At 39.0% G+C, this 288,358-nt stretch overlaps 11 protein-coding genes and 2 non-coding genes across 27 annotated transcripts in view; 8 read left to right on the top strand and 5 right to left on the bottom strand.

Moving 5' to 3' along the window:
- The window catches only part of INO80D (INO80 complex subunit D), a 46,146-nt gene extending 35,858 nt beyond the window's left edge, over window positions 1–10,288 (bottom strand). For all 3 annotated transcript variants that reach the window (XM_058027602.1, XM_058027604.1, XM_058027603.1), the window contains exons 1-4: window positions 9,801–10,288; window positions 8,457–8,526; window positions 753–848; window positions 399–645 (exon numbers count right to left, since the gene is read on the bottom strand). In XM_058027602.1, the coding sequence (XP_057883585.1) occupies window positions 399–616 (218 nt within the window). In that variant the 5' untranslated portion in view covers window positions 617–645; window positions 753–848; window positions 8,457–8,526; window positions 9,801–10,288. The remainder of the gene's footprint in view (window positions 1–398; window positions 646–752; window positions 849–8,456; window positions 8,527–9,800) is intronic.
- A 9,395-nt stretch (window positions 10,289–19,683) lies between these two features.
- Window positions 19,684–34,358, bottom strand: NDUFS1 (NADH:ubiquinone oxidoreductase core subunit S1). The gene is made up of 19 exons (XM_058027516.1): window positions 34,270–34,358; window positions 33,702–33,769; window positions 33,376–33,467; window positions 32,082–32,189; window positions 31,004–31,080; window positions 30,835–30,916; window positions 30,596–30,726; window positions 29,714–29,899; window positions 27,922–28,056; window positions 27,413–27,527; window positions 26,307–26,452; window positions 25,702–25,830; window positions 24,550–24,679; window positions 23,905–24,065; window positions 22,168–22,322; window positions 21,419–21,594; window positions 20,557–20,691; window positions 20,306–20,378; window positions 19,684–20,030 (listed from the first exon to the last, which is right to left on the bottom strand). Exons 2-19 carry the CDS (start codon window positions 33,763–33,765, stop codon window positions 19,939–19,941), a joined length of 2,187 nt encoding a protein of 728 aa, XP_057883499.1. The 5' UTR covers window positions 33,766–33,769; window positions 34,270–34,358; the 3' UTR covers window positions 19,684–19,938.
- Window positions 34,359–34,869: 511 nt separating this feature from the next.
- On the top strand, window positions 34,870–38,419 carry EEF1B2 (eukaryotic translation elongation factor 1 beta 2). The gene is made up of 6 exons (XM_058027517.1): window positions 34,870–35,006; window positions 35,190–35,312; window positions 36,407–36,530; window positions 36,895–36,961; window positions 37,613–37,738; window positions 38,228–38,419. Exons 1-6 carry the CDS (start codon window positions 34,927–34,929, stop codon window positions 38,380–38,382), a joined length of 675 nt encoding a protein of 224 aa, XP_057883500.1. The 5' UTR covers window positions 34,870–34,926; the 3' UTR covers window positions 38,383–38,419.
- On the top strand, window positions 36,743–36,822 carry LOC131085963 (small nucleolar RNA SNORD51). The gene has a single exon (XR_009114697.1). It is a non-coding gene; the product is annotated as a small nucleolar RNA SNORD51 (small nucleolar RNA).
- Window positions 37,251–37,384, top strand: LOC131085966 (small nucleolar RNA SNORA41). Its single transcript, XR_009114700.1, has one exon. It is a non-coding gene; the product is annotated as a small nucleolar RNA SNORA41 (small nucleolar RNA).
- A 4,267-nt stretch (window positions 38,420–42,686) lies between the features above and the next one.
- On the bottom strand, window positions 42,687–57,822 carry CMKLR2 (chemerin chemokine-like receptor 2). The gene is made up of 4 exons (XM_058028020.1): window positions 57,780–57,822; window positions 57,106–57,289; window positions 54,527–54,674; window positions 42,687–43,898 (listed from the first exon to the last, which is right to left on the bottom strand). Exon 4 carries the CDS (start codon window positions 43,880–43,882, stop codon window positions 42,836–42,838), a length of 1,047 nt encoding a protein of 348 aa, XP_057884003.1. The 5' UTR covers window positions 43,883–43,898; window positions 54,527–54,674; window positions 57,106–57,289; window positions 57,780–57,822; the 3' UTR covers window positions 42,687–42,835.
- Window positions 57,823–65,335: 7,513 nt separating this feature from the next.
- On the top strand, window positions 65,336–77,356 carry ZDBF2 (zinc finger DBF-type containing 2). Of its 2 annotated transcripts, XM_058028338.1 has the most exons (8): window positions 65,336–65,388; window positions 67,435–67,541; window positions 68,174–68,225; window positions 68,796–68,847; window positions 69,404–69,509; window positions 70,344–70,471; window positions 73,555–76,135; window positions 76,412–77,356. In XM_058028338.1, exons 2-8 carry the CDS (start codon window positions 67,440–67,442, stop codon window positions 76,451–76,453), a joined length of 3,063 nt encoding a protein of 1,020 aa, XP_057884321.1. In that variant the 5' UTR covers window positions 65,336–65,388; window positions 67,435–67,439; the 3' UTR covers window positions 76,454–77,356. The 2 variants fall into 2 exon arrangements, with proteins under 2 accessions (XP_057884321.1, XP_057884320.1); XM_058028337.1 differs by having other exon boundaries at window positions 73,555–77,356.
- A 24,069-nt stretch (window positions 77,357–101,425) lies between these two features.
- Window positions 101,426–167,264, top strand: ADAM23 (ADAM metallopeptidase domain 23). 10 transcript variants are annotated; one of them, XR_009114685.1, is made up of 28 exons: window positions 101,426–101,613; window positions 102,637–102,863; window positions 111,954–112,030; window positions 121,169–121,232; window positions 123,339–123,421; window positions 124,096–124,159; window positions 125,144–125,216; window positions 125,705–125,778; window positions 126,651–126,716; window positions 129,618–129,689; window positions 132,126–132,292; window positions 134,220–134,304; window positions 135,078–135,168; window positions 136,744–136,792; window positions 138,300–138,399; window positions 140,905–140,976; window positions 141,716–141,802; window positions 141,957–142,037; window positions 143,939–143,989; window positions 144,463–144,526; window positions 145,777–145,882; window positions 147,276–147,395; window positions 148,014–148,182; window positions 149,993–150,104; window positions 158,193–158,283; window positions 160,484–160,538; window positions 161,729–162,019; window positions 164,052–164,140. XR_009114685.1 is itself a non-coding variant. In XM_058028355.1 (27 exons), the coding sequence occupies exons 1-27, from the start codon at window positions 101,463–101,465 to the stop codon at window positions 164,163–164,165; spliced, it is 2,565 nt and encodes an 854-aa protein (XP_057884338.1). In that variant the 5' UTR covers window positions 101,426–101,462; the 3' UTR covers window positions 164,166–167,264. The 10 variants fall into 10 exon arrangements, 7 of the variants coding, with proteins under 7 accessions (XP_057884338.1, XP_057884341.1, XP_057884340.1 ...); XR_009114686.1 differs by lacking the exon at window positions 161,729–162,019 and adding an exon at window positions 162,161–162,241 and having other exon boundaries at window positions 164,052–164,130; XR_009114687.1 differs by lacking the exons at window positions 158,193–158,283; window positions 161,729–162,019 and adding an exon at window positions 162,161–162,241 and having other exon boundaries at window positions 164,052–164,130.
- Window positions 132,302–207,825, bottom strand: DYTN (dystrotelin). The gene is made up of 16 exons (XM_058028362.1): window positions 207,777–207,825; window positions 205,172–205,218; window positions 203,054–203,128; window positions 201,939–202,140; window positions 199,815–199,900; window positions 199,161–199,249; window positions 198,423–198,494; window positions 197,914–198,077; window positions 196,946–197,057; window positions 194,724–194,866; window positions 193,659–193,827; window positions 191,906–191,976; window positions 189,718–189,877; window positions 188,602–189,073; window positions 187,911–188,058; window positions 132,302–133,189 (listed from the first exon to the last, which is right to left on the bottom strand). The coding sequence occupies exons 2-15, from the start codon at window positions 205,188–205,190 to the stop codon at window positions 187,955–187,957; spliced, it is 1,938 nt and encodes a 645-aa protein (XP_057884345.1). The 5' UTR covers window positions 205,191–205,218; window positions 207,777–207,825; the 3' UTR covers window positions 132,302–133,189; window positions 187,911–187,954.
- FAM237A (family with sequence similarity 237 member A) lies at window positions 179,656–184,135 on the top strand. The gene is made up of 2 exons (XM_058028366.1): window positions 179,656–180,070; window positions 183,987–184,135. Exons 1-2 carry the CDS (start codon window positions 179,656–179,658, stop codon window positions 184,133–184,135), a joined length of 564 nt encoding a protein of 187 aa, XP_057884349.1.
- A 2,048-nt stretch (window positions 207,826–209,873) lies between the features above and the next one.
- On the bottom strand, window positions 209,874–218,149 carry MDH1B (malate dehydrogenase 1B). Of its 2 annotated transcripts, XM_058028363.1 has the most exons (8): window positions 217,799–218,149; window positions 216,730–216,864; window positions 216,438–216,580; window positions 215,217–215,719; window positions 214,136–214,277; window positions 213,045–213,208; window positions 211,772–211,911; window positions 209,874–211,084 (listed from the first exon to the last, which is right to left on the bottom strand). In XM_058028363.1, exons 1-8 carry the CDS (start codon window positions 217,952–217,954, stop codon window positions 211,028–211,030), a joined length of 1,440 nt encoding a protein of 479 aa, XP_057884346.1. In that variant the 5' UTR covers window positions 217,955–218,149; the 3' UTR covers window positions 209,874–211,027. The 2 variants fall into 2 exon arrangements, with proteins under 2 accessions (XP_057884346.1, XP_057884347.1); XM_058028364.1 differs by lacking the exon at window positions 211,772–211,911.
- A 573-nt stretch (window positions 218,150–218,722) lies between these two features.
- Window positions 218,723–229,277, top strand: FASTKD2 (FAST kinase domains 2). Of its 2 annotated transcripts, none has more exons than XM_058028350.1 (12): window positions 218,723–218,774; window positions 219,368–220,135; window positions 220,542–220,645; window positions 222,052–222,160; window positions 223,499–223,622; window positions 224,750–224,889; window positions 225,165–225,337; window positions 225,724–225,887; window positions 226,391–226,609; window positions 227,450–227,534; window positions 228,569–228,683; window positions 229,130–229,277. In XM_058028350.1, exons 2-12 carry the CDS (start codon window positions 219,476–219,478, stop codon window positions 229,247–229,249), a joined length of 2,013 nt encoding a protein of 670 aa, XP_057884333.1. In that variant the 5' UTR covers window positions 218,723–218,774; window positions 219,368–219,475; the 3' UTR covers window positions 229,250–229,277. The 2 variants fall into 2 exon arrangements, with proteins under 2 accessions (XP_057884333.1, XP_057884334.1); XM_058028351.1 differs by lacking the exon at window positions 218,723–218,774 and adding an exon at window positions 219,094–219,156.
- An 11,804-nt stretch (window positions 229,278–241,081) lies between these two features.
- On the top strand, window positions 241,082–254,671 carry CPO (carboxypeptidase O). Its single transcript, XM_058028096.1, has 11 exons — window positions 241,082–241,161; window positions 244,356–244,431; window positions 244,840–244,964; window positions 247,397–247,511; window positions 248,560–248,661; window positions 249,483–249,587; window positions 250,093–250,203; window positions 251,298–251,388; window positions 251,957–252,159; window positions 253,105–253,189; window positions 254,403–254,671. The coding sequence occupies exons 1-11, from the start codon at window positions 241,082–241,084 to the stop codon at window positions 254,669–254,671; spliced, it is 1,362 nt and encodes a 453-aa protein (XP_057884079.1).
- The last annotated feature ends 33,687 nt before the right edge of the window (window positions 254,672–288,358 follow it).

Below are 288,358 nucleotides of genomic sequence, written 5' to 3'. Positions count from 1 at the left end.
CAACTACTTGTCCTGAAAAAGCAGATGGGACTGTGCTTTTGGCACTGCTGGCTAAACAAGCAGGCCTTTTGAAGAACATGAACTGTGAGTGACAAAGCAAATGAGTTATAACAGCTGATATTGTGCAGCAGGTTTGATCCACAATTTATAGTGAATTTGTGAAAAGCAGTGAACTCTCCCATAAACTTCCTTGGGATTAAGTCACTGCCCTCTCACTGAGTACTTGACTCCCACAGAAAATAAAATAAAGTTTACTGGTCTTAAAACAAAATTCTCAAAGGAACATCCTGGAATACAATTCACTCAGACCAGTCCCTCCCTCATCCTGAAACCAGGCAGCAACTTCAATAAAACGTCCCAGCCGCTTCCCACTTTGCAGAGAGGAAAGCACAACTCACCTACGGTCCTCAGACTTGGGGATGGGGTTGGTGCAGCGTTGGCTGTTGTACTTGGCCACATATTCACATTGCTTGAAGGGGGCAGTCTTGTCCTCCAGAACGTGTCTGATGCAGAAGGCGTAGCCGTTGAGTCGCCTCTGCTTGCACAGTTTGGGGCTATACGAGCACAAGGGCTTATTGTCAACCTCAGAGAAGTGTATGTGTTTGCCTTCATACATCACGTGACTCTATTCCTTGTGAACATCAGCTGAAAGAACCAAAATATTGAGACAAATCACATAAGGGAAGAAAAACTGCATTCAGTTCTAGGTTGTGTGTTTCATTCAGGCCAGAAAGAAGGATCCAAAACAATACCTGATTTTAAATCTTCTGTACCATGTCAGTGTTAAGAGAGAGCCCCAAGGACACCACTATCTTGGAATGATGATGAACCAAGATGAAGCAGATTGTCTAAGGAAAACATCAAAAGGGTCACAGTCAGTCAGAATAAAACAGATATTACTACAGTAAGTAAACAGGCACACGTAGTCACCAAGCCCATAGTTCAGCTAGCATCCAATAAAACAACAGCACAACAGTTTTCAATCAGTACTCACAGATCTTGGAAAACATTAAAGAAATTACTGGGAGAAAGAAAATTCTACTGCCACCACACTTAAATCACTTTAACAGAACTTCATTCATCTACCAGAAGGTGATTAGAAGCTACAAGTTGAAAAAGTTAAAGTGTCAGATTAGATCACCTGCTTTCATAAATCAAGCTGAAAGATGATTAACCCATTTGATTGCAGAGGGTTTACTTCAAGGTATCTTTGTTTACAAATCCACCACAGACTGTCTTTGCTCTGCAAAATTACTTTGCCAATAAGTGCAACAACGCTTTTTTCAAGAAAAGCTTTCTTTACCACACCCGATGACCGGTCTTTCAGATTTTGTAGCTGCTTACAATTTCTGCAAGCATCCATGTGCAGTCCTACCTGAGGTCATCATGGTTCTTCAAAGTCTATCCTACCTCACTGTACCTATTTTAGGGAAATGCAGGCATTAATACCAGTCAGAACTCCCATGAATGCCAGAAGGGCTGAAATGCCAATTCAGCAAGAGGCTGGGGTGCCACAGTGGTTCCTACAGTTCCCAAAGCAGGTTCCTACAGTGCAAATCCATGCAGTTGTAAGGTACTTTTTCAGATCCCAAGATTATGGAGGTCTTCGGCAAAAATCTTTTCAAAAAACCAAACAAAACTCCCAAACCATCCCAAAGTAGTGTCTAAAAAATTAACAGTACATATATTCTGCAGCTACTGTGATACACTAAGCTTAACCTGCAAAAGGTAGCTTTTATTCAGGAAGGTCATCCTGAAGCACTGGAATGAACTCTTTTGAGCACTCAGTTCAGTTTCATGTGTTGTACACCAAGGAAAGGAATATTCATAGAGATGATATTCAGGAAATATGTAATAAATTAGAGGCATGTGACAAATGTACAGATTACCACCTCAATGAAATTACTTGTTCCTGAGGCCCAAAATGGCAAGAACAGAATTGCAAGGAGGAAACCTACACAGACTTTGAGGGAAAGATGCACTTTGCTTTTGTAAAGGTACAAGCCTCCACTTTCTGCTGTAAAAAAAGTACCATGAGAAAATGACAAAGCACTATGGCACTGGGGGATCTAGAAAACCAATTTTAAGTCACTAGGGCAAAACAAAACATCCTATCCAACAGAGTAAACAACATAAATCTGGCCTTCATTAGCATATATCTAGCTGTAAATGCAGAAAGACAGAAGAGTATTAAAAGACTTTAAAACACACTTAAAATTCTTGGAACAGCTGTACATGCACACATACCGCATTAGCGAGCATATGAATGGAGACAGGTGCTATAGATTGTAACTACTGCAAGCAACCTGAACAATCATTGGACAACAATGGTAACTTTGTATTTCCTCTTGATACACATTTTCCCTTTCCAACACACAGGGAAGCGGCCAGCCCCAGAGGCAGGAGCCTCATGCTTTGCTTACACCAGAGAGCCACAACATACACACAGTCCCCTGGACCAATTTCAATCACCTTTCCCAACTTTTCTACACCATGTCAGTCTTAAGAACAAGAAAGTTCATTGTTGACTGCTACAAAAAGACAGAACAGGAAAAGGGAACAATCTCTTTAGCATGTTAAGGACCGAACATTCCTTTCAGTCACCTTGGCTCAGGCAGATACTGACATATCCTCCAGTATTCAGCAACAACATGAAGGAAACACATAAATCCCATGGGAATATGATGACCATACAGGAGCTGTGCATCCCATGTGCTTGAGAGATAGACTCCTCTATTACTATGGCAGCAAAAGTAATCAAATGAGTCTCAACTACTTGTGACCCACACACACAACACTGACAGAAAGCCTTTTGCTGGAGAGTCTGCTTCTCTCAGTTTATCAAAGCTTGGATTAGGTGGCATACTGGACTGGACATAAAACTTGAAAGACCAAGTGTATCTTGCAGCTGGAGTGCCCCACATGTCGCTCTCTATTTTCTTCTGGTTTATTTATCACCTTCTTTTAAACTACCACTATCATGCTTTGCAGAGTTTCTGATGGATCCCTAACTTTCTCCTCTTTTGTACAACCCAGCTGTATTTCTCTTCTGAAGGTTAGCAGGCAATAGACCAAAGAAAGAGCTCCTTAGGATGGTTCCAAAGTAAACAGTGAGAAATGCATACCTTGTGTGCCTCCGTTAAGCTTCTGTAAGGAAACTGCTCCACAGTTCCCAGCCACTAATCCTAGATTTATTCTTGTGGCCACAGTCTTATTTTTGGATTTAACTCATAATTAAGTCTTATTTTTGCATTTTACTTGACTGTGTCAAGGCAGGCACAGTATTTCACTTCTCACTTGTCTGAGAGATACAGGGCACAAGAGCAATGCCATTTGAAACACTCACACAAAAATACTGACAATAATCCCCAGGGAAACCAATGAGCATGAACGTGAGTTTTTGGGTCTATACATACACTAAAAGAAGCTCATGCAAAAACAGCCATGTTAAAAATCCTGACAGTAATCAATTACTCCAAGTACAGTGCAAGGAACAAGAAAGCCAACAAACATGGTAGCCAACCAATGTTATATTAAAAAAACAACACAGCAATTTTCTCAAACTTGCAATTACATCTTTATTGATAAATTCTTAAACAGACTCCCCAAAAGACACGTCACTATGTGGATACATTGCCAGGAACAGAGACTGAAGTTGGACTTAATCTAAGAAGAGCTTTGTTTTTTTACTTCCATGGCATACCATATAAGAGAGAGAGTGTGTGTGTATAAATATATATATATAAAAATAGCGAAGACACTTAAATCTCTTCATTCTGATTTCATCTAATGCAGTGTTTTGTTTTTAACAATTTACAGGAGTTCTTATCAGAGCTTTTCGCTGCTACGTAAAAAGTAGCACAAGCATGGAATAGGCACATGTCACTTAACTGAGGAGAACTGAAACTACACTTAGCTAAATAGTGGGTGGGGGAGAAATTATTTTTGTCCCACAGGATTCAGTAAGAGATGACGGAAACATGGACTTCCCCTGGAAAAAGCAAATGCTTAAGCAGCTGTACTTCACTATAAAAATATCAGAATACAAAACTTTCTGGAAGCTGTTTTCGGTTTTGCATTTATACTCTACATTGAAGATGTAGGAAGGTTCAACAGGACAAAAAAAATTATGCCTGCATGTGCTCAAACTAACTTTAGCCACAACCCGTGAATGAGAAACCAGAAGCTGCTTCATGAGGAACCTAGATTTTCCTTAAACAACTGATTCTAAATAAAAGATTCTGAGCTACTAAGAAACAACAGGGCAAAGAACAGAAGGGAATCCAAAAATGCATGCCCTTGTGAAATAAAAAATCATGGTAGGGAATAAGGTAAATAAAAAAGCAGCCATACCAGATCACAAAACATTGCAGCTAGAGGTACCTGATGAAGTCAGTAAGAGATTGATTCAAAACATATCAAAATTTCTTCATTTTTACTATTCACAGGCAGTGAACTGCTGGAGCTTGCAGTCACATGAGACTATGGAAGCAGACACTACCATCAAGTTCAAAAAGGCAACAGAGTTCATGGACAATGGGGACATAAGTGATGCACTCTCTAGCATGACCATTTAAACAGATATGAGTGGTGGAGGAGTAAGAGAAGAAAGCACAAAAAAAGTGTCTGGGCTTTAATGCCCTTCCTAAGTAGCATCACTTATTCCTACTGCCCTAGACAGAACATTAGGTTGGATCCAAGGTAATCTGACCCAGCAGGGTATTTTTCACATTCTTATAAATTTATCACTAATATTTGTAACTTCATAACACATTCACTTCTCCCTTTGTCCCATTTTTTATTCTTGAGCAGCTGACAGGAATAAAATCTCCTCCCTCTGGCTGAAGTCCTATCTGGAAGTGTGAAGAAGAGTAACAAACTTAGCACCCCAGCAAGGCTTTATAGCAAGGACAGACAGGACACAGAGCAAAGTCACACTCTGAGACATCAGCACTTAAGAGCAGAGCTATTTGTCCTGCTGAGTGCAGCCACTGGTTGTCCATAAGATAACTGAAGGTGGTTTGCACAGCGACTGCAAAAAGAGAAATGGAAGATTTCAATACACACAGGAACACACCTGTCCAACTGCCAACACCTACTACCACCCTCTGGAAGAAGCCAGCTTCCAACTTGCTTTTAGCACTGGCTTTGCAGTACAGGCATAATCAGCTCCCTTGCAGTGCACATCAGCTCCAAAGACAACACAGTTGTAGCTCTGCACTCCACACACTTTCTTCCAAAAGAGTTAAACACTCCTTCAGAGAGGCTGGAAAACAGTGTAGCAGCAAACTTTGGAGGATGAGCTTTACTACAACCATACCCAAGTAGCAGCATTATGTCATACAGAAATCTGGTACCTGACACTGTGAGTAATCTACAGGGAAGGCAATGGCTTACTCACTAACAGAAAACCCAAAGCACCAGAGCCTCAAAACTCAGATCGGTAATTTTGCGCAAATGCTGTGCTGAAAATATTAGAGTATTTTAAATCATGTGGGTTGAAACATTCTTAAACATATGCTCAGAACTTGACATTCAATGTACGTAAGACCCTTTTAGGCAATGGAATCCCCAAATGCATTGTAAATTGCAAGGCAATTATATGCTGGTGGTTAAAAGATGTATAATTAAGAGGACTGAGCTCAGAGCTTCACACACTGCATCCAAACAAAATCCACAACTACAGAGGTCTTTACTATGTTGTTTGCATTTGCTAATACTAGCCTAAATTTCATGTTAAATTGCTTGGTGTGCTCATGACATCTCAAAGACAGGGTACAATCATCTCTATAGGTTCCCAAAACCATCAGCTTGGGGCCAGAAGTAGAACATGGATCTACAAGAATCTCAGCTTCTCCACAAGCACAAATAACATAAATAGTAGTTTTGTCATTTCCTCTTGACCAAGAAAGAACAAGTGCCTGTCACTGTCAGACCCATTTCCTGAAACTGAGCAAGCACACGGAGTGCAAGATGTTTGGAAACATGGAATTTCATCCACTCCAAGATGAACAGAAGCCACAAAGTTCAAGACAAAAAGACAGGCACTTAAAGCTATTTTATAGCAAAACTTTTCAATTGGTGTTAGTAAGAAGTATGCTTCTAAGTATGAATCTAAAACATTCATTTTCTCTATTTCATAGCAAGTAATATCTCTATTTGAAATGTTTTGTTCTATCAAGAGAAGCTGTACTACATCTAATTGTGATCAACATCAACACCAAAAAGTTGTAGCTTCTGTCCCTATACTGTGATCTAACCATAAGTTTCGCTTAGTTCTAGTCTTTTAACAGCTCCATTCTCTACTACACTCAGCTAGCAAACCAAGAATGCTGTAATTGTGGAAACAAGAGTCTTTTTGTCAGTAAAAGCACTCAAATTGAGACAGAGGACACTGGGAAGCAACGCACATCAGCTACAAGAGTTCCTGTACAGAATGCTTTCATTAACTAGAGTACAGTCCTTACTCAGGAAGGCCTCTGAAGTGCAGGTACTGCAACACACATGCAGGTACCCTGACAGATCAAGGCATTCAACATGCTAAGATCTTACAAGATATTTTTAGTTACCACCTGGAATTGTATTTTGGACTACATTTTTTCTTATGTTAAGATGTACCTGGGAAGAAAGAAGCAATATTGCCCTCATTCTGCCTTTTTAAAAAGCTTATTACTTCAGTTCTGGCAAAAGGCAGTTTACATTGCATAAGGATGTCCAATATATTAACAGAATAGCAGCAGAATGTTTTAGGCAACACTGGGAAAACAGATTATGCTTTAGAATATAACACAATAAATACAGAATTAAACTTAAGCATTATTCCTAATAATAGCAACAGCTAGAGAACTTACAGACTTGTAACTGGTTACAATCAAGAGCAGAAAACATAACTATGAGAAGGAAAATAAGAAGTCTTTGCTCACAAACTGAACAGGTTCTTTTTGTTTTCCTACACCACATGAACTTTAACAGGAATTTTCATTTCAGCTGGTTCGCTCATCTGTACCTCATAGTATCTTAGAGAAAACCTGACACAGATAGCCCAAACCCTAAAAAACAACAAACATTTAAGACTCTACGGATTTTGGAAACTTCAGAGGATTTGTAAAGAAGAAAGCTTACGTAGGAAAATTTGTAACTACTGTCAAGAGTACGTTCCTACAGATTTCAAAAACTAATTTCCTAAACATGGCTATTCCTGACCTAAGGTTCAAAATGGGCTCTGTATCTGGAAAGTTTTTTGCACAAGGATTTCTCTATTTGAGCAGAAGGTCTCCAGGCCCCAGTCCTGCTATCACATCCTCACAGGGAGGTTGTCACGCATGGTTATTTCAAGGTAGTTATAAACAGGCCTGGGTTTTGCCAGGATGAGCAGGGCTGCAAAGAGCAGCCTTCAGATATGGCAACAAATGGACCCTTTATGACATTGCAACACGGCAGAAATGTACTTTAGAAACATCTCAAAATACCAAAAGCAATATCCTGAGATAAAGTAGAGATTAAACATACCATAACACACCTTACATCTGTACTTGGGAAAAAAAATAAGTCCGAGTCTTTTATTTATTCAAATAACACATAGCCTGCCTTTCCAGATGAGGTTAAACAAAATACCTTTGTCTTATTTTTAGTCCCAATACTACAAAGACAAATAAACTTATTTTCTCACAATACAATATCATTCTTGCTTCAGTAGGAATATTCAGTAAACAAACCAATAGAGCTCCTCACAGAGGAGCCTTTCAGCAGGTATAAGCTATTGGAGTTTCAGTGTGGTCCTAAAATAAATTTGTACCTCCTGATGATTTACCAGACCATGAGAACACAGTACACACAGTTCTGCAGGACCAGGTCCTACACACAAATTCAATCACTCATCACAAAAATACTGAACATCAAAATGACCCCCAGTACATAAATTTAGCATTGCTTCCAGTAAATAATTTAGCTTTACAATTAATAAAACTTCTGTGATCTTTTGTATGTACTACAAACAGCTCATGCAAAAGGCTGAATGTCACCAGTTTGTAAGTGACAGCTTCACACAAAACACGAGCTCTCCAGTTCAGCCATCAGCAGCGGTACCTGGTGGGTATGGCCTGAGCGTGGAACACTGCCACTACAGGTGAGCCCATAGGGGAGGGCACCTGTCTACAGGGGAACAGTGCATTGCCCTAATTTTGTCAATTTTATTTTTGAGTCTCCCAACCCTCAAAAACTAAAAGGCCTTAAAGTATACCTGCATCGCACATTGTCGAGTAACTAAGTTAGAACTAACTCTATGTATTTTAATCAGACGGTATAATATAAGGCTTTAAGGTGAGTGTCACTGTCACTTCTAAAATTCATTTGAGGTTACTTGTACAAAGCCATTATAGTTCTGACCTAAAAGACACATTAAGGAATATCTGACCGAAACGTGCCACCTCCCGCGTTAGAAACCGGAGCTATTTCACCTGTGCGGGGTGAAGTGCGATGGTGGGTCTTCCAGTGCACTCACTTCACAACTACCAGACGTTCTTTTCCCTGAAAAAAAGGATCCTTTCATTTTCAGTCCGGGGGGCAGCAGCACCTCACAGAGGCCCCCCAGCCTGGCGGGACCCCAGCCCACAGGGACATGAGAGGGGGCCAGACACAGCCCTTGCCTTGTAGGGGCTACCGGAGCGCTGCCCTCCCCGGGCTGCCGTGCCAGTGCCTGTGGCTCCTGCCCCGCTAACGGGTCCCGGGACAGCGGGGTGGCCGAGGGACCCCGGCCCGGCCCCGGCAGGGCTCAGGCAGCTGCCGGCCCCGGCATGTGCCCGGCACCGAAGGTGCTGCCCGGGCAGCCCCTACCCCTGCCCCGGGTTCCGCGCTCGGGGTCCGGCCCGGGGCCCCACGTGCCGGCAGCTTGGGGGGCGGGGGGGACACTCCGAGGGCTTCCCCGCACCCCCAAAACCGCCCCCCGCTACCTCCCAAAAAGTTGTGCGGCGAATCCAGCCGCCGCCGGCCCGGCCGAAGGGGGTCACCGACGGGGGGGAAAGGGGGTACGGGACGGGCGGGGGGGAACCTGCGGCCGCATTCCGAGGTGCCCCCGCCCCGCCGGCACCGTCCCCACGGCCGCGGGCGGGGGGTGGCCGGCGGCGGCGGTGGGGGGATAAAGCACCCCAAAAACGCTGCGAAACTTTCCAGGCCGCGGCCGGCGTAGCCCCGCGGGACCGGCACCGCCTCCGCCGCGGCGGCCCCGCACCGGGCTGGGGGAGGGGGTGCCCCCCCACCCCGGCACCCCTCATTAAAAGTCATTTCGGCAAATTAATGCCGCCCCCGTCCCCCCGTCCCGCGGCCCTCTCGCCCCGCGCGGGGGGCGGGGGGGCTTGGTGGGGGGAAGAGCGGCCCCAACCGCGGCGCCCCCTCCGCTTCCCCCCAGCCGCCCGGCCCCGGCGGCGGCGGGGCTCGGCCCGCTCTGGGCCCGGGGCCCGGCGCGGGGGGCCCGGCGGGGCGGGGAGCGGAGCGGCCGGGCCGCGCCGCGCCGCGGCCTAGCGCCCCCCCGCCCTCGTTCTCCCCCGCCGCCCTTCACCTCCCGGGCAAAGGCGCCGCGCCCGACCCTCCCGCTGTGCCCCGGCGGCCGTCTCACCCCCCTCCGGCGCTCCTCCCGGCGCCCGAAAGCTTCAAAAACCCCCCTGGCTCCCCGCACCCCCTACTGCGGCCTACGCCGCTCCGACCGATCCCCGGCCTCGAGTAGCCCGCCTCCCCGCCCGCCCTGCACCCTCCGCACCGCCTGCCGCGCTACGCGAGCCCGGGGATGCAGGCCGGGCCTGGCTTACCTTTCCAGCTGCTTTTTTTTCCCTCCTCTCTCTCCTCTCCCCCCTTTCCCTCTGTTGGGCTGACAGATCAGAGTTTCCTCCCCAGCAGAGGGACTGGGAATGTGCTCGGGCTCTGTGCTGAGGAGCTGCTGCCCCCCTGTCTCTGAGAAGATCCTGCTTTTTGTGAGGAGGAAGCTTTGGGGGCTCTTTTATTATTTTAAAACTACAAAGTGCTCAGAGGGTAGGTGATTATTAAGGGGAATCCCTGAATATATTCTCCAGCAAAGAAGGCAGGGCTGCTGGGGCTGCTCAAGAAGAGAGCCAGCAGCCTCCTATAGCACCACTACAGGCACTGAGAGGACATAACATCAGAGAGCGGCTCCTCTGCCCTCCAAAACAACAACTTTCCTACCATCTTGGAGGTAGTAGCGAGGGAGAGAGGGAGGGGGAAAAAAAGTACAGAAGGTTTTTATAAAGTGTCAATTTGTAGGAGGGAGAGAAATGGCCAAAACAAAATATTTTATCATGTGTGTGACTTTTTTTTTTTTTTTTAATAAAAATAAAATACAAAGGCTCGTCGCTGAAGATTTTTTTAAAATAATCTGTAAAGATCAACTCTCTGGAAAAAAAATTTAAAGGAGGTATGGTAAAATATTTTTAGTTACTTCGTTGTTCTTAAAGCTATGTATTTTTTTCTGTATTTTAATGATAACTTTTTGTCATTTTGTGATGGTTCTAAAAATTAGTGTGTAATTGTGGAAGTTTGTGTAACTTTTGTTTTGGTATTCTTAGTCTTAGTAAACAGCTGAGATTGATGTCGGATAGTTTGGTGTAATTGTACCGTACCATAACGTCCTTCTCTCTCTCAAGGCATTGTAAATAAAATTGGATATACAGGTATGAAAAACCCATAGTTTTTAATTTTTACTTTTATTTCTTTCTAGAGTAGGCTACATAGAGAAACAATGAGGGATTTAATGTGAGTGAGAGGAACCTATGATACATATCTGAGGAATTGTGCTGTCATAAATTTAGCATTGTCTGCCCTTCAGGATGGGATGTGAAAAAACAGAACTCATAGCAAGAAATTTGGGGGCAACAGTTGAGTTTTGTTCTTAATATTTTCAAAGCATTTTGCACCCTTCTAAAAATCTGTTTCAGTTCTTTCTAAGTTACTGTTTTGATTTAGGGGCTTTGTTCTTCATATTTATGAATATTATTCCTAACTTATAGTTGAGAAATGCTATAAATTTATACTACAGTGTCTTATAATATAAAATAATATTACTTTTCTTTGTTGCAGATTCTTTTATTAGATTGTAAAAAATATATTAAATGCTGTCAAAACAGTGTCAGATGCTGTGGTGTATCTGTAGGTGAAGACACTGATCACTGTATTCAGCAGATCTGTGATAATGTTTCTTGAAGTGGTATCATGCACAGCCCTATTCAGAGATAAACTGCAAAGATGCCTTTTTATTTGTCCCGAAGGAAGAGGAAATAATTAGGAAACTAATGAGCTATACATTATGTTTTTTCCATTGTAAAAATTATTCAGGTGGTATAGACTAATTGAACTGCAGTCAGACTAAGGTCATAAGGACGAAGTACTGAATTACTTAGTATATTATCACCCTCCTCCTCTCCCCTGCCAAATCTGAAATATATTGGTTTAGTTCAGTTCTTGTAATCTTAAAAAAAATTCCCATATTTTAGGTACATCCGCATTTCAGAACATACTTTGAGTTTGCCCAGCCTGCATAGTGAGTGTAGCTTGTGTGTTCATAGTGGGTTTTTCATTTAGATAAATAGGTTTCAATTAAAGTACAATTAAAAGTCAGCTGGTCTTTGTGTCACACTGTTTTTGTTTAGCAGAGTTTTTTAGATTATTCTTAGTCTACCTAGCTCATTTTTAATAATCTGGAGTGTTGCATTCAATGGAATTATTGCATGAGAGGTGTTTTTCTGTTCTTTGATTTTTTTTTCTGTTTTTCAGTTATTAATCTGTCAAATAGATAGTTCTGCTGATGTTAGAAAACAACAACAACAAAAAAACCCAAATATGTTGCTCCCATATTGTATTCCAAAAGAGTTTGTATTTTGTATAGAAGTAGTGCAATAATTGGGGTCCTTCATACTTTTACCAGTCATTATTGTATGCTTTGGAGCATGAAGTATGATTATTCTCTTTGTAAGCTGTTTCAGCAAAAACTACTTTTATATCCCATACCTAGAATTCATTACAGGAATGATAGGGATTACAAACATTGGTCAGGTATAGCATGATTGAAAAACCGCAAACCTTTTGAAATATTGCAAATAAATTATCTTAATTAATTTGGGAAATTCAACAAATGCAGCATAAACTAGTATTTCCTTTTCTTTTATTCTAAATAGATAGATAAAGGGCCAAATTCTCAGACCCCACTTTTGCAGATGCTTGCAGGCCTTACTAACACTTGCTTATTCAGAAGTGCCTGAAGGATCACTGTAGTTCCTGGCATAAAACTCTTCCCAAGTCGGTAGGATTTTGCTTAAATTTAAGTTTCTGTACAAAGTGATTTCTTGTGTTAACCATTGTGTTAAACAAGAGAATTGCTCCTTTCAACTTAATTCAGTAGTTCAGTATAGTTCAACTACAGTTCAGGTTCTCTTAATTGGAACTATTTAGATGGTTTTTGTGTTTTAGGAAGAGAGGCATACCAGGAACAACTAATCTATGCCACATCTCTCTGTGGTACCCTTAAGAATATCTGTACAGCACACTTAGTATCTTGGAACTGTATTTTTTAAATGAGATGCAGGTAATTCAACATTTTAGAGAAATAGCTATATGAATGCACTTGAGAAGCTGAGCACAGAAACAATATTAAACCTTTTCTTGGGCTTATGTGTTTGACTTTAATCAGATTACTTGCCTGCCTAAATTTAAACATGTGTCATGGTAGCATTACACATTTTGGTGACATCCTAAGATCTATCTGATGTGTTTTAATTGTGAAGCTAGAAGCTTAATGCCAAGAAAATGAGAAACATTTTGAATCTGGAAGTTTGGAATAGGAAAACTTGAAATGGAATACTTCTAGTATCTTGTACAAAAAAAAATTAATTCAATTTTTTTAAGGAGGAGAAAGTAAAGAGGAAAAATTTGCCAGATCTTGGTTGTGTGGACTATTATGTAATCATTCAACAGAGAAATTAAAAATTTGTACTTCATGGATGGATAAATTTATTTAACAAAACTTTATTTACCTGAGAGTAATTTGCTTTTCACTAACTTACTAAGAGACAAAAATATTATTTTAATTTGCTGAAAATAAAATGTTACACGGTAACAAGCTAAAGGAGAGTCTGCTAGCTTTAGTAATGTAGAATGAATTTTTTTTTTTAAATATTTGCTTATCTTTATGGACAAGACTCTTAGGCTGGGACATACATTATTTTGATGGGTAGAGCAGTGCTCTGAAATTACACTGGAGGACAAATTGAACACTGAAACTTCTGTACAAGGACAATGTGTAAACCCCAAGCACGAAAGGTCCCCTGTACAACATTCAGAATTGTATTCTGGAACTTCCATTCTTCAGAACGGGTCTGTCTGCCTTGATTTAAATCAGCCTCATCCCTGGACCAACTGCTCCATCCAGTAAACTTATTGTACACTTGAGCACAGAGTGGTCAGAGAACATTAATGTTCTGTAAATCACACGTTCTGGCTAATGAGGCATTCTGTGCTGATGTGTCTCACTTGTGTTAGTAGTGGGACAGGGCAGTGATGCAGTGAATAAGCTTTGTGAGTCTAATAAAGCAATGAAATAGGTGCTTTAGCTTGTACACCACTTACTGGAGGAGGCTGCATCAAGAAATGAACCTTGATTCTCTCCCAAGGTCGTTCACACCCCAAGTGCAGACCACAAGAATTTCTGGAGCATGCCTTAGACTCTGTGCATGTGATGAAGACTCTCAGGTTCTCCACAAATAGTGTTCCAATGTCGGCATCTTGGTATTATTTCTTGAAAGACACATACTGAGGAAACAGTTCCAAGGTCTTCAAATGCTTGCTAAAGGGATTAGCAATTTATTTAAAATGCAAGTAAATGTTGTGAAGGGGAAGAACAACTCTAAGTGTATAGCTGTTAATTCAAGATTTTCTTATCTGAAGAGCCACATTTGTATAGAAGATCTTGTCTTTAGGCATTTAAAGACTGCAAAGGGTGAGAAATTAAGTAAAACCCAAAGTTATGATACACTCTTCTAAGCAATGTCTTGAGCAGCTGTGATGTGGTATTAGTTTGTGTAATAGTGGCAAGTTCTGGAGTCAAGCTAACCATTAAATCCCAGCATATTAACATTTTTGAAAAATGTTAATTCTTATTTTTCACCAATTCTTTAACATGAAAATTTTATAGCAATGGTTGTCTCTTGCGTATCTGGGTTTCAGTTACTCTGCTGCAGTTGTATGTATTTGATAACCAGCACGCTCTTTGCCACTTTTCCAAAACACAGAGTCCTTATGTTAAAAACACTGCCTATGATCTGAGGATTTTTCTCTAGGAAATATACCCAAGTTATGCCGTAAATTGAACTTCTTACACCAGCTGCTAAACTCCTTCAAACCCGTGCTTTAGTGCACTCCTGTGTGGCAGATAGCACAGCTGAAACTATAGGACAAGCCCTATATACAACAGAGTGACTTTGCTTTACTTAGTTTAAAGCCCCAAATGCTAGCAAAGCAACATGATGTACACATGCCTAACCTTGTTTTCCTGAGTGTTAGGAGCTTCATTAAAGCTTTTTTCAGCAATGGGAATTTTCCTGTGGGTTTCAGTAGGAGTATAGCTGAAGAAGTATTTAACCAATTGGGAACAGATGTATGCTAGCTATTACATGATAATATAATTAATTGATAGTAAACTGTACTGAAAATAGTAATTAACTTAGACTTCACTAATCTGTTCTTCATTATCAATGTGTATTTTAATCTGCATTAAATAAATGGCATTGTCTTCCTAAAGCTCAGCAAAGACAAAACAGTAAGACTGTTAATTGTGGGAAGGTTGTCCAGGGCATGTTGGGCATCTGTGGAGACCTCTTTAAATAGAGGACAAATTAATGGAATAAGCTGTCCCAGCAGAATGCTGTAATACCATCCCATTTTACTGGGAAGCCCTTCGTTAATTCAAAGTATACTATTGTATTTTACCTATCTGCTTCTGTCTATGGATATTTCATTAACTGTAATTGTAGTGGTAAGAAGCTCCACACTTTGTCAGCAGTCCTCTCTGCTATTAGTCCAACCTTATTCATTTACATTCAGGTTGCAGAGGGTCTTGGTCACCACTGCAGGATGGAAAGATGAGAATTCCCGCTCTGGACCAAATCAACGGTCTCTTAAGTCTTCTGAGAGTAGCTTCCAACAAAGGTGTGAAATATCCTGTGATGGGTAATTGAGAAGTAAAGGGCATGCAGGACAAGATTTTTCTAAAATAGTTGGAGCTGAGCTAACATCAAAGCAAAGGCTTAATTAGTGTCTAGGGTCATGGGATTCCAGTGGATTTTGAAAGTTTTTTGTCACATACGAAGTTTTTTGCTCTCAGTATGTTTCTTTTTGATACATGGTTCTCGTCTCTGATCCATTTCAAACATAAACACAGGTGTACAGATGATGACAAGAAGAAATAAAACTATTTCTTTAAAATATTAGTTAATTATATTCGAAATTCAGCATTGGCTGAGTGAGAAGATGTCTCTACTACCTCTTATGCCTCTAAATCTCAGTAGGCTTCTCAGCATTAGGCACTGTGAATAAATGTGTACACGTAGCTGGAGGAAAACATAATTATTAACAGTGTTTAGCATAGCAGGCTTTGCTGATTATGGAATCACTAATTTTGTTTGAATTACAAGGCTTTATATATGTTATTTATGTCTCTCTGGGCCATTTTTCTGTGAGCTATGGAGAGTTGGAGCCACCTGTGTACTTTGGGACAGTTCACTGACATCATTCCATCAACTAATATGTGTTACTGTAAAGCGTCTTTTGGATGAAACCTTACACAGCAGAAAGGGCCATGACTTGTGTAAGCCCACATGCACAGTGAAGGATCTGGTGTTCATTTCTGAACTGAGTTTTCTTTGTGACTCTGTAAACTTCAGTATTTTGTTCGCAAAAGTACTTGTGCCCGTTGGGCATTTTATGAAAAATAATAATAATCTATTAATGTCTATAAATAAATTGAAAATTGTGTGTTGTGTTTGGCTTTGGTATTTTTTGTTGTTTTTAAATCAGAATTTTAAAACTTCTCAGGTAATTCTAGGAGAACTTACACATTTTGACATTTTGTGGGGTTCTTGTATTCTTTATAAAAAGCTTACTGCTGTTGTCAGGGAAGTCCTTAGCTTTTAGCCACTTTCCAGAGTTCCCCATTTACTTATTACTTTTTTTCCATTCTGGTAGTCACCATGAAGTCCTCTTCTATTTGCTTCTCTTGCTTTCTCTGTTTGTCCTGTCAGTCCCTTGAGAGAGTCATCTTCTAACCCTTCAGCACTAAAGGTGATTTCATTTTACTGCATATTCGAAGAACACAACAAATTATTAGGAGACTGTCTTGTTTTGGGAGAGGACATTTTGGCTTAGCCATTGTTTGGAGTGTTTTATGAGGAGTGGGGTAGTGGGGACAGAGATGAAGTTATTTTACCTTTCCCCTTTGGATTAAGGCTGATGCCAGTCTGCCATGCTACTTTTCCTTTACAGCTATGACCCTAAGCTATTTTTTTGTTGGTTTCAACATTAAAATACAGCATATCCCCCAATCAAGCATGCAGCAGACTGTCTTGCAAGAATCTCATCAGCTTCCGAAGAGGCAGTGATCCAAAATCTTGTGCTTCTTGGGGAAATGCTACAGACACCTTTTCTGCTTTGAGCTGTGCTTCAAAATACATTAAAAAATAAGTCGGTTCCAGCTATTTTTATGACTGGCCTAATTTTGCTGGACATGTCAGAGTCTTGCTGAGGACATACCTGTTTGACTTGAATTCTGTTATGTTTCTTTTTATTGAAGCAGCTCACTACACTGCCCAGGGTTTTAAGCACTCTCCCTTTGGAAGTACAGAGATGCACCCATGGGATTCTGGTGCTTTCAGTAAGGTGGCTATTAAACAGGGTTTGAGTTTTGTTTTTTGGGGTTATTGTTTGGTTGGTTTTTGTTTTTGTTGGGTTTAAAGTCACAGCTTTAGACCTCGATGCTTAAATCTGTCTGCAGTTACAGTTTCTCTTTAATCTGAATGCACCTGGTCTAAACTTGCTTGAAAGTGTAACTGCATAGTATGGTCTTACCTTGAATTAACACACCCCTTGCCTTCTCTACTCTGCACGTGCACCTGCTGAAGACAAGACTACAAAAAGGCAAGGTTTAATCCGTCATGCTTGGGGTTAAAGGTTTGCACACAAGAGTCTCGTTTACACCGGGCTGTGCTCAGAGAGGAGGATACTTATGGACCACCCCCATCCATCTCTCCCCAGACACACTGCTGTTCTTGGCAGGCTGTACAGGCAGGAGTGCACAGGAGCAGCGAGATGAAGGCTACTGCCCCTGAAGGAGACTAGCAATGCACCCGCTGAGAAGTTCTGCCAGTTGGCCACCAGGTGGAAGCAGGGCCGCACTTGGGGAATTGCAGGAATTGCAGCTCCTCCGGGGCTGCGCTCAGCTCCAAAACAAAGCCTAACAAAGCCCCTGCCCACCCCAGCAGAGTCGGGATAACGGCACCCACCAGCCTCGCATGTGGAGTGAGCTGCATCAGCACGCTGACGGCTCAGGCAGTGTGAGCACCTGCCTGCTCAGCCCTTACCGTAACACCAGGAACAATACTCAGAGCATGGTTATCTCCACATCCCACTTTTTCATAATTCTCTAACCTGAGGTTGCAGCTTCAGGACCGGCAAGTAGCAGCACTGACTGTGAACTTTTTCTCTTAAATAAACAGAGGTAAGTTGTGTGAATAGCCCTGTTTCTGTAGTTTTTGTTCAAATATTTTGCCCAGCCTATGTCACCTCCCTGCCTTTGCAGACCCCTATTATGCTTTTGTCACTAGCTGGGTAAAAGTCCTCATATGCACCAACTGTTCAGCCACCAGAGCAAAAAGAAGGAATAAGGGGTGAGCTACGCTCTAAACTCAGTGGTTAAGAATGCTAATTTAGATTTCTCTTTCCTATCTAGTTTCCAACAGTCAAATTTATAGAGAGAGTCTTGTTGCTTCTACCAAGTTTGGCTGAAAAATTCTGTACTTGACTAGTTAGATGGGAGAGTAGAAACAGGACAGAGAGCACCACATGTACTTCTTCCCCTTCTTGCCTTTTCTGATAAAGGCTGGACAGTTTTTGAACAGAAACAACAATCTACTATAAATACTAATTGAAGGACATAGAACTGTCAAAAAACCAAAAGGCATGCCAGAGCTCCCAAAGTAACACTACAACATTTAAGGGGAAAATAATCTAAAGCTTCTGAACCTTTATAAATTTTGAAGTGATAACTGACTTGTTGCACAGCTGAAGTTGCTCCTCTGTGTTTGTACAACATGGCGGGGGGGGTGAAAAAAGGGTTTTCATCTTAGAGCCTGAGTACCAAATGTTTTTCTGAATACAGGATTCAGCTACACCCTTTCTTCCTATTTTTGGCATACATCACACACATTTTTCTTTTGCTATGTGCCAATAAACCCCTGCTCCTGCTAAAGAAGTAACATTCCACAAGGACAGGAGGGTTTCATGCTGCACTTGGGCCTGTGAACTGCCACATTAAAACCAGATTGCAGTCTCCCTCGCTGCCTCACTAACATGCATAGCAGTACCTCAGTAAAATAAGCAGTTAGCCTTTGCTGTACCACCACGAGAACTGTCCCTATCCCTGTTGGTAACTGGAGATGGCAGGCTGAGTAAAACCAAGTCTAACACTGAAGACTTAACTCGTGTGAGGACACTGTGATATACCAGGATAACCAGGAAGAGTCTTCTTCCTGGGCAAAAGGAAAACAATGTTTTTAAAAGTTATGTGTTTGTTACTGAAAAAATTTAAGCATAGATTTATAAAATTCCTTTTTTCTTCCAAGACTTCTACAGCAGCACACTCATATAACTATTATTCTACACTGAAAAGTGTAGCTTCTCCTCATACAAAATTAACACTTTTTTTTTTTCAAATAATACAGTTGGAAGTGATGGCTTTATGGTACTGTTCCCATTTTCACAATTCCTGGAAGAATTACACTGAACTTTAGTAGCCAGTTGAAAAAGAAGTTATCCTCCTTCCGAATTTACATTAACCAGCATAATACAGAGGAGACAGTCGCTGTTCTGAAGTTATTCTAGAGCATAAAAAACTCCCAACCACACAACCAAAAAATACCACATACAACCCTTTCCCCCACTTTGCTATATAAAGATCAATGCACAGAGAAACTATTCTGAGAGGTTTTTTCTGCATTTGAACTGATATAAAAGCCTTTAGTCTTTCTGCTAATTTTTTAAAGCAGTTCAGTATGAGAAAGCTGTGTGAAGGTTGCTTTTTTTTTCCACAACATCAAAATTATTTGTATTTCCTCCAAGAGTAGTCTCAACTGAAACTAAATGAAGAAACATGTAAGTACCCAGAGCAGATATGGGTCTGAACATTGGCACAAACCAGGTATGAGGGACAACTTGCTTTAAAAGTACATTACAAAAATAGCATGATCACATTCTGACCAGGGTTTAATATTAACATATCTGGATACTCTGGAAGGAAGCGCCAATCTAGTATTTTTGCCATGTAAACCCCTTCCTAGAAAAATCAAGATTTACTGAGTTGCTTACTGAATTCTTCTTATGGAAGAAGCATGAGCTACATGAATTACACAGGTAATGGGGTGGCTTGGTATTTATAATTTATTTGTATACAATCATCATGTACCCTGCCTCTGGGTACAGTAAGTTGAGTGCTGCATGTTCCCTTAGACACAACAGTCCTACAGTATGATGGGGCTATTTGAAGCGATGAAAATGTGAATGAAGGAAGAAAAAAAATACAACAGCCTGTCAAATAGATTTTGGAAAAAATGTATCAGTCACAGCAGTTAACTGCAGCAAAAACCTAGAAGAAGATGGTGGAAGTCTGATTAGTCTTTAGCAGATGGATGGCTCTTCTACTGCATGGGCTCCTTCAACAACAGCTTTCACACACTTGGCCATTGTCTGCGATGCTCTACTGATGGAATCTGTAAAAAAAAATCCAAATATTCAGTGCACAGACACAATACAAAATAAATTTAGTACAAGACAGGATACAAAGAGGATAAATAAAATCACCTAGTTGAAAATACAGTCTATGCTTTATGAAAATTCCAAGTAATTTTACTGAAAATTTTTGTTTCTTCAAAAGACTCAAATCCTATGTATCTTAGTGGAAAGCTTTAAACTAATGACAAGAACCTTACTGTAAAGCTAAGTAAAATGTTCTGATTTCAGAATGGAAAGACCACACTATACATACCTGTCATATAGAAGTCTTTTATTGTGAGCTGAGGTGGAACAAGAGGATCAGCAAGAAGCTGTTGCTTTGCTAACTGTGGTAAGAAAGGAAAAGAAAGTCACCTGTATAATAGGAGCTTGTTACCAAAGCATTTGTTTAGTAAATTCTGCATTCAGTGTAGGTCAAAAAATGCAAGATAGGAAGATTTTTCAAAAAGGCATTATGCTATATAACAGCACTAAATCATGCCAAGGTGCTTTAGTTTTGCTTACCTTTGCCAACTCATTTGCCTGGATGAAGTAGTTTGCTTCTTCCACGTCATCGTATCGAACCAGATTGGGCGATACTTCTTCTAAACGCTTCCGTATTTCATCGAGGTTCTCGTAAGGCAAGGTCAGACCAGCCAACTGAGAGATTCACAGAAAGAAATGCCATCAGCTCTAGGGATTTAACTCACAGTGGTTTAGATTACCAATCCATAAACATCTCTAAAAGTAAAATAAGGAGAAGTCTACACTCCTGAAAATACAGGCAGTTAGAATGCACAAATTGAAGCAAAGTCAGTGCTCTGTTGGACTCTGATGCCTACACAGCCAACACTTCCCCCTGCTAAAAACCAGGCTGTCCTGTTTGCATACAAAGGATAAAAACAAAAGGAAGTACTTGTCTCCTTCCATACTTCCATTTTCCTTAGCTTACCACCAAATGAGACAAAAGTTAATGCAATTATCAATGCATCTTGTTCCTTTTAAGTAGTGAGGACATATTCGACCTCATCTAACAATACCAGATCCTGGCCTCAGAGTCTATGTTGCTTTCTTTCTAAAAAGCAAGAAACTGCATGCTCCCACCAGCTTCCCCTAAAGCACTTACAAAGACCTGGAAAATTTGCAAAGCTTCACCCATTATGCATTCCAGCAGTTTACAGAAACTGCAACATTAGAACAATTTCAAAAGTGAAACAGTATGATTTAACTCACAGAATTAATCTAGGATTCAATACAGAACATTACTTCTTAAAACTGTGTGTTTTCCTGAAAATCTACCTCTTTTTTACATTGGAACATGTTTACAAAAAGGAACTTAACCTCTCAGTATACTTTTATTAGAAGCAACTTATAACAGCAACAGTACCTCAGAGACAGCTCTAATAATTTTCCAGTCTTCCCTTGCCATCCCAGGAGGTGTTACTGCTACTCTTGTCTGCTGGGCCCGACCTTCAGTATTCACATATGTGGCTGCTTTCTCTGTATATGCTGCTCCTGGGAGAATAATATCAGCCATGGGAGCTCCCACATCCCCATGATGCCCTAAATACATAGAAAGAGGAAACAGTACACAACCATGAGACAGAAGTAAGTCAAAATAAAAAGAAATGCTTTACTAAGACAGAATTTGTGTGTTCCCAGAAAAAAAGGGATTTTGTAAGTTTTGCTCAGCCAGTAATCTGCAGTCCATGAGGCTGGCTGCTCTGAGGTCTTACTTGGCTAATACTCTGGGGAGAATGAATGGACTACAAGCAGGAGTAAATGGTACTTCAGTCACTACAGTCACTCAGATTTGGGAGGTTCTTGGAACAAGGATTCTTAGATTAACATAAGATCATGTTTTGGTATGACAGAAGAGCTGGAAACTAATGCTGTTTTGTCTGCCAGGCCTGAACCTATGTTTCAGAAGCCCTATACTGGTTTATATTCCCTTATTACTCATCAATAGTTTCCCATCTTTACCTAAGAAATAGGTAACCAGTGTCTCAGTTATGTGTTAGAAGTTCCCTTTCCTGGCTGAAAACAAAAATTCCTCAAAGGGATTTATGCCACTGTTTATGCTTTTTCTCCAACTATTAAGATAGCAACATTTCTTAATTTACATCTACTAATTACCTTGATAGATGATAAAACAGTACTCTGGCAAGTCTTGACGTGTTATAGCACCTGCATCTGCTCCCAAGAGATACAACACTTTGGGAGCACTTTTCCTAATTGCCTCCACTCCTGGTTTGAAACCCAGGTCCAAAGCAGCAACTTGGCTTGCAACCCTGTAGGAACAAATACATCATGACTTTAAGTAATTTCAGAATTCTCTCCCTCCCATCAGAACAGACCTAACTTCTTTTTCTGACTAAATATTTTGAAACGATACAAGAGGTTCCTAATAGTAACAAGACAAACATGAAGCTCAAAGGCAGGTGAAATTTTTGACAGAGTATCGAGTTAGTTTTGCATTTTGACAAGCTGACACCATTTGAAGTTTTCACAAGGAATCTCACCTATTTAAGATGGGATAGCAAAAATAAAGGCAGATATTGAAAATCAGGACCTAGTGGCAGGCAGCTCACTGGTGAAGCTTGATGCTCCAGATGACATTTCAGCTATGAATGGAACTCATCAGGCCTTTAATTTAGGGCACTCATTTGGAACATGAAAGACTGGGGCCATCACCTACTCAAAATCATCCAAGACTTAAGGCCACTATTTCATCACTATTCATTTATTCATACATAAAAATACTTTAAAAAGAATGAACTAATAATTCCATTTTCTGGCAATCTTCCTTTTCCAAAGCAACAGTTTTGCATAATCCTCCATAATCAGGTGCCAGTCTTATTTAAAAGAAAAAAGATTCTCTCTAGAGTACAGACCTTCCAATTTTGTCTGATACAGTCAGACACAGAGGTTTCAGTAAGTTAGGTTGCTTTTTACACTTAAGGTTGAACGGATGGTGCACCAGAAGTATGGAAGTCAATATGAAAGACTGCCAAACCACATTTATATCATGAGTGTTCTTTAACTCATCATTATTTTGGTACTAAATATTTCAGTTTCAGCAGCAGAATGTTATATTCGAGTTTCCTCCAGAGGCCCAAGCCCTGCTCTAACTATCCTATTTTTACATCAGTGAGGCTGCTTTTGGCAGAAGAAATTTTTTGAGTCTCCAGAATTGAGAGCCATTACATTTGGTAAAATAATTTTTCCTTTACAGAGATGGTCAATTTCACAGAATTTTAGAAAGGGAGTGGTGAAGGACTGTTTAAAGAGAAGTTGTCTATTAAGAGGAATAATATCCTGACAAACTGAATAGCTAAGATTAAAAGCTCTCAAATGGAAATCTTTGAAGCATTTCTGTTAACTATTCAGTTGAGAAGCAGCACAGTAAAAGGAATATTAGAAAAACCCCAACAAAGAAACCATATTATTTAAATACTCTTGCCATTTTGTTTTTCTTCCTCTAGATAAAATGCAGTCATTTAGCAAGCGACACTGGTTCGCTGTGCATCCTACTGTGGTAGATGTTATTAAGCCCTCTTGTATTCCATGTCTAAATCTAGAAATTGAAATTCTATTAATTTATGATATTCAAATGTAGAATTTAAACATTCCATGTTTAAATTCTACATTTGAATGTCATAAATTAATAAAAACTCATAGAGAGCCAGGTCAAGGAACCCACTTTTATTAAGAAGTTTTTGCTAGCTTGTATTTCTGGTTTTTACATTCCCTTCAGGTTTTAACCCAAAAGGCTGCTTATGTGTACACGAAGCAATCTGTACACATACATTGTGGTAACCTGTGCAGCCCAATGTGCAAGCAAGCTGCTCCCAAAGAAGTTTTTAAGCAAACCTGTGTAGGATGTTCATGACTTTCCAATCAGCACCAGCACCGCTCGTGGCCCTGCTGTTCTGTGCGATGGCGGAAACAGCGGCGAGGATGGCAGCGCCGTCACTGCGCTGCAGGGCTGTGCTGCCCACCACCACCATGGGCTTTTTGGCATTGTCAAGGACCTGTGCAAGCCAACAACCACACATTCATTCCACAGCCACAAAGACAACTCTTGGGACAGATAATGTAATACATCCCTGATTTCTCCATAAGTCTTTCATGTAAACCTACGGTTCCAAAATGGCCATTACTTCACTAAGAGATAAAGCCAAGAGAAACTGCTGTAAGCAGGAAACTATGTTGTCAGTACACAACTGTACACTCAATAGTCACACATTTAAGTGGAAACAGCAGCACCTGGAACAGCCTGTTTTATGTTAAGAAATATCCCAGGAGTTTCCTGCACTGCAAAGTTTTACACACCTGAATATATTATACAGTTTATACACACTTGGTGCACACTAATCATTACTTCATCTCTGCATTTGATGAAAAGCAAATAACCCCATCTACAAGATAGTACTTTTCTTCAAATCTGTCTCTGGGGAATTCAGATTGTTTCAATACCTGTGGAATTTACCAGTCACACTCTTAAGTTCTGTGTACCTTGGAGAAGGAATGCTTGCCAGAAGCAATCTCCTGAAGTATCTGTGGGGACTCTCCCAGATGTTCATATCTGTAGGTCAAATCCACAGGAGAGCCAACAAGGGCCACTTGCAAGTCATTGTGAAGCCAGCTGAAATTATAACAGACATTTTATAAAAATTAAAGAAATACAAAGTTTTACCCAACTAAACCAGTAATTAGAACTTCAGCAGTAACTTAAAAGAGCATTGCAAAGGAATTTAAATGGCATTTAAAGGAATTTAAATGGCAATTTCATTGGTAAGATGCATGGTAAGATGCAGTTTAGTTTTATTCTGGCAGTTACACAAGCCTCTAGGTTTTTTAGAAAGATTATTTCTCTAGATATATTCCAGAAACAGTACAACAACACACCTTATGTGACAAGTTCATAACTCAATTCCCTCCTCCCTCCAAGCTTCTGCCAAGTCAGTTTTAGAAATCCACTTATTTCTTAGATAGACAAAAAATTTAGCTGGTAAGAAATTTTTTCTTTTTGCAGCTTCTCATGGCACAGACGTATAAAAATAAATGAAAATACACATTCAAAAGTCTCATTGCATTTTCTCCTTTCAATATTTCAATGCCATTACTGTTTAAAATAATGTATTTTCAAAAATCCCAGCATTAAGGACAGGGCTTTTATAGACCTCATTTGCCTTGTACTGACATATCTTATGAAAATTGAAATAGCTATGTTCAAAAGTTTGGGAAAGCCACACTACTTGGCAAAGAAAATGTTAAACTGGAATGATAGCTTCTAAACTCAGCACATCTGATTTGTTACAGTGCAAAAAGCAATAAACTGATGCTGAAAATAAATCTTTAAGGAATATGCTTTAACAGACTTCTATAAAACAGAAAATCTGAGGTGCCTGTGTAATGTAACAAAGGAATAAATGTCTGAGTAGATGAACCTAATGTAAAATGTCAAAGTGAGAATGAATTAGCTCTACACCACAAGGTACTACCATTTTTCCACACATAAATCACCCTTCCTTTTACTAAAAGGTGAACTAAATCCAATGATCCCATCTGAATGAATGCTCTCAAGTTACTGCCTGCAGCTCCAGCAGAGCACCGTATCAAATCCAGATGGATTCACGTGCTTATTCACCCCCAAGGAACACGAACCTCTTCCGAATCCTAGCATTAAAGAGCGGTGCCTCAAAGCGTGGGTTGGTGCCAACCAGAAGGAGGACATCTGCCTCCTCCACCCCAGCAATCTTGGTGTTCAGCAGGTAGTTAGAGCGTAAATCTGTGCTGTAACAAAAAGATGTAAGAAAGAGAATAAGAATTCAGTAGAGGGAAGGAAAGAAGTAAAGACTGTAAATGCTGAAAATACTTTTTCATCTCAGGAAAAGATAAAGAAGAGATTTCTCAATCCAAATTACTAATCCTAAATGTACTAAAGTTTTCACACTATAAATAGAAACAGAATAACTTATCCAGCTCACAACAGAGTGTAACTGGCTTTCAATGACTGACTCTTAAAGTGCAGCAGCTGTACATTCAGTAGAACATGGGGTAAGTGTGCAACCCCTGCTGGAGGAGAGACTACAAATCAACTCACAATCCATAAATACTCTCTGTATGTGAGGACTGTAAATTCAAATAAATCCTGCTAATGCATTAACAATTGTTATTCCTGCTATTTCAGAACATTGCCATGAGATGATCTGCAGACTGGAAAGTTTATTAACATACTAATTATAGACAGACATTGCCTGTCCTCTTACCCAGCTCCAGCAGTAGGAAAGATCTCTTCAGTGCAGAGCATATCACAATTCAGTCTATTCAGTAGGTCTTTCAGAGCTATTAGTGCTTCTGCATCCACCAGCCCTCCTACAACTGCTGCTATATCCTTACCTTCCACTGACTGGAGCTGCAGAGAAAGGAGGCATAAACATAAACGAAAGAAACCGCTGAAACAAATTCTTATTTAGCCCAGGTAAATATTTGTTAAATTAGGGCATGACAAAGCCAACAGTGCTACTGCTGGCCTGGAGTAGCACAAATTGATCAGTGATGTCTGATTCCTGCCAGGCAGCAGCTCCAGCTGCTTCAGAAGTCATGATAAGCAAAGAAGAGCTCTCTGCATTCTATGCAGGTCTCTCCCACTTGAATTATCACTTAGATGTAGCTAATTCTCATTTGGTGTGGTGAGAGAGGAAGGCTGGTGAATTTTTTTATTTTAAAGACACCACAGTGCAGACAGAATACAAACTTCCGTAACACAAGCTCTGGTAGTAAACTTAAAGGTATTATCTGAGAAGAAATAGCTTTTGTAACAAACCCTGCTACTGTACTATGGGCAAAAACATCCTTGAGGAAAGTTCAATTACAGTTATTCAATTCTACTTCACCCACATAAAATTTTTAATCAAAATCCAGAGCAGTCATGCAGCACTTCATTTCAGCTGCAGAATCAATCACCACACAGAGAAAGCACTGAGGAAAGCACAATTCAGATATAAGTAATACAGACTTAATGTCTTTGATAGCACAGTTTAAATAAATTTAAAGATGTCTTCAGATAGGTCAGAGTATTGGGAAAATTGCTTCCTCCTAAATTTCTGAAGAAACAGTTTACTTTCCTATTTAAATAAAAGTAATTTCTCTCCCAATGCTCCAAATGAAATCATAAGAAAAAGTTCTTTAAAAGGTCCAATCCATGAAACAGGAAATATTAGTCAAAATAAGACATTTACATGGAAACACAATGGTTCCCCTCTAACATTAAAGAAAAAATCCTTTTAAATAGAATTAATTTGATATTAGTATTTGTAATACATCCAGGTTTAGAAATTAATTTTAGACTACTTATATTGAAAACTGCTCTTACCAAACCAGCAACACGAGGTAATACATCCTCCCACGAGGTATACACAAATACTCCTTTCTCATTTTTCACCATTGGCTGAGTAAGTCTCTGACGCTTCAGACCATCATAAGCAAACCTAAGTGAAACACCAAAAATATCATTAAAGAGCAAAGCCAATGATAATTGTGTATAATTCTGTGGGTGAGTTTTCCAATTGCAGGCTTTTAGAAAAGAGAAAACCAAGAACTATTTCCCCTGAAAGTTTAACTTTTCCTTCTCAAAAACGATCAATAGAGTAATAGAAATAAAAGTTACCGTGAAAAAATGTTACAAAAATCAGAACATTAGAAAACTTGGCAACTTTAATTACAGAATTAAAAAACATATTTTACAATTATTCTTCTTCACTGCAGCTTTACAATACTACCAGCTGAATACCAAAGTTGGTGCTACTGTGCACATTCCTGGTTCTCCACACCGTGCCTTTAATGCATGCATGAACACACGTGGGCACAAGCACATCCACACACCTGGTTTTGTCAGATATCCACTCCTCATTGATATCTTCATGCAGCCTTGGCAAAATCCTCATCACTTCTCCGGTTCTCGTGCTCACTACAATGTTACTTCCAACTGCATCAAGAACATCAATTGACTCTACCTTCCTGTTCAGAAGAACAAATAAACCACTTTCAGTTTTTCATATATAAGCAGTCAGTGTCTTATTTTTGGCCTCAATAGAGACAATTTTCTTCCTAGTAACTGGTATAGAGATGTATTTTGGATTTAGGGTGAGAGTAGTGTGATAACACAGGGATGTTCTAGTTGTTGCTAAGCAACATTTACACCACATCAAGGACTTTTCAGCTTCTCCCACCAGTAAGGAAGCTGGGGGCACAAGAAGCTGTGGGGACACAGGCAGGACAGCTGACCCCAACAGGCCAAAGGAATGTTAAGCACCACACAGCAGCAAGCTCAGCATGTGAATGAGGGGGAAAGCTGGCAGGGGCTGCTGCTGGGCAATTGCAGTGTGCATCACTTGTTTTGTACACTCTAATTCTTTTATCATTACTGTAATTTTCTTCTTCTGTCCTATTAAACTGTCTTTATTTCAGCCCACAAATTTTACACTTTCCCTCCCCAATTTTCTCTCTCCTATCTCACATGAGAAGCTGAAATGAGCAACTGGCTATGTGGTACTTTGCTGCCTGCTGAGTTAAATCACAACAGTCTTTTAAAGCATCCAGTGTGGGGCACAAAGAGTTGAGGTAATCTGCTGTTACCTCAACAATCTGTTGTTGAGGGAACAACAGATCTGACCAGAGTGTGTGAAAACAGATTTGTTATAAACGCTCATTGTATTTAGTTTAACAGGTGCTGCTCTCAGAGTTGCTGCGCACGTTCTAGAGCTGTGTTATGTAACACCCTGCTGTCTGCACGTGCTCCTTGTTTGCTGTTTATCACCTCTTGAAGAGGGGTTCAGGATGTCATTCTGTCAGGAGTGCCACTGGTCTATGACGGGACGGAATCGCTGCTGGAGGGACCGAGCCGGGGCTCGCCTCAGCACCGCCGCCGCTCCGCGCTTCGGGCGCCGTCCAGCGGACACGGCCGGTAACGACACCCTCCGCCTTCCCGGAGAGCCGTCCGCGGGGAGAGGCCTTCCTGCGCCTTCCCCTGCTCCTCCACACTGCCTACAACAGCTCTCGGGATTCTGAGCATCACTGGGATGGTCAAACCAGCCTGCTCCCATGTTCGAGGCCAGGCTGGATAAAGTCTTGACCAACCTGATCTGGTGAGGGCATCTCTGCCCATGGCAGGGGTGGATGTGACTAGATGATCTTCAAGGTCCACTCTAATCCTTAATGTTCTGTGATTCTGTCTCCTGAATGTGTTTCAGGTCTTGTTTAGGGTTAAACAACTACTTAAGAAAATCCCACAGAGATCTGCTCTTCTGCTCTGAGGCTGAAGAGCTTAGTTGCACAAGATATTTTAAATAATATCCTCAACAATTAGTGAGCAAATGAATTTGTATTTTCCTTTATATGCATCTCTTAGTAAGCAATGAGCGCAACCTACAAGTCCAAAACATTTTAGGGTAAAATTAAGGGAAGAACAGTCTGCAAACTATAATGTTCTTACTTTTCTTAAATAAGCTATAAGTAACAAAATTTATGTTAGATTCAGTCTATGGAAAAGTCTACAACAAAAATGCAGAAAATAAAAACCAGAGAAAACCCTTGGTATCACAGATGGACATATTCTAAGATAAAGTGTACAACAAACAGAGAAAGCTGTGTCTTCAGCAGAAGTAAAGATACCTACCTTGTCTCCCATGGGCGTGCAGTAAAGGCATATGGCTTGGAGGTAAGAGCACCAACTGGGCAGATGTCAATAATATTTCCTGATAACTCAGACATAAACATTTTCTCAACGTAAGTACCAACTTGCATTTCATTTCCTCTTCCGGTTGTTCCCAAGTCATCTACCCCTGCAACCTCACTGGCAAACCTGGTGGGTGCACAAAGAAGGAGAAACACGTCTGGCATGTACAACTGCAACACAACATTTTTCAGCCCTCATCTCATTTTCTTAAGATAAAACATTAGTTCATACACCTGAAAGGAGAAAACAATTGTTTAGGTGCATTGTCAGCACCATCACATACAGGACCATCTGCAGAATTTCCTTCAGAAAGGGCTACAAAAGCTATGGGGAGGTATATCAAAACCACAGCAGTTCAATACTCACTGTACTACACTAACTGAGTCCAAGATTAGTCCTAAGTAACAAGTTCTTTCTAGAACTAGTTGGGTACATAGTACTGTTTTCCATCTGGCTCAAGTTGGCCACTACAGCATCTCAGGGCTACAGAACAACATAAATATAGCTACCAGAGGCTATCAAAAATAAATAAATCTTACAACTGTGGCTGAGGAAGTCACATATCCATTCTGGCACCCAACACCATGGGACCAGTTCTGCCTTGCAGAACTCTGATTTCACTTTCATGCAGTGGCCATCTTTCTCTATTTCCTGTCTGGTAGCTCCAGGAAACCAGCTATCAGTCACTAACAGAAATAAAATTTTTAAGTACAATCAGAAAATAACTTTTAAAAATACCCCTCTGGGGTTTCTTTCACTAGTAAGAAACTGTCACAAGTATGCCTGTTTAGTACTCTCCTGAGTGAAAGTAAAGGACTTTACCTGATGCATCGAGTGCACTGTATACACCGAGTCATGATGGTTTTCACCAAGGGGCCGATGTTCTTGTCCTCCACAGCACGTTTGCTCTCCCTAAATCTGCTCCTATCACTGCCAAACATCATTGACTGGTCCTACAACAGACAACAGAACACACACATATCCAGGCTGCTGAAAAGCACAACTGCACCTAAGATAAGAGCATCATATGTAAGTCTACATAATTTAATGGGATGTTGTACCTGCAGATCACATTCTCCACCCTGATCACAGATAGGACAGTCCAGTGGGTGATTTGCCAGCAGAAACTCCATTACACCCTCTCTGTTAGGTTCAGAGAATGAAGTTAATGTCAACATCATTTGGCAGATAGTACAACTAATCAGTCAAAGGAGGCTAAAAGAAAGGTACCTTGCTTTCCTGGACTTCTCAGAGTTTGTCAGTATATTCCAGCCCTTCATAACTGGCATGGCACAAGCAGCAACTGGCTGCAATCACCATAAAAAGCAAGCATGAACACAATGTATTTCTTCTCAGCATGGGCACAAACCCCCATCTCCTCCCCCCACAATTCTAACATAGCTATCTGTTATAAATAAATAGAAATAAAGAGGTCTGCATGGAAAAAAAAGAGTCTAACTGATAAAGTCACTAGAAGCCATATTTATTAATAATCTGCTATATAAAAAGGTAAAATGATTTATGATTTATTCAAAAGATAAAATTCTACAATTTCCAGTCCCCATTCGAGCAATTGCAGCATTAAGAATATCAGTTGTAATAGATGCAATGCAAATGAAAGAGCTTCAGCAGACATCTAGAAAACCTCTAGAACTGAAATTCAGAGTAAGAATCATTTACAAGACATTTATTTACACAAAGCCTGTATAAAGTCTTGGAATAAAATTCTTCTCAAGATTACTGCAAGAGTAACAAAACCTCCCACTCTGTAAATAAATCCCTCTTACTTTTCAATCACATAATGACTTCCACCTTTAGTGATAACCCAACATATCCAGGGACACAAAGCTCTAACTATGGAATTGAAGTTGGGGTGAGTTAAAAAATTTTATGAGTGAGTATAAATGTGTAATCCAAGACTGAACTCCAAAAGAATGTGCATAGATTTCTTAGCACTGCTCAAGAAAGTGTTCACTCCTGAAATCAACTATTTCACAACAGTGAAAATATAAACTACTAACTGCAATCTTTACTTAGAATGAACCTGCATGTACTAATCCTACAACTGAATTAATACACTGAGGTTTATTATTTATGTAGTTTCAGCTAAAAATGTGTGGCTGAAGCTTGAACTACAAAGCATGAAATGCATCTAATAGCAAACACACACCTATCAAATGCTTATGTCCAAGGTAATGACAACAATTACTTACAAGATTTAAACTAGGCCCAAGCACAGCAAAAAATTCCTGCTGAGCTCTGCATTGCATATTCCATATTGCAATTTCCTATGAAACACAAACAATACCTTTGGAGCTTTCTCTATTTCCACAAGACACATCCTACAGTTTCCAGCAACAGAGAGACGATCATGGTAACAAAAACGAGGGATCTGAACTCCAGCCTTTTCACAGGCCTACCAAAAAATAAGAAACAAAGGAAAATTAAATCTAAGTTAGACTTTTCAGTTCCATCTCAGAAAACACTGTACAGCTTCTCAAAGAGTAACACGGACAGTGCTCAAGAACAGAGTGCACTTGACCTTTAATCTTAAGAAGTGACCATAAATAAAAAATTGTGACAAAGCAAAAAAATGTCAGGATATCAATTACAAATATTACAACCATTAGAAAGGTTAGAAAAACTAACTGACCTCTGTTTCATTCTTTCCTCCAATAACAGAGAGAATTCTCTGCAACAGGGCACTAGCAATACAAACTACATTTTAAGAACACATACATTCTTTACAGAAAAGTGCATCAAAATAAAAATTGAAAAACATAAAAAGAGCACCATAATCATAATGATTTCTGATAATGCAACAACACAGATCCTCTGTATAAAGGTACTCCAGCACAGCCAATCTTCAACAGACCCTAAACTCAAAGACAATGTGACAGAAGAAGAGACAGGGGACAGAGCCAACTGATTTCCAGAGACCAGATGAAGACAGCTAATGGGATCTATGCAACAGCATTATAGCTATGCCTGCCAGAAGAAATACCACTGTATTGTGTATTTTAATGCTCTAACCCATTATACCACATCTTCATTTAATGGCTTCTTAAAGAAAGCTTTACTTGAAATTTTAGCCTGAAAAGTAACAACGTACTGAGCTACAGGCTGGGAGATCCAGGTTCCCTTACTTCCCACACCAAGAATAATAAAAGCAGCTAAGGACGAGCATTCTGAATCATAACAGCTAATAACTAAAAGTAGACAATCCCTCATTTACCCAAGACACACTGTAATAAGATACAAAATGTACAGGTTCTGAAAGACTACAACGTCACTTAGTGTCCAGAGACAGAAGTTCAACCAGAATTTATTGAAGTCTGTTATTGCATTAATAAAGTTTTGCAGCTGGGATTGATGCTGCATGCATCTTCTTTCAAGCAACCATGGCATATTTTCCTTTTTCAAACACTGAATTCCTCCAAGGATTTCTGTCACTTGAAATTGCATCACAGTCAGTCAAAATACCCCTGAAGAATTGCAAGAAACAATGTAAAGACAGGTGGCTTTTTGCTGTATGGAACAGAAAATGCTGCCAAGAAGCGAGATGGGAAGTTGCAGAAAATTGAGAATGCCATTCCCCAGACCTGCAGGACAGTGGTTCCGGGGTTCACCAGTACAGGATGGCCATCCACAAACACCTCTATTTGGTTGCTGGCTGCCGTTGCAGTTGCACGCCCTGAAGGACACGGAAGAGAAAACAAAAACAACTTTCACTTACTGCTAGATGGAAACCATCAGACCCCCCCCACTTCTGATTTTCTTTATAGAGTGCTGTCAGAATCCCAATTCTACCAAGAGTGCAACACAGAATCCCTTAGCCTGAAAAGCACGCATGCATATGTGCCCTTCAATAAACGAACTGCACATACATTTATCACCAGAGACCCAGATGTAAGCTACAGACACTTACCACATACTCTGGAGGACTGGGTGACCCCAGCTAAGGTCCTGGGGACAGCAAGCAGCCGGAACATGATGCTTTGGTGAGAGAGAAAACAACGCTGTTGTTATCAGGTCAGATGTTTGCTGGCGAGTTTTAAACCGGCCGAGTAAAAGCTTCTACCCCGGTTGCACAGGAGCACATATGCTCATACAGGAACACCTATATGTACAGCTACGGGACAGTGAGTTACTCCTCCGAACGCAAGATACGATTCTCTACCAATCTATACATCACACATAAGGTGTCACTGAGCGGCCTCTCCGCCTGCAGCGGAGCGCCGGCCGGGCCCCGCTCCCCCACGGGCCGGACAGCGCGGCTCGGCGGCGGCGGGCCCAGTGCCGCCGTTCCCGGGGCCGAGGGCACGGCGGGCGACAGCGCTCCCGGCGCGGGGGTCACCTTGGAGGCGCCGCCACCCGCCGGGCAGCCCCCGGCCCGCCGCCCGGCCCGTCAAGGACACCGGGAGCGGCGGCGGCGGCGGCGCCCGGAGCAGCGGCACCCGCGCGCACCGAGCCGCCCGCGGCGGCACCGCCGTTACCTGGCGCGGGACGGGCGGCGGCGCCGCGGGACGGCTGCGCTCCGCCTCGGCCTCTGCGGCGGCGGCCTCGGGCCTTTCCGCCGCTGACCTCAGCCTCCTTCGGCTGTCTCCGGCGCCTTCTTCGGCAATCTCCGTAAAGGGCAGTCCGCGCTCGGCAACCTCCGGAGCGAACCGCTTCGGGTATTTCCGGCAAGCTACAGGCGAACGATGACGCGCGTAATTTCCGCCGCTAGCCCAGAGCCTTTCCGGCCACCGTCATACGCACTGGCCTCCCTCGGCAGTTTCCGTCCCTTTCCGCCTCTTTCTTCGCTCAACTCCGGCAACTTCCGCTTGGCCAGCAGGGCGGGGTGTGGCGACAGTACAATGTTACAAAGTCCGTGCGACGCCGCAAACCTTCCTAGGGTTCATAGTCAGCCTCACGTTTATTACTTCGACCCCTTCCCGCACCCCTGGTGTCTCGTCCACTGCCCGCCCGGCGCTGCAGCAGTCGACCCTTGAGGAGCTAGCTCGCGGCTCGCTCTCGCGGAGGAATACATCTGCGTGCAGCGCCGCGGAGGGATACCGGCACTATATAAGACCGGCGCAGGCGCGCCAAGGCCTTTTCCCGCGGCGGTGGCGGTCGGGGCGGGCGCAGCGTGTGGGCCGCGCGCCGCCGCCATGGGCTTCGGGGACCTGAAGTCCGCCGCGGGCCTCCGCGTCCTCAATGACTTCCTGGCCGACAAGAGCTACATCGAGGGGTGAGAGGCGGCGGAGGGGGTGCCGGGATGCGGGCAACATGAGTCGGGCCTGGCGGAGCCAAGCGGTGGGGACGCGGGAGGGCCCGAGTCACCCCGGCAGCTGCACGGGCGGCGCTGCTCGGCGGCCGCCGCCGCTCCACGTGTTCCTTGAGCGAGGGCGGTAATCTGGCTCGTTGTCCGCAGGTACGTCCCTTCCCAGGCTGACATAGCTGTCTTCGAAGCGATCGCTGGCCCGCCGCCTGCAGAGTTGTTCCATGCTCTCCGGTGGTACAATCACATTAAGTCGTATGAAAAGCAGAAGGCAAGGTACGGTAAAACTCCGAAGCTGCAATATTTCCCTGAACTAGCCTACAGATTGTTGAATTTGTTTCTTGGACTTTGAGGAAAACTGGTTTCCGGTGGCACCACGTGGCATTTTGTGCTGTTGGAGCACAAATAGCCCCAGAAACAGGACAGACCTCTTGTCAGTACAGAGGACTAGATTAATGATTTGCAGTACCGAAGGACATGAAAACAAAAGGAGATATGAAAGGAAATAGTATCTCTTTTCTCTTTTAAGGGTTTTACGTGTTCATGAAAGGTGCTGTATTGACATCCGTGGAGACTGCAGGCCTCTCTCAAAAGGTACAGCATAGGGAGGGTCAGTGCTGGTTCACTGCTTCCTCTGAACCTCAGTCCTCCTCGAAGGAGACACTTCCAAAAATGGGTGGCTCAGTCTCCAGTACATTTCTGAAGCTTTTGTAATGCTAAAGGAGACTGAAATTCTGAAGTGGTTTCACAAAGTATCTGGAAACTATTTATGGTTCCTGAAATCCAAAACTAATTTTATGGCTTCAGTAACAGCCATTCATGTTAGCAATACAATTATGAGCTTAATGTAAGATAACAGGTCTATGTGAGCTGCAAGAGAAGGTAAATTCAGGGAGTTCGGGTCATTTGTCTTGTTGAGAGTAAGAGTTTAGGGTAAAGTGTTCATTAAAACATAAGAAAATAGCAGTTACCTTGCAGTAATGTGTTTTTAGTAACTTACTAAGTTTTGAACAAGTGAAAGTAGTTCTAGGGACCCATGAACAAGTAGTTGGTAATTTCTCCTAGGCAGAATATCATGCAGATAAAGGATTTCAATAAGAAAGCTTTTCCTATCCCTGTACTTAGTTGGCAGGATCATACCAGCTTTGATAAGCTACAGCAGATCCCATATTCACAGATTGCTTGGCTGGCATGTCAGGAGCATTAGGGGCTGTCTTCCGTGAGGTTCTAATTTCAAGTAGCAGAATTGGTTTTTTGCTGTTTTCAGCACAAGTTTTTCATTATAGATGTATTTGTAGGTGCATTGATAAACTGGCAGTGATTGTATTGACATTTGAGGAGGTTCCTAATTGCCTGCATTTTTCTTTCAGCTTGCCTGGAGTAAAGAAGGCTTTGGGAAAATACGGTCCTGCTGATGTTGAGGATACCACAGGTGCGGCCACAGATAGCAAAGATGATGATGACATTGACCTTTTTGGATCTGATGATGAGGAGGTACTTGTGACCTTTTTGTATTATTATTGCTTATTGCTTTTCAGAAATAACCACATAGGCAGATCTTCACCTTGACCTAGTTGAAATTACTTCTGTTTCTGACCTTGCAATTCTCAACTGTAGCTATCTTTGCAGAATTGGAAAGCTTGGAAGGTAAAAACTCAAAAGTTAGAAAGTAATGGGCTGGAGTGGGGTGAACTGTCCAACTTTGACTGGTTACATGATGAGTAAAACAAAAAATCACCATCTTTCGGCTGACAGGTGTGATGATTTGTTTTTATCTGAGTAGATGCCAGTCAGTTTAGTAGTGCTTTGGAGATGTGGAGGTTTAGTGCTTTTCTGTAACTGTAAATTTCTCTTTCAGGAAAGTGAAGAAGCAAAGAAACTGAGGGAAGAACGTCTGGCCCAGTATGAATCAAAGAAATCCAAAAGTATGTGTGCCAAGAGCTTTCTAATCTTTATGCCTGAGTTAATTTTAATGCATTTGGACAGGATGGCTAGAAAGGCTAATTAACTGTAATAATAGATCAGCTTGACTGGAATGAGACAGGAGTAATTAGCTTCACTTGGATTGCCAGTGAGCTCAGCCTTCCCATAGCAAATAGGAATGTTAACATGCTTTTTGTTCTGGTTCATACCCTCCTGCTTGTTCTTTCCAGAGACTGGGCTTTCTACATACATGGAGATAAAAGTTTAGAAACTGCTGCAGTACACAAGTTACTCCACAGCTACTGGTCTGGAACTGTTCAGAACTGTAGCAGTTGCAGTATTCCCTCTGTGGAAAATAAACTGTTACACAGCATTAGGCTCCTTCTCAGATGATCTGAGAAGGACTTTCTCTGTAACAAACACTGTCATCTACTTAAATCTGTGTATACATAATGTATCTGCATATTGAACCTTTGGATGTATACAGCTGCAGCACTTAAGAAATCTGTGTGGGTACCAGAGGCTTGTCCCAGCAATGTGAGCAGGTTCTTGTTCATGAAATTAAATAAGTTGCTCTACTAAAACCAGTTTGCAAATATATTCATGAGTTTTTGGAAGATGCCTATCTTTTCATGGTGATTTTCTTCCCCCAGAACCAGCTGTTATTGCCAAGTCGTCAATCCTGCTTGATGTGAAACCTTGGGATGATGAGACAGACATGGCCAAGCTGGAGGAGTGTGTGCGAAGCATTCAAGCAGATGGCTTGGTCTGGGGGTCTTGTAAGTATGGGCAGGTTTCAGAGCAGGGAGAGGGAGAGTGCAGGCCCTTGGGATAGAGTATGAGTGGTGGGACTTGGGGTCACTGCTGCTCTGTGAAATGTAGGCAGCTGTGATGGGGGAACTGCAGTACTTCAGTGTCTTTACGTGGTCAGAAAAGGTGTGTTAATGCAGTGGCTGGTTAAGATTCAAATACAGGTTTTAAAAGCTATAGGACTCAAGCTCTGCTCTCCTGCATCTCCCTGTACAGTTCCTGATGCAGCAAACAAACACCTTTACCCACCCACATCACTGGTTTGGAAAGGGGTGGAGGTCCACAGAAAGAAGCTTTTTCAATCAGTTGTAATGAATGCTGGTTGTTAATTAGATGGTCCATAATGTGGACCAATGACTGTTTTTATATATTCCTGCAAAGACTGTTTTTATATATTCCTGCTTTAAGAGATTCCACCAATAAAGGAGTACTAAATGTTATTTTTTTTTGTTTTGCAGCCAAGCTAGTACCTGTTGGCTATGGTATCAAAAAGCTTCAGATCCAGTGTGTTGTTGAAGATGATAAAGTTGGAACAGATATGCTGGAAGAGAGAATAACAGCTTTTGAAGATTATGTACAATCAATGGATGTAGCTGCTTTCAATAAGATTTAAGTCTTGATATACCTAGAATAAATGTTGTTGCAAAAAACGTGCAGTGTCTGTGCTTGTTTCAGAGTCTTAAAGTAATCCAGCTCACAAATGTAAGGTTTTCTTAATGGATAAAGTGAAAGCCAAAACTGAATTTCAAGGTTGCTCTGACACCGCCCTGTAGTATCCAGGAGCACAAGCAGAGCATCACTTCATGATGCTTCATGATTAACATGACCATGGCTTTAAAATACTGAAATGCTCTTCCATCTGCAGAGGAAATTGCTTCTGTGGAAATGTCTGGGATTCCTCTGGAGGGAGCGATGGTTTCAAGGGAAAGGAGCAGGCCTCAGCCAAAGTGCATGTTTTATTGGGTAAACAGTATAAATTCCTTTTGTTTAGTAAGGATGGTGACTAACCAAATATACCCCAGCCTTTGTTGACAGCTAAAACCCCAGTGAGAGAGAAACAAAGCTAAGTTCAAAGTGACTTACGGTGCCCTAGAGATAAGGCCTGAGACTACGCTGCTGCCTTCTCGCCTGTTCTGTGACTTGGAACTTTTTTTTTTTTTCCTTTCTGAGGCTTGGGAACGTTTGCAATGAAGTTAGGTCCGGTTTTGTGTTCATGACCAGCCCAGAACGCTGCCGGGCGGTGCCGCCGGGGGGCGCTGCGAGCCCGGCCGTGCCGCGGGTGCGGGGCCGGGAGCGGGGCGCGGGCTGCAGCCGCTGCCGCCTCGGCCTGACCCACGCGAGAAACGTGTGCTCGTGACTTAAACCGGAAAACAGCAGCTGAAAATGCAAACACATTAAAGGATATAAAAAGTAGTGAAAATAACGGCAGTTTGAGCTGTTTACTCAGCTCCAGATTGGTTTCTAGATTGATTTGGACATTTCATTTAGTGATTGAAGAACCAGCAGGAATAAATCCCAAAAACTGTCTATAGGAATGATACAAATGTAGAAGCTGTCAAAGTTGTGAAGCTTCTAAACAAATTCATAATTCTATGCCTTGCACTGGACTGACAGGATTTATTGTGACCATGAAATGGAATCCTTTTATGTGCCACATTGGTCACCCTGAGATGAAGATGCCCACTGTCAGAGTCTGACAGCTGCATCTTAAGTAACTCTTTTTGTTGTTTTTTTCACAGAGCATCTGTGTGGTTATCTGGCACAGCAGGTCCTCTTTCTCCTTGTTTAAAGGTCTGCCAACTTCAGATTATGTGCAAGCTTTGTTTATAATTTGTCTCAGAAAAAAATCTGCCTGCTAGAGGCTTAAAGCACAGTTAAAGATCTGAAAGTGAGTATTGTTACAGGCTCACTTGCCACTTTCCATAAGCCTAATTCCTAAACAGTACCCTTTCTGTGGCAATTCTCTAGCTGTTGCTTTTGCTAAATCATGGAGCTTAGTTTCACCAATTCTGTCATGGTGCTGTTAAAAACAAGAAATTGGCAAGCACCATATCAGACAAGTAAGTTATTAAAAATCCTGCCTCAAAAATATGTTTTATTATCTTGGCCATCACTTTTTCTGACCTCCCATTCAATGTGCTGCTTACCTTGATACTCTTTCCTTGGCTTTCAAATTAAAGTCCTAAGTGGATAAAATGGTTTGATTTATAGATGATAACTTTGTTAAAATGCAACACTGAGTCATCCGCATGACCTGCAGACTGGGTTTATGTATCTTACATTTATGCTAAGCATACACACGCAAACTCTTTGGTTCTTAAGATTTCTTGTGTGTGTTGGGTTTTGGCAGGGTTTTTTTTATCATGATAGTAAAAAGAAAGTTGCACAGAAACAAAAGAAACAAAAAAACCTAGAGAGCACAGTGTTCCCAGTGAAAATATAGGTAGGTGTTGTGGGCAAGAGTATTCTGCTCAATCCACATATATTTGTGTTACGTGCTTTTGGGTGGTGTTTGGGTATGTGCTGGTATATTACTGTGTCATTGTGCCTGTGAAAAAACAGCACCCTGGATTAAATAAGGCAAGTATCCCAAGTGCACCCCATAACAGAGGGATCAGTAGAAAATTCCATTACTTCAGTATGTTCTATACAGGTATACTGGGAAAACAGTTTGAACAAAACTAATCTACATAAAAACCTTCAGAAACACAAAGTGTCCAGGAAGAAGATAAAAGTAACTAGAACCTGTCCATTATAAAATGTGTCAATTGCTATTTCTGTAGTATCTCTTTGCATGATGACACAGGTTCCTTTCCTTTTCCTGGCCCTTTTTTTTTCCATTGTGGTGAATCAAATGAGCATTCCTCAGCCCAAGCAGCATAGAATTGTTTGTGGTGTTTTGGAGACTCTTTGGAAACAGAAACTTAGAGCATTATCTGTTTTGTTTAGATATCTTGAATTACTCTTGAAGAAATGATTGAGATAATTCTGTAACTGATCTTGGTGTGAACAGTAGCAGTTACACTGCACAATTGTTAATCCACCTAATGCCATAGATCAAGGCTGATTTTGGCTTTATTCAATTCTATCCTCTGTCTTTCTCCTGTCTGCTTCTGGCCACACTTTCTGATCCTTTATGCAAGATGGGACATATATGCTCCCCCATTTGAAAATCAGTCTCTGTGCTGTGCATAGGAACATGTGTGTGCACACAGCTGAAGAAACCTGACATGAACCTTAAATCCCATAGCAGAAAGGGCCAGGGCTTGATTTCACCTTCCAAAATCTTTGGGAAGGAGCTGTTATAAGAAAAGCCAGTCACCACACATTGCTGCTAAGAAAAGCAAATGAACATACTCTTTGGAAACAAGAAAATTTTATTACTTCACTTGGAATACAGCCAGGAGAGTACATCATTCTTAGAAAGATGTCAGGGAACATGTGAAGAAAAACTGCAAAATGTTTGATTTAGGCACATACAACAGCACGGTGCCAAAATATTATGATGAGGAACTATGTACCAGGCAGCAAATGACTCAAAGGAAGAATGCTGCTTACCAGCTTTTCAGCCCAAAGGGAAATACACTGAAATTCCACTGATCCTGCCTGACTCTCAGACTCTGAAACCAGAGCCCAGAGAAATAGTTACAGACCACAGTCAGGCTGTTTCTATTTGTGCAGCTACCAATATTGGATGTGCTCATGCATATATATATATTTTATACAAAAGCAAATCTATTTACATATAAGGCCTCGATTATAGCATAAATGCTACTGTGTTGGCAGGCCATATAAACTAGGTAAATTATCTGAAAGGCAGTTTTATTCCATATGCCTAGGCCAATAGCTAGGAAAAACCAATTCAAATTTACCCAAAGCTCTATGCTTTTACTTGCAGTAGAATTTTGTCCCACATTCAACTTTTTAATTAAGTGGTATTCCATCAGAAATTGGTTCACTCCACATAGCATTTATATATTTGCATTGGTGCATGTATGATTCTGCAGCAAGCAACAAGTTGTAACAGGATACAGCATAACTGGGACTACTTCATCTTTCTTATGGGAGTGGACTCCATTTCCTGGATAAACTGTCTTGCCTCTAATTTGGAAAAAAAGCCCAAATTTGACTACAGACTTGTAACAGAATACTAATGACTTCACTCCACCCATTTTTTAAGCTTGACATTGTGGCAAACAAAATGTTATATTATTTCTTTACCTTTGTTTGAAAGAGGAATAAAGAGCAATCAATAGTTGTAAACCTCTCCAGGACTAAACTTTTAAACACAGAAAGAGAGGTGTGGCACATAAACTGTAAGAAATATTTTCACTGATTCTTTGCACATTTTGAATGAGCCTAATACCTATATGAAACATCTGCTCAGTATTTTGTACCCAGCTAGTGCTAAAAATACAGTAAGTGACCCCAAAACACAGGGTCTCCTGTCTTAGTTTTGAGTGTAAGATAAAGAGCAGTGTGAGAAGACAGGTTTTATTTCCATATTTTTCTTTTTTGAGAACAGAAGGCAGCTATTAAGTGTCCTCCATCTTGGGATTCTTCTCCAGCTGCAGGCTGGAGCCACTGATAGCTTCATTTAGGTGGGAAGTAGCCAGGGGATTCCTCCTTGGGGCAGTAGTAGGCAGTGAGGAGACTCATGACCCAGTGATGTACAGCCACAGCCTCTTGGATGAGAGTGCCTCAACCAAGGGTTGTATCAGCAATGGCAAGGAGGAATATTTTTATTATGTGCTCTTTTGATATCAGTGAGGTATGGAGCCACAGCAAACCAACAGGATCACAACAACATTCCTCAGCAAAAGCCTAGTTAGAGTAATTCCACCTATGCTGATAATTTCCGTTCAGGCTGTACGTGCATTGCAAGGGCACACATCCAAATCACGTGTCCCTTAAAAACCTTTCCATTAAAGCAGCGAGTGCAATGAAGCCAGCTGTTTACAGAAAACTGTCAATGCAAAGATGCACACCTGACTGGCAGATGTGAAGCCAAGAACACCTCCCAGTCTCCTGTCAGCTCCTCTGGGGAGAGCTGCTGGCACGAGCAGTCACTGGGCGGTCTCACAGCAGCGCGCGGGCGCGTTGTCCGAGCTCCAGAGCTGCTCGCTGACGGTGCCCGAGCGGCTCACCTCCCACAGGGCCAGCTTCAGCACCTCCGACACCGTGCTCCTCACCTGCGCCTGGAACTTCTTGCTGATCAGAACGTACAGGATTGGGTTGAGGCAGCTGTTGATGAAACCAAGGCCGGTGGAGAGGGGAATGCCATCCTGCAGTAAGTCGTGCAGGTTTTCATCGTGGTGAGCAGACAGCTCCACAATGCTGAATATATGATACGGTGTCCAGCAGACAAAAAAAGCTACAACTACAGCAGTGATGGTCCAGAAAAGCCTGCTAGAAGTCAGTACAGTTCTCCTCTTCACTTTGACAATCAGCAATGAGTAGCAAATGACCATGGTCACTAAAGGAAAGAGGTAACCAAATGCAAGCCTCACCCAAATGAGGATGTGATGTGTCAGCAAAATAAGTTCTCTGTCATGCACATGGAAGTTGTTGTAGCAAATGGTGACATTGTTGAGAACTGTAGCTGTGTCTCTAAAGTACAAGGCAGGGCCACCAATAATTGCAGCTGACATCCAAATGACCCCACTGAGAAGGAGGGTGTTCTTCACAGTCCTGTACTTGTAGGAAAAGACGGGGTGGACAAGGCGGATGTAGCGGTCGAGGCTGATGAATGTCAGGAAGAAAACACTGGCAAACATATTAAGCAGTGCAATGAATGAGTTCATTTTGCAGAGCCACTTCCCAAAAGGCCAGTGGAAGCCCATTGCCACATATGTAATATAGAGGGGCAGGAAGAGAACAAAAATGAAATCTGCAATGGCCAGATTCAGGAACCAGAGTGTGGAAACAGATTTATCCCATTTAAAGCCCATAAACCAGATGACAATGGCATTACCTGGCACTCCCAGCAGAAATGCCACACTGTAAAAGAAAAGGGAAATAATATGGGCAATGCTGAGGGAGGACTGGGGTGACTCATCTTCCTCAGACAGATCGTAGAAGTAAGAGTAGTTCTCAAAATCTTCAAATGTCATGTTGCAGAGTGGCTTTCTGGGGAAGAAAAGAAATTAAATGGTCAAAGGAGAAATGTTCTACTGCATTGTAAATAGTGAACTGCAATTCTTTCATGTTTTTGGCCATAAACCAAAAACATTGCCCTAGTTTGACATATCTGTCACCTTTTATCTGTCAGTTGCAAGCACAAAACTCCTGAAGAAATTTGGTCATAGGCATTTCAAGAAATGTTCAACTCAAAACAGACCTTTAAATCTTCAATAACTCTTATGTTTTCTTTACATCCATTTCTTAACAGACAGCACAGAGCACAGTATCACTGATAAATTTCTGGGAGACCAGATGCAAAGTTTTATTGAAGTATGATTGTGCTGTTCTTTTCTGGTCAGGTTTTGTACTTTACTGCTCTGTCCCTACGTGAAGCAAGTTTCATGCATTATATCTATCTAAAATCAGAAGAGCATTAGACATCTATGTAGGAAAAAAAAATCATTTAAAATGCCAGGAAGCCATCTTCTGTAAAATTTCACCCATCACCCTGCCTCAAATTATAGTTAATAATATGACAGCAATTTCTCCAGCAACTAAAAGTTCATGGATTTATTAATCTCTTTCATGTATGTCTTTGTATCAAGAAATGATGACTTTCAGGCCCATTTAACATCTTGGATTTCCTTAATACAGCAAAGAATGTACAGAAAGAAATATATAGAACATATTGCAGGTGTAATGCACACTATGGTGTTCTTCCACTAGTGAGCTGAGAAACAGGTAATAGATGACAGAAAGTAAGGTTTCCCATGAACAAAAAATGCACTGTAAGAGCTCAAAATGAAAATATTTGTGTGTCCTTTTTTTTAAGACAGAATTATAGGATTTTCTCAGTTTTCTTCTCTTGCAAAAGCTTCTGGAACTTGCAAGTACAACATGATTTTTTCACATAGAAACTCTTTCTGTGGGTGGGAAGGAAGGTGAGGGGGAGGAAAAGAGGAATATAAACCAAAACAGAGGGGAAAAAAGAAATTAATGGGAAAACAGACAGGAAACAGAGTTTGAACAGAAAGAAAAGCAGTCAGAAGTTATTTCACAGTATTATTTCACTGTGTTTAGTTTGCAGTATAGACAAAGTTGCAGCACATCACAGGTAGCCACAGTCAGACAAAAGTCTCTGCAATGATCAAAACAACTATTCTTCAAAACTCTGTTATCATTTAAAGCTGAATAGTTTGGCTGGGCTCAGCTGCACTTAAGACCTGTGCCTGAGAGCAGTCATTAGTTCTGCTATGATTTATCTCACTGCTGAATTTCTGAGCGCTATCTCCATTCCTGAACCAAAATTCAGCCTGTGCATCTGGAACTCAGCCCTGCATTCCTGCAATGCCATTAATTACAGCATGCTAGGGACAGCAGGAGAGGGGTCTCCAGAGCACACTGCCTGCACAACCACATCTGCAAACTCGTATTCCTGTGCTTACCTTTGCTCCAAAAAGTAGCTCACCCAGTTTGAAAGGATCACTCACACCAGCAAAGCTACGCATGTGCACACGCATTAGCAGGATTAGACTTCTCATTTGTAGATGGATAGACAGGGAAGGGAAAAAAAAAGCTTGTGTAATTTTATAACTCTTGATTAAAAAAATATGTAGTAAGAGTCAGCACAGCCTGTTCTGTCAAGAGGCTATGTTAGCATTTGTGATTTACATCAGGCTGAAAGAATGTTATTTGGTTTGCTGTCCTGATAAATGATACTTATTGGGCTGCATTTATGTAATTACATGCCCCTTGGGGGTAGATTCTGCATCAAATACCACTACCACCCATCTGAGTAATTTTTTCAAACAGCTTAACAGCTGCTGAGAGAAGAGTATAAACATGGAGCAGTACCATTAACATCTGGAACATTATATTTGGACAGTTTCAGAGGACAGTCAGGTTAACAACTGGATTTTTAAGTGGGTTTGCCTATACAAAAAACTATACCTTCAAATCAAATTTATGCAACTAAACAAAAAAATTTCCAACTATAATGACAATGACAAACATTTGCCTACTGCCCAACAATGTTAATTTTATATTTAACATTTTAAAGATGATGTATCGCGGGAGAAAAAACACATACCCAAATAAATGCCAAATATTTCCCAAGCCTCCTATAGTTTAAAACTCCAATGAAAGAGCACACCTTTAGAATGCAATTATTTTTCCAGGCTTATATTTTTCCTCCTCTCTAACTCTAGTCTTCAATGCAGGGAGTCTTCTTTAGCAGTAGGAGTAAAAAAGCAGAAGGAACATTGTTTACCACTGCTGCCAGTGCACAGATGCTGCAATTAGACTCTGTGGCTAGGGCTCAGCAAAGACTGCCAATTACGTTTGCAAAGCCCAGAAACTTTTAATTCTGACACTGACATATATGAAGCACTTCTATAGCCAGACTCGTGGTGTTAAATCCTGTCCTGAAAAAGATAAGCAGTGGGTGATTGTCAGTGGAGTTATAATGGGTTACATCAGTGAGGACACAGATTTTTTTCATTAACCATAATTCAGCAGGGATGTTTCTCTGTGGTCCTGAAACACATTATCTCTTAATACATGACTCTGAAATTAATAAATTTCCAGAGTCAAAACTGTCTTGCAGTTCAAGTCTAGGTCTTGTGAAGAAATCTAGTTGTACTCCTTATTCTGTCACTAATTTCCTGTATGATCTTTGACAAATGGCTTACTTTCCAAGCTGGAAAATTCTCATGAATGTGTTTGCAAACTGAGGCTCAGTAGAGAAAACAATACTGTCAGAGAGCAGTTTCTGCTTGGCTTTAAGGCAAGTGCTAGTAAGGGTAAGGGAGGCTTGGTGCAGTTCACTGGCTCAGTGTCCCCAGTCTGGGGAGCCAGTGCATGGAAAACATTTTTTAATAAACAGGAAAGTGTGGTTAGAGGCCTGCCAATATGCCTTGGGAGCAGCCACAGGTTACAGAACAGTGTTCTATTGCATATGGATTCATATATCCAAGTTTAGATTTAATCCTGTCCTTTTTTTTTAACTTTATTTTAAATAGTAAACACCCTGTGTAAAGTGTACGCTTAGCAGTTGTTTGACGAGTCCATTCCTGTTTGCTGAGCCACAAGCAGCTCTGAAAACTGAACCTCCTTGATTCAGTTGCTTAATTATGAAAATAGTTTACCAGGAAGTTTCATTTCCTGTCCTCTTCTGTAGAACAGAAGTTAATTTCTAAATGACTTTATAGGAATATAACAGGATGGCTCTTGGCACTTTTAGAACTTAGGACAGAAAGCAGAATTACAAAGAAATACAGATCATCGGGAAATATTTCTAAAACACAAAAAGCCACAGAACTGCTGGTAAGAGACTTCACCACGTGTTGCATGAACAGTCTTTCTCTGAATTTCAGCAGGGAATTACAGACTTGGATCTCAGTTGTCATATTCACAGCTTTGTACTAAAAGTACCTAGAGTTCATGTCCTCTGCCACTATTATAGCTGAGCCATAATGACAACTTGAACAAATGGTTGGATCTGCCTGAAATAGAACAGCTCTTGTCACACTAAGAATGGCCTTAGAGTTATGACAGGGGACAGTCCTTTGGAACCTATTCATGGCAATGCCACAAGCATCCTGTTTGGGCAGGGGAAGTAGCTTGACCCCTCCACACCTCAGCCCTGAGTTCTCTGCAACGGCTTTGGAATTAAATTACATTGGGCTTTCAGTTTAAAATAGAAGAAAACAAACAAAAAAGTTGCAATTTCCATCCACTTCACTCGAAGCAAAGTCCTCCTGGGGGTTCAGAGTTCCCTGGGCACCACACAAGTTAGGACCTAACTGAATTACACTGGCAGCCTTTACCACAAATTGAAGCTCAGCCCACACAACCTCTGTCTCTCACATTTGGTCCTCATCACTTTTGAATTTTACAGAAAGGTCAAAGGGAAGAGTTTATTCATTGTCTCTGTTAGTTAAAGGTAACACAAATATTTGAGTGGTAACCCCCAAATCTATTTTTTCAGTGTGACAAACGGTGTTAGAGCCTTTGGCCAGCTAAATTGGTTTCAGAGGTCACAGCAATGGGTCCTGACTTACTAGGAAAATTATGGTTTGGAGGGTTGGCTGTCTCAACAGTTCAGTTCATAGAGGGAAGATATTACACAAACCCTCCTATCAATGTCTTTTTGAACAATTGTGAGCACATCACATTCCATGTCTATTATCTGTGGCTAAAGGAAAGCTTATTTGATTGCATCACTTCGACTTCTGTCATTTGCAAGAGTCAAAAGCTGGAGAACAACTAGTTTCCCAAAAGGTCACTTAGGGCTGCTTGTCATATTGTGGCAGCAAGTTTATCCAGGTAATGAATTCAGTTGCAAGCCCTCATAATTTTTTCTTGGAACATTTGGGATGACAAATTTTGAATTTATCTAGCTTCAAAAACATAAACATGAAATCTACCTGGTAGTTTATCTGTAAAGTTCAAAACTCAGAAGGCTGAGCAAATTCATTAGAGGTACACATGTATTTATGGCAAGCATTTTACAAAGACATAGGATAGATTTGAAAACGCACAAGGAATACTGATGAAATTACAGACTGTCACAGATTCACATTTCTCCCTCAAAAGGACAAAGCCAAGATAACCACTTATCTTTATGCAGAAACATTCCTATGGCAGGAGGTGCCCAATACACTCATACTACAAAATTAAATCAGAGCTATACTGCAGATTAAGCCTAAAATTGTCACTGCAGACAGAGGAACTAGGAAAGGAGCATTTTAAGCTGGTAAACACAAAAGCAGAACCAAGGCTTGTGTCTATGTTTTCTCTTTCACAGACACATACACACACAATTGTCTTTTGACCATCCTTCTAATGGTGATTAGATATATGGTACCCTAATTCCTTCATATGTCATCCTGAATTCAATAATGGGTCACAACAGATACGACACATGACTGGAAATGTTGTTTTTGAGCCACAATACAGATGTATTTGTTCTAGCAGATAAGAAAGGAATGCAAATAACAATCATTCTCCATTATGTCTCTCAGCAAAGCAGTGTTAGAAATGTATTTGCAATGTACTAGCTAGACATGTCCTAGAACTTAGGCCAAAACCAACTTTCTTCAAGCAAGGCCAAACACAACCCTGTTAGTCATAACACACCACCTCATCTGTGGGATTGAAGTCCTTAGACCAGATAACAGCCTGAAAACACTTCACACAAAGTGATTGCTACAGGATTAACAAACTCTGATAGCACAGACTCAGTTAATACTGGGTAAATCTGCAATTTCAGACCAGAGGTTTTGCCAACAGAGAAATGTCAAACAAAAATGGAAAATCCAACTTTATATCTAAATAAGGCTGCTGTAGTAGGAAAAGTATCACAGTAGTTCTGGCCTGAATATAAAATATCTTCCCGACAATGGCTGCAATTGAGCAGTGTCCCGCTTCCACAGTCAGAGTCCTGATAAATGTCTGCAACCAGCAACTGCATCTCATCAAAACCGATTTATTTTCAAGCTGATCCCAAGCACCAAGTCTTCCATTCCCAAAAATGACAAAGAAACCCAGATGTCCCCAGGATATGCACTGGTGAAGGGGAGGACACTTGATAACTCCATAGATAGCACTTGTTTCTGCTCTTATTCCCTTCTAAAAGTAAGCTATAAGTAAGAATATAAGCTAAAAGTAAGAATATAATTTTTACTATTTCTTTGGAATGTAAGGAGTTGCTGTAGCCACTGCAAATCACATAACCACAAAATTTGTACATCAGAGTCAGGAAAATGACTGGTCATATCTGTGAAACACTTAAAAGTAGCACCATTTTTAGAGAAAAAAAAATCTAATATTCTTACAAAAAAATATAGACATTTAGCTAAACAGTGACACTTGAGATTTAAAAATTGCCTGATGTATTGTATGTGTCAGCACTGCCAAAGTATTTACATAACCAGTCATAATGCTTCATATTCATAACCCTTACTGAAATGAGGTTCAAGTGAGAAGTAGCATTAGTCTGGTTGACTGTAGAATGCTGAGAATGACCTACAGGAAGTCTCTGATCAAACCAAGTGCTAAATCTAGAGTCCCTGCCTAGTGGCTCAAACACACACTGTCCTCCCTTCTCAAACTCAGCACTGTCCCTTCTCTCATGGTGAAGGGCAGAAACCACAGCCTCACCTCTGGGAGACCTTTCCCTTCCTGAAGGGAGGCTCCCTTTGTGCCATCACGCTCAGTGTGGTGGAGGAAGGCATCACTTACCTGGGCAGCCCCTACTGCTCCTGGTCTGTTTTCTCTGCCGGGAAGAGAAAAGCAGCCTGGCTTTGCCCTCTTTGCTTGCCATCCCCCAGAGTGCTGCCTCTCAGCAGTGCCAGGACACACCTCAGAGCCAGCAGGCACACCAGGAATCCTACTGGCTGAGAGCTAACACACTGATCAAGTGCTGTTCCATGGAAGCTTCACGTCTTTTCTAGTCCTCCTCAAGTGCCAGCAGGATTTTCTTTGGCTAAAAGCCATCGTAATAACTATATACCTAGAGCAACAGAGATATCTGATTTAAAAAATTCAAGCGCTTCAGCTTTGCAGTGGCTGGACTGATGGGATAATGAATGCTTGCATTTCTAATTAATTATGGCTTTTTAAGGTTTTCATGCAAAAATTACTTGGAATTTTTACTTTGCAACTGTTTCACGTATTTGTGATGAAAGAATATTTTGACTAGCATTCATGTGATCATTACATGATCATGCAGCTCCAAGCATGTTTTTAAACGCTTGTACTCTTTGAACAAACACATGCTTTAACCACAACTCCCTCCAACCAAAAACTAATAAAGTGAGAGTGGAGGATACAGAGTAAATGAAGAGATTTTTCTCTGCAGCTGACTCGGCAGACTAATCAAAGCCAATTAAACATATGTTAGACAACAGCCATTCAAAAGGCTTTGCAGGGTAACAACAGGTCATTACAGAAAAAATCCTAAGTAACACTCTCTCCAGCAAGATACAAAATATCTATTGAACAACAGATAAAAAATAGGTTACAATCTGCTATATTTACAGCCCTTATAAAAAGAAGAGTTAAGAAATAACCCCAGAGAACCACAACTCATACCTCTAATAGGCCTTCTTACAGCCTATTCAATTTCACAGATTAATTTCCTAGTCACTTATTGCAGTGTGCTTGGTTGTGTACTGCCCTCTAAATTGATCTCTGTTTTCCTAGGTTTATTCTACCTTTTCTTTATATAACTCAGCAGTTTCTTCTAGCATAAATGTAATATTGCTATGCTTATATTACTCTTGACACATACTCTTGCATGAGCGTATCAGAACATCCAATTCCAAAATACTCCTAGTACATATCAGCTGGAATGTTTTGGATAACATGATAACATACTTTATTATGTCCTCACAGTTAATATACTGGGATCACTGTGTACAGTAGATTAAGGATGTCTACTCTTGTATCAGTGTTATTCTAATTTTCCTACTCATACAAAGCCAAGTATTTTTTTACTTCAAGATCAAGTCTATAGTAAGTACTGGCTTTATTCCTGCAAAACTGAAAAATTCAAATTGTTAAACACAGTTTCAGGAGGACTGGCCATTTATCCATTTCCCTAACATGGTATTGGGAACACTCCCCAGCACTGATAGGAATAGATAGCACCTACGATTAAGGTGTTAAATGAGAAGCTTGGAAATACTGGTTTTACAGGCTTCCCATATTACCTTTACAAATCACTTCTCACTTGACTCTGCCAGATATGGTACAACACCCTCAGTTAACACTACTCAGGTTTCTTAAATGGGCAACGGTTCTTAACATAGCCAAAATATCTCATTAAAGTGATGTGGGGCTGCAACACATTAAAAGGGCACCACTAGAAAGAAGAGATGGGAGTGTAGAAAGTGGCAGTACATTGACTGTACAGGACTTACTACACATCACTTTCTCTGTCTCCTCTAGAAGGCCTCAGAAGGGAACAAAACTTGTGTGCCAGGCTCACACTTGCTGGAAGAAGCAGGTATTTTATGTTGGGAAAGTACCCAAAGGTCCTAGTCCTTGAGATCAAAGCCTCACAGGATCCAGGCATTAGAGCATGTAATGAAAGACAATTCCTGCTTTGTTTATAATTAAACAGAATAAACACGTACAGGAGTAGTGAAAGGAAGAGGCATATCTTGCCCAAAGCCAAACAGTAAATTTGAAGGTAAAGTTGGGAGCAGAATAACTTGCCAAAAGAATAAAGAGGCAAATATCTTCAGTGGATAGAGGGAAAAAATATGCTGGTTCTTCATACTTGTGCCTTTTGATTCTTGAAATATGTCCTTCAAGAAGTATCAAAAAGGGACAAGAGAGCCTGGGTAGGGGAAGAGAAGTAGGAGCAACAAGCCAGCAGAATTCCTCTTGGGAAAAAGCAGCCATGGGCTAATTTGTGGATTTTTGCTCCTGCTTTAGTGCCCTCAACCCCTGGACATACTGAAGATACTGAGTACAGAAGTAGCCGAGCTCCCCTGGAAGTACTATATGCTACCTTTGAGGAAGAACACATAACTTTTTCTTCTTGTCTAGGAGCCCCAAGCACACTGTAAAAGCAAAAGCAATTGTGAGAGAGCTCATGACCACATAATGACATCTCCCCTGTAGAAGCAATGTCTCTTGCACACTGCCTGCCCCAGTCACAGCAATCCCTTTCTTCTGCTCAGAGACCACAAGGAACTGCTCCTCACAGGCAGCTCTCTTGAGCAAAGCCAGCCACAACAGAGCCCAGCACTGTGGGGAAATTGCTAGCTTCAGACTGAATGAACACAAATTAAACCATTATCAGAAATAATGAGTGCAAATTAGCCAGACAAGCAGCCACCACAGTAAGAGAGACAGCTGAACTGCTGGCACATTCCATAAGACAAAATAAATAAATAAGCAAATAATAAGACCATTCAATAGATTACAATCCCCTGGAAACCTAGCTGCTGCTTAGTGCTTGGAATAGCAGAGTTATTATACAAAATTAATACTGAATAACAGATCACAAACCTCAAGTGTCTGTTAAAAATTACAAGGAGAAGAAAATTCTTTAAGGCACCTGGCTTTATTAGGAAACAGATCTAAGTTTTCCTCTTGAATCAATCTATCAGAAATGAACAAAAATGGAAGCATTTCAGAAGTTGCTCATTTGGTTGTCAGCAGAAAAAGAAATTCCTAAAATTAAAAGAAAGAATGTATAATGTGCAGGACATAGAAATTGCATTATTTCGATCAACACTTTTCCTCTGCCTTCACCCATGCAGTAAAAATCTGTAATCAGATCCTGCCTAGGAATCCTTACACAGAGCTTCTCTGACTTTTCCACAAAGGCAATTAGAGAATCCAAACCATAATTCATTCTCCAGAGTCAAATAACTTCCACTGTGCCACAATCAAAGAGATTCTCAGTTCAAGAGAAGTGGACTCACTTATGGCACATAAAAAATCCCTAGGATTGAAGTAAAGTTGATGGAACCTCTATCCTGTCTGCCTGGCATAAATTGCTGATAATGCTTTAAATTTGGCCAGAAGTTACAGTGACATCAAACAAAATTAAATTGGGTTATCAAAATATTTGCATTTCCCAGTTCTGAGGCAGAACAATAACATTATGATTGTGAAAGTAAGCTAACCTATCATAAGTAAATTAATCCTGGAATCAGTTTCTAAAAATCTGCTCTGCCAAACTACTTTACCTTGACATAGCCTAGTCACTCTCTTCTCCTTAGCTATGAATTAATAAGCATTTTATATTATTCAGTAATACAATTTCATTCAGCTAGAAATCAAATGTGCTTTAATTCACAGACAATGTTCAATGTATACATGTTTTCTAAGTCCACAAAACCAGGTCTGGGATATTGTTGGGCTTGCAAGACCACATCTAGAAAGGCAACAGGTGACAATGACACTGTTATCACTAAGTGTGAAGAGCAGGTAGAACCTATTCCTGTCTCATTGTGTGGTAGCATACAAGGCTTCAAATCCTATTGTCACTTTCAATACACTTACTGAAAGCTAGATCCACGTCCTACCTTATTCCACAATGGTTAGGGAAAACACAAACACTTTCCAGCTGAGATCACAGAAACCTTATTCAATTCTGCAGAATTGTAATTCTTCAGAAGTACTCTGGTAATCTCCTATTTAAGTTGAAATTATTTCCAGTTTCTGTTCAAGAATCTGTTCAGATCAGAACTGACATATTTTTAACTAACGATACTGGAAATTGCTGTAGCTATAGAAGACACACTATCCCTGAGCAAATAAAAAAATTAAACCAAACACATTAGGGAACACAGAAGGGAGAGAGAGATTTAAGTCAGGGTCACTTACCATTCTCTGTCAGGGTAAAACTTCTTGGAGTGTGTATTAACATATTCAAAAGTAATTAAAAATTAAATTCACACACATTTTCATACCTTTTCTTGGTGCTGGGTGGTTCAAAGTAACCTTTGAAGTAAATGAGTATCACATTCTTTCTTCCAAGGACCTCTTTTAGCCAGTATATGCTACTCCACCTTACAACATTTGCCTGCAAGTGTTGCTGCAGCGGTAGAGACTCACTATTTAGAAGGGAAGGGAGAGAAAGATCTTAAATTTTAGAGAGTTTGACCTACCTTGCTTAGTTCTTTGAAACCAAATGCACTGTAAATCAGGGATCTGAGCTCTGTAGCAGAGGGAAGAATGAAATGATCTGCAGAGTTCACAGTCACTTCAGTGCGATTCCAGCTGCTTCACTTGGCCACTGCCTTCCCTCTAATAAAGCTGCAGAATGATATAACGCTGTGTTTGTTTTCAGCTGAGGAAGTTGTTTCCAACTTCCCTTGGTTTTCTAGACCCATTTTTGAAATATTGCCACGCTGTATAATCCCAGTATTTCACCAAAAATAAATGTTAGACATTTGAATGAATCATTTTGGTCAGTGTCCAAGCAAGCAACAGATGTGGTGGCTGATGAATGGAAAGAGACCTTGCAGTTGTGGGCTGCTTTTTGTTCTGCAGAGGAGAGGTTGAACAGTATTTCTTTGTAAGCACTCTGGTTTATAGAAAATAATGTTGAATGAGCTGAAAGATGTTTAAAAAGTCACACTGAAAGCATCATTTTGTAGCTGTACAGTGTGATACATTCATTTGGTATTTAGGATTCGTAGATTAACCTCCTTTTGTATGTAAGAGAGAAGTAAGATCTTCAAAACACTAATTAGTGACTCTCTCTGTCAGATAGTGTAACACTGGCCAGGAATTTGAACTGGATTTTAGGTGACTGGGCCTGACTCCCAGTTCTGTAAAGAGCCTGATGAGGTTTTATGACCAGGCCTCATGATCTCCATGTTGCTCAATTTCTCAGTCTGTAAAATGGAAATATTATTCCCCTGGTATCTACCTACCACAGCTTACCTGACTCTGATGGTACCACACTAATCATACCATTTGAAATCAGCTAAGCCAGTCTACCCTGCCAGTGGAAACAATAATTTAATAGTGGTATTCTGCTGTCACTAATGCAAAACATGCAACACGTTCAACGTTGATTGAATCTAGTAAAGGCCAAATTTCCCAGATATCAAATCTATTTATTCCAGTGAAAAATTAGAAAGAAAAATCTCCAACAAGCCAACCAAGCATAAAAAACAACAACACAGAAGAGTGAAGTGCTTAGTGAGATCAGCTAAACTGGGATTTCAGCATCTGGTTAACAAGGCTATCAGCTCTTAAGCAACTCTCTTTAGGTTCACAGACCACAGATTGTTTTAATAGGAACCAAAAACTCCTTCTAGCACAACTAGTCTTCTTTGTCTTTCCTCCATGACAGTTCTTCCTGTTCTGCCATTATAACTTTAAACACTGAAAGTTATATGTGTATATTAAAGTTTTACATGTACATTGTACATGAGAGGAAAAGCCTCTGATTCCATGAAAGGAGGATGGGGATTATGCACAGAGCCCCTGGACCATAAGGAAAGGACAGGGGAGCAGGACTCCTGGGAATATATGGGGACAAACAGAGGGAAGTTGCCTGAGGAAAGCACCTCACTTGTTTATTTCTTGTATTTTAAAGATTTCCTGTTTTCTCTAGCTACTGATTGGTGAATCTTCACTAATAAAATCTCTTTTAACAGTAATTATCTTCTTTTGTAAATGTTGGGGTAGGGTAAATACAAGCACCGTTTAACAGCAGATATGCTGGGGGCTTTTTCTTATAATGGCACATGAGTCTGTGTCTCTCTAGGCATTGTGCCAAATCTAATTATGGTAAGGCAGTCAATTCAAAGGTTTGCTCAGTACTATTTCAGCAGGACAAAAGAGGAAATTAAGAGGTAGATAACCCCCAGACATGACCCACAAAAAACATAAAACCCCCAGCAAACAGTCACAACTTGCCAAATGCTCTTCACCTTCTTGGTGAAGGGAGCATTCTGGAGAGTGCAAAAGATTCTTGCAGTTTGGGCATTGTTCCCTTCACCATAAATTAAAAACAAGTTTGTGACTACTGAAACATATACTGGTGTTGATACCTCAGATCTTCCATCCTTCAGAATCAAGGGAGGATTAAAGCCCATGTATCAATTTTCCTCACCCTTCCTTACCACTGCACCAAATACAAAATACCAAATGCTAAGGGCCCAGAGGTCACTTTGCAGAGGAAGTTAGAATGAATGGATGAATGAATTCCTAATTTCACAGGAAATTAGGTTTTTTTTTCAAGAACAGTAGATTACTACCTCTCTGTCCTACTGACATTTTCCCCTTTTCCATGGAAAGGGACTTTTTTTTTGATGAGAAATTACCCAACTTGCACACAATAACCAGCATAGTAACATACCTGGCAGAAAAAAAAAAAAAAGAAACCAGATTTTTACAGACAAAATTGCATTCAATCTGAAAGGGTTTAGTTTTGCTTGTTTTCTGTTTAGATCCAACTGCAGCATTTTAGTCATATATAGTTTTGATTAACCACAGTGGAAATCTTAAACCTCTAAAGAATGTAAGCTTAGGCTCTAAATCTTTCAGTGTTTTAGTTCTTTCTATGCTCATACACAGTGAAACTGGAATAGTGAGTCACAAATTACATGGCTTTTTAATATACATTTTTTTTGCAGCCCGTTAACCACTGACATAATTTGAGTGTGATCTTTGCAGATAATTTTGTGAAAGCTACATGCTTGAAAGAAAATTAGTGAATAAAAAAGAATACCTTGTTTACTTTCATGTCTTCTTTTCTATTTGGAAGTTATATTTGTATTTTGCAGTGTTATTTGTGCTTTTTCAATGGGATAAGTTATCAAAGCCAATATGCCAGAGAGCTCTGAAGAGGGATGTGCATTAATGAGCATACAGTGCACCTGGACCTTGCAGAGCAGGGAAATACTACTTTCTACCTGATGGAAAAAGAACAAAGAAGAGGATTTACATCCAGCCGTGAACAAACTGGGTCTAGTGAAAAGCAAGTTAATTTTAAAAGCACTTCTGAATCTTTGGAGGCTTTCTTAACCCTATAAAACTAAACAGAAGCACAGGATGTATGGAAAAAAATATACAGAGGACAAACTTCCAGAAATGCTTTACTGGTATTGACCAAAGTACAAATTACAAAGCAATAAAAAAAATAAAAGTAACTTTTAATTTATCTGGACTGCCAACAACTGCCTGATAGTTCTGACAATTATCCCCACTCCTGGGACCACCGGATCTTATCAAGTTACCTATTAGTGTGTGCAGATAATCTCAGCACTAATCAGCATCCCAGCAATGTTCCTTAATTCAGTTAAATTATACAAACCACGAATTTGCAAATTAGTTCAAACAAAAGATACTTAGTTTTTCTCAGGGTTAATTTAAGCTGAACAACACAAGAAAGCAACTACTTACTGTTGTTTACAGCTAGGTCTTTTTTCTTTTTTTAGAAAAGTAATTCTTCACTGTTCCTTTGTCCTCACTGTCTGAATACCTCATGGACTAAAATCCACTCTGGAAAGACCACGTTTAACTACCTGACAATCAGGAAAGGGGTAATTTCCTTCCTTCCTATGAAACTAATGGCTATTCATGCCTATCCTTTAGGTAGAGCTGTAATGTTTACTTGTGGCTTAGCTACCCACTATATACCAGAGTCAGCAACTGTGACAAAATTCTCCAGCGACACATTTGAACAAACCACACGATGAAGGAAGGTTTGGCTCATTTAGGCAGGTCTGCAGCTCCTTCTATGCTGACATTAACGATCTGAAAGATTCTCATGTATAACACATTGAAGAAATTCAATAATTCTGCAGAAGGAAAAAACTCTTTCCTCATTACTTCAGTCAGGTCAAAACACACAAGCATGTATTGCTATACATATATACGTGAATGTATGTACATACCAGTTTAAGCTGCAGCACTTTGTGTAACTCCCACAAACACAGTCATCAGAGGTTACATTCGATGAAATAATGAATATTAGAGACTAATTTATTATAGTATATATCTATGTGATGTATGTATTATATGTTATTATATAATGTATGTAAAGTATTATTATATAATGTATTTTTATATGATACCTGGGAAAAAATACCATTAGAAATAGCCTTTTTCCTCCATAGATTTTGCTTTTATATGTGCATTTTTTCTCATTTTCTACAAGTAAGTAGGAATTATTTTCTACATAACTTTCAGACCACAGGTATTCAAGTTATAAATTCATATGACAATAATATAAGAGATTGTATGTGCCACTCAGATAACACTTGAAATCCATGGGATTTTCAGAGTGTGTCTTGACAACCAAACTTCTGATATATGTCATTGAATGCTAAAGACTATATTAATTGGATAGCTAACCAGCCAACTCAGCAACACTATTTTTCCATTTTAGCAAAAGTGCTGTCTCCTCCCTTGGAAAGGATTGTCAGTGTTTGGAAAAATTATTTCAGAGATTAGATACACAAAAATAAGGCTATGCAAACCACAGTTATTTCACCACGTATTTCACAAAATATTTTCATATCTTCAGGACTGGTTGTATGGATTAACCAATTGGCTCTTTTTCACCTCACATAAATAGCCTGGAACTACAGAGTTACCTCTGTAGACAGGTCTGAAGACTGAAGCCAGAATTTACTGCACCTTGGATTGAGTCAGATGTCTCAAAATCTGCCCAAAGCCTAGCCAGCCTGGGTTCAAAGAAACCCCAAGCACAGGGGTGAGCTTTAACCACACCTCTTAGGGATTGGGGCTGCTCTACCCACACGGCTTGCAAGTCTCAGCATAATTGTTTACAACTATGCTTACAATAGGGGTCTTATTTTCCATTTAAAGTGCAAAGGCTCAGCTTCCACCTTTTATACATTGTGTCTTTGCATTAAAATGCACAAATCCCCAAATCCACAGTTCAAATAGGATTACGTTATGAGGCTACAATGGGCAAACCTCCCAACCCAAGAGGTGCTTCTGTTTCACTTTCTGCAGTCAGCTATTAACAATTCACATTCAAGTTGCTGAAGACTATTATGACGAATAACAATGCAAAAAGCAAGCAGATTTGCATGAAGGAAACAATCACCAGTTCCTGTCCCTCACTATTCTATTGCTCTTGGCTACTGTGATCACTGAGACACAGCTGGTCTTAAACAAAATGGGGACAGGGAAACTGAAAAGGATTCAATTTCAGTGTGTAAGTCAACCTTCTCTCTTTCCTGGCCTTCAACAAAAGCAAACATAACACCATCTCTAATCAATCTTTAGCGGGCTCTGGGGATGAGGCATAAGATACAAATCCAAGCAAAGACTCAGCTAACACCCCCAATATTTATCTGTCCATTCTAGTTCTGATTCTTAAGCTCTATCAAGACACATAAAGATTAATTTGAAATCCTCCACCCTTTGCAATCTATTTTTAAAGAAGACTATATGACCCAAATTCAGCACTTAGCATGAACTTCAATATGGAATTTACATTAATTAGAAGCCCATATCCTTTACATAAAAGGCTAAATCCATGAGATTGGATTTAGCCTTTTATGTAAAGGATATTTAAGTTGCTACTTGTATTTTAAAGACAAATAGGCTCCCTTGAGAAGAGAAGAGAAGAGAAGAGAAGAGAAGAGAAGAGAAGAGAAGAGAAGAGAAGAGAAGAGAAAACAGCCATTTCTACATTTCAGGTTGAGAGACTAGGCAAAGGGAAATTACACTAATTCTATGAACCTTGGGTGCAAACCAGAAACTGAACTCCAATTACTTCAGTATTATAAAAACAGACAATCTTACAACATGGAACAGATCAGAAAAAGAGAGAGGCCAAACTCTGATCCAAAGTAATAGTACGTGAAATGCTGAAGAAACACAAATCAAATGAAAGGCTTTTTGTTTAAAAGTTCTTTTTCTCCCTTTAAAAATTTTTCTATGAAAACCTCTGTGTTTTCAAACTATAAGAGAAAGAGACTTTTTTCAAAGGCTAATGTTTTTGCATACCAGCATTCTTAGCCTAAAATTAGGTTTTGTCCTTGGGAAAAAAACCCAGGACTTCTCTTGTTTAACTTTCTACTTGCTTCCTGAATAGGATAAAGAAAACTTTCTTTAAATTATTCCCATGGTAAAGCAAAGTAGACAGTCCACTTTTTCTCAGATGTAAGAGAATATCTTATGTGGTTTATTGCAGGAACATTAAAAAAGTTTAACATTATTTAGAACAGCCAGAGCAGAGAAAAACAGCACTTACTTAACTTCCTTGGGAATACATTTTGACCCCACCTTAAACTGCAGAGCATCCACTGACTCAACATAATAGCATATATTTGGAACTCCTCAACTCCTAAAGATTGCTCTACAGACAAGGAACTTGCAGAAGCATTTTACATTCCAGATTACCTTAAATTCATATCCATCCATTTAAAATCAGAAAAGTTACATTAAAATGGATATATATAAACATTTAATTCAGAATATGACCGGGTAAAAGCTGGTTTGAAACTTATGGAAGCTTGAAAATTCTTGATAAACAGAATTAATAACCTTCCAAGCAGCTTTGACAAAATTATCTCTTTGTATCAGAAAGACATTATTGACTTCTGGAGTAATAGGAATTAATATTTACTTATGCAAAAATGCCTTGAGTTCCTACTGTGACAAAATGTGAGGTAGGCTATAAGGGAGTATTAGTCATCTACTATACTTTTTAAAAATATTTCAATACTCACATTGGCATTTGATTTAAAAGCCACATTCATTTGTTATCTTTTCTGTTAATAAAATGGATGGTTTAAAACAGGCTAAAGCAAACATTGTGCTATGCAGACCAGATTAACTCAGTGCTGAGTATAAGTGTATTTCCATCATGTTATCTGACTGTGGTTAGCGCAAGAACCTCTGGTGTTTCTGTTCCCTTCAGAGCTGAAGGCTCTCAGCCTGCAGAGTCCCCTTCAGCATGGAGGAAATTGAGTCATTTTATGACTTTCAATTGCATCTTCCAGCAAATACATGTCAGAAATTATCATATTTTTCCAAGTAGTTTGGTAATCAACAATAATACTTAAGAAAATCTTGCAGTTCTCAAGGGTCAATCTGACTACATCAATCAGACAATTTTAAAATTGGTGTTATATTTGGAAGTAAATATGAAACAATGGAAAACAGAATAGAGAAATTCTAAGGAACATTTTTTTTTAAGCTATATAAAACTCCATGCGCAACATGAAGGCCAAAGAATATCCTGCAATTCATGAGCAGACACCTACAGCCTAATTACTGACTCAGATCCTTCCTTCATGTCACTGCCCTAAAAAATCAGGCAGAGTTATTTTGGAGAGATTAACTGACTGATCATAAACTGAAAACAGAAATTACTGTAACAGGAAACTATTCATTTTATTATTAAAATCTGTTCTCTGAAAACAGAATGCTCTTTAGCATACAAACTTCTCAACTGCTGGTTTATTTTCTTTGCATTTTCTTTTAGAAAAGAACACCCTAAAAACAAGTTAATTTAAGCTTGGGGAGACTTAAAACGTGTAGCAGAGCTAAGGTATGGATTTGAAATCTAATGTAAGATGATTAGAAGCCCATCATACAGAAAGTTCCTGAAAGCACTGGATTTGGATACGTTTTGTAGCCATACTGTTTAAAGCAATCCTTTCAGAGTTGTCTCCTCAGCTGCTCCTTCTGCCAGCAAATGAACAGCAACAGCAGTCCTAACAGCAGTAATAAAACCCTCTGGGATCAGTGCATCCCAGAATTTTTCTCAGCACTATTATAATAAAAAATCTCTACATTCTGTACATGTATACAGAAATAAAATATAGAGAGCAATTTTAGTGGAAAAAAGTGCAAAGAACCCACAAACTGACAAGGCCAGCCTGTGAAAGCAGCATCATGGCTTCCAAATATCATTTAAAAATTGACTAGAGAAGGATTTTCTTCTAATAAGATATTGGGAAAAGAGTCAAACTGTTTCATATTTCAAGTCACCTTTAAAAAACATAAGGCTTGATTACAAGAAAGTAAAATAATATTTTTAGGAAAAAATGATCAGCCCATGCATTTCAAAAATTATTTTTTAAAGCTGTCTTTTAAAGCTTCTTAATGATATATCAAATTTTTTTCTTGGTCACTATCCAATCATGTACCAAACATTACACAACTGTCAAGCTTTGTGATTGATTAAACAATTAAGAAAAAGAGAAAAAATTTGTTTTGATTTTAATTTCGTTTCAGTGCCATATCCAAGTAAATAAAAGACCATTATTATTTTTTTTAAAAACATACATTTTTCATTCAAAAATGAGAAAAATACTTATAATAGAGAAGAATCAATGTGTAGTAGTAATCTGTCAATTTCAGCAAACTGTTTGAGAAAAGGAGAGCAAAGAAAACAAGAAGCTCTGGTTTGTGAAGGGATTATCCTTACCTTTTACACTTGTGAGGAATTATTTTCTTTTACTTTGAAAAACCTTATTAAATATCACAGAATTCATAATAAATTGGAAAACTAGAGTACCACAAAGGACCAGATAATTGTTCCATAAGTCTCATACCTGATATCAGCCAGTAGCCAACATCAGATTTTTCAGAGAAAGACTACAATTACTTCTTAGGAATTAAAGGTTTTCATACAGTGCCAGGCACTATGGAACAGCCACTCAAGTGTAAAGTTGGAAAGAGACTTCTTCCCCAAGGTTACTCAGAATGTGAAGTTCTCTAGAATCTACACACATAGTCACACTGCCTTGTTACAATCCAGGCTAAAAGCAGCAACCCATCCTTGGGAACATTTGGCAAAAGTAACTCCTGCATGGCTCAAGCCCTAGACCTTCAGCTGTCAGTCAGTCAGCGAACACTTAGCTCAGATCCTTTGAAGAACTTTATCAAAACAACTATTTAAGATAAATTAGGCTTATAACATCAGAATGCATAAAGTACATATGCAACAAACTAAAAACCTAGCCAAGAGTTTCCTGCCAGCTAGTTTTACCAAGCTTGATTTTCTTTCATCACATTATCTCTTTTCCAATCTGAACCCAGTTGTTAGAAGCAATTTGACACTCTTTAGGAAAGAGTCTGTCTTTGTTAATTTGTCTAAATGATTTCATAGGTACAACTTTGACTTACATTTGGATAACAGAAGCGAAAACTCCAACAAATCAAAGTAAAAGTAGAAAGCAGTGCAGTGAAAGGTATGGGGCAGTTTTTAAAATCTGAATATATGAGAAAAGACGCCAGCAAAGAGAAAAAAAAAGTCTGATGCTTACATCAAGAGAAAGTATAATTTTTTAAGAAGAAGGGAAGTTTGTCAGCCCTACTCAATGCTCATATGTGAGTAGTTCCCTAGCTGGGAAGAGGAGACTGAAGGACAGTAATCTCTCTCAGTGCCTTACATGAATTTGAATCAAGGTGCAACCTCTACCTCATAAGTACAGAAAGAGTTGAAAGCTAAGAAACACTTGGCAACACAAGCCTAAATTCTGAAATCTTTCAGTGACAGTCCAAGAGAAGAAAATTACATTCTGTCTTGCAAAAATGTTCAGGAATGGGCTGAGGACATGTTGTATGGCATTATAAGACAGAGTGCATCGATTTCTCATAGCTAAAAAGGGCTTCTGTTTCATATGAGCCATTCTGGAAAAAAAACTTCAGTGCCTCAGCTATGTAACCAAGCTTCCTTTGTTTCAATAAGCTATAGAGTTAGCAGAGCCACAGTAACTCAATAATCCTGCCATAAACCACCATAAAAGTAAACTATTTTAGCCTAAGATAACATGTCTATATATGTGTTTGCCACATGTTTAAACAATGAAGCTCTGCTGACATGCAATAATTTGGGCACGTGCCTGAGCCTTCCATGCGTGCAAATGCTCTCAGCTGAAAGTTCCAGTTTTCCCAAGTTGTGTATCGTACTAGGCAACAAAATATCATCAGACAACTTTTGTTTTGTAATAAATATTTATTTTTCAGCAAGAAAGATATATTCATAGGCATGCATGTATCAAAAGAATCCAACAGCAACTAAATCCAGCCTTCCTAAAGAGAGGCCTTCTCTTACTCTTCTGTCATGTGAAATTTGTATTGAATTACTTGCTCAGCGTGGGTGGACATTTCTAAGCCATGGTTTCATAATCACATAGCCACACAGCAGAGCCTTTTAACAGCAACTTCTTTAAATTTTCTGTATTGCAGTGCATTCAGGATTGTTTTCCCTCCATTGCACAATCCAAGCCTGTATCTGCACCTGTCTTCACACATAAGGGTGTTGTGTTGACTTTGTGTCTGCCTGGATTACTGAAAACACCCTGCTGCTTCAGCATAATGAGAGAAATATGCAATGGCTGGTTTCCCACAGGAGATGAGATAAACGTTCAAAACTCTGTAAATGAATGTAAGAGAACCTGAGGTAAGGTCACATTCTTAAGCCCACTTAGAAGCAAAGCAGCTCTAGTATTAACTCTGGTAAAGTCAGACTTTAACGTTCTGATAAAACCTACTTGAACAATTCACACCGTGTAAAGCAAGCTACTTTTAATGGCCGAAAATAAAATAAAATAAGGTAACGCTTTAGCTTACTTTCAAGTACATGAAATAGTGTGTTTAGAAGGAGAAAATGACTAGTACAGTTGTTGAAATTAAACTCAGCTAAGAGGTTACTTTTCCATAACCAATACCACCCTGCCGGGGCTGACAAAAGACGCCACCCCGAGGTGTTCTGGGGCAGTTTTGCAGCGGCTGCGCTGCAGGAAGCGGGGCGTCGAGGCTCCGGGGCTCCGTGCGAGGCGCGCCGAGCCAGCTCCGACAGCCCGGCCGCATGGCGGCTGCGGGCCGGGAGCCCGGGCGGGCGGAGCGCGGCGCTGAGGGAAGGAGGCGCCCGCGCCGAGCCGGGAGCAGCGGCCCGGGAACCGCAGCTCCCGCCATTCCCTTCGCGGGGCGCGGCCCGCCGACCCGGAGCAGGAAGCAGAGGATGGCGTCCCTTGACCCCAGGGCGGCACTGGAGAGCGAGCGGGGAATGATGGAGGTGAGCCGGCGCCGGCAGCGGGGAACCGGGAGCGGGCGGACGAGTGCTCGACCGCCTCAGCGGCCCCTCAGCGCCCGGCCGCGGGTGGCGGCTCCCGGCGGGGCGGGGCGGGCGGAGCTCCCGCGGGCACAGCCGGCCCCGGCCCCTCTCCGCCCCGAGCGGCGGGCCAGGCGGGCACCGCGGGCTCGGTGCAGCCGGGACGGGACCGGACCCGCGCCTTGCGGTGAGGCCACGGGGCAGAGGCCGCTCCTGAGCGGAGCTGCCGCCTCCCTCCCTGCTGCGGTAGCGCTGTGGGAAGGCACTTGCCTGTGCCTCTGCTTAGGGGAGGGACTTGTTCTCCCTTGCCTGCCCAGCGCAGCTGCTCTCAGGTGAAGCGGGGGCTGAGGTGTTCATAGGGTGTATTTCGAGGAGCAGTTTTTATTGCCTTTTCACCCTTTTTATTTTACTTGTTGCGGTGCAAGAGTGACACTGCCTGGAGAGTCCCTCTTGACACTCTGGAGAGTTTATCTGATGCCTTTGACTCCCAAATACTATCAAAATACAGCACTGATTTTTTTTTTCTTTTAAATTATTTTTTAAAATTTTAATGTGCTTCATACTTTTTGGTTGTGTTATTAAATATGATTGAAGATTTTCATTCTCTACCTGCTGTACACAGAGTAGTTCAATGAAGCCAAAATGAAGCATTGGTTTTAGAGACAGCTGCTAAAATAGCTTGATTAGAGTTTTACAAAGTCATATAATATTTCTGCATGTAACTGGTTGTTTATACATTTGTTACAATTGAAAGGATTTTTTTGGTTGTAAAACATGTAACATTTATCTTGAACAGATAGTATTTATTTACTCTTAATCCAACAGTTTAAGATAGTTGCAACTGTAAATATCTTAACCAAGGCAGAATTATGCAGTCTTTCCTTGGACATCTGAAAAATCCTTTGTGGATTTATAGCTGTAGTCCCTGTTTTAAAAAAAATAAGGCTCTCAGGCAGTCCAAATTTTGGCAACATAAACAAGGCATCTACATAGTAGGTTTCCTTAATTTTATTAACTTCTGGGTTAAGCTTAACTTCAGATGGTAAGCAAGCTGTATATCCTGTACACTTGGGGTTTTTCAAAACACTAATATAAAGAGAACAGGTTTTTCTCTAAGAAACTCCTCTAAGACAACAGCTTTTCCACACACTGCAGTTACCACTCCTCAGCATCTTTGAGATGAAACTAAACGTAGGTGTGACTTTAATCTCCTTTTGGAGCAGTGGGTGGGGATGAATGGTTGTGGTGTCCCCTGCTGGCTGTGGAGCTGCCCGACTGCCTCACCCGTGGTTGCTACACTTGCCACACTTGTAGCTTTATCACAGCATTGTATGTCTGCAGTGAGACTTAAAATAGCAGGAAGTTGACTTCAAGTGATGTTACATAAGGCATCCCTCATGAGGGATAGTTTTCTGTGTTTTTCCTTCACTTTCTTTCAGATCCTGGCAGTGTATAGGAAATAGAACAGGACTATTGAGATCAGTTGGTCTGTCAAAAAACCTTTTCTCAGCTGCCAGATGAAAAGGTTTATTGGAACAGCTGGGGTTTCTTGTTTATTTTGTTTTTTATTATTATTACATAAATTGTAACACAATCGGAAGTAGAAGGAGTTTGGTGTTTTGGTGGATTATGTTGGGGGTGGCTGTTCAAAGTTGAGCTATTAAGATAAGCTATTAAGATATTCCTTCTGACCATAACTGCTATAACAGCTCAAGTATTTTATCATGAGCAGTGCATAGTCTCAGAAAGGACAACAGTGTTTAGTACACAGGGCCCATGAGGAAGAAAGAAGAAACAAAGTTATTCCAGAAGGAATGGTTAACATTTATATAGGAAAGACTGTCAAAATTACTTCCATATTAAAAAAAGATGTGCTGTAGACTTCAAAAAGATTTATCCATTTGTTCAACTGTTTGCAAAATGGTACAGAAAAATTTACATGCCTTAGGGCATGGAAAACATGGATTATTAATGTTATTTTAAAAGGCTCTTTAACTTCCATGTTGCCAGATGGGATGAGAGAAGTGTCCTGCACTGCAAATGGCCTCCTGTTTGACATTTATTGCTTGCTAGTCTGGAGTCAGCTTTGGTGCATGAGGAAGGCTGGTGTCTCTAAGGTAGGTACTAGAAAGCTGATTTAATGTTTACATTCCATAGCATAAAAGGCCTGTGTGACACCTGGAAGTCCTTTGTGTTTGGACACCCTAAAGCACATAACTGCTTGTTGCTGCAGTCATATTTTTATTTAAAATTGTGAGATTCAAATTTGATTGACAGATCTTTTGAGTAATAAGGCTTCCTTTTCCAGCCTAGATAATTTCCTTGTGTTGTATAGGTCTCATATGGGTTTTCTTACATATATCTCTTGTCTTAATTGTTAAGGCAACTTAGGAAATTAAGTAATTAAGTTAATTTGACAAGGTTACTGCTTAATAACCTAACAGAGTGTATGCTCTGCTCATAAGTATACTATTTGATTTCATTAATTAAAAGTTAGCCCCTTCTATCAAAGCTAAAAGATATTGCTAAATGTAATGTTAGGGTAACGTAGTAAAGCAGAAGTTTCTTTTTAGAATGCAGCTTCATTTAAATCAGGTATTGGTCTATAGCTGAAACAGTTTAGTGCTTTTAAAGAAGCTTGGACTGAAGGAAGAGCTTCAGTCTTTAAAATGTCTTTAAAATTACTGACTTTAAAATTTTTTAAAATTAATTTTTAAAATTACTGACTTTAAAAATTTTTTACTTACAGATGTTTGAGAGAATCAAACGATCTGATGAAGCTTCTGCTTCTTCAGCACAAGGTAAGAAGTTGAAAAAGTTCAAAGAAGTTTTTGTTGCAGTTACATTTAAAAATGTGATAACTATCAATAGAAGTATTAGCTCATCTTGTAGTCCAATTGCTTACTTTGATTTCTTAAATTTCATTATGGAACTTAGATGGAAGGAGTGACTTCTGAATCATCCACAAAGTTTCCATGTAGGTGTAATTCTCTTGTCCTGTTGTTAGCTGTTTGAGACACTTTACATTTTATCTCAGTAATCATGGGTGTTGCAGTACCAATGTAGATTGCCAAGTCTTGAACCCGGACAAATCAGGAGAAAAACTCACTCACCTCAGCTATGAAAGAGTAATGCTCATTTTATGAAGTTGTTGGATGAACTTTACAAACAAAAGGATCTCTTCACACTTCTTTGAACTTACTAAAACTTTTATATCCCTTTAAAATAGTAGTTTTGACAAATGCAATGTAAGAGAAGTAGCTAGATGCAGGTAAAACTCTCCATCTCCTTGATACTCTATTGGTTTTTGTCTTCTGTACATGTGTGTTTGGTTGGTTTATTTCTTGGTTGTTGTTTTTGTTTTTCTGTAGGAATCCAAAGACATGGTGCTGAGGGCTCTCCACGACAGGACAGCAGTAGCAGGTAAGTTAGGTGATGATCTAACTGGCATCCAGCTTACTGCTTACCAAAGTAAAATGGGAAGAATCTGCTTTTCAGCCTTATCTGTTAATTTGTGTAATGGATGACAGTGACACAAAATGGATTAAGTGTATGATTGGAGGTCCTTTGTATCTTACACCCATGCACTGGTAAAAACTGTGGGGAAGGCATGATGTAGTGCCCCAAACTACCGTGGGTGTCAAGTGTTTTTTGTCTTCTTTTATTTTAAAATACTAACAAACAGACGAATGAAAAGAAAAAATTGCCTTTTTCTTTAGAAGCAATTATTTTCAGATTTCAGCTAACTGTGCCTTTAAGCTGTTATCCTTTGTTCTGCATTTAAGAAAAAAGTTTTTTAGTGAAATTTGCTTGAGAATACTTTAAAATACATAGTCTCACCATTACAGTTCTAAAATGGAACCATTTATCTTGCAAATTTTTCCCATCTGTGTAGTAAGATAGATATTCAGAATTTCAATGCCAAGGACCTGGATTAAACAACACAACATGCCTTGACAATATTACCTGCTTCTTTCAGTTTACACAGAAGAGGACAAGAACATCCTCGGCCTGGAGCATCCACTGTGCAAAGTAGACAAGGATACTGCAACTGTTGCCATGTACACTACAGTAATCTGGAACAGGTGAGGCAGCTTCTGCATGATTTGGCAGCAGATAGCAAGGAGTACCTAAGGCTTTATCAACTCATAAATATCAGTTTCTACGCCACACAACCAATACTGAGTGAAAAATGAGCTGTTTGTGAATTGCACGATGTGTGCCCTCAGGAAGATCCCTTGCTTATTTGTTACCTCTTGTAGAACATGCTGATGGAGTGGCACACAGCTGCTTTTCTGAAGTGCCACACATTGCACCCATTATGATGTTCTCTGTGTCTTTGATCTTGAGATCTCTATATATTTTAAAGTACTAGGGTTATAGTAATATCTTCAATATCAAGGCTGGAGACATTTGATCAACTGTTTTCAGTTCTTTTGTCAGTCTCCTGTCTTACAGACTTTTTTAATGAGAAAGTAGAAGCCTATTTAATCTTTTGCACTTAAGAAAATTCTTGTTTATTTGAGTGAATTGCAGGATGTTTGCTCTTGTTAAGTTCAAGAATATTATAAGTAATTTATACATATATTTATAGTATTTGTTCTGGTTAAGAGACTTGTGAGCAGCTGATTTGTGAGAGTATTTGTACTAAGTAGAAGAGATTTGTGAGCAGCTACCAGAACCACTAATTTAAGTTCCAACTCAGAAAGATACTTCAATACCTTTTAGTATTATTTGAGACTGCCTAAACATACTTTAAAATCTCAATTAAGATTTTAAAATAGTAAAAGAAGATTTTTCTTTTTATTTAAATATTTTCATAGCAATGGTGTAACGTTTAACCTGGGAAGGAATTTTTAGGACTAGACCTGTGTGTTAGCTGTAGTATAAGACTAATCATCTGTTGCATCTTTCCCCAGCACATTTTCAGCTCCCAGCACAGACATTTTACAACATACTGTAGGAATCGTACGGGTACCAGTAGCTTGATGGAGCGTTTCCTTCAAGATGTGTTGCAGCATCATCCCCACAGATACCATGACAGCAGGTATAATACAGAAGGCTTTTTATTTTAATATGTGTAAGTGGAATGCATGTGTTATGAATTCCTGTGTTTATTCTACTGCTGAGCAGTAAATTTGGCTCATTTGAGGTGAAACTTGCTCAATGGAGACAATTGCTGTTTATATGAAGACAAAACTTCACTAGTTATAGATTTGAAACACCACCACTAATAGCTTTTAAATATGAAGACCTTAAAAAGAAGGAATATATAGGTCAGCACTTACAATGGCAGATTGTACAATCTCACATGCATTTACAAGTTCTTAAAATTTGAGCTTTTTGTGTTTTATTCTAAATATTTTAATTCTGGGCCTTACATATATATATATGCTTAGCAGTATATTTAATGTATGTTTTGAAAGGGCGTATAATTTTAGTTTGTTGATTATGTCAGGTAAGTATTTACATGTTTATTTTTTCATTAACAGTTTGCCTGTTCAGTTAATACTTGAATTACATTAATTGGCCAATTCATTAATGCTAAAATTTTGAAAAGTTCTCTTTATTTATCATGTGCATGTTTCAAAAGTGGTAAGAGGATCAGTGTGTTAAATTTTTCTCTTTAGATGAAGGAAAATCCATTAAACCTCATTTGTAGTGTTTTGAAAGGCAGACAAAAATCCCAGTTTGACCCCAGTACAGTACAGTGTTTCTCAATATGCAACTCTGCCATGTGTCTTGACAAACAAGCAGAAGGGTGTTTTGTCTGAAAGCACTCATTGGTATTATCAGGGATATGCCAGAACTAACTAATATGCATGTCTATGCCAGACTAGCCCAGGATATGATGTACACATCACTACAAGTAAATAAATTGTCCTCCCATCTTAAATAAACAGATTTTATCACACTATCAAGAACATTCAGCATTTTTTGCTGTGGATAAAATACAGGATTCACTTTAAGTCAGGCTTCTCTGGAGGTGTTACTAATACAAGGTTTGATGAACAAAACCTACTAACCAGGAAAAACAATCTACCCAGATTCCTCTAAGTTGCTGGTAGAAGGAATAGAGTGAGAAAAATAATATACAAAATCTAGATTAAGTTGGAGGAAGGAGTGGTAAGTAATCGCAAATCTAGACAGAGTTTGGAGGAAGTAAAGCAAAGATGGAAAAGAAAGCATGAATAGATTTATGCTGTGGTCCTGCTCTGAAAAGAAAGTTATGGTCTTAACTGACACTTGAGGTAAGATTTTGATTCTCTTCTTTCTCATGTTAAAACACTTGGGTTTTTATACAGTTTCACAAGTTCTTTAAATACCTGTTTTTGCTGTTTAGCCGAATTCATAAAAGGGATCTTTATGTGTAATTTTAAAAGATTATGGAAATATTTGTAAGACTTGATTTGTTTTACAGAACCAGTATACCTAGTAGTTATGTGGAGAAAGGAAAAATTCATCAGAGCTTTGCCTTATACTGAATTTCAAAGGATATTGTTGTTCTCCCCCAGTAAAAAAACAAAACAAAACCAAACACCCACAAACCATCAAATAATTTCTTCCTCCAAACACTTGGTATGTAAGTTTTTTACCTAAGGAAATAGTATTGAGCATTTTAGAAAGTAAATCTTCATTCTGCTTAAGGGGGTAATTTGTAGCAAAACTGTTAAAAGTTCCTAACTACATAAAACTCTTGTTCTGTTCTCTTCCCCCAGGGACATTTGCTTAAAAGTAATTTTTGAGAAGTGCTTGTAGGCTGTAAACTGAGCTAGAGACCTAGGAGTTTGTTATAGTTTCTCCATATGAAAATCTATCTAATTTTATATTCAGTCTTCCAGCAAGGTCCAGGTGCCAGGATGCAAAGATGTTTTGCACAAAGATGGAAGAGCCCTGATGTTAGGAAGTTAAAAGATTAATTCTGTTGCATCTGGCATTCCCTTTAGGTCCTATTTCAGAGCTCGGGTGACCAAGAATTCATGCTAGGGCAAAGCAGCATTTCAGATGATAGGCATTGTTTGATCATCTGATGTATTTGATTACTTTGCATTCATATAGTAATAATTCTTTTTAAATGTTTCATTATATGAGATTTCTCTTGCTTACTCCATCCTCTATGCCTTAACTATATGTAGTCTCAGTTATATAACCAAGGAAATTACTGTACTGTGACTATAAAATTTGTTCACAATACTTCTTTTAGCTGATGTCTGCCATGTATTAAAGTAAGCATCCATTTGGGTCTCACAAGATGGTTATAATTTTTGAGTGAAACACAATATTCTCTTCTTCAGTTATATTTACATATTTTAAAAATTGTTTCCATTGAAGTTGCCTGGCTGCTACACACTGGCTGCCTTGTGGGTTTCTGTGTTGCATAGGAAAAATAGTTCATATCTGCTAGCTGTGTTGATTCTGGAAGACACAAACCCTTGTGTTTGAGGCAGTCTTAAAGACAGAACTGCCAGTTACAGAATATATAAAAATCTGTTGTCACAGCAAGGCTGAACAATCCTAACTTGGCTTCTTGCAGGAGTGAGTCAGAAGCTGTGGTGTCTGTGAGAAACAGTAAACATGGAATTCCATGGCCACATGTGCAGAGTTCCTATCAGGCAGCCATGTTTTATAGGGAAAAGGGCATTTATACTCAACAATGGTTTTATGCTGTGTCCTATTGTTATGTTCCATTTATTATGTTCCATTTCTCTACAAAGCTCAATTTTAAGTAATGATAGTATGATAAGTGAAATCACCTCTATGAAAGTTTAAAGGCTTAGCACTTCAAACAAAGGAAATATCCAAATATCTTTACTTTTTCTGCTGTGCTGTATTTATAAAATTATTGTAATCTATGTTTGGCCATTCTTAATTGATGATTGCATAAAGAGGGGGCTAAACTAATGCCCAAATTGTTATCTTTAGCTTTGTGGAGCATTTTCCCCTCCATAATTTAAAAAAATTGAATATCTCTGAGATACATAGAACAACTGTAGTTATTTCAGTTTGTTCATTAGAAGTGATGCAGTCTAGGTAATGACTCATAAAAAACCCCCACACTGCTGTTGTTTGAACCATTTTTAGCATATTTACAGTATTTATCTAAACTGGTTTTTCTTCCCTCTCCTTTAGACCAACCTATGATGACATGCCATTCCCCGTCACTCTGGAGCCTCCTAGGATTTCTTGCCTGTCCTCAGAAGAGATGCAGAAAAAGAAGAATAGTGAGAAACAGGAGATTTCCAGCAAAGACCCGGAGTCTGTTCGTGAAATAGGCTCTTCTGTTCCATGCCTGTCTCATGAGGGCACAAAGAAAACTTCTGTTATGCAAGCAGGTTTTCAAAAACTTCAAAGAGGCCAGGAACGTGTTCCAGGGATATCCCAGCAGCCTGCTGGCATTTGTAGTGATAAGAAATGGGTAAATCTGAAACATGCCCGAATTGCAGGTCATAGCCGTGAAGGTCAGTCTACAGCTGTGAGCCCTGTACCTCAGCAGTTTTCTCTCAGTCCTACAAGCCACAGTTCCTCTGTTAATCCTAGAACAGGAAAAAATGTTAGGGATTTGGCAGCATCAAATCTGTTTCTGCGAAGAGGATGTGATGAAAGAGCAGTAAAGGTCTGCAGTAGGGATGTGTTATTGAACCCACGCTTGAATCCTGCTCCAGCACTGGTTCACCCAAAATGCCCTTCAGTTTCTCATCAGAATCCTACACACAGCCACAGCAATTCTTCCTTTATTACCTCAGGTCAGTCTCTCTCAAAGCGAGATAGTTTACGAACTCAGGATGAAACTTTGGTGTCTGATCTCCATCTCAGGGATACTGTGGGTATCAGCATCTCCCTAGATCCTGGGACATCCCCACAGCTAGCAAGATGCAAAAACATAAAGACAAACAGACAGGATGAAAGTTCAGTGGATGAAACTATTGAAGATGTAATTGTGAAATACTGCCATGAAACTACATCTGAAGAAATTTGTTTCAAAAAAGAGAATAATCCCAGTGTACCTTTTTCATCACTTCTGGACCATACTAATTTAGAGGGCTCTGAAATGAGTTTTGACTGTGATGCACCAATCCAGGTAGGAACAGATTTACCCAAGGCAGCTATAAAAGATATAGAATTCCTGAAAGAGGTCCAAGTATGTTTGCAAGATAAGGACTATGGAACACAGCTCTCTTCTGTTTTAAAAACTGAGTCATTAGAGAAAATAGAAGCAGTGAAAAAGGACGTTGTAGTTCATACCGAAGAACCAGTTCTTCCAGCCCTGCCTCACGTGCCTCCTTCTTTTGTGGGAAAAACTTGGTCTCAAATAATGTATGAAGATGATATAAAAATTGAAGAACTTGTGCGTGATTTCAGGGAAGGTCGTTTTCGCTGCTACTTTAACAGTGAATCCTCAGCTAACTGTACAGGGAAGAGAATGAAGAAAAAAAAGCAGAAGGATGAAAAAAGGATGAATATTATGGAGGGTAATAGAACAGAAAGTGCACCAGTTAAAGCACTGCCAGAATTTAATGATGCTTTAAGTGGTGGCTCTGATTTTGATAACCCGTCTTTAGCCTCAGATACACTATGCAACCCACAAATTGTAAAAATGCCTAGGAAAAGGACATGGCGCCTGGCTTCAAGGTGTCAGGTGGTTAAAGTCAGCCATGGCACCCAAACAAGTCTGCTGAACTACCCTGTGGCAAAAAGGAAAATGTCTAGAAGGGAATCTGATCCAGCTGATCAGAAAGCAAGCATTGCATGTCTGGAGAATGAAAAAACTCCAAACATGAAAACTAGACTATGTGCCCTTAAACTTCCAGAGTCCTATAGCAAGATCATGAGTCCTGTACAGCCCAAGACAGTGGTGTATGTACTCTCATGCCCAGAGGTAAAACAGAGCAAAGGTAAACCTATAGATATTCCCAAAATGAGGAAAAACCATCACTCCACAGATAGCAAGGACTCTGTAAGGTATAAATACAAACAATGTTCTCTCAAATATTATGACCCACTGACAAATAGAATTCTGAAAACACCTCCTAAGAGTACAGTTGGAGAAAAGGCCAAAAAGCCCTCTCATGTTCGACAGCTTTTCAGAAGTCTCAGCTTTGACACAAACATGAAGAAACTAGCTGATACACAGAGAGAAAGCACACCATCAAAGTCACTCAATCGGTCAGACTTCTGTGGTTCTTCTTCAGCATCTTTCCTGCCAGATCGAGATAAAGGGAATGATGCAGCCTCAAGTCAAAAGGCAGATGGACCATCTGTTGCCACAGAAAAAACAGATTGTCTTGTATCTGAGAACTCTTTTAAACACCTAATCATTTCACCTTTGAACTCTGTGATAGAAGGAGATTGTAGATTAATTCCATTTAATAGAATTACCAAAACTCCTCTGACCTCCATCAGGAGTGAGTGGTCAGAGAGGGAGACTCCAAAAGCAATATGGAAGAGAAAAGAAGGCACTAACAAAGAACCAGTTTTTTCCAGAAAGGCTGCAGGATCTAAGTCTGTCAGATGTACTCTTGAGAGGAGAGGAAACAGAGTAACCACAGGCAAACAAACGTCCAGAACTAAAAAACAGCAGAAAGAGGGTGTGAGAAGACAACTTCAGCCTTGTGCCCAGAAATCTGCTTTCTCCATCCAGAGGTACCAGACAAGGAAAACTACAGTGGGAAAGCACCCTAAGAAAGAGAAGCCAGATGCTAAAAAATTAAAGGTGAGGAGGAAACCAAAAAGGGCCTTTCTGAACTCAACAGTTGTAACAGGGATTCCTGAAAAAAGGCAGAAAGTCACATCAGAATCTTTTCCCAGGAAACCAGAGCAAGCTTCCTCCAAAGTCAGGAGCTGGGAAGTCAGTGGAGATCGGGGTCATCCTGGCACTGTGAACCGGCCCTCTAGAAGAACCTCTGCTGTACCATTACTTCGAAACTGTCTTGTTCTACCAGGTGAGAGCTAGCTACCAAAAGAACTTTTTGTTTCTTTTTTTTTATAGCCAGCACCTGGAAGAAGGAAGGAGGAAGAAAGAAGGCCATAGACAATGCAGTTGAAGTGCTAGAGATCCAGAAAGTGCAAAGCCAGTCTAATGTGAAATAAATACAACTGTAAACTCAGCTCTTGTTCCTGGAATATGGGGACACAATGTATTGCACTGTTCTACTGTGTAAAGCTGCAGAAGTTGTGGATTTGATTTAAAAGTACTTATCATATTTACTAGTCTTCACCTGTACATCAGCAAAATGACCTTGAATGGTATCATATTGTTATTATGGTATTATCAGTGCGTGACAGTGCACTATAATAAGGTAATTTAGAAGCTGTGTTAATTAATTGTGCCTATTTAAATTTTTTTTCACATAATTCTAAAGTGCAGAAGATGACTCACTTGCTATGCTAGAAATTTAATGAAGATAATACAACATCAATCAGGGCTGAATTCTGTGTATGTATTTTGTGTTTGTGTATACGTGCACCTAATTCAACACATAATATATACTTGCCTGTGGAATGGCATTAAAATTAATACAGTATGATACAATTCAGATCAATTCAATGGTTTCTTGAAATGAAATATAATTTTACACATTTTTGTATTGACTTCTTTGTTCCTGAAATCATGTCCAAAGCTTTTTTTTTTTTTTGACTGAAAGTCACTGTGGGCTCTCATCAAGCAATAATGGACCATGCTGGTAAGGAAAAATGTCTCCTTAGGGGACTGTTCAGATGGTGGTAGCTGAAGTGAAATCTTGAATTCTGAAAGAAGTACAGGGTTATGTTTGAGGGCTTTTATTTTTGTTTTTAGTAACTTGTTGATTAAGTTTGTAGGTGAATTTCACATTCCTTAGCGAGGGGGATGGAAAAGTTATAATGCAAACAAATAGCAGCAAGTTGTTTCAGAATGTCAGCCTTGAGTTTGGGGTACTGTGCTTTTCTGGCTTTATTTGGTGTAGTGTTGGTTAAATTTTTATGGACTAGAGTTCTAACTTTCTAAATTTTCAGTAAAATATTTAAATAAACCTAACACAGCATCCATCTAAATGTATTAGAATTCAAATATTTGGTTAAAAAACCTGATTGGCTAAAAATTGTATTCCACAGAGATTCAAGTTTGGCTCCTGATGTTCCATTTACTATAGTTTTATGGAAAAAACCCCAAACCCATGGTGTTTTAGCTTATTTTTAATAGTTGTTAGGATGACAGTTTATTTGGTGCGGTTAGGAGACATAAAGCCAGTCTCACGGATGTTTCTGTGCTTTAAAACCTAAGATTAATGGTTCATTTCCAGTAAATTAAGCACGCAGTTAAGCATCATCATAATCCAGGATTTGGTTTTCAAATCTTCAGTTTGATATATTATATAATCTCTTTTACCTTGAAGGTCTTCATAAATTCTCTAGTGGTACAGTACATTTTTCAGAACACAAGAAAAACATGGAAAAGAGTAGACCCTGCTGTCTCTGGCATTGAACATATCTGTGCATTTTCCCCCCAGAAAATAAAACCATTCTTGATTCTTCATTCACATCTTTCTGAAATGCCAAGGGTCATAGATTTGGGCTGAGATAAAGGTGGACCTGGAAATGGTTTATTTTAATATACAGTATCTGAAGGAAATATAAAAGCTGTCATCATGAACCACACATGTTCAGAGAATATTTTGAGGATGTTTTTAATGTATATGCATATTTCCTAAGATAAATAAAAGATGTGCATGTGTCAGCTGGAAAGTAAGTTCCTTTGCAAGTCAAATATGGTCTGACAGATTTTTTTTATTTGTTTTGTTTTAATTTATTTTATTTTTTATATAAGAGTTGATTTCTTTGGACAAATTTTCCTATGGTTGTCAGTAGACACAGAATCTTATGACTGTATTGCAAGTCACTGGAAAATGAAGGGCTGTAATATAAATTTTTAAAGCCCTCAACTAATTGTGCCTGTATAATTTAATATTTTGTCTAATATAAAACTGATGTTTTTAAAGCAAAGTTTTAAAGGAATGGTTTTTATAGAAAGGCTAATTTTTAGAAAAAGAAAAAGAAGATTTTTAAATAAAGTTTGTTTTAAAGCAAAGCTTTAACTATAGATAAGTCCCATTCTAACATATTTTTATGATACAAGAATGTTTTCCTATCTAACTTCTTCATCTTATTTTTCACAGTATTTCACACGTGAAGAGCATGAATTATTCTGTGTGTGAATAAGTTTTAATGCACATTGTACTTTAAGAACACTAGTGTGTATTTGTTTAGAGTCAAAATACTGTTCTCCATAGTCATTCAGTGTACATTTGTCTTATTCCAGTGCACAACTTTTCCTTGAAATCTTGAGTAATAAAGATGTGTTGAGGACTATAAAATTACTAATATTTTTAGACTGTAATGTCTTTTGTTTTTGGTAATAGACCCTCTTATCAGGGTGGGATTTTTAGAAGAAAAATGTTATATTTAAATAAGAGTATAAGTACCTATATATTTTCCTTAAAAAAAAGAAAAATGAAAAAAAAAGTATGTAAGAATTTATTAGAAGAATAAGACTTGAGGTACAAGTCTGGAAACATTTATGTGGTTGACATTGTCAAAATAAGGTTTACTGTAGGCTTGGATGTTAATCTGTGCCTCACTTCCAAATATTCAGAAACCTCTTCTGTGCATGCTCGATGACCACTAGGAAAAAGAGGCAAGACTGTGATATGAGAAGCAAAAGCAGAAACTGCTTTGGAATGAGAATTATGAGCATTTTGGAAAACAAAATATTGAAAAGATACTTAATATCATGTGCAAGAAGGAGAAAATTCTGGGGTCTTGAGAAATAGGCAAGCACTTTCCTGTTAGATAAGTAATGGAGTTTCTGCCCTTATGGAATAGAACATTGTTTCATTAGCAGCATGACCAATACTTCAAAACATGGTTGTGAAGTCCACAGCAAAGGCAAACTTGAGAACTGAAATACTTTCTCTCCAAAATTGGTGGGTGTGTTGGTTGTTTTTGGGTCATATATCTTGTTTCTATTTTTGCTTGTGGGGTTTTTTTGGCTGGGGGGGACTGGGTTCTTTTAATGTTAGTAGACAAAGAGGCAAAGAGGTTTTGTCAGTATGTTTGCATCTCTTAACATAGAGAAGCAAGAAGAGACCTGGAGTGGAGAGGAATAAGCTCATGCTTTTTGAATTAAATTGGCAGCAGTTAGAACCAGTACCTTCTTTAATAGTTGAGAAAAATATTACCATTTCTTCTTCAGTACATATGCAATTTTGACCTGTAAGTTTGTAGTTTTTATTATACGTTTCATAATTTTTAAAAAGTCTCTCCCCACATAAAGTACTCATTCAACCTTTCAAAACAGTCTTATTCTAAGCAGATAGATGTTTATTATTCATTAGGATTGTGAACCATAAGTGTGACTCTGTCATATTGTGCCAGGGGCTAACCAAACATAAAATAGCAGTCCGCCATAACTTCAGGTATCTGACACTTGCACCTTGCAGTTCTTCAGTTAATTTTCTGATTGGATTTTTTGCTCTCTTGTTCTTTCTGACACATTTGTATCCAATGTTCACACATAATTGTGTTATTAAAGTACCCTTCTCTGGGACTCAGATAAATGAGGTTATTTCTGTTTATAATGAGCCTATAGCTACATCTGAAATTGTGTTTTAAGTTTCATGCTGAATTTGTGCCCAAATGAGAATGTGTTTTGTGGTTTTCATGTTGTTGTTACTGATAATATATTTTGCAATAATTTTGCTTGATGTTGTAATTTTTTATCTGCTTCTTTGTCTCTTTTGTCTGTGGTCATTTGACACAATGTGGGTTTGTAAGGATACAGCAATACTACAGACTGGTTCGGTGGTGTTGCTGGATGTTCTTTCTCTGTATCTTCTGCTCATTTTATTTCAGATTTGTTGTTTCCATTGTTTTTCTGAGTCATGTATTTGGATTTCTTTTTTTATGTTGTAAAGAGCTAAATTTCAGGGCAGTACATTCTGTGTAGAAGTCAATCAGTGACAGGTGACAGAAGAGGATGTTGTCCCAGTCTGAAGTGCAGAGGGCAGGTTGGCACAGGTGCTCCTGTGCTTGGGAGTCTGCTTTACCTCACTAAATGGTGTGAAACAGGAGTGGGATGCTGATTCTTGATTCCTTTGTTGGTTTTCCTTTCTTCTTCCTTTGGGGTCATTCTGCCTGAGAACAAAGTAATCTGAACTCATACTGAAATAAGGGGTTTTCAGCTTTTGGTGTTTTGGGGACAGATAGGAAAAGTAAAATGTGTCTCTTTCACTAATGTAACTAAAATCACTGAATTTTTGCCTTTAATATTTTACCTGCTGAATTACACCATTCCTGATAATATTTTTGAGAAAAATTTGTAATAGCATAGTTCTGAGCATGCCCAGAAGCAAAGGTTTTGTTCCTTGTTTGTTTTGCAGTTATAAATTCATTCATTCCTTCAGCAGAACAAATCTTGTTTTAATAAAATAAAGACTGAATATGTGCTTTTGGAGTTTATTTATTCTTGGAGTTTACCTTGAAGCTATTTGCTATAATTTGTTGTGGAAAGAACACAAACAGAATGCTATGGAGTAAGCTACTACTATGAAGGCAGACAGTCATAATTGAAGCAACTGTTCACAATGGTGTGATATCTTGACTCAGTGAAGGCAAGATTCATCCCATTCTCTGCCAGCTGAAGCAATGACACCCTAGGATGGCATTGAAAAGATGACAGATGCATTTAAAATGTCTAACTTCATTTGGCAGCATGAAACCAAGAAGCCCCAACCACATGGCAAGCCAGATGCCTGCAGCACTTACTCATTAAGAGTTTTTTGAGAATCTGCACTTACTATATGAGGGCAGGGGCTGGAAATACAGTCTTAAGCAGCTTTCTACTTTATGCAAAACAGTTTGGCATCTGTAATCATAGACCAAATAAAGGCAGGCAGAACTCTCTTCAAAACTGTGTGCAATAATGCTTTTAAGAGTATGGTAAGCACATTACTGGAATACCTTGCACAGTATAGTACCTTGTTCTATGAATTTGTTAGTGATTTGCTCTTTGTAGCAGTGCCTGTTTAAACCAGTGTGATTTTTTTACAGGAGCAACACACAGAGATGTGTCAGATCAGTAAATGGCTGAGAAGCAGAGACATGTGGTTTCCTGAGGCCTTAGTAAGTCATAAAATTTCAGGACATGCTTGAAAATATCCATGTATTGTGTAGTTGGCTGAAAGAAGTTAATACTGTGCTATCAAATAGTGATTAACTAAAGAAACAATTGTTCAGCCATCTAAACATGGAGTTACAACCATGATACTATAACCAAAGTTTAAGTCAGGTGCTTGCTCTTTCATGGGAAATAAAAGCAATTAACAATATGCTTATAGAGCGTAGAAGGGAGATCCAGTCCAAATTGGTGTGTTTGAGAATTATGATGGAATTAATAGCACAGTTTTAGTTGGATTGGGATTCACTGGAGTAATTAGTGTTATAATTATTGTGTTTTGATGGTTCTGGAAGTCATAATTATTTATTGGGAGTGCAGAAGCATTTTTCATGAAAAGTACGAACACATCATCATTGCAGTTTGTGATTTAACAGCTTCAGCATTTCTAAACTTAGGTTCTTTTTTTGTCACTGTTCTACCCTTAAGGAAACTGAAAAACAGCTTTTCCCAAATGCTGGGAATCATAAACAGGTTTTTCAGTATCACACATCCTCAAATATAGTTGTACTTTAATGTTTTAAAGCTGGTCAGCTTCTCATATTTGATGTGTCATACTGCATTAATGTTGGCACTGGTGCATCTGAAAATGTTGGTTGTAGCCTCCTGAATTATGATTAATATTGCACAAAAAAGTTGCAGAATCAGAATCCACCCTTGCTAGCTCATGCAGAGAGCTTAAACACTGCTGGCCTGGACATTGTGCTGTAAGAATGAACAGAGAAGCTGAAGCTGTGGATGCAAGGCATGTGTATGTCTTGCTTTTTATTGCACTGAAATTTTAATGTGAAGAGGGAGGTATAAGGGATGCATAAGACTTAAATATGTATTTTAGATTGGAACTAGATCAATGAATATTTAGCTTTGGAGGGGTTGTTTTGTTTTGTTTTTTTAATGTTTATTTTATCTGAACCTTGGCAAACAGTTGTCAAAATCCATCTACTCCTATAGTGGTGCAGCTCAGAATCTGTCACTCACTCTTCTGGTATGTTATTTTTATTTGCTTAATGTATGGATAATATTTCTCTTTACTGCTTCATGTTTCATACTTTCAGTAAGAGGGGAGAAATGTTTATAACAAAGGTTGTGCACGTACATCCTTTTGAAGGCTAAAGAGAAAACTTGTAAGGCAATACATGGCTACAAGCAGATTTCTCCACATGCCAAAAGGAGCTTTGTTAAAATTCAGGTCTAATGATGAGTAATAAATCAGTTGCCCAAATGGTGATAGAAACACTTTTAATTTTATTGGCATTAGTTGCAATCTGCATATAATTAAAAGTAAACATACTGACTTTTTGGTGACAGCTATTTTATAGATTTCTAAATGTATCTAGTGCTTTAATTTTTCGATCTGTTCTAGCAAAATGTCATTTCCTGAGTTACTGCCAACACACTCTAGTTCTGACTGAATCTGGAGTCAGGGTAATAATGGAGTCAAAGTCAGCATATTTTTACCTACCACAATTAGTTACTGTTCATGCAGCACTTTCTGTGGATGTAAAGAACTCTTAAGTGTTTAATAGTATCAAGAATTATCTTTTGTATTATTCTTATTTTAGACATTAGTGTTAAGTTTATTTTTAAAAATGCATAGATACATTTATATTTTTGTGAATAGAAATGTGTGTTTGTCATTGATAAGCACAATATTTTTTATTTTTAGAGCTCAAAGGAGAGCACTAATGAAACAGTATTTTACGTATTTTTATTTCTAATTATACAGAGACTAATTAACTTTTTCTGTGCTTAGCAAATTTCTGTTTTCCTCCCTCACACTCCACCATTTTAAAATAAGAATTCATCTGCAATGCAGAGTTCTCCATCTTTATTTTCTCATAGTAGGGTGTGATGAGTGTCATTCGGCTGTATCACGAAGATGGTTTTATGTAATTATGTAGTTATTGCATATGCCTTCATAACTACCTTTGCCTTTTCATGGAAGCTGTAAAGGGGAGCCAAGGATTTCTGTCTGGCCCTTGTCCTTCTGTCTTGTTTTATTGCTCACCCCATCCTTCTTGAGCTCCCTATGCAGCCAGTGGGTCAGCTCCGCTTTTTACCTTTATTTCATTGAGTTCTACAGTATGTTGGAAAACAACCATTTCTAATTCGCAGGAAAAAATTAATTGAAAGTATTTTCAACCGGTTTTTCCTGTAATACTCACATTCTAGTGCATATATGGGGAAACAACAAAATTCTGACTTCTATTTTGGCAAGCCTTGTGTTCCCACCATCTCCCCATAGCTCCCAGAAGCGCAGGCAGGGCTGAGGTTGGCAGGCACCTCTGGTGACCATCTGCTCCAATCCCTGCTCCCTGCAGGCTCAGCTGGAGCAGGCTGCTCAGGGCCAGCCACATCCCACGGATTCTGAGCATCTCCAAGCAAAGACATTCCACAGCCTTTCTGGGCAACCTGTTCTAGCACCTGGCCACCCACACCCTCGTCGTTAAAAGGTTTTTATCTCTGTGTTTGAACAGATGTGTTTCAGTTTGTGCTCACTAGGTCTTGTCCTTTCCCCACCCAAGCTCTGCACGTTTGTTCCCTGGGTGGCAGCTGGACCAGTGCTCATGCTGTGTGTCCCTCGGGGTGCTGGCACTGTCCATGGGGCTGTGGGGAACAGCTGGCACCAACACCCTTGCCCAGCTGTTCCAGGGGAGGTTTCCTTGAAGTGGGGAGCCCAGCTGATAAAGGTGCAGGTGCCAGTGAGGGCCCATGTGAGGTTTGGTTTTCCTGGGTTTACCTGGCTTCTGTGGCAAATTGAGTCCTCTAAGCCAACTTTCTAAAGCTTGATCCTTCTTTTTATCGTACAGGAGTGGGGGTGTTTACGTTTTTGGGGTTTTTTTTCTTCCCCCCCCCCCCCCCACTAGATGTTTCCTTTATTCTCTTGAGTATTTGAAGTTATATGGGTTTGCTGACTGAAAATCTAAAACTTCATACTTATGTGCTACAATTATAATTTTTTACAAGTCTCTACACTTCTTATGTATTTTCTCTCAATGCCTTTTTTTTTCCTGTTTGCTTTTAGCTCCATTTGCTCTTGGTTGAGACTTCTGTATTTGTTTACACTGAGTCCAAGATTTTTCTCTAACTGGCTTAGTATTAATTTGGTTTTATAAGTATTTTACAAACATGGCATTCAGGATTACTTGCTGTGGCTTATTTTGTTACAGCTTTTTTACACTATAAGTTTCTTATTATTTGTTTTGCTTCTTTCTTTTTTCATAGACTTTCTTGTCTGTGTTCATAAAGAGCTTCTGATTGGTTTCCTACTGCTGATAATTAAGTAGCTTTTAATGAGGAGGGCTGGAGGAAGGGGATTAAAAGAGCCCTCTTTTGCTGTCTTGTGCTGCCATTGCCTTCTCCAAAGCAGGCTAGTGGCATTGTGCAAAAACTCAGGCTTTTATCACTTTGTCACTTTATCTCCTTTATTAAGGATAAGGGATGTCAACTCTGTAAAAATATAGGTATGTATATTAAAAATCTTGTAGAACAGCTAGAATAGTAACATTAGATTAGCACATTTTGCCACTGCACTCTCTCCTAAATTTGCTGCGAACAAAACCTTGAAAAATTTGTGTCAGATACCACATGATGTTGCAAACATTCCCGATGTGAGAACTTGTGATATTTGTCCCTCCTTTTAGGCTTAGATTTCTCTTTAAGAGGGCATTTTGTTTTCATTTTCTTTTTATGTCAATACTGTGCCATGTCTCTGTCATCAGTCTTAAGTTCTTTTAGTCCATCTTAGATAGAATGACACTGCTGTATCTTTTCTTTGTTAAAATACTTATTTCTCTTTTCAAGAGGAAATAATTAACATTTGTCAAAAAGTGACTTGTAAATCTGAGCTCCCCATGATCAGTTTGTATGAAACTTGGTAAATTCTTTCATTACATCTGAAGAGGTGGGGAAGGCATGAGTCTGCAACCCACTCTTAAATTTTATGTGAAATACTTAAATTGTGTTGGGTTTGAGTTCTTTTTCTCCTTTCTCTTTCTTCAGCACTGTTTTAAGGAGCTACTTTGTGCTTTTGGCAATGTCTTGGCAGTCAAATCTAGTCCTTTAACTAGATTTGAAAGGACTGAATAGTAAAATTCAAGCACAAGTTGATTTGATTTTAACTTTCATTTTCATGTTTTTAATACTTAGAAGTGAAGAGGACTACCATTTGTATCACAGTCTCAGCTTTGTACTTTTGAGGAAGAAAAATTTTCTTTCTAAACGATGAATTACAAAGGTATTTGTATGCTAAGTTGGCTGCTTGGTTGAGGAAAGGTTGTGGTAGTTTTTATTTTTATTTAAAGTAAATCTTAAAACTTAATGGACTTGATGCAAGCAAACATCATCAAGCATCTCAGATATCATTTTTGTTAGCAGCCTATAGGAGGATACTTGCTCTTTTTCAGCCTCTTGGTATTATGCCACTTAAGGCACATAGAATTTCTCTTGCAATTGCAAAATACATGTCTACAATGCTAAAAATTAATGTTGAAAGAAGAATTAATAGGCTGGAAACACTCTTCTTGATTAAAAAAATTGTTGCATGTAGCATGAAAGGCCTTTATGGTGGCATTCACTATGTGATGTCAAGGTTTTATGCATTCATATTTGTGCATGTACTGGGCTTATTTGTCAGCCAGGAAGACTCTAATTGAAGGATGGATTTGTAAGTAACTGGGATAAGTAACTGAGATTTTGGAAAGTCTGGATGTGGATCTTAATTTTGCAGTTTGAATATGTGAATTTAATAAGTACAAAAGAAACTTCAGTGTTGCTGTATCTGTTCCAGTTGAGGGAGGGCAATAGGACATTAATCCAGTAAGTCACAGCCCAGATCATCTAGGAGCTCATTTCTGAGTTCAGCAAGCTTCTGTCAGTTCAAGGGGACCTGCTTCTGAGCTGCATCTGAAGTCTGTAACATTTTGTGCTGATTCAGAGCCAGAGCACTGCAGGTATAGCAGAATATTCCTCGTGTGGCGGGGCTGAAATCACCTGGTGTCAACGCAAGGATCTTCAGCGCCAGCCAGGAGCCTGGGTGAGGTCCCAAGCATGACGTGCCATTCCCTGAGGTATCCAGTTCACTATTCCTACTCCAAGAATATTTGTTCAAGTTACTTAAATATATGAATTATTTTGATGCACAGTTATCAGTAGAGGAAAAGCTTTACAACTATAGCACGCAGTAATTTCACCATGAGTTTACCTGCCTAGCCCAAGAAGTTATGTTAGTTTCTTACCTGCTGCTTCCAATTAAGGATTTATTTAGCTTTCCTTTCTTCAGTGGCTTACATGTTGCGTGGTGTAGAATCAAAGACCACTTCCTATCTCCCTGCCTCAAGCCAAAATGGTAATTCTTCCTGTGTTCTTAACTGGTGCTTTGATAGTATGTATCACAACACAGGGGACTGCACAGCCGGGCTGCCAGTGCGTGTTCTCCTCCCAGCTGTGCAGCTGCTCCAGGCAAGCTAACTATAGCTTAGTTTTTGTGAGTGGCATGTCAAAGCCATCTATTTATAAGCCAAATTAGAAAATGCCTTGGAACTGTAATTTTTCTTTCAGGCTTCACTTACAGCTATCCAGAAGCTCAGTATTCCATATACATAGATTTGGCTATAAAATTTGAACTAGTCTAAAAAGTAAAAAATAATATATTGGAAAAGCCAAAACAAAAACCCCTGTTAAATTATTAAATTTTGGAATATAGATATCAGTCAAAAGCCATTAAAAATATTTTTATACTTTACCTGTAAGATGAATCAGGAAGAATGTGCAGAGGCACTAATAAAATTATTCATATTTATTTTTTCCATTTTCCATAACTTCCATAACTTGTTTATTTTGAAAGTATTTCTTACTAAGAAACCTGTATTGTACATGTTTATGTAAGGTAAAATGCTTGAGAGAAACATTTTAAATGTGCTCACTAGTTTTGACCTCCTTCAGTTTCAAATCAAAATGCATGCTGACTAATGCTAGAAGTTTGTAATGGTCTAGATGCTGGTCCAAGTATTTGCTTGATTTTTATGAGGATCAGGCCCTAGGGAACCTGAAATGAATATCAATAAAAATGGCATTTAACATAAATGGAGATCCTACATCATGTGGGGTTAAGGAACCTTCCCAAATCCACAAAAGAAAAATAAACCTTCCAATTCTTTCTGATTTACAGATCAGGATATCAGTATTGGGAGGACTCAGCTTTTCTTACTACTTTGTAGGGGCCTGGTAAAGTTGTGGAATTTAGATCTGGATTACATAGGCTGAACTACACTACGGCTTGTGGATAATATTTCAGTCTGACAGCAGCAGCCTTTTTCTCTGCAGAGCCATTCTCTGAACGTGAGGGCAGGAGCATGGGGAGCCAGCAGACTGTGGTTACCCACATGGGTAGGTGATGTTAGCAGTCTATGCAAATTGCTCTGGGAGGGTTTTCAGCATTAAATAATAGACTTCTCTCGCAGATTAATCTCCTATAACTGAGCATTTTCTTTTAAATATAAACAGCTCTGTGCCACTTTTAGAACACTTGGATTACTTTGTTAAATTATTAACCAGTTTTTATCATCGGTAGGGGAGTTTTTATAGAAATGAGAGCAGGATCTTACTCACTAGTTATTTTTAAAATGTGCCAATGTGAAGGCTTGTACTTGTGACAAGGCTCATGAAGCCTAACAGAGCTGTTGTACTGATTTTAAAGGAATTACAAAGATTAGAGATAAAAAACATTCTTTTCAGGCATAAAACTCCATCCAGGTTTGGTGTTTACAGTGTATTTGATATTCTGCTTCTGAAACCAGTGGATGTTGATGCTGTTTAGTAGCTCTTGGTAAGTTTTTATTATATTTCAGGATATGGCTAGTAGGCTGTGAATATTGAAGCAAGGGGAAAACTGATATTTAATCTTCGTTTACTGATAAGTATTTTCTGCCCTGACACATGATATGGGTTGGAAGTAGGCTGTATGTAATCTTCTTTCTCTTCTGCTTTTTCTATCCCTTGAAATAGAGGCTGCAGGTAGAGAAGCACTGAGATCTTGTTTTGCTTGAAGGCCTGGCAGGAGAAAAGTCCAGCTGTAGGGCCACAGCTAAGTGGATTACTGTCAACTAAGTCTTTGGAAGTCCTTACTCCCAAGTTCTCCATGATTTACCTGGAGGATACCAATGTATCTGTTATCCATAAATTCCAAATCCTGGGCTAGTGGAGTGTGGTCAGGCATGAAGTCTCTGTAATGATGTCTGCCAGATTCTGAGCAGCTCAGCTTCCGGACAGGAAAGACATAGGCTCTTCCAGAGATGTAGCTCCATCCTCTTTGGTAGGCAACTGAAAACAAAACAGGTCTGTTTTGCTCCAAACTGTAATGAAATATAATGCAAGAATATATCAAAATCCACCAGAAAATGGAATTACCTTTCTGCAGAGTGCAACTTGTCTGTAACTGAAAATATTTTGGTGAAGGACGATGTAACGATTTCGAGCTGAGAGAACGTGGGTGTCTCTTCCTCCAAGGCCCTACCACATTACTTTTTCCAGATAAATTTAGAAATCCCTGTTTTACATTTCACATGCCTGTTCCAATTCTCCTATTCAAAAGGTTAATCATGAAAATATGTTGAACAAGTATAGATGTCATGAAGGTGGTTTGTGAAATCTCTGAGAATTTGCATTACATGGCCATTTTTAACTAGTGTCAGCGTGCCCAAAATTAAAATTTAAGATTCGATAACATCACTTTCAGTGTCTCATTACACTGTGTTGTATTTCCACTTTTCCTCTTTGCACTGTGCAAAACCAGATTTTATTTTCCATGGAAAATTACTAAATTTCAAAATTGTGTATGGATATATGCTTTGTGCTGTTTATATAGCAAAATGCTCTTCTGACATTGGCAAGGCATATTCAGCAGATGGCTGGAGAGAGTCTAATCCTCTCCCTCCTGGCACAAGGAATGCTAATTACTATGTGCCTTGAGCAAAGAGCCTTCTAGATAGTCAGCTGCCTTTCCTATTGGGGCAGGAATGTCTGCTGGAGAATGTAATGGAAAGATCTCCATGAAAATTCCTTGAGGACATCTTTACTGTGAAAATTAAAAAAAAATAAAATTAAGAAATCTCTACTATCTCCAAATGTCAGTTGGAAAAGAAATAGGCCTTGCTGGCAGCCTAATGCAGATCATACCAAGGATTCATGCTGGGTGGAGCTTGGGTTTGGCAGGATAAGTGGGAAGAGATTACAACCGCTTTCATCAAAACAGAATCAGTTTTCAGGAGAGGCAGCAAAGGATATCTCTGTCTCCTCCTGACACAGCCATCTCAGACCTGTGAAAGATGTGGTGGGAGGGCTACCAGATGAGCATTTGGCACTTCTTGTCTCATTATTTGCAGTTTCATTGAATTGACAGTGAAGCATTGCAGCAAAGGAGCCAGAAAGAGGTCAGAAAAAACTGCTTGCCCAGCATGGGAAAATCACTCAATGAAACCTGAGACATTACACCATGAAAGTAATCCAGAGAGCTCAGGTCCTTCCAGAGCTGTACAAACAGGGAAGGCACCCCTAGTGCTGATCCAAGGTCCTTGTTTGCAGCTGCCTCATTTCCAGCAGTGACATGACAGGAAGCCAAGGGATGAGAAAGACAAAAGGAATGGCACTTGCCCTAGCACCTGCTGAGACCTGGCTGTCCTTGCCCAGCTCCTGCTTTCACTGAGCCCTTACCTGCTCCTGCCTCAGCACTCAGCATGGCCTTGAGTGTGGAAGGTGACCTGGCCACAACAGCGATTCTGCTGTGGGGCTGCTCCTGCCTGATCTGGCCAGGAGCAGGGAAATTGAGAGGTGCTCACTGGCATCTTCACTGGAGGTGAGATTTCCTCCAAAGAAGAGCCTGAACATGGCCATGGGCCACAGAAGGAGCTCAGTGCCTGACCCATGTACCTACCTGTGAGTTGTGGTGGGGAGCACTCTGGGCTGGTGGGAGGGAGCCAATCACCCAAGGTCTCCTTTGTCTTTTTGTATTTCCAGCAAAGGCCTTCAGACCCAAACCATGCAGGTCATGGGTGTGGTGTTTAGCACTTTTTCCTGTGCATCCTCAGAGTCTGTTACCCGGGAATTTACTCTGCTAAACTGATTCTTACCAAAAAAGAATGCCCTTGGGCAGGGCATTCTTTTTTTTGTAAGAATCAGTTTAGCAGAGTAAGTTCCTGGGTAAAAGGAACTTACTGCCAAAGCCTGTCCCCAGAAGGTTGATGACACTTGTCAGTCTGGAGCTCCTCTGTGGCAATAGGCCTGCTGGGAGAATCACCCTGCTCACAGTTTACGTGGCCAATACTGACATGGTCAGGCTGGTATGGTGGCATCAGCCAAAAGAAACCCCAAAGGAAGATTATCATTTATCCAATATATCTGCTTTTTAGAAATTTAAGTTGTTACCACCTGCTATTTACCATCTTAATACTCTAACATACCAGCTGCTAAAGCTTCTGTGCTGACTCTTTTCACTTGCCCCTCAAGACCTCATTTCTGCTCACAGCAGTGCCTGGGTAGCTCCTGGGCTCAGGGTCATCGCTCCTGGCCTGTGTCACTGCTGCTGGGAGCCCTGCAGGGCCCAGGGCCAGAACTGCACTGGGAGCAGCTGAGAGGCAAATGGGGCAGGCCAAGCTGTGGTAACAAGCTGGCAAATATGCTAGCTGCACACCCCTGCTATGTGAGCATGTTATTTCCTCAGTGACCTAGTTTTATGAATAAAAAAGTCTTCCCTCTTCATAACCACAGTAACAGAGAGTTTTATTAATGTTTGCCGCTACAAAGAAAAGGTTACTGTGTCTTAATTTTACTAGGTTGCTTTAAAACCAGTAAGATTTTCTGGAAGTTGGGAGATGGCTTGTGATCAGCTGTCAGTTCTATGTGCACGCTTCTTCAAGAAATGAGTCTGTAGGGATGACTCAGGCTTGGCAACAAAAGATGTTCCCTCTGTTAAACGGTTACCTCTGGAAATGTAAGGCTGTTTCTTCATTGCTCTCTTGGAGAAGGGAGGGGATGATAAGATTGCTAGGATTATGATTATGAATATTTTAAATTTGAGCTCTCAGTTCAGCTGCATGACAGCTCATATCAGCCAAATAACATTTTCTACCCTGACTGGATAAGCACATTAGTGCTTCCAGAACAGATTCTAGTTTTGGCTCTACAACTGATTGCCTTAACACATTTGTCTGTGACCAAAAAGGGTTCCAGAAACCTGCATTTAAATGTTGCTGGAAAGCTATTTGTATCTCATCTAAGCCCAGACTGAGGGCTGTTACCATATGCCCATATCTGTAAGGGCTGTTCTCAAAATAGAAATAACTAAATTCACTTGAAAAGCAGAGAGAGGGAGGTTTCAGGCGTGGTACCTCCTAGGAGGTAACCTGTGCTCTTTTACACTGGTCTGGCTGCTGGGCTGCAGTGTAGATAGGTAAAGTCAGGTTTAAAACAATTAGGCTGAAGAAAATAAAGTCATTCTTTAGCTGGCATTAAACAGTCTGACATTTTGAATGGAATTATTGAGAGGCCAGACTTCCTGAAGCAGAAAAATAATTGCATGAGTTTCTTGTGACTGTTACTTAGCAAAACAATGCAAAATAAATACATTGGATCACATTGGTTTTGATCTAGGAATTGTTTCATTATTTTATTGCAGTGATACTCCTTGTCTGCATCCATTCATCTACTGTTATTTCCCTCTTAGAGTTTGTAGGTGATATAATGTTGTGATATACTTTTGTGTTGCCAAAACAGAGCCTGAATCAATGGATGGTAAAGGCTGTATAAAAGCAGTTTTCTCTTGTACAAGAAAAGTCAATTTATCCATAAGCAGAATGAACAAAAAGAGATGTTTTGTGTTCATCGGGTTGTCTTTGGTAAATGGAGGTTTCATGGATTATGCAACTACATTGGAGAGCACCATAAATTTTGAGATGGGGCTGAAATAATATTTTTTAAAAACCCAAAAAGCAGGAAAACACTGTCCAGTGAGAAGGGTTTGAAATGCCTTTGGCCAGCAGAGGTCAGACTGTCCTTCAGACTGTGTAGTTAATCTGCTTTGTACCTTTGGGCGTGTTCCCCTGCTGTTTAATGCTCCAATCCACCAAGCTCTGCCAGCTGAAGCATATTAGTTTATTTCTTTAAGAAATTCTTTTGCAATCCAAGCTCCACATGCAGTATCAGCACATGAGAACTGTAATAAAAATTAAGGATAACTCAAGTTTCTCTGGGTAAATACTTTATTTTGCAGCCCTATGATCCAAGTTTTGTGTATGCATTTGATATGGGAATACTACTTGGTCCGAAATCCAATTTCATCAGAAGTGACATTTTTTTTAAATTTTGGTTTTTGTTTAGGTACTTGATGCTTGCAATGTTTTGATGATCAGCAAACTGATCCTTTTCAGCTACAAGTAGGAACAGCTAATTTTCTGGAGCCGCTTGCAGTAAGCAAACATATTCTGCTGCAAGTTAATGCATTCCTATGGTTTTCTTAGTATTTATGTGAAATTCTTTAGCTGTGATACTGTAGATGGTGCAACTAAACCTGAATTATGGGTATGGACTGCTTTTGGTGATGCCTGTCTCCAAGCAGTAGCTGGCACCTGTGTGCACAGAGAGCTGTACCATGTCCCTTGTGCTCATCTGCACCAAGAAATTGTTCTGGCATCGTTGTACATTGAAGCCTTTGGTTTCTCAAGGCAACAACCTTGAGAAAAGAAGCAACCTTCTTCTTTATTTATGGGGCTTCTGGTATCCATAGGTAAAAAATGGGATGAAGAGAAACTGAAAGGCAGTTAATGTTGGAGAATTTCTTAGTCATAAATATGGGTGGAATTTAAGAGAGAAAAGTAAATTAATTAATTCCTCAGAACTGAGAAGCAGTATTATAAGTAATAATAGAAAAAGTTGGTTTTGAGCTATAGGTTTTGAATAATAAACCTGTTCTTGATAGTGAGGGGTATAGGAAAAGTAGCACTTTTTCAATCATGTATGCTACAAAGATAGTCCATGCAGGATAAAATAGTGCTGCTTTAACTTCCAAGGATGTCTTAAAAAACATGCTACATTTCCATAGTAACAACAAATAATAATGTGTGTTTAAACTTGTGGTTAACTAGTGGGATAAGCAATTCCAGAAAACCATGGGGAACATATGCTTATAGAGAAATAATGAGATCTTTGAAGGGTGACTAAGCATGAGTTCATGTGGGTGAAAGGAAAAATGAAAGCAGCGGGGTAAAGGACATAATTTCACATCCCCCAGGTGTGGGTTCTTGACATGACAATCCACATGGGAGGGCTGTGTGTGGTTCCTGTGGGTGTGAAAGAGGAGTATCCTCTTTCATGGTTGTAAGGACTTCAGTTTTTTTGTGCTCCAAAGATTTGTGGCTGAGATTTTTGTCCAGAAAATTAACATGAAGCCTGAGGGGTTCATACTCCATTGGGGAAAGGTTTTTTGGATCTTATTTGCATTTGTACCAAGAAGACAAAGCAGAAGAAGCAAGTCCCTGAACTATCTGCTGCATTATGGCACCAGCAGCTCAAGTCTGGTAAAGCAGTAAAATATTGTTGGGTCATGATCTTTTCTGTGCTTTGAGAGATTGAAAATTTACTCGAGCTTCCTTAGGAAGCAAGAAATTAATAGCAGAAATTATGCAAAACATTCACTGGGATCTGTGCATAATTTCAATGCAATGTTACAAAACAACTGCACTGATGCTCTCTTTGAGAGATGGGACATGAGAATGACCAAATCTCTGACTAACCTCTAAAATTTGGGAATTCATAGGTCCAGAATGACTGGCAGGGAGAAGCTGAAAGAGAGGATTTTCTTTGGTTGTATAAAAAACTTATAAGGAATTTAGAAGATCTTTGGTGTGGAGATCGTAACACACCAATTTGTGATCCATGTCCAATATTGCAAGTTAATTTTGTGATAAAAATATATTTTAGTAACTCATATGTGTTGGGGACACTCTAAGGCTTTAGTACAACAATTTGATAATACTTTGCACTGATTTGTCTTAAAATATCAGACCATCTCTCTAGAGAAATGATGGTTAAATGTTTTAGGCTCTTTAGGGGAATCAATGCCAAAGCCTAGATACAGCATGAAATAGGAATCTTTTAGGGTAGCATGTTTCATGTCTGATTCATCCCTTTGCCTAATTAGGGAAAGAGCAGGGAAAGTGATCCAAATTTGTCTATAAAGAAAAGTCAGGATGCCTAATTGGATATAACAGTTTCTGGGGCTTTTTCCACCTGTTTCGTAGAGCTGCATTTTTTTGAAACACCAGGATTTTCCTCATGTGATGAACATTGCCACTTCTCAGCACTTTTACCTACCTTTTACAGCACGGTATGACAGCAGTGATGACAGCAGCAGCAGCAGCACAGGTGTCTCTCTTGAACACAAGACTGTGTACCTGAGCAGCACCTCAGCACCTGCCAATTATTGAAGGAACAATATTTCTATTTTGGGGTGAGCATTGGAAAAGCGACTGTAACACCTTTAAATGCTGTGTGTCCACACCCAGTGAACCATCTTCCAAGCAGCAGCAGCTATAGATAGTAAGTTCCTTTTCCCAGAGAGGTTTAGTAGCTCAAGTGTGTGTTGTACTGGCCTGGCCATATTCTTTCTGCTTCTTAGGCTAATGCAGCCTTTACTCTTCAGGGCCTTTCTGTGCTAAAAGGTATTTTCAACTTCAGTCTCATGAAATTTTCACCTACCACTTGGGCTTACATGCTGTAAGCATCGAGAGCCTGGTCTGTCTACCAGGAGAGGGAATGAGCTATTCGTGTTAGTGTTGCCTCAGGAACAAAAGGGGGGCACAAGAAAAAAATGGGTTTCTGTTGGGCATGAATGAATTTAGTCAGGGAAGGAAGAGGATTTGCTGAACGACCCTAACCATGAGCTTCTGAAACAGCCTTCCAGAGGCAGTAGAAGGACAAACTCCCCAGTTAATCTTGAAGGCAGTGTATGGATGTAACTGTGCAGTGAATAGCTGGGGGCTGGACTTGATGATTCCAGAAATCTCTTGCAGTCCCCTTCATCCCTGCACAAGTGTCAGGGAATGAGTGATGACATCATCCCTCCCCTTTCCAAAGCTGCACTGGAATAGCTGCAATCTAGCTTTTTTAGAACCTACCACTTGGAAATGTTTGATCAGCTATGGCAAGAGCTTGGGATGTAGACTCTGTGTGTTTTTTTTGAAGGATATATAAATCAAAGTACATATCTAAGTAAGATTTCCCCTGCCACCCCATCTTACTTTCTTGACACTATTTTTACATTTTACCACACAAGAGTGAAACAAGCTAGCAAGAAGCAGGCTGCTGTCACAGCCAGAGTTAGAAATGCTTGCTTATTAGAAGAGCAGCCTTTTTTTTCCCTGCTGGTGGCATATGTTTTACTTGCTAAGTATATCTGTATGAGAGGAGTTGACAAATGTGTTCTAGGTAGCCTCATTGACCAACATGTTTCTGCTGTTGTTCTCTCTCTCATTAATAATTTGGACAATATGGTGAATAATTGGCATTTTTAGTATGAGAGTATCAACTGTCACTGCAGTGTCTTGTGTACAATTTCTTACATGCACTTGCTTAAATGCTGCTGAGGAATCCTACTAAACAGCTTGTAAAATCCTTTGGCTATGAAGGCTTAGTTAATTATACAGGAGGACATAGTGAATTAATTCTGAAATTAGTCTAGCACATTTATTCAAAATAATTTTTCCTGCATCCAGAATTAAACGATTTATTTCAAATTTCACCTGGATGCAATTTGAACTGCAATTAATAAACCCTCTGACCCATTTGCTATTAGCAGCACAGCTGTGTTCCCTTTCCTTCCCTGCTGAACACTGGTAAAATATATTCTTTTATCATTTGACTTTCTTCTTCTTTACTTTCTTGACCTAACATTAATATTTCACAGTGTTAAGGGGAGAGGGCTGGCAAGTATATCCTAATTACTGTGTATATTCTACCCTGGAGTGCTGGAACATACAGTACTCACAAAAGAGTTCATTTGTGCACTACCACTGGTGAGCAGACTTGTTAATGAAGATGTGCACCCAGATCTCAACAAATGAGTGACAGTTCTTAAGGAAAAGTGAAATTTTTTCCTGTATTTTATTCTATAGAATTGCTGTGTTTAAAACAGTTCTGTGCCGAATATTGTACATAGTTCCACTACCGTACATAGATGGGAAAACTGGTCTTAGGGCTCGGTGGAACCAGGAAGTAGCAGGAGAAAGCTCTTCCTCTAAAGTGTATGAGGTTGAAACAAAGATGGAAAAGTGAAGGGTAATGGAAACCCATTTCTGATAGATCTACAGTTTGGAAAGATGTCTGCTTCTGAACAATCTAGAGCCCGTGCTCTGTTTCCTGAATCTGTCTTATGTGTTTCTCACATTACTGTATCACTTAATGCTTCCCTGCCCCCTCAGTTACTGAAAAGTATTTAAAGAGGCTAAAATAAACAGAATAAATGAAAAGTACTGATTTTTCTGACTAAGTGCTGTGTTGTTGCTGCATTGTTAGGTGGCGGGATGTGTAGCAAGAAATGGTCATATCATTACAAAAAATTCTAACAGCAATATTCCCTTTCACTCTACCTACTGAGGAGCTCTTTTAAGAATAGCTGAACGTGGAGAATTGGTGAGTATTCAAATATGAATGATTAAAACCAGTTATGCTAATGCAATGCATTGTTCATTGCAATTACCAGGTTTCTTCTCAGTATAAATTACCCATACTTACACTGCATATGATACAAAGTAAGGAAATATGGGTGGCATGAAGCTTCAGTACAGCTTTGTCTTCACTGTTAACCCCCTGTTGAGAAAAAGAGAATGGCTACCACCCTCTTTGCATGCAGATTACAGGCTGTGTGCATTACTTACCTGCCAGCTAATGAGGTTCTATTGTTCAAAGTCCCCCGTGTAATTACCACTTTTTAGACTTGCAGCATGCTTGGTACCCCTCCTAGAGCTGTTAGATTTCTTCTGTTATTTACAGCATTGGCTGGGCTATTTGCTATTGCAAATAAAAAGGAAATTTCTCTTTACAGGGGTCTGTCATTTTGTCCTGTGTGTACAGCACAGAGCAAAGCAGGACCCTAGCTGAGCCTGCTAGCGTGGTAGTAATGTAAGTAAATCAGAATCAGACCTGACTTCTGCTCTTCTCTGGGGACAGAGTTCAGCAATAGCTGCTTCTGCCATGCTGTTTGTGCTGCCTGCACTCCATGGCATTTATACCTTTCATTGCCAGAGTCAGTCTGGAGCTGCCCAGCTGGAATCACCTCTTATTGCCAAAGTGACAGACTATGCTCGTGCTTTACTCCTCTCTAATGATCATCACTGTTGTAAATTTGAGTTGTTCTTATGGCATCTTCGCAAAGACTTTTTGATAAATCAGTTACCCATGTTTTCATCTCCTCAATTTGTCTTCTTCATATTCCATCTGCAACAGAAATATTCTTCTTTCTGTTAAAATGAAAACCAGTTTTTCTCTGTGGGAATACCTAGGAACAACCTACTTTCTTATTTTTTACATGGATCAAAATAAATATTAGATAAGAAACTAATTTTGAAATCTAGAAATTATTTTCTAGTAAGATACTGTCTTATTGTGCTCACTCAGAAAGATCAGTATTATTTAGGCTTTGTAAGGAACAAGTTCTTTAAACCCATATTTTACATAGAGATTTTCCCAGGACAAGTGATATGGTGGCTTTTTTCAGGTGACATCAGAAAAGGCATTTGATTGTGTTGGAAGTTTGTTATCTTTATGGCTGGGTTAACAGAATCTGGACCAACATCTTGCACCTGAGTATCCATATGAACAGCCAAGATTATAATCAGCAGTTTTGCATCTGAAGCCTTTTTTATTTGAATTGTGACACCACGAAATTTCATCCTGTGTGCTCACTGCTCCCCACCCTGAAAAAGGAGGAAGGAATTGGAAAGCTCTGGGCAATCATCTGAAGTTGTGATGTAAAGTCTATTTAACACCCTGATGGAAAGCATGTGTGTACCTTGCATGGTACACATTTGCTCCCCAGCCAGTCTTGAAGCTCCAGCTGTCAGCTGTTTTCTGTGTATTTCTGACTGAGATGTTGCAATTTCTTTCACTGGATACAGATGCTGCAATAATCCATGCTTCTGGTATTTTGCTTTCAGACATCTGCACTGCAATATATCTGGGATTATTTCATAGCATCTTTCAAAGTTGAAAGCAAGTTCAAAAAAAACCAACAAACCAAACAAAAAGCAGCTGTCATTTGTAGTAGGACACTTCATCTTGAGCTGATTATGCTCTGTGAACTGCATATGACCTTCTGAAGGCTTCTAGCAGGTTTATGAGGCACAGCTTGAGTTAGATGTCCATCAGGGCTTTGGAGAGTAAGCACGCATGCTTTAGATGGTTCTTCAGGTGATTGTTTCTGCTGGAGGCTTGTACATGAGTTAAAAGAACTTCAGAAAATCTTTGCCAATCTAGACCATCTTTGTACAAAAAGGAAATAATTTTCTACCCTCAAAATCTGGCTGGCAAATTCAGGACCTAATAGTTTCAGAGAGCAGGTGTTTCCAGTGTTCATTGTCGCTAGACTTCTTTCTTGTGTGGGGTGAAATTTTCTGGATCTTTTTTTAATTGCATGGTCATTCTACTCTTTTTCTCTTTGCTAATTAATATTTTCTAAAATTGTATTTATTTTAGATTTGAATGCACTGGCATAACTGATCCTTTGTTCTGTTTATATGTTTATGGGGAGCAACATGAGCTGCTGTTGTTTGAAATATTCTAGTGATATCTAATGATGAGGAACAGCTGGGCTGGGTGGGCTGCGTGGAAAATCCCTGGAAATGTGAGATTTAAGGAAGACCATTTTACATAGAAAATGGGTATAGCTTTCTCATTAGACCTAGACAACGGTGAAATCCTAAGGCACATTTTATATTTTTTTTTACCCCTAGCAATACCATGGATCTGTCTTTTCAAAGTGTTTGTCTGCTGCTACACACCTAGATTTTGAGTTTCCACAAGCAGCATCTATTTAACTGGCATGATAATTCAGATTTAATTGTTTTAAAAACTAATAACACTACTCTTATGAAGTAGTCTGCATGGTAATGATCTGTAAAACTGCTTAAACTTTTAAATTAACAATGAAAATGAAGTCAGGCTGGAATGTAGAGAAATTATATGAAACAGAACACTACCTATCTTTCTGGAAATCCATGTGGTATGCAGACTCAGCTTAGAAGGTATTAACTGACAAATAAAAAGCTATATCCAGACAAAAAAAAAAAAAAAATCCTTATTTCCTCAGCAGCAAGACTTGCACCAAAATAAAGCATATCTGTTCTATCTGTTCTTGGGGATTAGAAGTCTGCTGGGCAAAATGTTTGCTAAGAAATCCATATCTAAACCTGTCTCTGAACTCAGGTTTTCTGACTCCTGAAGTCACAGTATGAATACAAAACAGATTCATCTTCTCTTATCTCTTTGAAGTTATTTTTATCTTTGCAACTATTCTTCATCTTGGTGGTTCACCCCAGGCACGCTGGACTGGAACTATGAGAGATGCTATTCACTGCACAGAAGTGCACCAGTCCTTGTGCTTGCAGTCCAGACTGCCTGCTGCTGAACGCAGCACCGCAGAGTGGATTTGCACCAGGTCAGAATCTGACCACGCACCTCCCTGCAGTCGTCCTCTCGGTTTATTGTGCACATATCCATTTTCCTTGTAATATCTGCGCGCTTTTTTGGCAGCATTTGGTTCTCACCTCCCCCCCTTCATTGCAGGGCTTAGTTAGCGGCAGTCAGTGAGGATGAGCGGGGCCCAGGGACCGAAGAGAACGCCGGGGGGATGCAAGGAGCAGAGCTGAGAGCCGGAGGCGTTGGGAGGGAGGCGAGGGGGAGCCCGAAGCTCCGCACAACACGTGGAGCAGGGGCTGCTGGTGCATCCCTCTGCAGTAGCTGGGGACTGCCTGCTCTGAACTGCCTCCGCTTCCAGCCCTACCCCTGCTCTCAGGAGAACAAAGCTGCCCCTGCTGCTGGTCAGTGCCTCCGGAGACTCCTCCGAACTTTGCTCAGGGCTGATGCATTTCAAAGCAATTTCACCCTGCGTGAAAGTTCTTTAAAACAGCTCCCAAACCCAGCTGTCTGCAGCCGTGCCCAAGTCAGGGGAGAGGTCTGAGCGCTACGCCTCGGGCAGCCGCGCACCCGCTCCCAGCTGCCGCTTCAGCCCGCTCGGCCGCGCCCCGCCGCCCCGGCCCGGAGCGGCTCTGCGCGCAGCTGGCGGCGCTCACCCCACCGGCAGGCAGCACCTCACTCTCGGCTGCACAGCGGGCGGCGGCACCCGCGACCGGCGGGGCGCGGGGGTGACGGGGGAGCCGCGGGAGCCGCGTCCGGCCGGTGCCCGCGGGCAGCACATCGGACAGCGGCCGCTGCCCCGCCCGGCCCGGCCCGGCCCGCCACCAGCGCGCGTGCGCGGGGCCGCGCGGCCGGGGGTGGGCGCGGAAGGTGCGCGCGCGCCGCCGCCCGCCCGCGCTGGCGCTGAGGTGTCGAGGCGGTGCCGGTGTGTCCCTCACGGCGGCGGCAGGAGCCGCACGGGCGGTGCCGCTGCGGGGACCCGGCTGCCCCCGCGCTGAGGTGTCGCTGTGTCCGCGGCGGCGGCGGCAGGAGCCGCACGGGCGGTGCTGCTGCGGGGACCCGCCCGCGCCGCTCCGCCCGCGTCCCCCGGGCACAGCCCGCCGGCCGTGAGGGCTGTGCCGCGCTGCCCCCCCGCCCCGGGGCGCTATGAGCCATGAAGCCGCCCGGCAGCAACTCCCTGCGGCAGCCTGGCTGCGGCGGCCGCCGCCGCCCCACGCTCCTGCCGCTCCTCGGCCGCCTCGTCTCGCTGCTCCTGCTCCTCCATGGCTCCTGTGTCCCCCGGGCCCGCGCGGCTGCAGCCGCCGGTGGGTATGGCGGGGTGCGGTGCGGTGCCTGAGGTCTCCCCCGCGATGAACCCCGGCAACATCAATTTCCCTTCAACCATTCCTTCCTCCCTTCCCTCTCCCAGCTTTGTGTACGTGTCTGTGTCGGCATGTGTAACCCGGGGCTCAGTTAAGGTTTCCTTGCTTGCTTGCTTGCTTTCACAAAAGAGAGGGACGTGCGGTGCCGGTGCTGCAGTGTGTTGGGTAGGGATGCTGCCCGTGAGGGATGCGACACAAAAAGCTCCGGTGGGCTTTGGATGTGTCACGGTGCATGTGGACGGCGATCTGCTAATTTGTCTGCTTGGGGTCTGGTTTTCGGGTGTGCTTTGTTGTTTATTTGCGCTTGGTTGCATATAGGTGACATGTGGAATGCTCTGAATGCAGTCTGTTTGTGCATCATGTTATTATTGTTGGTACATTGCCGTTACCTTGTAATATTGTTGTGTTGTTACATCGCGTCGATTGACTGTGTTGAAATTTTAATGAAGAAAGATACAGGATTTCTTTTGAAAAGCTGCTACTGACGAAAAGGGCTCTTGTCAAAGTTAAAAGAAGTAGAAATCAATTCCCTTTACATAATAGGAAGTTTAGCATTCAGTGCACATGGACTCTGAATTCAATGTATGTTAGCAACACTGGGAGTATTCTTAGCTTTTAGTAGATTTTTTTTTTGTGAAAGAATTTAGCTATGCAAGAGGATGTAGGGGATAACTATATATCCATTAAGTTGAGGATTTTTTCCTCCTGAAGGTTGAGAGATATTAAAATATTTATAATCTATGCATATGAAAATGTAGATTAATGCAATTAAATAAATAATGTTCTTTCTGAAACCATTTTATATGTAAAAAAATGAATCAAATCTAGCTCAGTGAGTAAGCTATCTTTTTGTTTGCTTGAGTAATTAGTAAAATGTTAGAAAACTGCAAGCAAATATGTAGCTTTTTCATGGAAATAAACACATTCTGCCATGGAATTTATGGCTGGCATCTCTTTCTTCCCCAGGCCTGCACTGGAATGAAACAGCAAGCGGTATAGAGGAAGTACTGGCAGATGAAGAGAGTACATTTCAACAGAGTAACAGCAGTAACAGTAAAAATAACAGCTACAGCAATGCAATCCAGAAGGAAATCACACTGCCTTCAAGACTAGTCTATTACATCAACAGAGACTCTGAGACCCCTTACCATATCCTGGATACCAGGGCAAGGCACCAGCAGAAACATGACAAGGTAGGGTAAAAAGAGGCTCATCTGCAGAATTTTCAAAACAGTGATATGTGATGTGAAACTATGTTTGTTTTGATCTGTATATATTCAAGACTTAATGGTGGTCCCTACCACATTTTTTAGGAATTAAAGGAGTACATGTAATTAAACAAGAATGTAATTTCCCTTGTGTTAATTTAAAGATAATTATTTTGAATTCCAGAATGGTTCAGAACCTGAACTGTAGATAAAACAAATGAGAATTATGTGAGGTTGACTTGACTAATCAGTATAGATTCTGGTGTCTTCACTTTTGGTACACTACTATCAACAAAATGTTTCTTCCAAAATAGCTCTAGACTGCAGAAGTACCTGCATAGGGAGCTTCTTTGGAATCCTGAACTTGCAGCATGAATTACTTAGCTTTGAGTGTGCTGTGCACTACCTAATAAATGCAGCGTTCATTTCCTGCCACTGCATGGCCAGTGAAGACCACTGTAAATGTTACCATTTTTTGTCAAACAGTACCTGCATTCCTCATATTTTATGGCAAGATCCAGTATTACATTTTGTATGGATGCACCTAGTAAGTTTTTTGGGTTTTTTTTCCTCCTGAAATTATATGGAGTTGAACGAACTTTGGTTTTGGGAATAACTTTGTAAAGAAATAAACCTGTCTAAACAATATCACTTAGTACCCTATAAATTAATTTCATCCCATTTTTATAAATCTTTATTAAAAAAATTTATTTCTTCCTACAGGGTAAAAGGTAAAGTGAAGGTAAAGATGGTTTGAATATAAAGAGGTAGGGAAGAGACAACAAAACAAGTCAGTGTGTATGATATTACTGGAGGACTTAACTATAATGGAGTTCCTACCTATTGAATAGCATTTCTCTTGAAATTTTAGACAGTGAATTTAATACATGTTATATGTCCTTATGCTGATATTGATTATGTGCCATTTCAGATGTGGAGTTAATAAGAAGGCACTGAATAATCTTTGAAAAACAAGGTTGAGGTACCTGTATAATTTTTATTTTTTAACAGGAAGAATATGCTTCCTAGCTTATTGAACATGGATACTGGTGTGTGCCTTTGGATGCATCTCAATACATGAATGTGTTATGGTTGGCACAGAAAAGCTTTTTGTTGGAAACTGGAGCTACTTAAGAGAACACTACATTCACAACTAATATTCTTTCAAGTGACTCCACTCTTTTAAATACACTTAAAACACTAAGGTCTTGCTGTTCCCCTCTTGGGAAGAAAGGGATTTAAAAGTGCTTGCAGACTTGCTTTTGGGAATAATGCTTCTTCCACGTTGCTGTATGTTGGTTTGAAATCCATTGGGGACAATGTGCACCAATCTCTGTGCTTACCCAGCACTGCCCACCAGAACATTGCTGTTCTTCCTCTGCCCTACTTTGTACCTACACATTGGAGTAAAGCTCTGCAGAAATCAGTGCTGACAGAATTGGTATTGATTTCCTTGGGCATGCTTGCTGCTGACTGTTGTGTAAAGTGGATCTTCTTTCTACTCACTGTGTCCCTTTTAAGCCCAGGGAATGCTAATGCTGCAGTTTTTCCCACAGAAGGGTTCCTCAGTCCTGGGCCTTCATGGAGAGTGCCATTATGTCAACTTCATTCTTCTGGCATGAAATTTCGATTGTTTTATATTTACTGTTTATATTTAATTGAAGAAAAGAGTGGATTATGTTCATTGATTGGCTGGATTTTTGTATGTCTTGCTTCTGGTCATTGTACCTGACGCCTTCACCCCAACTTGCATCTTGTGCATTTCCTTGGTATTATATTATTTTCTTCTGTTTAAGATTTGCTATGATCTTCTCTGTAGAGCAATAATCAAGGCAGGGGGAAGTCTGGAAGTTGTAAAAAGAAAACCCAAACAACAACCCATAAACAAAACAATGCAATTGATTGTGAAAGATATCCAGGGGTTGGCTTTGACTTGGGGGGGGGGATTCTTTTCAATACTGGCTTTTATCCTTCCCAAAATTAAAAAATATATATGGTAATAAAGATACATATGAGATATATAAGATATATATGGTAATATAAATGTATATGTGGTAATATAAAGGTATATAAGATATATATGGTAATAAATCCTACCTATGGGATTTTGATGTCTCTTATTGGTAATTAAGAGAAGTAGTTAGGTAAATAACTATTAAATAACAAAATATAGTTAGGTAAAGAAAGACATCTGCACATTAGGATTTTTTTAATAATGTGAAAAAAGTTAAGACAGCCTTTTATATGTATAGAGTGGAAAATTTTGAGGAAAAAATGTTTTTGTTGTTCTTTCACTGTTCTTGGGTCTATACATTTTAACCTCTCATTTCTTGTCAACCTTAATATGGCATTTATAGGGATATGATGTGGAAACAGTCCCTAATTATTGATAATATTCAGTAGACTCCTTTCTGTGGAACTTCTGTACAGTGCTCAGAATAATATGGCCTGTGTGTGGGATTAGGCCTGAATGCCTCAGAAATGCTGAGTCACTATAAGGAGAGGGTGAGACTAGAAGAAATGATGTGCATATGGAAAGAAAGAGATTGGAGAAGTTGGGGAAATACAATTATATAAAATTGTTTAAAATATTCTTTAAAAATCATGTCCCAAAAGTAAGGGTCTGCGGTGTTCGTTCTTCATGAAATGTTGGTAGAAATTAAACACTGCAAACAGTGTAGCAGAGAACAAAACCCCCATAAATAATAAGTTACTTTCTTAGTACTGATTTTCTGTATCCCCTTTTGGTGAAATGTCATCATATTGAGGAGGTGTTTGTCATCAAGACCCTCTTGTATTCCTCCTTCCTGGAAAAAGCTTTTTATCACTGCTGAAAGAAAGGAATGTTCACCATAGTTTTGACAAAGTGAACTATCTCCAAGGGGGCAGAGTTCTAGTATATACTTTATTTTAGCTTTGTGCTCTTAAAAAAGCAGATTTTAAATACTTGATGCTTGAAAACTCTGAATTCTGTGTACCTGTTTCCTCCTAGTCAAATTAAGGCTAGCTGGTTTTGAGTTCTTCTGAAGTTATTTTTAGTGCAAAATGCTTGAAAATGAACATCTATTTATAAAAACACACTGAAGAAGCTCACAGGAATCCATAAAATTGATGAAGAGGTCTGAGTCACCTGTGGTCTTTTTAAGCTTCTGCAGGTGGAGGTAGGATTTTGAAGGAACTATTAATCTCTTTATTGAACTGGATGACTGCTTTGGTTCATTTTCACAGGCTACATACACAAGATTTTAGGAGCTAGCAGGAAGACTGTACGGGGCACAGCTTGTCACAAAAAGCTAGGAGCAAGTCCTTACAGTGGCCAGCAGAAGGAAAAATCCTGCAATGCAAGGTGTTTGAAGATAATAGGATTGCTGGAGAAACAGAGCCCAGGGCAATCTTAGCAAATTTTGAGTGGAAAATAACTCAAACTGGATTCATATGGAGGCTGACTGTATCTGCTGGAGAGTTTCTGAATCAGAAGTTTTCAGGAGCTGTAAAGAAGCCTTCTCTTCATGCATAATTATAAGCTGTTAATGTGATTTTTGGGAAGGAGAGAGGTGTTAGGAAAGCTGTTTTGCAGATCCTAAAGAGGAAAAAATAAGGAAGAGTACTTTTGACTATAACGATGTTTCCCCCTTCCCTAAAAAAGTTTGATTTGTTTTGAGCTATTTTTCATGGGGTGGAACTCCAGGTGTTTCTGATCAGGTCAGGTGTTTGTCATTTACATTAAGAACATACTCCTGCCAGGTGGATGCAATAATTTCTGCTATGTTGCCTTGCTTTAAAGGTTGAGATACAGTGCTGTCAAAGTCCTCTATGTAATTTTAGCATATGAAATTTGAGCTGGAAAACATCCTTTAGACGAAGGAAAACAACTCTTTTCTATTTAAAAGGAAGCAGTATTGGAAAAAAAGCAGTTTTGTGGGGGTTTTTTTTGTGTTGTTTTTTTTTTTTTGTTTTTTTTTTTTTTTTGTTTTTTTTTTTTGTTTTTTTTTTTTTTTTTTTGTTGAAGAATCTTTGTGGTATTTCAGCTGGCTTTGTCTTTTCTTTCTTTTTCCCTGATCTTTCTGTGGTGCAGCTTCAGTTTGCACTACTTGTAAATGGAAGATTGTGTGTACTTTTTATTTTTTGTCTATTCTATATTGAATTTATATTAATGCAAAAGGCTTATCTTGACTCTGTGTCTTCAGTAGTTACTAACGGGAGGATTGAAACTGGTCTTCCTGCCTTTTGTTTCTCCAAGCAGATTTTCCTTATGCCAACTTCAACTAGATTTAGATCTTTCTGTGTTTCTTAGCTGAAATGCAGGTCATGTTATTTCTACAGCTTCTTAAATCCTTTTTTTTTAATGTATTTCTGGATTCTTTCAGGAGCCTCACACAATAACCTATGAAAGGTTTAATTTCCTAAGTTTTAGGTGGGACAACACTTGTACTATCTATGCCTTGTTCTGAAATAGAAATAAATGAAGTTTATAGGTTTTCTAGCATTTGTGGGAGGCTGAGTACTGCAGGAAGCTGGCCCAGGAGAGGGATGCACTACTTTGTAGGGCCTTACAAAAAAATCCTCAGGGGGAAGATATGGCTTTGGAGGCCAATGTTACTACAGAAGGGTGTCTAAGTATTGCCATGGTGGCAGAGAAGGGTGAGTTCTGGCCCCTGGGGTTTAGATACACAACAGCAGGATTGCTTCCAGAGGTCTTTTTTCACATGCCCATAACCTTTCTTTCAAAGAACAGTCTTTAAGGCTTGGGGTTCAAGTGCATCAAAGTAACTCCTCTGTTGTTAAAGTCCGGAGAGGAATCATCAACAAGAGGTTTCCTTTTGATGATTTTTCTTCTGTATGTTTAAAACATACAGAAATGGTGTATGTTTTAAACATCAGTTTTTACATGCTGCTGGCACATTTATATATTCTGTTTCAATATGAAATGCTTTATTTCCAGGGAGTAGGGGAAGATTGTTTTGGTGGATGTGCCACACAGTGGAATGTAACCAAATGCTAGAAGAGGGAATGGTTTCTCTGTGGGGTCTGAGGATAGGGTAACAAGCTGAAAGCAGGATTATAAACTAATACGTACTAAGTCATGTTGACTTGTGACAAAACGAAGGCTATTGTTAGAAAGGAGGTCTAGAGCAAAAAACTGTTTTGATGGTGTAAAATCCATCTAAATCTGACTTACATTTCTATTTCCATCCATAATGAGAATGATGAAACCTCTTGCTCAGCTTCTAAACTTGGAGAGGTAGCTTTTGGCCATTATTTTAGTCAGCAGAATTGTATGAAAAAATAGATTTCTAAAAGCAATGAGCTTGTCCTTTGGAGATTGTATTTGCATGAATATAGCAAAAAACTCATAGCTACCATTAGTCAGTTAAATAAGGCTGCTAATTTTGTTTAAAGACTTGTGATGGAACTTAGTATTTTTGAAGGGATAACACATTATTGCATTGGGCATCATTTTACTGTGAAGAAAGTAAAACTAATGTAGTAGTTTATTTTTGGTGATGATGATTATAAATTTCCTGAAAGTCTGAAAAAAGTGAATTATCGAGAAAGGATGCCCACATATGATAACGAAAACAATGAAAGGATTCAAACTGTGATGTAGATCAGTAGAACTGGGATTCCAGTTACAGCCATTTTTATATTGAAACATACTATAACCTAATGACTGATTTGAAAGAAACTGGAATTCTTTATACATACAGATTTTTAGCTTGGAAAAAACCCTGAGAGCTACTACTTTGCAACAGCAGCTATACCACTCTTAGAATGTCCCTAGTATGAAGAATCTCTTATTACAATGACTTTACCAGTAATTTGAGCTCCCAGAGCAGGGGGAAAAAAAGGCTTTTTTTTTTTCCCCGTAAAATTTGGGTATGAGGACAGGAAGAATTTGAGAGACTTAGACCTTTCTTCATCCCACATTGCTGTACATCAGCAGTAATTCTTTGCTGAAGAAAAATTTTGTATAATTTTGGAACTTTGCCATTGGAATAGGCTATAGCTGTCAAAGCAGGAACCTCTGCAGAGGTTTTTAGATGATAAGCAAACACAGACAAAGGAACTTGGTCTCCTCCTTATGTAAATAAAGAATACTTTTGCAGGTGTGAGCATTTGCATGTGCACAAGCTGTACAAGAGGATGATGTTTAATATTCTTCCTGTGAAAAGATGTATATTCTTCAAAATACATGCTGATCAACATCATATTCTTGTTTGAATTTATATTTCTTTGGCAATGAGAAGAACACTGTATTTCAGATTATACTTCAGGTATTTGTATTACACAGTAGTTGATGAGAGAATACAGTGAAATTATAAGGTGGATAACAGAATTGCAGATACTTTTCTGAAATCTTTCCTCCTATCATTATGGCACATGATGGTTGTAATGCTTAAAACACGTGATTATAATTCGCTTTCTATGCCAATTTATTGCAGGAAAATAATGTTTCAGGATTAGATACTTATTCTCATTACCTTCAGCTGCTTTAGGGCTTTTGGGAGTGGTTATCTGTTGTTAAACTGAATTAAGAGAATCTGTATTTGCTGTAGCAGCAGTGTATTGCATTCACCTGAATCCAAAACAGTGCTTTTGCTAAACTGCAGGGATTTAAAATCTTTTTGTAACCCATGGTTTCAGCTGAGTTTGGTGAACATGCCCTGCTGCAGGTCATCAAATTAGTGTCAGCTGCTTTGCAGCAATTGCTTTTGTGTACAGGCTGCATCTGCTAGTGAGTCACACTAATAGATAGCAAGTAGTGTTTTTATACACAGAAATGTTTTCAGAAATAGCAATGCTGCTACATGTAATTCTACAAGAGGAAGGGGTTTTATGATATTGCAGACCAAGAATAAAAATTACTTTTAATAATTTGAAATTGCAGAAAGATAAAGAATACATGGTTCATGGCTTAGAAGCTTGAAGGGTGATACACAGATATCATTGAACAGTCTTGGTTGGACAACAGGAAAGCTGTAGCAGGTCAGACTAGTCATCCATTTAGCTGTCACTGAAATCAGCAGCTGATGCCTAGGGAGAGATTTCTCATGTTCCAGAATTATCTTAATGGAATAGTTCATGCTGTTGTAAATTTTGCAGATATTTAACATTGAAATGTTGTTTGTGGCATATATATGAGAACACATCTTTTTAGGTAAGTGTTACATATGGAGGAGATTCAAAGCAGTAGCTTGTGTATCTCTGAAGTGGAATCCTTGTGGCACAAAACTAATTGCAGCCCTTTTCTTGTAACAAATTTTAATGCTTTAAAAAAAAATACATGTGTGTTTTGAAAACATAATAAAGTTTTTGTCATGAACAGGGGCTTAGAAAGCTCCTTGTGATACTCTTTCCTTTATTTCATCTGTAAAAAAAAGTGGATTTGGGGTTGAAAAGCCTTTCCTACTAGGCATGTATTTAACCTGACTTTCCCTTTTTTTTTTAATGTATATGCCAGCAGAGTCTTTCTGAGCATGCCACCTGTTTGTGCTTATACTTAAACTGTTTTGCTCTGCTGATTCAGAGCAGCTGTAAACTCAGATCTGCCAGGCCAGTGTTAGCAAATTGCTGAACTGGTGAGACAACAATATACATTTACCAAAAAATAGAACAGAGAGAAAGCTTAGTAGTGGTTTGCTTCTATGTGATTTTAGATATCAGCTGGGAATATTATTTTTTTAATTCTTGTTTAGAGTAATTGTATTTTTTAATGAACAAAACCAGGCTTTAGCTAAGATTGTTTAATGGCATTAAAAGGTACTTAAAATATTTGTACATGACTTTTGTTTTTAAAAAAGAAGCATGACAACAAAGCTCTGTGACCCTATTGAAAGGGAAATTATAATTCTGGCAGCAAAGAATGATAAAGTATTACGGGAAATGTCACAGCTGATTTTAGTCACAATAGCAATTTAAAAAAATTATATTGAAGAATTTTCTGAAAGATGATTAATAACTTTGCTGAGAAGGAAGATTAAAATCGGTGCTGCTTTGTGTAGTGCAAGAATGGAAGAGAAACATAAAGACCTTCTCCTTTGTGGAGAAATTTCCAAAAGAGAACAGAACTAACCATAAAAGCTAGCCTTCATACTATTTAAGTTGTGCTGTAAACTAGCTAGAACTTGATATATTTTCTGTGACATACCTGAGGGTTAATTGTGGTGTTTAATAAAAAATAGGGGTTTTTTTGTCTTTTAACTAACGGGCTTAGTCATAATATTCCAGCTTTGTGTAATTATTTATACTGTTTCAAATTAGTGTATAAGTGAGCATGATTTTATTAGAATGTTATCAGGAAAGATACTGTGAAATTCAGATGTAATCTCTTCAACCCTGCTAGAACAGCTCTTCACAAAAAGGAATTCTTGGATCATCTCTTATCGTTTCCCCATTTTTCTAGAAACAGATAAGCATGTTTTAAATGTCTTTGGCTACAGTTATTACAGTATAGAGAAAAATAAAGAATACAATTTACCTGACAAGAACTAAATATCCTGAAGTTGAACTTAACTCCCTGTGCAAGACAAGCTAATGTTGATCTGTTGTGTGTTGACCAGCATCAGTATTCTTTATACTGATTTAGCTACAGTGCCAAGTACAAAGCCATTAATTGGGAAGGGATTACTTTGAAGGAGTTTTTCATAATATGTAATAGGAACCTTGCCATGATTTTCATATTTGAAAGTGTGTATTACAAATACTTTAGTTATTTCAGCCTTTTAAAGGGAATGATTGCAATAACTAAATTAAAAGAACAGTATACTACATTACTTATGTTACACAGCCATCTGGTTATGGCAAAATATAGACATTTGTGTGAAACTTTTTTTTTCCTTTCCATTTTGTGAGGGATGAGTGTGTATTTCAGAGTACGCTTTTCAGGTACCATTTGCTTCCTTCTAAAAAAGAAATCCTTTTGAATGAGAATTTGATACAAGGGCAAAAGTTTTCATATGCCCATGAGATTCATCAAAATAAGCATGTTTTCCATAACTTTGTTTTGCACAGTCACGTTTGTTTTGTATCTAAAACTCAGTGAATATTTTGAGAACTGTGTGTTTCTGTTTACAGGCTGTACATCTGGCCCAGGCGAGTTTCCAGATTGAGGCCTTTGGCTCTAAATTCATCCTTGACCTCACACTGAATAAGTAAGTGCATGATTTGAGGTTGCTTTCACTCCTGCTCTTATTATCATCTTGTGGTACAAGGTCAGGGCATGCAACATTCCAAGATCTGTTGAAAAAAGATGCTGTTATCCAAGTTTATTAATACAAAACAGCATTTAACATTTTTTATGTAAAATATCAGTAACACTTGCTGACACCCATAAAGTAGATACCCTTAACAATTTATTGTTCATGGTAAAATAAATTGTGATAGATGGAGAAATGCCAGTACTCGTAGTGTTTGCAAAATGTGGATTTTCTTGTGCTTTTTTTAAAACTAATTATTTTGAACGAATAATTTAAAACGAATTATCATGAGATGTTTTAGTTGCTCAAGTCAGTGTGCAGAAATACTGTAAATACTTGTATGAATAGCTGATCATTAGTGATGTGGAAATCATGTATTGTCACTACAGTCATGAAGTTCCTAATGAAATGGGACTCTTAATGGCGTGGCTGTGCTGAAAGGTGCAGCTCGAGTCTGTTTGCTGTAAGACAGACAATTCTACATAATTCTTTGGTCTAGAAGAGCTAACTTATAATACAGGGCAGTGGTGGTTTAGTTGTTTATATCCCACATGCTTTTATATCACCCCTGAAGGTGTGGAACTATGGTTTTCTAAAAATTGTAATGACCTTTTTTTGTGGATGTTGAAAGTTTAAGAATAAAATAGAAGTATAAAATTCATACTAAATATTGGACAGGTAAAATGTAATGCTCAAAAGTGCATTTGCCCCTTCTATGTCCCTTGAGACTGAGCATGCTTAAAAAAGGAGAAACAAATTTACAGAAACAATTGCATATTGATTTTAAAAAGCATTCCTCTGTTCTTGAGGTTCATATGAGGTCTTTTTTTGGTCTTAAACTGTCGTATAAGGGAAGTTTTGTTAGGGATAAAGACACAAACTTAGTAAATCTAATCGCTTTTAAAAGCAGCAAGTTACTGCTTTAGAAAATTTGCAGAACTTATATTTGTGTATTTGGCTTCTTGGCTGCTAATTATCAGATATTTTGCTGTAAAGGTGAGCTGGAAACATTTTCCTTCATCCATGCATAATTTTGAAGTTAGGTTGCTCTTGCATTTTTTCCTTTCAAAATGTTATGTGAGGTCTTGAGTGTCTGGCAAAAGATGAATTTTGGGAATGTCACACAATTGAAGGACAAAAGAAGCTTGAAGATAACTGGATGTTCTCTAGGCTCTGGAAAAATTATAGTGTAATTGCAAGACTGTTGTTTTATGAGGGTTGGACCTGTGCATAGTAATTCCAATGGATAATCATGACATACTAGTGCAGGGAACCAATATTTAGTGCCCTCTAAGCTACAGGGAATTCCTTCTCTTGGTGTGCTTTCACTGCTCCTGTCTGCACATCCAGCAAGCAGTGAGTGTGAGCACACATTCCCAAGATGGCAGTGTGTGTGGGGTATGGCTGGGAACACAGACAGTGACAAAGAAAAACCATTGCCTTTACTGGCACCATGTAAACATGCTGACAGCACTTAGGAGAAGAAAACAGGCTCATAAGGTTCTTCCACAGCTGATGAGAATTGAAAGTTTGCTGGTGAAAGGTACTCCAGCCCTCTTCTGATTCAGGGGCAGGGCAGCATTCACTGACACAAGTGTTAACACAGGCTTTAGGTTCATTCAGTATTGGTGCCTAGGCTTGAGGTCTCTTATGTGGTCACTGTCTTAGGCCTTAGGCTTTCCAGATACAGATCTCCCTATAGCTGTTGACTGACTCTCCAGTTCCCTTGCAGATCACACCTATGCAGAATAGAGAGCAAGGTCACAAAGGGGGTGTTACAAGTAGGACTTATCATAGGACAGACAGCAGTGATCAGGTGCAGGGCTGTGCCAAGCAAGCTGTCTTGCAGCTTACACTAGTGACTCCTTTTTAGGCCACCTCCTCTCTGTTTTCCATAGGCTATGTCCTGGTTCACCTTTCCTACCCTTGGCACATTCCCTGAATGTTCCATAAAAATGATTGCACATGTCCACAAGTCTGGGCAGACATCCTGAGATAAGTTTGTTCCTTCCCAGGAGACAAATTATGTTGTTTACCACTTCTTATCTGTTCTAAATTTCTGGCTGAGCCTCTTCAAGACCGTGCTTGAGTGGCTTCTTCCATGGCCTGGTGGTCAGTGGCCTAACAGGGACAATAATGAAGACCAGAACTCTTATCTCCTGTTCATTAGGATTTGGGTTTTGTTGCATTTCCTGTCTGAGTCTCCTGGTGGATGGCTATTATCCAAGTAAAATCACAAGCCCATTGACATTCCCCATATCCTGGCAATGTTACCCCTTCTCCAGTCCTGCTGTTTGTCCTTGCTTATTTTTAACAACAAATGGTTCATAAGTAAGTTACAGATTTTTTCTAATTGTGGCTGCTTTCTCAGCAATCAAAAAATGCAGTGCCTATCACTTCAAAAAGAGAGAGGGAATGAATTTGCTGTGCACCTTAGCTGAAGAAGCTCTGATCTTGTGATATCAGGAATGTTCTTACTGCCTGTATATAAGGCACAGGGTGTTCAGATGCCTTACTGATATCCCTACTGCTTACCTCTTTATGCATTAGTTTTTCTCCTAGCTTCTTTAGTGGTTTTTGTCTCATAAACATTTGACTCTTTAGCTGGTTCTGCTCCAGAAAATGACTTCAAAAACCTGTGCTAGCTTCTGACTGGACCTAATACTTTAAAACTGTAAGTCCTAAAACTTGTAACATAAATTGTAAATACCCATAGACAATGATTTGAAAAAGACCCATTCCTGTGTTTCAGTTATTTTTATGTGTTCAGCAAAAAGCAGCATTTTGCTGCTGTGTTGGGTTGTAGTTGGCATAGTGCTAGTGTCTAGTCAGAAGCAAAGGCAGAACAATTGGGAATACACTTGTATATTATGAATATGTATTTGCATCAGTTGTCTAAGGTGAGTTAGTGCCACCTACACTGTATGTGTTCTGTGCATTTTAGTTTTGTTCCTGTGTGGTTTTTTTGAATGTTCTACAAGTGATTAAAGCTGAAATTGAGGATGGTTGTTGCATGCAAACAGGTTCTCGTTTTTGGTTTTCTATACCACTGTTGAAAACTTTGTGATTTCCTACCTTCTATGTTGCAGATGCTCTTTTTTCACAGCAAATACTATAACTTGGCAATTAAGTGAAGAAAATTGGATATTCAATTTCATTAATCTGTAATGGGTTAATAATGTTTTTAGTTAATACTCTTAGTATGAAAATGGAAGATTGTAAGGTATTTGTAGTGTGGTGATTCTAATGTGGTAGTGGGGTAACAATCCCACTGGAAAAGTTGGACTTACAATTCAACTAAGATTGTCTGCCCAAACTCAATAAACCTCCTATGCAATGAGTAGCATGTAGCATTGTCATAAAACAGAATTTATATAAAGAACCTTTGTTCACTAATTTCAGTAAGTTCACTTTTGTCCTCAAATGGCAATGTTGGAACATTGTATTTGGGTAATCAATGATTCTAGTATATCCGACCAGTTTCTTATTTTATATTGCTGCATTATTTACCTTGCAAACAAATGTTTGCAAGGTGCTAGAAAATTAGTTTTTAATGATCTCATTTCCAGCAACATGTAAAAAGGCTTTTAACTTGCTGTTTTTCTGCTGAAAGAGTTGAGTTTGTGCAGGTAACTCATAAAGCCCTATTTTATGGTAGCAGGCTTTATGTTCTGGTGTAGTACTAAAACACATTAAAGAGTAGCACTACCAAAAGCAGTGAATTAGAAATGTCTACTTGCTGTTTTTTTAGTGAGGAGGGAAGTTGGCTGTATTTTCTGTAAGTTTAGAGCCATAGTCTAATTCCAGCACAGGGGGCTGGGCTGTGCTGGAACCTTCACCCAGTGGGACTGTGGGGGCTGAGACACACCCAAGAATAGGAAATTAGTTAATTGATATGGACAGAAACAGAGGGGAAACCCAAAGACAAAAATTTCTCTCCCTTCCTATGGATGACTTGCCTCAAAATTTAGGATTCTTGGGGAAGGGGAGGAAAAAGAAATCACCAAAATCAGTCTGTATTTTTTAGCTTTTCCTTCTTTTCTCTATAGAGGTCCATCTTTCCAGGAAGACTCTGTTTCCAGGAAAATGGATTTCTTTTCCATGAAGTTATCATAGAAAAAATATTTGGCATCTTTGACATGAACTGAAAAAACACATCCCCACTGCATTTGACCGCATGACTTAACAATTTGAGATATTAAAATATGACTGTGGTGGAAAGTTAGTTTCTTTTGTGAAGTGCAGCCAATGTAAGAGAAAAGTTTATCTAATTGTTTAAACCTTATAATTGGTGTTTATTTGTGGTGTATGTTTCTGTAAGACTGAATTAACTGGAGAATGGTCCCAGAGGAGGTTACAATGTTAGCCTAATTTAAAAAACAGGAGGGCAATAACTGAATTATTTGAGAAACTACTTGATTCTTGGGGTTTTTTTATAATTCTTTTTTAAAATAAAATTTAATTCTTTTTAAAATGAAAATGGGAAAGCTAGTCACAGTTTTTCAGAGGGAAACTTTGAGTATTTATGACATTCCTTAAATAAACAATAGAAATTTATTAAATTCACCTAAAAACTGTGAGTTCAACAAAGTTTGTGAATATAATTGAAACTGTTAATATAAACAAGGCTGTAGATGGGCATTGCATTAGATGCTCATGCCTTGATTGTTTTAAAACAATACTGCAGCAAGGTCTCTTTGGTTTTTTTTGTTTTTCCCGTCTTTATGTGCTACTAAACTCTATCTGTCAAATGGACAAAAACATCTGATGGGTGTTCTGCTAAATAATTCAACTAAACTAGGTTGCTCAGACACTGGTACTGAGCTTGAAACATTTCAGAATAGTTAATAAAGTATTGCCTGGTAGTAGGTTAGTATAAAGGTAATTTAAGAAGTATGCAAGAACGGTAATTTTTGCTGAACTCTGATTTTCTGCAGGCTGTCTGCTAGGTTGCTGGAAGGGAATTTGCTCACTTGTATATGATACCTTTTGGTAATTTCATAGCCTTTTCCAACCCAAATCAATTCTCTTCATCAGGATAGTTAGATGCCAGCTGAGGTAAGCCACTTTTACTCTGCAGCTCTCCTGCTAATGAAAACATCAGCAGTGAAATACATGCCAGGGAAGTGGATGCGAGTTCTTCAGAAAGCATCTGCTGCTTGTTTTAACAGCTGGTCTGTGCCTTCAAAGGCAGCAGCTACAGGGAATGGCAGATCCCTTTGCTGCTTATCTTGCATTTCTCAGTGTAGCTCAGGTAGAAGAGTCAGGGAGCAAGACAGCTCAATAAGAACAATTATCTGAGATAAACAAGGGCAGGAAGGAACTGTAGAAAAGGACACAGCAGACAAGTTATTTTGTCATGAGTTCATTCAGTATGTTGCAACTTTGTGTGTTCATTGCACAGGATCATACTAATGTGTCACTACCTAAACAGACTTTGTCTGATGTGATCATGACTGACACTCATTTCAGTTAAAGCTTGCACTGTTTCTGGTGCTTGTCATACTGAAAGTAAAATTTGCTGTGCTGGATGCATTTCTGCCCTAAGCAAGATGTGAATGGCTCAAAATGGATCAAAGGTGGCAAAACACAGTCCAGTGTAGATGAGATGCAAATGTATTTCATAAAACTCAGATTTGTCTTTCAGAGGTAAATTTAGGCATTCTGTAAGTGACAATGAAGGAAGAAGAGTTATTTTGTGCTGTGGAGAACCCTACTTTATGCATGAGTTTTGTGCCTCATTCCTCAGGCAATTGTTCTTCTACATGAGCTCTTAATCAATGTATTCTAGGCCTTTCTTTTTGATGCCACTTACATAAAGGGCCCCATCACACCTCCTGGTGAAATTACAGTGATCTTCTGCGTATGTCTTTTGTGTAGGAAAAAATGTTTGAAAGTTATTTTGGTTAAGCATTCTATTTTTTTTTTCCTTTAATACTTTGTCTTTTGTCAGGTTTGTCAGCGTTAATAACAGGTAAAAGTTTTGTAGGGGAAATTTACAGTAGCAGTTCTATGTATATTTTTACATCTGTTGTTATTCCCAGAGTTTTAGCAAAATGTAGAACAAATTTCCTTACCCTTCCTGTCTTTCTCAATGTTTGCAAGCAAGATGTTTTGCTAGTGTAGGCAGATAGTTGAAATGAGACAAAGTGATACAAGGTACCTGACAAAAATCTGGTACTTGCCAAGGGAGAGGCATACAGTTTAAGGATCAGCTGACTGTTATTTTATAATGCAATGTTCAAAATTCTTGCTGTCCTGAGGGAAATGTTAAGAGAAAAAAGCCCTTGCATGACCTTGGTGGTTGTGTGGCAAGCTTAAAAACATAATAATGACCAGAAACTAGAGATAAACACTCCAGTCCAGCCTTGCATGAGAAACAATTTTGTGAAATCAAAAGTCTTATAAAAGATTTTCCGCTCCACCTTCTAGGTGATGGATACTGTGTTACATTTGCCAAAAGGGTGCTTCACAAATTAAAGTCGAGTTTTGTTCATAGCATGGCACTTGGGAAGTATTTCATAAACAGTGGCCTTAATTTTCTGTGGAGGGCATTTGTTCAGCATGGAGAATTTCACTGATGTGCCTTGTGTCCTGCAGATGCCAAAGGTCCATCTTGGGGCTGGCTGGCACCAGCTCTGTTGGACATGGGGGAAGCTCCCAGCAGCTTCTCAGAGAGCCTCTCCCACAGCTCCCCCACTACCAAAACCTTGCCACACAGACCCCATACATGTGGGAAAGGCAGAGATGAGAAAAGTGTGGAAACTGTCTGCTAGGAAACTGCCTGCATCCCTGCTTTGTCCTTGTAGTGTTTGTGTATATACATGCAGGAGTTTTCCATCATAAGTACTCCATGTTAGATATCCTATCATGTGGGACATGGTTTAGGGCAAAACCCAACTGGGAATTCTTTGGCAGTTGGAACTAATGAGAGGCTAAAGAATGGAAAAGGTTGGCAGATGAGGAACCAACTATGTTACAAAAGAAGCTCAACCAAAATCCAAGAAAAGAATACTAAACTCTGGAAAGGTGCTGCAAAGGGTAGACTAAAGTTTTGAGCAGCTCTTGTGTCACACAAAATAAGATAAATCTAAGAGAAATGCTGTAATTAAACTGTAGTTAGTTGGGAGTCAGTACACAAAGGGGATACCACTTACTGCAAGTCCTATGAGATGCAAAAAGCACTAGCTAGCATAGAAAGAAGTTCTGAGATCAGTCATATAAGAGTCATACTAAAAGAGAGCAAAAAAAGAAGGTGTGAAACTGTGAGCTTGATTTGGCAACAGGTAGATAAGTGCTGATCCAGGAATTTGAAGAAACCAAATGGTCTTCATGAATTAAAGCAGAAATGTCTGTAAAAATTGGAATCTGGTCAGGGCCCTATCATGTTAACACAGTGTTTAATAATTCTCAGTAATTTTTTAAATACTTGTATTCTAATTACAGTTTTCAGTTTTCTTGCTTATGTCAGTTACCTGTAGCCTTGTCTGTACCATCCCCTACTGGGAACAGTAGTCTTCATGCTTCATAACAAGTAAGAAAAATGCAAAAAGTAAAAGGACATTATCAACACTCTAATTGCTTTGTATATGTATGCCTTTTTACAAGCTTCAATCTTGCCATGTTGAAGAAATAAATATTTGCATTGTAGTCAAGTACTTAAACTATTTATACAGAATTTGTATTTTCTGCAGAAAGCTTATAGCTTACTATGACACAAAGTTAAAATTATTTCATGCAACTGAATTTATTTTTAAATATGCACTTAAAAAAAATCACTTTAATAATGCCTTCACAGTGATGTTTAAGGGAAATTATTAGACTTCAGTAATTATTCACGGCTATTAGCCTCGGTTTTGCAGGCCCCGAGTGTGCTGTGTCAGTGTCATGAGGAAGAGCTTCTGAGAGAACCATGGTAACTGACTTCTGCAGGATGCTCTCTAATGAGTGTAATGCCTGATAAATATGGCATGAAGAATTGATTTGAGGAGCCAGGAGTCCCAGAGTTAAAGTGTTATCAGGATTGCTAATAGCCTAATCTGAGTTTGAGATACCCATTATCATAGGTTGTTTTTAGTCATGAATTCCCATCAGAGCTATTTTGCCACACCAGACTTCCATAATGGTGGTTTTTATTTGTAGCAATGATATTTTTGTTTTGATATATGTACCAGTATCAGACCTTTTAATGATTTTTTAAATTCTTTTTTTTAGTTGCAAGTGTACATTAGAGACTTCAAAAATGCTAAGAATTCTGGATCACATTAAGTAAAATGCTTATCTTGCATATTTGGTGGGCCAGTCAATGTCTTTAATTGCTTTGCTCTCCCTGGGCATTATGCTGCAACCCTGATTGTAACAGGGTGAGATGTGAATGGGGCACTGAGGTTATTACAGGACATGTGCAGGCTGGCTAAGGTGAGTTCAAATAAACCAACAAAACTGTAAATTACACATTATGGAAAATTAGTATGCTTCTGAAATTTTCTTGCCAGAGTTAGAAAGGAAATAAGAATGAGAAAGGTGTCTGAAAATTAAAAGTGAAAGTAAGAAAAAGGGTATTATGGAGTGTGTTTTGGGTTCTGCATTGCATGTTTTCTTTTAAGGAACATTATTGCTTTTGGAAAAAAACTGAGTATTTGCAGCTTGTGAAAGTGATTATACACTCCTGTCTTCATAAGAATGGTGTATTTATTTGTTCAGCCTTACATACATTCTATTTACTCTTTAAGATAGAATGGAAAAGCTATTTGAAAATTGTGATGAACTGAAATACATATACTGTCAGCAAGGAACGTTCTAAAGCCAAGGGGTATTTTTTGCATATTTAGAAGGCTGGTAATCTAATTGTAAAGCTAAAATACAGGGGATTAGATTGCAGAATGAAATTCCCCCTTCTATACCACACTCTCACTTCCAGTGTACCTTCAAACCATTTACCAAATATAAACTGCTTAAATTATTTTTTTTTTAACTAATGTACAAGCAAAATAAAAATGCTTTGAAAATGTTAACAAAACCCCTCAAACCTACCCATAGCAATAGAAAGAGTACTCAGATTTTTCTCATCTTTATTTATCCTTTCTTTGACAGTGATTTGTTATCTTCCAACTATGTGGAGATCCACTATGAAGATGGAAAACCAAAATTTTCAAAGGTATTGTGTTCTTAAATTGTCATTCTGAGGGAACAATGCCAATAAAATGTTAAAAAAAAAGAGGGAGAAAAAATGTTTTGCAAGACTTATAAACTTCAGAAGTGTTTTTCCACACATAGAAGGTAACGTGATCTCAGTGTACGGATATCTCAGTGATCCAAGAGGAATTGTACAAAAAAGAAAAGCTGTGTTTTGGGGTGAGGAGTAGGCATTTGTAGTAGTGAAGATGATCCATTACTGCCAGGACAATTACATAATGTAAAATATAGCAGGTGGAGGGGTTGAAGTCACCACCAGATTAGTCTTCATTAACTATTTATGTGTCCTTAGCACAAAGTGCAAGGAGAAAAAATAATGGTAATGTAAGACATTTAAACAAACCTAAAAGTCTTCTGGTGACTTTTGTTTGCAAGGATTGTACAGTCATGAAACAGAAAATGAAAGATTTAACTGAAACCTTAACCTCTGGAGTTATTACAAAACCAGCATATTGCTAGACATCTAATTAATTTTGTTGTCAGACTGGCTCCCAAATTGAATTCAGTGCCATAGGCTATTGATCCAAAGCCAGATTGAAGTTCTGCAAGGTAGTTCAGCCCTTAGGGAACCAGACCAGTCTTTTTGTTTGTTTGTAGTAACAAAATGAGGACTGGAAGGTTCCTAGGAAGGTTATAAACTACATTTGCAGGCAATTATTTTCTTTGTATTTGGTAGAAATGCCAAAATATTTTTTGCAATCTTATTATGTATGAATGATATCTGTATTTAGAGTAGAGGGAAGCAAGCATTCTGGTTGTGTTCATGTCTTCAGAAAGTCCAGACTGTGTTGTCCAAGTATTAGGTGTCTGGTTTATTATTTTGCCCTTTCTGTAGAGAATCTCAAAATTATAAATGGCTGATTAGGGCAGAATTAAACAACTCCATTGCAGTGTAATTACTGAGATATGCTTTTGTTTTCTTCCATGAAGAAGAAAAGCAGTTTCATGTTACATACAAAGATGTTCCATTAAGACTCAGTATTGTGCAGAATAGGCCAAAATGCTAAATGATGCAAGAAAACAATTCCCTCTGGCATTTAGACTAGCTCATGCAATTGTCAGCTGCAGCACTAGCATTGAGCACTGCGGTTGCTGAATCATGAATCTCACTGGAAAATTGTATTAGAACTTCAGACTCAGCAAATGGGCTACCTTTGCATGCTGCAGTAACTTGATCCAAACTTCCTAGGGGATGTTTTCTGAATTGCTGCATTTGGAAGTGATAATAGAGCTCCTGAGGTCATGTTAATGTGTAAAAGGCTTCATTAGAGATAATAAAAAGATCCCAGAACCCCTCACAATTTGTGTAGGAGGTCAAATAAGGACTGTGTTCTGGTCCTTTGCAGTATCTTGTAATACTTTTTATGCCCAGGTAAAAGGTTGTTTTGTTTCCTGATGTGGATCTAGAGAAGTGAGATCTCAATGAAAGGTACTGTATTTTCATGAAAGAGGTAGTTAATTACAAAGATGACTGAAGAACAAACAACAATTTCTTTACTCAGGTGATCATCTTTAAAGAAAAGAAATCAAATTTAGCTGTTAAAAAGCATGTTTTATGTATTCTCAATGATGGAAGAGTAAACACAGAATGATTACTTTCTGTAAAGTACTTTGATTTAATTATATCCAATAACCTGTAAGGAATTTAAATCAGAATCTGATAACTCATTAATTAAGATGCACAATGGAAGTAGTGCTGTCATAGACCAAGAGCATTTACATGTTTTTTACTGTCTTGCATTATAATCATTACATAAAGAATGGGTTTAATATGCATGTTGGAGTTCAGATGATATGACGCAAGAATTAAAAGTATTTTTATGATGAATAGTAGGTTTTTCAAGCAATGGCTGAGAGACAACTACACTTCAGGGTTTTTAATAAAATTTTTTGAGAATACTTTTTAATTTACTGAGCTTACTGCTGATAGATGGTAAAGACAAGTAAATAAATGAGGTTAATGTGTATTGTTACTGTGAGATTTTTTTGGCATTGGTTTTATGCAACACACATTAAATCAGGATAATTTTGTATGTGTGTTTGTTTTTTTGTTTTTAAAAATTATTAGGGGGGAGAGCATTGTTACTACCATGGAAATATCAGAGGTGTGAAGGATTCCAAAGTTGCTCTTTCAACTTGTAATGGACTTCAGTAAGTGCATGTTCTCATTTTTTAAACAAGGCTATAACTAATTATTATCCTTTAATATTGTCTCTTAATATAGAAAGAACTGAAGCACTACAGGCTCAAAGATTTTTTAATGTTTTTAAATTTTTCTTATTATCATTGGAATTAGTGTTTTGATGCTGTCTCATGAAACCTTTGAATACAATAAGTGCAGGTAAATATTTCCCCTGATGACTCATTATGGTAAAGGATAAAAAATAATTATATTTCAGCAGTTTGCATGCTCAGTATTCATATATGATTCTATCGTAGAAAAATCGATCTTTTTGTTAGATTGTACAAGGAAAAAATGCAAGATATTAGCATTAGTTCCTGCTAAGTTCAGCTCAGCTGTTGATTATATTTTGCATGCTCAGGGTGTGTCGTAGGACTTCCTTTTTCCAAGGTCAAGTCTTTACCCCTTTTGGTATTTTATCATTGCATTGCCACTACATTACTGTTAGTCCATTAAAAAGTGCCAAATATCTTAATAATCCTCCAGTCTTGGCTTTAGCTACAGGTGGCAGTAATGAACATATATTTAATATTGATCAGTTTTTCAGCCCTAAGTTTGATTTTGCCTTATCAAAATTCATATAATGGAGTCAAACTGATTGCCTTGTAATCCTAAATATCACTTCTTTTTCTCCATGTTCTAGTGGCATGTTTGAAGACAGTACTTATTTATACTTGATAGAACCAATGGATCTGACCCACACTGCAGTAAGTTTATTTTTGTCTAATTTATTTGGTTTGGGAGAGTGCTCAAGGAATACCAAATAAAAGTATTAAAATAAATCAATAAGTGATATGTTTCATGCATTCATATGGAAATTAAAAATATTTTAAAACACTTGATTTGAATTTGTTTAAGGTGGCAATTATGTAATTATTATTTACCTACAATTTTTTCTGCTTTTCTTTAATCCTTTGTTTCCTACTTGCTGTTGATCATTTAGATGCTGTGAACAGACAAGTAAAACTGTTTCCCATAGCACAGGATTATGGACTGTCAAAAAGTGTTTATCAGTTTGCTCTAGTACTTGAAGTAAAGTGTTTATAAATTCATTAAAAGGATCTCTAAAACTCATTTGTACATTCCTCTCTAAATAGCTGCATCGGATTGCTCTTGGCCTGCCATGAGTCCACAAAAAGCATACTTAAATAGATAATTGCATCTGGGTATCTTAAACTTTGTATGTCTTAAGTCAGTGATCATTGTGTAGCTTAAATTATTGTGATCCAGCATATTCAAATGTAAGATTATGCTGGATCAGCATATAGGATTGCATTTATGCAAGTATTTTGCTTTTCTTTTTTGTATTTTATGTTTTATGTGTACAACCATTTCTAAAACTTCAGCTGTTAATACAGCTGCCAAAGTCTCACAGACAGTAGTAAAACTAGGTATATTTCTAACTTCTGAGTGATTTTTAGTGAAATGATTTTGCAACATTGGGACAGAGAATTCTCAAGGTTTGTATCCTGCTCGGTCTGTGGGATATATTGCAGATGCTGTGCCACGGTTCTCAAGCTTGTCTCTCTCTAGTTTGTTTTTGACAGTATATGTATGGTATGTGACAAATAACTAATGCTGCTGAGCCAACACGTTGTAGTGACTGGAAAATTATAGATACTGAAAGAAGTGCCACATTTTTCACTTGATGGTATTAATTAGAAGAAAATGTCATATATTTTTCTTTTTAGGAAAGTAAAAGTAGGCCACATATCATCCAAAGAACTTACGGAACACAAACCTCCAAGCAGTTGCGGGACCTTGGTATGTTTTTGCTTATGAGTTTTTAAATATTGGAAATAATTGTATATATAACTTGGAAAAATTGAGTATTAGGCTAGGAGTGTTTATAAAATTGCTGATTAATTAGAAAATCTTGAAAAATAGATATTTACCTGTCTTGTTTCAAAATTATTGCCACGGGTTATAGATTTTTCAAAAGGCAGCTGTAAGACTTTCATCCCCAGACCTGTATTTAGCTTTTCTCTGAAAATCACTGAATTTAATCAGTGATATTAATGTTACTGAGGCAATGAGATAGAAGAAAATGTATATATATTCTAAGCCCAGGTTATCATTTCTTCACCTCTCCTTGCATGCTTTAAAATTTCTGAATTGCTTGAGTTTTGATGTCTTATATCTTTTTAAAAATGAGCTTTTGAATGGCAAGAGTGTTTCTAATTTTTGTGATGTTAATCTGCTTTTGGTTTGGACAGTGTACGTAAATACTTCTTAAATTGTAATTTTTACAGAGACTGACTCTAGTTCTGAATGGCCTTTTCTGTCTGAGCTGCAGTGGCTGAGGAGAAGGAGAAGAAAGAGAGCAGTAAGTAGAAGTGTGATCCTGACTTAAGACCATTTTATAATATCAAACTCACTAATTTCTATATTTTTTAATGTCAAGAGAATATAGGATTTAGGAAATAAGTATTTTCAGAAGCTTAATATTATCCCATAATGCTATTATCAAATGAGAAAAGAAGACTTTTCTTCATAAATAGAAAATCTGGAAGAAAAGTGATAAACTTTCTGAAGTCACAACATTGTTACGCATCAATTCAATCGAAATTTAGTAGTGGAAATTACTTTAGAATTTTAATTTTTTGTCTACTTGAGAATAAAGAATAATTTTGAATGAACTTTTGCTACTTTATAGATATCTGACTTTATTGTCACTTGGCTCATTAAGTAGCATGATTAGATCAAAAATCCAAATGACGACACCCAGAACTGGGTTACTGGGAGAACCTAAGTGGGCAGTCCTCATGATCTTCACATGCATATGTATCAGTTAGGGGAATAATTTAATTAAAGGAGATTATTCTGAATTTATTCACTGAGTTGCACAATCCACACCAATTTTTGAGGGTGCTTATCTTTTTAGTAACTTCCTTCCTCATTAAATCTGTGGTGAATAGTACATAATGTAAGGAGGAGGAAAGCAGTGGTGGTGTCTGCACTGGAGCCAAAAGAGTGCACCCTGCACTTCCTGGTGATGTGGCTCAGATTCTCAGCCAGTGTTTAAGTTACTGGAACTATGATGCTTTACCCTACTTGCATTTCTCACCCAGTTGTTTATGATTTACATACCCTAAACAATAGATATTTTATTTGTATATATATTAAAAATCAGCTGCAGTTATTTTTGAAAAGAACTACATCTTCATGATTTCTCAAAGAATTTCTTTAATTCATCAGTTGTCTCGTGGTGTCTTTGAAGAAATGAAATATCTGGAACTCATGATAGTAAATGACCATAAAATGGTAAGTATATCAATTCAGTGGTAATCTTCCCTTTGGTGACGGTTTGTAGGCTGATGTACAGCCTATAAATTGTTACCATTTTTGGGCCCAGGATTTTATTTATCAACAGCTATTAACATTTGTACTGTAAGACACACTGTAGGCCATAATACCTAATGAAACTTAATGTTACCTAAGAATTTCTGGGGCAATTATATATTCAAAATGAATGTGGAACACTTTGGTATCATATGGATAAATCAATATGCCCATCACTAACAAAGTAAAACAACAAAACATTTTTGTCCAGAAGAAACACACTAAATGTTCTAAAATTACATCCTATCTTTGAAGTTATATAGAAAGAAGTCAGAATTTGTTACTTTGAGTTTAGTTTTACTAATTTAAATTTTAATGCAGCAAAACATGTAGACAAAACTCTGATTGTTCTTTGTGGCTACTCCATACTTATAAACAGGGGTGATAATGGAGTGCAAGGTAAGTTGTTTGTTTGATTCAGAAAGTGTCATTAAAAAACCCAACATGCATGGGGGGAGGAAAGCCCAATTTTTTTCCCTTTTTGTCTTGAGAGATGACTGGAAAAAGTTAGACTAAGTGATATTTGTTGTAAGCACAACTTCTTCTTGTTTTTTTTTTAAATCAAATTTTGCTGATACAATAGTTTTCACTTATTTTATTTGCAAGTAAAGAGCTTTTCATGTCTCTCACCCTGCTGCAAGTTTCCAAGTGCCTTATGGAGTTGTGGGCTCTGTTGTCAACACTAAAGGATGATATTTAAGAACAAGAAATTGAAGATATCAGAACAGGATGCAGTAATTCATAGTTGTTCCAATGCTGAATAGACAGATAATGTACCCTCCCCTCACCTGTCTAATAAATCATAGAAGTAGTCTGGGCAAACATAGCCTATATTTTATCTGTGTTAATTTAGCACTGTGGAGGGAATTTGAATGGGTGGAAAAAGCAGGACAGAAATTTCTTAAGCTGTTTTCATTTGTAAAGCCACCTGGTAGAAAACTGCTCTTAGGAGTATTCAGGTGATGGTTATTTAGCAATTGGACACAGTAACTGAAATTATGGCCATTTTGTCTATGCTTGGTGTTCCTTATGAAGAGAAAATATTCCTGTGTCTGTCTCTTTCCCCTGGCCTCTTGTACTGCAGATGTGCTTGAAGGTGCTCACTACACTTACTACAGACACTGTTGTCTCCTCTAAAGCTTTATTTGCTAGAACTTATAGCACAAGATTTTTTTGCTTCATACTCATCAGTGACTTAGAAACAGAGAGTAATTATTTTCAAAGAATAAAATGGACATACTTAAGAGAGTGTTCACAGTTAGGAGTCACAACTTGCCTGTCCAGGAACTCGCTAAATAGACTTTCAAGGTTTTCTGCTTACTAGGAGAGGGCATGTTTCCCCTGCAGCAAAGGTCTTTGTTGGAAGAAGTATCTTAAACCTCCTTGATCATTGTGTTAAATGGTTAATACTGTGTATTTTCACAGCATTTCCTTTCCTCTAGCAATAAAGATATCTCAACACATTAAATTAGGTTGTTGTGTTTTTTACTGGTTTAGGTTAATTTCGTTTAGAATCTGTGTTTAACCACATTACGTGGTATATTACTGTTGATTTTAGCATTTTAATTCTTTCATGAAAACCAAGAACATTTTTCAAAGCATATTATTTTACCTTTCCACTTCTGGGAAGGTTTGGGATTGGCTCAAAACAAAAAGCTAAAGTCACCCTTTCCCCCTTCCCCACTGTCATTGTTCTCTGGGGAGCAGTCCATGGTATAGTGCTCCTCTCAGTGTGCATCCTGGGCACCTACTAGCACCATACCTGAGAGCAGCTACTCAATTGCTCACAGAAGAGTTTCTTCTTCCAAGGCCTCTTTTGAAGTACTGTGTTTCACAGAGAGAATAACTGACAGTTTCATGGAACACTGTGAGGCAATGAGACCTTATTGCTTTTAGCCAGTAGCTGAAATTAGCAAGTTTTTTGATAAAGGCTTTTCTCCCCTGTTCTAAGCAATTTCATGTTCATTTTCTGTGAAATTTTGAAGACCTATTTTTCCTATCTGCAAATCATACTGTGTAATATAATCTTGGTTTATAGTTTTACAGTTTCTTGAAAGTCAAATGGATTCATGTTCAGATACCATAGCTGCATCTTTAAAAAATTTGACTTGGAACAAAGGGGCTTTTGAGGCAGGATGAGGAAAGACATGAAACCATTGTAATGACATGCACAGACATTGTGAAGCAGAACTTGTAATACAGCTCATCTAGGTCTATTAAAAAAAATGTGAAGTTAGGATTTAAGATATTCAGCTTAACTGTTTTAATGTTCAAACACGTATTTACTTTTACCATGTGCTCCCCCTTCCATTTTGCCTTTTCCTATAACTACTGCTCCGTGTCACAAAAGTATTGTGCTGTTGTAGAAAAGAAGGCCTTTGCAAAGAGCTTGCACAGGATAAGTGGTAAATGCTTCATCTTCATGTCTTGTAATTAAAGTGATGGAACGTGGCTGCTACAGTCTGATATGTAACTCATCAGATTAAATAATTTTAATGGGTAAAGCATCCTCTCAATTTTGAGCTCATGTTTGTGTTCATGTTTACCTGTAATTTTGTCTCAAACATTTGAACTCTGATTCTAAACATAGTATTTCTTATGGTTAAATGCTCCTTTTACAGTTGGGAAAGGCTACATAACATACATAGCTCCCTTTATCTTCCAGGGATTCTTGAATATGAGGTATAGGCTGTGATCTGAAAGGTTTTTTGAGTTTTCCCATTACTCTTTCTTGAATTATTAATTTTACTTTTGTGCTGTAAAAATAAAGAATTAGTAATAAATATTTAAATTCTCACTGTGTTCTACTTTCTCTTCTTTTAGTTCAAAAGGCACCGTTCTTCAACTGCATACACAAACAATTTTGCAAAGTCTGTGGTAAACCTTGTAGATGCTGTAAGTATCAATATTTCTTCTGAAAACTGATTCACTGGCTTCTACTTTAGCACTGTGTTAAAAATGCTATCATTTTCAGATACCAAATTTCAATTACACTTTAAAGTGCACTTCTAGTTCCTCTGCAGAAGAATAGCCTGGGGTGAATGTATAAGAAACTATCAGATTATCTGTGGCATTTTTCTTAAAGCTTGCAGCTCTCAGAGTTTGTCTTTGGCAGGGGTGATTTCATTATCTGTCACCAATTAAGAATGAGATTTAATCAAATTTATATTTGTATCTAACTACAAGTGATTGAAAGTGCAAGTATAGCTCACAAGGGATACATACATCTATTGGAAGAAAAAGCCAGTGTGAATAAAATAATCTGCTTTATAAATCTCTATTTATATCTTAAAAACAAACAAAATGCCACTGTACTACATTATAAATGTGTGGAACTGTCACAAATACCATACTTGTATCTCTGCTAAATTTAATACAATTTTGCATACAGCATATAAACTAAAAGTAATATTTGTGGTAAAATTAATTTGGGAGGGTTTTATTCCTCTTTTTGCTACATATATAATGAGCACACATGTTTAAGAGCTCTATATGTAGTGAAAGCAGGTAGATTTTCTAGTAGGGAGGAATACAGAGGGTGCCAAATGCTGACTGAGTCCCTTTTCCATGTGACATTATTGATACCTGTGGAACTGTGTGATATGATTCAGTCCAAAACATTGTCAACAGTTTGACTTGGAGGAAACAGTGCAGTATTTGTTCTTACATATCAAGTGTACTGGATGTATATTCAAAATTTAGGTGAATACATTTATAATACATGAAATACCAGAAGTGTTTTGGAATATTTTTTCTGTAATGATCTGAAAAATTATTAGAGCATATAAAATGTAAATAATTGTAATATTTCTGGAATATATATTGGGCATACCCAAAGAAAAGGTGACATCTTTATTTTTTCCTCATCTGATAATTATTCCTTTCTGTTTTTTCTTCATTTTAACAAAAGTTATTTAATCCACCTTTTCTTTCTCTATTATGTCTGGTTTTTCCATTTTTGTCTGTGTGTATGCAGAAACACAGGCTTCATTCTTGTGTAGAATTCAGTCCCTTCATAGAGATCTTACAAAATGACATCTTATTGGGTGTTTTCTTTAAATAAAGCATGAAAAAGAGCAGGATTTTCTGCCTTGTTAGTCCCTTGTGTCCATAGGGTGTGGGCTGTATTTCTTACTGATTTATTGCTGGCAATAGGATAACGGCTTTCAGAGGTTTTCAGGTTCTCTGCCCCCTCTTCCATTTTTTTTTTGTTGCTGTTTCCTTCAGGAAATAGAGTTTTCCTCCAGGCAAACAGAAATAAAGTCTTTATTGATTCACCCCTATGTCATTCCAGGCAGTTTAATTTCATTGGGTTTGCTCATGTTGTAAACCATTTTCTGTGTATGTTCTCAGCCTGAAACATCTCTCCCTGAGATTCAAGCACGCTAATACTCTTTTCCTTCCAAGGTCTTGGACAAAACTGGGCTTAGCTGGTTCCTATCTCTCAGTTTTATTTCTTTTTTTTTTTTTTTTTTCTAAGCTGAATATTATACATTGACTTTTTCATAAGGATAACTCTGCCCTGATACAAAACTGGGTTTCTGGTCAGGGCAGATAAGGAATACATCTTTTGTATTATGTATTATTTTGTATTATTATATTATACCTACAAGTTCTGCATAACCGTAGTTATTAAAATTTGGCATTTTTTGAACTGAACCCAAAGACAGCAGTAGTTTTGTGTCAGTATCAAGCACAATGTTAAAATGCATATTTTAAAACTCTTTTGTTATTATTAATGCCTGATTGTTGTTTCCTTGTCTATTGCTACAGTAACATTAACATTTATAGAAAAATAAATATTTTTCCTTAATTCCATTCATGCAATGTGAGAATTAAGTGATCATACTATATAAATGGAAATCAAGCATTAATTAAAATTTGGATTTATTGGAAAACTGAGACATTATTTAATTGCAACTTTAAAAGTTGCAATTAAAACTTTTAATTGTTTTTGGCTACTCTTGGAGATAGTTTTCTTCTTGGAGATCACCCACTGTACCTTTACATTTCTTCCTTGCTGATTTTTTGCAGTTTTTCTGCAAAACTCAGGGGCAAAATTATTTACCATGAGAATTTTAAAGACAATGGAGTTGCTCAAAAAAAAAAAAAAAAGAGCAACAAGGGTTGGTTTCTTTTTCCTTCTAAAATATAAAATTTAAGTGGATCAGCATATCAGCTTTTAGGAAATGCAAGGCATTGCCAGCTAACTGTTTCCCCATGTTTTCCTCCTGCTTTATCCCTCTTGTCCTTCCGCTTTACTCTTACTGGCTAAGTGTGCATGTTTGACCCAGTGTTCTACTCCTGTGCCTGTCCTGTCTCTGCCCTCAGATATACAAGGAGCAGCTGAACACCAGGGTGGTGCTGGTGGCTGTGGAGACGTGGACGGACAGGGACCGCATTAACATTCAGCCCGACCCCCTGCAGATGCTGCACGACTTCTCCAAGTACCGGCAGCACTTCGTCAAGCAGCACGCCGATGCTGTGCACCTGCTCTCGTACGTACCCTGGCAGTGGCTCACACTGCTAGCTCCTGTCTGCTGCTTTTCTCCACTTGGCTCTTCTTTCTTACTTTTTTTGGTTGGTACTCTCTGTATCGATCAACATCTGCCTTTCTTAGGAAGCTGAATTGATATTTAACACCTGTTTTTAATAGGTGTGGTATATACCATGGTCATGTGGATAGATATCTATAATGATATTTGAATGTCTTTGCAACCTAGAGACAGTGTCACATGTGAAATGTCTTTAGATGAGCCTTTAAGGGCACTTAGCTTTGCTAATCAGGTGTGTAATGTGCTGCTTTTCCAGTTACGATCAGGAGAGGGCAGAGCTGACAGGAATATGTGTTGCCACAAGAGTGTTCCAGTTAGTAAATTTATTCACACATGTGGCTGCCGTGATGATTTATTAATGGAAGGTCTTCTTCTTTAGAGCTGTAATGAATTGTTCTGAGACACAAAGCATTTTGAGAGGAAATTCCACGTGCATCACTAGGCACGACTTCAGCCTTGAGCAAGGATTATTTTACTTCATGGCATTGTAAGCAACGAGGAGGAAATGTGTGCTCCCCTGTGCAGCATAGGGAAAGATCTTAAGCTGTCTTCCAGCAGCACGACATACTGTGAGGATGGAGTAACTAATGTCTCCCATGGTGAATATATTTTCTCCTGTAGTTCATCTTCTGCAGAAGAAGATAAAAATAGGGGATGAAGAATTTCCTCCAGATTTCCTTAATACAGGCATCACAATACAACACTGATTTTGTTCTTCATAATACAGGCACGGTGCTGCTGACATGCACTCTTAGTGACTTCCATGCATGTTTTGTGTCACCTGCTGAAGAGTTTGCCAGCAAACAGGCTCTTCTCATGGTGAAAAGTATCAAATCCAACCTGAAATACAAGAAGTTCCATTTAAACATAGGGCAAAAAACCCCTTTCATTGTGAAGTTGGTCAGATGCTGGAACAGGCTGCACAGAGACTATGGAGTGCCCATGCTTGGAGATGTTCCAAAGCTAGTGGAACATGGCATGCTCCAGCTCAGCCTCCTTGGAGCTGGGGAGAGGTGAAATACAACATTTCCAAAAGTGCCTGCAATCCTGTCTCTTGTAAAGCCCCTGGCTGTAAGTGTTTAGTTAAGCTGCAGTCTGAAAGTTTTGATGGCTGTTATTATGTTCTGAAAAATAAAGATGTACCTGTATGGGGTAATCTGTCATTTTAAAAAAACCCATCAATTTTCAAAGGTTAGGTCATTCATACACCATGCAGGATCACTGTAGGTTGTTTGTAGGCTGTGTAGATTTATTGTTATGACTATGAAGTTAAAATAGGTGTAATTCATAGTAATTTATAGGCATTTTATTGAATAATTTAGATCTTCCAGATTACATCACTTAACTAAATTATTTGGAGCTTACTAACAATAAATGAAAGGAGGCAAGGTTAAAGAGCAGTATTAAATTACTTTCCCTTTAGGTGTACTTCTCAGTCTTTTCATTGGGATTTAAAACTTAAATTACTTTGGATTGAGATAATAATTTTTAAAGTTCTCAGTACTGGTACATTTCAGAACAGAATTCCTTCATGACCAATCATAAACTGGAATATATTGTGAACTTTTAAAAGAAATGTTATTACTTTATTGTCTTAGGAGTCTGGCACTCAAGCTTTCTGTGCTTGGTTTGTTTGTGGGTTAAGGCTGATTCTGACTCTAAAAGAGAAAAATAGTATTTGTGTCAAAGTTTACATAAAACCACCTCTTTCAGTGTTGGCATTCTGTAAACTTGCAGTTGCTTGTTATGCTAGAAATAGATGAATGTACATGCAATCTATCATAGTATGTGTGAGAGTATGCTCTTTCAGTAAGCTCTTGGTGCCCAATGTCAACGTGTTATAGTTTCTTCATTTTTATTTGTTTGTAAGGAATGTGACATTTCATTACAAAAGGAGCAGCTTAAGTTACTTTGGAGGTGTTTGCTCTGTGGCCAGAGGAGTAGGAGTGAATGAGGTAATTTTTTTTTTTCATGACTAAAGTGAAATAAAGTAGAATCTCTACATTAAAATCTTACAAGTTCATATGTTTCAGTACCCAGGGTTTTAAAGATAATTTACATATTAAAAAGTTAGTATTCTCACAGCCAGCATTCTTGATCATCATTAAACTACTGCTCAGCATGCCTTTCTTTTTAGAAAGTATTTCTCCTGTCTGCATTATTCTCTTAAAAAGAACTTAAATTGCCTTTTGTTATATTTAACAGAAATTTAGACCCAAAAATCTTAGAAGGAGTATTTGAAACACAGTACTGAATACTCTTTGTCTTACCACTGTAAGACACTTGATCTTCAGAAGGTACCAATGTCATCTGATTCTTCCAGAAATTTTTTAACATTGAAATTAGGAAACAAATTGTCCCTGTGTATTGATTTTTTGACTATTATTGTTATTTTTTCCCCTCAGTGCAGAGTTAAGTTGATAATGAAATTCTCCTGTTTTTATGTGGGTTAAATCCTATTACAAAACTGTACTGCATATATATCAAATAAACTACTTTCTTTAGATTAACCAGTGGGGAGAGATTGCCTGAGATTAGGAGAGGAATATTTTATCTGTTATGTACTTTATTGAGTTTATTTTCTTTATATGCACACAGAATTGTGATTGACTGCACTGAATTATTGAAATAGTAGTTATGTAGTAAGGTAGAATGAGCCAGTGCAGTGTTCATTACAATAATTAATGGGTTTTTGTTTCTTTATAATTGTGCTTCTCTTGGAATGCAGTATGGCCTCCCTTTGCCCATGGCACAGGAACTAGCCCAGAGTCTTGCTCAGAATCTTGGAATACAATGGGAGCCAGCTGCCAGGAAACCGAGTATGTACATGGAGTCTTTTGTCTTCCTTAGCTAAATACAAACACTTCCTTTATTGTGTTGGAAAGAAACGCCAAAACTGCTGTTACTATAGAACAAGAATTGCTGCTTTTGGAAATATATGTAGCGAAATTTCAGCCTCACCAAAATAAGAGCTGCCAATTTAGTGACATTTTGCATGGCCTCAGTGATGTCCTGTGTCGAGGTTAGATTCATAACCAATATTCAAAGGTATATTGGTAAAAACACCATTAATTTAATTTAGAACTCGTTGTCTATCATCATGAAATCTGTAAATCCAATAGAACAATTGCTGACTTCTTGAAATGCAAAAATACCTTATTTACAATTGAAGAAATGGTAAGGAGTTATAACCTAGTCCAGTGTGACATTTGCTCAACTTGTTATCTTGCCTGCTTCACAGTCAGACCACATTTGTGTTACCTTAACATGTGTAAAGTGTTGGTACAAAAACTGCTGCAAACCCCTTTTCAGGGCTAAGGAAAATTGTTTGGTTTTTCACTTGCATCTTGTAAGGAGTTTGGCTACCTGCTCTCTGTTTCCTCTTTAAAAATGTGAATGATAATGTTGGCTTTATTGTGGATCACTTCAAAAATCTGTGAGTTTGGAAACCATGCTTAGGAATATTGTTTTGTAAAGCATTGCTTTTGAATTATGTAAACTAGCAAATTGCTAAACTATTTTCTGTATAATTGTTTTACAGATAAAACAGTTGATACAATTTGGAAATCAGAATATTTTTAAACTGAAAAATAGAGGGTTTTGATATGATAGCTTAGTGTCCTTATTTGGGTGCCCTTTATAGAGAAAGATTAGTGAAAGGCCTGGGTAGAGTAGAAATAACCACATAAATGATTTCTAAATATTTTCCACGGAGAAACTCTGGATTTCCAGTAGTAACTACAGTACATCTATCTTTGGTAGATTGTTTTTATGGGCAGTTTGCAGCTTCTGTTTTACCAACCATAAGGTGCTGATCTTTTGTTATTATGTTATGAAATTGGTCACTGTTGACTTACATGCTATAGCTGTAAGTAAACTGTAAATCCATTTTCATTCAACTACTTTTTTGAATGAATGTTTGATTGGCTGATTGGCATATTACTGTTAATAAATTTATGCTAAAGGGAAAAAACCTGTCCTGTCCAGTAACAATCCTCTTTCAGGGTATTCTGTATTTTTAGGGAGGAGAAAATCTGAACATTTAAAATCATCAATATTATGTGTACTGCAAACAGCTTTGTGCTGCCTGTTTTGAGAGCATGGAGGGAAGGATGTTGCCAACTATTTTTAGCTTTGTATAGTGCCTAAAATTTTGTGTTGAGTCTTAAGAACCTGCAGATATTGTAATCTGAAAGTATTGTATTTATTTAAGGTGTTAGTATGTCTTCAAGTGGGCTGGTTTCCTTTTTGGGGCTAGAGTTTGTACAGCCAAGCAACCATCAAATCTTTGTATAATTAGTCAAGCTCCATTTTTATAGTACTTTATATTTATTTTCATATTTATATTTATAACTTCTCTCCTTTTCTGTTGTATTTTGGTCTTGTCTGAGAAGAGTGTGACTGCACTGAATCCTGGGGTGGTTGCATCATGGAGGAAACAGGGTATGTCATAAATATCAGTAATTGAGGGCTCTGGAATGAGTTCATAGTTTACATTATGGCAGAAATATTTATGCATTGAGTTTATCCATGTGTTTTAGTGCTAATAAATGAAAAACCAGAAACAGTTGGAACTCAATCCTTAGGTAAATAAATGGTCAGTGAAGTCTGAAGGGGAAGCACATCTGTATGGGAAGAATTTCATTGCCCTCCACCCTCACACACTGCCAATGATTCTTTTCTCTGTACTGTAAACAATTGAGTAACTTGTGAAATACAGGGGTTTGAGTCTTAGAAATCACTTCCTGTCAGTATCTTGCTCACTGTGGAAGCTTGATTGCAAAAATCATGGAGAAAATTAGTTACAAATGAGACAGAAGGAACTTAGTTTCTTTGTACGGCATTTGGAAATTGGTTCTTCAGTAGAGTTACTTTGTGGCTTCCCTGTAGAGTTGTAATTGTCAGCCACTGTAGGAGTGCAGCAGAAAGTCATTCCATAAATTTGCCCCTGGAATCCAAGGTAAAGCATTGATCAGAATAGATACTGGCTTCCTTCATGTGGTGAGCTCAAAGTGTTGTTCTTGGATGGAAATATCAAAAGAAGAGGCTGTGGAATAAGACTCCTCTGTAAAAAAGGCTAACAGTAAACAAAAGTCAGGAGCAGAGGATGGTCATGTAGAAACTGATAAAGGACTGACTAATGAAATGAGGGAATAATTAGCTGCCCTTTAAAGCCTTTTCACTTAACTCCATCAGTAGTGTCAGGAGTATGTATGGAATAGTTCAGTGGGGAAATAGCTCAGTGGCAGTGAGTTGTTAGGAGAGGAATGGCAAACCTCCTTATGGCATGGTTACCCCAGTCTTTCATAGTGTGAATAGATCTCATTCTCAGATCTCAAAACATGACTAGTAAACATATCAGACAATTTCTGAGTGAGAAATTACTAATAAACTACATTTTCAATAGTCTGGGAAAAAGATTGAGTTGAGGAAATCTGAGAGAAGTCTATAACGTTATGCAAAAATAATTACTTACACTTTCTTCTAGTATAAGAACTAAGGAGACATGAAATGAGATTAGCAAATATGACAGAAGAAAATGGGATGAAATTGTTCTTCTACCAGTTTGTATTAAGCTGTGAAACTTCTTGCTGTAGCATCTTGTAGGTGTTAAAAAAAAACCTGAGAGGATACTGGATTATGCATGCAATAGAAAGGGTGAATAGCAGCTACTATGATAATGTGGGTTTACCTTATGAAGAAGTTTAAAACCTACAGTTTTATATACTGTACATGAAGTAGAAATATAAAAAAGGCAAAATGTTTTAAAATTTTTCTTTTGTTCTGATTTTATTATTTGAGAATAAGACTGAGCTGTTATATTGTTACACACAGTGGTTGTAAGAAACTGGGATTTACAGTATTTAAAAAAGGTTGTGACCCCTTTGCCCCTTTCCAGTAGCTGGTGATGTTTCAAGGCATTTACTCACCTAATTCTTTACCATTTTAGGGTATACCATTCCAGGAAATTCTCCAAATGCAGCATTGCAGAATACAAAGAATTTTTACTTCGTGGGGGTGGTGCCTGTCTTTTTAACAGGCCAACAAAGGTAATAAATAACTTGGTACTCAGGACATCTGCTGCACATTGTAATGAAAATGTAATCATTTCACTGACATCATCTCTTCTCAAATTTATTCAGATGTCTATGTGGGTATTTTCTTGAGGTTGTAATTAGCTGTTCAACCCCTTTAGCATTTTAAAATAATATTGAGAGGAATGCAACTGATTTCTACAATTCTTCATACTCAAATAATGATAAATTCAGTATAAATGCAACACTGAATAAGTTGGAAGTAGTGCAAAATAAATCCAGAAGTGTATGCTCCACCTATACTCAATTCTTGGACTTTGTATCTGAGGTTGTTCAAAAGAATGCCAGTTACCACATTAGGAAATAGAAATCCATAGCTGATTTCATGTAGACAGTAGCAACTTTTGGTTATTCTCAACATTTGCTTCATTTCATTTCAAATATACATCTAGCAAACTATCATTCATAGCTGTTTCCTTCTACCATTGCTTTTTTGCCTAAAAACTTACCAAGGTCATAATTTTTTTCTAAGATAATGTTAGCCTGACATCCCTGTAAAGCTGAGCAGTATAAAAATATTCCATGACTCTTTTTGCCAAGTAAGAGCAATCCAAAGCACTAATATTCTATTTAATCACAGTGTCAAACTGCTGTCCTTGTAGAATTTAATACCACATGAGGCTATTAAGCTGTTCTGTTTACTATGCTATACCCTTTGGTGGACCATCACCTTGCACAATTAACTAAAAAAAATTTTGCTTGTTCAAGTGGTTTTGAATCTTTTCCCAGGGTAGCAATGTTTGCTTATAGAGTAAGAATGCAAGAATTCTTACACAAAGGAATAAATAGGGAAATGGAAAAACACAGCTTCAGTTTTTAGTGAGAGTTGTCAGGCAAAGTAATGTGAAGAAGTTGTCAATTTGACTCAATTTGACAGAATAAAAATCTGATTTATTTTGAGGAAAAGGCTTATGGGGAAATAGTTGAATGATCTTTATATATTATCTGTGCCAGTGCTTGACAGCTTTAAGTACTTTGGGAGGGCAAAATAATCATACAGTGTTTAGAATGCTTTTATTTGCAGGTCAGGAGGTAAGGTAGAAAATTGTGTGTATCATCCTTTGGTAAGTAAAACAGAATTGTTAAGCAGTCACCATGATGCTATTTAAAAAATTGTATCCTGAGTAATGCTCCGACATGTATATGAACATTAAATGGTCCCTGATTGCCATAGGAAATTTCTGTGTGCCTGTTTGTGTTCTGTAATTTTCTTGTTTGATAGAGAAATGAATTTCGGTTTCAGAGTAAGAGATCTTGCTGTTTGCACCAAAGTGTAGTAGAGACAGGAGCTTACAGAGGGGAGGAAAAAATTAAATGCTTTTTATAATCCTGTCAACATTACTGGTGAAGAAGAGTGCATATGGATATTTTTTCACTATTGATTTGCTTCTGGCACCCAAAATTGTAGGTGCTATCGATTACCTATATGGTTTATACAACAAAAGTGAAAAGTTATATTTCATTTTTACTTGGCATTATGATTCCCCCCCTGCCCCAACCAAAACTACCAAAGAAGAATTCCATACAAGTTCATATATAATTTGTATTGTATTTTATGTTGTGTTTCGTATCTTGCTAGTTCTCCACAGCTTTATTTCCACTAAGCCCATGCAGAAAGGTTTACTCACATCTTTCACCCTTAGATTAATCTGTTCACATTTTAGCTTGTTAACTTCTAACTTCATTTCAACCATGTTCTAGTGGATGTGTTTCTGCTGCTAGTATTCTAATTAAATTGGTGATTCCTGATATTCTTATATGATTTTAAAGCAGAATTATATTGAAAACAGACAAGCCTCTTGCAGAATTATTTCTGTGACAAGACTGAAAAGTACCTTTGATCAAAATTAGGATGTGTGAAACCACTGTTGAATCTGCATCATCCTGAGCTGCAGAATTTATCTGCATTGTCTGTGTCTGGTTCTATGATTAGCTGTTTAGTAGTCTTTGTATGTGCTTGTGTATAACTTACTAATAAGGCACATAGGACTTCCTATTGGCAATATTTATTTCCACTTATTATTCTCATGCACAAACATTGCAGAGGAACAGACAGTAGCTCATTGCATAAGCAAGTGTGGGTGCCTGAGCAAATCCCAAGAATGATATTGTGGACTGGTTTCTTAAAGAAATTGTCACAAAACTGGGAGTCTATGGAACAGGAATGAAATCCAAATGTCAGCCCCCAAAATATTACTATAGTGTCTCTCTATTTATCATGCTTTTCTGAGATCAGTATCTCCTAAAGAGGACCAGCATTCCTGTGATTTGGCTGTATGCCTTTCATGTGTGAAAAATTCTGATGAGCAGCATTTGAAAACCACACTGCCTTTTCTCACTGAGGCATGGCACCTGCATTGTCTGGGACAGCACATTTGTGTAGCATTGCAGAAATGTGACACAGAAGTCACTTGACACTAGTTTTATTCTTACTTTGGGGTGGGGGCTTTTTTCTTTTAGCTCTTTGAAGCCACCGAGTGTGGAAATGGATTTGTAGAAGCAGGGGAAGAATGTGATTGTGGTTTCCGAATGGTAAGTAGAGTTATGGATTGCTCCACAAGTCTTTCTTATAAAATTTATTAAGGTAAATTAATTGATTGGTAAGAGAGGGGGGAAAGGTTATGGAAATGAATTTGTTTTGCCTGTTGTTTGGGAACAATTTTGTTAAAAGCCTGTGTTAAAACATATGACAATGAGTGCAAAGACAATGTCCTCAGGACAGCTCCTGTTACACCAATGACAAGGTACAGCTGTTTCCCAGCAGTTTTTGAGTTGCACTGGAGAAGTGCTTACCTCTTGGCTTTCCTGGATAGCATATCTGGAGTGGGAAACTCCTTACTGGTACTTTGAAGACTGGTGCCTGTTTTCAGACAGAACAAGTAAACTGTTGTTTTCTTCTCTATTGCAGAAATACTCCAATAATGTTTTTGCAAAAATCTGCCCTCTAGATTTGAGTTCTCATTCTAGTATTTAAATATAATTGCACTTGTAATTAGGTTGGAGGTTTTTTCTGCATTGAATGCTATTGAACTAAGCAGCATAAATTTGGCACAGGCCTCAGAAGGTGTGAATCCCTGTGTTGCTATAGCATTGTGTATCACTGTTTTCCCCTTAGTATTTGAGTATTGCAACGGCTTCTTCCAGCTGATAATTTTAAATCATCAGTGCTAAACTGAATCTTTTGTCTGCTAGTATGTAATAATTTGATGTTGGAAAGAAAAAAAATTGTTTAAAATGGGAAACTAAACATTTTGCTTATTTTCTTCTTCAGGAATGCTATGCAGACTGTTGTAAGAAGTGTTCTCTTTCTAATGGAGCTCATTGTAGTGATGGACCCTGCTGTAATACATCGTGTCTTGTGAGTGTTGCTGCCATGTATCAGTTGTTCTTTTCAGTTGTCCATGGCAGTCGTGTGCAGCCTGTTACAGTTCAGAGTGTGTTTTAGGTGGAAGGAAAAGGTGCAGCATATGTAGATGTATTCTTAGTGCTGAACTATGTTTTTAACTTTCTAGTTTTTCCCGCGAGGTTATGACTGTCGATACGCAGTGAACGAGTGCGACATTGCAGAGTTCTGCACTGGGGATTCTGGACAGGTATGTGTACAGAAATGTTCTCTGCTTGCACTGCTGATGTCTGTTTGCAATCTTTTTTTGGTATACATTTAACAGGAAAATTGTATTAACAAACTGCACAGTCATGTGCCCAAAATGATGATATAATGGAGTGTGAACTATTGTAAACTCATGAAAACCATAATCTAAGTGGACTCAAAAGATGGCTTCTCTATGTTTATTTGGTTTTCATAAATCTTGGGGTTTTGTGTATAATATTGTGTCAGGCATCCTTCTTTATTCTTTGCCTGGTCTATAACTTAAATAATAAGAGCACACTGCAAATGTCAATGTATTCAAAGGTAATAACACTAAGATTTTATGAAATAAAATGGCTTTAAATAAAATTGTAGAAAATTACAACTAAAGGAGTATAGAAACATAGAATCGTTTAGATTGGAAAAGACCTTTTAGATTGAGTGCCACCATGAACCCAGCACTGCCAACTCCAGCACTAAACCACGTCCCTAAATGCCACATCTGCATGTCTTTTACATGCCTCTAGGGATGGTGATTTTCCTGTGATTTTCTGGGCAGCCTGTTCCAATGGTTGACAAGCCTTTTAGTGAAGGAGTTTTTCCTAATATCCAGCCTAAACCTCCCCAGCACAACTGAAGGCTGTTTCCTCTCATCCTGTCATTTGTTACCTGAGCAGAAGAGGCTGACTTCTATATCTCTACAATCTACTTTTAGGGAATTAGAGGGTAGTGGGTGAGAAGGTCCCCTCTGAACCTCCTCTTGTGCAGGCTAAACAACCCCAGATCCCTCAAACTGCTCCTCGTAAGACTTATATGAAGTGTGTTATGTTTTCTAAGAGTGTGCACATGTATGAGAATTTTAAAAGTTGTAGATCTTACACACTCGTCCTGAAAACATTTGGCTAATGTAAAATACAGGAATAAACAGCAACCAGAATGTTGTTTCAATTTTATTTCTTTTAAATAGTCAACATCCTGTACATTTTCCATTTTCACAGCAACTTTGATGTTTTAGGGGACATACACTCCTTTTCAATATTGAATGTTTAAATATTTATTCTATTTATATAAGAACTTCATAACTCATGCAGTCATCTACTGCATCAAGTTCTTAACCTTGAAGAAATGAGATTCAGGACAAATCACAATCTCTTTGGACATTGGCTGTAGTTATGAATGCCAATAAATTAACAATAACTTCCTTTTATTTTATCATCTGAGACGTCAACACATAGACAAGTAGCTATTACCAATATTTTATCGTAAATCTTTTGCTCTGTAGATGGAGCATTCTTTCTCAAGCTGCCCTCAGAGTGTTGGCTAACACAGTCCAGTGCAGCAGCATTCTCTTTCCAAATTTTGACAGGTCCCTTTTAGCTGAGGAAAAACCTTAAGAATGGCTTAAAGTGAGTCCTTACTTTAATAGTCTGAGGTTTCTGGACCTAGTGATTTGTTTGTATGAAAGAATTTCCAATGCCAAGAGAACATAACAATTAAGATCATTAAGCCCCCTGAAGCTCTGTGAGCAATAGACTGGTAGGCTGTGACCAGGTGCTCCCTCATGGTTGTAGTGGAACTGAAATGCATGGGGTGACAGTGTTGCAAACATGGCCCCAGTATTAGCTACCAAATACCCTCTTACTGAACACATTGGCTTTCATTTTGCCTCCCCTCCTTAATTGCTTCTTGGGATATGCAGGAAGTTAAACTTGAACATTGTATTTCATGGCTCAAGATGTTAATTTTTTCGTTTCTGTTTGTAGCTATGAAGATTATTGCACTAATTGTTTTCAACTCCCTTTATATATGTTGGCTGATTTTCTTAAAAACAGGAAAATTCCATATGTGATCCTCTGATGTCTTATTACAGTACCCATGACAAAAAAAATTCTTAATTTTTTTCAGTGTCCACCAAATCTTCATAAACAAGATGGGTATGCCTGTGATTCTAATCAGGTATGCAGTGTTTTAAAATCCCTGTGCATCAGCAAATAGAAGTCAACACATTCTTGTTTTGTTTTGGCATTGATTTTTTTAAAATCTCGTGTTCCATATTTCTTCATAAATTTTATCCTTTAAACATCAATGTTGCTTGTGTTTAATGCACTCTATGAATTGTAATAATTTCTACTTTGAGTGAAATCCACTTGGTAGCTCTGCATTTTATACATAGATATTTTATTACACTCCATGTTAATAAGTTCTTTCCAGCTATGTAAATGTATAAATCAACTGCTTAAATGTCAGTGTGTATTGGACACAAACTGGCTTTGGGAATCTGGGCCAAAATGTGTACTTCATCTACCCAAATTAATGGAATCTACATCCCAACATGCATGTGAAGGGTGGCAATGAGACATTTGTTGTGAGAGGGGAAGGAAATGAAGTTGTTCTTATTTCTCATTCCTAACATGTTGTATTTTGTTTAGGGTCGTTGCTATAATGGTGAATGCAAGACAAGAGATAATCAGTGCAAATATATCTGGGGATCTAGTAGGTTGATTTTAACTACCTTAAATGTATTTTATTTCTAGTTAATTCCTGTCTTTGCTTTGGATTTTTCATCTTTTTATTTTTTGTTCTTGTCGCTACAAGTTAATGTTTTCTGATCAGTAGCGTGAGTAGACTGCAGTGGGAAAATGGCTTGATTGCCAAGTGGAATTCTGCATCTGGGAGTGGTGTCAGTGGGAGTGATGATGTGGCTGCAGATCTGGGTAGGGCAGCAAATGCTGCTGGGGGGGAGGGGGTTGAGGATTTTTTGGGTATAGTTCAAAACCAGTTGTTCTGGGCTTTTCTTTAAAGACAGTCACCAGTTCCATTATCCCATCCGTGGTTCATGCCAAAGCTGCTCCACCTTGCCTCTCCTTCCTATACTATCCTCCAAGTCAGGAAAATGAGTACATTGGTGTGAACTTAAATAGTGTGATGTAAGTCCAGAGGTGTTGAGTTGAACAGAATTGCTGTTGCAATGGGCTTTGCTTGCAGCAGAGAGGGGCTGAATGTTCTGTGTAAGGACTTGGCGACAACTCAGCAGAGTAGAACTACCAGGACGTCCTGTGCTCTGGCATTTAGTGTGCTCTTGTGCATTTTGTCTAATCATAACTGCCACTGAGACCACTCTGTCTTATTATTTTATCTTCCTCTATATAATTGTTGTGCTTTTCCATTTTCTTTTTTTAAGATTCATTTTTAGAAAAAACAAATAAGCTCATCAGTAAATAATTATGGGTTTAAAACCTATTAGTTCAGAATTTTACTCCTAAAAATAAGTAAAAATTACATTCTGTTCAAGTTTGGTTTCCTGTGAACATCTGAAAAATAGAATAAAATCAACATTGAGTTAATGTCAGAACATATGCTTATCATAAATGTCCTATATAAAATCTTCTGAAACGCAGATCAGGAAAAATTGCAGTGAAAAACAACTAGATTAAATCTATGTGCAGCTGTTATGAAGTGAACAAAATTAGACCACAGGTAAATTTCATATGCAGAATACAATGCAGACACCATGGAGGCTACTGTTAGAAGTTCAGAGCAAATTTTGAACATATCTGTAGGTATTTCAGTTTAGCCTGCTCTCCCTTTTAGTCACTGGAAAATACCATCTGTGCACATACATGTGTATTTAAATTGATGGTTTGTATTAAAAAAATTACAGAGAACGCCTGCAATAATTTATGCAAGTTTCAAAGCCGTCATGTTGCTAGTGAAAAGCATGTTTCTTTTTTCTTCATCAACAGAGTCTTCAGGATCTGACAAATTTTGTTATGAAAAGCTAAATACAGAAGGCACAACAAAAGGAAACTGTGGAAAGGATGGAGACCGATGGATTCAGTGCAGCAAACAGTAAGTTCAGTTTGGTAGAGATTATTTGTAATTTAAATAGATTGTTAATGGTTTAATATTATCTACTTTTTCATGCATGTTTCAGCAGCTTGTTTTGCCTTATTTTGAATCTCTTTTCCCTCATGAGGTTTGCATCTTGAAAAAATTGCACTCTGACAATTCTATAAGTGACTTGGCAATAGATTTGTAAATCATTCTAGATTTTCAGAAGAATGTACTGTGACTTCAGTTATTTCAGAGTAGCTGAGGGACAAGGCAGCAAAAAGTCACAAGTTCATAATATAAAAACACCTCAGCCTTGGCAGGGATAAATTAGGCTGCAAATACACACTCTGTACTTGCTCTGGGACTGACACCAGATTATGCTGGGTCAGCTTTGTTCCAACATTTATTTTGACCAGAGAGGACTATTAGACATTTGGATACTATAGAGAAAGGCCCGATTAATTTCCATGTGATCATTGCTAGATGAATATTTGATTAAATGTATTTTTCAAGTAAATGATCATTAGTAGATAGACTTAAATTTCTCCTGATCTACTTCTGTTTTGTAATTTTTAGTTATGTACGTACAAATTTCAGTTTTGGAATAACATTTTCCTTCTTTTACTATTTGATGCTTGTATAGTGGATTTTTTAATATTATTAGTTTTCAGATAGGATCATAAAGAAAGGCATTGTTTAATTTAGATGGGGACAGTGTGTATGTTAAACCCCTCATTTCTATAAAAGCCCTCATTTCTTTGTTGGTAGAGAAATGCAGGACAATGATCTGGCTGATGGGCTATTTATGTTTTTTTCAGTTTTAACAAAGTCAGTTTCCAGCATTCATTCAGCTGCTTCTGTGACTTAGACAATCAGTATTAGTTAATATCCTTCTATTGAAGATATAAAAGATATTTAAATATATGCAGATATAAAATAACATTAAAAAAGCAGATTCTTTACAAAAACTTGGGCACACACAACTTCACACTAAAAATTGTTATGGTTCTGTTGTCCTGCAAAGGAAATAAAATGCAATGAAGATTTCAAACTTGACATTATTGTGTGGTGTGTAAGCTGCCAGAGAGAGAGAAGCATTTCAGCCTAACTTGACAAAGCTTTGTACAGTTTGGCTCCTCTTACTTGTCCTGGATTGTTTCTAGAGCACAGATACATTCTGTGCTCATGTGAGCATTCCCTGGTGCATTGGAGTGAGCCATGACTTGTTTCTGCTTTCTGTCATTTAAATAAAATAATACTTTATTTCCAGGCTTGCACTCTGAAAGTCTGTCATGTGGCTTATGGTAATAAATTACTGTGATCAGCAGCACCATTGCCAGACTTTCTTTTTTGTAAGTTTACCTCATATTAATCCAGTAATATTTTGATTTTTGTTTTCATTTTCCAGTGATGTTTTCTGTGGCTTTTTGCTCTGTACTAATCTTACTAGAGTTCCACGAGTTGGTCAAGTTCAAGGAGAAATTATCCCAAATTCTTTTTATCATCAAGGACGCATAGTGGACTGCAGGTAAAAGATAATGCAGTGTTCCAACATGATTTATCTCTGTCAAACCTAATTAAATTAAGAGAGACACAAATATGAGAGTCTGAATTTTAGGTAATTGCAGCAAAATCATTATTCTGAGTGATATTTCTCTTGATTAAAAAACATCCCCAAACCATAAAAAGTCCAATATTCCACATCTAAAGAGAGTAAAATGTGCATTATACTCCTGAATCTCTCCCTTGATCCCAATAGCAGAACTTCAGTCAGAACTGAATACTCAGCATTATGTTTTTCTGGGGGTGGAGAAAGTCTGTGATTGCCAGAGACTCATATTTTAAATAGAATGATTTTGAGTGTTAAATACTCAAAGAAACAGCTGTAGTGAAGTGAAGGCTGAGAAAAATCCCCAAAGCCTAAGGGCACCTTCTTGAGTATTTAGGTTCTAATCTGGACTTATTTTTATTTTGACAACTGGAACACTGTCATTGCTGTGGACAGACAGAAAAACTATAGAGTTTTGTTCAGTCTGTCTGAATAAAAGAAAGGTGTGGAGCTTTCAGTGTCTACGCCAACATGCTTTTAATATTTTCAAAAGATTCCAGTCATAATACTAATACTGTCTTAAAACTTTTCTCCCAGTGGTGCTCATGTTCTTTTAGACGATGATACGGATTTAGGTTATGTGGAGGATGGAGCTCCATGTGGACCTCAGATGATGTGTCTGGACAAAAAGTGCCTGCCAATCCAGTCCTTGAACATAAGCAGCTGCCCCATTGGTTCCAATGGAAAAGTCTGTTCTGGTCATGGGGTGAGTCTGTACTGGGAGTGAGCAGCTCAGCTTCCCCAGCTCTCTCTGCTCTGCCTGATCCTAACACCTGAAAGTCTTCCTAAGACCTTTTAATCTGAAACTACAAATGTTGGATTCAGGGGAAGACTGCCATTTTGTGATGCATAAAAAAAAATTTAGAAAGGAAAGTTCTCAAATCGGTTCTGCAGTTATATCCAAAGAATCAGGTTTGTAAGTAGCCAGAAAGACCTTTGACATTAGTTATTGGAAGGACTTCTGTAATGTACTACCCTTATTTCAAGCTACTTGCCATCTTGAATTAAACTTTTTCCTGCACACTAACACCTTTATGAAGTTGGTCTTGTGTTCATAGATTTATAGCCCATGGCTTAAATAATTAAAATTCCAAACCGTGGGTCCTCAGTAGAGAGGGAGTTCTTGAACAGTTCCAAAGTTCCAAAGTTCCATTTTACATTCAGGCACATTATGTTCTGTTATTCTACCCACAAAATTCATTTTTCTAAGGTGTTTGGTCTGTTTTGATGAACAGATCACTGTTTTAAATACCAATAAAACCTTTCACTATGGGATTCAGGGAGACAAATACTTGCCTAAAGGGCTACACTTTGTACAGAAGGGATTATTTCTTCTTGTTGTCTCTACTTGTCTCTCTGTTTCAAAATAGAGGGTTAGGTTCAAAATCAACAATAAGAATTTTAAAATTTGAAAGTAAATTACCTAGGAGATTATAAATCATCTTGGTACTTCTTGACTGACATGAAAGGTGAGTGAACCATCTTAACCTGTTTGTTGTGGAATATTACAATTCCTAATTTTAAAAGAGTATTTCAGTTGATCAAACCTGCCATAAAATGTGTTTATCTTCAAGTTCTTAGGTAAGATTCTCCAGTGAGTGCTTCTTAAAAGCAGAGCATGATAAAAGTTGAATTAAAAAATCACATATGTTACTTAGAATCATTTGTGGGTAGGTTGTTTCCTGGGTTTTTTTCAGATTATGTTCCAGTGTCCAAAAGCCATCAGCTGTTTGTCTAAGGATTGACCTAATTTCTAGTCCTATAATCAAAACTTCATCCATTATGTCTGTTTCTTCTGTCATGCTCTTTTCCACAGCAACCTCTTCTAGCAGCACCATTCCATGTTCTTTTTCATATGGGAAGCTTACAGCTATTAGCTCTTACTATCGATTTGATGGTTTAGGTTTTGTCCACTGGATAGATTGTTCTGGATCTAATACTGCCCATTATAGAGTGCCAAGTTCTTCTTTAGAGGTCATTCAGATAAATGTAAACTGAGGAAGAACTATTCCCTCTCTTTTAGAGAGATAATACAAGCATTCCTCATTGCTGCTGAGGAAAAATGCTGACAAAACGAATGAAAATATATTGACTTTGTTCTACATGGGAGCAGGCTGTAAACGAGAGGTGGGAAAGTGTAACCATGTCCTGAACCTTTCAAAGGCAAATGTTTGTACCCCTTCTGGGCTTCCAGGCTCCAAGTCCAGACAGTTGGCTGCTGAAGGTCTAACTAGTCTAGCTACATGGCTGTCATTTTTCACAGCCTGTGCAGGTGTGTGCCAGTGATGATAGAACCAGTTCTGCTTCTCCTAGCATGTCAGAGTATTAGGAGGGTTGAGGCAAACTTCCAGGTGTGTTATGACATTCCAAACACTCAGCGCAATATATACAGTATATAAATAGGTACGTTTTGTACCTTGATTTAAATGTCTAATTACATGTTAAATAAACACAATGTGACATGTTAATAAAATGTAGTTAGAAATTAAGTGCTGTCACTTTTTTTTTCCCCCTAGGTTTGTAGTAATGAAGCCACTTGCATTTGTAATTTCTCCTGGGCTGGGACAGACTGCAGCATTGATGATCCTGTCAGGGATACTGGTGGCAAGAAGGATGAAGGACCCAAGGGTTTGTGTTTTGTTTCAGTTTTTATGTTTTTCTGTTGATACATGGTAGCAGCATTAGCATATAAAAAGCAAATACAAATATTGTACAGCTGTGTTTAGACCCAGACAGTAAAATTCTGCTTCATGTAGAGGAAGTAGATTTTTCTACTTTGAGAATTGATAAAACTTTTACTTTTCTAACTTAAATTTGGGGAAGATTTCAACAGGTAATGTTTTTTTCCTTTGTCCCTTATTCTCTATTTTTTAATGATCATTTTCATTGTGATTGGAATCTGACTTAGTGTAGCTCTTATTTTTTATATGATAATTGAATATTTATATTTTATTAGAGATTTTCAGTTTTCTTAGCCAACTAATTAAGAGAGCTGTGGCATGAAAAAGGGAAAAGTGGAATGTCCCTGGTAAAATCAGATTCCTTGAAATCATATTGCAATGAAAGAAAAAAGAAATTAAGATTTTTGATAAGTTAAATTATTCTTACAATCGTTGTTGGTTGTTCTTATGTACTTGGTACATATTTCAACTACATATGAAGTACAAATACAAAGGGGAGATATTGAGGAAATAATCCAAAAAGTTTTTTCAAAGAGGAAGGAAAGTATTTGAGTTTCTCTCTGACTCCACTGCCAAAGAATATCTTTGGAGTTGTGCTGTCCAGTTTTTTTAAATGTCTTTCCTGTAATCAGGGCACTGTTCAACATCAGACTATCTTTCAACATCATCCAGTCTTATACATTTACAAAGTCCCCAGTTCCAGGTTCTTCTGCTCCCTTTGCACGGTAGATGGAGAAAAGATAAGAGTTGTTCAAAAGGGTAGTCCTGAGGACTCGGACTCTAATTACTCTGAAAGTACAGAGGTTTCAAGGAAGGACAGGATTTTGGTATGTACCTCTGGAATGGCTCTACATCTGTCCTGTGTGCCTTTTTGTGTTACCCCTTGGCAGAATGATTCCAGTAGACCTTTGCCAAGAACTGCTTGAAGAGATCATCTTGAAACAAGTTACTGGTGTGAAGGAGGCTCTGTAGACCAGTCCAGATGTGTATAAGGAATTTTTACAGGTGCTTCCTGGACTCCCAACATTGCTCAGTGTAGAGCTGCCTGGTTTGTACTCTGCCTTACAAGCCACTTTTCATTCCATTTCCTCTAAAAACCTTCCTGACAGTGGAATGCTGCTCAGAGAGTCTAAAAAGAAATTATGGAGACCAACACTGCAGAGCTGTTCAGTTCTCTGTGTGTGTGGATGAGGAGAGCAGGATTTACAGCTGTGACACTGAGAGCATATAAATTTTGCTTTGTTCATTTCCAAATCTGGTAGGTAAGAAATTATTCCCTCCTCTGTGGAAAGGTCTGTAGGAAGGGTAACACAGAAGGTACACTTATCTTTGATAAATTACTGTAAGTCAGATTGCCTCATCTAGGTCAGAATGGAGATACCTTAGTGAAAATTATTACATCAACGTTGAAATATTCTGGGAAAAAGCCTTAAGTGGATAGTATGTGCATGGATTTCTGCCAGCAGGTGCAGGCAAAGTTTAGACTGCATTTTTCAGTGGAGTCCTCTGCAAAATGGCAGACTGTGCTTTTGTTCAAGGTGGCTCAATGATCTCAAAAGATGGATTATTTTCCTTACAGTGTTACAGTAATTTACTGATGTTGAATCACCTAGAAATGAATTTAAGAGACTGAACACTGTGATCTCTCTGTGTGCTTATAGAGGAATTCCTTTGTGAGAAGATTTCAGAAGAGTAGAGCAGTAGTTTCCTTTGTTGTAATGACCCAATATATACAAGAGTAGCCTCCATTAATTTTTATCCCTTATTACTCCCTATGCCAGTTTACAAGTCTAAGTCAAGGAAACCAAAATAGTTCATTTTCCTTAACCATAAGATTGAATTAAGTGAAACACTCATGATGTGAATATTCATCTAATAGGTTTGATCTTTTTCACACCAAAACTCCAAGCATTTTTCTTGCTGCAATTAGAACATGTAGGTAGGGAGTGTTGCTTTTTATTTATGTATTGTTGTGATAATTGACAATTGACTGCTATTCTGCTGCACTTTTCAGACTTTTCCATCATCCATCAATTGCTTTTTGGCTCCATTCTCTATTTCAGGATAAAAAATTTGTGGTCCTTTATTATGTTGCTATTAATTAATGACTCTTGAATTACTCTATACTCAGCAACCTACTGTATCCTGTACTAGCAGATGTGCACAGCATTTAGCAGTTTGGGGAAGACAAAGAGTTCTTGCTGTTTCATTTTTCGTTACTGCAGAGACTTTGAGTTACTTTTAGAGTGTTAGCAGTTTTGAAATCAGTGGGACTCCATATACACATGAGATTCTTCTTTGCAATTTAATTTGCAGAATTAGGCCTTTGTTTGACTAGTGGAGTACTGTTTGTTTAACACAGAACTTATGTCTCAAGTGTGTGTGTGTGTGTTTGTGTGTGTGTATTTATGAAACAGGATAAAAAATCCCCACATAGTTCAAAACACACTTCACTCAGCATGGAGTCTATAAAATCTTTGTCCCTAAGTTCCCATTTGACAGGGAATTAATCTCCTTGCTTGTGGTATATTGTGACTCCATGAATCTATCAAACTTTTAATCTCTAACCTAGGAGATGTACAGAAATTTTTCCTGAAAAGTGTTCCCTTAAGGAACTTATAAGGATTAAAGGTAAGGCCTCAATGTCTTGAGGGACTATCTGAACATATCAAATTTCTAGGGTGTTACCTGAAGCATGTTTCTAGGGTAGGCTTTTGGTTTAAAAAGGTGTTACCTGTTTTAGGTCATATAGATAAACAGAGAGTCCTATTGATAAATGCAGTAACAAAGAAAAATATTACTAATTACTAAAGTAATTACTTTAAAAGTTGAGGGGTTTTATTTTTTCCTGAGGTGGAATTGTTTCCAGTTTTCATATTCTTAATTATATAATGGATACAGTAAGTTTCTGGTAATCAAAAAGAAAGTAAAAAAAGTTTTTTATCGCTAATTTATTTACATTTTGGCTGGTTTAAATAAGCAGTAGCTTGAGGATGTTCCTTTTTAGAGTCAATAATAGAATCACAAGCTGAAAGGAATTTATAGGAAAAGTTCTCATTGAAATATTTGCAAGCATTCAAAGAAAACCAAATAGAGCTCATTTCAGAACTTTTAAAGCTACACTAATTGGTAAACAAAGGTTTGTGAGGAGACTTGAATTGTTTATCCAACAGTGGATTATATTCTAAAGTATTCCTTTGAGGAATTATTTCATGTTTTCATTTCAGACATATACGTGATGATTTCCTGAAAAATTGTTCCCTTTTCCCTCCACACAGTGAGCATGGCCGCTAACAGGCTAATAGGTGCAGTGGCAGGGACCATTCTGGCCTTGGGGGTGATTTTTGGAGGCACAGGGTGGGGAATAGAGTAAGCACTTTTCTCAGTTTGAGTTCTCTGTCTGGTGCCTTGGTGTGTGAGGTAACCCTGTGCACCTGAGCCCTCTGTGTTCCCTTAGCTTTGTCCTGTGGTGACGTGTTTGTCGTGTGTTTGACTGTGTCTGTGTCATGTGGTTTGCTCATGCAGTGTTGAACCTTCTCCTGTCTGGGATAATGTGGGGCATAAAACAATAAGTTTGTGAATTTTTACATTGTCACCATAAAATTAAATGTTTAAATGTTTCCATTACACCAAATTACCAAAAAAAAGTAAAAAAGGAAAAGGAGAAGAAAAAAGGAATGTCTTGATTATTTTGCAAAATAGACTGAGTAATGTGAACTGTTTTATTACATGCAGGGCTTTTAGTCTAATGATTAAGCTAGGCAGATGAAAGCTGGTGATAGTCACACAGACAGGTAGTTTTACTGTAAGGCTTCTGAAGGTTCTGTTGCTAAGATTCTGTTACCTCAGGATAGCACAGTGCTGGAGTGTAGTATCCATGTATAAAGAATATGTATGAGCAATTTTTATTGTCTTTTCATAGTTCTAGAAAATGGTAATCCTAAGTGTTATCCCAGTACCTCAATTTTAATTTTAACAATGGCTATGGTTTATATAAATTGTGTTCATGTATATATACACATAAAAAGGCCCATGTAAAAGCTTTTTTCATTCTGCATTCACTGTGCAAACTACAGATGACATGACTGCTGTTTTACTGCTCTGAGATTTCCAACTTCTCCATGTTTCTGGTTCTATATATGACATCTGGCATGTGACAGTGGCACCTCTCTGAAGGGGACTCGTTAGCAGGACAGTCTGTGATTTCCAGTCAGGCTGAGTGCAAAGGCATTCACACACAGTTCTAGTCCAGTGAGGCAGCACTTTGTGTGTCTGACTCTGCAGCCCTAGGAACCTGTCCAGGCATGAAACTGATCCGAGATTCTCAGAAGAGTAGAGACCTTTGCATTCTCAGGGGACAATTATTAGAAAACAAATAGAAGGAAGAAGGTAAGAGGTCATTTCCTTGAGAAAGATCAGATCTGTGTTTCACTGGTAGCTTTTACAACTGTTTGCTAAAAACTGAAGACTGAAAGTTGTAGAGATTTGGGGGACGGAATCTGGAGCAGGAAATTTACCTGTTAAGTTGAGGACCACTTGCCTTTTGCTTACATTCTGCCTTGTTCTCTTCTGTTTGTCTCTTCCCTCACCTGCTGTCTCAAGCCACTCAGCTCTGACCAGTGTCCCTGACCATTTGTTCTTGCTCCTGTATCCTTCTATACCAATGCCAGCTTTTCTTCATCTCTCCTCTGCTTTTACCACTCACTACCTGACTCATTCTTTTTGTTTCTAGTCATTCTTTTTTCCTGCATCTCATCAATGTTTCTCTGTCCTCTGATTTCTTCAGATACAAATGTGCATTCAAGGCAAGGCACTGCTATGTTTTGTTGGTTTATAGAAAGCACACAGGGAATGCAAATTCCCTCTGCGTTCCTAATGCCCTGCTGGCCGTGACCTGCGTGGCTGCAGGGGAGGGTGTGAGCATCACAGCCTCGTGCCAGGACCTGTGCTTCTTCCTCCTTCCTCACCACTTCACTTGCAAATTGTAAATGCTTGTTCAAAGTGCTAAAATAACTTCAATTACTTAATGATTTATGAACTTATTTCAGGAATCACGGGGGACAAAATGGTGCGGTAGTTTCTTTTCCAGATTTCATACCATAAAATGGATTTTCATACCATAAAATGGATACTTAGCTTTGATAACTGAAACCAGAGGATTTGGCTGGCAAAACAACAGGCAAGAAAGGACATCAGATCACCAGAGTTGTTGCTACCTGCAGGACAGTCTGCAGTAAGCTTGCCTTTTCTTATACTGGCAGAGTTTCAAATGGTGTGTATTCATTCTTGTAGAATCTATTGGATGATGCTGAAGATTTTGGGGATAGTCTGAAGTCTGCTGAAGTTTCAGGTGTGTTCTGCTTTAACACCTTGAATAGGATTTGTATCAGAGTCCTGAAAGTTGGCCAGGGATGGTAGGATAGCCATGCTGGGGCAGTGTCCTTGCAGGAAAAGGAGGTGTGCCAGGCAGGAATCTGCAGGAGATTCCTCCTGACAAATCTGTGTCTGCAGGTTATGGCAGTGCTGTGGTGGAAAGAACAATGTACCAAAGTGTTGCCTCTTGTGATAGTCTGGATGGAAAATGATCCCACAGTGTGGTGGTTATTAAGACCTGCCTCTTACTTCTGGTTTGTCAAGCATCTGAGTTCAATGACGGAGAGGTTTATTGAGCTGAACCATGTGGATTTTTATTTTTCTTCATAAACGTACTTTCTTCATTTACTGGTAGCAAAATTCTGGTTTATTAATAATACAATTTATTTGGTAATGCTTAATAAAACATAAGAAGGCATAGATCCTTACAGTAAGGTATAACACATAAAAGTAATCTCATTTTAAGTACTTTTATGTGCACAGTCTGTCTTAAAATGACCATCACTGATCCTCTTAGATCTCTGTATTTTGAAACTGGGGTTCAACAGTTAGAGTACTCCAGACTCATAAATAAGTGGTTGCTCTTTAGTCGTATTACCTATTCTACAGGCTTGATTTTTTAAATATTTATACTTTTCTATTACCTGAGCCTAATTTTTTAGTACATTATCTTCTGTTTAAATTGATTATTTAATATTTATAGTAAATAAAACCAATACTGATTTTCTTTATTTAAAGAATAAACTGATGTTTGGTGATTAGATGTGCTCTTGGAAATGGATACACATCCCTGGGCATTAACAGCCAGGGAACATAGTGAGAAGAGATATGTAAAAGTGTTGATTTGGCACATCTTTATCTAATTTATGACTATGTTATTATAAATTAATCATTGTACCTCTTTTGTGAGAAGATGGCATTCTATGGCTAGGAAGAAATTTGCTTTAGAATTTTTCAAGGCTTATTTATTGTAGATTTTCAAGGCAAATTTATTACAGATAAATCACTTGCTGTGTTTTCAGTCCTTTGTTCTGTGAGATCATTTGATGAAATCCAGAGCAAACAATAGATCTCAGTCAGATATGGCGGCTCATTAGGCTGCTGTTACAAGCAGGCCTTAATTGGAACAACAATGCCTGCAGGATGGCACTTACCCTCCACCATGCTCAGGCCTGTTAATTTGAGCCAGGTGTGACTTAAGTCCAAATAAGATACATTCTTCCAAATTGTGCAGAATTACTTTTTGATTTTTGTTGTCAAATTTGCCCACTGTTTGTCTCTAAAGCTCATTAAATTGTTCTTCAGTCCAACCATTTTATTAATGTTCCTGAATACTCTCTGTGTAGCAACTGCAGGAAGCAATTTTTAAAACTTGGTTTTCTTTTAGCTAATCAGAATGTCTAGAAGCCCTGAGGTGAGAAAGTTGTAGTGGAAGCTGTAAAGTTAGGTGTGCAGTAAATTTTAAAACTTAGGGCAACTGCTTATTGCAGTGTGTGGGGTTGGGCAGGAGGTTTTGTAATATCGACCTAACAGCTTAAAACTTTCAGTTGTTGCAGCTGCCCTTGCTCTTTCTTTGCTGCTCTCTGGCTGCTCCTCTTTCTTCCTTATTTTAGCTGTGTGACAGTTTTCCAAACTCAGCTCAGAACAATTAATTAGGAAAATTTCAATTGCTGTGTAGAAGTGTTGGTTTGGGAAGAGTGGGACAGGGTAAGAGCTATTTTTGAAGGCTATTCCTGAATATGTAAGTGGTTGAACAAAAAGTGCGTGATATGCTGCAGAAGAACTGTTGAGTTGTTTTCATTTTGTAATGTTTTACATCAAAGACTGCAATGGGAAGTTTTTGTATAGAGCAAATGTTACTCAAACCTCTGTCCTGTGTAAACAGAGCACTTATGGGTCAATTATTAATATCTTATTTAGGTGTTCTCTTGCCCTCTTCAGAAAATTGCACGAACATATTTTGTGCTGCTTCTTTTTGTTGCTCTTTTTTCTGCTCCACCCTTCTCCACTTTGTTGTTCAGTAGCTTCTTGAGGATGATGAAGAGATGCTTTGATGTTTGGAAAGCTTAGTGGAAATAAACTTTTATTTCAACTTTCATTCCCTATTATATAATCCTTTGCTCTTGTCAAACAATTGTATATTTAGCATTGACGTAACTGTAGGGTGTCTGGATTCTGATGAGTAAGTGGTGCCTGGATGCTCTCAGCTCAAATTAAAATATCTGCACCTTTCAGGAGCTCCATGAAAAAAGAGAGGGCTTTTTGATTTTTTCTTTCTTTCTTTCTCACTTTCTGTAGTCTTAAAACATGCAGCATTCATCCTTTTCGCTGTAAGTTAAGGAATTATTCACAACTATCTTAGTGTCCTCAGCTGACTGTTCATGAAGCAGATAATGGAGTAAGTTACAATGGAATTCACTGTCTAATACTAGGATTTTATCTATGGTAGAAGTCAGCATAGCACAATACAGAGACCAAAAGCTTTGTTTGTTCCTATTGTTAAAGAGAAGTAAGTTAAGTTGGCCTTGTTGAGACTGTGTAGAGGCATCACCTTGTGTGCTGTCCATATTCCCTGAATTGTTTGACTGCCCTTCAGATGCTTCACAAAATGTGAATGAAGTCGTTGGTTCTTATGTTGTCTTACCCTAATCCTTTATCACAGGTCCTAGTGCCACCAATCTTATAATAGGCTCCATCGCTGGTGCCATCCTGGTAGCAGCAATTGTCCTTGGGGGGACAGGATGGGGCTTTAAGTAAGCAATGCCGCATGTCTTCTCCTCGGTGGCTCTGGCATTTCTATTTCTTGCTTACATCACTCAGTTTTGAGTTCCTGCTACAAGAGTTCCAAGTTAACCCCCAGACTCTAACAGACTGCTTTGAACAAGAAATTATACATGCAGTAAACAAGCAAAGGAAATGGATTTGAAAATAGCAAATGTTATCAGGGTGCAAAGTTGAATAACAACAAAAGAATTAGGTGAATTCGTGAAAATTAAATTAGCACTTTAAGGAACAAGGTCTTTTTTCACCTCCTGTCTGTAGCATTGAAGCTGATTGTATTGGTTAAAAAGCCCCCAAACGATACATGTCATATTTTGAATGTAGTAGTACTTTCAAACTGCTCAGCTTTTTGACAAGAGATGCCATGTAAATGGTCAGTGGTGGAAGGAGCAGAGTTGTTTTCAGGAGTGTTGATGTAGTTGACTCTGGAATAGCTGACCTAACTTGTTTGTGGTTACTTTTTTTTTTTTTTTTTAAAGTTTTTGTTTTTTTTTTTTTATTGATACACTATTTAAAAAACAAATTCAGGTTTAGAGAGACCATTTTGAAATCTTCAGCTATTTCCTGAAAGATGAAAGCATTTCTCTCCCAATTCTAGTTTGATGTGTTTTGTAACTCTAAGGACTAACAGATTAGTCATTCCACTTGACTACTCTGTTAAAGCAAACAGAGAGTCTTGTACAAAGGTACTTAATTCCTACCCTTTCTGTAGTGTTCAGTCTGCCCAGATGCATGGCCTCTATTTGGTAGAAAAGTTTTCCCTTTAGAAAGGTTATAAACACTGTGACAGAGTTCTCCCAACAGATCATGGAAGAAATTCAGTACAAATGATTTCTCATGGCATTTAAAGTTGCTGTTTCTTTTCAATAATATGAATCAAGGTTAAGCCATGATACAACAATAAGCCATAATTCTTCAAGAAGAGTAAGTAATAGTAATAATAATAATAATTCAAAGAAAATTTTCTATGGCTTCTATTCATATTTCATGTCAAAGTTGAGAAGAAAAATTACTCCGTAATTGATTAAGGCAGTTATCAAAGTAGAATCTAGTGATAACATCTTACCTTGCAATTCACTTTCAAAGGTCACCTGAAAATATTCTGCTTTATACTCTTATATTTTTGAAGTTTCAGCTGGCCTTAATTAACTATGCATATAGAAGGAAAATATTTCAAAATCTCTCTCAGGCCTACTGAAAGCAGCAAATCAGGCTTTGCCCTTTCTCCTGGACAAGACAATTTGTCCCTATTAACTTGCCTGTCACTGTTGGTGTTCTCAGACTCAGCCACATTCATTTTTCTCTCAGTGCTTGTTTGGAGGGTGCCCATGGGAATTAACCAAGCAAGATTCTGTTGGAGGGAAAAAAAGTCTGCTTACCCTTTTGGATGGGTTTTCTACAGTAAGAGACATTTGCCCATTACTTAGCAATTCACAGATTTTGCAGAAACAGGATACATCCCTAGATGATGGCTTTGTATTGCATAAGGTAGTTTGCTGAAAACAAAATACATGTCATGAAAATATAAAATAATTAGTCAGTTCTTCCTCTGAGTCTTTTCAAGCTGTCTTGTGCCCTGGCCATCTTTGCCCTTTGCCATCAGCACTGCAGCCCCTGCCTCCAACAGACACAGAGCTTGAGAATTTGCACTAAAAAGAGGGAGTAGGACAATCCCTCCCTGTCTAAAACATACAGGATATAGTTGATTATTTATTTTTCATGTTTCACACTTCTCAAACTGCTCCCATAAGTGATCAGCTTTGCACCCTGGTGTCATTTGTTTGCCCAAAGGAAGAAGCTTGTTCTGCCTATAGAGGATGTGCACTGGAAATGCCTCCTGGAGCTCCTGCTGTCACAGGAGCAAGATACAGCTGTTTGTTCTGTAGCAGAACCTCAAAGACACTGGCCTGGCCTAGCTCACAGCTTGAAGTGCATGTTTCTTCTGGGGGCCAGAGGGGAACAGAAGAGGCTTTTCAGCTTGTACACAAAGAGGGCTAGCACATGTAGACCCCCAATATTTGGATTCAGATAGATCTGGAGGGACAGGTGAGGATAATAAAGGGATTTTAACTTTTCCTTTTTTTTTAAGCAAGTGATATATTTAGTCTCTGCAACTATGAGAGAAGGTAGCTAATGCTTTACAAACTGGGAGATGTGATTTCTGTTTCACAGGTTATCAGATGTTCATATGAACATACGGTACTGTGGTGTCAAGTCCATATCAAACGTAAGCTGCAACTAAGCAAACTTTGTTCATGAACTGGGGTGGGGGTTGGAGGGGAAGTGTTAAAGAAACATTGATGCAAGTTCAGAGAGAAAAAAGTAAAAACAGCTCAACAAACAAATTCTGGTTTCAAGAATGAATCCAAGGTTAATATTAAATCAAGTTAATGTGTGGACAGAATAGGAAAGAAAATATTAACTGACAATTTTACAGAATATAGAATCTCATGAGACATTTCAGGTGGCTTAAAGGCTGTGGGTAGAAACCTTATTAAGAAGTAGATTTTACTCAATTGAGCCTTGCATCATACTTTTAAATCTAAGTACAGCAGTAAGAACTTGATTTTGGTGCAGCAAGTCTGTGCAAGCTTTTAACATGCAGTGTTTAACATAGGACATTTTTACCATTAGAGTAAGCTCAGGAGCCTACAATTTTTTCCTAGCATATATTCACTCACTTCTGCTAAGCTACTGGCAGTAATACAAGTCAATTAATGCTTTTGTTACTGACTTTAACAGCAGTTTTGGTAAGAAAACACTGCTAAGAGGTAATACTAATAAGAGAGATGTGGAAATGTACATGAAGAGCTGCTGCTTGTTATAGCAGAATACAAAAGTTACAGATAGAGAATTGATTGTAGGCACAATTCTATTTCCAGAAATTGTTCTTAGCTAAAGAGCTGCAAGGTTTTCTGTTTCTTTAATCGAAAATTCAGGGAGATACCAAAGACTCACCCAGCTGTAACAGATGCTGAGGTTGAACTGGTCTGGGCTGTTGCATTTAGACCCCAAACGTTTCCACAAGTTAAAGCAGTGGAACGCTGGTGGCAATTTCGTGAGGAAGAGGTTTTGGTCCCTTACCAGCATTTCCATCATACATGAATTGTGGACCAAAATCCAGTTATCACTGCACAAACAGCAGCTAGAATAAAATGTGAGGTATTTTCTAATTTTTTCCCCAAACTACTGGAAGAAATGGGAGGTCAGTCAGGTCAGCTTATTTTAAGTTGCCTTTTTTAGTCCCTCATTTTGATAATGGGAGGAGGTTTTTCTTGATAATGAGGGAGTGTTTCTTTTCTGATTTTTTTTTTTTTTTTGTAAACATGACCATGTTAGGCAGTGATGTGCTGTGCCATGGAGTACTTTTTAGACTAAAAATAACCTATACTTTTCTTTCTTTTCTTTTTGTTTGAGACCCTTTGGATTACAGACAGAAATGACCCTCATTATTTAAAGAGGCATTAAAACTTGAAATGCAAAGTGTTTGGTGTTCTAAGATCTTCCACATAAACCAACAAAGGACTAGGAAGCAGCATCATTCTCAGGTGTGTCCTTCCCTAAAGGACACTTCTGCCCCCTTACCATTTAACTGAAGCATAGCAGAAGGAATCTTGTACTGCTGTAACTCCAAGCTAGAACTGGTGGAAATATCAGAACCTGGATTAGTGTTTGGTAATTCAGGTTGAAGTTGTTAAAGCAGGTCAGGTAATCAGAACAGAACTTCAGTTCCTGCAGGGTAACACCTCCCTGCTCACCTCTGAAGTGCTACAATGGCAGCTCTCGTTGAAGCTTTGCATGTGTGTACTGTTTCCTTATTGACACTGTACCTCATGTTCCCTATTTCAGGCTCTTTAGTTCTTCACATGTTTCTCTCCCTCATACAACATTGTTAGCAGAATATCCTAAGTGAAGAAAGGCAGTGGTTTGGTCAGTATCTTGTTCCTCAAAGGCTGTATTTCTGCTGAATAAAACTAGGAAATAAGTAAATATATGGTTTGGACAGAATGCATGATGAGGTTTGGACTAGAACATTACACCAGTGAAGAACAGGTTAGAAGAGAGCAGATAAGATAAAAGCCAAAAGTTTTGTTAGATTGTTCTGGGAAGCTAGCATAGCATCTGTCCTCTTACCTCTAAGACTTTTTAAAGTCCATTTCTTTAATTAAAATAAGCTCAGGTAACAATGTAATTCAGTGTCTGTTTTAAGGACTTGTCCTCTTCAAGCAAACAGTAATATGGTACTGCCCATATAGTGGAAGGACAAGTTATGTCACCTAGATTTTTCATCTGCATTGTTGATTTAAAACTACTGAGTAATTAGTTGTTTATCAGTAGTACTTGAATTCAAGGATGCTAGACAGCATTTAAAAGGAGATGGGGGAAAAGAAGCAGACATGTCCTTTTCCCATTGAAACTGGCAGGACAAGCAGATACACAGCAGCCTTTAACTCACATTTAACCAAGTTCTGTAATATTCATGCTTCCTATCGGGCAGTCTTGCAAGTTGGCCTGAAAATTATTTTCCTCATCTCAAATTTACCTGTAGTTTAGAGGACAAGGAATTGAGATACTGACATAATATCAGCCTCATTCCAAAGGAGCATTATTACAGTAATCCTGGAGGGGAAAAGACTGAAAGATGAATACAGTAATCTTCTTTCAGAAACTAGCAGTTCTTAAGCACTCATCTTGCACAAATCCAATCACAGGTATCCAAGGAAAAAACCAAAATCAACGATTCCCAAGAATTACTAGCCTCTGGAAGTCCTCTCAAAAAGAAGTTGCCTTTGCATTAGTCTCAAACCACCAGTTAAACCTTATGTATAGAATAAATATTGTAGCAGTGGTAGAAGTTAGCAGGACTGCAGAAGATTAAAAATCCAGGGGTTGGTCTGTAGCTTTAGGGAATATATGAATTCCTATTCTGTATTTTTTGCATGTTGGTTTGGTGGTGGTAGTGGTGTGTATGCCCAATGGTAAAACTAAATGCATGAGCCCCTTGCTTGATGCCCCACATAAAGCCAGATACTGGGGAGGTTGCACCCAACTTTTGTTGTTGCTTCCTAATGTCTTGCTGTGTGACATAGGACATCTACATCGCAGGAGATTGGATGTCCCCAGCTTGCTGCCACTTAACATTCAGTTCCAATCACACAACTGACAAAACTGTCCAGTCTCCTTCGAATGCAATGTCTCAGCTGTCTTTTGCTCCTTACTAAGATTCACAACACTTATGGTCAGTAGTGTGGTAAGAGCTCACAAAGGCACACACACTTTTGTCACACTGGATTATATAAACTAAATTCTGGTGTAGCCAGAGCTGGGCACTTGCTCTGAGAACTCAAGCCTCTGCTGGCTGAAGTGTTGCCATTCCTGGCACTTGTGACTCATTCTCTTTAGGTAAAAGTGTGCATTCTTGGCCTAGTGCACACCATGTGTTACTGGGAGCTGAAAAGTTGTACAAATTTAGAGCACCACTTGAAATACTACAGAAATACTTGATTTCTGTGTGCCAGCATGATCTTTAAACTGCACAAGGAAACCTGTACTTGGCGTCGTGCTGTAGGAAGCATGCAACCAAATTCCTTAAATAGTTACCCCTTGAAAAAGTTCCTGGTTCAGCTGTCAGTGTGAGCTTTTTACTTTACTATGACCTTAGCAATGGCTGTGTTCCTGTTATACCTAACTAATGTCTTGCATTTTTCTCTTTCCGTCTCCTTTTGATGCAACCTGGAAGAAATGTCAAAAAACGAAGGTTCGATCCAACCCAGCAAGGCCCTATCTGAAGAAATGCCATTCAAAAAGCTGCTTCTTGCACTACTGGATTTTGGGTATGATGTCCTTGCTGTAGCTACACAAGAACTAAATCAGTACAGAAGAACATGAGAACAGTAACTATAAACACAAAGTTGGGATGTTGAGATAAGTTGGAAATACTTCCTCTATTCACCTTTCTCTTGTTAACATTAACTGACAAGTGGTACAAGCAAACTGCTTCAAAAAATCAGGTGTTTTTTTTCCTTTTCTCAAATTAAGAAGGAGACACAGACCAAGTGCAATAAGAGAACTGTTCCAAAATAATGGAGTTGCAAAAGATTCTTTCCCAGCCTGCTGGCACTCTAACTTCACTTGAGTTCGCATGACTTCCTTTTTCTTATCAAACTCCAGTGGCATGAGGAGCTGATTTTGAAAGGGTAACCTGCATGGCTCACATACAAACAACCAAGTTAGCAAGCTGACCCCAAGCAGAATCTGCAGCCTAATAAATACAAAGCACTGGGAAGCCAGTGCCAGGCTTCAACAGCTTTTCCAGCCACGCAGTGCATTCTGCAGCTGGACTTGAGGGTTCCCTGCTCCATGAGCTCACTGTCCACCTTGGACAGGAGCCTCTTGGGTATGGAAGCTAGAGAATGATGGATGGAATTCTTCCAAGAAGGAAAAAGTGTAAATATGGAAATAAGATTTTGATGTATCATTTTCACAGATTATATATAAATATATATATACGAGAGAAAAGAATTTCCATATAAAAAGGTTCTATTCTTTATGTAAATCTATTTTTGATGTTGGGTTTGGTTTTGGGTTTTTTTTCTTCCCCTTTTTTTTTGTAGCATGTTGTACAGCAGATGTTCTGGGCTTGCTCAAAAAAGGCAGATAACAGCATGCAGATGCAGGGAGTTCTGACACCAAACAGATGTGATCTAAAGTTTGTATGCTTGAAACCAAAAACAATTAAAATGTATAAATGCATATCTATGTATTGACTATAAGTCTGAATTACTTCTTTTGGCTGTTATACAGACTTTTCCATTATATAAGTAACACACACTCAAACTAATCACAAAAGTGCCAAACTCTTTTTTTTCTTTTAAGAAAAGCTACTTTTTTTCCTGCCTAGATCCTGTAAAATGAAAACTTAAATAAGCCTTAAAATAATCAAAAGATGTTAAAGCTTGGAATGAGCTATTATTCTCTTGCCTTCTGCCCATCCACTGGAAGCAGCTTGCAAAGGTGACTGACCTTTTTAACTCACTCCCTGTATCTCTTTGATGCATGTCACTATTCAAAGTTTAATGCAAGATTAATACTTTGACCCTTGGCTACTGATAGCCGGTTACCACCACAATATGTGCAAAATCCCAGGTAATTTCAGGTGTGCTGTCATTACTTTTAGAGACACCTTCTGCACCAACACAGATTTTTACAGAGTAGTCCTGGGCAGCAGTCCTGTGTCCCTAGGAACACCTGGCTGCAGCTGCCTTGAGAGAGGGTTGTGAAGAGGTCTAGTTTAGGGCTTCCTTAAAGTACAGGGCTGGACAGTCTGCCTCATCCTTTTAATCTTGACTTAAATCATTTGGTAAGTGAAATAACTGAAAATTTAAGTGCTGTGTCTGATAATCAGAATTAGATCCAAAATATTTTAAAAGTTGTAACTTTTGGATGTTTAGTAACAACAGAAGCCCAGTTACATTACTTCCTGCATCTTTGTTCAGAGGAAATCCATTTCCCAAGTTAGCTTTAAGAGCCAAAACATAAAAAAATGCTGCAGACATTCTCCTGTGAGTTAGAAAACCTCATTTCAGTTATTTTTCTTATTATGATAATGTTCAATTCAACAGTCTCAATATATTGGTTTTGATTCACAGTTGTTACTAAATATTTTCAATCAGCTTTAACATAATCACATTTACACTTACTACATTATAAGTTAAAGGTGCTGCACACACAGGTAGTTAACATTAATAGAAATTGTAAACCTTATTCTGAAAATTTCCTGCTTAGCTTTAAGCAGAATTAAATTAGTGACATTTCTCTGATGACAAACCAAAAATACTTGCAACTGTATTATGTTTCTCTAAAAATACTGCAATTGGGAACACAACATCTAAATTTTTTCAGATTCTGCTTCCAAAGCAAGCATAACCCACAATAGAAACACCAGTGCTATCAAAAATTATAATAAGTAACGTCAACTGGATATACATAAACTACCTGTGTAATAAACCTTGGAGAGGCATTTCACAAACAACATTGTTAGTGTGTGATGTGATGTTTTAAATCAGACCACAGTGGTCCCCAACTACTATGTATATATGTTCAGTGCTGGAGTAACTTTTTTATTTACACCAGCAGTTTCATAGCAAGTAGGATTTCTTGACTGAATTTATGCTCCAGTCCTCAGCCATTGTGTGCATGGGAAGAACACACTTTCTGCCTTGTGTGCACACAACACAAGTGACAATACAGCTCAGAGTGGGTACAGGCTAAAGTGCTTCCTGTGCTGGTAGACAGTTAAAAAGCTGGATTTGATAAGGTGTTGATTTTGTACATGCCCTGGCTGTGCTTTGGGAAGTGCATATCCATTTAGCAGTAACTCGTTCATCGCAAAGCGGCACCAAAAGAAGACCAGGTTGACTCTGCCTCCATTTCATCCACTCTACATTTGCTCCATTATTTACCTATTCAGCTGGACAAGAAGCTGTGGTAGCTGTATAGCTCATTCCAGCCTGCTGCACGATCTCACTGATTTGATCTGATACTCCTAAAAGAGAAGTCTGCCAGGCAAATTAACAGCTGTATAGGTGCATGGTCAAGAAACACATTACTCAAGGCTGGAGTCTAACCAATTTTTCTTTACTATGCAAAGATGGATATTGCACAAACAGATGAGACAAATGTCTGAGGAAATGCCATAGAATACTTGAAGTTATGTTTTAAGCCTAATCAGTCATGTTTTATATTCATTACTGCTTCCACTGTTACTCTTCCTTTTAAAAATGTTTTGTAATTATTTTTTTAAGTGCACAACTCGATGTTGTTATAAATCAAGTTTTTGTTTGAAGTTAATACTCATTCATATCCTGTTGGCTGCTAATGAATGGAAATTCAATAGTCCTTGTTCTGCATCTTAGCAAGATGAGTATTAAAAATGTCATGAACATGGAATGGAGTAGTTTTTAATTTTCAATCTTTTTTTTTTCTTATTTATTCTCTCAGTTTAATTTAATTTCTGTGTTCAAAGAATCATCACCTTTGTAGTAGTGGAAATTGAATGGAGTTTTCTTTTATGAAGGATCTCAAAGTGTGTCAAATCTCACAGTGAGGCTGTGTCTGTGGGAGGAGGTTGCACGCAGCCTCTCTGCCGTGCATGGAACCAGCGCCCCTGCACCCAGGATGGGCCCAGCCTGCTTCAGTCCCAGCTGCTGGCTACACTGAGTTCAGTGACACTTGGAGGCTTTTGTTAGGGGAGGGAAGCCTTTTCCAGCTCAAAAATCTGAATTATATAATTACAGGAAGTCCAAAATAAGGCCCTTGAAGTATTCTTTAAATAATTACATCGTAACAACCAGATATTGTGGCCATCATTTTAATGGAATACTGTATGAAACTCCATCTCCCTTTTCTTTTTTTGCCAGACTAACTCTAGTGAAGCCAGCCTGGGAAAATTAAATGCATGCATGTCACAGTTACCAGATAACTACTGATATTGTTTTGCTTTCTCCAGCTCCAGACAGGGAAACAAAATACACTCTGTATGAAAACATCTTTCTCATTTAGAATGATAGAGTGAGGGAACACTCTCACTAATGGATCCACTATTATACACATCTATTTCCTGTCATTTAAATATAGGATTTATCCATAAACTCAATATAAACATGCATTTTGGCTATAATTAGAATAGACAGTCATTCCTTAAAATAGGAGTTAAGTCTTTTGCAGCATATGAATAGAAAAGCAAAATACAGACAGATGCATACCTGCTTTTGATTTCACAAGAAAAAATTCTTAGAATTGTTTTTGAAAACTTTCTCAGTTCCAATACAAACAGTGAAGATTGATCCTGCTGGGGCACTTACTATCATGGACAAAACCAACACAACACCAAGCCACCTTGTACAAACCCAAAAAAGCCTCTTTTGTTCCAAATGTACTTCCTATAGATTCCTACCTACAAGAGCTGAAAAGTTAATGTAAATCATCCATCAGTAATATCACAGAGACTAAGTGTCCATGGAAAGCTTAAATAAAAAAGTGCTTAAGAATTTTAATGGCAGAGATGCTCAAACCAGTATAATTGAAAGCAAAAGGTCACAAAAACGTTATCTTAAAGCTGCACACACTGTAATTCAGTTCAATGATTTATTGTTCACAACTCAGCAAGCATATTCTTGTAGGTTTGTGGAATAAGTTCCTTAGTGGGAACAGCTAACATAATAGGGGACACAACTCCTAGATAAGTACAAGGACTCTACATCAGACCAGCATCACCAGCCACTAAACATGTTATTTCTGAGCAACCTCAAACTGCTAAGGGCAGTGTAATTATGAGTGCTCTAATTTGTAGAAAACCCATAATCAAGTGTCAGCTGATTTTTTCTTATTAAAATGTGCTTCTAAAAAAACCTTGGTTTTGTACTAAGTCATGGGATAGCCCTCACTTTACCACTAGTACTGTAACAGGCCATGCTTTAGTGTGGCACTTTGTGAGCCAGTATAAGAATTCCCCCCATCAAAGCTGGTAGCTCAAAGCACGGAGGAACTTAAATGTATTTTACATGGTCCAAGTCCAGTTGTCAGACTTCATGAGCACAACACTGCACCACTGTATATCATACATTCACAGATTTCCTCAGCCATCAGTCCAGCTGCTGGAGGCTTTGAGTTTCCTTTGGAGACTGTGAAGCAATGTTTGCATCTGCACTACACAGAGCAGCTGAGAGAAGGGCTGATTCTTGCAGCTGTATTTAACTGGTGACAAAGGCACGAGCACAACACCCCCCTTACATTACACACCAGTAACATGCTGTGGGTTATAACATTGCTTTGCCTCTTGTGCAGAAAGAAAATGTCCCCACACATAACGTGCTGCTTCCCTGCACTCTAGCCTGGACACTGTCCAGCCAAAAAACATCACAGGCAAACTGCTTTTGACTGGTTTCCTATCTCCAGCTGAGATGGTGATCAGTTTATTCTCATGAATGAAAATTGTCTAAATATCTCAAATCTACCTGAGGGTTACAGAAGAAAATGGCACCAGCAGCAGCAGCTGATATTCCTGGGAGCCTGCAGCTTTGACAATGTCCTAAGGACCCTTGATGGGAGCTGTGCTGAGCAACACCTTGTGCTGTGAAGCTGAGGGAAGTGCCCAGACCCTACCAGCACAGCACAGCCCTGTTTTCCAGTGGTCCCAGCTGTGTGGCAGCAGCACTGGGGACACCTAAAGCTCCACCTGTCTATAGCAATGCCTGACTTTCAGCCTCAGTGCAATCACACAAAGATGCTTCCACTCCTCTCTTCATCTTATGTAAACAGAGATGTTTATCTCCCTAACAAGGACCTCTTCCCAAAACATGATTTCTAGCCCTCTGGTTTGCTCCAAAGCACACTAATAACTGTATAATTACAGAATAAATGGACAGAACTTGCAGTAGCAGTGCTCATGGCTTTGTTAAGCAGTCTCAATCTGTTCTTTCAAAGAGAAGGCTCACGTTATTTCTAAAATTAAGTACAAGGACCACAGTCCAAACCTCCATACTCCATTAATATATTTTTGTTGGCATTTTACATATTCTGACCATCCATTTCCTCCCCATACCTTTTCCCTTGTCAACATGCCCCACTCAGAGTGGTACAACAATGAAATCAGATGGAGGCAAGGTACACAGGCAAGCCTGTCTCCTTTGGAGTCAGTCACTTTTGCCCTATTTCCTTTCATGTACATCTGAACTCTGTAGTGCTATTTCAAGACCTGCTCCATTATGAAGTTACTCTTACAGATATTGTTAACAATAACATAGTTTGCAGACAATGAATGCTTGACCAGGATTTCTGTGCCATGAGAAAGCAGTTCCAAGAAACAGAACTATTCCTAGTGCCCTCCAGCATTCACTGAAAAGCTTCAGAAATTAAAGATTTTAACTCCTGCTTTGTGTAATGAGGAGGTCCTGAACACAAGACTGAAAATTGCCTCATTTGCAGAAGGAAAAAAACAATTGCCTTACATTATAGAACATCCTCTGTTGGATCAGGGGGCTGGGCAGGTAGGTAAAAGATTCAGACTCATTACATTTTTGCTTCACTTTTCCTTCCTCTGATTTGGCTGGGCACTTCCACTTCAAACACAAGATCTATAGGGCAGGAACTGTTGTACACAAAGGTGACCTTTACACCCAGGCCACAGCACTGCTTCTAGGCAGAGCTGGTTAGCTGATAAGTTTGAGACAAACCCTCCCCAGGTATTCAAAAAAATTAAAGTCTTCATGAAATATGCAACTTTTTAGCTGTGCCTAATCAGTAATAGGAAATAAAGGACCTTGTTAAATTAAACTATAATCTTTTCAGAAGTTCCAAATTAAACTCCCTACATGGAAATTCACTCTTGTATCACCTTTATAGCATCTCCTTTGAGAATAGGCTTCAAAGGGTACATTTGTGAAATAAAAATGGGAGTTTCAAAGGCTGAGTGGCCTCACCTGTTAAAAAACTACATAAACTATATACTTAATTTAAAAAAACCCAATGTTCAATCTGCCTCTATCACATGGTTCCTTACTGATAATGTATGGGTTTTACTCATCTAAATGACAGAGCTTGTAGTACTTCATTCAGGAAAATAATTCAAGAAGGCACATTTGTCTGCCAATAAATTATACATGGCAGATCTTGCACATTAAAACCCCCCCAACTTTCTTCTCTGACAACAGCAGCAGTGTACTTACAAGACTTCACACCTGTGGTTTGAAGAGTGGCAAGTACTTTATAAGTGCCAAAGAACCCTAGTAGGAGCTACCAGCAAAACACAGAGCAAAGTGGATAGTCCAGCAAAGAGACTGAGAATGAGCAGGCAACCAAGGAGAACTGAAGATCCCCAAGTGCCCTTTCACATGAGACAGAATATCCTCATAACTCTCCAGAATCTCCTGTGACCTATTTCTTGGCCCTAAATAATTTGCTATCCCTTCCTCCAATTTCTTCTTGAAGACTATTTTCCCCAGACAGCTTTGAGTGGGAATGTGCAGGCTCCCTGCGTGGGGTTGTGGCTGCCAGGGGAGTGTCTGTGCTGTGGGATGAGTGTGACAGTGGCAGGGCTGGAGCCCTCCTTGGTGGCCCACTGCCATAGCCCAAGAGTTGCCCTGGGGCAAGCATGCTCCAACGACCTTTTCTCCCAAGAGCTGCAGGAAAGAAAAACTCTCAGAGAAAGAAAAGGTAGGATTCCACATTGCAGTCCTGCTCAGCCTCAGGAAAGAATGCACTGTGAAAGTGCTTTTCTTCCTGGGAGAAACTGATCCTGTAACAGCCGTGCTGTCTTGGATGTTAGTGGCAGTTTTATGAAAACATGTTTCACTGAACTGCTCTTCTAGCTGTGACATACCCAGGGGGACTCTCCTCTGCCTGGAGGGCTGAAGGTGAGAAGGGTTTCCCCATTGTCTGTGGGAACATGAGGAAGCAGGACGGCTGAGTCAGGAAGAACCAGTGACTTTATTCTGGAACATGTTGATATCACTCCAGCACCCAAATGGCAATGAATCCCTTAATTCAAAAACTAATAGTTGTCTGGCTATAAATACTCAGAATGTCATTAAAATTAATCAAAAGCTCTCTAACTAACTGAATGGTTAATGTGAGACAACTTGCCCAAAAGACACGGATTAATATTAAATGTACTATGCTATCAGTTTGGGGTTCTTTCTTATTTTCTTGGAGTGCTTAAGTCTAGAGAAAAATATGGTCACATCCTTTATAAAGCATTTGCATTTATAGTGTCACATATCACCAGATTATATTTTCAAAAATATATATTAATTTTTTTACCAACACTGCTTAGCTTGCACTTGTAAAAATACCTGCTCCACACATATTTTCAAAGCTTGTGTTAAATACAATTGCCAGGAGAAATGTTACCTCTTCCACAAATTAATTTAAATAAGTGGCTTCAACAATGAAGCCAGCTCACACTTCTGACATGCCACCTAAATTTACTCTTGGGGAAACACTATGAATATGGCAGTAGAGAGAGCCTCTCACACCAACAGTTGGTAGGCATAGAGAGAGACACATTATTACAGTAAGACAAATGTAGTCTAATGGGGAGCTGCAGTTCCTCAAACCTTCTAGCAGAAGGCCACTTCTCAGCATAGGCCAGAGACATGCCAGGGTGTCCACAGGGCTGCAGCTCCTGGCACAGAAGTACCCTGGTCTCCTGCCTGTCCCATGTCTTGTCTGCCAGCTCCATGGAAATGTTTCAGGTCATCAGCAATAGTGTACAGCACTGAAGAATTGTATGCTTAGGTAACTATTATCTTTCCACTGGTTGGAACTGCTGAAGTGTTACATCACACCCAGTGACTTTCCTGCTGGCCATTTCAACAGACAGTAGATCTAGAAGGTTGTTTAGAGCAGTGTGGGGTCATCAAACACTTTGGGAATAGAGATTCAATCCACCAAAAGAATAAAAAAAAGAAGACAACTTGACATCAAAAGTCAAAAAAAAAAAAAAAACCAAACCAACAGGTTTAGATACTCAAAGCTCACTACATATAATTTTAAAAATTAGTAAAATATAGCTGCAGACTTTAGATCAATGATTTAATTTCATTTCCAAGAAGCTCTTGCAAGTCAGGGAGCCAATTTTAAGGACAGTTTAATCTTCGGCTTCAAAGAGGAGAACTGGAAAAGTTAAAAATGGAAGTAGGTTTCCACACTCTTCCTTTGTGGATTTTGAAGAAAAATAAAGCCTCTACCAGGTACTATGAATTTAAAGCTAACAGACCTTTGGGTATCCCCCACTCTGAGAATCACAAGTTTTGCCTTTGCCATCACTTAGCCAAGTTTCACACAAAGCTGGAATAATTTGGAACCCAACTCAGCAAAACCCAAACTTTCAGCTAAGCATATGTCTGTAAAGCATTTTTAGTAAGCCTAAAACAGGTGTCTTTCATCATGTGGGACAGTTTAAAAAGCTTAATACTGCTTTCAGGTGTGGCTGCTTATGGAAGTAACAGGCAAGCTGTGCATCCCATCACATGTTACTGTCTCTCAGCCTCAGTGCTGAATCTCTTTTTTTATATGTAAATGCTTACCTAGCTCAAGCAACCATAAGCCACTGCCTATTAACTTAAATGTTAATTTTAAACCACCAGAAATTTTGCTGGGAGCAAATGCAAGAAGAAAGCAACTCTGTAGTTATTTATACCTTTGCTCTATTCAAAATGCAAATACCAGTTAAATGGCCTCCTACTTTTCTTACTTATCCCTTATTCCTTTATCCTGATCATTTAACCTTTTGTTTTATTTTTATATTTTTCTGGTAGAAATAGCATCCTTTCTGTAGTGTTACATCATCTGAAAGTTCTGTCTCATCTATGAGTAAATAATCTGTCTCATCTGTGAGTAAATAATCAACCTTTCTTGATAAAAAATATCCTTCTGCAAATGACTCTGGATATGATCTACAGCTCATGTGAATTATAAGGTATGGAGATCCACAGAAGATATGAACACTGGCTGCCAGGGGAATATATCACGTGCTGCAATGAAAGAAAGATTACTGATAGCTTAAGAAGGGCACAGAAAGCTTGATTGAGGGAGTGTGTGAAACTGAATGAGATGGCCAATCCTGGTACATTTCTTCCCCACTAGGAGGCTGAGGTGATCAATCTAATTATCAAAAACCTCTTTCCCAGAAATAGAATGTAAGTGCTCTGGTTCAGAGGGAGCAGAATGTAGTAGGCTCAGGAAGTATTTGTGGAGCCAACTATTTTATCTGTAGCTTGAGCAGCATATATTTCCCTTGAGCAGCAACTCTCATTTCTGTGAGAGCCCCTGGTTCAATACCCTTGGGTCTGCCAGCATTCTGAATGGAATGAAACCAATGTTGTTCTTGATCCAAACCCAGATAAAGTGCACTCCAGAAGGGAACTCAAACTCGCTTCTTAACAATGACTCCACAAAGGTTGCAGGTTGACAGAAATGTATCAACTCACAAGAAACATTTTATCATTTCCTTTCTATTTGGCTCTACCCTTAACAACATGGGGGACAGTCCTTAGAGTGATGTACCACAGATACAGAAACAGCAGCAAAAACCACTTCTGTGGCATTTTAATCTTGCTCAGCTCTGGCCCCTGCAGCTAGGCCTATCATGAGCACAAGCAGCCCCAGAGCTTTTTCTACCCAGATCTTACCTGCACACTTTCCTTCTCTCCTTTGCCTTGCTCAACCCCCAAATACAGAGGCAAGGAGAAGTACACTGGCTACCCACTTGCCAAGGGGGCTCCAGATTGCACATGGGTCCAGAATCAGGTACAGAGCAGATTTTAAAAAGAAACAAACAAAACCAAAAGCTGGTTCTTAAGGATCATTTCAGCTCTAGAACCCAGGAGAAAGTCTACTGGAATAGCCTGTATTCCATAGCGCAGAGAAGAAATATTGGAGATCCTACATATGAGAGGTTTCCTCTACCGTGTTGCAAAGGCCCCTTGCAAGGCATTACACTCTTCATTTCATCCTGAAGTCTGTATCAGCAGCTGGTGATCATTATTCCCACCATTCCCAAACTCACACTTCTAGCCAAATAAATGGAACATTTGCAAGTTGGCCAAAGTCCTACAGTACTGCAGTTTACAAGGGTTCTAGCCAGTGTTCTCTCATCTGCAAAAAGTTCCTTGCGCTTTTGTTAAACAGTAGCATTACTTACACAAAATACACTTTGACAGGGTTTGCTTATTGAGGAGATAGAGCATCAGAAGGAAAGCAGTGTTTATTGTCATAGGCATGTCACAAGACCAAGGGTTTGGAAAGGAAGTTGCTTCTCCATTTACACGCACTGGATGCACAGAAAGAGTGCAAACCATAAAGGTATTGATGAACATCAGAGAAATCCAAGTCTCAAGCCAACTTTCTAGCTGATGTGATCCAGTGCAGCCCCACAGTCTTCAACGAAGATAAGCCTTATGCTACTGAAACACAGTTGCTTTCTGGGGAAGGAATTATGATTCCACATGCAGAGATAAAAGGGAGCTGCCAGTGAAAGCCTTGAAAAAACAAATAGTTTGCTGCCCAGCTGTATGCACTGGTGCAGCTGCACTGGCTTCAGACATGTAGCAAGGTGCTACATGATTTGGCCTAGAAACTACAGAACAAAGAAAAAAAAATGTTCTCACCTGCCTATTGCTTCAAATAGCTGGTGTTAAGCAAGTTCTGCCCAGCACTGGCTATCAGCACGGTCACAGAGCCCCAGCTCTTTGAGTGGTATGTTTTCTGTGTGCAAGGGGATCACAGCAGGCACAGTGAGCACGGGCAGAGTTGTGTTCAGGCTTTTTTCTCCATGCTGCACATAACAGGAGACAGCCTTTTCACCAGTGCTTTCCTTTCATTTCCCTACTAGCTTAACCCATTTCTTCAACACAAAGGTTTTCCAGCTGCTACACAGAAGTCATAATCCAGCTGAAAACTTCATAGAGAGAAAATGCAACAACACTAGACCACATTATTGTTCTTGGGGGGGAAAATGGAACCAGACCATCCCCTTCTGCTGGAGAACGTACAGCCCTCCAAGTTAGCGCTTCTTAAGGTAAAGTTGTGTAAATTGAGCTGCAGTGGGCAGCACAGCCCAACTACTTCAACTAATGCATTTATGTGGAGTCCTTCTGTGGCTCTTCTCTGGGTCTCTGCTTCAACTTCTATGAGCTGCAGCATGTGAGCTGAGCCCTAGCCAGCAAATAGTCGTGCCACACAGATTCCTGCTTTGGGGTGGAGGGATCTGCAACAGCCAACCACATAAAGCAAGATACCTGAGGTCTGAGCCAGCTCGGGACAATATGAGCTCCAAAGGCAGACTTGCTTTCTACTCTTCCCCTCCTGCCCCCCGCCGGTGCAGCAAGGGGAGGGGGGCAGCTTTGCCAGGTCTGTTACTCTTCCACCCCGCTGGGCGCCCCTTGCCCTCGGCCAGAGGCAGCACGGCCACCAGGCTGCCCCGGGAGAACCGGGGTCCGCAAGCAGAGGAGGAGAGGCGGGACGGAGAGCGGAGCGGACTCGCAGCAAGGACAGCTCCGCACAGAGAAAGCGGGAGCTCCGGGTGCCCGGGAGCAGCGGCCGGGCCCCGGGGGTGGGGGCTGCTCTCGAGCCCTGACGTAAAAACTAAGCGGGGCTGCCCGCTCCGGCTTCTTAAGGAGCGCGGCGGCGGCAGCGGGCTCGGAGAGCCCTGCCCTGGCCGGAGCCTGCCCGAGGTAAGCGCTGAGAGCCGCGGGCGGCGCGGGGCGGGCGGGAGCGGAGCGGGACCGCCCGGGGAGGCTGCACCGGAGCGGGCACCCGGGCCGGGACCGGCTGCGGCAGCTGCGCGGCCGAGGGACTGCCGTAACGCGAGCTCCAAGTTAGATGATAGTAACACATTAATTGATTAACTTTTAAATTATTATTGTCAGGCATTATCCATGCCGAGGAGTGGAGCAGGAGACAGACTACACTGCAAGGCGAAGCAGGGATAGGGGGAAGGGTGGGAAAAGTCAGAACCAGGAAGTGTAAATAGCACTCACACACACACAAACTTCAATGAATGGACAGAAATAACAAGAGATTGGAGGGTGTAAGGAGGAATTGCATGGGAGCATTCACCACATGCACAGGTAAGAGATTAATGAAATCTCCAATTTCCTGGGCATCCCCTCCAGCTCTCAATTTTCTAAAAAACCACGAACTTGTGGAAGACTAACAGCGCAGTGAGTTGCCTGAGTTGCCAGACCACAAGGACTAGTGGCCTTTGCCACTGGCCCTTACCAATGCCATGCACATCACACTTTCAAGGGCATTGATTCTCATATTAATGCCCTACCAACTCCTTGCCAAGACTGTCCCCTTGTTTTGACAAATCCAGAACCCTTGTCTTAGCCAGTTTTGTAACATATAAAGTTTAGAATAGGTGCTGGGGAGCAGAAAATACAAAGCAACCAGTTCAGTTTTTAACTTGTACAAATGAGATGGGCTCTGTCAAAGTCACAGAACCATCATTTAAAGGATTTTAGTATTATTATTTATTATTGTTAGCTTCTTTTAGTATTATTCCTTTGCTTGAACAATTTGTTGGGGCTGTCCCACTGTCCTTTGTCTGTCACCTCACCGCCATGGTCATATTTGAGACTGCTAAATTGCTCTGAAAACACGAAACTTGATAAACTATGTCCCTTGAAAAAGTCTCAGTAAGCAGACATATGTGCATACTGCATGGCACACAGGTGTCTGTGCCCAGGAAGGGCTCTGATGCACAAACAAGAATGAAGTAGTGACTCACGGGATGTTTTTGGCTTGCTTCTGAGAAAGCAATCAAAGCCTGCCTTGTGGAGTAGGGTACAGAAGAACAATGTTTCTTGGGGATCTTGGAAGCAGCAGGAGGACAGCCCTATTACTACCACCACTGTCATAAGTGACATCCACTAGGCAGGGCAGTGTGGGAAGAGCAAGCTGTCCCTCTTTTGTTCCCTAAATGCAATGTTCAGGGCCAGGGCCCAAACTTGGATTGAAAAGTGACTGTAGACAGCTGGGGAATAAAGTCTGAATAGTCTGAATACCTCAAAAATGTTCCCAGAACCTGACCAGGTAGCCAGACAGGGGGCTAGGTAAGAATAACATTTCTAGGACTGAAATCTCTGAAGAGTCCTTTAGCTCTATAAAGAAATATACTTCACAAAGCAAACTACTCTTCCCTAGTCTCGCACACAGGCTACTTCTCATACACAATTCCTCTGCACATCAATGTCCTGCCTTTGGCATTTTTCTTCACAGAGCAAAGGAACATTTCTTCAGGATCACTCATAGAAGAGACTTTCTACACAAAAAGTCAGTTGCTTATCTAGCTCATTAAGAGAAGTAGCTTCCCATTCCCAACAACCAAACTGAAAACATACAAGCATGAATACTCAGCAGATCAGCACATGCATTAAAGAGAATTTTGTCCTAAATGCTGATCTCAGAGGTAGCTGATTTCCACAAATGGGAAGTTCTCCATATGCCATGAGCTACACTAAAAACAATCCCTCAAACTTGTTCAGTATCAGAAATGCTAGAAGCTTGTTAGAAAATATATCAGAGAAGTGTGTACTAGAAATTAAATCTGATGGAGACAACTGGGCCATTCTGTCCACAAAACAATCATTCTCAGAATTTGTACCTATCCATTATTGATACTACTTAGCAAGTTTCAGAGTTGTAACAGTTAATTCTCAGGGATCGGCAGTACACATTTATACTTTTAAATATACACAAAGACATCGCCGCACAGGAAAGAGTCAACATGGACCTGTTAGAGCAAGTCCAGAGAAGAGCCACAACAATGATGAGGAGGGTGAAGCAGCTCTCCTGAAAAGACAGCCTGAGAAAGCTGGGGCTGGAGAAGAGCAGGCTGCAGGGACACCTTGCTGCAGCCTCCCAGTACTTACAGAGGGCCTATAAGAAAGATGGGGACAGGCTTTTTAGCAGGGCCTGCTGCAAGAGAACAAAGAGTGAAGGCTTCAAACTGAAGGAGGACCAATTTAGATTAGATATAAAGAAAAAAATCTTCTACAATGAGGGTGGTGAGACACTGGAACAGGCTGTTCAGAGAAGTGGAAGATGCCCCATTCCTAAAACAGTTCCAAGTCATGTCGGATAGGATTCTGGGCAATCTGAAGTGGTTGCAGATGTTCCTGCCAATGGCAGAAGGGTTGGACTAGAGACCTTTAAAGGTCCCTTGCAACCTGAACTGTTTTATGATTCCATATGCATGGGTACATGCTGTACAATACAGCTGCTATGTGATGGCTTTGCTATACCCTCTTCTCAGAACTGTTCTGCCCTTTAGCACCTAAACCACTCCTGGTCAGTGGATGAATCTGAAACCTGCAGTAATTAAAACCATTAAAGCACATTTTCAACAACATTTTTCCACCTGCTGTTCACTGATCCTTGTGATTCTGAAGACTACTTTAAAGGACTCAAAATGTTGAGAAAAGCAAGATTGCCTAAAAGCTTAAATTATGTAAAAATGAATGGATGTTTACTGAAAAATATTTTGGATCTGTAAAGCAAAAATGGCAAAAAAACTTTCAGTATTAAGTACTTCCAGATAAGACAGTTCATCATTCAGATCTGAGGATGAATAAAAATTTTTACACATGCTTCTGCTGCACAGAGCATTGTCACTCCTCTAGTATTTGTGTACATACAAAAAGCATACATAAATCTTTAAGGAGCAGAGAAACAGTATTTAAGTGCCTTGCATATCACGTAAAGTTAAGAGGATTTTCTTCCTGCATCTAAGAGTGAAATGTTTTCAGCTTCTCCTGGTTTTCTTATATTTCAGTGACATAATGGATCTTGGAAGCAGAAGAAGAATCCCCTGCACCATGAGACTCACCTGCTCTCTCCTGCTCATGGCAGTGTTCTGTGTGACACCTCTGCTCTGCCACAGCCAAGTTGATCCACTGGCTCTTGGGCGGGCAGACCCCCAGTGCTGGGAATCCTCCTCGGCTGTTTTACTGGAGATGAGGAAGCCTCGCATTTCTGACTCTGTCAGTGGCTTTTGGGACTTCATGATCTTTCTGAAATCCTCAGAGAACTTGAAACATGGGGCTTTGTTCTGGGACCTGGCTCAGCTCTTCTGGGATATCTATGTGGACTGTGTGCTCTCCAGAACCCATGGGCTGGGGAGAAGGCAGCTGTCAGAAGCTGTCAGAAACCCCAAGATGGCTACTCTACATTCTCAGTTCACAGGGAGAAACCAAGGTCACTACTCCTTTAATATGCATCTCATGGGCAATAATTAGAGTCTAGTGGAAAGAAAAGAGATTGAGGCCTGTTGTGCTATGTGGTAACAACACAGAAACGGAGGCCAGTGCTATGCAAAAATCCCCTACTCCTCCCAGTGAGGTGCAGAGCTGTGTTTATGTTCAATGTGATCTCAGTAAGAATTTTACCTCCAAACAAGCCGACCACTAACAACAGCTTTTAAGTTCCAGTTTGATAGGGTAGAAAAAGCAGCAGAAAGTGTGATACAGGAGGATTCAAACAAAGAAGGCATCTCAGCAACTGAATATACCAATATATTCTTCCACACCAGCATTTTTACCACAGTTGTGCTATGAACAGGCTAGCTCTGAATCCCCATTCTGAGAGGAATGCATTGCACTGTACTGTTGGGGAGAGTGGCAGCCTTTTGCAGAAGGGTCAAGGTGTGCCTACTTGCCATCTAGCAGTCAGTCACTATTTTTCATTTCCATACCGGTAACTTCACCCAACAAACAATGGAAACAGATCTCAGATTTAGATTCATGCAGGCTTTCAGACACAACTACAGCTCCAGGAAGAACATCACTACCTGTGACACTAAATGCTGCAATCCCTAGTCTCCAGGTTCCCAGCCCCCTCTCCATGACTGTCAATTACCATCCTCATTCCCAAAAGGGAGACACAGTATAGCTTTCCCTAAATCTCAGTCTCTTCCAAGGCTTCAGTTCTGATCCTGCTACCAACAGAGATATCTTTGCCTGGAGAATATCCACTTTCAGATAGAGGTAGGTGCTATAATTTGATGGTGAGGTAGAAGTGCTGCTTCCATCACCAACAGTGTAGTACATGAGCCCACAGTGAGAGGCAGAAAACTTCCATGGATTGAGACCCTTATCTCTACTTCCTAAAGCAGCGTCTTAGTTATTAAGATGCTTGGGGGGAATGTTCATGGAATAATGAAGAGCCTCTCTGAGCAAGTATCCATTAGAGTGTCTCTAAAAATTGGATCTGAACTCAGGGTTCTTGCACCTCAGGGACAATACACCACTGGACCATCCCACTCTTGCCCACAAACCTAAAACATTTTTGAGTATTGAAAGCTAGAATCTGGGATAGGAAGGACTGAGAGGTCCTTACCCTATTACCTACAGGCACTATCCTGAACTTTGAGATAGGAGTTGAACTTGAATCAATCCCCTCAGACTGAAAAACTCATACCCACAGGGCAATTTCTAACCTATGAGTCAAACAACCACTACCTGCAACTTAAAAGCAAGGACTGGATCCTATCCTGCTCTGCAAAGAATCTGAGCTCTGACTGGATCTTTACTGTGCTGGCATGCAGCACAGAACCTACTTCTGGTTTCCAAGTGATCTTGGACATCACACAGGCAAAAAGTTGCTCAATCCTTACCAGACTGACGCGCTTCTGGGTGCAAAGAGAACCCAGCTTTAGACGTACATAGCAGTAGTATTGTCAAAAACTGAGATAATCCACTAAGTTAAAGCACTAGATTATTGTTTGTTTGGGATTGCAGCTTTGAATATCACTGTCTAAACTCCCACTTAGCCTTTTGCTTACATCTGGCTCTACATATCCATATCACACTGTGATTTTCCGATACAAAGAGCTTTTGTTCTAGTCAAGATTAAAGAGTAACAGTCTGATGTATTTTGAAGAATCAAATTAAGGGGTTTATGATAAATTCTGACTATTCTTATCTCTTATACAAAGGGATTTTAAGTACTACTAAGTATTCACACCATCTTTGTTTTGTGAATTGTAATCAGTTAATCTGGTTTCTCTGTACAGCTGATTAACATCAGTTTGTTGCAGGCAGCTTATAGCAGTGACAGCCCATTATTTTTTTAGAGGAGCTATCTAACTTCTCATCCAAGTCTCACAGTTTCTTAACTGAAAGCCAGCTGTTTTAATCTTTGTAACCTGTGGTCCAACTGCCTTATTTCACCAGTGCAAGTAGAAATCAATTGGTAATAATTGCAGCTGGAAATGGCATAGCAAATGATGAGGAATAGAATTTGCACTTATGCATAGAAGTACAAGCCTGCTTCCTCAGCCCCAGAAGCAGCACTAACAGCACTTAAATTACCTTGTGTACTTCACATCTACATGAGCAGGTATAAATAGCTTTCAGTAGGCTTGTTCCAGAATTCCAAAAATAAAGCAAAATTTTGTTGTTTTATTCTGTTACTTTTGCAACAGTTGGTAACTTTATTGCTTCATACTCAAGTTTTTTATCTTACTTCTCCTAAATAGTTAAAATTTCAATACGTTTGGGGTTTGTTTTGTTGTTTTAATTGCAAACAGGATCAAAGAGGAGCAACCTGCATTCTCTGTTTTTCCTTAAACATATCACTGAATTGGAAGAGCAAGACAGATATCTGAACTTGGCACAGAAATACTGATGTTATGATGTTATTATGAGCATTACATTTCAGAACTAATGGATAAATCCCCACTTGTGAAGATTGAGAATCAGGAACTTTTCTAAGGAGAAAAAAACCCTACTTTGTCACATCTTAGAGGCACTTTCACAGTTACCCATACTTGGTCCTCCTGGGAAACAATTCTCTTCAAGTGTGCACCAAGAAGTGGGAGACGTAGCCCAGTTCCAGACTTACAGATTCAAACACTGTTTTCTGGACCAGTCTAGTCCCTCCAGGCTTTTGACTGTATTCACAGTCTGAAGATACTCTTAAACTCTAAACAACCCATGAAAAAGACTGCAAAATGAGAACAGCTGAATATGAGTAATCTGATAAACTGTCTCACTCAACCTAAAATCATACTTAACCCAACAGCATTTCAACTTCCCTATATATTGTGCAGAGAATTCTTAATCAGCTGTTAGTAGAGACAAGTAGGGAGAGTTTTTCAGATACCTGGCCAGGCTATCTTTAGTAATTCATTCCTCTTCCCTAAAAATACCATGAAAAAGCAGGTTTCATAGATGCATTTCCAATCTATGACAACACTCTAGTTACATTACAAGTATAACAACTCTAACCAAAATAAAACTTCAAACCTCCAAGAAAACATAGCTTTTGTACTCACGGCAATCTTCCTGAAGAGTAGCTATACAAGAAGATCCTCCTCAAGACGCCACATTGCACATCCTCCCTAGAAACATCTGAAGACTACAGATACAAACCCTCTGCTTCTTTTCTCCTTTCTTGCTTTCCTTTTTTTCTCCTTTCTCTTTTCACCCAGCAGTCCCACTGCCCCTTACCACTCAGTGGACTCAGCTGTACCCAGCTCCCTCACAGGTGCAGGTGGTTAGGCTCAGATCACCCTTTGCACCTGGCCCAAGAGAGACAATTCCCTGTCCCAACTCTGCAGTTTGTTGTGGGGGGTAGTGGGGCAAAGGCTATTGAACAGTTGATGTCTGGTAAATAAGCAGGTATTGTGTTAATCAGTTACTTTTTCAGAAGACAAATACGTTTAAAAGAAAGAAAAGCAACCAGCTGCCTTTTAGAGATCATTGCAAAGAAAACACCCCATAGTTCCTCAAGGAAATAACAAATGTGCTACTAGGCAGTGTGAGGGATCTCACCCACTGTGCAGAGAGGCTGATAACAGGCCAGTGTGGTAATAGGATTCTGAGCATACTTAAGCTCTTTGATTCTGCTAATTACAAGTAGAAGAGTTTTATAGGAAGACTACAGGAAAAGGTCCATACTGGGGAAAGATCAAAGTGACATGACACTGAAAGGCAGCATGCAAGTGGAGGGATAGGGCTATCAGGGCAAGAGGCTTGGGGGCAATGCTGATAAAATATGACCAGCAGCAGCTAAAGGCAGAGGAAATGTAAGATGTGGGAAACCGAGTATTCAGCTGCTCTTTGCTGTTTGGAAATTATTTACTTATATGCATTTTTATATCACTTTTCAGGGATGTTTTCTCATATTCAGAGGTCACCAGTTCTGAAGAAGAAAGACTCATTTGAAGATTTAATAAGTATCCATATACATAAGAGTAGATCTATATTACTCGGAAGAGTCATTGGAAAGCTAGGAAAAAAGAGGAAATTACACATTTAGTCTAAGATTTTGATTTGTGGATAATTTTTAACTACTTCTATTTATTTTTTGTATTTTAATCCCCATTGATGTCAATTCATGTGGTGGAAGAAGGCATGTAACCTCAAGTACGACACCTCTGATTAACTTGGACTTATGGGTTTTCTTAATCACCAATGAATTAAGTCTCCTTACTAAACTGCATGATTTATAAGCAGTTGCCTACTTTAATCTGTGTGTATATCAGGCTTCTTGTAATACATGTGATCTGTTCAAACTATTGTCTTTTGGGTGCCAAAACAAGAAATAACTGATTCTTCAATAAAATATAGACAAGCAGAGAAGGAATTTGTCAAAAAACCTCCACTGGCTACAAGACAGGATTAGAGAGGCGATGGTGATGTTTGGTTGTATGCAGAGCTGTACACTTGTACAGAGCAACCCCTGCTCAGAGACTACAAGAGACTTCATCTTACTGAAGAAAAATGGTACATATTTCTACATGAAAAATACCTTCCAAGAATGTTTTCAGTTTTGCAGTAAAAGGGTTAACAGATTTTATCAGCTCCTTGCTTTCACACTTAAAATGTTTAATCACAAAAATTCTCATCCTTAACTTGCATTTGCTTCTTTTTTAGTTTACGAGTTCTTTGTAGAAAAAACAACCTCTTCTGACTCTTATTGATAACCCTAGCAAGCAATTTGATATTAAACTAATGCAAAACAACTTATGGCAGGTAACATTTGATTGCTTTTATGGTATAAATTATTTCCATTGCCAGATTGGCTGGATGAAACCATGAATTTCATCTTTCCAGGGCTATTACATTTAGTTGTTCATTCAATGTTTCTTTTCTTGAGCATGTAGAAATATTTGGTGGTTTGTTTGTTTTTTCTTTTTTTTTTCCAAAATGCCCACAGAAAAAATGGGCTTCCTCGTTCATCAACTTGCAGAAATAAGTTCGAGTCACAAAACATGTAAAGAAATCTTGAAATGGTTACTGGCATGAACAAAATAAGGCTTAATCACAGTTCCATTGAGGGAAATCCTGACTTAAGGAAGAAAATAAAAAACTGTATGAGGGCTAGCAGCTTCAATGGCACTGAATTTGTGCTTCAAGTTAAGCATGCAGCAAACCATTTCAATGTTTAAGAGAGAACACTAAAGCAGGATAAACACAGGAACACACAGTTTATTGCACTCAACAACAGACCCCCAGTTGCAGCCACAGCCTATGAGAGTGCTTTGCTGCCACGTGGGAGGGCAGCAGGAGCATTGTTACAACAAATCTGCTTTCTCCTCTACTGATGGTGTTCATTAATTATATTATTGTCTCTAAAAGCTTTATTGTTGCAAATTTGTATCAATATAAGAGAGTCTTCACTCAGTCCCTACTGTCACCAAGACCAGCACCTGACAAAGAGTGTGAAGGGCTGGATGCTCAGCCCAGGAGGATTGGTATTGGAGTAGAGCAGATGTTACCTGTTGCCATACACTCCCAAGCTCTAGCAAATGTGAAAGCAGACAGATTATCTGAACAGGTCCTGTTTAACTGAGATGCATTTCCACAGGGCCCTTTGGGCAGCTCTTAGTGATTCCACTTTAGATAGGTCCCACCTGCAACAACAGGATCCCTTAGGAAATGGCTCATGTCAGCTTCCTTCCTCTCTTCAGACAGAAATACCACTATGGGCCAAGAAATGTTTAGCTTAAATGAATTCACAATACTTCTCTGCTTCAGTAAGCTTCTTAATGAATAGGCTGTAGCAAAATTCAGCCTTTGAGGCAATGGGCAGGAAAGGATGTGGAGGCAAGACTGACAAAACCGATCAGTCTCTAGGATAGATCACACTATGGAGAACTTTTGGAAATTGTTGATGTAAAGAGGAAATCTGTGTTATTAATTGTGCTGAAATAAAAAAGGGGATGCAACTAACTACATGTAAACCTGCAAGTGATAGAGTGCAAGCGATAAAAGAGTGTCTATATTAAAAAAAAACAAAAACAAGAGCTCTCAGTTTGAGATGAAAGTAGATCTGCTATACAGGAACATTTTAAAATGTCACTGTGCTTAAAGACAGGATATTGCCTCCTACCACTGTTCCTTATCAAAGTCATGGCAGATCTTTGTGTGAACTAGGATTGTTTTTACAGATATTGTTCCTGGCTTACTGTTTTACAATGAGAGTGTATCAGAAGAAGGATGGGATGAACATGTCTGATTGAAATTCCTTCACTGTCATCTGAACTGAATAACAGCAAAATAAAGACCTTGTGATTTTGTCCCCTTCATCTTACAGGGATCTGTGAGCTAAACAACTGCTTCTTAGCATGGAAAACAATTCTTTAAGTCTTTACATAATGATATGAAAAAACAATTCATGGTAGTTGAGGAATATCTATTTGTAAGAATTTGTGCTCCAGGTCTGTTCAATGTTGCTTCACACCAAACCAGCATTTGTCAGTTGCTATTGTTTCCAACCAAGTTGAATTCAGATGCACACACTAGAAGGAGATTTAAAGCCTCATCAGAAGCTGACCATAATCAACAAGTAGTTCCCTTGGATTGTTGTGTGTGTCTCTGGGCACTGGCGTACTGCAAAAGCTACGAGCTTCTATCTCACAGTATATTTATTTATGTTATGTTAAGGGTATATCCACCTTCTAACTACCTCATCACTGTTTGTTCAATGGGGTCCTCCCTCCTCCCTCAATAAGTTTCTTTTTTTTTTAATTTTCACCCTCTTTACACTACCTTTGCTACAGACAAACCACTTGTTATCTTCCAGTAGCATACCATTATTTCTTGCTGTAAATTCTCGAGTGTTTGCAGTACACGTAATTCAGGCCTCCTTTGACTAAAACTAGCATAAAGAATGAGGAATGTTCATTAATCTCACTACCACAGTGTAAGGTCTTTCAAGAAAATGGCTGAGGTGCTACCAAGAGAAAATAAGATTTCTAGCCTCTTTAATGAGTCAGGCAGTCCCTTTATCTTGATGATTATAACTCATTCTGAAAAATACAACACAAGGAAAATCTATGTGGAAAATCTGTGTAGAGTTCTGCTCAGCAGCTTTTCTAAAGCCCTATGTTTTTCATTAGCCTTTTCAATCACGTCAGCCTAAACACTGTTTGATTATATATGAAACAAAGCTTCAGAAAATTTACCTAATTTTTCTCCCATACCTTCCAAAAATATTTTGTTCTTACCTGAATGAAATTTATTTTCTTTGTCATCACAGAAAAAATCCTGTAAAAATTTGGGCTATTTTCTTTCTTGGCAAGCTGGTATCATTTCAGTGACATAATTAAAATCCTTAAAGGTATGCAAATTTTCTTGAACCATAACTGGTTTTGAGCATATACAAACATAGTTATTTACTATTTTTATGCACCTCCTGCCAAAGATTCATAGTAAATAACTGACTGTACATTTTTTTCCCTCTGAGGTGGTACTGAATAATTTCCATTTCTCAGGTCTTTAAAATCCTCTGTACATTACAGGAAAAAGTGTTTTCCTTATTGCTGGCATCAACAAGAAATAGAGCACCATTCCAAGGAGGTAACTCAACCATGGGATATCAACAGCTAAAGAGAGAGAAATGGGCAATCGTTTGCACTCCTGAGGAAGTCACAGCACGGCAGCTGGAAATCACCTACAGAAAAGGAATATAGCTCTCCAGAATCCTCCAGGTGAAGGCTCTAAATGCAGAAACCCGTCATGCTGTGTTATTACAGGCAACATCTGAGACACTTTAAAGAGTCTCTTTTAAGAGACACAGTATCAATTACCTTTAAGTAGTTCAGTGAAGTTGCAAGGTGAATGGTAGCTTCCATCACTTACAAGCTGGTGAAATTACCTGGTGGATGAGGTCAGAAAAGGACCTGCAAACATGCTCAGCTGTAGAGAAGAACTCCTGGTGCAAAGCAGTTTGTTGGGCTGAAAAGCAGAATAAATTTTAAGTCTTTCTAAGCTTTTGGATGCTGCCAGAGCACTAGAAAACTCTTAAAGAATCTCTAAGATAACTCTGTACAAGCACCAGCTTTTTCTGTCATATTCCATATTACATCCTCATTATCAAAAGTGAAGCATCCTGAATGTTGAACAAAGCTCTGCTGTGTAAGACCTTTGATTACAAAGGGATTTTGTGCTGCTGGAAGTCTCCTAGGACTAGAGTTATAGTTATAGAGTCACAGAAGAGGCAAGAGCAAAAACCTCTCATGCTCTCACCAGTTTAAGTTTGCTCCTTAATTGACTGCCAAGACTCATTATCTCTTAGGAGCTTTGACTCATACAGTTCCAAATCAGTCTGAAATAAGGGCTATATTTGGAATATGCTCTACCTTACTATATAGAATAATACTACAAAGGCTAAAGCAAGATTCTGAGTTTCCTCTGAGGGTTACATGACTATGAACAATATTATGGAATAAATGGGATGAAGGTAAGAAAACAGTGACAAGATGACTGGAGAACTTATACCTGGTTGAGTCTGGAGAGACAATGTGTCCTTCAGTTTCATCATTAGCACTTCCAATTCCTTTCTCACTTCCTTCTCATCAGGTGGTATCTGCATTGCAGTGGGAATAAGAACTGTATTCCCCATTCCACCAAGAGAGTTTTCTGTCAGTTTAGGCAGATATGTTTGTTTCTCTTTTGCTTGTTTATGCTGTCCCATAAAGGGTTTGTCATTCTGCAGGGACACTGACTCCAGTGGGTCATCTGAGAATGTGAAGTCCACTGCAGTGGGAACCTCAGGTGTCTGTAAAAGCTTCATTCTATTCACAGAGTTTGGGGGATTCAAAGATTTCCATTCTGCACATGTTCTGAAAATAGGCCTTATGCGGGCAGGATTTAATTCACTCTGCATTCTCCTTTCCAACACAACATGTGGATTTCTTGGCATTGTATTATGACACTGTGCAAAAGGATGCTCTGATGACTGCAACATGGTCTACAATAGACAAAACACAGAAAATAAATTGTAAAAATAATTGGTATTTCCGTTTGCCAGTAGTACTAAAACAGTATTGCAGAAAATGCTACAAAAAAGCTGTAGGAGGAAAATATGTAAACATTTTCTGTGAAACAAGAGCCTTTTAAGAATCTCAGAAATAATTGTAATGATAAGAATCACTATAATTGAAAACAAATAAAATATTTTCTATAAGATGTCTGTATTACATCCCAGTAAAAGACAGCAATTAGGAATGACATTATATTTATTCAATGCCAGCACTTTGACTCTTCTCTGAAGAACAGACTGCAATGAAGTATCTAACACTTCTGTTGGAAACTCTTACTGGAATATTCATTATTTTCACTGCAGTAGTATTTAAATGTGCTAATATGAATATGTGTGCTAGGTGCCAGATATGCACAGAATGACAAGAAAATACATACTGCCAATACCTTATCTGCTTTCTCTGAAGAGAAGAACCTAAGATGACTGAAAATACAATTGGAAGGTGTATGAAATAGTATTAACAGTGCTGGTCTACAGGAAAAGCAGTTGTTAGTGTTCAGTAATGGCTCATAGCTGTGACAATTCTGGATATATATATATATATATATATATATATATATATATCACTATACCTTTACTTCTTCCTTCATGTGCTGCAGCATCATTTGCAGGTTTTTATGGCTTACTCTCAGGCTTTGCAGTTTTGCCTCTATTTTGCGGCTTTTTTCTTCCTGGCAGTTATGAAGAAATTGCATTTTGTCCTTCCATTTGTTGAACTGCTTTTTCATGTACCTACCAGAGATACAGGAGGGTGGGATTTTTGCTAGACCAGACATACACAAATATATGCATTCATGGAAATGAGCAAACACTTTAGCACAAACTTTATCCCCTTTACTAGTTCAGGAAAATTTTGTCAGCTTTGGAATTAGAGGCCAATATTTCAGAAGCTCGACTGTATCCATGGAATTAGCAAGAACATGAGTATTCCAGATGAGGAAATATGGAAGCTGAGTAGAACTGTGGCCACATCTGAACCTTGCATCTTGGGGTTTTACCTTTCCCACAAAGGTGGCTGCAACAAGAGAAACAATAGCAGTTCCTCTGCATAGAAGCAAACTACTTATAGCAACTCCCTGACCTGCAAAAGATTCCCATTACATGGATGGGCAACAATGAAGTAAAAGCAGGTTCTGCCCCTTTGATAGAATTTCTTCTTGCTGGTGGTACTCTCTGCAGTTTCTTCAATGATACCAATAGCTTTCAAGTACAGGCCATTTTGAAAAAACACTCTGATTTTTGCAATCAGAAGCGCCATCCTCTTATGTACAACAGAGATTTAGAAATTACCTACTCAGAGCACAGTATGACAGAAATACCACCCATAATTCTCTTCTAGTTGTGATTTCTCTAAGAAGTCAGTGTAGAAATAGTTTTGCTTTCCTCACAGCTGAGGTACAGACAGTAAAGTTTGTTAACACTACAGTAATAAACCAACTGCTTCATATGACAAATCTGAAATAGTTATCTGCCATGTTTAGTTACATTCAGAAGTTCACCTGATCCACTTTCTGTGGTAATGCTTTGTCTTAGAGATAGCAGCTTTATCACTTGAACTATGCAAGATTTGTCTGAATGGGACAGCAAGTCAGACCATTTAAAATTAAAATTAATACTACAGTGGTCCCTTATAACAACATTTAAGGGCTCCTCACTGTAAAATGCTGCCCTCCTTCAACTAACTCAGAGTCCAGTTCTGAGAACAGACAGGTGAATGCTGGAAGTCAGTCCACAGACAAGAATAAAGAGTTTCCCATGAGTAATGTGATTCATTTACCCAGTTCTATGATAAGCTCTGGGTCAGAGCAGCATTATAGGAGCAGGCATCCCAAATATCCTCTCAACGATTGCTAATCTAAAGGAAAGCTGAAGATCTTTGCCATATCTCTTTATCTTCCCAAGTGAGAACAGACCCACAATGAAATTGAAATTGTTTAGCTCTAATCTTGGAGTGCCCTTTTGTGAACTTGGAGCTGCAATTTTACTTGGAATGAAACAGAACAGGAACAGAGGGAACTGAACATACTGAAGAAAATAAAGAGAACAGATTCAGGATTGAATTCTACACTTTACTGTAATTCCATCATTTTCAGTGGTCATAGGCATGGTTATATAGAGCACATTTATATACAACTACAAAGATGAACATGGGAAAGGCAAAAATGCAAGTCAAAGGTAGGCATTATAGCTCACACACCAACTTTTCCCCTGCCATGTCACCCAAGCAAACAAGTCTCCCAAGAGATTATTAATTTAGGAATTAATATTTTACAGTGTCAAAGATTTGACTATCAGAAGGAACTTCCATACCTATAGTATTGTATTCATCCTATTAATCTCTATTTGTTGTACAGCACATTTTTTAGAAATGAATTCTACTTTGATTTAAAAGCTTCATGCAAATTATGAAATTTGTTTTGATTAAGCCTTATTCAGAGAAAAATTTGAAAAAGTATGTTATTCTGACATTTTTATCTGGATGAACATCTTTTTGTCTAAAAATTCCCTTTAGAAATATTAACTAGTTATTGCAGAAACGCTGATGAAAGCAAACCAAAAACTGTTTTGTTTTGCCATTGTTTTTCCAGTGATCTTCATCTAAAATTTTTGTTGCTGAGTTTTCATTATTCATCCTCATTTGATAGGATTTTTTAAGTCTAAAAATCTCCAAAATATGGAAAAGTTATCTGTCTTCTAGCTCTCCCGCTGGAGCAGCAATGCACACCAGTCTTCAGTGAATTTACTACAGCATTTACCTACCTGCTGTCACTGTGAATGCTTTTAATGGATTCATGCATTTTTAACACATCTGCTTCAAAAGAGGCTATTGCCTAAAAACAAAAGGAAGTATCTGTTCATAACTTTATCAGCAATAGCATTTCATTTTTATATGCAAGTTTTATTATAGGAGTCCATGGCAAATTTTGGATCTGACAGATCTACAGATTTACTAGTTAACCTTTTTAATTTAATGTATTATAATCAACTGATGCATTAAAGTATTTCAAATGGCTGGAAAATTTATTCTATAGAAAAAATTCTTTGTTCTATGACAAATTTAAGTGTATGAGAATTTGTTTGAAAATAGAACAAAATCCATATTCTTGATTTCTGCAAAATCAAATACTCTGATTTGGGAACAATCTCTCTCAAGTCCCACAGCTGCATTGAGACAGGAAGGTGTTGAAAGAGACTGTATATAGAAAAGAAAAGAGAAACTCCTGGTCTTTAAATGGAAGTAGCATTCTCTGTACCATGCAGAGAACAGTAGCCCAGAAGTCAGGGAGACAAACACCTTCCAGCTAGATTACTTTTGAGCCATGATATAAGTTTGGCAGGAATCAGGGCTGCCAGGAAATTATGAGACTAAGAGCTGGATCAACCAGGACCTCCATACTCATAGATTCTATTAAAAGCTATCATTGTACTTACTGTCCACATCTTTTCAATTAAAGTGGAAATCATCTGCACTGTAAGATCTTAGAAATCAGTATAAGACTGCTCAAAAGGAATTCTCAGCCCAGAGAGAAAATAAACAAGAGAGCAAAGCACCTGACAGAATCCCAGCACAGGGATGCAAGTCCTGTCCTGCTGTTTTCTAAAATGACAAATGCCAACCGTCAAAATTCTATGTTTAAGCAACATCTGCCCACAACATCTTGTGCAGATATCTGCTGGCTGGCACTATACCTTGAGCTGGGCAGCAGAGTTTTAAAAGACAGGTCTTCCAAAGGGCAGCACAGGATTAGCAGCCAAAGGAGTGACCTGATATACACAGGCTAGTATTGTGTTACTGCACCCCTTGGCTCCTGGGAAGAACAAGATGAGTGGATGACACAAAGTGGTTTGAACACAACCCAGTGTTCCCTGTATTCTGAGTAAGTGCAGAGCCAATAACCTCTCAAAAAATATAGAAACAAAAAATTGCTATGTACTTTTTTTTTAGCTACACTGCCCTACCCACTCTTTTAATATTGTTTCTTTGGAGAAAAGCTAGGAATGGATTAACAGAGACCTTTTGTGCATTAGCTATTTTAGTTGGAGTGGACACTGCTCTGAGTTTATCCTAAGAGGGCCTATTCTGTCCTCTTGCTATTTCCATGGTAACAAAAATGGCTTGAGTCTGATAAGAATTCAGGTATTCTTCTTTGACATTTGCTTGCAGTAGGAAGACATGATGGCCTTTTTTACTGTCAGAATAGCGAGAGGACTCCAGACTCATCTAGACTTTAGCATGCTACTCTACGACATCTCAAAAAAACCCAAGGCAAATATTCTTACAGGCGCTTCTGAAGGTCATGAAAATCAAGGAGTTAGTCACTAATCTTGGGAAGACAACAAATTCAAACCTCACTAAGTTTTCCACTTCCTTATTTTTCGCTGTAAGTGAGGAATTTACAGAAAGGTGAAGCTGCCCATTACATTTTCACTGAAATTAGAAGACAATTAGATAATTAACTTGCTAGGTCTCCTTCACAGGTTTAGCACTGTTACTGCTTTGTGTTTTGCTCACCTGAGCTATTGTCTTGCCTTGCTCTGGTGTCATCTTGTTACTCTCACTCTTCTGCATTACAGTCCTGTTTTCAGATATGAACCTGGGTGACTCTGGGACACAGTTGTCCACTGGGAAAGACACATTTTCAGGACCAAGTAGTGGTGAAGCACTGAATTCCACAGGAGTACTGTATACCAACAGAGAAGTAATGAGTAGGGAAAGGATCAGGACTCATTGTTTTTCTACCCAGGAAGACCCGAATGCAGAAAACTAATGCAGTGTAAATAGACAGACAGATGTGCTATTGACTAAGCAAGAAGTAAAATTTAGCTATGCCTGCTGGCATATTTTGGTTAAAAGAATGAAATTCCTGAAAACAAATTCCACTCTCCCAACAGAATCTCAGCAACAGGCTATTCTTTCCACCCATTTATTCTCAGTGCAATTTGCTGCTTCGTTTTTTTGCTCCATTTAGCCAACATAACCTTCAATGCTCATTATTAACCACTGTGATGAGTGGAAATATAGTAATGACTTTAAATATTAACCAAAGGACAAAAAACAACTGGTGTGAAAGAAGAGGAATGGTGAGATCATCTACTTGCTATTGTGAGTGATTCCACAGGTCTGCAATTTAGTGGGACTTTACTAGAATGCCTGCCAGTGAATGCACTGTGGGTCACATGTGGAAAGTATTCACAGTAAATTTCCAATGGATTTGTCACAGAGGAGGTGTTTAAGAACCCATGCAGTTGTAAAGATAGTAAATATTTGCAATGCTTGGCCCTAGACTGAGTATAAGAAATGGAACAGAGTGAAAAATACAACATAAGGAAGGAGGGAAGTACAATACAAGCCTGTTATATTTTATAAGACAACTAATCATTAGGTTGTCAGCATGGTAACCATGGTTAAGCTACAGAACAATGTGCAGCAACTTCTCAGTTATTCTTTCCCTTTTTAATAGAAAAGTCATGACATGGTATCTGTCATAACAAGGTCCCTTACTCAAAGGACATAATCAAGCAATATCCCACAGCCTGACATGCAGAGATTATAAATTCATCTGACACCAAAACTCACGAAGTGTTTTTGTGAGCAGGGAAGTGCCTCTCCACTGACTCCAGAGCCGTCCTTCTCTGAGCCTCTTTTCTTCTGCAGCGCTCTTGGAACAGGTTGTTCCTGATGGTGCGGACAAGGTGCTTTGCGTTCGCCTTTGCTGACATCTATTGGAATGAGGGATAATAAAGAAAGTGACTTTTCAAACAGGTGCTGCCCAGAAACAGAAATATTCCAAAGCAAAGGTCCATCTGTTCATCATCTGACAAGGCTCATGGCTGCTATCTGAGCCCTAGAAGGGGAGCTGAGGTGGGTAATACTTGCAGGGCCACAGGCAAGAGCAGCTCCAATTCTTTTAGGCAAAATACTGACTGGATCAAAGTCAGACAGCCTGGAAATGCCTAAACACAATGATCAAGCTCACAGTCACAACAATAATTCTGCTGACTAGTATCTAAGGAAGAAATACTTTTATACTTGTATAAAGCATTTGTAGATACAGTCTTCCACGGCTCACATCCTCCTCTCACAGAATACAGTAAAATATACATCCATTTATCACAGAAGTGTCAGGCTCATGTACAACAACTAAGGTTAGTAGCTGTATTATTGGAGGACACCAACCAATTCTGCCCCAGGTGACTGCAGCAGAACATGGGGTGAGCCCTGACAGACTGAACAGGAAAACAAAGAAAACACACCACATGCCTCCTAGTGCTTCTCAACGAGGTAGTAATGTTACCACAAGGTGTCAGCACGGCAAGGAAAAACTGCTGATATTGCAAACCTCCACTCAGCAGCTCAATCCCTGATAGAGAGAGTGTGAAAAGAAAAGGACAGCATCTGCTAAGAGTGGAAGGGATGGGGATAGCAACTTACTGCTGATTATTTTATGTCCCACACAATAGATATAAAAATGGTATCTAGTGAGTACCTTATCTTTTAAATTTTGGTATAGATTTTGGCCTGTATTGTAATACTTGGCCTATAAAGTAATCTTTACAGAGTTTTTGTTAGAGTAGGGCTTCATAATGGAAATCTAAATTCAGTGATTCAATTGCAATTCTGCAGCAACAAGGTGGCTTGGTTAATCTCTTGCCTTGGTTTATCTCCTGTCCTTCCTTCTGGTGCCTCTACAAACACACATTCCCATTCACTCTCAATTCACACTAATTTTAAGGTCTCTACTTAGAAATATCTTAATGAGGAGTTAACTTTTGATTTTCCTACTTTCTCACAGATGGAGTATGAGGAAGAATATTTGAAGGACTGAACTGTTATTTTTAATGCAGATATTGAGTATCCAGTTGTAATTTCTCACAATGTAAACAATAGGGTTTTGTTTTCAGAAAGAGAGCAGTGAAGTAGCAAGAGTTTAATGCTACCTCAGACAAAGGGTGACTACAAGAGCAGTCTAACAGTCTCTAGTTTTAATGCAAATATTGGCTACCCAGGTATCTTTCACATTACCTGCAGAGGATTGGGAAGGAGAACAGGAAGTATAGGTTTCTAGGGAAACTTCCCTAAGTTTCAGCTCATTTACTGGAACAGAAAGATACAGTTATACAGATCCACAAAAAGCCCATCTGCTGCTGTGAACAAGATCTGGAATCTCCTGCTCAAAGAAGAAGCCGGTTTTCCAAACACAAATTCCCAGTGTCATACTTTGTCACTAGTGTGATGATAGCACAAGTTGCCCCTGTAACAGAGTCCAGTTATGTGATCTTAGTTGGACACGTGTTACCTCTTTGTGCTGTATCCCTGACAGAGACAAATGAGTCAGAAAGGTTTACAATAAAGTGGAAAAACTGAAGACATTCAGAAAAGAGAGAAAAAGAAAGACATTTCATGCAGGAGTTTTTATAACTTCAGAATTAGTGAATTTCTGGACGAGTGTGCATTGGGATTGCGGTGAAGGAACATTGGGACATTGAGGAGAATTTTCATAAATTTAAGGATTATCTGCTAACAGAAAATTTGCCATAAAGCTTCTTAAGATGAAGACTTGCACTGAGATATTCATAGCTCTATTCAGTTACTTCAGAACAGAATACTCATTCTAAAGTTAGAAGCCTGCTTTTGTCCTTTCCCTGTCTCCCTGTTCCCAGACTAATAATGCTAATATGTCATGGCCATTATGGCTAATACACACATAACTTTGAAATGCTTGTAGTTCAAGAATCCACTGCCTACTTGCCTCCATGAAGAACCACAACAGGGAATGAATCAGTACAATAGGGCTTTACCTGCACACAGTGTTCCACAATGGGATGTGATCTCTTATGTGGTTTGCAGAGACGGCCAGTGAAAAAGCAAGCTTGGCAAAGGTCAAAATTGAGGCACTTTAAACAGCGATACCTGTGAAGAAAAACAAAAGGATTTCTTTACCTCCTCACAAGTAAGAACTTGATGTAAGTAAGCTTGATTACTGTAAACTCAGATCCCTGGGCTCTGAAATTCAAAGAAACATCTTCGTTAGAATAATGGCTTTCCTCAGCATTTTCTGAATTCAAGCTATTTTTCCCAAATGATTGAGGATTTTTCTCTGAACCCATCAGTGGTTTTGATCTTATTTATTTGCTGCACTGAAATGCAGTCCATGGAAGAAACTGTTGTTCCAGCACCATTTCCCATTTTTCATAATGCAGTTACAACTTCATATGCTTCTTACACACCAGCTTACCTCTATTTGCTGCTTCCATGGAACTGTAATGTTGACATAGGGTGCATAAACAAAAAACTAAAAATGCAAGAAACTAAATCTGCAAGCTTACAATTAGCAAGAATGTAGTAACAGTAAAATGCTTTTCTGAGCATTCTGGTTAGATGGTAATGGATAGTGTTCTTTTTATACCACTATGCCATTATATAACATTACTTAGATGACAAAGGTGCTAAGATGGAAAACTTAATGAGCCAGTTAATACAATTGGTTACAGGAAAAGTAATTAAGAAATGTGATACACAGGTTTAATTGACTTTACCCTTGGACTGCCGGTTTACCTGTGGCCAGTTTTCATGTTTGTGCTAGTGAGCTAAAGAGAAGTAGGATGAAGACTTGAGCATTAGACTGTAGTGGTTCTCTCTATCCCTCTTTTCCTGGTTAAATTAGATTACATCCAAAGCTTGTTACTTAGTACATCAGTTACAGCCTGTAAGGTATGCAAACAATGGTAAGAACTAATTGTGTGGATGCTAAAGACCACTGACACACCTGATGCCTGTAATGGGGAAAACTTTGCAGACTCTGCATCTAGCTTGGTGAGAAACCATTTCCGTGGCTGATAATCTGTAACATGTAGGGAGCCACAGGAGGACAGCAGGCTCTGATCTCAGCCAAGACAGGAATTTTTCTTCAACAATGGCTGCATTCAGAACCTAGAAAAAATACATGTCTCAAGCTCATACATTTACTTGAAAAAAACTGGTGGTTCATCTACAATCTCTAATAAAAGCTCTGATATTGGATTTTGCTGGCATAAATTTTCCATTCATGTAAAATGTTACTGGGTTCCAGAGGTTTTGGAATAAATGCTAGAATCTTCAGTAGTATCTTACTGAGCATCTTTTCTATAGATACAAATCCTCCCATACTGTGAGACTGATGATCAGCCCTGCTTCTTAAAAGTAGATACTTGGGGATGTTATGTGGTGATACACTTGAAGTTTTAATCAATCAGCAACATTCAGAATCATTTCCCAGGACATCAGAATTTCACTCACCCCATGGAAACAGTCATGAATCGCAATTTCCACACAAGACAGAGTGCAGCTTTCTCCCACAATGGCTGGGACCTACATCAAGAAGAAAGGCTCAGAAACACCTCAATAAAAAACAGATGTTCTCATCATGTTCTGCTGCGATGGTGACAGCACATAGATGGTGAAGTATCTATAGCAATGCCATTTTACACACTATTCTGAAGAAAGCCCGTTCATATTCATGCCATCAGTATGCAGTTTCACAGTTCAGGGTGTGTCGGAATGATTTGTTTCCAACCCACTTACTGTAATGGATAAACATACTATATTTCCACACTATACTCCTGAAGGACACTAAGTTTAACTCCCAGAGGTCATTTTCAGATCCCATTTTCAGCACCAGTTCAGCTGGAAATACCTGTATGCTAAGGCAACTTGCTGCAACTGCAAGCTATTCTAGTGAGTACAGATATTTGAAGTTTGGAGTTGCTTTAGGAATAGTTGTATCCAGTTGTTTCCAGGATCTGTAAGCTCAGGCAACATAGCATTCACTAATAAAAATGGCTATTTTGAAAAAAAGGACAGAATTTGATTCTTTTACCTATTTTGCATGACAGCTCCCTATACCCACAGTGTCTTATTAACTTCAGTCCCATAAGGTAATCAAACATAAAAGGTATCAACCATGAGGGGTTTTCTTCTGCTAGGTTAGCACTCTCCTACAAAATCTGTTGAGTAACAGCACTGCACTGACATTACCTGATTTAAGTCTATTAGAAGGCTTCTCAGGGCACTTTGGGTAATCAAGGTCTCCTTCCCATCAGGGACAGCATAAAACTGGAAGAAAGCTGAAAACAAGGAAAAAAACCCTGGAATCCTGGCAGAGTCTGAACTGTCTTCAAGCTATCTTCAAACTGCTATGGTAACTGCAGTCTAACAAAGAAACCCTTCCAGAAAGTTTCACTATATTTTGTACCTAACAGGCTCTCAGTGACTGCTGTGACCATAGTTCTCCCTACAGTGAGGGAAAGAGAAGGAAAGCAAGGAAAAAAGCAATGAACTTATTCTTACAACATTAGGAAAAATATTTAAATATGTTTATACAAGAAGTGCTCTATTTAAATTGTGACTTGCTAATTTAAAACCATGGGGTTTCTGTTATTTTCTGCTAGGCAAATAGAAGTTTTACTTAAATGTCACTATAACCTCTTCTGAGGCTCTCTATTGCAAAGATGGCTACAGATATTGATTGGAAAGCATTATTCTGCATCAGCCTTTCTCTACAACTAAGCAGTCAACATAATTTACTTTTTTCATGGCAGAGCTTTTATTTTAAAATTAAAAAAAAAGATGGTGGAAATTTTCCTCAATGTTCAGTATTTCAGATAGTGTATAAAATCATACATTTCCCACCTCTGTATTTAGCCAGTAGAGTATCTCCTGAAAGGGAAATTAGGGCAGCTGCAGCAGATCTAGTTCTGACATACCCCGTTCCAGATCTAGGAAAATGAAATAAGTTACACTATTCTCATTCACAGAGAATATAAAGACTGAAACATCTAAAGAATGGAATACTGCTATATAGGAAGGAAACTTCAAAACATGTATCCTTTTATATGTATAAATGTAACCAAAGTAACATTTCAGTAATATTTTATGTCTAGAACCTTTTGTCACTGAAAATAACTGCAGAGTTAACTGTTCCAAGATACCATGCAATCATAAAACAAAAAGAAAACATCTCCTTCAGAGACTTCACATTCCAAGTAAAATGTAATTTTACATTTACAATGTATGTCCTAAAAAAAATCTGCTCTTTTTATTGTGGGAAGCCTTCCCAAATACAGTACTGAATAAAGGATGCAATCTAAGTTTTGCATATATCATCAGGCAGCTCCACTGTGGACCCAGATCTGCGCTAAGCTTCTCTTGGGCTGATTACATTTAATTTCACTGAAACTCAATTTAATCAAAAGGATCTATGCAGGAGCAGGACATTTAGTTTTGACCATTAGATAATAATAACGTAGATTAATTTAGAACCAAATTTTGTGACATAGGCACCTAATGAAAAACACTAATATTTTTTGTGAAGATGATGCAGACATTAATCAGAAACCACAAATCAGGAAATCCCAGAAATCTATATTTAAGATATTACTTTTGCAAAGATTCAAAATAAGTCTTCAAGAGTCTTTAGATAAACCCACACTGTGTAAAGCTGCAATACTGACTCTCAAGTATGAACTGCATGGGAAATTGTTGTTTTTCCAGAAATTTCAAAGAAAAAACTCCAAGACTAAAGCTGAAGTACACAATCAAGCACCCTTAAGATGTTTATGTAAGCTTATTAAGTAAATACCACAAAAACATGGAAAATTCCTATGTGCTCTTTCTATTAAATACTTTCCAATGTTAATAGTGGACAATAGCACTCTATAGAGAAAACATGATTAGAAAATTATAAGAAGCTCTTCCTATCTTATATACATGTCGAGAAACTTATTAAATTCTTTTTAAAAAAAGAAATAGCAAAAAGAAAATGGCACCCCTAAGACATCCCTTAGAAAACAGACTAAAAGACTAAGATAGTACTATTAAGAAGATTCTTCTACATCATTTCCCTACAGCACACAAAAATTACAAAATACTCTTGATGTTTCTAGCTTTATTTCTTATAACAGCACTTATCCTTAATGGAATTTTTACAAAAAATTTTGATAAAGTGGGACCTTTAGCAGTAACGATCATATGAGTAATGAATAAAGATTCAAGAAAAAGTTCTGCAGACCACTTACATCTCATTTACTTTCAGTAAAAACTTTACTATCATGTAGAAGGGAAAAATTTCACCTATGGTAAATAACTTGTACAACGAACGTAGTCTGTCTTTTAAATCTGATACAATCACAAATCAATCCTGCCTTTAGTGAAATAACTCATTATTTACATACAATACATAAGAAAAATACCCTCTGTGAGGTGTTTCCTTATTATTTTCAGAAACTGTGCTATTCACTGAGCTGCTCACCTTAGTTATGACACATCAATTTTGTTTCATAATTGGTAGATTAACTTTTTAAGCTAGAGGAAAATGAATAACAAAAAGTGACTGGCAAATTCCTGATCTGTGCATGGGTACTGTTCTCCTGAGGGAAATATGGATTCATTTTATATCTTGGAAGATTCATTTTATATCTTCCAAAATATCTTGGAAGTCAGATGAAAAGCTACTCTGTTAAGCTGTTCAGAGAAAAAGTCAGCATGGACTGGCAAAGATAGTTTTGGGAGCATTTGAGCACTGTGTTTCTGATGAAGTTTTGTGCCTTATATTCCTACTGCTGAACTACTCCTAGTTTTCATACAAAGCATAACCAATCAAAATGGGAGAGTTTCACACAGAAATGGTGTGAGAGTGGTAGAAACAAACTTAGTCTAGCTCTACTTTGGATGGGAGCAATATGTCCTGTCCAAAACCACATTCTTTAACTCTACAGTACTCCACAACGGATCTAAATTTCTTCTTCTTCTTCTCACCTGTCATACATGGCAATCAGCAGGCCCAATGTGAATTCAGCAGCTCTTGGATCTACCTGGCCTGGTTTTTCTGACCTTGCCCTTTGGAAGAGCTTCATCAGCATTCTAGAGATTTGCTGCCTGTTCAGAGAAATCCGCTCTTCCCTTTGGCTTTGTTCACTTGATAGGATGTGCTGAATCAGAGAAACGTCAATCAAATCCACTGTGGGAAAATTAAGGAAGAAATGAATGAGAGTCCCTGCCTTTTTATGAATGGAAGCCTGACTATTTTTCACCTAGCTAAGACAGGCCTGTAAAATGAAGCCTTAAACAGTACACCACATAAAAAGAAAACCAGTACCTGTGGCACTTCTACATTGACACAGAGCATCAGGCAGATGCTCATATGATTTATGCTTAGACCATATCAGGACCGAGACCAAACTAAATGTACTCATAGAAATGCATCCCCAAATGAAAGAAAGGCCAACAAACTAGTCACCTTCTCTGTTACCCTGAAGACCTCATTTGCAATGTTGTGCATTTTCAGCACAAATAAAAAATTCAAGATTTCCATGAAATTTAATTCAATATGGAATTTACATCCAGTAATTTCAAAGTGAGCTAGGTGACCAGGACTTTGTTGCACAACTCTTTGATTGCACTGAATTCTCCCTCCTTTCAAAGACAGGGAGAATGAATACTAACCAGTAGTTTTCTGGTCTATCATGTTCTATTTTGTTCTCATTAATTCTTATAGTCCAGTCAATGCATTTTCAATAAGCCATTATTATTTTCAATAAATCAGCTCCTAAGAAACACATTAGAATTTGACTTTTCAAGACCATAATAATAGATTAATAATTGTCAGTGATGTCTACATAGTATTGCTGCAGATGGTAGATATACTTTGATTCTCTCATAATTTTAGAATTTCACTAATGTATTTCCATTGACATTCAAAAAGAAAAAAAATCAATTTGTATATGAAGATCTTAAGTGTTCATAATCCATTCTGAAACTACAAGGTGGAAAATGAGAGAGCAAAGTAGCATAATAACTCATGGTGACAGCAATGCAAATTTGATACAGATTCTCCTCCCTGTAAAAGCATAGGGTTCTCTTTGGCTACTAACACTGGCAAAGACTTTGTACTGAGCGTAGTTTTAGGGCTGTTCTGTATACGGAGCTCTCAACATCATTGAAGGCCTCTGTGAAAGAAAACAAACACACATTACAATGGAGTGCTTAATTCAAAACTAACTAAAAATCAAAACAACCAAATTTGGAGTTTCAAGTTGATCAACACTCTGAAGGAAAATTTGGGGAAAAAAACCCCAAACAAATAGAACACATTTTCTGTTTTAAAAAATAACTTTGTGGGGTGAACAATCTTCTTGTAAACAGTAACACCATCTTTTGTAAAATCAGAATTTAACACAGAGAGCACATCTGTTTCTTTGGGAATCAAGTTTATTCATATATCAGAACAAGGCCTGTGGGGGTTATGCACTGTGCAAACTTTTAGCCAAGATCATAATGAAATAATATTTCTTCACACAAATAGGTTTTTTGATCAGAGATGCTCCTCTTCAAGGAACAGTTTGTCAGTTTGCACAGCAGGGTTATTGTTTTGGATGCATATTGTTTCAAGCACCAAACAAATCTTCTGTCAAGATCAACATGAGGGAATCTTGCAGAAGAAGACAAGCCCTTTACCACAGCAAATTACTTTTGACATCTCTGTTTAGCAAACCCAATCAATCTGCTTGACTAAATCCCATATCCTTATACGATTTCAGCTTATTTCTTTCACATCAAGAAAGGATGTTTTTCTGAGTGGAAAGTAAGAGATGCTGACTGTGACCTATACTCGATACTTTACATATACCCAGAACTTCAAGAACAAAAAACAAGGCTTGTTTACTAAACTTTAGAAACTAAAAAGGTATTTATCAGTTATCCTTCTGTCCTCAGAGACTCTCTTCTCCCTGTACTTCAGAGAGAGTTACACACAGTTGATTAAGACTAAAGATAAGCAATAAATATGTATAAATGAGTAGAAATAACTCACAAAATACTTCACCTGTTCAGTCTGGAAAGGTGCCAATCTGTGTGCAATGGTTTCCAAGAAATACACCAGATTAATATTAATAGTCAGCAGATTATGGGCTCTTCTGGTTCCCAGATGCTGCCTAAGCTATAGAAAGATGCCAATAACTGCTATACCATCTGCTTAGTCCTGCTCTTGTCATACTATGTTTTGTGATATTATTTGGAGATGCAATGTAGCATGTCATAGAATGTGAAAAATGAGTTTTGACTTCCACGCATCATCAGCTCTCTTTCCTCAATAAACTGATCCAAAGCCCTTTTGAAAGAAACAGAACAACTCCCACAGTTTTCATTAGGCTATGGATTAAGTTCCAAATGCTTATTCTCAAATAAAAATGCTAGAAATAGACATATGATTCAACTCAAACACCTTCCATGCACAAGATGATTTTCAAATTGAAGAGAATCTGTTTTAGTAGCCATCTGCTACTTAATTCTAGTCCACCCTTACAAACAAAATGTGGCCTCAAAGTAGGGCACTCTGTGCCTGTCAAACACAGTTCCAGAATTAACTTGTGAGGACACATGAATAAAATAGCAAATTATTTTAGAATTATTACTGATGAGAGGCTATTTAGGGACATTAAAATATTTCATTTCTCATAGGAAAGGGGCTTCCCCTCTGGACAGAAAACCAGCATGTAATCATTCTGCTGTGGGTCAAATTTCACCTCAAGAAATATAAATGCCCTTTGTAGAGAAGCTGACAAAGGAGCTCCTGCGCACATAGAAGTGTGCTGATTCCTGACATCTTCAGCTGGTTACCTGCTATTCTGCATTTTGAGGTGCTCTGTGGCAGATGAGGTGTCCGCTGAGATTTTGCTCTCAAAAAGGGAGTGTATGGCCATCTTCATGCCTATCCCAAAGTATGAAAAGCACCTTAGCATTTATTATAAATTAGAGATCATGGCCATGTGTGCCTGACTATTCCATAAGCCAATGTGATAGTGGCAAGGAAGGTGCCTGGACACATCCAACAATAAAGATAAGACATCACAGCTCTGTAATTTATCATTTACGTGCTACAGCACAGAGATTCTCAAGGTGGCATGATTTCATTAAAATTCAGTAGTTTCTGTTCAAAAAGATACAGAAATGCCTTTTGAGAAAAGTTGGGGAAAAATAAGAAAAATCCTTACCCTGCAAGTCTGGATCCATTTGAAATTAACAGATGGCATTAGGCATTCTATAACAAAACAAACCAAAGTGTAAAACCATATATTCTACACAGAGACATATTGAACCATTCAAATTAAACCTTTTAATCTGAACAATTCACTGGATGCGTTTCAGAAATTAAATTAAACAGAATTACATTAAACAAAATAGTTTTGGTGCCACGTGCAGAGAAATGCCAGCAAATGGCAAGCTCTCTGCTCAGCATAAAATAGGAGTAATTCAAGTAACTGCAAAACTGTAGCACAGCAAAACCAATCCTCAAAACAGTTTTAAGTACAGGAAATGAGATCTTTCACTATTAAGAGCTCAGTGTTTACATGCAGGATTACTACATGGTCCAATGTACAATTTCAGGTCATAGAGTGCATATCTACACCAAACTCTTCCTCAGATTCACTGATTGCAATTATTCAAAAGTATTTTCTACAATTTTCAAGCAAAACTAAAGTTTTAGGCTGAGCTAACATTATTTCTTATTGAGCTGTTATGGAAGGGGAAAACAAAGCTTAACCATGTACCTACTTACATTAACAACTGTGAAAGCAAAAGTAGTTATGTCCCTGCAGTAGTGGAAACTGAATGTCTCCCCTCAGGATTTATTTCATTAATGCTCTAAACTACATTATATTTCCAATCACAGAAATGTAAGTATGAATTAACTAGTAGTAACTATCTTTCAGCTAACACTGCAATTGCAAAACACTAGGAATAATGGATCTAGGTCACACAAGATTCCAAAGGCAATCTATATCGTTTATTGTGCAGAACAAAGGGAAAGTTTGCTAAAATAAATAAAAATTAAAGAGTTGGAAATTATCTAAAACTTAAATAATAAATTTGATGTTAAATCTGAACTTTAACAAATGTTCACTTCTTACATTTTTTCAGTTAGAATCATTGATCATTTGTCATAAACATGACAGAATACTGGCCATCTATGAAGCATAAATATTCAATGATCTAAAATTATTGAGTCTACCATAAACATGCTCCTCACCATTGTAATTGGTGAAAGTTGCAATTTGTGTTTCAGTCTCTAAATTTCAGCCATAACCTAAATTTAGATGCTTAAAATATTGAGATACAGATTTGTTTTAATAGTCTTTTTCATTCAAGACTACAATGGCACAGTTTTTACTGTAGTCCTTCTTTGAAAAAAATACCACTATGTTTCTTTTCCACTATTCTATTTTCTTTCTTACTAAGTGTTCTGCAAAACAACAGCTCTGCCCAGCATTTACACAGGCACATAAGTTTGCCTATAGATAGATATTCATATGCAATATATATGAAAATATGATACAACTGTTCCTAAAATAGCTGCAGTAGTAGAAGTCTCTGCATAACTTGACAGAAAAGTTCATGTACAGAAATCAGTGAAATCAGAAGACACAGAGCAATGAATTAAACAAAAGTGTTTGGTGAAAGCTACATGTAGCAATCTAGAAGGTAGACTTACAAATGCACAGCTTACCTCCTTTATTTTCTCTGTACCAGAGGTACATAAAATAAAGTGGACAGGAAGAATGTAAAAATATTCAGGTTAAACTCACTTAAATTAGAACTCATTAGAATTTGCTCACTCAAATAAGAACAGATCCACTGACTTACTGAGTTATACAGCATGCATAATATATGAGTGCTTGATACTTACTGTAAGATGACCAGATGTCTGTCCAGTACAACACAATGTCTAACATTTAAATCACCCATGTGGAAAAACACACTATAGTCTTGTACTAGGGTATTCATAGTCTCAAAGTCAACCATGTATTTCTGTGTTTTACCAAATTACATCATATCTATGAACCCTCTTTCCAAAAAGTTACAGAAGACATTATTAATGTATGTACAGTCTACACTTTCATATACAAAACACTGTGGACAGTCCAGATCTTGACTGCAGTGGGAGTGCCTGGGTGAAACAAAGAGAATCTACTTCAGTGTTAGCACATGAACACAACATGAAAGCACAAGCAGTATCTGCTGCCCATGAAATCTGAAGTAACTTTGCCCATTGATACACTCTTTCAGCCTGTGTTATATATCAGTTACTTGTGTGCTTTAATAGTGAAAAACACTTAAGAAAACAAACAAAAAATTAAAATTATGTACAAATACTCAGGAAGTAAATTGTTACAGTTAACAGTCCTGGTCCCATTAACATGAATACTCTTATGTGCAAAACAAGGATAGCCTTTTTCTTGACTCTTAGTGGAATGTGAAAGAAAAGTAACACTTGATTACTTACATGTACTTGTTTGACATACAGGTTCTCAAAATATGTACTTTAGCAAATAAAATGTATTTTGAAGCATGTTACATAATTAAATTAAAGTACAGAGAAAGACGAGCCACATGAAGTAAGGCAGAAACCTCCCAGCAGATCAATCAACTTGATCACAGAGACTTTTCTTTTGAAATCAGACAACATATGATGAACATCTTAAATATACATAAAAGAACCTACAGTTACTTATGTTTCCTGTGAAGGGTGAAGATATTCTATGTTTTATTCAAAGGCCAAAATTATTGTCTCCTCTTAAATACAGTAGCTGTGCTTACCTTCCTCTCATTACTTACTGAAGGTCCAGAAGTCAGATGACACTGCCAGAGAAGTCCAGTAGTTTGTTTTACAGCACTTAAAAGTTGACTTCAAGACACAGTTCTAAAGGTTTTGCTTTTAAATTAAAGCTGCTCACAACAAATGCCTAGCAAAGGCCCAGATCAAAGTATCAGGTAATTGTCTAAGCAGTCAAAACAGAGAACACTAATTAATTAGTAATAAATATCCTGAATTATTAAAGATAAAACTTCTTTGATCTTTGTTTCAAAGCTTTTTTTTTTTTTTTATGGTTGGAGTGCAATATTTCTAAATTGAGAGGCCTTTACTAAGCATCTCCCAGTTGCTGAGAAACTGTTGCTATAGAGACTGAAAATGAGGTAGAAGCTGACAGAGTAATGCAGAAAGCACAGTGTGCTGTAACAAAGAGTTGGGGCAGCTACACAAAGAAGAAAAATAGTAAGCCCTAGTGGTAATGTCCTAGAACTAGAATTGTTCAGACCAACCACAAAGCTCTTCAGCATACCCAAATGCTAGGGTTTAAGAGGAATCTATATATAACATTTGTAAGACACATACAACTTAAAGACCTTCTCATAAATTTTTCAACGGTTACCATAACAGCCAGGTAGAAAGAGTCATCGATACCATGAATATCCTGCATACATAACATGACTTAGGGACTTGGGAAAAAATGTGTCCCAGAAATTGGTTATTACTTATAGAAAACCTGAACTTACTGATGACTAAGTTAATTGCTGTTTTATAGCTGTAACCAACGTTGAATATGTTACCATATTTTAGCTTTCCTATTATTTTTTTCTTTCTTTTTCTCCTAAAAAAAAGCTAGGAATAAAAGCTTTTCCATTCACTTATGCTTCATGAGAAAAGACCTGAATTCCCCTGCACACCACTAGACAAATCCAGTTAGAATAATTTAGGATAGGTGAGACATCCCAAGCAGCTTTTTCTTTCTGCTCCCCGTCTCTGAGAAGAGAGCTTTTCAGCTGGTGACTCAGAAGTCAGATAGGTCTACTTATATATAGCAGGAAAAGGTATTTTCCCTCTCATTAACAGCTGTGCACTGCTGGTGCTTGACCTGCAGGTTGTTTGAACTATCTCCACTGGCAGAATAAAGGAATTCAAAGAGTAAGATTGCTAAAGCCTATTCATATAGAAAAAGCCCAAATGTAAATACATATTAGAGAAGCTAACTTTTCTATCTTGGAAAATGAATTATAGAAAAAACAGGTAGTTTTTAGAGACTACTGGACTGGTAGCATCCCTCCCTGCTATTTTCTCCTGAGACATCTGCCTCCAGATGCTCCTCAGAAACTCAGCCAATCTTCTGTGCATACACTACTGGAAACTAATTCCCTGGGGACTACTTCCCATGAAATGAATGGTTCCTAACCCTTCTCTTCAAGTCTTTTTACAACACCTACCTCTACAATTTCCATGTGAACTATTCCATGAAGATACTTACAATAATATCTCAGTTCCTCTAAATGTTGCTTCTCCCATATACACTTTGCATAGAATCCCAGATTCTTCCAGATCACTTGTGATACTCCAGCTCTCTGAGCTCCTCTTTCTAAGACCAGCAAGACACCCCTCCCAGTCCTGTTCTAATCAGACAGTAAATTATCTTGGTTTCCTCATATAAGAAGTCTGCCCCCTTCAGAGCTTGAACCTCCATTTGAACAGAAATAATGAATTTATTGCAACTATATGTAACTGATTCAAAGAACAGGAAGCTTTCTATTTTGTTTCAAACATATCTGATAAAAAATTAGCAAGTACAGGAACATCATTACACAATCTTCATCATTTAAGACACCAAAGATGCAAGTAAAAGTGGTTCCTCAACAATTCCGTTTAAACAAGAATTTAATTATGTTTGACTTAAAAAACATGAGTATTCTCTTGAAACTCATTAAATAAATAAGAAAAACATGGAAACAAAGATGAACTTGTCACTAAGGAGATATATAAAAATATTTTTTGTTTAAAAATCAATTTTTCCTAAGAAGATATTTTATTACAAAAACACTGTGTTTCAGTACCTCTGAAAAAAAATATTTGGAATTACAAAACTTCTACTCACTGTATTTGACAGTCCTCAAATTTTTCATATGAACATTTTAGGCATTAAACTATGTTTTTGCAATAGTTTATTGGTCTGAAAAAACCCACATGGTTAGATGCAAATGAAATCTTAGACTCATTAAAATCAGTAGTAATTTTACTTTGGTCTACAGGTTAAAAATGTTACATTCGTGCTGGTTTTGAAATTTTTTTCCACCTAGAGATTTCCCAGATTTTTTTAATGAGGAAAATACTGCAAAAGCTACAGCAATGTTTAGACTTTCTTTTTAGTTTGCTCTTTTGGGCAATGGAAACCTTATTTAATATGAGAATTTCCAGCCTTTTTTTCTCCAGAAAACTCTAGCTAAAGTGACCCAGTAGGTAAGGTTTCCATTTCTGTTTAAAAAAAAAAAGGCAAAACATGAGCTATTTTTGCTAGCCTCCTAAAATACTTCCACATGCAAGGAGATAAAGCAGGGCACTTTGGGAATACTTGAACACCTGATACTGATGTCACAGGAGAAGGCCACAACTAAGCACATTGCTGCTAGCAGTGTTAAGGCCTCTGCTTAGCATTGCATGCTGACACAAGAGGAACAGGACAGCTCTACAGAACAGCAGTGCCATACAGGTAGAGAGCAGACAGGGAAGGACACTCTTATCTCATTGGGAATTCCCTGTCTGGGTTAAACAAGGTCATGGTTAGCCAAATAATTAAATCCTGCATTCATGAAGAATGTCTTACTGTGTCTTTAGTCCTTTCCCAAAAACCAACCATGGAAAACCAAAAGGTTTTGTGCTCAGTAGAGGCTCTGGGTATCTAACTCGGAAAAGTTTCCCCATTCTTCAGCCCATCCTTAATGGCGAAGAACAGCTCATAATAAAGAATAGGCTGATACAAAAGCACTGAAAAGAATCTGAAGGAAGGGAGAAAGAAAACAAAGTAGGGAAAAGGTCTGTAGAAATGAAAATTAGAAAGAAATTGTGAGAACATTGGAAAAGAGCAGGAATTTCACAACCTGAAAATAGAGGGAAAAGTGAAAAAACAAAACTGAAACATGATTTAGTGTTTATCTGTTCTTCTTTTGATGAATGAGGACAAAACTTGAAAAGCAAAATGATAGGAAAAGCAGTAGAGAAACACGTGGGAGAAGATGTGGAGTTTTTATTCTGCTTCATATGGATGCATTTCATTTATTTCCTTTAGTGCAACGAGCTTTTCCTAAATGAAAGAAAAAGCATATTTTAATACAACCCGTTCTTTTAATCTGCACTAATTTCTAGCACAAACTTAAAATATGTTAAAACAAAGTAATCCTTACAAATTACTAGTATGACTGAAGATCACAGAACCTGATTAAAGCTGGAATGTAGAGTTTGGGACCAGTCTTTTTAAAAATTTCAATAGTACAAATAAATTCTTTTTGTCTCACTAAGTGACAAGAGGTTCATTATGAAAATAGTACTCAATGATTTTGTATTTTCTGAAAAATCCCTAATTCTAGTAAGGTCTGGCCTTCATTCATGCAAAGTCACAGCCATAAATATGCCAAAAGATATGTATACTAGCATAGACATACTCTGAATGCAATATAAGCAAAATCAACATAGAATGTAGAAACATTAAATGAAATATTTCTGTTTTGCACAAAGCATGCAGAACTTTGGGGTGCAAATTCAACATGTACATAGGTAAACTTATTTTATCATCTCCTTTTGGGCAGAACAGTTTTCTGTTAATTTCAATACACCAACCTTACCTTACACTTATAAATACCCAGTCTTTACCATGCCTAAGTGCATGTGTGCAGTTTGTACATCTAATACTTAAAGGTCTGTGCTCAAAGTTGTATCACAACGTGCCCATAGGTGGCAGAATGGGCATACAAGAGACTCAGGTAACCCTCACCTGAACCAGCTCGTGGCCTAAGCGCCATAGAACTTTTTGGGTAGTTTCATTAATTTCTAGTTCTGTCATGGCTTCCCAGTTCCCATTCTGGAGCCTCACTGGCATAGAGAAGATAATTCCTTCAGGAATGCAAAACTGACCTGAAGAAGAGGGGGGGGAAAGGACAAAACATGTTATTTCTGATTACATCCTCACCAGTGTCAACACTAAGTCCTACAGACTTGCAAAAGTCTACAACTGTAAGATCTCATTATAAATGGAAATTGCCTTTTTCAATCTACAGATCAAAAAAGAATGTCCCTTTTACTGTGACTTTGTACTTCAGTTAGATGTGCATGAATTATAGCATCAGATGTGTTTGGGCTGCAAGAGACCTTTAAAGGTCTCTAGTTCAACCCTCCTGCCATGGGCAGGGACATCTTCAAATGTAACTGAGCCCCATCCAAGTTGACCTTGAATGTTTCCTGGGTTGAGACGTCTCCCACCTCTCTGGGCATCTTGTTCCACTGTCTTATCACATTAATTGTAAAAAAACTTAATTATATCTAATCTAAATTGACACTCCTTCACTTTAAATCCATTGCCCATTCTCCTATTGCAACAGGTCCTGCTAAAACCTTTGTCCCCATCTTCCTTAGAAGAACTTCTAAGCACTGGAAGGTGCTATAAGGTCTCTCCAGAACCTTTTCTTCTCCAGAGCCTTTTCTTTTCCAGGCTGAACAACCTCAGCTCTCTCAGCCTGTTTTCATAAGAGAGGCATCCCTGTGATCATTTTATGAGGCCCTCCTTTGGACCATCTCCAACAGGTGTCTTTCCTGTGTTGTAATAACACAATTGTGTATCAGTTGTGCATCTTAAAAAAGGGGAAAAATTATTGATTTCATAAGGGTTAAATGGCTGTTGTGAAATATTCCTCTTATCGGTTTACATAACAACACAAGAGGAACACACTTTCATAGGCTAGGCTCTAAGAATTATAAAGAGTTCTTGCACAAAACACATACATCAGAAAAGCATTTAAACGAAAAGACTAAGAAATCATTTGCAAAAAGACAACATTAACCTAAGAGATGCCTCTGAAAAGTGAGCATTATCACAAGCTCTGTTAGATTTGGAAGTTCTTATGATGAAACAAACTCTCAGCCTCACACGATTTGTTTTACAAGATTTTATTAAATGAAAAATATTGATTAAAAATAACATTATAGATGGGGAAAGCTATTATATGCAGGGCAAAGCTACAAGAGAACATGTGAAGCAAAACCAGCTTTACCTTCACTAAGTATTCCCACAGAAATGATCTCCTCAGAAGGAGAGCCATGGTACCAGTACCGCAGCACCGTGGCTATGGCATGAGCAGGTAACATTCCCTTGCAACGGGACACCCGGGAACCCAGCGTGCTCTGCGCCGACACCAGCTCTGAGTGGATCCATTCACTGCCAACAAAACATGGAGAGAAAAAGCATGACAAACTAAGATGACTGAGGAAGAGTAGTTTTCTAAAGAAAAAAGAACTAAACCTGAGGAAAGGAAATAGTCAAAACTTACTCAAACATCGCTGCTGAAAGCAAGGCGTTTTTACAGACAGAGAAAAAAGTCTAACAAAGGCCATTTACTTAAGTCTTAACCTCTATTATTACTGTAATTTATATTTTACATGTAATTTAATATTATATATGTAATTGATATATTACTGTCTTCTGTAAGAGCCTAGCCACAAACCAGTCTGCCTGTGAGAGGTTCAGTACAAGCCTAGAACAGAAATGTCTGCTCTCCAGTAAATGCTAAGTCTAGACCAGAGTGGGAGCTCCAGATAGCCAGGCCTGGATGTATGTAACATCTGCTGCCCCCTCACTGCACCCACCCTTTCTCTGCTACTGTTCCTTCCACAGGAAGCTATCTACTTGCTAGGTATCCTTTTCACATATATTACCAAATCATCTGTCTTGGGAAACTGACAACATTAGTATGCTCAGACCTATTCCATGTAATTCAGGTTCAGAAATCTGTTTAATACTATTTCAAAGTTCCTTCATGCAAACTAGACATCTAAATCACTACCTGGACTTCTATCACTTCTTATAAACTGCTCATGATATAAGAGAAATCCATTTAAAATGTAGGAAAAATATAGTTATAAACAGAGTTGGCAGGAGAGTGCAGTAGCACAGCACTAGGATCTACCCAACTTCTTTTGCAGATGGAGTACCTCAACTTGTGTTTTCCTTTATGTACAGTGCCAATCAGTAAGGACAAATCTTGAAAACAAAAACATTTCTTGTTGTTTTATTAGACAATCCAGATAAGCATGGATTAAAAGCAATTATTTAATTTTACTTGAAAGAAATAAATCTGTACTGTACCTATCATAAATCATATTCAACAAAGGACGTTGAAAATTAGGAGGGCCCCGAATAGCACATTCATATCCATAAAGTTTTGCATGTGACAAATCAATGCAGTTAGACCCAGTAATATTGCCCCAAACAATCACATCTTTAACTCCTGCAACAAAGGAAAGTGAAAAGACAAATGCTTTAAGAAAAATGGGCTTCATAAATCCTTTTCAAAATTAATTATTCAAATCTGTGCCCTGCCTTGGTAGCAGAAATTATTTGACCTGAAAAATGCAACCAAGTTCTCCCCAACATATGAAACCTCATCACAAGCTGAAAAAGAAGCTTTAATTTATATCATGTTACTGTAAATAATAGACAAAATCTAGTAAATCTTTAACTCTTAAAACAGTCAAATCATATTGCAAACATACAGCTAGGTTTCTTTTAAAATCTTCTAAAAACAAATATAAAAACAGTAAAAAACTATCATTAAAAAAACTACCTGCTTTGGGGCAAAAGGATATTCTCAAATAACCTGTTGATAGACTATTCAGTCCCTTAACTTGCTTTTCTATTTTATTAGGCTCCAAAATATCTAGACTTTTCATCAATGACCAGTTCTAGCCATGCAACACTCACAGAATCTTGATGCTGAGCAGACTGTCAGAGCACCCCTTTGCTATGCAGTGCAGAACTGTGCAAATAAAACAAAGCTATAACAATTGACCTGAAAATGGAAGTTAATTAACCTCAAAATAATACTACAACACAGTTCTACTTTACTCTCATTATCTGCACAGCAGTATGTTGTCATGTTTATTCACAGCTCCAAAACAACAATGCACTACAGAGTGCAAATGCAATCTTTAAGTCCTAGTTCCCAATCTGCAAAACAATTGTCTTCCTTAGCATATTTCCAGCATGAAATACACACCAGAGTGGCAGGGCTGCATCTCAGAGCAAGCAATGACTGGCATTCTGTACAGCCAAGAAATTCAGTGGGTGCACCGCTGTGCATTTCTGCATGCACATCAACTGTGTTCTGGGATTAAATATATACTCTTGAAGGTGCACTGAATTCCCCAAATGCTAAATAAACATTCACCTGCTGTGTTCATATTCAGCTTCCTGGCCAGCATGGCTTTAGCTGCACTTTCCCAGGATGTTGAAATGGCAATTATATTTTCAGGCCTAATGGATGGGCCATACATCCTTAACATTGTTGCCTTAAGGTTTGCAAAGGTTTTTCCTGAAGAAATGACTTTGACCTCACTCTTGGCATTCTTCTCAATCAAGGGGGCATACACTTGGCAGATCTCACTCACTTCTCTGATGTAGTTCTCAAGGGATTGGACTTCAAGGTTTAAGAGGACATCATCAAGAACAATGATAACATCAGCATCAATAAAAGCCTGATCTGTTTTTGTGTGCTCTGAAATACTGCGGAGAAGTGGGAATGCCATGTCTTCAGCTTCCATTACAATGCCGCGAAGCATTTCCTTAAACTGCTCAGTGTCAAGCAAATGGATACTGATTTCTGTGGTCATCCCAAACACTTCTCCATTTGCCAACAGCGGGATCAGATGATAACAGATTGGAGCTGATGCACTGGTAAGAGAGCATGCAGAAAAGTTACAGTAAACAATGAACCACTGCTTGCTTGGAAGTATTACATAAACACAAAGGTGTTATTTTGTACTAGATTACACTTAAAAGATACCATTAGCTTGTACACTTTACTGCTCCTTTTGTCATTTTAACAGGTTAAGAATTAAGAGTTGGGTCCTCCTTTCATTCCTGAAGCCTTTCATTTGAAGTCTTCTCTATCCTGTGCATTTCAGTCAATGCCACCACTTAAAATTTATGTCTTTATAGAACCACAATTTTTTAAGGTGCTCTATTAGGACCACTAGAAATACAGGAATTTCTATAAGTAAAGACCTACTCTTTACCTACTCTAATATTTCCAACAACATTTAATGCAAGATATCTGCACCATAAAATTTCTAGCTTATTTTGCAAGAAAATTTCTTGCTTATTTCTAGCTTATACTTGTTTTTCCCTAAACTGATCTGAAGTCCAAATGATGCCTGTTCATACCCCTCATTTTGAACTGGTGTAGAACATAACAAAACCATAAATTATTTCTAAGTCATATACTAATTGCTAAGTTAAATACTAATAGTGAGGGTGCAGAACCAAGTCAATTCATGAAATTACAGGGATTTGTGATTAACTTCAGATGGTTACACCTGTTATATGTGATAGGAAAAAGTGCATTCTTCTGAACAGACTAAAAGTTCACAGATACTCTCTTCACTCTCACCTGGTAATCCAGATCTGCATAGGATTGATAAGACTTTTAATCTCTTCATCCTCTCTTACAATTTCAAGATGTGCCCGCAGGTTCTCCTCAGCAATGGCTAACATCTCCTCACTCAGCATCATTGAAGTGATGCCATAATATTTCTAAGAACAAAAAGGATGATCCCTAAGCAAATGGCAGTCCAAACCCATCAAGGTAACATTAACAATTGCTTTATTTTATGTTTGAAGGAGGAAAAAGGAACAACATTGTTGTACAACATGGGCTTACAGTATTAAAGGCAGCTTATTACCTGAGCATATTCCAGAAAATCATTCAGTCCTCCCAGAAGCTGACCCTTCCCTCCACGGTCCAACAGTTCTCTCCAAATGATAGGAGACTGTCTGTGTTTCCATCCATTTGTTTCACAAATGTCATGAAGCCACTGCTGATGACATCCCCACCAGATGTTTTAATACATCACATTTGATAACATTTAAACATTACAACTACAAGCATTTCTTACTATTTCCTCCCAATATATAATTACAAGGTGCTTCAGAATTTAATTCCCAGTGGGTACAAAATGCAGGAATAACACAAAGCAAGGTATGGTGATAGAGTGGGACAGCTCACCTCCAGGTCTGGATTTCACTTAGTTGTCTTAGTGGTACAGAAGGCAGCAATGTTGTGAAGCAGAGAGTAATCTGAGGATTCTTACTGAGCCACAGAAGGTAAGTAAGATGAAGAGGTTAATTGCTTCTCACTTAACTGTTTGAGTTACTTGGTGGAGGTGTAAAGCAAAATACACAAGGTAATAAATACCACAGTACTGTCTATTTCATGGAGTAAGACTGCAGTTTTTTTCAGAGCCTTATAGGCAGCATGTCTATGACATAAGTATACTCAGACAGGCCCATCCACACTGTAAACAAATATGTGATATTTAACTTCATACTTCCACTGTAATTCAAAGCCCTTGAATGCCACAAAGGCTCTTGACAAGAAAGAACTCTGAAGGTATATGTAATCACAGTGAGCAAAAGATTTACAGGCTGAACGGCCATTTATACTTTAAAAAATACCCCAGAAAACCAAGCAAGCAAGTAAAACCACCTTGAACTTTTTATTGACATAATAGAGTTGAGGCTGGCCCACACTCTGTGCCCATTTTCTGTAGTAAAACTCAGAGATGTCAGTTGCTCAAAACATTGTAACCTTTCCTCTGCATGGCTCTCACAGCCAGAGATGCTTCTGCAGCACCTCTATCTACAGAGCCAACCACTTATACAGGAGAAGAAGAAACATACTGCAGATAAGCACATTTCTTGGTTTGTAGAGCACTGGAGCACCTACCAGCTACTTGATTTACAATCTCTTACCTCCCACTTGTCAGGGTGCTGAGTAATCTTGTGAACCCTGAAGTTGGGCAAGTTAGTCTGGAGATAGTCAGCCAGGAGTTCAGCTTTGGCATAGTAAGGGCAGTTTGCCTTACCTGCAAACATAGCAACAGCAGCACAATTGGATGGTTTTGTCATTCACTGATACGGGCTTAAAAGACCAAACATAGTTTATTGTGAGCTAGCTAAGGAAGAGTAATTCTGCAGGTGAAAAACATTCCCGAGCCAGCGTCCAAGGGGCCGAGGAGGCCACTCCTGGGGGCACAGCAGCAGAGATGCTGACGCCTCATCGGCGGGATGAGGGGGAGCGCTGACCCGGGACCGCCTGAGGCTGCGCTCCGTGCGGACACGGCTCCCGGAGAGCCGCAAAGGGGCACGGGGGTAAGCCTGCAGACAGGGCCACTGCTGCAAGCACGGAGAGCTGCCCCGCCGGGCTCTCGGTACAAGGTGCCGCTGCCGGAGCTGCCCTGCCCGGCTCTCGGTAGAAGGTGCCGCTGCCGGAGCTGCCCCGCCCGGGTCCCGGTGCAAGGTGCTGCTGCCGGAGCTGCCCTGCCCGGCTCCCGGTGCAAGGTGCCGCTGCCGGAGCTGCCCTGCCCGGCTCCCGGGGCAAGGTGCCGCTGCCGGAGCTGCCCTGCCCGGCTCCCGGGGCAAGGTGCCGCTGCCGGAGCTGCCCTGCCCGGCTCCCGGTGCAAGGTGCCGCTGCCGGAGCTGCCCTGCCCGGCTCCCGGTGCAAGGTTCCACCGCCGCCGGTGCAGCCCACCCGGCTCCCGGCTCTCCCCTCACCCGCCACCACGAACTTGGCCATGCGCGCGCCGCCCTCCAACGGTCGCTTTGGCGTTGCTCAGCAACGCGCCGCGAGCCGCGGCAGTTTGTCCCTCGGCCCGCGCCGTCCGTCCCGCGCGGCCCGCCGGGAGCTGGGGGCGCGCCGGGCCCGGTGTCACGGCGGTGCGCGTGCGAGGTAACGCGGCTGCGGGAGCCCCGGCCCTGCTCGGCGCCAGCGCCGCCGTTCCTGCGGCGTGCTCCGAGCCGCTGCGGAGCCGCCGAAAGACCTCTGTCCTCGTGTACTGTCCCGCCCTGCTGGGCAGCGCCCCCAGGGCCAGCGGGAAGTGATCCCGAAAGCCAGCGGCTTGTCCCCGGCACCGGGAGAGCGAGCGCCCGCGGGTGTGCCGGGAGGGCGGCTGTCCCGTGGGATGGCAGGCAGGCTGGGGCAGGCTGGCGGGTGGGATCCCGTTACCCGCTGCTGAAAGTCTGCAGGGACCCTCCAGAGCCCTGGTGGGAGACGCGTGTACTTGGGGAAAGGTCCTTAAGGAAAAGACTCTGCTTCCCGGCAGAGCTGGCAGGTAGAGCAGCGAGGAGGAAGCAAGAGCTGCCCTTGTGCTGGGATATTTGACTGAAATGTAGGAGACCAAATAAAAGCCTCTCTGCAAATCATTTTCCGGGGGTCTTTTACCAAATCTTCTCCCTTCCTGTAAAACTGTGCAGATTTGGCAATTGAAACCGGGGGAGTTGAAAGTCTGGTAACTAATCCTTAATTTTTAATTGTTTCTACAGATGTGTGATCTTGTGCAGTTTCTCCAGGACTGTTTCCACTGGTAGAATGTCATCGGATCCCTTACTTTGAGTTGGCGTTTCAAATCCGTTCATGAGACATTAGCAGAAATGAATAATAAAATAAGTTATTTGTTAAATACTGTCAGATGTGTGCATAGGTACAGTTCCGTGCTCACTCCCAAATCTTCAGCCACAACAAGAAAACACATTTTGTGGATTGGCAGATACAGGGATCCCTTAGGAAATGTGAACTTCAGGAAATTACTTTTAAATATTTTGCCTTCTCTGCATGGATCGTCTCTTCGATTTGCATCTCAAAAGACAGATGTTTATAGCACAGGTGCAGAGGCTTTGGTGAGCGAGAAGGCTTCCCAGAGCTCCTTGGAAGTTGAAAAGTTGGATGATGCTGGGAGCTTCAAAGCGAAGCGTGCTGTGGATCACAGTGACCCGTTCTTTACCAGCCTCCAGAAGTGCTCCTGTCCTTGCGACGCGCTGGACCTGGCTGCAGAGGCGGCTGTTTCCATCAAGCACTACACAAACGCTCTGACCATGGCCTGGAGGCTCTACAAGAACCTGTCGGAGGAGCAGCAGCGCTACGAGAGGCAGCTGATCTTCGAGCACCCGGCTTTCGCGAAGCTGTGCCAGCAGCTGCTGCGCGACGCGCGCAGGGTGACGCGCGGGGACCTGGTGTTCAGCCTGCACGCCCTGGTGAACCTTGGCGTGCCGCAGAACACGCTCCTGCTCCAGACCCTGGTGAGGGTGTGCCAGGTACGTGGGAAAACCCTGCTCCTCAGTTTGGGCTGGATGACCAGCGGGTAATTCTGGGAAGCTGTGCAGCATCAGAGAGAGTTGGGTTACATCCCTGATTTAGTCTGAGGGTCCATGGAAACAGTTCCCATAATTCATTTGTGTGTGTTTCTAATTTCATTAACTTTTGAAACCACTGCCTGATTTTGGATTTAAAAGAGAGCAGAAATCTCACAAATCATTACCTCTTCCAAGTCAACTAAGTTTGACTGATGTGAGACCTTGTGGGTTCTGTAGAACTAAAGCTTGTAAATTGACTTTTCGGGGGGGAAAGAAAACGGCAGTTACAGATTAAAAGTAGTCAGTTTTTCTTTTCTGAAACTTTTACTGGTTTGAAATAATCCGACATTGTCAAAACTTTTAACAGGAGAAGCTCAATCAACTTGATAACCGATGTATCTCAGTTTTGGCAACTACTTTAGCAGGGATGGATAAAGACAAGAATGTGAGCGCTCTTCAAGCTGGATTACAGTGAGAAAAATATATCTTTCACATGTCCTTCATATTTAAATGTTGTTGAAATGCTTGTCTGTTAGAAATCATCCAGGGTATGTCTGCACACAAAATACATTTTGTGGTTTTAGGATTTAAATGATCCCATGACATTAGAGCTGTGTTAGACGGTGAATTTTGGCACTGTCTTTGCAGTGTCAAGGAGGAGGGCTTCCACTGGTAAAGGGTGCTAGGCTGCTTTGCAGGGGATTGTGTTCTGACTGCAGCTCCAGCAGTGCAGGTTTTTTGTGATGTTGATCAAGTCCCTTCACATATCTATCCCTTTTTCATCTGTATACAGACAGGAGATAATGAGACCATCTTACTTAGGGACCTGTCTGATTTTTCATGATGAAAAGTATTGTTTAGCAGCCTGGGAATATTTTCTTGCAGTTTAGTAATTGAAAACCTTGATGAAGACTAGTTGTGTCCAGCAAGCCCTCTGTGTAGTGGTTTATCAGAATAACTTCTTTGGCTTTTTTTCTGGGCCCGTGTGATTTATGTGTGCAACCAGAAATGCTCTTTCCCATGAGATTGATTTTACTGAGGCTATCACAAAACTTGCCATGGATTAGTACTTTTGACCCTGTATCATGTTCTGCTTTGAGAAAGTGGATGTGATGCCCAAAAACCAGTTCTCCTGGAAGCACAGGTACACAGTTCTTAAAAGTTGGTGGAAAGCAGGAGTGCCATCTACACTTTTCTGTCCTGATGTCTGGAGCTCTGGCCCATTTGCAGGGATGGGTTTCAGGGCAGTGCACTGCCTTAGAAAGTGACACTTAATATTTTTGTAGGTATGTTTACCTGTACAGGTATATTTAAGGGTGGTTCAGACCTGACAATTACAATGCCACCCACTGAGTCAGAAGAGGAGGTGCTAGCATCTTCATCTTGTGCAGACAATCTCTGTGTTATCTCCGGTTCAGCCCACAGCACTGTTTGTTTGGTTTTGTTCCTCACTTGCATCCAGTTGTTGTCTGTGTCCATTCCTGAGTTTCCTGTCTGTTTCAGAACTAGCCCGCGCATCGATGATTTGAAGATAAAAATGTGCAATTTTCTTTTTCTGCAGAAGGTTGTTAATTCCTTGAGGCTTAACAGCACTCATATTTGCACTGTTGCTTGTGCAGTCTGCTCAGGTCCCTGCTGTTAAGTGTATTAGCAACAACAATTCATCTATCAGGATCAACATTAAGAAAGCATTTATAATTGTTTCCATGTGTAAAATATCTGTGTTGCAGCTATGTCATGTAGTCTTGTCAGCATTAAAAAAAAAGGAAGAGCAAGGAATTGCAGCTTTCACTTGGGGGCTACATCAGTGAGAGCTGGGGGGTACTTACCTGTTTGTGCTGAAATGAGGAGAGCTCTTGTGTGTGTTTCTCCATCAGGTTACTAGTGGAGCAGCGCATTTCAAGCATCAGAGACATCTTTATTCTGCAAAACCTGATGAAATGCCTGGGAAAAGATGCTCCAGTTTTTCTGAAAAAGAAATTAGAGGTAAAGTTAGTTGGAGGGTCATTTTTACTCCCACAAAGCCTCTGCTCTTGCATAGTTTATAAATTGTGTATGGTTCTTTGCAGACACTGAAAGAGAAAATGTAATAGAAAGGTAACTGTATTTGCTGTATGCATCAGAGTCCAGCTATATCTGTAGGAGGAACTTATATTTGGAGGCTGGTAATAAAACAGATTGAGGCAGTAAAACAGCAGTGCCCTCACCTCTTTGAGTGGCCACGTGGTGTTTCATAGAAGCGCTCACAGGCTGTTTCCTGGTTCCCTTGCCCAGCCTGTGGCTGAAGAAGGTGACAGGAAAGTGGTCTGTGCTGAGGCCAAGTCCAGTAACTGTACAGGGCAGGAGGACTGGAGGCAGTGAGATGCCAGAACTCCCCAAGCTCATGGTATTGCTTTCCTGTGTATGTGGTAGGTCCCCTGGGAAATACAATGGCTGGGAGCAGGCTGTAGGTAATTTGGCAGGGTTACTGGGATTTGTCCCCTGATTTTAAAATCCTTTTGGAAACCTTCTTTCAAACAGGGCCTACTGGTGTTTTCATCACATAACTGTAGGGTTCTGATGTCAGAGGTTTTAATAGCATTCATGAAACATCATAAAACTGAGAGGAAAATAACATTTGCACTTAACTACAGAGAGCACGTAATATTCTGAGCCCACAGGGTGCTATTTTTTTACAGGGCAATATCTTTTAGATGAATTTTGTATTTAATCTCTGATATGTATACAGTGAAAATATTGTATTTTAACAGTCAATTTGTAGTTTCATTTTTACTCTCATTTATATCAAGCTAATGATGGCTTTTATAAATGAAGTCTCCTTTCTGGCATCAGAGCTGACTCTGCCTCAGTCTACATTTGTAGCTGGGTGTTTATGTATAATACAGGCCACTCACATACTGTTAAATCACTTTGGAGGCTTACAGTTTTCATGCACATGCAAAACCATAACTGGACTGCTATGAACTTTTAAGTTAACTGTGTCTATTTTATTTCTGCTTCTTTCTTAAAAGTTGGTAGAAGATGTGTATTCACCTTATTTGGAAATGACCTTTAATGAGGCTTTTTTCTTTTAAAATAACCTTATAAAGGCAAATTGCTGGGAACTTGTGTAGTGACACATGTCTGGACCACTTGACCTGCTATAATTGTGTATTAAGAAATTTACAGTAGTTATTATATGCTTTTACTGTTTTTTGCTTCTTTTTCTTTCCTATAAATCTGAACTAAGGACTTTGGGAAAGTTTTGGTGATAATGTCTTCACCAGAAAGCAATGATAATATACCTGAAGAATGAAGGATTTAATAAACTCTGGTTCACTTTAGATGGCAGTTCTGAGAGAAATAGATGGTTTGACTTTTCCAAATGCGCTGCGTATGTTTTTGGCTCTTGCTGCAATGAATTATTGTTCCCTTCCAATCCTGAATCCCTGCAGTAAAAAGATCCAGGGTAAGAAAAAAATATGTTAATTAAATTTCCCTTCCTTATACCAAATTCTTCCTAATTATTGTCTCATCTCCCTTTTCTGATTTCCTTTAAAACTCAGGAAACGTCTTTGTTTTACAGGATATTTTAGTTATGTGGAGCCATTTGACAAGCAGCAGGACAGAAAATTACTGATCAATAATAAAAGCAAATAGCTCTTGTCAGCTCTGCCCTTCTTAACATTTATCTGACTTACATATTTTTCTTTAATTTTTTCTGTACACATTTTTAAGAAAAAGAATTTAATTTAGCAAGGAAAAGAGATTTCAAATAAAATTTTATAACAAATCTGAATTGGAAATTGGCAACTTACAGGATGGATTGGTGACTTAGTGTAATTAGTTGGTAAACTAAAGGGAAAATAGCATTTCCTTGATTACTGGATTTAATTATTGAGTACTGCTTAATAGCCTCATACTGTATCCCACAAAAATATTAAATGAAAGCTAATGCTTTCACCTCTCTCTGTACCTTTCCAAAACATTGCTTAAGTATATATGGTCAGTATGTGTTGATTCATGCTTAAAATACATAAGAATTTGTGTCTCAAAAAGCATGAAAGTAGCAAAATAGCATTCTTAATAGAAATTACCCAGAAGTGTTGAGGCTGCTTGTACAGTTTTTATTTGTCCTGGTCATTCATATATGTTAGGGCACAATGTTTAATTGCACATCCTGCCTTCTCCCGTAGGATTTCCACCAAACTCAGCACATAGGTCAGGTGGCATACACAGAGGGAGCAGTGACTTTCTTCAGCATTTTTTTGGTGCATGCTGAAAATCAAAAATCCTGGAACAGAAGACATCCTGGGAACACAATCTTCTTACTTATTTTGTTAATTTGTTCCCTTTTGCTGATTGATGTATTGTAGCTTGATTCTGGCTCAGTTTGCTTTCTTCTGTCTCTCAGTTTTTTAATGTGTTTTAGCTCATTCGAGCTTTGCCTAGCTAGTCAGAGTCTTCTACAGTTTCTTATCATATTTTTCCCTTCCTCCACCCCTTAACCAAACTGTTCCTGCAATGTCTCAATGTCTCCAACCTACAGCTCCCATTGCTTTTTATGATTTGTCCTTCATTGATCTTCTGTTGCAGAAAATGTCCATGATGTTCCATTTCGGCAGTTAATTCTCATTCTGGAAGCTTGTCACACTGTCCAGTACCGTAATGTGAAACTGTTTTCAGCGTTAGCAGACTATATTCATTCTACTGCCTACCTTTGGGACAAAAGACAGGTACATTTTTTGAGACCAAATAATTTATAGCAATATTAATGGAGTATTTGATGCTTCCATCTTACCTTTCTTCATGTTTGTCCTCGATCTTTGGAGAACAAATGTTTATGAATACCAATCTGATGAAGCTGTTATATTTTTAAAATGCTGTTCTATTTATTGATAAGTAAAGAAACAAAAATTTGCTTTCATTTAAAATGTCTTCTATGAAATCAACAGGTAGGATCAACTTCTTTGGTTTTTTTTTTGACTTACAAAACTATCTTTTCTTTTAGATTATCCTTTTTCTCTCTTCCTGTGAGACACTTGGCTTTCAGCCTACTGAGTTGCTGGATATTTTTGCTGAGAAGGTGACAGAAGACCCTGATTTCCTGAACTTGAAAAACCTTTTGACTGTTCTTCGAGTGTATTCACGACTCAACCATGTTCCCAGAGTCCAAAAGCATCTGTAAGTTTTCATTTGGAGTGCCTGATAATATGTTACATAGTCATTACAGAGTAATGCATGGCCTCTAGTACTTAATTTTATTTGTGAAAGAGCTCATAATCCTCTTTCATTGATCTGTAAGGTAAATTGCTGTGTCTTTTCATATTTTTTCTAAATATTTTTTTTTCTCTAACTGAAAGACTAAACAGGTTCTAGACTGACCAGGCTACTAAATCTGTTCATAGGTAGCTGTATCCTCAAAGTAAGAATCAAACACTAATGTTAGATAACACAAAATACCATAATACAAGATAATAAAGATTTCTAAGTTGTGTTTTTGTTAGAAATATGCACTTCATGTAGCCTTATTTGTGTACTTAGATACTTTTCTTCTCCTTTTGGAAAAGGTTTTTTGAGATTCTTCATAGCTGCTTGAACAAGTGTCTGCCTCAGATTTCCAACATAGAGCTGCTGAAGGCAGTGTATTCACTGGGCATCTTAGGATATCTTCCCCAGCGTGCCCTTGATGAGCTGCTGCAAAAGGACAGCAAGGATGAACTTCTACTGCCAGGTCAGACCTTACTTTGTCATGTTCTTCTTTTAAACAGGATGTCTGCCTGTGTATGTAATTTGTTGTAATTGTATTAGCAGATTAGAAATTAAAGAACACAAGCATGATTAATATTAAATTTGAAGTCCTCAAGACGAAGCTAATGTAGTGATGGTGGTCTGAGTGATCTGGGTGTGCTCTAGGGAATCAAGGTTATTGTCTTGGGCCCCATGGTGGCAACAGTTTAACAGTAGGTGTGCATTTAAACATAGGCAGTCTTAACCATTGCAAATTAACTTTAGTACCTGGAGTCATGAGTGAAAGTGGGATTTGGAATGCTCTGAGCTGCAGTGAGGACCTTGGAATGGTTTGTAGGAGAATTTAGTTTCCACATTACAATTTTGTACAGCTATTAGACTAGTCAAGTGGATTTTGCTATGCTAGAACAGACTATAAATAATAATTAAATGAAAAATTCTGTGGGATAATATATTGCATGTAATAATTTTTGTATCCTTTTTCAGATGATCCTAAGGAACAAAACACAATGATGCTTCGCTGTGTGAAAACGTGTATGGAACTTGACAGCCCTTCTTTCACAAAGCCTGCCTTTGTGCCAACTGAGAATATGTCCTCATTAGTATCCTTTAATCTCAGAAAGGCTCAGGAGGCACTGATAGAACTTCTGGGAGATGAGAACATGTTTCTGCAAAATGTTCAGCTGCCATACAGATATCATATTGGTATGAAGTGATATTAACGTCATATTATTTTAATACAGATTAATAATCCTCAAAATGATGAGATGGAACTAAATTTGAATAGGGTGCAAGTGATTAAAAGTTGAAGATACAGTAATTTAACAAATTATTTCATTGATTGGTGAATCTACTTCTAAGGATGCTTCTATTAAAGTTTTTAAGTCAATTTATTAAAACTTTTATGATTTCTCTTGTTTACAAAGCTGCTTTGGAATTTTTTTTCAGGCAGCAGCAAGCACATGTTAATTGTACATAAATCCAATGTGGCCAACTTTGACAGAGTTGACATGTTAGTACCAAATTATGTTACAAAGAAAGCCAAACAGCAGCTGCCTTGTTTTCTCTTTTCTTCTCTTTTGTTCTCTTGTTTCTTCTCTGGAGTTCTGGCTAAGATGTAGGCTCTACTTTCATTTCTAAAATGGGATATGACTTCTTTTGGTTTTGTATTCCTAAATATTTCTAATGAGGAATTGGATTGCGGGAAAATCTGAGTAGGCATGGCAGACTGCGATCAAGAGTAGTTTCTTTAAATAATGATTTCACTCTGTAAGGTTAAATCTGCAGTTTCCAGAAACAAATATTTTTTTTCTTGAGATGGGCAAGCTATAGCGCTATATTCATTGCAGGGAGGGAAAGCTATCAGTAATAATTGAATTATTAGAGAACAGCAATTAGAAGCAGACCAGTAGACCAGTGATGGTGTCTATTAACTTTTTCAAATGAGCTGTTCATTTGAAAACAATTTGAACAATTAATCGGTTCAAATGGCAACATTAATTTTAACCTCTTGCAGAGTTAAACGTTTTGTTGTTTTGTTTTCAGATTTTGAAATCAGAATTGATTCAGACAGAAAGAAGGTGCTCCCCATAACTGCAACAGATGATCATCCTGACTCCCGTGTTCAGAGGTGGTTTTTTTTACTGCATATTTTTTCTAGCCTGCTAGTTTTATTTGCATGTATCCTGTCCAGTTACTTCTTTGGTTCACTGATTTGCAGAAGTAAAGTAGGTGGCTCAGTTGTTATTTGTGCTCACCAGAATAGCCAAAAGTTGCCATGCCAGTGCAGAGCAACAATTCATCCAGCTCGATACCTTCTTCTAACAGAGGCTAACATTTAACATTTCAGAGAAGGAGGCAGGAAACATCACAGTGATCTGATACTCTTGTAATGAATGCAGGTAGCAATTTTTTTTAAAGTGTTTGTCCAATTAAATATTCAGATACTCTCTCAATTCTCAAAAATTTGCATCTCAATGATATGTTATGTCAGTTAATTCAGATACTGAAATATAATTTGAATAAAAAGGATCATGATGTCCACATTTTAGGTGATTAATTTAATCTTGTGTAGAAGACTGACCTCTCAGTAACTGAAGCAGGACATATATCATTTAAGTAATGCTTAAGCAGAATTGGGTAATGCCTAACATTTATGTGCTGGATCACTGCACAGCAATGTATTTTGTACAGTTTGCTTTTTGATTAAAGGGGAGCTAGTAAATTGTGTAACAGAAACTCAGTGTTCCAAGGCATTCAGCTTTCCTCACCCTTCCAAATAGGTTATTATGGCAGGAAGTGACTGCTTATGAATGTCATTAACAAAGGATCAAAGTAAATGCAGAACCTGTCAAATTAATGGAGAATGTTGGATGATCTATTTCCTTCTCATTGTGGGAGAAGTGGAGATCTAAGTACCTAATTCTGCTGTAGGTATTTGGGTAGATGCTGGTGCTTGTGTGAAGCTCATGGAAGAAAAGAGTCTAAATTACTTGAACCTGAAGAAAGAAGAAGATAATGAAATTTGTGCAGTCCTGATACTTTTGCATATCAGAAGGACAGATGTATATTCTGCAGTGCTAATGGACATCATTGAATCATTGTCTTATAAAGTATTATTTTGCATTTTTACAGTGAAGTCTTCCCTACTTTCCTTGGTTGCAGGTTGGCTTTTCTGTTTGCTCCTGCATCTGCCTTCTGTCTGGGTACAACACACCCCCAGGGGAAGCTGGCAATGAAGAAGAGGCATCTAAATAAACTGGGCTATCATGTGATTCTGGTGAGAAGAGCCCTGCCCTGTCCCTGTTTCTGTTAGCAGCACGGTGATGTTTGGTAGATCCAGCCTTGTTCTACAAAGCATGAAGGTTCACCAGGAATGGTGGGCTTTCTCCACAGTGGTAATTGTGTATAATTCCTAGTTAGAGGGTAGTGGTTCTGTCACTAGGGAGAAAAGAGAGAGGAACTCTAAAAGACAAGCTACTACTTAACTGTTATCAGTAAATTATTAGTTAAGGGGAAAAAAATTCAAGCCATGAATTGCTTTGTGCCTGAGAAACCTATGTGTCTTTGGCTTATTTCCCTGATTTTTATAGACACAATGATTCAAGTGAACTTGTTTTCAGATTACAACTTCCTGTGGCCTTCTCATTGCTGAGCACTTGGTTTGTAGGGCAGGGTAGTTTGGACAATAGAAATAATGTACCCTGTCCTTTTAATTTCTTACAGATCCAGAACAAGAAGTTTCAGGAAATGAAAAATGAAGATGCAGTTGAGTTTTTGAAAAGAAAAATTTATTCAGAAGATGCTTTCTCTTTTTCTGAAGCAACTGTGCAGAATAATAATTAAAATAAACTAAGAGTTTTGTGTCTCCTGATTTCTCTTTTTCTTGTGTAATTTCTGGAAGGATTTTAACAGAAGAGATAAATAGTTTTATATACAACTACCTGCTCCACCATATTACTGAGTAAGAAATGGTTGTGAAATGAACACTGCCTGCTGATAGTCGGGGCTCTCTTTTGTGAGGTGGGAGCTGATTTTATTTAATGGAAGGAAATAATTGATCCAGAAAGCATCCTGACATCTATTGCTGTTACAGTGTCTTAGATTAATCTGTACTTTGCTTCCCCTCCTGCATGCTCCTAGTTAAATTTCTCTCTTTTCTAGAGCTTATCCTGGGAAAAGATGTAAGTTTAACTGTTTCAAGTGCTGTTGCAACCTAGCTCACAGCTAGGCACTAGGAGGATTTCCTCTCAACTATGTAGTTCTTTATGCAGAACTATGTATGGTAAATCAGTAAATAACTACGCCTAAGTGGTGTATTAAAAGATCCAGTCATGTGGAAACTTTCTGAAAAAATCAATCTTGCTCAGTTTTCAGAACTTTAGGCCAGCAATGGTCCTGTTTGCCTTATGCTTTTTCTTTTGAGCCCTTTGCTTCACTGGTACTGTAATAGATTATGATGCTTCTCAGTGCAAGAACATAGATCTGCTGTGTCTTTATAAGCTGACTCCTTCTCTGTTTCTGATATAAGCAGTTCCACCACTATTCATAGAGGTGTTGCAATACTCAGATTTGTTCATTATACCCTGCCATGCATCTCCGCAGACCTGTTATGTATTGGTGCAATGGATAATAGGAAAGAGCAGAGAGAACTGATACATCATTTCTGTTCTTGATAACATGTAACTGATAAAACACATTTAGTTCTGCTGGAGCTGCTCAGGTTGCTAACGGCTTGCTTGTTTCTGCCCTGTAATCAGATCTTCATTCACTACTTTGCTGTAGCACAGTCCCAGGCCCATGGGATGAAGAGAAGCAGGGAAACAGCCATACTTGCTACAGTGCCTGTGTGCTACCTAACTGTGGAGCCCTTGCTTCACTTGCTAAGCTACAAGCACTGTGCTCTTTGTCTTTCTGAAGTAGCATGGACACATGGTCAAGGCACTACGATGATATTAAAAAGGCATTACGGTGATGAGATAACGTGGAAAGAAACAATATGCTTAGAAAACTTCACTGCCCAACTTTTTGTGGAACATGTACGTAGAATATAGTGCATATTTATGAAGGAAGCAGTGTAACCAAAGCAGCATGGTTCCCTCTCTCTCTCCAGCATAAAAAGCAGAGAGCTGTTCAGCATTTCAGTCTCTGAAATGCAGCACAAGCAGAAAAACAGATTTGAGGCAACTGTAAAACTTAAGAGCCAGAGCAGGGGTCATTTGCTTGACTCAATGAGGAGTTTGTTATGCTCCCTTTTTGGGCCTTCTGCTTTAAGGAAGCACTGACAGTGAAGCAGGCTGGTCAGTGCTATTCTGTGGTTCTGAGCTGGACTCATGGTCCCAGCCTGCACTGAAGGGTCTCTAAAATATTCTGTGGAGGGCCAGTTAGCATCCAGAGCTGTGTTTGAGATGGTACTCGGTGCTGTTCAAGCTGGAAACCTGCAAACCAATGCTGTGGTGTCAGCCATGGCACTTGGGTGGGCTGGGGAGCTGCTTCCTCCAGCTGCTCTGAGCTTTTCAGTCAGATCCTCAGTCACAGGTGTGTAAATTCAGGGACAGAACACAGGCAGGGGTGCCAGCAGCCTGGACAGAACTAACCAGCAGTGGGCACAAAATGGCACAGCATGCTATTAAATTAGTTAATTATTATATATTATTTCTTAAACTCCCTGTGAGTAGGTAGAAAATTACACAAGCAGGGTGGAAGCGTAGTAGTCTTCCATACGGATCACCTTGCTTACTGAAGTTTCTTGCTCTATGCTCTCTCAATAATTTATGTCATCGACACTGATTCAGAGTTCCAAGCTGTATGAAGCTGCTGCCAGACACTTCAGAGCTGTGGGTTTCTTGGATCTTTACATATGCTAAAAAGGTAGTCTGCTGAAAATAAATCCAGGTTTTTCAGGTGTCCAATTCATCTAGTAAGGAAGATCTAATCCCCTGTTTTGTGCATTACAATCTATATTTAGAATACCATTCTCCTCTCCTGAATCATTATTAAAATTAGTGGGAGACTCACAATGAAGATCAACAATAATTATTTTGCATCTGTAATTATGGGGTTCGTCACTGCACGGAGTGTTTGGTGTGAAAGGTGCAAAATCCCCTTTTTAGGCCAAACAGGTACAAAATGGATGATTTTAGCTGACCTGCCAGTGAGGCTAACTGGAGATGTAAGCTGCGTCTTTTTCTACCATTTTTACAGTATGCCTGCAGATTCAGGAACGTGTTTCTAACCTTTATTCACACTTGGAACACTTTGTAAGTGCAGTGGCTGGAAATTGTTTCTCAATGAGGAGTGAGAAACAAGGAACCTGCGTATGGATTTATTTCATACAGCCCATGGGTGTATCTTATGAATGGATGGAACCCAGACATTTGCTCTTGTGTTTGACTAAAGATATTTCAGGGGTGTATTGCATCTGTAGCAAGTCAAGGTTCTCAAATCCATGGGAAATGAAAATAAGTAATTCACTAAGTAAACTAGATTGCTGAAGCAGGGGAAGATTTTCAATGAATTGAAGGCTTGTTAAAGAAAGTATAGGGCTTAGAGTAATTATATATCTGTGACTTAAAGACAGGGGACTCAGCTGAACTAAGCAACCATCTTTTAACCAGACTCTCATAGGAAGGCACTATATTTTATTCCTGGGCCACAAAGAAGTCAGAAAAGTAGAAGCATGTCATTCCTTCATTCTGAGCTATGAAATATTGGACTTCATTACTGGTCCTGCCAATCTCAAAGAAACAGATAGTGCCTTTTATGATTCCTGGTTTTTACATGCTGCTTGTTGTTAGACATTATTTCATTCATAAATCTTGTCTTATTTTAAAACAGTAAAATGCCATGATAAAGCTGGGTTATCTGGTAATTTTTTCCTTGAGAATAATGCATATACTGTTCATCCTGTGAAATCTGCACATCACAGAAGGCTATACATGTAAAAGGGTGACAAGGTTACATCATTGTCATATATCACACAGTCAAAAAGAAAACATTGAGAGAAAGATTTACAAATGTAAGTTACATAGCAAATTTCACAGGCCCAAGGATCCATGTTAAGCATTGCAGGATGTGTCAACAGATCTAAAATGAAAGCAAGAAACAGGCAGAAGATGTGGGCTGCAAAGTCAGGAAGGTTCTTGCATTGACAAAAAATTAACTACTCTGATCTGAGCAAAAATGAAATAAATTTTATGAAATAATGCAAAATGAGAACAGTGAGTGTTTGGAAAAACAAATTTCCTCCATAAACAGTTGGATTTTCAGACCCTGATGATCTGTAGTTCTCTCCAATTTGGATTTCTTCATGTTTAAAACTACTTTTGAACCCTAACTCCAGCCGTCTCAGGGTATTAAATATTCTGGCTATGTATTTCATAACAAACATACAGAAACTCTCTTTAAAATTTCCACCTTGGTCTCAAAATGATAAAGATATTCATAAGTGACTGGGGAAAGGAACTAAAAGATCATTGCAAGAGTGTGATTTTTGTTAAGAAATCAGAATCTAAATAAACTGGGTCTTGATTTAAAGACTGTTTCTCAGGTATTGCAACAGTTTCTGCATAGACAAGAGGTTGAGTAATGCAGAGAGCTAAAGATGTTGCTCTGGTTAATTGCAAAAGTGAAGAAAGTACTAAGACTTCCCTCTAATTGGCTCCTCCCTCCCTCCCTCCCTGGTCATTGCAGTAAGTATTATTGTATATTGGCATTTGTTAATATTGAGCTATTCTCTTTGCACACAAATAGCAGTGCATGAAAGCTTGCATGAATGAGGTTCCAGTTTCAATATCCCTTTACTAACACGAGAATATTGGAATTAAAATAGAACTGCAGGTGTTTGGCAGAGCTCAAAAAAGGTGGAACATTCACTTCTAGGTGAAATGTGCTGAAATTAGTTATTTTAGAACAAAACCAGAGCCATAGTTATCTGATGGGTGTGACATGCATAATTTTAAAGGGACTATGGTACTTAAGTGTAGGTTTTACTGAACATGTAAATCTTGTGGTGTTGGGTTTTTTGCTATAGTAACTACAGCAGCTGTAGTAGTTCTTAATCTCTTTTAACTGATGTAAATACAGTGGAACTCTGAACTATGTTTTAAATCAGTCTTTCTAGTTGTAGCAGGTTTTCCCCCTTTTCCAGTATTTCTGGGGAACAATGGTATAAAGTGGCAATATATTAATGTGGTAGCAATTGTAAATAGCCACCCAGAAATAATAAGGAGAATTTGTATTTTTCTGCAGCAGGTCCTTGTGTCCACAGATAACCAGTGAGGTTTTTGTTTCATCCTATTTCCTCTCTCAAAAAATGCTCCTCTGAGTACTTGGTAACATTGTTGCCATGGCACCTATTAAAACCTAGATAAACTCTTGCTTTATGAATCAAGATGAATTTTTTTTTATAAACAGGAGAATTTATTTTCACTTTGCACTGCTATAAGTAAGGGGCTCTATCCATGCTTACAGACAGGGGCATTTTTTACTGAACATTTCTGATTCTTGAGGGGGTGCCATAGTTTATTCTTATCAGTTCAATCCACAAAAGGCACTACTGAAATCTTCTGTATTTCCCTGTTTGATTTTCGTGGTACAGATTCTGCTGCACATGTCACCTGTACTCAATCACAGTTTAGAAAGGTGGGGAAGTTTGTGGGGACTGTGGGGAAAGGGGGAGTGGCTCCTCAGCTGGTTTGATTAAAGTCAGGGCGCTACAGCAAATATACACCAGCTGAGGGAGTGGCTCTACAACTTCAAAGCAAAAATCTTCAAGTGTTAAGTGAGCACAGTTTTCTCGTTCTGCAGTAGGGAGCAGCTGGTGAATTGGCCTCTGTCTGCACAGACACTGGTGTAAATAGCAACAATTGTCACTAAAGCCTTGATTTGCACTGACACAGATGAGATATGATTCAGGAAATATACAATGGCCTGTTGAGGAGGAGCCCACATTTGAAATGTCATTCACATGATAAAAGACTATTTAATCTTTAAAAATACGTATATTGAAAACCAATACTGTATGGTTCCTTTGTGATTGCTCAGCAGTTAGATATCAGCTTTATCAGAACAGCAGTTCCTCAACACACAGAACTCTCGAGAAAATACAAAAGAAAACTACACCCCTTAGGCACTGCATTGTATGGGGCAGAAAGAGGGCAAAGATGATGCATTTGTACTTCTTGCTTTAGAATATGTTTCATTTTGCCAATGAGTGATTTGTCCCAGGGACATGCCAACTTCTAAAAGAATCTTCAGTCTGGGTCACTTCTGTATAAATGTAAGGAACATGATAGAGACATGAAACGTAAAGCAGACCAAATAAAAAAAAAAAGTGTGTTTGGAGATTTGCTCTGTATCAGTCTGTGCTCAAGGAGCAGGACAAAATGGTGAATGCCTCTCTGATGTCAGCAAGAAGAGTTTCTTCTGAGAAGGCAGTAATCCCCCCAAAAGGTAGTACTGAGGAGGGTCGGTTTCTGTTAATGCAGAATAAAGAACAAACTTTCCAAAATTTCTACTGTAGGTTTGATATTAATTTGCTGAACCTAATAACTCAATATTTGAAGGGGGAAAAAAGAGAACAATGAAGGTATCAAAACCACTCTCTCTGAACAGAGATAAAATGATCTGATGTTAAGGTAGTAGTCAGAGACCTAGGGAATCTGACTTCAGCTCCCTGCTTGCCACTGCTTATCTGTCTTCTCATAGGAAAGGCCCTGAGAAGGTCCTCGGGGCACACCCAGATTCCTGCTGTTCTGCACCCATCTCATTAGTGCACGACTCCAAGGAATGCCTTGTTTGGCAGCAGAGACACAGTTCCAGGTGTCTGTGTTCCATGTCTGTATATTGGGGATGCCCTCCATGTTCAGTTGCTTGGATTTATAAGCTCTCCCAGGCACAGTTGGCTGATATTTCAGATCTACTCCTTGTACAAAGAGTAGGAACAGTCCAGACATGAGAGTGGAGAAAGTCTTTGCTGCCTTTGCTGAAGAATCCCAAAGTCTGTGACCAATGCAAGCCATGTCCACAGCCTTACTGCAAACCTACCCAGTCATGTCACACAAGCACTTTAAAGCTACACTACCCAGTCCCTTACTCAGATACTATTGGCAGCAACTATTTTTAACAATATCACTCAGCAAAATACAAGCTGTTTCTACTGCATGTCACACCCATACATACACACCTCAAATGTGCCTTACAAATTCTTTAAGGCTCATTTGCAAAATCAGGCTGGAAATTCTGCTGTAAGTTATCCAGAATGGACTGGTTTGACTTGGGCAAGATCCACTTTGAGGTCTTCTGTCAGGTACCATTGACCTCATTAGTCATCTCTGAGATTCTTCAAGGATATCATAAGCATTTTAACAGTTTCTCACAGTGGTTGAAGGGTCTGGAGCATTACTCCCCTTTTATGGGCATGCATACATAAATACATGCATGCAAACAAATACGTTTACACTCTGTGATGCTGGCATTGCACAGAAAGCTCAGTGTGTCTGTCATTGCTGATAGAATGAAGGACAAAGGTTAATATGAACATGTTTTATAGCTGCAAAAGCTAATTACTTACTATACAGTGTGTATTGTTTGTGTTTAAGAAATCATATGCAAGCATATTCACATCTAATCATAAAGTATTTTAGTGCTTGTAACAGAACTCATTAAAAATAATCCTGGCTATTCTAGGACATGGTGCAGTAAGCTTGTTGTTTAACCATTAAGCCATAATGGAGACTTATGTGCTGTCCTTTACAGTTCTGCTAATAGGAATAATATAATACTAATTTATTTACCTACAAAGATAATTATTTTATTTAAAAATACAAGCCAGGTTTTTAATGTTACATGATATCTTTGTTAAAAAGGCCTAATTAAAACAAACAGTGCATAACTTTGATAGCTAAAGCTTTACAAGTTTTTATCTTCACAAAATAGAGGATTTTTGCCTAATTCTTGCCCACTCAGAACAACAACACAGGATGAAACACTTCGGCAAATTCTTTCCTCCTAGAGCAATAACTTTGAAATCATAAGATCTAATCATGTCATCACAAGGTAGTCTTATAAAGCAAAGTTTTTAGGACTGAAGAAAGTGAGTTAAAAAAAACCAAACTTCTTTTCCTGACAGTTGATCCAAGCACACTAAAATCTTTAAGCAAACTGAATCTTTGATCAAACTGCAAGAACAATATTCTGCAGCCAGCCTTGTATGTGTGGACTCGGGGTGTAGAGATTTACCATTGCACCTGAAAACCACTGCTAATACTTCTTAAAGTTTAATTGCACAGTCCTTGTGCAGAATAATTTCCTGTAGGAATTATGTTTACATAAGGATTACAGGGTTTTGTGCACAACTCCTATAAACATGATCACCCTTAACCCCTAGATCAGAACCAAAAGAGTTTTCACTTTTGAGTAACACGTGGTAAATATCATCTTGAATTCAGACTGTATGTTACAGCTCAAGATCCTTAAGCAGTGATATTCTGCTGTCTAAAGGATGAAGCAAAAATAACCATTCAGACCACCTATTGTTAAGGAAAGACAACTCAGTACTAACATTTTTCTTTCCTGGCTAAGGAAAATGAGGAAGTTGGTCTGCCAGGCTAATTAGACCAGTACAAATTTTGTCACCTTGGTGTCATCCATTTCAGTAAGGAGCTGCTTGCTGAATGGTTGCTTGAAGCTCCTCTCTGATAGGAGAGCTGTCTAAAAGCTGCATCACAGGACTTGTGGAGAAAAGGCAGGTGTAATTTCCCACACTGACACAACACACTGGTTTTCATGGTTATGCTCAAATATGTGAGTATGCATGTACACAAATGCTGTACAATCTATTGAGACATCCTTGAAAGTGTCTGTAAATGTGTGTTTCTTGCAATTGCTAGATCATGTGTCAATAGTCAAATTAGTTCCACTAAGATAAAGCTTATGCATCCTGTGTCACTTGATGATCTGCAGGACATTTAAGTTGGCTTAATGGAACTAATTTTAAGGTTTACTAGTAATGTCATTCTAATCTAGTGTACGTTGGCTGGAATTCTTCCTGGTTTGTGATTATTTTAAAGTCTCAAATGTAAGGTTAATGGGGTGTTTTCACTGTAATAGCTGAGACAGAGAGAGAGCAAGAAAATACCAGTAAGATGACTAGAACAAAATTGTTGTAAGCGTAGTTTACAGTATATTCCCATTTATCCTAAGATTGTTGCTGGAACTAATGAGGTTTGAGAACACTTACCACTGTCAAATCACAATGGAGTCCAAAGACTTTCAATAAAACCTTTCTAAAACAGAGCTGTGGAAGCCGAGGGCTTGGAATACTGAGGGGAACAATGATTCACATTGCAGACCACACAACATATTGCTGAATATATAAATGCTACAGAAAAAGACAGTACCTATAGAGCATCCTATCTCCTCTGAAAAGACAATGGAAAACAGAACTGTCAATTCATTGTGAAATTACAGTGATAAGCAGAGGATATTTTAGTAAAACAGATGAATTATCTACCCCCCTCTTCAGGGGAACACAAGTCTAGGATTTAAAGCACATTAGTCTGCTACAGTTTTGACCCCACTGAGTGATGATTCTGCTTTGGACACAGACAGTGAATTTTCTGCAGCAATGAGAGAGAAAAAAAATAAATGGAGCATGATTTTCTCTGAATCCCAATAATGATTTAAAATACGTTGATCGTGTTGAATTCTATCTAGTTTTGTTAGGTTTTTGGCTTCAGTGTGGGATTTAGCTGTGAAGTGGGAAAGCTTAACATGAAGAACTGATGTTTGCAGAGACATGCGTGTGTACATTTTGTCGTCTTTTTAACAAGCTCTTTGTCCTTGAAAGTAACATGCAACTCACTAGGAAATCTGGGTGCAGGAAGCTACCAGGATCAAACTCCCTGCTATATGATAGTTGTTTAAAACATGTGGTGTGCTTCAGTATGCAATCTTTAAACAAAACAGTTCTAGCTTGTGGCTGTTGTTACACAGACTGTATGCAGATAAGTCACAAATAGCTGAGCATATGTGTGGTGCAAGGTTAAAACAATAACAAGCAGGTCGAATCATTCAAACACTGGAAATCACTTTGACTCCAGGCCAAAAGCTTAGCTGGAGATGATATCAGTATGGGATAAAAAGAGGATAAACTAACAGGCTTAGCAGCCAGCTTGTTGGAGTCAGCATATAGTATCTATACTTCCAGCAGTAGAGCAGATGGTCATATATTTTTAAGGAAGCACCAGACAGGGAGTCAGGAGATCTGAATTCTATTCCTGGCTCTGCAGCAATGTTCCTATGTCACCTTGGGGAGTCAGTTTTTTCCCCCTTTTTTCTTAATCTTTTAAGTAGTGGAAATAATATTTGCTTGTCTAACAGGGCAGTTGAGAGGCTAAACTGATGCTGAAAAAATATGCTCTGAAGCTCTGAGAAGAATGTATAGAAGATGTACAAAGCAAACTTGTTTGGAAAAAAGGACACCACATGGTTTCATGTGGCATGTTTGTACAACATATTTATGCCCTTCCTCTCCCCAGAATGTCCCATGCCTTTTTGCCCACTATTTTCAAGGAGGGAATAAATAGATTAACCTGCCTCCCATATTGCTGGCAGATAAGCAGCTGCCAGTAAGAACCTGACCAAAAGACAGACTTTATTACTGAGAGACACATTGCCCTCTATCCCCAAGAGGGCAATAGACTTGTTGAAGTTTATGGTTCATCCCAAGATATTTTTTTGCATTGGTGGCAGAATAACATCTCTAATGGCTTTTATTCTGAATTCAGAAGTGCTGCTTGCCAGCTAAACGCAAGTAGAAAATGAAGTATCGTCTTTTACAAACAAATCTTCTGCTGAAATCCCCCAAATAAGTCCATTTCTTAAATCACAGAAATGTCCATAATTATTTGCACAGGACTTTCATCTAAAGCCTATTAAAATCAACTAGACTTCAAAAGAATCCAAATCAAAGACCTAGCAAGCAACTGTCATTTCTTCTGAATTCTATATTCATTAAGCAAAATGACTCTATCTATCTCTCCATCTCTGTCTATCTGTCTGCCTATCTATCTTCATAACTATTAGGCATCATAGGAGTGATGTCCTCACTACAGAATAAATAGCTTTGGCTTTCAACATGAAGGCGGAAACTTTGGGCTAGAGTTGAATTTTAGCACTTATCATAATTTGCTCCATTTCTCTTTATGCTTTCATTTATTTCCCCCCTAGATTCTGAGTCCCTGCCAGGGGAGTGAACCCCAAGTCTATCAAAAGGGCACAGACAACACTACAGAAGTCTTAAAATCATTAGACTGCCTCATAGCAGTGGTGGAGACAAAGGAAACAAAGCAAAGGTTATCTGTCCTGAGTGTTAATATGAACTTCCAACATGAATTTATTTTGCTGACTCCTCACAAATGAAGCTGCATCTAATCCTGTAAACTTGACTTCCTTCAGCTCTTCTGGAAGTCCTTGTGGGCTGGATATCTACATGGAGAGAATACTCAAGCCTTTTTCAGGCCCAGGCTGCTTAGAAGGTTGCAATAAAACAGAAAGGGTCTGGTGTGATTTATGAAGAAGAGCATATTCTTCTCTTGCCTGCAGCCTGGTTTTGTGAAAAAACACTTTTGAGCTAAGCTGTTCCTCTTTTACACTGAGACAGTTCTGCTGCTTGTTTCCTTGATAACAGCCTTTGTAAAAATGTAAGAGGACTTTATACTTTGATGAGAAGAATCAATAAATATCCCACAGGTACAGCATGGTATTGTGTCCATTATGTATGTACACAAACTGACTTATTGGAGTCTCTGCATCCCAAATCCATGCAGTTTTCTTCATCAAATCACCACAAGATAGTTTTCATCCAAGAGAGAGGAAAAGGGAAACAATTTCTTTCTGAAGAGCTGTGCTATATGTCTAACTACATTCTACAAATATTAACACGTGCCATAAACAAGAAATTAAATATTTCAGATAGTAACCAGGACACTTTTTAAAAGTTTATAACAAAAACACATTTTATGACAGTGTAGAGTTGTAAGTCTGTGGCTAGAGACTGATCTGGGCCAACTGAGAGTGGTTTAGATGAGGCTCTGATGTCCCAATATTTCCTTTTATGGAGCATTAGTTGCTCTTTCAGATCCTAAGTTAGGTAAGTGATAGAACTACACTTAAGAGGTCACAGAAGTGTTCCATAAAGGCACAAACACAAAAACAAAGAGAGTAAGGATAGAGCTTGTTTTACTACCTGTTCTTCCCTATCTCTATGATTGCTATAAGCTAACCATCATGATTTGCTGTAGATCTTGCAGGTAACACTTTCTCTAAATTCTACCAAGTCTGTCACAAAACATTTTCAAAGATAGAAAGGTGACATGAAGAAAAATGTTCTTAGTTCTTAGAAAAAGTGTTTCAGTGAGAATGTTGCTAGTTGTGTTTGTGTTTTGGGGTGTGGTAGAGATTTTTAAGAATTAAGAAAAAGTAGAACTTTTTACAAATGAAGTTAATGATTCATCTAGAACTATTTACAAGTAAAGCTAATGATTCATAAAGGGCAGGTTGCCACCCAGGATAAGTCTAGTTGTATATTATAATTATATAAATTATGTGTTCAGTACGGATCTATCTTCCTCCTTTTTAGGCTGCACTGTCTAGTGCTGGGTTCTTTGCACAAAGATGTGGCTTTCTCTTGGGATCATCTTTTCACTGGGGATACTAATTCCTGGAAAATTCAGCTTGAAATTGCAATATGACAGGTGAGTGTGAACAGGTTTCATGAAGAATTGTGAATGCAGTGGAAGTCCCAGAAACTGTGTAAGAATAATAATAACAATTATGAGCTGGAAAACTGGACACAGGGTTACTAAGCTGTAAGTTTGGTAAGAGTGGGAAAGAAAACATGAAGATGGGAAATGAAGAATGAGTGAATCTAATCCAAGCCAAAAGAGACATAGCTACAGCTGTAGGAGCCACAGAATGGCCTTCAAATGCATCTCAGGATGCCCTGTTTCCATTAGCTGAAATGCCTTTGGCTTAGCCTCTTTCATAATGGACTTTGAAACCAGATGCTGCAGGAGCAAAATGCCTTTTCTGAGTATAAAGCAAGGGGTATGACTGAGCAAAATTGTATCTATTAATAAAAGACAGATTAGGTTATCTGAAAAAGCTAATGATGACCTGTTGGAAATCTCTAACATGTACAAAGAAAAAAAAGTTAAGGGAGTTATTCCAGACAACCTTCACTCCAAGGTGTTCAGATAATGAGATTATCACATTTTTTTATTATTGATTAATGTTTTGAAAAGTACGAAATCTCTAGTTATGTTTTATTTTCCATTCTCAGTTGCACTTCAGAAAATGAGTCATGTAAAATTATTCTGTTTGCCTATCTAAACTGTTTTGGTTTCATTCACCCTCAACTTTGAAGGAGCTAGGTAGCAGCCATTGTGGCAGCTGGGATTTGCAGGGTGGGCATGAGCATAACGTGGAGGCCACCTATTTCCATATAAGTTCATACATGGAATTTTCTAAAGTAAACAGAGAAAGTAGTCTGGTGCTGAAGGTCTCTAGATGAATTATATTCCTAGAATATAGTCATGAAAAGAACAGAAAATCAAGCAATACCTACAGCAAGTACCCTCATAGCGTACCCATTCAGCAGCTCTCCTGGAAAATCTCCTCGCAGAGCATACAGAGCCACTACTTCAAATGTATTATTCCCTTGGATAATATTTAGCCTTTAGATTTGTATCAGAGATGCAGTTAGAGCCTGATTACAGTGAATAGAATTCAGCAGATCCCTGGTAATGTATTTTTCATTTTTGTTTCTAATTATTGTCCAGAATTGAACCTGTCTAGTACTTGCATGGAATTTAAAAACAGCTACTGAATAGTCTGTGTGACTTTGGGTGGGCAGCACCTGCACAAAGACCAAATTATTAGTAAAGCCCATTTTCATTGTCCGCTGCTCTGTTTAACAATGAAATGAAATATTCAATCTATGAGCATCTCTTGTGCTGAGAACAGTCCTTTAATTTGTTAAGCAAGCTTAGCTGTAGAATTTTAAAAACTGTAGTTCTCATGGGGTCACATGGGCTGACTTTGCACTTCTCCACTGAGAAATGTAGTCCATAATCATAAACAAATGTACGCTTTCTAATCTTAATTTACTATTAAACATAGTTTGTCTCCACGCTGGCTATTGTGAAAGGTTTATCAGTAAATAAGAGCTGGCCATCTGGCAGCAATCTGAGTGTCTGGAATTTTTCTGATTTGGTGTAATTAAGACATAATGTCAATGAGGATAGAAAGATATTACAGGATATTGTTTCCCTTCCTGATAGACAAAGAACATAGCAAGCCTAGGCATTTAGAGAGAATAAACTCTGAACTGCAGCTGAGATGTTTATTCTGCTAGCAAAGATGTTTATCCTGCATCTACAAGGTTTATTAAAGACATCATGACTGTTGTACCAATCTGTACAACATGACTATTGCACCATTCCTGTGAGCAATACAAGTGTAATCATTTTCCCCCACAGATACGGGGCTATTGGCATCTCATAGTTAAAACATAGTAAACTCCTGTTTTAACTATCAAGTTCTTACTCAGAAAAGGTGATATGTTCAAGAGAGATGTAAAAAAACAACAAATTCCTCTATTTCTCTGGGGATAAAGTGAATGAATAGTGAATTCTATTTGTATGTATATTAGGCTGATAATTGTACATTCCTGCGTGGAAGCACAAAAGATGGCAGTTGCAGTTCAGATGGTGAGAACATATTATGTTGATGACTATAATGACCATGGTTTGCTTTTGCAATAAGAATTTCTGCTACAAAAGCTTTAAAATGTAAAATGTTCATTTTTTATACTTGTCTGGTAAAGACTCCATTGAAGTCACTTCAAGAGACTGTGAAGCAGTCTGTGGCTGCTAGCAAATAGGAAAGTTTCTAGTATTCCCCATTCTATTCTGTTCTCATCAGTAGTGGATAACTGGTCTCCCACCTTTGAGTAATCCATGCAGTCATCAACATCCACTCCTCACTCTGAAACCCTTTCACTAGAAACATCACACTTACTGTCTATCCTGGAAATCTGATCTGAAGGAACACTGAAAAAAATTACAAAAAACCGTTTCAAGGGCATTTTTAACAGAACATACTGATTTGCTTTTTCTGCATTTTCCCATCCATTTTAATTTGTTCTTTGTAAACTTTCAATGTTTTCATCAGATTAAGCCTGTAGTAGATGAAAGTTTCACAGGATCTCATGAAAACATAGACACTGGATTCTATGAGTCTTCTCTAGAAATATAAAATGATAGATTCTGTACTAGAAATTTTTTACTTCTTGTGAATTGACTAAGAATATGCAGTTCTGGAGACAACAATATTTGCTATTCTGGAATAAATTGGCTATTCTCATGAAAAGCAGTTTGTAGACATCTCAAGTTCTTATCAATGTTCATTTATCATGACTATCAAAAGTTTCTGCATGCTGAAATAGACTGGCCAAGCACAAAGTTAATCTGGAATAATTAAATAAAATCTGAATGTGAGGGGAAAAAAGTGACATCTTATGAAATAAACAGTTTATCGTGTATTACCAATGCCCTTATTCTGGCCCTGGTTCTGCAAAGGCAGAAACACACATGAGGGCTCATGCAAGCAGTTGACTTCTGCAAAGCTGGGATGGTGAATAAAGCACTGCCACTGGCAAGGAAGCAGAGTGGCTGATGCTCTAGCAACAGAAAAGTCATATCACTTAGTCCTGTTTGCAGCCAAAACATTCCACAAATTCATAATTTAGAGTTTTGTTAAAAGTTTAACAGCACTGTTACATGCTCTATCTTCCTTCTACATAACAAACTATGTTCTTTTGACTACTGAAATAATGGATACTTTAACAGACCTTAAAATTTATCTTGTTTCTCTACTGAATTTCCAGGGATCAGGTTTTGCATATTGTACCAGAAACAATTCAGCAAGTCCACCATCTTCAACTTCTTTGCAGTACTTTCATGGTAAGTAAAAATAACTACATGTGCCTAACAAGCAGAGTGGAGTCTTGGGCTGTAAAACAGATACGCATGTAGCTCTTGATAGGAGTTAAGGTTAAAGTAAACTAGAAAAAGTTTTATTTAACTTTGTTTTTTAATGTAGTGTGGAAATGCCCTTCTACTACCTGAAGGAATTTAGATGAAAATGTTCGTTTCTTTGCATGGCTGTGTGAAAATGCTGCTCTTTATCAGTGGTGCCTGAGTCAATAAAAGCACTAAGCCTGTGCTGTGTGCTCTATGAACAGATGACTGGAGAGTTACCAGGACAATTTGAAGGAAATCTTCTTTCATTTATCGATATGCAACTACTCTAATATAGTTCTCATTCTGAAAACAGAGCTTCATTTGTGCATTTCTTTCTTCTGTGCACAGCTGGACTTGTGGAAACCCCTGCTGCCTGAAGACATCAGGGCTGGGGAAGACCTGCACATAAGAGTCCCAGCCCCTCTGGTGCAGGAGGTGAAAGAGAGCTTAGCTCAGCATATGATCTCTTACAGGTACAATCTCCAATACCTTGGTGGGGAAGGCTGGCTCTGATAATCTTCCTTGCTATCAGAACAGGACCAAGCCCTATCTGATAAACAGTCAGATAGTACTGGCAATAGGACCCAACCTCTGTTCCAAATGCCTCCAACTTACCTTGACCAGCCAAACACAGAGATATTGTATCAACCTTTAAAAACCCATTCCCCTCTTCCCTATGTCTTGTTTCCTGCTGCGGCCTTCTTAGCGGTCACTGAGAGGATGGCACTTGAATTTATGACTCAGTTTTTTAGTCTGAACTCAAGGGGCCAAACTTGGTGTAACCACTACTTACGAGAGCATGCTTTGCTCTTGGAAAGCACGGATATCTGAATGGAGGGTCCTTCCACTTCTGGAGAGCCCAAAGGTTTAATTGGTGTCACTGCAGCAAAACAGCCTCTAGCTCTCCTTTTCCCTTTTCTGTCTCTTGTTACTCCTCTGGTTTGGAGAAGAAATCTTGCAAAGTGGATATACAGCCACTTCCTTCAAAAGCTTTTTTTTCTACCCCTATCCCCTTCACCAGGCTGGTGAGAATTTCCTGGCACCATCCAGCCAAAGAGACACACCCCAGCTTGGGACAAAGATCCCAGTGGCAGGGGGGCACTATGCACACAACTGGGAGCCACAACCTGCAAATGTCCCACAATGTCTTATCACACTTATGCAGTCACATCTTCCCTTACAACCAGAAGATCTAATCCAGATACAAACAGTGTTTATAAAGGAAAATGGGATTAAATAAGAGCTATTCCTCACACAGTCCTGTTCCCTTTTGGAACTGACTTTTTCAGGTAACCAGTAGCTAATTTAATTTAGCGTGTTTAATATAAATAACCCTGTAGTCATTCAGGGCTGATGACAAATGGCCTATGGACATACACTGACATTTACCAATCAAAGATGAGTTTAAGGAGGATTGGTGTCACTTCAAAGCTGTTTTGAGTTAAAGCTGATCTTGACATCCTGCATCTTGCCTGACAAGTTCCTTCAGTAAGTGTGATGCCCTGAAAACCAGAGATGAAGAGATACAAGGCTGCAGCCAGTACAAATTATCTAGCATGAGGTTTAGATATTCAGTACTTGGACAACACTCCAGAAGATATTTAACCACTTTTTTATGTCAAGACTCTTCATTTTTAATGGTTTCAACTGATTCTAGTGGAAATTTAAATACTAAAGTGAAATTAGCATCTCAACTTTTTTTCCCTTGGCCAGAACTGTATCTACCTTACATAGAGTTCTAAAGAAAGAGGAGTAATTATTAGTCATGATGAAAATTTTGGGTGTGTACTGCAAAGAGGCTGAGATGAATACAACAATAACACAGTCAAAGTCCCTATGACAAATTCAAAGCAGGAACCACCCTTTAGAAGGCAGCTGGCATGCAGGGAAGGTAACATTGCAGTCAGGTATATAATGATAGAGACATAAATGACAAACTATAACAAGGACATCAATATTCCAACTGTGTCAGACTCTGTGGTTTGAATTCTCCAGAGCACTGATAAGGTATTTTGTGTGTGTGGTTTCACTTCATGGAAATTTTCACTGCCTGAATTTTAGTTTGAAGTTTAGATGTGAATAAACATCAAAGCTAAGACTGAAAGTTTAAAAAGTTTCTTACATGTGGTTCCCAGAAATGCTTATAAGTGCCACAGTCAGCAGAAAAGCCTGTTAGCCCTTCCAGCACGTGAGATGAACAGCATTAGAGCTACCTTTGCAATTGTCTTATCAAGGGTTTACAATGAGCACAGATTTGCAGCAGTTACAAGGGGCTGATTGCAATGAGAAAGAACAGCCTCTCATCCAAAGTCCACTGAAGCCAAGGAAAAGGTTTTATTGACTCCCTCAATCATGGAGTCATGCCTGTGTTTATACTAGTTTCTGAGCTATTTTTGTAGCTAAAAAGCAAAAAAAGCTATTTGAAGGAAATAAGGAGTTTGTTCTGATTTTTACAAATTGCAATGAATATTTCTGTGAAATCTTTGCAAATTCAAAATACCTCAATTAAACACGATCTGTAAGATCAATCAATCTCAATAAGATCTAATCTTAAATTTTTCTCTTTTGCTTCCTTTTCCCAAAGGTGGTATTTTTGGAATTTCACTCAAAAATAGAAGAGGTGAAGAAAATAAAATCTTGAACTTTTTTCTTCATAGAAAATTGAAACTTAAAAAAATCTGGTAAAAATTATTATTGTTAAAACCCTGTGAAAATCTCAGTACTTTGAACTTTGCTTTACATGAAAGTAACTATAATGCTGATGGTGGTGATCTTTCCAGGCAAATCACAACAGAAGAGTTAAATCCTTTTCTTTGCTGATGTAAGCAACGAATTCACCATGACAGTTTTGCAGCAAGTGTTTGTAATTGTTTTCTCTTCTATCTTCTCTTTCTCCGTCCTTCAGAGTCTTAATACCTGATGTGCAGAAACTTGTGGATCAGAGCATGCCAAGGGAGAAGAGCAGCCACAGAGAGGTCTCAGGAGGTTATGTCTACACTGAATACCATCCAATGGAAGAGGTAAAGAAAAACCTAAGTCTGCTTCTGTACTTTGTTGTTTTCTGTTCTGTAAATGCCACAGAAGGCAATTCTGTGTTTGCAGAAAGCTCAGCTAAAGTCACTGTACCTCTTTCTGACTGTCTTCTTTAAAGAATCAGTCCTTACTCTTTGACTAGAATCTTAGCCTGGTTGAATTGAATATGGATTTGCCATTGATTTTTATTAAACCTGCAGTTCTTCACTGAACAAAATATAATGCTCTGTGTGAAGCCACTGCACTGTTTTACGGATCATATTCTGTTTTTCATTTGGCTGGTTTGCTACTTTTCTACCCTGTCATTCTTTATTATTTAGTATTAATTTGTTTAAGTCCCAGATAGTTTGGTGCTGAGGCAATTGTGAAGTGCAATGACTATTGTGGTGTCCGGAATCCCAGTGGGGAAGAAGAGGTGAACAGTGGGAGATGTGTAGAAAGAAGTAATTTAAGGGCAGGGTTTTGACACTTCTGGAGAAAACAATGCCTTAGGGGTGGGCAGTGATGACTCTTTGATGCCATGTTTCACACACGAGTTGGCAAACCTGGACAAAAGCAGCATGTGGTAGCAATTCTTTCTCCTACCTGCATAATAAAAATGAGAGAACAAAGTCAACCCTCATGTAGGTTTTGCTTGAGCTACCCATTGAGGATGACTACTGCTGACTCAGGTGTGGAAAATCAGTGCTGCTAGGGAAGAGACTGTAACACTGTTTTGAAGAGTTGATGGTGTGGCTTCATGTCTGGTGAGCTCACCAGGAGGATGCCCAATAGGATGGGCAAGCTGAATGACATCCAGCATGGAGTATCTGTGTCACATGGCAGCAATGTTCCCTTCTAACACCCAGTGACATACAGCCATGCACAGAGGCATGTGAAACCCCTGCCATGCCTGTAAGTGACACCGCAGACTGAAATAAACTCTGAGGACAATGTTGCTTGTCTAAACAAAAGAACATGCTTTAATCTGGAAATGGAAGTGGGAAAGAGAAGGAAACTTCAACTTTGGACAAGGATTCTTTGCAACTATTTCAGATTTATCAATGGATGACTCAGATCCAGAAGAACAACAGTGAGCTGGTGACTCAGCACATCCTGGGGAAGACATTTGAGAATCGAACAATGTATTACCTACAGGTAAGGGAGGAAATTTCCCTTAATAATAAAACATGTCTTAACAAAAAAAGAAAAGTGCTCAGGAGAAGACAGGATTCAGATGTTTCCTAAGATAGCATTCATCCCAATCCACTGAAATAACAGGAGATGGTTTTACTCCTCTACATTATGGTAAGATTTGCCAGCTTTCACAGACACTATCATTATGAGCTTGCTATTGCTATTATGTACTGAAAACAACAAATTTAACTGAAGCCTTGTTTAGAAATACAAATCAAACTGAAACTAGCTTGGCAGCAGCTGTGTGGATAAAGACTTTTAGTTTGTTATTTTTATTACTTTTTACAGCAGATAGCCTTTCTGCTAGCAGTATTCCATGACTTTTTTATTGGACACACTAGCAAAAATCATAGTCTTAATATCTGGGTTAGTTATTGCCTAATCTGTTCCTATCACTGAGTAGTATTAGACACCTTTCCTTTTTGTTACTCCCCTTCTAAAAACAAAAAATTTAAAAATCTTCAACTAAGAGCAACCACTCCTGCGAACGATGAATACAAATGGAAAAGGAAAAAAAGAAACTGTTCTATTAACTGTTCTATTGACACTTCTGCTCAACAGACACTTTAAAACTCATGCCTTGTAATACTATGAAGATGGGGTTATAAGGAAAAAGAGCTTGTCATAAAAATGTCTGTAATAATAATAATAATAACAATAACAATAATAATCTCAGGTGGCTCAACAGCATATCATGGCACATCTTTTACTTTCTTGTATTACATTAAGCTACTTTATTGTAATGTAACAGTTTTTAAATGGTCACATTTATATTCTCTTAGATCAGCCAACCATCAAATAAAACCAAAAAGATAATTTGGATGGACTGTGGGATTCATGCCAGAGAATGGATCTCTCCAGCCTTCTGTCAGTGGTTTGTGAAAGAAGTGAGTCCTTACTCTTCCATTTAGATAATAACCAAACCATATCACTTTGGATGCTTCAGTTATATTTTCTATTGTGGTGCCAAGTATCATGCTTTTCTCTTAAAATACAATTTGCAAAATTAGTGTATAGTGCAGATATCTGTGAAGACTAAAATCCAAATCACAGTTTGAGATATGGGACAATATTAATTAGTGCACCAGTTCTTCCACCTGAATGTTTCCAAAGCTTCCCAAAACTTGGTATCAAGCTCTCCTTTTCTCACAATGGCTGTTAGATCAAGACTCTCTCTATCAAAAAGTCACAGTCCTTCTGAAATAAAGAAATCTTCATCTATGATATAGCAATGTTCCATGTGTATAGAAAAAGTACCTGGGGATCAGGTAGATGTTGGGTACCATGGTGATATCCAGGAGTGAGTAATCACCTGATGATAGTTCTAAACTCACTCTTTGCAGTGATTACCACCAAATTCTCTGCTCAGTGCTCTTTATGTTTTCTTTTCAGATTCTTCAAAATTACAAAACTGACCCAAAGATAAGCAGATTTCTGCAGAATTTGGACTTCTATGTCTTGCCAGTCCTCAATATTGATGGCTACATCTATTCCTGGGAAAAAGTAAGTAGTGAAAATCCAGGAACTAGACTGAAAGTCAGATGTGCCCAGCATGTTTTGTTACTTTTAGATAGGGCCATAGCAATTATACTTAAACAGAAAACATACTCACATAAATCCTCTCATGGCAGAGAGATTGTGTTTCTTCTGGCAGATCAGTGATCACTTGAAACAAGCTAAATATTGCTAGCAAACATCACAAGACTTGGGAAGACAAAACCACAAGATCAATTATTTTTTGGTTTCTGGGGATGGGATTACTTCTTTGATAACAGCTCAAGGCTTGGTTTATGGACCTAAGTATGTCTGGAAGAGTTATTCATTCTTTGTAAAAGATGTCAAGTAGCAGATGGGTCTTAGAACCTTTGCATGGCACAGGAGGAGAATTGGTCAAACATCAGGCTATTCAGTTATGAAAGAGGTGTGCCCTCCCAAATAATATCCTGATATGGAGAATAATGCAAAATGTTGGTCTTCAGCCACTCTCACCATGCTTTTAGGCCCCTGTGCCCAGCTGAAGCACCTTTTAATGCAGGACCTTGGATGGCCCATGGCTACCACCATGTGGATTGGGCTGTCTCCCACCTTGCTCCCTGGCAGGTGTGGGGCATAGCAAACACTGCACTTGGATGCACAGGTAATTCAGCTGGGAAGCTCATGCAGGTAGTGCAGTGCACAGAACTTGTATAGCTGGGAGTTTAGCAGGGAACCAGGGAGCAGTAGCAAGATTAGCTGATAAAAAATTTCTCTTCCTGAATCTGAAACATACTCTCTTATCCCTCACAATGCCTTGCTTAGCAGTGTCTCACTGCACAGAAGCAGTTGAGTACTACAGGAAAAGCATACTTTAAAAAAAAAAGGTCAAGAGGCTTATTTCAGGGTGCACACAGGTTTGTGGCTGATGACAGCCTGGCTGTAGTCAATGAATTGTTCTGTCACTGAGCTTTATCACCCTTGCGCACAGAGTTTTACTCTTACAATACCAGGGTTAGTTAGAATGCAGAGGTAAAAAAAAAAGGGGGGATATTTACACCACATAATCACTGCCATGTGGATCACTGAGTTTTTATTATGTAACAGAAGTTACTTTTCTTCAGGATCGTTTGTGGAGGAAAAGCCGTTCTCCATATGAGAATGGCACCTGCTATGGCACAGATCTGAACCGAAACTTCAATTCATCCTGGGGCAGTAAGTTTGAAGTATTTCAGATCATGAACACAAAAGTAAAGCATAAGTAATAACTAGTTTCTGAAGTAAAATGTAGTCCTATAAGAAAGGAATATTCACCTTGTTTTCATCAAGGCATATGCAAAAATAAAATCCTGGTTTGTCAAAATACTAACTCATTGACTTTCCACCAGAGAGCAGAAAATTTCTCTTATGTAACTATACCTCTAACTCACTGCAGGAGCAAGCATCAGCTCTAGGCAGGAATGTTAAGAGTAAGTCACTTAACAGCCAGTATTTACATTTCCCATGAATTTCAAGGAGCCTCCAAAGCTTCCCTGGAATGTGGTTCACTGTGGTGGTGTCAGAGTGTTTTTGTTGCAGCCATCCTGTAAATGTGCAATAAATATTTTAGTCTTGCATCAAATTTTAGTTGCTACCTTCTAGTGTAATGCTAAAGTCCCACTGAACTGTCTAGTCCCCTGCCCACATAAACACATGCCTTAACACTCCAAGGTAAATTTCCCAGTTCCCTCTGAACTGATGTTCTATATTTCTCCATTGATTCAGTGTTTGTATTCCTCCCCAGGTGTTGGTGTATCCTTTAACTGCAGCAGTGATGTCTTCTGTGGATCTGGACCAGAATCAGAGCCTGAGACAAGAGCTGTGGCTCAGTTTATCAGAAACAAGAAGAGTGACATTTTGTGCTATTTAACAATTCACTCCTATGGACAGCTCATCCTCACCCCATATGGTTCCACAACTACACCTCCAAGTAACAATGAAGAACTGGTAGGGCAAAACATTTATCTTCTACCTTTGTAGAGAACAAGTACAGGCAGTAGCACGTGGTGCAATTTTACTTGCACTCTTGCCTTTTCTTCAGAGGAGCTGGGCTTGTTCAGGGACTTGGCTTGAACAGAGTTACTGCTTCTCTGTTTAGCATCAGTAAGGTTTATTTGCCTCAGAAATCCTAATTCTTCATCTTAAATCAGGAAAACTGAGCTACTACAGATAGGGTTAATGCAGAGCAAGGAAAGTGGAGAAGAGCACCAACTACCACTGCATACAAGAATGAATTTGCACTTTAGGATGCCAGCACATTATACACATACAGTTATCATGATTGTGTCCAGAAAGGGTATTCCCAACATGCTCAGAAAAATGGGAGCAAAGTAAGTACCTATTTCTTGGTTATTTCTTCCCTCAGTTTCTGAGTGTTCTGATTTAAGTCCACTTATGTGTGTATTTATGAAGATTCTGGTAGATGAAGCACTAGTCCAAGAGCATGAGGGATTTGGGTTTGGACTTCTTTTGAGTCATTGGAGAAGTCATTTATTTTGTCTATAGATCAGTTTCTAAGGATGGTGGGATACAGAGTCTATGGTAATAAAACAAGTAAGAGGTCAATCACTGCTGTAGTCAGTACCAGTGTGTTATATAGCATAGACTCTAAATTCTCCAAAATACAGGCTATAGCTTTACAATAAAGAAAATAGGATCTCTATCTAGTAGCAGAGTAATCTTTAAAATTTTAACACAATTTGCATTAAAAGAATCAAGAACAATTTGTTCAAATGTTTCTAATGGTTTCCTCTAAAGACCTGAAGTAATATCAAAACTTAAAGCCGATCATGTAAATGTAAAGCTGAAAGAGACAAAAATTTTGGTCCACTCAAAATAATTGCCAAAGGTACTGCCACTGATGCCAAGGCTGTTCCTCTTTTGAATTTCCAGATGCAAGTTGCAAAGGAAGCAGCTGCTGCATTGACAGGAAAGTATGGGACCAGCTACAAAGTAGGATCAACTGCTTTAATTTTATGTAAGTTTTTTTGTTTCCCTTTGACTGCTGTGTGTTTCAAAGAATTGTGTCACATGCATCAGCAAGTACTGTTTTGCTGAATTTCTACTTTGAGTAATATTTAAGGGGCTGGTTTGGTGCAACATGTCAGCAGCAGTCATTTGAATACAAGATAACTCTAAGGTATAAAGCTGACTGCAGGAACGGACAAAGCATTGATCAGAAGCTAGCTCCTACATGGATTCCTCACAGATCCATCACAGGGGACAGAAGGAGATTGGTGATAGATCATCCTGACCCTGCTGAAGTCAGCAGCAAAACTCCTATTTGTCTTCACTGGAATCCAGCAAAAATTAAAATCCCAATCAGGTCTACAGTTACTTCACCAGACATTATCACATGGCAGCTGCTTACAGTGTGTGAAGTATATCGGTTTCAGCCCTGTTCCTAATAGACTGGATGGCCTCATCACAAACACATCATAGCTAATATGAGTTGACAGCCTTTACAAAGAGGATTGAGAGCCCTAGAGACTGCCTGGTAAACCCAATATTTTCCCAGTAAGCAATAAGTCATGCTAGTCAGTGAGAACAGTAAGCAGAACAGTAAGCAGTTGGCTCCAGAACCCATGTGGTTTGCATATTCCAGTGGCTGTCTCTGCCAGTCCCCCAGTGCCAGTCCCAGAGGCACAGACGGCATGAGCAATGCAGTGTCAGTGTAATGCAACTGGCCTATGCCTAGGGCTGCATTTTGCCAGTGTTTGTACTTACACTGAATAGGTAAGAAAAACAATCCACAAGGAAGATGAATAGAGATATAGTGAGAAGCCAGAAGTTTTTCAAATTTGACCAAAATTATGCTTTTAAATATATATATATATATATAAATTCTAGTCAGCATCCATGTAGGAAATTAAATGCAAAAACAGATAAATGTCCAATCCACCTTGTACCCCACACTAGTCATAGTAAAACGCTAAAAACACAGAATCCCTGAAACTCATCCCTTGCTATTGTACAGTGCCATCTTATGAAGAACAGTGTCACTTAAACTCTGTATACATTTAGTATAGCTAAGAATTACAGCACCTAGAAACTGTTCTCCGTGTCACAGTGATATATGGTTACTGCTTAGTTCAGGGATTCCGGTATAAACTTGTATTAACTCCAACAAGAAGTATTTTTAAAGAACCATGCTTAATACAAATATCTCCTCTCCATGTTTAAATTCACAGACAGTAACTCAGGCTCCTCTCGGGACTGGGCGCACACAATTGGCATTCCGCTCTCCTACACCTTTGAACTGAGAGACAACGGCACTCATGGATTTGTTCTCCCCGCTGACCAAATCCAGCCCACGTGCGAGGAGACTATGCTGGCTGTCACAACCATCATAGACTATGTTGATAAGAAATACTTCACAAATGGAGATGTGGTGCTGACCTCCAGCAGCTTGGGCCTGAGCCTTTGTCTCACTATTGTACTTACATGGTCTGCTTTTTAAAAACAGCTCAGAGAACCCAGCAAGAGGCTCACATGAAAAATATAATGCCCCCTCAAAAATAAAAAGCTACATCAGCAAAGGAATTAAATGTCAAGTATTTCAATAAAGGCTCATCCCTTAAAATGAAAGGACTTGTGGTTTGATAGCTATGTTTTTGGGAAGAAGGAAAATATAAAAGAACTTGCAATTTCCCAAGCTTCACTTGCTGGTTCTGCTTAGTCTTTAAACCTTAAAACATTAACTCATGACAACTACCCATGGGGACAGAGCACTATTACTCCCTGGTTCTTTGGAGCATGTTTTTAGGGGCTCATCTGGGCCTGTGCAGCCCTTCTGTCAGCAACAGTATTCTTTACTGCCTGAAGCTGCTGACTCCCGTGTGTTGCCAGCCTTAGCAGGATACCTGTGAGACTTTTAAGTCCACAAATCCCTACAGAAAATTGGATGGCTTCCTTGTCCTCCACTTTCCTTCCCTAATCTACCACACTGGGATTCACTAGAAAATACAGGGCCTCAAAAGCTGGGGAAAGGCCATGATCAGGAAACCATCTACAACAGTCTGAGGCAAGGTGAAGAGTTGAATTGGTGCAAGCATGTAGGGACAGAGAAGAGGTGTGGCTCTGTCACTTAGACAAGTCAGAGTACTAAAGATAGAAGGTGCCCAGATCCTCCAAAAATTTTGAAAGCAAAAGGGAAAAGAAAGATAAGGATGGGATGCTATTCCTACAAAGCAGACCAGAGAAAATTGCTTTTGCATTTTCAGCTTCCAAAATTGACTGGTGGTGACAATTATCCTCCTTAATTTAGACTCCTAAGGGATTTCACTAAAGATTGTACATAAAGTCTATTTACAAAGAGGTTTCTTTCTTACCAACCACCTTAGTCCTTTGGGGCTGACTGTACAGAAGGGGGTTCTGTTGTCTGCTCTCCATCATTTGGGAGAGCCTGCCACCTTCAGGGATTTGCCTGGGACCCTCATGCAAAACTGGAAGCTCCAGAAGGGGAATGCCAGAGGAAAGGAAATATTTCAGCCCATTGAGAAGGGATTCTCCAACTGAGCCAGTCAAAGGGGAATGCCAAGGTAAGAGCTTCTGTGTTGTTACAGCCAACACCAGAGGGTGCAGGGCATTCACTGAAATGGGGAAGGCCTATTTTAACCTGTACTCTGCTTTTGAATCCAGGAGTCCCACATTCCAGAAATATGTCCACCTGGCTTGGCTACTACAGATAACAGATGGGGGTGTTTTGTCATGATAGAAAATGAAGAATCCAGGGAATAGGGAAAAAAAAAAAAAGAAACATATGATTTCCTTAGAAAATGTCAAGATTGCGCTTGAAAATTGTAAGTGTACTAACCAGAGATTTTTCAACAAAATATTTCCAGCTTTGGGGAACAGAATGCTGTCCAATCCTTTTCCAGTATTGCCAAGAGAAAAATGTGCATCACTTCACCATGGTACCATTAAAAAGAAAATACAACCTTTCAGTTATATTTCCAAAGCACATCCTATTGTCACTTTGTGTGTATTATCAGTTGACAAGTCTTACTCCTGTGTTCATCATGCACAGATTATTACCAATTGGTGTAACTAAATCTGCCTAACTCCTGCAGGTTCCCCAGAGCATTGTCCTTCCAGACCCACCACTCATTTACAGTAAGACCCATCTGTTGCTGGGCACTGGAGCAGGTGTCATTAATTAGCACCTCTCCCCACAGAAGCTGCATTCCCTAAACTTCTGTTTAGTTTAGGATGTGACTTGTAAGTCTTTATATTTGTATATTCTGTCTTTGGAACTGTAAGAAACCAAACAAGTCCATCTGGCCCATGTCTGTGAGCCATCTTTAAGCAAGTGAGGCTTGACCATAAGTGTTCCATAGCCATTTGCTGGGGAGCTGCAGTGAAGCTCCCTGGTGCCACCAGCAGCAGATGGCAGTGCCCTCTGGGAAATAGTGCCCACGTGCTGACCTTGCCAAAGCCAACCCAAGCCTGGGTTGCCACAAAACGCTTTCCAAACCTAGCCCATGATTACACTGCTAGAAAAATGCTGCCAGTCAGGGCTTCTTTTCTGGACTCAGATACATTGCACATCTTCTATGCCTAGAGCCAGAGAGGAAGTGAGCTAGTTTTGCTGATTGTATCTTTTGATACAAATGCTTATCACTGAAAGATACAACCGCGTGTGTCCTAAAGATAACTAGCAGGCTTTTGTGGAATGGCTCTGTCCCTCACTAGGTCCTCTTGCTGTAATAACATCCATCAGGCATGGGAAGATACCCCTGAACATGCACTGAAGCAAGGGAATACAGGGGGATTTTACCTGCAGCATCACCAGCATTCAATAATTACAGAAGTGGAGGGGAAGCCTTTGCCAGAAAAAACCCAAAAATATATATATGTACTTGGCAATAATCATTACCTAAAAGAATGTCCGCTGATTATGCCTGGGTGTACAGCTCCTTGAATCTCTTAGCAATGGCTCACCCCCTTTGCACAGGGAAACCACAAATGAATGTTGTGTGGAAGCAGCACCTTGCCCCCAGTGCCACTGCAGAACAGACATCCCACAGGAATGCTCACAGCCCCTCTTAGGAACTATCATTGCACAAGCAAGGCACAATCACTAAAAGGCCAAAGCTGCAGCAAACTGATGTTTAAAATCTTACACGGGCTCTATATTTCACATACCCTCCCAGTTTGCTGACTTCTCTGTGTATCTGTTGAGCTTGTACAAGAGTGACATACGTGACACACATGGCTGAAAAAAAAATCACTGCACAGCTGGTATATTGTACCAACCATGTTTTTCAAAGGAAAATTTTCAAGAAAAATGTAGTGTGGATGTCTCTGCTGAAACTCCCCTTACTTCATGAATCCTGGCTTTCTCTCTCCTGCATTCCTTTGTTGCCTTCTCTGGTCCTTGAGAGTTTTGCTTTATGATGAAGTATAGAAAGAGCTGCATTCTGGTTTCTTGTATATTAGCAGAAGCACAGCATTATTCTATGGAGACTAAAGTGGGACTTTAGATTCACTCATGAAAACACATGCAAAACAAAAAGTTGCCATGAAAAACTAGAAAATCTGTCTATTCATTGTCATTTCTCCCCAGTGACTTTACCAAGATCCATGCTCCTTCCCTTTCTTTCTCACAGTTAAGCACCTGTATTGTGCCTGCTTTATTATATAATCAGTACTGTGAAGGTTTAATTACTTTCAGTCATTCAGGTTATTGAAAAAAATAAAAGGGCATCCCAGTTATGAGCAATAGTGTTCTATATTATTCTTGTTAACATTTTGTCTGTAGTACAAAAATAAAGATTGACAAAAGGACCATCAGTGATCTCATTCCATTTCACACAAGGAGCTCCTCTCTCTGCTAATTTTTCCTCCATACTATGTTAATTTGATACAGTCCTCAGGCTCTAACAAGTTAGCAACACTGCCCTCATTAAGGAAAGTGAACATATCACAAGGGAACTATATTATTAAATGAATGTGTGTAGCCTCATTTCTTAGAGCATCACATGATAGAAGAGCAAAAACCTACAGTTTTGAGAGAATGGTAGAAAACACCTCTGGCAAATCACCTTTTGGGGAAGCATTTGCAATCCAAGTTGTTACTTCCTGATAAGCTGCTTATGTTCCAAATATCATTCTTTCATGCAGATTCTATTCCAAGCAAAAAACTCTCAGACTTAAATATCTTACACTGCACATGAAAACTGGGAGGAGTCTTAACCAGAACAAACCTGCTCAGAAACACAGAAAGTTCTCAGACAATTTTCCAAATGTAGCCTGGGGGCCTACTTCAGACAGAAAGGTCAGGGTCTGATCGAAAATCAAAGTATACTGAGCTGGTTTGGGGTTCCCTTTAGCCAACAAGCTGTATGTGCACGTGGTCCTGAGAAGCTTTATCTCATTGCCTGTGTCCTCTTCTGGCTGGGTTTCCTTGACTGGGAATGTCTGGGATGTCCAGTTGTATCATACACAAAAACAACAGCAGAGCCCATTGCTTTATTGAGACATGCTGTTTTAACAATTTGCTTCCTCATAAATGGCTGGCCAAGGCTGCTTTGTTGTCATTACCACTAAGCTGAGAGGGGACAAATAATAAGATAAAATTACCAGAGGTTATGATTGGGCATCAGGATTAGTAAACTTGGGTACTCTTAATGAAGATGTTGTCTAGAACGCATTTTATATTTCTTGTATCTGTCTCCCAACAAATCTTTATGATCCTTGTTGGTATAAAATATAAAGGAATAATTTGATAACAACCTGTCACCACTTGCTTCTGCCTGCCAAATCTCATAGGGTCTGTTTATGTGCATGGTAGGCATTCATAAAACCCACTTATATTCTGCAAGCTGGCAAATAATATGAGTGCACTATTCAGAAGTGGCCAGCAGAAAGAGTAAGTTCAATGTCATCACACCTTTCATTCACCTCAGTACTCTGACCTAAGGCACATCCCATCACAGTTGCACTCTGCTGTGTGGGAATGCCTCAAATATAGGCAATGTAATTTAGGGAGAGGTGGTTAAGACTGCATAGAATCAACTGCAAAGGAAAATCCCTAGAGGAGGGATAGCATTTGTGGAAATGTTGGATATTTATTGTGATGACCAAGATGTAAGTACAATGGCTTTAGCTGCGGGAATGAGGAAATGGATAGGTCACAGTCAGACTAATCATGCCATTTTCCTAGCTTCAGCTTCCCCTGCATGAGTGTCTAGAAAAGACAGTCCTTGTTCTTAAAGTGCAAACTCTTCCTGTTCTCAAACACCCATACAGCTTTACCTGGGAGAGTTCTGAGGAGGAAAAGGATTACTGATGTTACTTATCTCTGATTAGTGAGGCACAGGGCGGAAGCAGGATAAAATTAATGAGGGAGATACTGAGCACAAGCAATAACCAGACAGCAAGGAACACACAAGTAGGTAACACACTCTGTGATAATTAGGTGTAAAAGTCTATTTGCCAGAGACAGACAACAGAAGTTCCCATCCTGAGACTGCCTTTATGTCATTTACTGCTTGTGCCAGGGCAGGTCAATCAACTGACTGCAGCAAGTATTCCCCATCCATTGTCATTGCCTAACACACAAAAAATAAATGTTTGTGGTTTATACCTGTGTTTGTAGTTTCTAAACACAAAAGATAAATGCATGAATCTATGAAAAGGCCACTTTACTCCAAATTTTATCTTCTCATTTCAGTCACTGTTTCTGCAAAGTCTTTAGATTTGCCCCTTGGGACTTTTTTCCCCCTGAACTACCCAGTTAAAAACAAATGAAAGATTTTTTTTTAAACTCAGGTTTTGTGGGGGCTTATGCTTTAGCTTTCACTTGAAAAATGAGTTTTACTTGGATTAACAATGTCCCTTGTGGTTGACCACTTGTGATACTGGAATTGCTTGTGAATTTGTTGGTGTTTGCTTCACCAGTTACTTGTGGCATTGCTCTGAATCAATCACAGTGTGATTGTGAAAACGCATCATTATCTAGATATAGAAATCTGGGAAAGCCAGCTCTGTGTCAAACACTTGACTAGGAAATAATATTAAAGGGTCACACACAGGGATAACAAACTATCCCACACCAGAAGAATATAATTCTACTGGGGACATGATTGCATAAGACTGCATAGCCAAAATGCATTACTTGGCATTGCTCCCATCTCAGAGACAGGTAGCAAGATACTTGTGCATGAAAAAATCTATCCTGATGTATTTTGTCTGCTATCCAGAAAATCCCATTCATTTCAGAAACTTGTTAGTGCCCTAAACTCCTAAAATATTATCCAAGGATATTCTTAGCATCCAAGCAACTGACAATCAATACCAGTCTTGAAGAGCAAGATGAAGAATACAGTTTAATAGCAGTTATTCACAGAAAGCAATCTAAACCATTTTGTCATATAGAGTGCCAAATTTAAAGGATTCTTGAACACTAAGGCCATCTCCATCATGATGATCCTGTGTCTTATTGAGTAGGACCAGAGTATTACTCACTTTTTGTGACTTTTGAGTTATCAAGGACATACTGGGCAAACAGCCAAGGTAATACAAGTTCCTTAACAATAATCCATACTGAAAGTTAACATGATGACTATGCCAGTTGGGGGAAGGCAAGACCTTCCAGCTCTGGTACCTGCTTGACTTAGGTTTTCTTTAGTGCATAAGAAACTTTATGAAGTAAAGCATATATCTTGCAAGTGAGAGAGAAGTCATGCAAGGTAATCAGCAAAGAAACAGGAAGTAGCAGAATGGTGAGGTGGAGAAGCAGTGAATCCAAAAGCAGTTTGGACACATTTTTTTGGGGAAAAAAGTCAATAAAACCCTTATGTCTTCGTCTGCACATAGGACTGTCATTGTGTGTGCCAGCAGAACAGATCAAGAGATTGATAGGAGTCCTGTTCTATTTAAAGGACAAGGAAATGTGTGGAATCAAAGAAGTTAGAAATGGAAAAATGGAAGACTATCTCCTAGGATTCCTCTTTGGAGTGTGTTCCTAGGCATGGTTGTCTACTTAAGTCAATGAAGTATCAAGCCTTCCTCCTCTGTGTTCTCCTTCAGCCTGTGGAGCTGTACATTTGCCTTTCAGTTTTCCAAACTTTTCCAATGCATCTGACTCTGTTCAGGAGATACGGTTTTCATCTATACAATTGTTTTGTTCATTCAGCAAGGTTTGCTTGTCTTAGTTACTTCTGTGGATTTCATGGACTTCCAAAGATCCAGGACAGCACCTGGCTTCACCTATTGATTATCTTGTGACACAGTGTCCCATGGATTAAAAATGAGTAAGTTCCAGGAACTGTCACTTCCATTAGACTGCATGGATAAGATGGGTCATAAAGGTTTTTTTCAGTAGTAACACATGGGTTTTGTCCAGCCTACTAGCAATTTGATATTTATCTACTCTAGGCTTTCTTTATAATATCAGCAGAAGATTGAGTTCTTCAACTATCTGCCAAGGAAAATCAGGCACTCCATTTGAGCATTTACAGTAATTCTGCTTTTCTAAGGAAAGAACATGAAAAGTATTTAATAGAATGTTTAAGAGGTATTCCAGTGAAATACATCCTACTTTGATGATCACTTGTTTTTTGAGAGACCTTAGATTTCTATATGCAGTGCAGCAGCTTTTACTTAAAGGACTAAACCCAAACGTTGACATGGTGCCATATTATTCTTTGAAATTACTGACTCCACCTCTTTCTCAGCTTAAAACACACAAATACTTGAGAGAAACCCAGCAGGAGCATTACTATGATGCTGTGTCAGGAGGAGGCTGCAGTGAGCTAGCGAGGAGTTTTGACCTCAGAGAAAGCCAGAGTGTCTCAGAGGACTCTTCACTAAAGAGCAACAGTGTTTTCTATACCAGGAGTGGAAACAGAAGCCGCTTAAGGAGAAACCATCTTCTTTGTTGAGTAGTCATTTTTTCTAGATGCAAAGGAGAATAATTTGTAAAACCACAATGTACCTCCAAGACGTAAATATTGCAAATAAGTATTGTTTAATATATTCAAGAAGAAAAGATAGCTGACTATAATTTAAAAGGCAATGTTAAACTCGCTGTGCTATTCCAAATTTAAGCTTGAAATTAGTCCAGCGCACCAACAGTGTCTAAGAAATTTCTAAGGTTTCTGTCACCATGGTAGCTGAGTGGCAATGGGCTTAATACAGCACTCATTGAGTCCATAGTCAGACTTCTCCTGGCCTTAGCAATGCTGGATCTGACCCCAAAAATCCTAAACATACTTGGGTCCACAGCTTGATTTCTAAACCCTTTTTTACCCACTTTCCCACGGCAAATTGGGTAGGGAATTCTGTGGAAACCATTCACTAGAAAGATGTCCGGGGGAGATTTCTTTCATTCAGCAACAAATCCCTGACTGATTAAAAGAACTGTGTTGACAGCCCTACAGGAAGCCATGCCATCCACTCCTTGGGCAGCAGCACTTTTGGCAACATGTGCCAATTTAGAGGATGGGGAACAGTAAGGGAGGGGAATCAGGAGTCAGACAAGGTCCCTGGAAACTTCCAAGCCATTTTAAAATAAGGGAATTGTTGCCTTGGTTAGTGCAATTCCCAGTCTCTCACAGCCACTAGACAAATCAACCATTATAGTAAAACATTTATATTGTCCTTAGTGGATGATGATAAACTGTAATGATTAGATAATATGCAGGAGTTCACATAATAACTACTCAACAAAATCACCAGGTCTGTGGTATAAAGATGCCTCTAAAAGCCCAGGGCCACAGACATAAACACTTAGACTTTAATCACCTTCTGTTTTTATCCTCTTTTCCTCGAGAAATAAGGCCTGAGAGATCATACTGTCTATCTCTCAGCCTCTCCTTAATAACTCGTGAACCAGCTGGCTGCTTTCAGCCAAACTGGCAATGTGAAAGAGGTCACAAAAGCAAGAAGTTCTTGCAAGCTGCATAAGAAAAGGTGGCTGCATGAAGCACAAACCCCGTGTTTGTGCCTTTAAGAGGGAAAGGGGTGCGCCCCGAGGTCAGTAATTAGGACCCATTTGAAAAGAGCTGGGGGGGCGCTCTTCAAGAGAGGAGCAGAGGAAATTGCGAGTGCCTTTTGGCACACTTCTGATGGAAACTGAAGAGAAGTGGGTTACAGAATGTGTGTGGGCAGGGATGCAATTTCTGAGCAAACTAGACTTCATTAATTCTGCTGCTTGGTTGTATTATTGTTTTCTGTAAAAATGATGAGGATTATTAGACATAGCTGGTAATTGCATTACCAACATGAAAAGGCCTTAACAAAGCCACAAGGGGATGATGAGAAAAGAGGCTCCAATACTGAGAAACTGCAAAATATCATACAGAAGAGGAGCCAAGATCAACATATGACTTACACTGCACGTTGACTAAAGTAATGTATATGCTGAAAGCCCTCAAAAATAGGAGTGAGCCTGCAGGGCATTAGAGTAAGGGTGGCACCTTCATAAATTGGTGTATGTTTTTGGACATAGCTGAGTTCAGCCAAAGGTTGTTCTGAGAGTTCTTTGATCCCTTGGGAAGTTGGACAAACTGAAAGACCTTACGCATTGCACTGTGGCTTCCTGTGGAAGTGTTACCTCAGAGCTGACCAATGCATGCGTAGAACACTAACAAGTTTCCATTTTGTAGGAATATGCTTAGAGCATCAGGATAAATGCTTAGAGACAAAGCAAGGATCAGCCCTAAGAAACCACATCCTTCAGACAGATCTGAGGTGAGGCCTGTGAGAAATGAGGAAGCTACAAGCTATGCTGGAGCTGCCCTTATGGAAATGACTGAAGAGTCAGATTCTGCTCCCATTTGTGGTTTGAAAAGAAAGAGCGAGCCTGTAGAAATGATGGGCTTTTTTCCAATGTAAAGGCAATCTAGAAATAAAATCCAGTTTTTACAAGTTTAGCTCCTGCTGAAAAGACTGTCTCACTCTTCAATTGTTAAACTACAGCTCCTTAAAAAGCAAACAGAAGGCAACACAAGGAGGGAATAAAGAATAAGGAAGAGCTGTTAAACACATACCCCATATCTTCATCAGATGACAGGGTGATAATTTGAACAACTTTTTCTGTGTCACAAGGCTCAAAGGGACTACTGATTCCCTTTCCTACGATGACTCAGGCGAGGATTTCCCTTTTTGTTATTAGCCTAGTTACTATTTTTCCTCATACCCATTTTGTTGCTTAGGAGACGGCTAGTCATGAAAAACTCCACAAAGAAAACAAAATTTAAAAACAAAACCACAAAACAAAACCCAAAACCAAACAAACAAAAACCATAACAAGTCAAAACATAACAAAACCCAAACAAACGAAAAACCAGCAAGGCTCATTCATGACACTGCTATCCAACTTATAGAATGCTGAATGTTTTTGCCTCCTGGGATCTGCCTGCACAGAAGGAACTTGCTGCATTAGTATAAATAGTTGCCAAGGAAGTAATTTTTTAGGCACAGATACAGGTTGCTCTCCAAAAGTCAGGTATAGGTTTATTTTTTGTGTCTTTGGAGCAGTAACAGAAGTTTCTCCAGCTGAATCATGTAACTGGGCTCTGACTTCTGTGGCAGAGGGTTGGTTAGAAGACAGAGTCATAAAACAGAGCAGCAATTTCCCTGTCAATTCTATAATAACTATACTTGCTTCCCTACATAAATATGAGGATTAATTCTTTTCCCAGGGAGGAATGTTTAGTACACATTCTAGTTCAGTATGTTTATGAAGCCCCACAATAACTTTTCCGCCATGTTTTCATCAGGAGATCTCAACCTGCTTTCTAAGACTGGTCATCATAATTTCCTTTCTTCCCCTTAGATTTTTTTTTTTAATCCTCCCTTCACACATCTCACTTTACAGAAGGTGAAACTGCAGCCACAAGCTCTGGTCAACAGTAAGAGGTGTTGAAAATTCCTGGATTCTGGTCCAGGCTTCTAATGACTAGTCATGACTATTGCTCTAAAGAGAAATCAGTGTAAAATGTTTGATAACACTTCACACATGGTAGAATATGAATCCTGCATTACAAGCCCTGTCTTTTGTTATTTTCTCATTTTTTAAAAGGACCAAATACATAATATCTTGATAATGACTTGAAGCTCTTTAGATTTCAAATCTCTTGAAATCTCTGGTTCTAATTTTAGGTTTAAGAAATCAACGTCAGGCTCCTGTTCTTGATATGCTGAAAGCGTGGGTTTCTGGCACATGCATTTAAAAAAGGATGTATTATAAATTGGCTTCCTAGGGCCTGAGGACTTTGGAAAAAGACTTATTAAAAGTTATGCAGCATTAGGAAGCAGAACACATTCAAAAACTTCTGCTGTACAAGATGACTCATAAGGTTATACCACCGATTTCACTAGTAACACCAGAGGAAAATTATGTCCTAGATCAAAAACACTCAGATGTTGTGAACTGGTTCCTGGGGAAGGCATATGACACATTTTACCATGATTATTTCCTTAGCTGAATGAAGTGACTGAGAAAGCAGATAATATCAGCATATCCAATGCAAGTGGCAGGCAATGAGGGGATAAGTTCTTATGTCTTGATCTTGCTCTTATTTGTGGATGCTGACACATCTCCCTTGGACTTCAGGAAAGTAGGACTGACACCAATACAGCTGCTTTTAATTTCCTGCTTTCTTTTCAAATGCATTCTTCCTATCTATAGCTCCCTGTAACTTGTCTTTTTAGATTCCCTCTCCAGGAAGCTTGTTTATATCTTCCTATCTGTTTGCCTAAGCCAGTGTAGCTCTTCTCCTTTATACAACATTTGTTTATGATCCAGTGGTACCTTTGGAAGAGCTGGCACTTTCAGTGATCTATCTGAAGCATGGACAAAGTGATAAGACTGTTAATGCCCTTTCAAAATTACTGTCCTCCCATTGGCAGGGGCAAGGACATAGATGGGTTGTATGTGAACCAAAATATACAATCAAGAAAAAAACCAAAGAGACAAAAGCACTTTCCCAAAAGAAAAAAGCAGAGGAGGTTACATTAAAATGGGTGTTCCATCGTGGAGCGACAACATAAGTTGGAGCCACAGGGTCATGACCAGTCCTCGCTTTCTTTATTGTTAGGTGGGACAATTTATGTATTAATTTCTATTTCTGTAGCTCTTAAGACCAATACCAAGAGGTCAGGGCCATGCCATAAAAGGTATAGTGACATTTAAAACAAAGACAGTTCCTCTTCCCTATAGATAGCACATACCTTGCAACCTAGACAGTATGCAGCACAAGGAGTGTGACACATTGCAAATGGGAGACATATGGGGGGCAAAGCAAGAGGCAAGCCAGGGACACTAGAGCAGCTTTATTGCTCAGTCACAGGCAGAGGCAAACATCCTGATTGATGTCTGCTGCAGGCTAACTGGGTCATGCTGGTGGAGGGTGTGAAGCAGATTTTGTTTTCATTGCCATCCTGCTTTGCTACAGGCAGCAGGAATAGCACAACGTGACTTCAGGAGCCCACAGATAACTGCCTGGAACTGACAGTACACCCCCCTTGCCCCCAGCACAGGGAGGGAATTTTCCTCAAGTATGGTTGCCTTAATTCCCTCCTCATTTTAACATAAGCAAGAACAGCTGAGTCAGATCTGAAAGTCAGGTCTTCTGGCTCCAGCTCCTGGACTTGGAGGTCTCAGCTGTCAGTGATCTCCCTCAGCTGGGAACACTTCACATCCATTTTCTTCACTGATTTCCTTTGTAAACCTATTGTGCCTCAGTTCATTAGATAATACATGCTTCAGTGTCCTCATTGTAGTCTGTACATACAGCACCAAGCATGACATAGCACCAGATCCCTTCTTGGAGTGTCCATAATTTACTAAAATCCAAACAAAGCTAGAGGAAGGGAAGAGAAAAAAAAAAAACTCCAAAAGGCTGTGGGGAGCATAAAAATGAAAATAAATTATCAGTGTTCCATTACCTTCTGCCCTGAGGAGAGGGGCAACAGCTGCAGCAGCAGCCACCAGTAATGTTCTTAGTGAGGACATGTGCTGTGTATCTCACAACACCATTCCTTTTTCAATTCATTTTAGCATCTCGTTTGATAGCTTCTACCTTTTTCCTCTTTATTTTAATCAAATAAAAGCAGTTGGAAGTGCAGGCACTTCTGAGTGCCCAATGCTTTGTTTTGGGAAGCTGTGGAAATACAGCATCACTTCCACCTTGTCTGAAAGGGACAGAAAACATCTCAGACCTTACACAGGCTACTGCTTCCTTGTGGATTGTTATTGTGGGGTTAAGCCCTGTCTTAAAAATGGAGGAAAACTCATATGAAAAGTGCCTGGAGGTTTTTGAACTGGTTTATAAAAGTAGCTGCCTGAAGGAAAAAAATAAGAGATAAAGAGACATGGAAAAACAAACTCAACACCAAATAGTTTCTTGTGTATCCATCTATTGCAACTAGTCGATATTAATAGAACACACACCAGCAGGGAGTGGGAAAATAAACATATTTTCACTCACATAAAGAGACTGCCTAAATGACTCACATATGCAAAAATAAATAAATGGATCCCCATGATAATCTGAAACTATATTTTATCCACATAAACAACGCACGTTCTTAACCGTAACCTAACATGTTAAATTCACTCAGTTTTATTTGAGGGCATGGACAGATTGAGTGATCAATCTCTATTACACTGAGCTTTTTTTTTATCCCTTCCTTACAGTGCCATTTTTCTTCCCACTAGACATTTTAGTTCATTTCCCTGAGCCTTCTTCAGCTTAATAGCTGCATTTCAGATTCAGAGGAAAAAAAGCTATCAAACTTCCAGAGGGGAATGAATGTAAGTGAATGATGTGCATGAGAAGGGGAAATACAGGAAATAAAAATGGAATAAAAGGACAATTGTTAGCATTGCATGTGCTGTACTTAAAGGATAACAGTTATATATTCCAGTTTCATAATGGCAATGTTGAGAGTCAACCAGGTGCTGGCTCCAGATGCTGTAAAATCAAGAGGCAGAGGGTTTTTTGTCTTGTAGAACTGGCAAACAGGTATTCCCCTAGAGAAATGGAATGAGGACACAGCAATTAACTCTCCCAGTCCTGCAATCGGAGTGCTAATCACATCCTTAGCAACTGCATGGTCACTATGGTACCGACAACATCTTCTGCTCAATTCCTTTATGACTCATGCTCTGGGTGAGTGGCGATGGTCAGAGCAGAGGCGATGTGCCCTTGTGACACTGTGCTGAGTGGCTCCATCAGTCTCCATTCTGCAGTACCGGACGCTATTGCCAACGAGGATGAGCTCCAAGGATGGCAAGGAAGGCAGTAAGTGTCCAGAGAATCTGTGCTGTTTGCTTTTCAGAAACATTGTGCAAATGACAAACAATGCTTCACTACAGCCTCTCTGCTCTAATAGTCTTAAATGTGAGGCTAATGAACCTCAATACCATTGAACCTCATTATACTGTAAATACCCTTTGTGTAACATCTTTTTGTGACTCAGACACCAAAACCAATAATGAAGCTATAAGAAAAGAAGGAAAGGAAAAGGCTACAATCTTAAAAAAAGAAAAGCCAGTCAGATTCATCTTTCCACAGCAAGTATTTGTCCTGGGAGAAGCACTGAAAAATTATACAGGCTTTAATGGAAAAATGCTGGGTATTGAGACATTTCTGGATGCTAACAAAATCAGAAAAGAGCATACAGGAAATAGACTAACAATCTGCCCTTGATGGAGCTGCTTAGAGTGGTTGCTGAATCTCTCCTGTAGGAGTTTCTAAACCCTATGCACTGCAGACACAAACAACTGGAACCAGCTTTCATTCACTGAACTGAGGGGTTTGCAGTCCTAGCATGACTGCTTTGGGCTCTCCAGAGACACAAAAGAACTGGAAACCCAGCCCTCACTGTCTGAAGAGTGCTGCTGACTCCATTGCCTCCCCAGCAGCACAAAGTAGTAAAGGAGAATTTACTCAAGACTCCAGCCCCTTATTTTCAAATCTCAACATTTTGGTACGCAGGAAGACAATTCTTACTCTCAGTCAAGCAGCAAGAAGGAAACAAGTGTTTTCAGGAAGAAGATGGATGTAATGTAATCAAAGAATATGAAGTCTATATCAGGACACCACACAATTGAAAGGAATAGGAGGAAACATTCTATGACAGCATATTTCCAATATGTCCCCAGATGCAGGACTATGTCCTGTGATAAAACTGGTACTGATCATTTTCAGAGGCAGAAGCAGCAGATGCTTTGTGGCCCTAGGGTGACACACATCTGTTCTCACATGTGGGAGATAACATTGAAATGGAAGGTAGGGATACTAGGAGGTAGTCCAGTGGAGTAGTAGTACTGACTGAAAATAAGATAAATGCATAACTTAATAAGAATTCACAGAGTGGACAACTATGTCAGCATTTATTATATATCCCAACTGGAGAACATCAGTTCTCCATTTCTCTAATAGATACTGCAACAAAGATATCCTGAATGGTGTATATACCACTCACTGATTGCTGGGCAAATATGGGAGTGTCAATATTTGCTTTTTTTCTAGAGCTATCATTGTTTGAGAGGGTATAAGACATTTTGGATAAGACTCTACTTGAGATGTATTAATTAAATCACAGACAAAAATCATCTTGTATGCCTACTTTGTGCTATTGTCATTCCATTTTCCTTTGCAGTGAAAACAACTGCTAGTCACGTGATAAATCCAGAACCTGAGCAAGAATTAGTGATAGTGGAGCTGGAGATAAACCCATAATTGCAAGTTTGGTCAACTTACCCAAAGCCTTCTCCACAAACTTCAAGAAAAACACTGCTCACTATTTGATGAAGTTGCAGTACCCAGAGTATGGTAATTGATGGGGTGACTGAGCTGCAGAGCTGTGCAATAATATTTCAGTTCATTCCATATATATATGTAACTGTATGTCATATAACAGTCCCCCAAGGCAGATGGAAGTTCACTGTGATTTTTAGTAATAATAGGTCTGGAGAGTCTCCTGCGATGCTCAGAAAGAAGGCAGAGGAAAAGTAGATTGCAAAATCAAAATACTGTGGTCTTGGCTTCCTGACATAGGGCTGTTTGGAAGTTGAACAGATATCTCAGATCTAGAAATGCATGGCACTGCACCAGAAGTTTTGAAAAGACAGCTTTGTTACTCATGGTTGTTTTGCTCACTTCAATGTTTTTCCTCTACCCTGCTCTATAATCAGGATACAGTTTGACCTTGCATACAAAAAATTGTGCCTTTCAGTAGGTGTTGAAATTAATTTTATTATGAAAGTCAGTTCATAATGGTGTTTAAATCCACAATATATCTTTTTACATGTGTAGAAATTTGATTTCATGAACAGGAACTTCAAGCATCTGAAGTAGACAAAAATCTGTAGTAAGAATCTGACCAGAAACTTTTGTGTGTTCTATGCTAGAGCTTAGATTTATTTGAAACATTACCAAGATCCTGCTAAACAGGAATTTGTTTTGTCATTAAACTGTTTGGTAGCTGCTGGTCAGTCTAAGACATGTTTTTCTTTGTGCATAGTTTGAAGAGAGCAGGAGCCTCTCACAGCTCCAGATACACAGGATAGTTCAAATATTAAAGCTTGTATGTTCAGCTCTCTGGACATTCTTGGGACACTTCCCAAAGGATCAGATATTTCAATAACACCACAAAGTTCCTTGCGTCCTCCCTCGTTTTCACTTCTGATGAAACTTCCTCTATCAAAGACCAGAGCTAATGATCCAGATTTAATCAACAAAAGTATTTACATTTCAAAATAATGAGACCCTCTCAGCTGGTAACTTGTTAATTAGTTTCCAAGCATTCTCCTTTTATCCTCTTGTGCTGCAGTGGTGAGCTGACAATCCTTCCAATATTAGAGGAAGTTATTTGAGACGTGTTATCTCAGAGTCCTATCTTGCTCCAGGATCAATTTACACCAATGTGTTGATTACAGGAGAACTCCTGATTTACCTAGAGGCAAGTGTCTTTATGTATCAGACTGTCTTACCCATCCTAACAAGTTTTTTCCTTGTATTTTTGCATGCCAAATGTCTGCAAAGCAATTAGGTATCTGAATTTAAGCCTCTCTGCCCTGTTATCTTTTAACAATGCTATTCTTTCACTCTGGAGCTCCTAATACTTGAGGTCAGAGCCACATTTACAGAAAATCTATTTATGCCACTTTATAATTCAGTGCCCTTTCTTTCCCCCCTTAATTTTACATAAAAGCTCTACTACCCAGCTATACAAAGGTACCAGAATGTAAATAAGAATCTGTCCATAAATACTTTTTCTAGCACCCCAACTTTTGCAAGTATGGATGGACATAAAGAACAAGGATCTGTTCCCAATTTCTGCCCCAGTACTAGTAGAGTCTGAAATACACATGCTGGGTTTCAGTGTTCTCCAGCAGCTCCCTTAGCAACTGGAGAACTCCATCAATTAGTCCTCAGTGCAGGATATGCTTCAGCTGACTTGCTGGTAATCAGTTGCTCCAGAGCCTTGATCGATTTTGCCCTGCGATTATCAATTCTCCCATCAGACAGAACAGTCGATCTCAAAAACAAGAAGACCTTTCAAGAAATAAGATCAGGATGTTTTACTCAGCACACAATTTCCTCCTAAAACCCAAATTTGCAAGGCACACAAGTGTGTGCTTATCTTCAAGCACAATTAATCACCTCTTTAGCAACAGGAAGTTTTTCTGGAACTGGAGATTACATCTTCTCCAGTTCCATACTGTGTGGTTTTACATTCTTTTTCTTTTTCTCTTCTTTCTTTTAATTTTTAAATGAACATTTCCTCTATTCTTTTTTCCCTGTCATATGTAATCCAACTGTGCAAAGTTTTCTTTCCAAAACATGGTGGGTGGGCAAGGAGAGAATTATTTAAATTATATGGTGGGGGAATAAGTTATAAAAATAGCAGCATATTCCTAACTTTTTAACAGGAATTTTTATTTCTGAAACAAAAATTCTCTGGAGGCCTGAGGACTAAGTACACATTAGACTGAACACAGCTTTTAAATTAATTGTTTAATGTGTACTTAAAGCTGTGTTCAGTCTATCTTCTATAAATTAATTACATAACTTTCTGAAAACCACAAATAAGCACCAAGAAGCTGCAAAAATTGCAATTAAAACAAAAGAAAAGGAGAAATAAAACTGCCATGAAAAACTTTATCCTTCCCAAGTCTCTGGGACATCTTCTGAATACCCATCTAATTTTAAATGTTTGTGATCATGGCAAAAATGCTGCCACATGTTGCAAACGTGGAAAATATTGCCAATATTTTAAAAATATTTGAATAGAACACTCATACTTTTAATCAGACATTTAGAGCCTGTGTGTGTTGCCTGTAAAGCCAATGCATTGATTCTGATCTCCACAAAACCATGATCCAGCCCTAGCATTGGCTGTAGTGGTGCTTTTTGGATCCGAGTTCCAGGGAACAAAATTCTAGAAATGTAATTCATTAACTGGAGGATTCACTTTGGGTGTATTTTACTTGCAGTACTTGAAAGGAATCTAGTCACTTCCTTAAAGATTCTTTCATGTTTTTATACAGGTAACTCATGAAGATTCATTTTATCACAAGGTTTCCAGCTTGTTTGTCCATAGGAGGAATAAATCTTGAAGACTATCAAGATCTGATAGCCAAATTTCTGACAAGCAGTGAACTAAGTGCCTATGTTTGCAAAAACCACTCATCTGATGAACACTCCCTGATTAAATAGATGGTTCACTAGAACAAAGAGAAGTAAGAACAGGGGAAGGGGGGTTAATGAATCAAGTGTTCATTCAAGCTACTACTACTCTTTTCTTCCTGACTCCTTCTCCTACTCTTTAAAAAAACTTCATCATCCTAGAATAGTCTATCAATAGCACAAGCATTCACAACAGAGTGGACTCTGATCCACTCTCACTGTTAAGAGAAATCTTACATTGACATCAGTGAGTTTGACCCTGAAATACACTTTTCTCATTGACTGGTTGGAGATCAGCTTTGCTGTCCACTTCAGGTGGTGCACACCATGCACCTGTTTATTTAGGATGCAGAATGAGAAGTGAGAGTTGCAGAAAACCTGTTCTGAACTACAGCAGTTTAATGTGGATATTTGTGGGATTCAGTGGAGAGCCAACAAGACTAACCTAGTTATCCTAGTTATGGAACAAGAATGTTAGCCATTGTCCATCAGGTCCATGCCACATAATTTTTCAAATGCAAATCATCTCTGTTGTGACTATGAAGAAACAGGGTTTGCCTTTTTCTTTTTTTTTACTTTTCCATGGCATTTGGACGTCTGTTCCTACAAAGAACTGGTCCAATATTTGACCTTAAACTTTGTGGAGCAGCCTTCTACACCTACCAGATTTAATGCCTTCATTTCAGGATGTGCAAGGTAAAAGATTAAGCAGCTCAAGGATGCTCAATCAAGGCATTCTGGACTTTCACCCACAGAGTGATGTGGGAGTCTTCTGCAGATACCCACAGCAGCAAGAAAACAGCTGGATTATTGTCATAATAGTTTTGTGTGAGGAAGATAAAAAGAGCACTAGGAGAAAGAAGAATATCTTAGAAAATATTTCCATGAAAAGTGAGAGTACGTCATGGGAAAGTAGAGAAGCCCTCATTAGCGTTTCATCTAGAGTTTAAAACCTACTGTATGCTATTTGGGACCACTACAAATTACTCAGAAAAAACTTCCTTGCTCAGCCTAAGGCGTTGACTATCCTTATTTGCAGTTCTATAGCTTATTCACTAGCTTCTCCATTTGATTTTGTACTTTTCATTAGAAAATTCTTCCTTTATGAATATTTGAAAGCTACTCTTTGACATGCTGCTTACACAGAGGAGGTTGCTCAGCAATGCTGTGGTCCCTTTTATTTACTCCTAACTTCAGTTGTTTCTGGTCAGCCAAAGTAGAAATTGTTTTTCATTATCATTTCCTTAATAGATAAATATGTTACTATCTGGTTTTATTCATCTACTAAAAACTTATCAATATAGAAGGGTCTGGCAGATGCAGGGTCCTCTTCCTACCCTTCTCTCCAGGCCCTAACATGTCCTCACCCCAGAGATCATAGTGTTACAATATTCCCTTGTATTTTAACACTTCCTCATTCTTCAGGAGCATCTATTACATCAAGTTCTCCTTCCATGGTCATACACTCTGCCTTCACCTGTTATTTTTAGGCTTGTGGTATGCAGACATTGATATTACTTATTTTTGGCCATCTACCTATTTTTAAACAACTCCTCTGCTTAGCTCCCTGCTTCAGAATATACCACTTTGATTTCAGCTTAGTTATCCTCAATGTCATCCATCATCCCTGTTCCCACTTTTAAGAACTGGATACAGAGTTCAGATGCTAATGGGGGGTAGATATGTGGAGATGGAGGCACTCTTTTACCCAAAGACATGACTACCCACATCCTACCCAGTGCAGACAATTCACTGCCTGATCCTGCATGCTGCAATGAGATCAGAGCTGTGTGGCCACAAACCCCTTTCCATAATTAGACAAGGGCTGCATTTTCCCTTGGAAATGCCCCTATTTATCATCAAGACATTTCAAAGCTCAAAAGCTCATTTTCTCTTTTTCCCCTTTTTAATTTTTTTAAAGCAATGGGACAGCTGATTTATCCTAGCAAGTTTTTCCATATCCAGAAAATTTCTACTTTGAATTTTTTTTCAGCTATTCCATTACTGAACCTTCCATTGGCTCACTGGAAACTGCAAGAGAGGGTTTGACTCTTTTCTGTGGGAAGAACAGGGAAAAAACCTTACTAGGCTTTTTGTAGCAAAAGAACAATTTTTCTTTTATCCAGTATTTTGCTTCAATTTTGTATAACCTTTCTTTGAAAATACATGTCCCAATTTCCTTTTAAACTTCTTTATTCTATTCTGCTACTGAAAAGACTGCAGATGGAAGGGGAGAACCAGGAACTCCCCATGTCAATCAGCTCTATTCATTCAATGGCTGTATTTATTAGTTTCATTAAAAACATATTGAGCAGGCCTGGTTCCTCACTTCTGCATGCCTACACAGTCCTGACTGCCTTGCCACCCCCTGTCAGTAAGGGCTCTATCCTGAGGCCTCTCTCAGCTTGAGATTCCACATGAAACAGGAATCCAAGAGGATATCACATGCTTTTAGGTCTTGTTGGAAAGACTTCACACAGCTTAACGGGTGTGGAGGGGGCGGGGGACAGTTAGATGAGGAAAAAATAACTACTTGAGATGAATCAACAATTCATTTAAAAAAAAATAAATGGAAAGAAAAAGTCTGTGTAAAGCTTGGAAAATAGCTCCATTGCTACTGCCATCACTGAAATGAACGTACATGTAACATCTGACCAGCACATTACTCATAAACAATGGTTTTATAGCAAATAAAGCACTTTGGGCTGCCATCAGACAAGGGAGCAGTTCTTGGAGAAGGTTGTTAATTTGCTACATTTGTAATGCTGAGACACCAACAGGTCTCCTTCAGAAAATGTTATGTTCTCTACATACCTCCTCCTGTCATTAAAATCAGAACTATGTGGAAGAGCAGAACCACAGCAGGAGCCTGCTACTTACAGGGCAAAAAGAATTGGTGCCAACAGAAGTATTAAAACTATACTGGCTGTCTTCTAGCACTTTTGTCGGTGCCCTTTAAAAAAAAAAAAATCTTTTTTGTTGTATGGCAAACCACAAAAAGTTCTGTATGAATGAAAAAAATCTCCACAACGGAGAATTAAGGTTGCAGTTTAAGTGCTACTTAAGTTGAAAACCTGCCTAGTAGCTTTAGTGGTCTTTAGTTCAGACACCAGGCTAGAGATGACTCTTCAGAAAAAGAGATGGCTTTCTGCATTCAGTGCTGAAAAGTGTTCCATAAAAATCTATCTGCTTAGCCACACTAGAACTTAGCATCTTCATCTCTTTGAAAACCATCTCTCTTTCCATGAGCATCAGATTGGATAACTGCTACCTAAATACCCTAATGTCCTTTTTCTTTCCTTAAATATATATGGACCACAAACTTTAACACCTGCACCCTTACAATTGTTCAACAAAGGAAGAGGCTGGAGTTTGCACTGATGCCCTTAAGTACTCCCAGAGATGTATCACATACAATCTCTTCCATACATACACTCTTTTTTCTTAAGTGGGTCACAGTGTATTAACTCACAGTTTATTGCATAGCCATGGTACTTTTTTTATCTTTTATGGCAATAGAGATTCAAAGATACAGCAAAAAAAAAAAAATCTTCTTGCTACCAAAAAACAACAACAACAAAAATTTCTTAGTATTACTTGCCCTGTCCTCAAAATGCTTGATTTGCACAGCCACCTTTGACAGAGAATTCTTAGCACAGCTTCCTTTCCAGCTGATTGAGCAAAGGTGCACTGGCATCACAAAATACATATCAGTATCACATCAGCATGGTCTCAGCCAAGACTGAATACAGATACACCCTGATACTCACGTGTCTTTGTGTGACAAGAAGTAAGTTGGACTGAGACAGAGAGCTCATCCAGCTCACAAGCACATGCTTGGCCCTTCCCAGGTTACACACAGCCCCTGAGTGATGCATTACACAATTCCAACAAAAAACACAGCAGAGAGGACAAGGCAGGGAGAAAGGAAAAACATAGCAAGCCATACTTTCACTTACAGTATTGGTAGTTTGTCACAGCATATGCCACAGTTGAGACAACCACAATACACAGAATACCAACACACAATTTCAGAAAGCTTCAACCCATACAGAGCAACACCTTACCATTTCAGAAGGCTTCAGGCATCTGCCCATACACAGAACCACCCCACCACTTCAGAGGGCCATAAACATCTGCTCTACTTGCTCTTTAGCCCAGCCTTTTATCCCCCCATGCTGATGCATTGCGCCTGTGTGCCCTCTGTTCCCTTTGGTGATTGGTCAGTGCCCCTGGGCACTCCAGGGCTCATTGCTGTCAATGCTGCTCACCTGACCTACACAGCTGTAGCCCATTGGGGATGAGGCTCAGGCTCAGCCCCACTCCCAATCGCCACAAACTGTGCACCTACAGTAGCTCACCTGCCTGGGGCTGCCACTGAAGCTGCCACTGTGGCACTTTGGCAGCCAGCTAAGGAGAAATTGGTGTTTAACAGGACAAACCAGGAATGATGTGGTGTTGTAAACAGATTAGCAGACAGGTGAGACCAGGGAAATCAGTTTGTAGCCTCTGTGTCTTTGGAATCTGATAATTTCTTTAATGCAGGTATCCCTGTCTGATAGAAGAATGCTATCATCCCTGGTTTAGGGAGTTAATGAGAGGCTAAAGAATCCAAATACTAATAAAAATATTTAGGTATTGAATTCTACTGTGAATTTGGACCAAAGTGACAGGTTTACAGAGGCACAGGAGTATCTGGCTTGACACACAAGGTTTCTTAACACCACTCTTGTATTACACTCAGAAGAGCTTTGCTCCTCTCCTCTCTGACATTGCTTAACTATAGGGGTGGGGTAGGAGAATGCTCTTAAGGATCGTGGTACCACCAGAAAGGCAAGGAGGGAGCATAAAAACTTTCACATTCCTAAGAAGCTGTGCGTGTACACGTGTACAAATACATATGTATGTATGTGGGTCACACAGAAAGCAGTGATGGTGCTGAGGGGGACGAGCTGCCCACTCTGACAGTTGCCAGCACACAAAATACCTGTCAGTCTGGTTCCCAACAGGTTTGTATCCCCTTGCACCACAGCTGGAGATGCTTGGCATAGCTAACAGCAGCTACAGTCAATGAGCCTTAAATTTAAGTGGTACAGAAAGTGGTTTAGTCCAAATTGTTCTTCTGGGTCAGCTGTGGGGCATAAGGCATGTAAAGGAAGAATCATAAACATCCTTGACCTATCAAGTGTTTTCACCAGCCATAATTTTTCATCAAACAAAGCAGAAGAAAAAACTTCATAAGCATAAAGTGATTCTGGCATCAGACTCCCCTTGTTTTCAGTCCCATTGCACTGTAAGACAATTGGCACCATAATCATATGAATAAAAATTATGGCACAGTTTGATGGTCACTTCCTTTTACTGGATTTTTCTGAAACCAGTTACAAATCCTTTTCAGGAAAATCAACACAAATAAAAAATATTTTCTTCTGGGCCTTACTGAAAAATTAGTTGCTGTACTTATAACAAAGGGTATTGCACCTATGGCTAGAGTTATATGGAATTGGTTTTGGTCAAGGAGAGATGCTGTTCCAAACTTGGTGCCAAAGTAAACTCAAGTCCCCTGCAGACTAGGCTGTAAAGGCCCAGAAACTGGATTTAGCATACAATTCAGTAATTAACAAATGACAGTTGAAACCATCCTCTTGAGCTTGGCTACTGTCAGTAGAAACCCTTTCCCCGCTGCTTATTGTTAATGCCTGAACTTCTGTTAAGTGTACCATCTCTAGTCTCTCCATGGAAAGCAGAATTACCCAGGCAAAATGTCTATACAGATATTAACACCTTTTGTGTGTCTGCTAGAGCCATGGAGCAAGTGAATTCCATGGGCATTCTGTACTTATGCTATTTATATTTACCTAAAATGTCTGCAGTGGCACGGGTACAATCTGGCTCTTCCACATCCTCATACAGTTCCCAACCATACAGCTCCTCATAGCATCTTGCTCTACTCAAAATCAAACTTGAGCTGAGGTTTTCTCTGAATGTTTTGTCCCCTTCCTCCCTTTCTCTTCTGTAAAAAAAAAAAATAAATATATATATATATACAAAAACCAGTAAGGCCTTTAAATCTGAGTGTACATTTCTCTATTAAATTGACACAAACATATCAGCAATTTTCTCACAGCTGTTGACTACTTTTCATCTGTTAAAGCAGCTTCCAAGAAAGTTCTTCCCTATGTGGAAGTAAGGCACTTCTGAAAAGTGAAGGATAATTGCCCAAAACCCTTTTGACATAGTGGCTCACTGACAGTGATTTCTGATTAATTAGGGGTACATTCTCCTCTTGATTCCTCTATAACATCAAAGAGAAAGCTGCCCTCCTTAGGTTTGTCAGGCAACACCTCCCCAGGGGCTGGTCTTTTGCTCAGGGGCTGAATAGAATTCCTCAGCCCCTGGATGTTTCTTTCACCTGCCCACTGCTGCACTGCTGCAGCTCAGCTTCCTTCTGGAGCATGTGAGTAGTTCTTGCTGCCAGGAGCACCCAGTGCAGGCAGTGGCAGGGGAGGGAGGAGGCCTGCCCAGCCTGGCGGCCATCCCGGCTGCCACAGCTGACACCTGGGAGCGCCATGTTGGACATCTGAGGCTCCAAGCTGAGGTGGCCCAGCTGCTGGGGCTGCATTCAGAAAGCAGGGCAGCTACTTCTCACACTGCAGATCAGTTAATTTTGGTCAATGCCAGGTCACAATGACACAGTTCCTGTGATCTCCTGGAGCTCCCCTCACAGACAGCCGTGGTCATCAGGAGAGCCTGAGAGCAGGTGCTGCAGGGAATGGCGCCGTGTGGAGGAGTTGGCAGTGCTCACGTGGACACGGAAATGTGGACACACCTGGAGCCTCCTGGGGCTGCCTGCTCAGCACAGCTTACAACTCACACCACTGAAATCTCTTATCTTTCCCACACAAATCTCCTAAAACAGCACCCATGTCTCTGCCTTTGAGCACCCACTGCCCTCAGTCCCACTCAGGCAGGGCTGCAGGGGGGTGTCTGACAGGGCCATACCAACAATTTATCAGTAGTGACAACCAGGCTATGGCTCTGTGTTTAGTAATGAAAATGTGACTTGTGGATGCCTAGATGGCTGAGTTCAGTCCACACCATGGCTCAGAAGCGTAGGCACCCAGCATCAGGAATGCTGATAAAAGTAGGTAATAGCAATGCCCACCACAAAGAACATGGCAGCATTTTATAATTCTTTGGTTACATTTTATACTTCTTTGCTGAAAATAAACCCCCTCCTGGCTCTACAGAAAGCCTGGACATCTTTGCAATGGGGACCCCAAAAGAGTGAGGTAAGGGGTGGCAGAAGAGGAGTGACAGAATCACCGTGCAGGGAGAGGACAGCATGGCTTCCGTGTACCGGGAAAGGACCCACCTGACGGGAGGACATTGCATTCTGTGCTTCTCTTCCACTTCAATGCTCCTGCTCCTGATGGCACCACTTCCAGTTGCTGAGGCCCTGAGTAGGGCTGGTCCCTGCAGTCGATGCCAAAAGGTGCCCGACAGGACAGACCAGCTGTGCCAGGACACCTGAGGGGAGACAGGCGCCATTCTGAGGGCACGGGCTCCCCGCAGGTCCCGGCCGTGAGGCGCCTGAGGGGCCCTGCTGTGGGCCCCGCTCTCCGCAGGGCTGGGACGGGAAACTGTCCTCTGGCAGCATGAAAATATGGACAAGGAGAGAAGTGAGGAGTGGGCTGAGATGATTTGGGGAAATGCTTGCAAGATAAGCATCAGAAAACAAAAACAGAATGGAAAGAGTTAAGGTTTATTAATTACCATTCCTTGGGATCGCAGGGTGTTTGAGGTGATGTCTGACTGCTTCTTATGTGATTTTACAGGGAGACAAAGATCTGTAGCTGAGTCCTTCCGTTCTGTGCCACAGCTCATGAACTGTATTTAGGTTACAGCTTTCACTGTTTCCCAGAGCATCAGGTGTTGTTCTTTGATCATGAGGGCTGTGCCCTCCTTCCTATTCCAAACTGTATTCTTTCCAGCAGTTCCTTCTGCACCATAAGCCAGCCACACTATTTCAGGGTCACAGGAAAGAGGTGGAAAGTAGCATTATTTTTGGGACCAAAATATTCCCCTGAGAAGACCAAGGTTATCATTGATGAATTTTAGGAACTTGTATTTATTTTGCAAGGGTAAGAAGCTTTTGTTGAAGGGCAGGAAAGTTCCCATTTCTCAAAGATGCTTCCTTAATATTCCAAAACACTTTTAAAATGGTATCATCACTCAACTACACTTCTCTTTACTTGTGGGCTTAGTACTAGTCCTAGGTTTCATGACATCAGCTAGACTGAATCCTGAGAGGAGAAGGGCCTCCTGATTACCTCAGTAAATTAGAAACACTAGATAAGATCTTCAAACCGGAAGGCAAATATTTGCTTGGAGTGGGACTCTGCTTCCCAGCTTCCACACTCTATGTTACTGGGGAATCTCAAGCTGAATTCTTGCCCTACCTGTTTGAGGTACTTTTGTTCAGTCTGCACTTCCAAAAAGCCCAGCAGAAATTCAGCAGATAAAGGTAAATTTGACTGAGTTTGGAAGAGTATTCAAAGCCCTAAAGAATTTTAACCTCAAGACTAATTAGCTGCAGCATCTTTGTCTTGCTCAGTTTTATTGCCTCTCATCAGAGAACATTAAACTGACAGAACAGAAGCAGATAATGAATCTGAAACCATGCACAGAGGTACGTGAGGAAAGCTCTGTGAAAAGAGGATGTGGCTGTTATGATTTCAGGCAAGAGATTTCCAGAAAAGTGAAGTCCATGGACAAGCCATGGACACACAAGGCCCCTGGAAGTAATTGTTGCCATGATCTTTGTTAGGTCTCAGTACCACAGAGGCAGGCACATGATGAGGCACTCAAGCTCTCAGTCAGTAGATATGGCTTGTGACTAGGCCTTTGGAAAGATTTCCAGCCAGCTGGTCAGTAATTGTTAATGAAAAATGTTTATTTCATATCAAAACTGACATCCTAAAAAACCAATTAAGCCCAGAAGTATTACAAATATTTGTAAAAAACAGTAAAACAACATGATTCTGGAGGTAAACCTTTGCTTTCATTCACATTTAATGTTTCTCTCCTTGTTTACATTCATTGGAAAAAGGTGAGTAAAGTCAAAAATAAAAATAATAATTTAAAAAAAATGAAAAAAAAAAGAGGAGAGAAAAACCTGAGAGACCTGGGGTTGTTCAGCATGGAAAAGAAAATACTTTGGGGGAGACCTCACTGCAGCCTTTTAGTACCTTAAAAGGACTCATAAAAAGCATGGTGGGACTTTTCATACAGGCAGACAGTGACAGGTCAAGCAGTAATGGTTTTAAACTAAAATTGAGCAGGCTTAAATTAGGTATTAGGAAGAAATTCTTTACTCAGAGGGTGGTGAAGCACTGGAACAGGTTGCCGGGGGAGGCCTGGACGCCCCATCTGGATGCCTGGCAGTGTTCAGGACAGGCTGGATGGGGCTCTGAGTGACCTGACCTAGTGGGTGACATCCTCTCCCACGGCAGGGGGACTGGAACCAGGTGATCTTTAAGGTGCCTTTCAGCCCAACCTATTCTATGACTCTATGTCGTGCTAAGTTTGCACATGGTGAGTTTGCATCAGGTGACCTCAACAGAAGGATCAAGTACAGTTTAGCCCTAGAAGTAAATGAATTTTTCTTTCCTCAGAAAACTCTGTACCCAATATCAGGAGTTGCCCAAGGTGTGTGACTGTGTGCTACTGAAAAATTTCAACGAGGAGGAGTTCATTCACTTTCTGTCCTTTCCCTGGCCTCCAGCCCAGGGAGTGTCTGACAGCTACTCCTGCAGATTAACAACCTACTTGCCTCTAAGAGGATGTGTTTGATAGCAAAGCATCGTATTTTCTGAAACTTCCTGGAAAACAACCAGGTTGAATGCTTACCTGTAATTGATAATCATCCCTCCAGCTGGGTTTCACACTGTGCTGCCCTTCAAAAAGTCTTTGGATGTTCCTCTCACAGGTGGAGAGCAAAGGACTAAATTACACTAGAAGTATTTTTGTCTAGATGTACAGACATATGTAACTGTCAGACAGATCAAGGTAGGTGAGATGCTAAAAGCTTCCAGAAGTTTTCAAGGAAAAGAGAAATTAAAGGAACCTAGACCTTGTCTTTAAAAGGGAAAAAAGTTATAATGTGAAAATTCTATTTGCAGAAATAATTCTGTCAAACATAACTCCATTCATACCTACATCATACCAATTGATCCATAATAGAGATCATTTTTTCAGCTATGACAACTTCTCAATCATTCAAATTCAGTGACACCAGGATGCCACTGTCACACTGAAGCAGACAGAACATGATCCAGTTTTGACCATTTGTAACACAAACCCAAAATCTGGACCTGTGCTGAGCCCTTTTTCAGTGCTCAAGAGCTGTTTATTAACATATACCCAAACACTACAAATTACATCCATCACTAAACACCTGGTACAACCTCAGCAACCAAAGCAGCCATGGGCATCACTTCTTCACTGTCTTCCAACTTGACCACATGGTTTTTCAGAAATGCTTAACAACACCCCAGTTCCTTTTGCCTTCAGCTCATCCCCTGGAGTGAGTTACCTCTGGATATGTCTCTCTTCATTAGCTACAGAGGAAGTATAAATGGGCAGCCTAGAGTGATCATCTGACTTCTAGATGCAGGTGTCAGGAGGGGAATCCTACCCTCTGTCTGACATAAACAATCCTAGCAGGTTCCCCAACAGGGCAAGTGAGGCATGTTGTCCCAGAAATTAAATCTGATGTCAGCCAGCTGGCATCAGATGGGCCCTACAGAATGTCCTGCTGCAATGCCCACTGACGCTGCTGCAGTGTGTGAGCACAAGGCAGCAAAAACCTAAAGGGATATTGGCCTGTCTTGAAAAAGTAATTTCATTTTATGTCATGACACTGCAAAGTAATTGTGCTCAAAATAACTGGTTTTACTGCCTAAATACATTTTTAGTACTTGAGCATCCAGGTGGACTCAATTGTGCTTGCAATTGTGCAGACATTAACGAGGGCCAGTAAATGACTGAGGCGGGGAAAGAGAACAGTGCTGCACTCCTGGGAGACAGCCTGACACACGGAGCAGAGTGCAGCACAAGCTCTCAGGAGCCTCAGAGGCTAGACCTGCTCAGCATGGAAAATGAAACACAACTGTTCTCTATGTCTTTTACAAAAAATAATACTGGCTGAAATCTTCAACAAGTGTAAACTATCAAATAACAGAAATCACTAACTCCAAAAGAAGCAGGATTACAAGCCAAATTCGGTCAGCTTTTAAGAACAAGAACTTCCTTCCTGAGCACCTATTCCGAAAGCAACATGTGAAACAGCATGAATATAAGCAACACTGGAACTGTTACAAAATACATTAAAAATAAATTACTGAAATCCAGAAATATTATTCTGATGGGCTAAAGCACACTTAGAAGTTGTATTTTTATGTCAATAACTGTTTACAGGAACATAGCCTTAATTCCAAAAGCCATTTTCACTCTTCACAGAAGTTTTCCTAAAGAAATAATGTACAAGGCACACTAAACACTGTTGGGCCAAACACATTCTACAGTTTATTACACATATTACATTCTTAAATAAAAATGCGTCACATAACATTTTTGCATAGATATCTTACAATATACCAATTTAAAAAAGAATTATGAAACAGACCAGTAACAAAAATAAATTTTTTCTTCATTAATAATTTTGTAACATTAACATACCACCATCATATAATACAAATAATATTTTTAAATCTTAAGACTTTTTGTACAGCAAAAAAACTGACAAAGTAATATATTTATATATATATATATATATATAAAAAGCTTAAAAAAAATAAAATGTCAAAAAAAGGCAGAACTGAGGGCTACAAGATTGGGTACTTCTGTGATATATTAGAAATACCAGAGTAGGCCTGAGAGAACGTGACCGAGGGCATCTCCGAAATGCACTTGTCAGACACATCTGGTAAAAGAAAAATTATAGTGCAAAATGAAAGTCCTTCAAGCAATGTTGTTTGTTTTTTTGTTTTTGTTTTTTTTTTTTTTGGTTTTTTTTTTTAATAGGGAGCATTCATACATTTTGTTGTTTTTGTTGTTAAACAAAATTTCCCCAAACAAAAATCTAATGTGTGGTAGAGAGTAAGAAAAGTTTCAAAGAACAAAAGGGAAAACAGGTTACTTTGAAAAGCAAAAAAAAAAAAAAATCTCAGCCTGCATTATTATTTTTTCAACTAGATGAGCAGACATGCCAAACTAAGGCCTTGTTTCTAAGAGAAAAGCTATTATGGTTTATATGCAGTGATTTCAAAACCAGGTACTTAAACTGGTGCAAGAACCTTCCTGTAGAGGTATCTTAATTAGCTGAAGCATTTCTCACACTTCAGCTTAACTGCATAGGATGCCAATGCAAACTTGATCCAGGCGATCACGTAACAGGTGCAGCTACAAAGTGATTTAGCTAGACTGATTTTAATGTAGGACAGCTTCCCTGGTAGAGACATGGCCTTGGTAACAAAGTAGTGTTTAAACCAGTGTTTTGATCTACTTCCAGAATCTGACAGGTCTGGGGATTTAAATACAGAGTGATGGGTAAAACATATGTTGCAAAACATAAAGATGAGCCCTTCAGCCATTCAGGCCTTCCAGGGACTGCATGTTAGCTTTTAATTTCCCCGACAGCCCAACAATAAAGGCTAAAATTCCCATGTTTCTGTCCATTCTAGTTCCCTTTAGTGTGTACATGCGAAGCCCTCATCCCCCTCCCTTCCCACCTCCCCTCCCAATCCCCAAATTTGCAGCCTACTCATTCACAGTACACAGCAACATGTATTTCCCAGCACTGTTGAAAACTTTCCTACAGAAGCTGACATGATTCCTAAAATGCAGTGGCAACAGCAAGTGCCCTCCTTAAATGAAAGCAATAGGCACAGTTGGCTACTACAAACTGTAAGTCAGTAGCTCAGTTTGCTCTTCTGTGTAGGTATATACAGTGTACTGTTGTACATCCACACCCACACAGAGACAGGGTGGAGAACCTGTTTTCTGGCAGTATATAGAAGTTAGGACCAAAGCACTTAAAAATAAAAGGTAATCAAAGCTTTCATTTTGAAAATCACAGATTCCAACTTCAATTATTACACCAAAAATGCCATCAACAAGCATTAAGGAAAACTATAAAACCCTGTTTCTAAAATGACACCTGCATTTGAAAGTTTTCAGGTAGGGAAACTCATTCTTGAGGTGATAAAGGCAGTCTACTCCCCATCTCAACATTTTTATGCATATAATTTATATATACAACTATACCATTATATATATAATTTATATAGCACAAGTATTCTCAAGACTTCTTCCTCTAAGGGAGGAGGAAATTCTCAGCTTTACAACACAGATCTTAGTACCTGGTAGGCCAGATCCTACAGTCCTCACAATGCTAAATCTTGCCACTGAAGCCTGTGCAGAGCTGTGGAGGAGAAAGACTGCAGTAGTCATCCCTAAACTATTAATAAAAAGAGACTCAAGTGTGACAAAAGGAAGAAAAATATCCAAGCTTGATCTGGAAAAGATCATTCATTAAAGTGTAGTTTAAATGCTAATGAAAGACAGGCAAGACTTGTCAATGTTGGGAGAAAAATATTTCTGTTTTTTCAAGACAAAGTTAAATAGTTACTGTCAAGCATTGTTTTTCTTTCTTGGTATGTAGATATCTTTACAAGTGCAATTCTATCTGAAATCAGCAAAAAGTAGTTTAGAAGTTCTGGGTTAGAGCATTGCCCAGGATATGAAAGCTCAAAACAGTCTCACTGGATGGAATGACAGAATATGCCAAGTCCTGAATGAAATCAAGAGTAAAAGCCCTTGATCCACTGAGTGCTGGCCTTGTAACATTAAATTATTTACAACGTTTTCCTCTTTTTTTTTTTTTTAATTTAAAGATTTTGACATACATTAAGAGAAGAGGAAGGCAAACACTTAAGGAAGTTGGACTTCATCAGCTTTGCCAAAAATTCCAATTACCACCTCTTTTGTATACAGACAAATAGTGTGTTAAATAGAGGAGCAACCTTCATATTAGATACAAACCCCAAACTGTCTAGGGTCAGATAAAAATGAGGGAGAAAGCCTGATTCTGTAGCTATCAGAAAGGTCACAACTAAGGTATACTCAGTCACTGCAACAATCATATTGATCAACTCCATTTTAGCTGCACACCCTGGTGATTAGTAACTTTTTTATGCCTGAAGTTAAAACAATTCTGAAAGCAAGGACTGAGGGATCCTCTTGCATTCAGATATTCAGATTCTTCTTCCCTGTCTGTGTTTGGTCAGTGCTTCCCATGCATTAAGTGAAAATGTGCTACCCCAAGAAAAACAGCAATTCCAAAAAGTCTGAGGAAAATAAGAATGAATGAAAAAAAAGTGTTCACCTTTGTAGAAATATGTTGGCTTAGATTTCAGGTCCTGGAAACCATTTCTGAGACATCACATGGGTCTTCCAGTCTAGCAAACTTGTTTCCATAATATCTGGCTCTGACACATATCAAGGTAGGATATTGCTTCAAACTGGTTTGCTAAGGATTTGGGTTCTTTTAAGATTTCTTCCTCTCTAGGTCTCCCTCATGAAGAAACTTTATAAAGTTTAACAAGGATGAAACTCTTAGAATTTGAGAAAAAACCTACAGATCTGCCCTACAGTCTGTTTCATCAGCACAAGACTATGAAGAAGTAGAACCAGAAAATATTTAATAAGTAAAAGCTGTGAAACAAATCATAGAAATACAGAAAAAATAATATTAGAAGGTACTTCTGGAGGTCACCAAATCCAACATTCAACCCTTTGTTTAGTGAGATCAGACTGCCTCGTCCAAGACACTGAAAGAATCTAGAATTTCACTTCAGTTGCTAGTTTAGCCAGGTAATGTAATTGTCTAGACTGAGTACTAGCTACTGAAAAAGAACAACTCAGAGATAATGAAAAATACTCTGGATTCTGCCATCCACTTTTAGACCAATCTCTATAAAATATATCTGATATTTTATGTTGCTCTTTATCTCCTAAGGGGAAAACCAAACAGAACAAAGATGCACTGAAGTGCAGTTTTAGTGTAAGAAGTGACTAAAATACAGCATCATGTGTCTTCATATTTGATACAGTACAAATGAAACAATATATTTTTTAGTTCAAAGTGAACCATCAATGATCATGTTGAGAAAAACCAAATCTTGCTAGCCAGGGCTCAAGCTGGTGGTACAGAAGTCTATTTTTATAAGCATATTTTTATGCACAGATTTGGCAAATTTGATTAGAAAACTAATTATAACAGTGCTTCCTAAATTATTTTTATTGGTCAGTTTTCAAAATAGAATCTTGACTTTGTCTCAGATAATGGAAAAATCCAGAATAAATATATTTTATCAACACTGTCACATACAAAGCCTATCTTGACCTGGAATATTCTGTCTTGGTCTCCC

Source organism: Melospiza georgiana, chromosome 7, assembly GCF_028018845.1.
Source record: "Melospiza georgiana isolate bMelGeo1 chromosome 7, bMelGeo1.pri, whole genome shotgun sequence".
Classification (NCBI taxonomy): Eukaryota; Metazoa; Chordata; class Aves; order Passeriformes; family Passerellidae; genus Melospiza; species Melospiza georgiana.
Note: the sequence above shows the minus strand (reverse complement) of the source record. Positions and strands in the feature narration are given on the sequence as shown.

What these genes read in the sequence shown, in the direction of transcription:
- NDUFS1 (XM_058027516.1), bottom strand. Translation starts at nt 33,765, where the DNA reads ATGTTCCGGCTGCTTGCTGTCCCCAGGACCTTAGCTGGGGTCACCCAG. An exon ending in CCGGAACCACTGTCCTGCAG is followed by an intron (nt 32,190 to 33,375) that starts GTCTGGGGAATG and finishes ATTTTTTGGTAG; the next exon opens with GCCTGTGAAAAGGCTGGAGT. An exon ending in TACCTCGTGTTGCTGGTTTG is followed by an intron (nt 26,453 to 27,412) that starts GTAAGAGCAGTT and finishes CTTTCTCTGCAG; the next exon opens with CTCCAGTCAGTGGAAGGTAA.
- EEF1B2 (XM_058027517.1), top strand. Translation starts at nt 34,927, where the DNA reads ATGGGCTTCGGGGACCTGAAGTCCGCCGCGGGCCTCCGCGTCCTCAAT. An exon ending in TATGAAAAGCAGAAGGCAAG is followed by an intron (nt 35,313 to 36,406) that starts GTACGGTAAAAC and finishes TTTTTCTTTCAG; the next exon opens with CTTGCCTGGAGTAAAGAAGG. An exon ending in TGGCTTGGTCTGGGGGTCTT is followed by an intron (nt 37,739 to 38,227) that starts GTAAGTATGGGC and finishes TTTGTTTTGCAG; the next exon opens with CCAAGCTAGTACCTGTTGGC.
- CMKLR2 (XM_058028020.1), bottom strand. Translation starts at nt 43,882, where the DNA reads ATGACATTTGAAGATTTTGAGAACTACTCTTACTTCTACGATCTGTCT.
- ZDBF2 (XM_058028337.1), top strand. Translation starts at nt 67,440, where the DNA reads ATGAGAGAAGTGTCCTGCACTGCAAATGGCCTCCTGTTTGACATTTAT. An exon ending in CGACAGGACAGCAGTAGCAG is followed by an intron (nt 68,848 to 69,403) that starts GTAAGTTAGGTG and finishes TGCTTCTTTCAG; the next exon opens with TTTACACAGAAGAGGACAAG. An exon ending in CACAGATACCATGACAGCAG is followed by an intron (nt 70,472 to 73,554) that starts GTATAATACAGA and finishes CCTCTCCTTTAG; the next exon opens with ACCAACCTATGATGACATGC.
- ADAM23 (XM_058028355.1), top strand. Translation starts at nt 101,463, where the DNA reads ATGAAGCCGCCCGGCAGCAACTCCCTGCGGCAGCCTGGCTGCGGCGGC. An exon ending in TCAACTTGTAATGGACTTCA is followed by an intron (nt 123,422 to 124,095) that starts GTAAGTGCATGT and finishes TCCATGTTCTAG; the next exon opens with TGGCATGTTTGAAGACAGTA. An exon ending in TGGATTCAGTGCAGCAAACA is followed by an intron (nt 145,883 to 147,275) that starts GTAAGTTCAGTT and finishes TTCATTTTCCAG; the next exon opens with TGATGTTTTCTGTGGCTTTT.
- FAM237A (XM_058028366.1), top strand. Translation starts at nt 179,656, where the DNA reads ATGGATCTTGGAAGCAGAAGAAGAATCCCCTGCACCATGAGACTCACC. An exon ending in GTTCACAGGGAGAAACCAAG is followed by an intron (nt 180,071 to 183,986) that starts GTCACTACTCCT and finishes ATCACTTTTCAG; the next exon opens with GGATGTTTTCTCATATTCAG.
- DYTN (XM_058028362.1), bottom strand. An exon ending in CCTGCTCACAAAAACACTTC is followed by an intron (nt 193,828 to 194,723) that starts GTGAGTTTTGGT and finishes GTTGGTATACAG; the next exon opens with TACTCCTGTGGAATTCAGTG. An exon ending in AAGGCAAGACAATAGCTCAG is followed by an intron (nt 191,977 to 193,658) that starts GTGAGCAAAACA and finishes TTTTGTTTTTAG; the next exon opens with GCAATAGCCTCTTTTGAAGC.
- MDH1B (XM_058028363.1), bottom strand. Translation starts at nt 217,954, where the DNA reads ATGACAAAACCATCCAATTGTGCTGCTGTTGCTATGTTTGCAGGTAAG. An exon ending in GCTGAATATGAACACAGCAG is followed by an intron (nt 214,278 to 215,216) that starts GTGAATGTTTAT and finishes CCTTTGTTGCAG; the next exon opens with GAGTTAAAGATGTGATTGTT. An exon ending in TAGGCCACGAGCTGGTTCAG is followed by an intron (nt 211,085 to 211,771) that starts GTGAGGGTTACC and finishes TCTTTCATTTAG; the next exon opens with GAAAAGCTCGTTGCACTAAA.
- FASTKD2 (XM_058028350.1), top strand. Translation starts at nt 219,476, where the DNA reads ATGAATAATAAAATAAGTTATTTGTTAAATACTGTCAGATGTGTGCAT. An exon ending in GCTCTTCAAGCTGGATTACA is followed by an intron (nt 220,646 to 222,051) that starts GTGAGAAAAATA and finishes TTTCTCCATCAG; the next exon opens with GTTACTAGTGGAGCAGCGCA. An exon ending in TTCTGAAAAAGAAATTAGAG is followed by an intron (nt 222,161 to 223,498) that starts GTAAAGTTAGTT and finishes GGTTCACTTTAG; the next exon opens with ATGGCAGTTCTGAGAGAAAT.
- CPO (XM_058028096.1), top strand. Translation starts at nt 241,082, where the DNA reads ATGTGGCTTTCTCTTGGGATCATCTTTTCACTGGGGATACTAATTCCT. An exon ending in GAACAATGTATTACCTACAG is followed by an intron (nt 248,662 to 249,482) that starts GTAAGGGAGGAA and finishes ATATTCTCTTAG; the next exon opens with ATCAGCCAACCATCAAATAA. An exon ending in GTCAGTGGTTTGTGAAAGAA is followed by an intron (nt 249,588 to 250,092) that starts GTGAGTCCTTAC and finishes TTTTCTTTTCAG; the next exon opens with ATTCTTCAAAATTACAAAAC.